The 228,655-nt window shown below is 40.8% G+C and overlaps 15 protein-coding genes and 2 pseudogenes across 26 annotated transcripts; 10 read left to right on the plus strand and 7 right to left on the minus strand.

Moving 5' to 3' along the window:
- Positions 1-6,584: 6,584 nt before the first annotated feature.
- LOC102787532 (transmembrane protein 229B-like) lies at positions 6,585-8,992 on the plus strand. The gene is made up of 2 exons (XM_006808056.2): positions 6,585-6,664; positions 8,511-8,992. The coding sequence occupies exons 1-2, from the start codon at positions 6,616-6,618 to the stop codon at positions 8,990-8,992; spliced, it is 531 nt and encodes a 176-aa protein (XP_006808119.2). The 5' UTR covers positions 6,585-6,615.
- A 4,457-nt stretch (positions 8,993-13,449) lies between these two features.
- On the minus strand, positions 13,450-21,262 carry haao (3-hydroxyanthranilate 3,4-dioxygenase). The gene is made up of 11 exons (XM_087850385.1): positions 21,244-21,262; positions 20,522-20,668; positions 20,258-20,336; positions 17,874-17,957; positions 16,718-16,824; positions 15,243-15,332; positions 15,113-15,156; positions 14,895-15,040; positions 14,072-14,140; positions 13,907-13,989; positions 13,450-13,771 (listed from the first exon to the last, which is right to left on the minus strand). Exons 2-11 carry the CDS (start codon positions 20,608-20,610, stop codon positions 13,699-13,701), a joined length of 864 nt encoding a protein of 287 aa, XP_087706511.1. The 5' UTR covers positions 20,611-20,668; positions 21,244-21,262; the 3' UTR covers positions 13,450-13,698.
- A 2,051-nt stretch (positions 21,263-23,313) lies between these two features.
- papolg (poly(A) polymerase gamma) lies at positions 23,314-42,192 on the plus strand. Its single transcript, XM_087850384.1, has 24 exons — positions 23,314-23,679; positions 24,382-24,540; positions 24,858-24,924; positions 26,160-26,241; positions 27,937-28,046; positions 28,155-28,208; positions 28,427-28,538; positions 28,657-28,746; positions 31,192-31,330; positions 31,424-31,496; positions 33,334-33,454; positions 33,570-33,654; positions 34,335-34,388; positions 35,675-35,794; positions 35,889-35,998; positions 37,010-37,131; positions 37,213-37,370; positions 37,496-37,656; positions 37,820-38,010; positions 38,086-38,169; positions 38,274-38,333; positions 38,419-38,522; positions 38,658-38,758; positions 39,932-42,192. Exons 1-24 carry the CDS (start codon positions 23,663-23,665, stop codon positions 40,105-40,107), a joined length of 2,550 nt encoding a protein of 849 aa, XP_087706510.1. The 5' UTR covers positions 23,314-23,662; the 3' UTR covers positions 40,108-42,192.
- Positions 42,193-44,268: 2,076 nt separating this feature from the next.
- On the plus strand, positions 44,269-57,909 carry rel (REL proto-oncogene, NF-kB subunit). 2 transcript variants are annotated; one of them, XM_006808058.2, is made up of 11 exons: positions 44,269-44,357; positions 44,776-44,814; positions 46,393-46,532; positions 46,647-46,795; positions 47,593-47,684; positions 53,398-53,538; positions 54,072-54,176; positions 54,356-54,574; positions 54,671-54,736; positions 54,838-54,912; positions 54,995-57,909. In XM_006808058.2, exons 1-11 carry the CDS (start codon positions 44,351-44,353, stop codon positions 55,828-55,830), a joined length of 1,869 nt encoding a protein of 622 aa, XP_006808121.1. In that variant the 5' UTR covers positions 44,269-44,350; the 3' UTR covers positions 55,831-57,909. The 2 variants fall into 2 exon arrangements, with proteins under 2 accessions (XP_006808121.1, XP_006808122.1); XM_006808059.3 differs by lacking the exon at positions 44,776-44,814 and having other exon boundaries at positions 44,299-44,357.
- Positions 57,910-71,953: 14,044 nt separating this feature from the next.
- pex13 (peroxisomal biogenesis factor 13) lies at positions 71,954-76,675 on the plus strand. Its single transcript, XM_006808060.3, has 4 exons — positions 71,954-72,102; positions 74,040-74,758; positions 75,024-75,146; positions 75,315-76,675. Exons 1-4 carry the CDS (start codon positions 72,029-72,031, stop codon positions 75,692-75,694), a joined length of 1,296 nt encoding a protein of 431 aa, XP_006808123.2. The 5' UTR covers positions 71,954-72,028; the 3' UTR covers positions 75,695-76,675.
- Positions 76,676-80,079: 3,404 nt separating this feature from the next.
- LOC148100014 (peroxisomal membrane protein PEX13-like) lies at positions 80,080-98,867 on the plus strand (annotated as a pseudogene). Its single transcript, XR_015719928.1, has 8 exons — positions 80,080-80,435; positions 81,381-81,548; positions 81,685-81,859; positions 82,699-82,841; positions 82,931-83,053; positions 96,703-97,306; positions 97,572-97,694; positions 97,863-98,867. The product of XR_015719928.1 is annotated as a peroxisomal membrane protein PEX13-like (transcript).
- On the minus strand, positions 84,190-88,448 carry LOC148100015 (uncharacterized). Its single transcript, XM_087850387.1, has one exon. The coding sequence runs from the start codon at positions 88,056-88,058 to the stop codon at positions 84,276-84,278; it is 3,783 nt and encodes a 1,260-aa protein (XP_087706513.1). The 5' UTR covers positions 88,059-88,448; the 3' UTR covers positions 84,190-84,275.
- Positions 91,763-94,684, plus strand: LOC148100016 (uncharacterized; annotated as a pseudogene). The gene is made up of 4 exons (XR_015719945.1): positions 91,763-91,814; positions 92,985-93,977; positions 94,338-94,587; positions 94,664-94,684. The product of XR_015719945.1 is annotated as an uncharacterized LOC148100016 (transcript).
- Positions 98,868-98,894: 27 nt separating the features above from the next.
- On the plus strand, positions 98,895-141,547 carry sanbr (SANT and BTB domain regulator of CSR). Of its 6 annotated transcripts, none has more exons than XM_087850391.1 (23): positions 116,645-116,805; positions 117,071-117,193; positions 117,362-119,114; positions 120,033-120,184; positions 120,337-120,511; positions 122,294-122,390; positions 122,571-122,809; positions 123,003-123,061; positions 123,487-123,647; positions 124,694-124,780; positions 124,904-125,014; positions 125,135-125,258; positions 125,384-125,536; positions 127,215-127,357; positions 127,447-127,543; positions 127,639-127,671; positions 127,805-127,904; positions 136,236-136,321; positions 136,721-136,749; positions 139,481-139,554; positions 139,653-139,741; positions 139,889-140,037; positions 140,110-141,544. In XM_087850391.1, the coding sequence occupies exons 4-23, from the start codon at positions 120,035-120,037 to the stop codon at positions 140,144-140,146; spliced, it is 2,193 nt and encodes a 730-aa protein (XP_087706517.1). In that variant the 5' UTR covers positions 116,645-116,805; positions 117,071-117,193; positions 117,362-119,114; positions 120,033-120,034; the 3' UTR covers positions 140,147-141,544. The 6 variants fall into 6 exon arrangements, with proteins under 6 accessions (XP_087706521.1, XP_087706516.1, XP_087706517.1 ...); XM_087850393.1 differs by having other exon boundaries at positions 139,955-140,037; XM_087850389.1 differs by having other exon boundaries at positions 139,955-141,545.
- On the minus strand, positions 109,930-112,609 carry LOC148100017 (uncharacterized). The gene has a single exon (XM_087850388.1). The coding sequence runs from the start codon at positions 112,562-112,564 to the stop codon at positions 110,018-110,020; it is 2,547 nt and encodes an 848-aa protein (XP_087706514.1). The 5' UTR covers positions 112,565-112,609; the 3' UTR covers positions 109,930-110,017.
- On the minus strand, positions 128,754-132,708 carry LOC148100018 (uncharacterized). Its single transcript, XM_087850386.1, has one exon. The coding sequence runs from the start codon at positions 132,628-132,630 to the stop codon at positions 128,848-128,850; it is 3,783 nt and encodes a 1,260-aa protein (XP_087706512.1). The 5' UTR covers positions 132,631-132,708; the 3' UTR covers positions 128,754-128,847.
- Positions 141,548-143,186: 1,639 nt separating the features above from the next.
- Positions 143,187-167,935, minus strand: xpo1b (exportin 1 (CRM1 homolog, yeast) b). 3 transcript variants are annotated; one of them, XM_006808061.2, is made up of 25 exons: positions 167,540-167,935; positions 165,951-166,082; positions 165,585-165,686; positions 161,578-161,650; positions 160,168-160,229; positions 157,979-158,023; positions 156,116-156,297; positions 152,998-153,046; positions 152,775-152,894; positions 152,521-152,649; positions 152,273-152,431; positions 151,953-152,150; positions 151,326-151,464; positions 150,044-150,225; positions 149,756-149,912; positions 149,478-149,641; positions 149,219-149,353; positions 148,948-149,131; positions 148,160-148,266; positions 147,531-147,725; positions 146,737-146,905; positions 146,354-146,488; positions 145,707-145,866; positions 145,524-145,620; positions 143,187-144,626 (listed from the first exon to the last, which is right to left on the minus strand). In XM_006808061.2, exons 2-25 carry the CDS (start codon positions 166,074-166,076, stop codon positions 144,480-144,482), a joined length of 3,216 nt encoding a protein of 1,071 aa, XP_006808124.1. In that variant the 5' UTR covers positions 166,077-166,082; positions 167,540-167,935; the 3' UTR covers positions 143,187-144,479. The 3 variants fall into 3 exon arrangements, with proteins under 3 accessions (XP_006808124.1, XP_006808126.1, XP_006808125.1); XM_006808063.3 differs by lacking the exon at positions 167,540-167,935 and adding an exon at positions 160,707-160,755 and having other exon boundaries at positions 165,951-165,981; XM_006808062.2 differs by lacking the exons at positions 165,585-165,686; positions 165,951-166,082; positions 167,540-167,935 and adding exons at positions 160,707-160,755; positions 164,358-164,424.
- An 8,056-nt stretch (positions 167,936-175,991) lies between these two features.
- LOC102789773 (uncharacterized) lies at positions 175,992-177,369 on the plus strand. Its single transcript, XM_006808065.3, has 5 exons — positions 175,992-176,267; positions 176,353-176,445; positions 176,523-176,777; positions 176,894-176,986; positions 177,103-177,369. The coding sequence occupies exons 1-5, from the start codon at positions 176,175-176,177 to the stop codon at positions 177,274-177,276; spliced, it is 708 nt and encodes a 235-aa protein (XP_006808128.2). The 5' UTR covers positions 175,992-176,174; the 3' UTR covers positions 177,277-177,369.
- Positions 177,370-181,685: 4,316 nt separating this feature from the next.
- LOC102790051 (RING finger protein 122-like) lies at positions 181,686-194,468 on the plus strand. Its single transcript, XM_006808066.3, has 6 exons — positions 181,686-182,688; positions 185,241-185,397; positions 186,561-186,603; positions 186,732-186,773; positions 189,867-189,949; positions 190,817-194,468. Exons 1-6 carry the CDS (start codon positions 182,664-182,666, stop codon positions 190,929-190,931), a joined length of 465 nt encoding a protein of 154 aa, XP_006808129.1. The 5' UTR covers positions 181,686-182,663; the 3' UTR covers positions 190,932-194,468.
- A 4,820-nt stretch (positions 194,469-199,288) lies between these two features.
- Positions 199,289-200,641, minus strand: LOC102790347 (uncharacterized). Its single transcript, XM_006808067.2, has 5 exons — positions 200,396-200,641; positions 200,218-200,310; positions 199,886-200,140; positions 199,677-199,769; positions 199,289-199,555 (listed from the first exon to the last, which is right to left on the minus strand). The coding sequence occupies exons 1-5, from the start codon at positions 200,486-200,488 to the stop codon at positions 199,382-199,384; spliced, it is 708 nt and encodes a 235-aa protein (XP_006808130.2). The 5' UTR covers positions 200,489-200,641; the 3' UTR covers positions 199,289-199,381.
- Positions 200,642-205,192: 4,551 nt separating this feature from the next.
- On the plus strand, positions 205,193-217,294 carry pcgf6 (polycomb group ring finger 6). Its single transcript, XM_087850397.1, has 10 exons — positions 205,193-205,670; positions 205,927-206,026; positions 206,288-206,384; positions 208,406-208,461; positions 208,556-208,615; positions 209,797-209,914; positions 210,502-210,529; positions 210,947-211,045; positions 216,207-216,293; positions 216,411-217,294. Exons 1-10 carry the CDS (start codon positions 205,599-205,601, stop codon positions 216,459-216,461), a joined length of 768 nt encoding a protein of 255 aa, XP_087706523.1. The 5' UTR covers positions 205,193-205,598; the 3' UTR covers positions 216,462-217,294.
- Positions 217,295-218,442: 1,148 nt separating this feature from the next.
- inaa (internexin neuronal intermediate filament protein, alpha a) lies at positions 218,443-223,600 on the minus strand. Of its 2 annotated transcripts, none has more exons than XM_006808069.2 (5): positions 223,295-223,600; positions 222,178-222,408; positions 221,346-221,873; positions 219,516-219,640; positions 218,443-219,059 (listed from the first exon to the last, which is right to left on the minus strand). In XM_006808069.2, exons 1-5 carry the CDS (start codon positions 223,586-223,588, stop codon positions 218,942-218,944), a joined length of 1,296 nt encoding a protein of 431 aa, XP_006808132.1. In that variant the 5' UTR covers positions 223,589-223,600; the 3' UTR covers positions 218,443-218,941. The 2 variants fall into 2 exon arrangements, with proteins under 2 accessions (XP_006808132.1, XP_006808131.1); XM_006808068.2 differs by having other exon boundaries at positions 218,443-219,116.
- Positions 223,601-228,655: the final 5,055 nt, after the last annotated feature.

The following is a 228,655-nucleotide window of genomic DNA, read 5'->3' on the forward strand; positions in this document are numbered from 1 at the left end:
GTAGAGTAGGCGGAGGTTTATCCTGGTGCAGGTGTGCCGCAGCGGTCAGTGGAAGGATACGGCAGTTTCTCTGTGAGTTTCCCATTACGTCGTAGCTACTCGGTGATTGCTCGGAAGTTTAGGGGTTTTTTTCGCTGTAAAAAGAAGTTTTCTTCCCACGCACAGCGGACCCTAATGTTTTTGTCACTTTTTATGGAATCAAACTCAAAGTAAGGTCAGTACTTCCACGCTTTAAACGCTGTACGCTCATACTCTCTCCCGCACTCCATATATGATCCATTGCTGATCTGCACACAGCTGTTGTCACGAACGTCACACTCGCTTACATCACTGTTATGAGACATTCTCGCAAGAAAATCACGGTTTTAGTAACGCAGTAACGCAGCGTTCCTACGGGAAAGTAACGGTAATCTAATTACCATTTTTGCAATAGTAATCCCTTACTTTACTCGTTACTTGAAAAAAGTAATCGGATTACAGTAACGCGTTACAAGTAACGCGTTACTGCCCATCTCTGCATGTTAGTTTCTCAACTTTCATGTTACCACAGTTGAAGATACAATGTGTGTATCTGAGATCAAATGATAGTGGGGGTTTGGCAATGAATAGGGTCTGACTCATGAGATCACTAATCTAATGAAGCCTTTGAGCTTGAGCCATTCTGTCCCATTGTTTCTCATCCTGATTTATGTCATTGCATCCCATTTGATCGCTCTGTTGGATCTTATTTAAACATCATTTCCCCTTACTGGAACTTGTCCTGATGCATGCTTAGTCATCCGGGTAAGGAAATCTGAGACGTTGATTCTGTTCATCTGAACGTAGAGTTTTCAGTGGGAGAAACATTTCATCAATCATCCAAGTTTAATTTTAATTTTAATTTTATTTATTTAGGACAGTGCATGTTAATGAACATAAATGTAAAAAAAAAAAATTACATGAATGTAAACATGCCAGATTATAGCCAAAGGCTAATTTCCATCTGTTGTCCTTAAACATAAAAAAATAGACAATAATTCATAAAAATTCATCATTCATTCATAATAAAAACTCCATCACCAAACTTACACATACACACCATTCTGTTCCCAAATAAAACATTAAAACTATACAACTCATACATGATCACACACTTGATTTGTCCATAACCAGTTTTTAACCTTTGCCTTAAACAAATTGAATGTCGAGCATTTTCTAATGGGTTGAGGAAGACTGTTCCACAGATGGCCACCCTTAACAGAGAGGACGTTCTGCCCAAATGCTGTCCGTCTGTGGGGTATAAACAAGTCTCCTCGGATTGTAGCTCGAGTGGTCCTGTCTGAGCTTTCTTTATGCCTAATGAACTGCTTTAGTGGTGGTGGAGCAAGGGAGTGTAAGACTTTATATATTAAACACACTCTTTTAAGTTTCACTAAGTTATTGAAGTTCAGTAATTTATGTTTTTTTAACACATGACAGTGGTGGTGGGAAGTCAGTTTTTTGTCAAGTAGTTTTAAACTTCTTTTATAAATGTTTTCAATAGTTTTAAGTGTTGTTGGACAAGCAAGTGACCAGGACGTCAAACAATAGTCCATATGAGAGATGATCATTGAGTAAAAATAAGTTTTTGCAACATTCATATTTAAATTATTACGTATATGATTAAAATTTCGATTATTAAATTTAAGTACCTGGGACACTTTATTTATGTGACTCTTGAAGGATAATGTTGGGTCTAGAATGACCCCATGATATTTAAATTCTGGAGCTAATTCAAGCTTTACTCCATCCAGGAATATGTTTGACTGCTTCAAGTTTAAGGGGCGTTTTGAAAAATACATACAGACAGTTTTTGAGGTGTTCAACATTAGGCATGAGTCCTCCAGCCAGCTATGCATTAATGCTAAAGCAGCTGTAAGATCTTTTGCCACCTGCTGGACACTATTTGCTTGCGTATATATAACTGCATCATCCGCATACATTTGAGCAAATATATTTGGACAGACTTCAGGTAAGTTATTGATAAAAAGAGAGAACAATAAGGGCCCAAGAACAGATCCTTGAGGAACCCCTGTATCACAGTCTAAATATGGAGATTTAACCCCATCCAACACCACACACTGTTTCCTGTGTGAGAGATATGAGGCAAACCACTGAAGAGCCTGACTGGAGATATTAAACTGAGTCAATCTGGACAACAATATCTGATGGTTTACAGAGTCGAAAGCCTTCTTCAGATCTAAAAATACAGCTCCAACACAGGGACTCTTGTCCAGCAAGCTCTTCAAGTTCTCCACTAACATACACAGGGCAGTATCTGTGGAGTGATGTGCCCGAAAGCCAAACTGCAATGGATGTAATGAGGGTTGGGTGTTTTCTAGGTGAGCAGTGAGGAGTTTAACCACCCACTTCTCAGCTATTTTAGATACGACCGGGAGTATGCTTATGGGGCGATAATTAGCCATGTCAGTCTTCACACCTGCTTTGAAAATTGGTGTAACTGCAGCAATTTTCCAATCTGTTGGAACAATGGAATGTTCGAAAGACATATTCAAAACATGAGTTGTTGGACATACAAGCAAATCCATATGTTCCTTTAGGAAGTTTGTGTTAATACCATATACATCAAGTGCTTTTGATTGTTTTAAACCTGTAATTACCTGAAGAAGTGACTTCTTCAGTCTCAGCTGACTGCAGGTTTCCCCAACCTAATGTAGCCAGATGGGTTACTCTGCCCTCTCCACCTCTCTCCCTCTCTCTCTCTCTCTCTGGCTGCTGTTCGGGTTGGGTTGAGTGGAAACACACCTGCACTCTAATTGCAGGGTGGCGACTGTCGGTATAAGGCCATGCAGGCTTCATTTCCCTATTAATTGCTTCTTTGCCTTTTGTGAGTGCAGTATCAGGCGCCAATGCACTTATTTTCTTGGGATAATCAGGCAGTTTTGATCAGGCTCTACAACAGTTACAGGTAGGCCGTATGTGTATCTTCCTATCCACTTTAAAGGTTAAATAAGTGGTATAGTGGCTTATTGCTGTCCTGTTTACAGATTGGCCGACTTACTTATTTCCAGCCGTTGTGGAGAGGGCCGCCGCACTACTACCAGCAACTGATATAGCAGTTAATTATGGGGTAAGTAGCATTTGGCATTATTTTGCTACTGACTATAAATTAGAATAAAACATAGCTGGGCTTGAGTGATCTCTTGCCCGTTTATTTTGCTGGTGTTTACTTACATCTGATATTTGTATTTGCACGTTTGGCTTGCTCCAGTCGCCTTTTTGGAGTGCTTGCTAGGATCAAATGTCATAACGACCATCATCGGTGCAGGCAACTGTTTGCTTGTGGAGTGTAAATTCCTAGGCTTGTGTACTTTACTTACTTTGTTTTAAAAGTGTGTGCGACTTTTATTATTGTATGCTTGGTGTAGATTTTTTTTAGTTTGACTGTGAGCAATGAGCCTGGTGCTAAAGCTCCTTTTCCATTAGTAACTACTCGAATCGACTCACTATGGCTCGCCCCAACTCAACTCAGGTTGACTGGTTTTCCATTACAATGCAGTACTACCTAAGGCCATGTCCACACTAATACATTTTCGCTTAAAAATGCATCTTTTTCTCTCCGCTTTGGCCTTCCGTCCACACTGAGACAGCGTTTTTGGTCAAGGAAAACTGAACTCTTTGAAAAAACTCTCCAAAGTGGATACATTTGAAAACGCCGTTTTCACGTCACAGTCTGGACTGCGAATTCGGTGCTTTTCCTCGACATTTAGCAGCAACATTTCAAAAATAAATGGCAGATAGAAATAACGCAGGTCGTATTGTCTTACATTTCACGCATGTGCAATACAGGAACATAAGCATTTTCAGTCGTTTCAGTGTGGATGAACAACTGTTCGTAACCGATTAAAAACGATAGTGTGAAAGCAGAGCATTTTTAGACAAAAACGCTGTTTTCAAATTTATCTGGATTAGTGTAGATGTAGCCTAATGTGTGTGGTCTCTCTCCCCACTTGGTGGCGTGCAGTCTGACGACGTCACATTTTAGTACCTGCTCACTTGGAACCCCGGGTGGGGAGGTGCTAAAATAGTACTTGGTAGCAGGTATTATGACCACAATGGAAAACCCTTAAAACCGTAGTAAACCGTGCTAAGTCGATCCAAGTAGGTACTAATGGAAAAGGGGCTTAAGTGTCCTATTAGATTTTTGGGACTTTTAATGTTGTTGTTTGTTTTTTACTGAGGTGAACCGAGGATAAGCCAGTAGCCGTGGAACCTTTGGTGGTGGGTTGTTTTCCACACTACTTTTGTTGTACAGCACCTTGGGTGCAAAGTTGGATGGTGTGTCTGTGTGATTTTTCTCTCTCATGGTCCTCAGCTTCTGGTAAGTCCAGCTCAGTATATGGTTGTTTTATTTAATTTAGGACACTACTACAGGATAGGCCATGCCACAGTCAACTCTCATTGTAGTCCGGGCTGTTAATTGCTTAGAATTATTTTTGCTCTCCCTGTTTTCTATAAATGTATTCAAATAAAGGTATTTTAATATTGAAACCAATCTGCCTCAGCAGTGTATTTTCAAACCTGTGTAATTTTATTTTACTTTATTTTATTTTTGGTTAATTTGGAAACACACTCATTCCTCTAGTTGTAAACTAAACACACACACACACACACACACACACACACACACACACACACCCGACTACCTCACCATAATTATAGACTGTACGTTTTCATAATGACTGAAGCGATCACCACTGACGAACAATGGGCTGTGAGGTCAAGGAAAGGGGAAAGACCATCTCTGAATTGAGACTAATTGCAGCCATTCCCCATTTCTCTGTGAATGGTGCTCAGAAATATTAATCAATGGTCTTTGATCACTGGTTGCTAATCAATGATACATCCAGATGAACAGAGTCACCTTTATGGGACTTTCTGAATCTTGTCTTCTCTTCAGATGAGCCAGGGCCACTGCTGTCAAAGGATGATTTTTATCTCTATCTGCAGGAATTCATATTTACTGGCATTGCTCTGGTCTGGGTCCTTCCCTTCCACATGCATACGAGGAAAGTGTAAGGCAAGAACAGCTGCAGCAAGAGCCCAGCACAGAGCACAACAGGCAACATTGAAAACAAATATAGTGATGATTGAGTCAGACACAGCATCAAAGGGGGAGCTAGGGTAGAGGTGGGTTGCAATGCAGCTTGCAGATGCACAGCAAACACAGTCAGGCTGAAGCGGCTTAAATAGTGTGACCTCTTTCAGATTTTCACGCATAGAAGAATAATCAAGCCATCAACTGATGTGGGCTGACACTGAGACCAGTTGATCTTCCTGGATTACACCATACTTGACTTCATGATCTACCAGAATTCACTCATCCCGTCCGCTCTCATGCCGTACTATAAAATGTCAGCTGTGTGTTTGCCAGAATCACTGGACTCTGATCTGGACGGCTGCCATTCATTCAACTGTTTTATTAGCATACACATAAAACAAACACACACAAGCAAGCAGCGCCACCACATCAGGACTGACATCTGCTCTCAGACCCACTTTATGGTTGCAGTGTGTACTATGCATGTGTGAAACCAGGCTGTTAAGAGCTCGCTTCCATATTTGTACCATATGTGCTTATTTGTATATTGGCATCTTTGTGTACATGTCAGTTGGTGTCAGTAATTAATGAGCGTAATCCACTTCCTTATTTCTATAATAAGAAAAGAAAACATAATAACATTATATAAATTTTTCCCTGTACCCAAGCCATTCAGCTCCCTAAATAAACTAATAAACGCATAAACTAGCTACAGAGAGGACGGTGAAAGGTTTTTATGCACACCAAATAAATACAATACATTTGAATATGATGTAACTATGAAAATATTGAAAGCTATTTGAATGTAGGCTGTACTTGGACCAAACGTATTAGTCTGTACTGGGTGTCTGGTGTATTGTTTTTTCTGTCACTTTCTAAATTTGTGTTATTGCGCTAATCTTTACTAATCATTTTAAAGGTAAATGCCCAATTAATATGTCCTAAATAATGACTGAACAATGAAATTTCTGGATTTCACGGCAATCTGCTTCAGACTTGTTGAAGTGTCTTAGGTGGGAAAAGTGGTGGACTGGCCAACCAAAGTGCCATTCTTTAATTTAGCTGATATACTGTAAATATTAAACTGATCTATTAATATGATTTCTGACTAGCTTCTCTGACACACCTAAGTACTGTAGTTCACTGATAACCGCCAATCTGACCCACTGCATGACTCAGATACAGCATTATATGGCGCTTCCGTGTCTGCCCTTTGAAAACACTCATCGATACAATTCTTCGCTCACTTATTGTATGCTTAAAACACTCAAACAGCCACTGTGGGATCAATACTGGGATTTGCACACAACACACACACAGTTACTGCTCAGGTGGTCCAGGTTTGCTTCCCGAGTTTTCCCTCAGTTCACAGCTTCAGCCTGTGACAGGGACATCACTGTCTCACTCTGATAACATAGAGCAGCTTAATGTTTAGCCCAAGACCCAAGCACATGCACACACACACACACACACACACACACACACTAGAGAGCTAAGAGATTACAAAGGCACAGAGACACATATGCCGACAAGCAATGGAGACGAGTAAACTCAATGTGAGGCGAATGCGAGGTAACGATCAAGGTGAGTTATAACTGCTAATAGCATTTTAAAATGTGTAATGACTGAAGAAGAAAAAACTTGAGGTGGTCCTACCTGCCACTGCATCTTTATTTCTTCTGCACTGAGTGAAGAAGCAAAGTGATGGAGTTCAATTCTGTACAGATGGTAAATTATTACTGATTGTATTGACTGGGAAAAATAATTGACCGTGAAAGTCGCCTAGCTGATATTTATAGCAAAGTGAAAACTTGTTGAAGTCAGTCCAAGCCTTTAATTTGCTAAGTAGGGCTATTAGCCTGTTAATCCACACGAGAGCCTGTCAGCTGTGCTGCGTGGCCTGAGAATGAGCGAGTGAATTCATTTTGAACTGAATAATGTAAGGAACAAAATTCAACAAAATTTTCTTTCTCTTAAAATTTTAAGATTTTTTTTATCTGGACAGGAAAATGCTGGCAAGGTAGATTAATGTTAAACACGCTGTTTAATATATTAATAGACTTAACAGCCTTCGACACCCGTTCAAGAAATTATGAAAACAGGATTTATTGCTCAGACTTTACAATTTCATGAAAGAGAGTGTTGAATAATGTAATTAAAAGGAAGAAAAATGTCTTTAAAACAGACTTTTATCCGTAAATAATCTGATTACTTTTCAGAGCAGGAAGCTATTTCCATCTATGGTTGAAGTAATTTATCATTTCATTTTTTTCTGATTTTGATCATCTTACTTTACATCCATTAAAAACAAAAGAGTGAGAGCCATAACCCATAATCCAGAGACATTATGAGAAAAAAACGTGGCACAGAATAGTTTGCTGAAATCAGTAAACTTTTTAAGTTTGGCTTTTAATAAATGTAAATCATCTCGATAGAATTTATAATACAAAAGCTTGAACCTTCCACAAAAAATAAGAAAATAGGAAGTGAAAACTAAACTATAGTCTTTGAACTTTGGTTAATTAAGGCTAGCTGTTACCCTCAGCTAAAGTTAATATTTTGTAAATATTGTTTTCTGATGTTCACTTCAACATATTTTGCATTTAATTTGTTTCACCACCCAAATATTAATTTTCAGTGATATTTCTGACCAGGCGGCATCTTCCTTTAAAACCTCATTTCAGTCCATGTAGCACATACGTGTGTGTGTGTGTGTGTGAGTGAATGTACATATATATTCGTATTTGTACATGTAAATGCAAGTATGTGTACGTGTATGTATTGGTTTGCTCTATATGTCTGAAATAAAGATACAATAACAATATATGTAATACTGTACAGTCAACCTACAGGCTGACTGAACAGTGTAGAACAGCTGGAGACAGAGGGGGGGGGGGGGGGGGGGGTGTTAGTCTGACACAACCCAAAACGAACGTAAAGTCTTATAAAAGTCAGCAATTATTATAATTTTTATTTTTATTCTGTACAAAGTCTTTCAAATAAAAACACTTTATGGGCAATTGGCTGTCAAAGTCATTCTTGTCTGTGCACAGTAAAAATTAGAAGTGAACTGAATTTATTAGTTTGACAGGTAGACAGACAAATTCAATTACATTTTTCTGTCAAATCACAACAACAGGCACCTCTAGTTACTTTGCATTATAAGGTGAAACCCTACAAAAACAGAGAGAAATCAGTTGAACAGTCTTACTGCTAAGCTGAGCTAAATATCTGGATGCCCTTAATATTTACAGCAAAGAAATGAGAGCACTCATCTAATTTATTCTCATTATTTATTAGCCCAGGCTTAATCTGTTTACTCTAAACTATTAAAAATCTTTGAAAAGTTTTTTTTTTTTAGAAAACTACATATATTAAATAGTTTAAGAAAAGATGAAAACATCCAGTAATTTCTGTCTCTTTTTGACAGGGATTGTTGAAAATGACTCCCCGGCAGAACCACATGGCAGCAGCCCTGCTCGACCTGTTTCTGCTCTTGTTCGTCTCTACGTGTATGCGCTGCATGGCTGCCTCTGCGAGGTGGCCTTCACTGCTGTGTGGGACTGGTGCAGCACCCAGGACAGGAGGCTGGCAGGCCACAGCAGTCTGTGGGCGCTGCCCATGTATGCCACAGCAATCTATCTCATGGAGAGGCTGAGGGCCCTGATGCTCGCTCAGAATCACCCACTGACTGTGCGGCTCGTGCTCTACACTGTTTTCATCTACCTGTGGGAGTTCAGCTGGGGTGTGGGGCTTAGTTTGTTGGGAGCCTGTCCATGGGACTACTCAGGCCATAGGTACAACCTGAGAGGACTGATAACTCTGGACTATGCACTTCCCTGGGCTGTGGCTGCATATATAGCAGAACAGCATGTGATCAGGCACACTTTAAGAATAAGACTGCATAACTGAACCGCTGTTGTGACGATCTGGACTCATGTGCTTCCAAAACACTTAATTAATTAATTTCATATTAATTATATTGAAAGTAATTATTCTGTTGTTTTTAGCAGTATAATAAACCTGACTGTGAAAGTACATTAAAGGAGTAGTCTTGATTTTGGAAAATAAGATAACAAAAAGTCTACATAAAGCCACAGATATGAATTAGCCTGGACACTTGGAAAAATAAAATATTATGAAGAAACAGCAGGTGTAGTTTTATAGTAAAGTGAATAAAAAACAGAAAGAATGATCAACAATGAGCTTTGAACTATTGAGAAGCCAGCTTTCTTAAATCCTTTGATCTTTTCCCAAAGGATTACTCGCTTAATACAGTCAACACTCACCTTTTTATATCTTTGCTTTAAGAAGCAGTTTTACTTTAAACGTTTAGCCTCATTGAAAGTAGAAGAAACTCCAGCAATCTATTCTCTCAATGCAACATAAATGCTCTTCTCTTTGTAGCTTCAAGGCCAAATTCATGCACGTAAGCGAACAAGGAACTCTCCAATATTTCATCCATTAAAAAGATTGTTTAAAACAGCTTGTACTTGCAATGAGGAAGTTAGTGTATGTATTAAAAAAAAAACTGAACAATAACAGCCAGTGTTGGGAAGGTTACTTTTAAAATGTATTCCACTACAGATTACAGAATACATGCCCCAAAATGTATTCTGTAACGTATTCCGTTATGTTACTCAATGAGAGTAACGTACTCTGAATACTTTGGATTACTTAATATATTATCATGCTGTTTACAATTACATGAATGTACTATTGCTGTGATTTATTACTGTTACTGCAGGTCCGCGGCTCCGAACCGTAGTAAAGGGACCTCTGGCTAATACGGCGGGTTCTGTGTCGTAGCCAAAAACTAGCTTTACTTTGTTGTCTGGGTCAACTTTGCTAGCGAGAGACAAAGAGAGGCGTTGAAAGGCTGCTCCAACGGAACTTATTGTTTTTGGAGGAAAACACACACGGTGTACAGTCGAGTCTTAATAGCTTACTTACAACTGGGCTCGTCAGGCACTCTTCTTGGCTGCAGTGGTTATTATTATATTTACATGCTTCCAGCTCCCGTTTTTGCTCGATGACAGCTCATACTTTTCCTTTTTCTCCCTCCCTCGCTCACAGACACATAACGTGTATGGCAGTCCATTCTCCCTGCAGCACGGACTACGCTGCCTATGATGCTACATTCTTTAGAGCTATACCTGTAGCATTCTGCCTATTAGCTTAGCACAACAACAACAAAAAGGCCTCTCTCACCCAGGAAACAGAGAGAGAGAGCGTCACCCTGTAACCATGGCAACCGTAACGCTGCCACCTGGAACAACAGAACGTAGCTGTCAAACAAAACCCAAACAGTCCTGACCCGCCACAATATGAAACAGGGAAGTACCACCGTGTAATCCATTTATTTCAACAAAGTAACTGTATTCTAAATACCACCTTTTTAAACGGTAACTGTAACGGAATAGAGTTACTCATATTTTGTATTTTAAATACGTAACGTACATGTATTCTGTTACTCCCCCACACTGATAACAGCACATGTCGTTCAGCACTTTTATGCACATTACACAAAGGCAAACATAGATTTACGCTCTGTCTATGCAAGACAAGACACCGGCCTATTTAAGTCTCCACAGATAACGTGAGACAAAGCGTCCTGCAAAGTAGTAGATGGGAGCAAAAATTAAACAAACAGTGAGAATAAAAAACAGGAAATGTCCACAAATGTAGCTAAACAAACACGTACCCTGCATTGTGCGTTTAGCCCTGTACATTTGTCTGTGCTGTGATTGGTGCCTTCCTGGTAACATTTTTTGCTGGTGCATCTAAAGCAGTAAAATTCTGAATTCAAACAAGCTCAAATTTCAGCACTGGGGGTAAATAAAATAGTAGACAAAACCTAATAAGTATCTGGAACAATTCAAATCTTTATTGAAAGGCTCTTTCAAACTGTCGACTGAAGGCTAATTACACTGCTGATTTATAAAGTGTCACCAGTTCTTAAATGTCAGCTTTGTAAGAGACTACATGACAAATGTAGGTGGTTGAAAAGCAGAAGACAAGTACTCAACCAATCAGAAATGTCCAACGCAGCAATCTCCACACCCATAGTTCCCATTACTTATTAATAAATATTGTCCCACCTAGCTGGAACGTTTTATTGCAGGGCAACGTTCCTGGATCTTAATTTATAGCTTACACGTCCATGGGAAAAGTGTAGTGAAAACAATTCAGAAAATGTTCATTAAAAAAATATTTGTATTTGTTTTTTTAGTCTGGGTGCCATCGATAATTATGACTGGTATCTCACAGCCAAATATGCTTTGAACTCATTTTCAGTCATTTGTGCAGTACTGGGGGAAAACCTGTACTCCATTAAACAGTGATGATTAAATAGGAATCTGGCAAGCGGAAGTTGGCACCTAACAGCAGTGTCATCTGACAACAAGGCTGCGTTCCTGATACTCGTTGAAACTTGTGTTTTTAAGCCGCTGGGACTGAAGTTTATGAGTGACAGTCATCTTGCAAGGAAAGCACGTAATGTTATTTCCATAGATATTTATTTATTTTCTCTCAGCACTCACATACAATTACATCTGATGGGAGAGTGCAGTTTTCACATTCTTTAATCACTTTTATTGCAGGGTTTACATCATTTAGTCTTTATGTGTTAGTCCATGAAATGCTTCTCAGTGAGCAGGACAGCGCTTTCTAATACAGATGTGACTTAGAGTTCATGCTTGGATTGAGGAGTATTTAATGATTGAGGGCATCAATTAATACAGCTACAAGTAAGAAAAGTAAAAAGAAAAGTATCGATAAATAATTTTTACATGAAGATTTACTCACTTTTCAGAGCAAGAGGTTATATTCATTTATGGTTGTAATACTTTAAAATGTAATTAATTTTCTCATTTTAATCATCCTCTGCTATCCGGGGGGAAGGAAACAAAAGAAAAGTGAGGGAGACAACACAAAAATCAGAGACATTTTAAGAAATGAAGGTGGTTGAAATCTATAGGAAAATCTCACAGCAGCAATGAGGGTAACAGAAGGAAAAGGCTTTGCTAAGGCCTTATTTTAGACCTAAAAACACTTGCTGTTGTGTCTTTTTTAATATCAAATTTTCCTTGTAAATTTCTCCATACTGTTTTGGTGACCAGGGAAAGGGTATGACATAGAGGTTACTAATATTACAAATATATGAAAATTTTGGGTTGTGATGCTTAAATTAATTTGTTTTTACATCTATTTTTGCATAAAATAGGTTTTTTATGAACACAGCAATGTAATGTTCCTGCAATCTTCTACATGACGAGAGGAAAGAAGAAATATGAAACATGGTTTTCTGTTTTCTGCCTGCAGTTGCGTTACAGTTGCACTGGACGTAGCGCAGTAGCATTTACCATCAGTTGTGCAGTTGTACTAAGATGTGCAGGGAATAGACAGGGTGGAGCAGTCTACAACGGAGGAGTGGAAATACCAACATTACTTTTATTTTCATTGCATAAAAACACAGGAGGGTGATGGTAAAGTACAAATTGTGTCCAGGACAGAAACAGCCACACTGTACTGCTAACACAACATCGGGTCTTTGCAGACATCTACACAAACAACGTGTCAGCACAGAGCCAGCAGAGACACATCTTATTCATCACCATGTAACAAAGCGAGTGATGAGTAGTCTTAGAGCGCTGTAGCATTCAAGTTAGAATCACAGTGGCAACACTTTGAAGTCTATGTGGTGGTTTTCCACTTTGTTTTGTGTTCAAATGTAACCTTAAAAGAAAAAATGTTCTTTTTAAGAAAAGGATTTATCTTATTATCTGGGACTGTAGCCGAAGGTTCATACTGGTAACTGGTAATTATGTCACAGTGTATTTCAGGACATGCTACTGAGCAACATGAAAGAAATATAAAAACAAAAACAAAAAGCAGCATAACAAATTACTTTTTACTGGGAAGTAATCAAATTCATTTCTTTTAAGTAATTGTAAAACTAACACTAGATAAGTAATGTTATTAAACAGAATTATTTTGGTTACAAAAATCAAAACAAAGCATTGGGTTTGGCTCCGAAACTGTCAGTCTGCTGGTTGACGTGAACAGACGTGAACAGACGTGAACAGACAGCCTGCTAAGGAGTCAAATTCCTGTTAGCGCGCTGTATCAGTTCACCTCCATACATCTGGAACTATTCAAATTTTATTACAGCAGCAGGTTCTACATGTCAGTTTTGTAAGAAACTACACAAAACATGTAGGCGGCTATGAAGCAAGTTCGTTGGAAAAGTTCATCTGACAACAATGTTATGTTCCCGATACCTGTTGAAACGTGTGTTTTTAAGTCATTAGAGCCACTAGAAATGCAGTTTATGAGTAACAGCCAACTTACAAGGAAAGGGCAAATGCTCAGACATGAGGATGTTTTTATTTATGCATTTTACTCGCATAAAATTACATGTAGTGATTGATGAATGCGAGAATATAGCATCATTTTGTAATTGTTTATTAATACTGTTTACGCTTACTAAATGGTCTATGCTACTTACTGTATTTGTTTTATACATAAAATACTTTCAGTTGTTCGAGCTCATTTAAATAATATGTGCTCGCCTCCCAGCATATGTTTCAATGCAGGTGTGATTTGACGGTTGATGCTTAAGGTCTCTTCCTCTCTGGGTTTTGGATCACAACCAAGGCGACAGTCCCCTCAGCTCTCTGCCACTGGTATCTACGACAGAGAAAGTCACTGCATGTAAAACCACACTGGAAACCCTGGAGAGTTCACTTTCAACACTTTTGATCCAATAATTTGTACACTCAGTGAAAGACTTTGTAATTTACTGACAACTTGATATTGACTCACTGGTTCTGCTCGGGAATGAGCAAACTGTCTCCTGCAGGAAGACTGAACTCCTGCTCATTCATAGTCACTGTGGAAGATCCCTCCTAAGAAAGAGATGTAGAGGAGGAAGGGAGATTTACATGTGCGTCCAGGGACAGACTGTTGGGACAGACTCTGCATACATACCAACTGCCAAACCCACACATCAGTTTGGGGTGTTGTCATCTCTGTGAGTCCAGGTCCGAACACCATCGCCTGTTGGGGAGGCAGTAAAAAGAGTCTTGTTTATCACTATCATTATCTACAACACGCCTAGTCTCCTGTTATTTCAACAATAATTATACCTTTGACTTGTACTTTTAGTATCAAAACATCCTTTCTGCCAGATAGACCGTACCATACAGTTGTGGTCAGAAGTTTACAGACACTCATCGTGGGCATGTGATTTTGTTCCAGTAGTTTCCAGTTCAGGGTAGGCTTGTGTCTTTGTGGCCCCTGGATTGTCCCTGAAAGTCCGAGCCAATACCCTCTCATGTGAGGGAGACAATTTGTGTCTTCTTGTGGTGGCACACACATTAAACCTGTACTTACAAATATTTATTTAAGGTGTGATCTTGTAATCTACAGTTACTTAGTGCAAAAAGAAACAACCATTGTCAGCAGTCAACCATGATCTCTGACAAGAAGCTGGTCTTCAAGGACACTGCAGAACCTTCAGGATTTCTTATTAAAAAAAATAAGTGAACGCATTTTTATATTTGAGTGTGTTTGTACACGTTTGACCCTGCGTGGATTTAAGACATTTTTTTGTTTGTTTTTTTGTAACTAATTAAAGATGCTGTGCAATCATTCCACTTTGGGGAAAAAACACAATTGAAAGAAATCATGAAAACCAAAATTGTAACTATATGTGAGTGCAGGCCTAAATGAAATGTTTTACTGAAAATGGCTGAAAAAAACCTGATCAACCATCTCATATAAGATCATTACCTGACACTAGGTTTCTTACCTCAGTCTCAAACTGAGCTCCGAACATGTCGATGGGCCTGCCATTCCCCAAAGACGGCCTCTGTTTTTCCAGCCAGTCTTTGAAGGAGAAGGGCGTCATCACGTTCATGGTGTTCAGCTGGAAAGGAGGTTCCCTGAAGACTTCATCTATCCATCCAATAATAAACATTGACACCAGCTCAAAGTTTAGGGACTTACAATTTCCTCTGAACAACTCACTTGGATCAGGTTTTCCTGTTTTGTACTGCTTGGATGCCATGAACCTGAAAGTAAAATACAGTCAAGTCAACATACTTAAAAGAAAGAGCATGATCTGAGTATGACTTGTAAAGATGAAAAGATGCCTTACTCCTTGATTATTGGCACCAGCTCGGTTCCTAGATCCTGACAGTAGAACCATTTTTCAAATAGGATGTCAGTGGTGTTGTCTACATAGTACCTGAGAGCACAAATACATGCTAACATAAAAATCTGTTTACAGGATTGTTTTTTGGGTTTTTGGGAGGTTTTTTTGGTTTGTTTGCTTTTTTTGTGTTTCACTAAGATCTAAGACTCAATTCAATAAAATGTTTATTTATCTATTGTAGGACCCTACAATAAAACAGAACAAGGTAGCTGCTGATGAAGAAAGCCACTTAATTAAATCCAAGGCATCACTTAACATTTATCATTTATATATAAAAAAATGTAGCCAGTGGTGTAAATACATATCATTAAAGGTTTATTTGTTCAAATAATTAATCATTAAGCAAAATGTGCTGGGTATAATCTGAAGTATACCAGTCCCATAAATTTTATTTGACCAGATTCGATAAAGTTAGACATTTACATTGTACTTATTTTTCTTCTTGCTTGTACTTGAAAATTGATTAATTAATTAAAGTAGTTTAAGTCATACATTTTTATGAGTGTAGTTTTAAGTCTTACTTAATACAGCATGCTGTCTATTTAGTAAATTATGGTCCTGTATAGAGAAAACCAGACAGTAAGGAGAGTATTGAGCAGGGGTGTCCAAGTCCAGCCCTCCAGAGCTACTATCCTGCAGCTTTTAGATGCAGCCTGACTCCAACACAGCTGAATCAAATGATTGGATTACCTCCTCAGCATGGCATCAAGGTTGGCAAAGGCCTGATAACAAGCCTGGACTGGAGTTGGACACCCCTGCTTTAGAGTATAGCCGGCTTGTGATTTATGGAGGGTCAGGAGTGCCAGAATGAATTAATTAGCGATACCATTAAATAATTAATTAAATGTTTACTAAATTAATTAAATTTGGAATTTATTAATTACATAAATAATTAATTTACTGCCTATTCATTCAAAACATGTAATTATTTATTTTCTATTCTAATTAATTAATGACATGTTTAATTAATGAAATTATATATTTGATTATGTATTTATTTCACATTTTAATTAATTATTGACACAATTTATTAATTATTTGTGTATTTATTTAATGATTTTGGCACCCCTGGCCCTCCAACTGACATGGGGACTGTTAAATCCCCAAAATGCTGCTGTAATTTGATTATGTTGTCAGATTTGAATTTGATTTTATTTGTTGTAAAAATGTAAATTTGTTACATACTTACAAGGTAAACATTCAAGTTTACATCGAATCTGGTCCAATAAAATATATTTAACTGGTTTACAGTTTATACCACACGTTTCATTACTGATCTTTGAAAAACCTCTTTTTATGTCAGCTGAGTTTTAATTAAACTTATTGCCTCGTGTTTATGAGGGCAAAGAATCTTTTCTTTTTAAGTGTCCTGTCATGTTTATGACCATTATAAAATCGAAACTGCCACAGCAGTGAACCTCAGGCAGTCGGTTTCAGTGAGCAGTCTTCTCCTTTCCATCACCAAGCCCACGGTGTTAGCCTGCCTCTGGGGGGAGTGAGGGATCCGAGCTGGCAGCAGAAACATCTAGAATTTGAGACAAAAAGTCGTGGAATGCACAGTGAAGAAGATTCACCTGAGATAAAGCTTATTGCACAAGCTTGCTGCGCTTCCTTATTTCTAATCAGCAGAGAGCGATGGGAACTGGAGCAGAAAAATAGTTTCCAGGAGGGTTTAGTGCAGTTTTCTATCTCAACCAGCATTTCACTATTATGTATAAAATATTTTTTTATTCCTGTTTTGAAAGATGACCAAATAATTTCTATGTTCTCTGTTAAAGTATCTTACTACAAATTTAGAGCTAACACACTACATTGTGGGGGGCCTAAGAGACCTGGGCCCATCCCGACTGGCTGTGAGAAGTATTTTCTTAGGTCTTATCTTCAGTTACTAAATGTGGTTTTGTTAGTTTGTTTGTTTTTTTAGTAGACAGCTTTTATGACATTATCACTGACAAATTCTGACTATTCACTACAGCCTGTTTCACATTTACAATTACCTGTTAAATCTGAGCAGCACAGCACGGTTCAGCACAATGTGAAGAAACGTTCCTCTACTTTATTTGGGCGCTGCTGTAGACGGCTCAGGTTGTGACATGGGTTATTGAACTTGTATGACTTCCTTATGTCTAAAAGATGAGACACCAGTCTCATCGGGAAAAACCCCAGTTGTTAACAAATTGGTTTTTGCAGGTTTTCTTCCTCCTTTTCACAGGAGGAGTATACTTCTTTCTGACTCATCTGATATTTAATTACAATCTCTTTGTTTAAGTGAATAGACGGCCTGTCTCAGGCTTCACAATTAATAATGATGGATTGGGAATTGTTTTCTTAATCTTTTCACACAAGTATTAAAAATAATAATCTGTGCAATTAAAAGGCCCAGACCAAATTACTCTGTACCCATCCAGAGGTAGAATCCTGCAGCTGCTCTTGCATAAACAGCTTAATTAATGCTTTTTAAATAAGTGTTCTTTATGTTTTATGCAATTTTACAGTTAAATTCCATCTGAATGAATGAGTGTGTATTTGTGCACAGCAAAGTACGAAGCAGAAACATAAAAGTTTAGAGCTTACCTCTCCCTCTTTGATGTGTACATCCTTGTGTTTACCATTTTCAATCACCTTCAGACACATGTCCCCCTTCACCTGGTAGAATAACTACTTAATACAGAGAGAAAGACAAACAAAGAATGGCAGTGGGTTAAATACATGTTATAAATATTTATTTGCAGGCATCAGCAGATACTTCAGTTGTAAAAAATGGTTAGTCACAATTAACATAAAGACATCTCAGACCAACCAGTCAAGGCTCAGTCTGGATAATGTAGTACATCAATACTGAAAGAACCAAGAGGGAGCCATAACACAGAGGCTCCCAAATGCAAGGAATCAAATGTCAATATTATATTTAGCTTCTTGATATTTCTTAAAGGGCAGTGAATCCTTTCAGCTACTTTAGTCAAAAGTATTCCCATTGGCAGAAATGTAGACACTCCGTGCTTCGTGTTAGGAACAAAAAGATCCTACACTGATTGATCAAAATCACAGTTATTAACCTAGAGAGGACATGCTGAAAATCACGTGAAAAAACAATGCAGCAGGTTAGTCTAATTTACCAAAATTTTATTGCAGCAAATCAATCAAATGGTCCTCAGTAGTTTGTACGGACTCCACGAGCATGTATGCATGCCTGGTAATGTCAGGCATGCTCCTATTGAGATGGCGGATGGTGTCCTAGAAGGTCTGGACCGGGACATCACTGAGCTCCTGGATAGTGTGAGGTGCAACCTGGTGGCATCGGATGGTCCCAGAGGTGAGCATGGAGGCCAGTAAGTGGGAATTCTTTCATTCTCAATGAACTGCCTGGAATGTCTCACCACATGATGCCAGGTGGGTATGAAGAGCAACTCAGACCGTCCGTGGCCCTGTCCAGCTCTCCTAGAAAAACTGCCTGTCTCTGTGCTGGGAGACACAGCAAACCTTATGGCAATGCCACATATTGCTCTGTCATCCTTGAGGAGTTCAACTGCCTCAAGAACTACCTCTGTAGTGTCCACATATCACCTTCCTTTAAATTTTTGAGCAGCATATTTACCACCCTGCTCATCCATGAAAACTAAAAGGTCAGAGGTGGGTAGAGCAGCAGTAGGACCCTAATAGAACAGGCTTTAATGACAAAAAAATGACATTTACTAAGTCAGATACAGCATGAAAGGAGCAGATGGAAGGGAGGCGGGTGGCAAAGTGGCTTGCAGATGTGTAGCAACTGACAAAGCAGCTTAAATAGAGCACCACATATAGCCATATATGTGATGTGTGGATTGTATCACTCGAGCCTTCAGTGGGCATTTCTTGGAACTGCAGCTGACCTTGACTTCATGGCCTCTTTGAACAAACACCATGTTTAGATTTACAAACAAAGAGCTCATACGTGACTCTGATTCAACTGATTGAGTGCGATGCAGTTGGTGTTCAGCAAGAAGCTCGACAACAGTCTCCAGGATGTAGGCACACGTTTCTCTCTCAGTGAGGAGAGTCACTGAGAGAGAAATGTATGGATAATCAAATAATCAGCCTCAATTAAAATCAAAAGAAGAAAACCCGTAGAAATAATAATAATAATAATAACATTCATGAGCCAAACCAGAAGCTTATCTTCCTGTGTTATGGCATAAATATTTATGACAGTCAGATTCCTCAGACTGGCTCAGGCATTTAGTGGATTTGGTTTTCTTTTTCTTTTTTTCCACAATCTGCCAAGTGCATCAAAACTTACTGGATGGCATTTCTAATCTAATCTTTCTTCCTTTCTATTTTTAAACACAAACTCTGTTACAAGAACTGTAGTTTCCATATAATTATGTTATATTAAGAGAGTCATAGTTACTCCCGCCGTTGACCTGCACTTTAACATTCAGAGCACTGGGCAGAAATCACATTGCGTCAACACCCACCGTGGGCCTTCGCGATGCTTTGTTTTAATTAATATGAACCAACTTAAATTAAAGCCAACAAATTTGTTTTAAAGTTTAAAATTGAATGTGCAGAAGCAGCTTGCAGCTTTCGCAAAAAATCACAAGTAACTGTCAAAAAAGACAGAAAAGATCTGTATTTTTAGACCATGTCAGAAATTACCACGACACTAAAAAGGGTATCCAAGAGTCATGATTCAGTAGCAGTGAATGTTTAATGTTGTGAAAGTGGCTGTCAGCTGACACACTTTATACTTTGACACAGAAGCAAGGAAAGCCAGTAGCAGCAGCTGGCCAGAATAGCCTAACCAAGCACTGCAACACGTGGGTGGAACTGGCCCTACAAGGACAAATGAAGCAACTTTGCAGAAAACTGTAAGAAGCTAACTAATGTTGTCTTTTGTATTAAATTGTAGGCTCTTCTGCTTCCATAGTCCATGTTTGTTGCTGGAATGAGGGGAAAAAAGAGACTAGTCCAACTCTCACCTCCTCCCCTTCCTCTATGTGATAATCCTTCCTGGTGTTAGGGCCTCCGACAAACATGACAAGCACCTGGGAGAAGTGCCTGAGACAAAGAGGAAATAAAATCATGTCAGTGCATGCACTGCGTGTCCTCGCAGTTCAACTGTCTGAATCCCAAGTGTTCAAACCGCTGCATAAATTACACATTGCTTAATAATTACAAAACTCAATTCACATTTGCAAAGAATAAAGAATGAGAGTGTAGCTAAGAGTAAACGTGTTACTTACATGAGTTTGTTGCACACCGGGGGCAGGAAAGCATTCTGATTTTCTGCAATCCAGTGTTCCACATTGACCTGAAGAGTACTGCTGTTCATTTTGATGTGATTTGTGCTGCAGAATGAAACCTCTGGGACTCTCTGTCTGCTGTTATGACTGCTTTAAGCAAGAGGACACATAAAGTCCAAAATGCAGAAGTGGGAGTAAGCAAATCGGGGTGGAGCACAAGGGTTAAAGGTTGTTGTTTAATAAGTAACATAATGCTGTTCTGCAGACCAAATGGAATCCTTTGCAACATGCACAACGCCACGATGGGAGCAGTTTTCACCCGGCCTACGCTGTACAAAGGGTATTTGAGGTCTAGCTGAGGTAAAAAATTATATTCACTCAGTTTTCTGCTTCATTGGTGGTTGTATATTTTGGTTGGGTTTCAATCAACTTATAATTAAAGTCTGTTCCTTTAATTTTCTATTTTTATTTAAGTAAAAGCACACAAGTTAGACTTATTGTGCATTTTGTGTAATCTAAAACTGTTGGGTTGATCTGACTTTAAAACAAACAAAAAAAATTGCTTAAATCGTGTGTTACCAATTCACGTAATAAAATTAAGTTCTCTGTTTTTTCAGTGGTCTTTTTTTTTTGGGGGGGGGGGGGGGGGGGATTGTGTATAACATGTAAAATATTTAGCACCTTCTTAAAATTCAAGATAGCATAAAAGTTAAAAATCAGACCTGTATGCTCATTTCGAACCAGAAAACTGTCCTGGGGTCACTCAGACCAATCAAACTTTTTATTTTATTTCTGGATGGATGGATGGATGGATGGATGGATGGATGGATGGATGGATGGATGGATGGATGGATGGACAGATGAATTTGTGGATGCCGCATCCTCCAGCCTGAAGAAGAGAGGGACCAGAGGCCATTCTGGCTCATTATCAGCACACACTTCAAAAGCTACAAAACACATGGGTGTACAAACATGGTGAACAGAAAACATTGATCTACTTGGATTTTCCAACACAACCATCTATGAAGTTTACAAAGAATGGTCCAAATAAGAGAAAGCAACACTTGTTTGCCTTGTTTGTGCCAGAGGTCAGGGGAGAAAAACCAGGCTGCTTTGTGCTGGGCGAAAGGAAACAGTAACTGAATAATCATTACAACCAAGGCATGCGGAAGAGCTTCTCTGAACCTAACCCCAACAAGTCGCAGCAGATAACATTCTAAAGGGTTTACTAACTTTTGAGAATCAATGATGAGTGAAGATGAAAGTCTGTGTGGGATATTTGGTCATGGGCAAACAATACACTGACCAATAAAAAGAGTCAGGTTTAGTCAGCCAAGCTTACATGAAGCCACAAAAACATCCACCACAAAGAAAACTGAAGTGAAAACGGTAATTTAATCTGTTCAGTATCATATATGCTGTACAAAGTGTGCTTAGAGTTAAGACATTTAATCAACTGGTAATCACTTAACCTTCAGTATGAAAACAAAACAATTAACTATACTATTGACAATGTTTTTGATGCAAGCTCTGTCGTGTTTTCAGTGTTTTCTTGCCAAGATATGTAGAGCAAGATTCATCACAAGAGCAGCTGCTTCTTCCTTATCGTATTATATTGTGTGACTAATATATTCTTTGCTGAGGAATTATGAGTTACCAGTGAGCAGCAAGTACATCAGAAATTTGAAGTTCAGTGGAATATGAACAAAGAAGTCCTTCAAGTCCTGTTCAGAGATATTTAGTAAGTAAAAACCTACCTCCTAGTGGGCCAACTTGAAATGACAGTTTTACAAGTAGCTCCCATTTTTTAAACATATACAGCAAAAAAGTATATGCTGTAAGTTATCGAGAGCATAAACAGATTTTGCTGTTAAAAGGAAATTTTAGGTAACTTATCAAAATGTAGATAAATGAAGACGTGTAAGTGCACACAGTCATGTGGAATGTTTTAGACAGTTAAAATGTCCCAAAAAAGAGCTTGGGAACATGGTTATACTACTTCTGTTAACCCCATTCAATAAAAAGCTGTGTCTACACTTAAGGCACTTTTTTTTTTTTATCCTTTCAAATCCATCGTGCTGGTGTGCAGAGGTGTACAAAGTTAAACTACCACTGTCCAAAAACATATTAAACTCGCTGTAGATGCTTTTAAAGGAATTTCCGCCAGTTTGTTCAAATAGTGAAAGGCTGACTAAACTCTATGCCATAAACAAAATAAGAAAAAAGAAAGAAAAGACTTTTATTTATCTAGTTATTGTAACTAAACCTATATTTTATTGCATCTATTATTTATTGTGTTTTTCTGTGCGACGGTTCCCCCTCGTGGTCACAAAGGTAATAAAATATCATCCCAATACAACAGTTAGTATTTATTTTGTAGACAGACTGTACATAAAGTCAGAACGCGTCTATCAATTACAATTCAATTAATATTTTTAATGTACTTTTAATTTTATGAAAACTGTTTAAGCGCGGTCATTCAATAAAGGGATAACGATTTAATTGGTTCTCTTCCTGTGTGTTCCTTTTAACCTATCACAACCAATATTAGCGTGTGTACACTCAAATTAGTAACGTGACCTCTAATCAACGTATTATATATTTTTATACTTGGTCGTTTTGAAGCTTATTATTTATTTAAGTATTGATTATAGTTTATATGTTATTCCTGATACACTTTTTTAAGGAGAAAATTGGATGTTAGTGCTACCTGCATCCACTCGTGTTTTGTTGGGCTCATCAGGTTCAAGCTAGGCCTCGGTGGTCACGTGATTTGTGGCCTCACTGAGGCGGTGCCTTCTGCTCAGCGTGCTGCACGCAGTTGTCTCAGCAAACACCGTCACATTTGTAATTTGGGGTTCAAAAAATTCCATATAACATTTGGACGTGTGTTTAGCTGATAGAAACCGAAACGTCCTTGCTTTTTGCGGATTAATTAGATATAAATATTCTTTCAGGGACTCGAACCGATATGTTCACTCATAAGAACTAATTCCGGTTCACTGGGAAGCTTTGAACTGCTTTCTGGAAAGTGACCATTGTTGTAATCAGGTCGAGGCTGTTATCATTTCCACTTGCTGACTTTCTTTGTGTTTTTTACGGATTTGCAGCAGAAAAACAGCGCAAGCTTTTTAGAGTGTCATGAAAGAAATGTCAAGGTAAGTTATGCATGTGACACATTTTTTCCTCATGAATGATTTTGCCCGCGTTTAAGACAATTCTGAAGAATAGGCTAAAGGCTAACGTTAGCAAACTGTCACAACAAGGCCTGCAGCCTTCGTTTGCTGGCTGTCTCGCTTTGTCGCTGGTGGGAAACTGCAGAGTAAATGTGTCAAAATACCCGCATAGTTTCCACTTGTTGGTTTTATTTGCGAAAATGACAACTTTTAAAATGTCTTTCTGTCGATTCGTTACTTAAACCAATTCTTCCGTAGCATCCGGCTAACGTTTTGCCAACTTGCTAAATTAGCCAAATTGTTAGCTTCCCGTCGTGTTTGTAGCATCTCTGCTAACGCTCGCACGCTGTAAGGAGAGGTTGAATAGTGGCACTTTTTAAATTTGCTGTCTTGGTCAACTCGCTTTCCAAGTTCGACATTGCACACAACTGTGGATTTAAAGCTTGCTGTGTGTGAGAGATGTGATTTAATCAGGTTGCTATCTGTGGAGTGTTTACACAGTATAGTGTTCGCGGCAACAGAACAAGCTAACTGCAAAACCCGACTGGTGTTTACTGAAGACTTGTTAACGAGTTGGGTAATGGTTCATGTCTTGTTCTTACTGAGCTTGAAACTTTAAAAGAAAGTGTGCTAAGTGGTGGTGTAGTATCTGCTTTTTGATCTGTTGTACCACGTTTATCGCAGCACCATGCCTAGTGGGCAGCAGCCTCAGAAACATTATGGCATCACCTCTGCGATTAGCCTCGCGCCCCCACGAGAAATAGACCACCACTACACCAAGAAGCTCTGCGATGCAATGAAACCTTTTGGAGTGTTTGAAGATGAAGAAGAACTCAACCATAGGTGAGGAATGCATGTTCTCTCTCTCTCCCTCTTTCTTTGTTAATAATATACCAATCACCACAATACAGTTTTTGAATATGTTGATTACAAACCTATGATTTGAAGAGCTATAAGCATTTAAACTAAGCCTCTCTGATATCTATTGTCTGCATTTTATTTGATGTGCACATTGACTAAGTGAATGTACATGGGCATGGTACATGGGCATGTAAACTCTTAGGACAGGTGACCTTGTGAAAATCATTTTCACTCTTTCAATGAATTTGTGGAAATGAAGGATTGTGAAAGAAGTGTCAGCTAAAAGTCTTTCTTTTCAGACTTGCAGTTCTTGGGAAGCTGAATAACTTTGTTAAAGAATGGATTGCAGAGATCAGTGAGTTAAAGGTAGGTTCTGCTTGGGAAGCTGAATGATTTCTAACCCTATTACCAATTTCCACCCCCAGAGTTCATTTTACGTTCATGCTGAAGTGAGATTTACGGTCCCAAAAATGTGTCTGCCTGTTTGCGCATCTCGGTTTGGGGGGTGTTCACTAAATCATATTTGCTTCCACATACTCCTCCAAAGTCCTGACTGCCTGTTGCTGGAAGTGGGTGATGTGTCATCCTACTCTTGATTAGTTGACAAGTGGGCCAGAATAGAGGAGGGAGCAACAGTGGAGTTCGCTGGGAACGGGTGAACTGTGGAAAAAGAATTCAAAGATAAAAAGAAAAAAATATACAGCATGAAATACACAGACCCTAGCTACTGTAGGCACTACTTTTTTTTTTTAACATTTGGTTTTACTTCAGCTCTTTGTGCATTAGAAGTTTGATCTTCTCTGTGTCTGGAGGAACAACAATATTACAAGCAAGAGTGGCCCACAGATCAATTCTACCACATACTCTGTACACTACCTCCACTACGCTGATGACAAGCCTGTCTGCAGGCCTGGAGTGGACAGTGACCGCACCACCACCACTGGGCCATAAATCCCATTTAAGACTAGGGCTGTTCTACTATCTGATGCTTGTGCTTGTTTTTGTTTTGTTTTTTTAACTGTTTATTGAGTTAGGCAGAAAATTTTGCAGAGTTTTACAGAATTTTCCACTCTTCGTAGCGGTGTGACATTAATTATTGGATTAACAGGGGAAAAGCCCTTGATGATGAGCTTTATCAACAATGCATGAGGATCACTGCAGATGTCCACGTGTTTAGCACTTTATTTGTGACCCCACAGAAACACTGCTACAGAGGCACCAACTACGCAAGCACCCTTTAAAGAATAAATAACAGGTGTCTATTGAACCAGCAGAATATAATCTTTGCTTTAAAGTTTCCTCGTCCACGAATATGCAGAGCCATATGAGGACATCCACATGCCTGCCAATTTTTGTGACTACTCAGCTGCACTACAAAATAATAAATACCTGTGCAGTAAAGCACAAATGGTCTTTGGTGTCTGCATCTCTCTACGTTTCCAACCAAGTGTATTCCCTGTCTTGGGCGAAGATGATGGGGCTTAGTGCTTTATGAAGTTTTTAATCTTAAACTGTCTAATCAGACACTAAAGTGACACTAACACTTTCTTCTGTTTTGTTAAAAGTCATACTGACTTCAGTTTCTTATCTCTGCTCTACAGAACCTTCCACCATCAGCTATTAGCTGTGTTGGGGGCAAGATATTTACATTTGGTTCATACCGACTTGGAGTGCACACAAAAGGTATGTTTATCTGTTACTCTAATAATTTAACATCTTGTCAACGTGAAACCTGTAGTGTATGATTGGCTGGTTCTTTTGGCACAAAAAGAGTGTGTTAGCTGAGCATTATTACCACCTATTGCAGAACCCTGTACAAGCAGGTGTGCAACATTGCTTTTGAAAAGCTCAGCTCTCCCTGACCGCACTGAAACACAAGGCTGTCATTGTCATGTTCCTGTGCTATTGAGTGGTTTTGAAAAGGCTAGTTTTGGGGTCAGAAAACTGGGTAAACAAACACTGGTGTGAATGTGGTTTGAGTCTGCCATTGTTTTAAACAGCTGGCCAGTGTGACAAAAGGGTAAAATTTTTATTTAAATACAAGAGTATAATAGTGATTTGCACTCTTCTCATTTTTTAAAGTTACCTGGTTAGCATGTAAACTTTGCAGTATTTTATATTTCAACCTTTTGCTTTCTCGGACAGAATCTATTATATATTGATATATTATTGTAATTGTAAATATTTTTCTTAGTAATGAGCAATCACATATTGCAAAACTGCAAATGAAGTTCTTTGTCTTTCATTTCAGTCATTTTAGTTGCTGCAGAATGAAAATGTAGTGCAAACATGCTGTCATTAAAAACCTGCGATGTCACGTATGACAGCCTGAACTGTATTACAGTTTAGTCCAACTTAATGCAATCACGTGTGAACTACTGTTATGCATTGGTGTTTTTAATGTGAGACAGCAGTTACCAGTCCTGTGTGAGATAATGAGCTGTTATGGTCACAAACATTGCAGCATCACGTACCCAAGTTCCACCATCCTGAGCAAATTTGGAGATAGTTCTGTTAAGCTAAGGGTGCACAGTGTGTTTGATTTTGTTTTGTTTTTGTTTGTTTTCCCTGCTTCTCGTCAGTTGAGCTGATTTATCTTTGCAGTCCTTGCCTAATGCCATCTTGGGATCTTCGTAGAATTCTATTGTAGATTTCTTCTATTTTACTGCCATATGACACTCTCTCAAATCATGTGTCGTATCAATCTCATGTCTCACTCTTATAAAAATGTTACAAAAATGTTTTACCAACTTCCTTCCACACACTTACAGTTGCCTCTGCTGACTTTACTAGAAAAAAAATCAATAGCACCATCAATTAGACTGAGAAAGCAATGGATTTTATTATTGTAGTGCTAAAACTCAATTTATATTTGAAATTTGTGTAATAAACAAAGGAAGGGCATTGCTGTTCGACAAACTGATGCGACAGTTTCTGTTATGCTGGCCACAAATTGTCTCTTAAGTGATTCAAATATTCCAACTGTTTATCAAAACATTTTCATCTATATGGCCAATATTTAAACTCCTTTGTTAAAAATCTGCTCAGTTTTGAATGTTCCCTGCGTGTTCTTCCTTTCTAGTCCCCTTGGCAGGTTTTTTTCCCTCATGTAAATGTTCAGTAATTTAGTCACCTTGAACATTGCTACTAAACCTATAACATTGTCTACGCTAAACATGAGCAGTCATTAGGCATATTGTACTCAATAGTTGCAGAACTTCTTTGGATGTTTACATACCTAGTTTAAGTCTGTGCTTTAAACCATAGCGTTTTATCATGTAATCTTGACTGAATCAACTTCACTATAATTTGATTTATCAACCCTTTATCCTGCTGATCAATCCAGATGACACTGATCAAAGTAACTCCTCCTTACAGGAGCTGATATTGATGCCTTATGTGTGGCTCCACGGCATGTAGAAAGAACAGACTTTTTCCAGTCTTTCTTTGAGAAATTGAAACAGCATGAAGAGATTAAAGATCTCAGGGTAAGTCTTGTTGACAGAGCGGGGGGGGAGCAAACTGACCTACAGTGTCCTCAGATGTCCTTTGTTTGTTGTTGATGAGGCCTTTTGTTTGTTCTCTACTCCCTCAAGGCTGTTGAGGATGCTTTTGTACCAGTGATAAAATTCAAATTTGATGGAATTGAGGTGAGTTTCATTGTCACCCGAGTGATAATCATGATTACATCAGTGCATGCATACTGATTAAATTAAACTAATTACACTACTGTGTTGGTAACATGCTTGCTGCAGGTTACTTTGTGCCATGTTGCTTTGGTCATGTTTCCCATTTCAACAAGTATGAAGAGTTAATCCCATGATGCAAACATTTTTATCTCTAATGTTTTATGTCTCTGTGTGAGCAGATTGACCTGCTTTTTGCCAGATTGGCCTTACAATCCATTCCAGACAACCTGGACCTGAGGGGAGACTCCATCTTGAGAAACTTGGACATTCGATGTATCCGCAGCCTTAATGGTGCGCTCAGTGGTCACTGCTGATCTGAGGCTTTAAGTTAAAACTGACACATCTCCAAAGTTTTCCTAATGGGAATTTCCACAACTGTAACACTGCCTTATTTTTTTCTTTCTTACAGGTTGTCGAGTAACTGATGAAATTTTGTACCTTGTGCCAAACAAAGAGAACTTCAGACTGACACTGAGAGCCATCAAACTCTGGGCAAAACGTATGTGTGCTTGCACTTTCTATGTGTTTGCCGTTGTTCGCATTTATTGTGTTTATTTGCACTTGTGTTGTGTTTCCTGTATAGAGGTTTAGGACGTGGCGTCATGCACACGTCGCTCAAGAGCTGCCATATTGGACATAATAAGCGTTAGCAATCATGTCTAATCACTCAAGTAGTTTAAATAGAAATTGGATACAGGCATCAAATAAACAGTATAACGGCATAACAAATATAAGTTACTTGAATTTTTAAAATCACCAGTGTCTGTTTGAAACAATATTTGACCATTTAAAAATTTTACATGTATTATCTTTTTGTAGTTTATTATTTTTTTTATTTATTTTATTATTATTATCTTCATCTGCCTTCTTCACCACTACACTCAGCTTCTCACCCTCCTCATCTTAAGCCTCACTCCTGAGTTGAAGTTAAATGGTAAATGGCCTGTATTTATATAGCGCTTTACTTAGTCCCTAAGGAGCCCAGAGCGCTTTACACATTCAGTCATCCACCCATTCACACACTGGTGATGGCAAGCTACATTGTAGCCGCACCTGCCCTGGGGCGCACTGACAGAGGCGAGGCTGCCGGACACTGGCGCCACCGGGCCCTCTGACCACCATCAGTAGGCAACAGGTGAAGTGTCTTGCCCAAGGACACAACGACCGAGACTGTCCAAGCCAGGGCTCGAACCAGCAACCTTCCGATTACAAGACTAACTGCCAACGATCGCCCCAAGTTAGGGTTATAACATGAGTAATCCTATGTGAACAAACTTAGTTTAATCTCTATATTGTTGCAATTGGTTAACGGTAGCAGATCAGACATGTGACCCTCCCGTCTCGGGACAGCTGACAAGAGATGGCTAAACAACATCACAAGCTAACGTCATGCCAGCTAACATTAGACTCTAGCGTCCAAAGACTTTTAACTGCTTTCCCTCTGATCAAAACTTTGATTACATTCTCAAAGTTTATATTCTAAGTTCGAATCTGCCCACATAAGACCCAAAGTTTCAAGAACAACCATAAATGGCAGGAAATAACAGCAGCACTTACTGATGGAAAATTACAGACATCCTCAACAATTTATCTCAGTGTGACTGTCGTTAATCAGAAATGAGCTACATTGACCCATTGATAATGTAAGGGATAATGCACAGAGAGGTGCCAATATCAATATCGTGGTCCACTTGACTTTTTTAGACTTGTATATCTCGTTCTAGGGCTGTGCGATATGACCAAAATCTCATATCCCGATATAAGAATTCTATCATCCCGATAACGATATAAATCACAAAAATGTAACATTTTCTGTAAATTCTGTGAATCTCGGGCAGCTCGACTTGCGGGAAGTGTTTCCAGCTGCGCGTCATCTAGCTGGAGTCGAGTGTTTTAACAGATGCATGAAACGATACATTTTTAGACATAAGTTGTAAAGGCCGCCGTTTTCTTTGAGTATTTATTACACGGCGTGCTGCGGGGAAAAGCGTGTTCTAACGTTTGAGTCTAAGGTTTATTTTTTTAGGACCTGACGGCTTTTTTTAAAATTCTCACACGATGCTGTTACCGTTGTTGTTGCTAACCACAACGCATAAAAACAGGCGCTTGTCCGTCTGTAGTGTGGTTATATAAAATATAAGAGAAAGAGAGAATTTAAAATTAATATAGCCAATATTGCCTTAAACAGTTTATTTTGCGACACCACGAAACAAACGATAGCGTAAAATGACGATGATGACGATAGACGTTTTTATATCGTCATCCGATATATATTGTTATATTGAACAGCCCTATCTCGTTCAATATAATGTTTGATATAAATCGTGTGGTGTGATGTTGGGGAGAACGCCAGGAGAGGGGAAGTTAACATCCATCTTCAGCTCTTCCCTGCCAAGTTTCTCCACATAACGAGCAAGATGCTTGTCATAAAGTGTTTCGCTTCCTCTGAGAGAGTATATACACTTGTTTGTTTATTCATAGCTGCTATAGTGTGTCTCATCTTTATGTGGTGTAGGTTTTTCACTATGTTTCAGGATTATTACATGTCCGCAATGGCCGATAAGTTAATGCCACGTGGTAAGCGGTCACATGTCTGCAAATCCTCTATGTAAACATTTGTGTTTACTATCACATAAGGCCAGAGGGGCCGATGGCGCGATATGGCAGCCTCGCTTCTGTCAGTCTGCCCCAGGGCAGCTGTGGCTACAACCGTAGCTTGCCTCCACCAGTGTGTGAATGTGAGAGTGAATGAATAGTGGCATTGTAAAGCGCTTTGGGTGCCTTGAAAAGCGCTATATAAATCCAATCCATTATTATTATTATTATTATTATTATTATTAGTATTACAAAAGTGCTCCTCCTGTTTTTCTCACATGTCAGTGTATAACTCAATAGAGTGGTTAGTGATGCTCTTAATAACCTGTAACCTTTCCTGTGGCTGCAGGTCGAGGAATCTACTCCAACATGCTGGGCTTTCTGGGTGGAGTGTCATGGGCTATGTTGGTAGCCAGGACCTGCCAGCTCTACCCCAACGCTGTGGCTGCCACACTTGTCCATAAGTTCTTCTTGGTTTTCTCTAAATGGTGAGATTCTGCAACTTATCGTCTTCTGCTTTTTGGCAGCGTCTCACAGCCCAAATATATTTATTTACTGCATTCATTACCTTCCCCCTGCAGGGAGTGGCCGAATCCAGTGCTTTTGAAACAGCCTGAGGATAGTAATTTAAATTTGCCTGTGTGGGACCCGAGAGTGAGTATTACACCAGTGTTTTACCTTCTTATGGTATTGTTATGCCCTCTGTTTTGCACATGTATTGCTGTGTAGACACTGGTAAAGCTATCTGGATGGAGATGTGATAAGTTTGTTGGTGTGTTTTTTAAATTTGGCTCGACAGCTAGTGTGTAGGTACATTTCACATCTCTTATTTCATGTCTCCTCATCCCTATGTCCTCACGTGACTACGACATTGATTGGGTCCCACTCATGAGCTCCAGTGCTCTTAACTCTGCTCGGAGGAGGCCTCCCAGAGCAGAGCAGTTTGGAGGAAGGAAGACTTCCCACATGGACGTCTTGTCAGATAACACACCCCTACAATAGAAAGTGCATTAGAAACTGAATAGAGCAGAAATCTTTTTTATGGGCGTCTCATTTATTTTGGAGACTAAGCCCTTCGTACTTTCTAGCGCTAGTATACATATGGCAACCGTACCCTAAGTGGTAGGGCTGAGTGGGGCAATGGTGTGTGTACAGAATATTTCAGGACATATTGAGACTTTTTTTTTTGCAAATGTAACTCTGTTCTAGCTTGTCAACCTCACAGAGCCATGGGAAATTACTTAAACTGAAGAAGACATTGAAGCTATTAATAAATGACTTGGATCTGTGTAAAAATAAAGAACATTTAATCAAACTTTCTCGGGATTTGAAAAAAATCTTTTCATCTGAACATTTGTTGTTCCTGTGATAGTTTTGGGTGGTTTTTAATGAACAGTATTTGGTGGTTTGGTGGCTTTTAAATGAACGTGGCCTCCTAATTTTGCGTTTTGATGTAAAAAAATTGTTTTTGAATGTAAAATGACTGCAGGTGATTGCATCCTTACACCAGGGGGTGCTGCAGAGTTGATGAGAGGGGTTTTTTGAGCCTGTTCTCTTACAGTCAGAGCAGGAGCAGCTCGTCTCTTTCAGTCTTTTCCTTTTCCAGCTGTTTCATATGTTTGTTTTAATAACTTTGCTTATAAATCTCTTTTCAAACTAAATGCTTTTTGCCTTAATTGAAAACACTCAAGCTCTTTGTAACTACTGTGTCATGTTTATTGTGTCCCTTCAGCAATAAACACTTTTTAATTGCATATTGGTGTCCTTTCCGTTCAGTCACTTGGCGACTGCTGAGCTGTAGGCTGAAAATACCGTTTAGATTTTATTCATGCCACATGTTTGTTTTACGCTGAGACATTCATCACAGTGTGGACTGTTAAAAGCACAAACTGTTTATTTCCTGGTGGTAAGTTGGCATTCGGCCGTAGGTCCTCCCCTCTCTCTTAAATACAGAAAAAGTATCCAGTGTAAAACCAATCATATGCAGGATACTTAAGAATGTGTCCCACTTTTGTGACAGGCTAAATCCAGATTTGGTGATGCTTCTCATGCAGCTGGTGTTAAGGCTCATTGTGCACATAAATTTTCAAGTGTTTTGTAATGCTGGCAAACATGAATAGCTCTCATTTAGGAGATGATGTTAAAGATTAGTTATGGCTCATAGCCTTTTTTTATTTTTATTTTATTTTTGGTTTTGGTTTTTTTAGAAATAGTTTCTTTAATTCCGCCATCCTCACATTGCCTGAGGGGAAAAAATGCAAATGAGGGAAATTTAAGGCAAGCAGAGTGAATTGGGATGTACTGTGTGGGTGGGTGGGATGTGTGTACCTTTAGCTTTATGTTGCTTGTGTGGGTTGTGGTGAAATTGATCTTCTCATTCAGCTCGGTGGGTGGAGTGCACTGACGCAACAGCTCCCTCATCTGCAGTGAACCCAACAAGAGTCCCCTGTGCTGCGTCTTTCCTTAATTAATCGACCTTTTTAAATTCTAGGTGAACCCAGCTGACAGATATCACCTGATGCCCATCATCACACCTGCCTATCCCCAGCAGAACTCCACATACAACGTCTCCACGTCTACACGTACCATCATGAGCGAGGAGTTCAAATACGGTAAAGAGTGAATCAGCAACGTAGCACTGAAGTCACTTCATCAGTGTTTTCCAATTTACACTGGGTGTGCACGAGGGCCGAGTCATCAAATCCATCTTGGTTCTGTCATGAACAGGTCTCAGCGTCACAGATGAGATTCTTCAGGGCAAAGCAGAGTGGTCCAAACTGTTTGAGCCGCCCAACTTTTTCCAAAAATACAAGTGAGTGCTCTGTCTGTGCTTTTGAAACCGCCTGAGGATAGCAATGTAAGTGTACCTGTGTGGGACACCCCTCCCCTCCCCTTTGCTTTTTGCTTGTTCTACATTTTGAATTTGCCAGGTGCATATTTAAAAAAGACAAATATGATTTATGCAGCTGAAACAAACTAGTGCAACTTGCTCTCTCTCTTCCCCCCCCCCCCCCCCCCCCCCCCCCCCCCCCCAGCAAGTTATTGTTTCTGTGGTGTGGGCAAATTTGAGTCATTCTGTGGTCACTTTGGGTGACTCACTTTGTTTATGAATGTTCCTCCCACACGCAGTTTCTGCTAGCTTTCTGTTGGTGCTGCTCTGTTACTGGAGCTACACTGGTCACCTGAGCAGTGGTGGGACTGTCGATGCCCAAAAACTGTGGATTTTGCTCCTCGGTGTGGTATTGAGGATTGGTACAAGATCATTAAGACTGCACAGTAGTGCATCAGCAGACCAACACCAGTCTCTGTGAAAGCCTGAGGTCTTTCAGGACCTCTGGATTTATTATTTGCATAACTTCCATCCATTCTCTTCCGCTTATCCTTTTTAGGGTCGAGGGGGGGGGTGGAGTCTATCCCAGCTGTCTCAGGGCGAGAAGCAGGGTAAACCCTGACCATAACTTGTCTAACTTTATTTCTTTTCTTTTGTGGCAGACATTACATTGTTCTCACTGCCAGTGCATCCACAGAAGAAAACCACTTGGAATGGTGAGTGTCAGAAATCAGGATTTCTAGTAGCTCAGGAGCTCTAAATCTGTAAATCACCATCAGCCATCATTGTGTTTGAAATTAATTGATACATTTGAGCCTGCCAGTTTGCATGCCAGCTTAGTTTCATCTGTATTTGCAGTCATGGTACAGGATCATCTATGTAAAGTGTGTATGAAAAAGGTGAATGTAGCTTCGGTGTGTGACAAATTAAGCTTTTGCAGAAGTGTGTGACTTTTGTTCTTTTTAAAACAAAAAGTGAAATTGTTTAGATGTGTAGGTCTTCATCTAGAACCTCAGTAAACTCTTTCCTGATGACTTTGGTCTCAGCAACTAGTGTCAGGTCTTATTAAAGACAGTATAATGATCATTTTTGTCCGATTAAGTCCAAAATAAGGATTTAACAGGCCTAACTTGTGATTGTGAGCCCCATGCGGTTTCCTTAGGTTTCTCTCTGAGATTTACGGCGAGAGCCAAAACACTCAGCTTGAAGCTTCAAAAACAGGCCTTCACTTAATAGGTGATGTTACAGTGACTATATCCAGCCATCTTATACAGTTTGTCCTGCACATCAGTTGGAAAACTGGACCAAGTGCACTGTAACTGGGCCATTTGCTTCATAGTGTAGTCGTCCTATTTCCCCCTGTTGCATTGCCACTGGGTGCCTGAGAAGTCTACCTCTATGATTATGCTGCTATTCACCATTCATAACGTACAATACGTCTTATACATGCACACAAACGGAATGAAGCGTAACAGCTGCAGCAAGAGTCACATTCAAAACACACAGAAAAGTTTGTATGTTGACATACAAACCTTTGTCATTAGTAGTATAACAGTCATTACTGTTATCCTGAGTCCACTGTCATGGGGTGCACATATTTGCGTCGTTCAGGCCAGATTCATGGACGCGGAAAGTGTAATCAAGGCTGAGCAGTCAGAATTATCCTCCTGTTTTCTCTTATTTGATGAAGATTATGATGAATCAGTGTTGCCGCGTCACATACATACCAACCTCAGAGCACGCAGGAGTCAGAGTGTAGATGTGTGCGCGCTGTGTTGCAAGCATAAGTTATCTGTGAAGAATTGACGGGAATCTGCGGCTTTGTAGGTTGAATTTAATGCGGCTCTCATGCATCAGATAAGTATAGATAAAAATCACCTTGATTGGTGAGTTCACCTTTAACTGTGACCATCATCGATCGATGACATCATTGCCTGTCAGCACAGCCTTGTGGTGTACCCTCCCTGACTACGTCCGAATGTTTGTTTGTTTTTTTCCCCAGGATCGGCCTGGTGGAGTCAAAGATCCGTGTTCTGGTGGGAAACCTGGAGAGGAACGAGTACATTACCCTGGCTCATGTAAACCCCCAGTCATTCCCGGGATCTAAAGAGAACCGGAACGAGTGAGTCCAGCTTCATCCACAGACGCTCAACCAGAACATCGAAACAAACGCATATTCTAAGGGAGCGTGCTCTTTTTGTGTTTTTCTCCAACAGGAACGATTTTGTGTCAATGTGGTTTATTGGGATCATCTTTAAGAAGGTGGAGAATGCAGAGAGTGTGAACATAGACTTGACGTATGACATCCAGTCTTTCACAGACACTGGTAGGTCTAACCTCACTCTGCGTTTTAAGTGAGCTGAAGGAAAAATTGCTGCTAAATCTTTTTGAACATTTTTTTTCAGCATTAACATGTTCTCTACTTTAGTGTATATATCAGGGAAAACGGGTGAGTTTATAAATGAACTGAATGGAACTGCTGCAGAAAATACCTTTCCAAACATTTTAGCTCCTTTTTCCGAAGGTTTCGTTCAGATGTTTGTTGTTGAGGGTTTTTTGTTTTGTTTTTTTGTTTTTTAAAGGGATCCTATGAGATGTCAGTGTTGTGCCTGGTCTTTATAGTCTTTGCTATGTCCGCAGTTTGCAAAAGCTGAAGAGAGTAATGGTACCGAAGCGAAGGCAAAAAATGTTTTTACTGCTGCACCATATCTTACGGCAGTCCTTCCCAACAGAGCATACACACACTCTCTCCATCCTATCACAGAAACAATCGTTTTATTTCCAGAATACACAAGTAGATTTTTTTTTTTAAACAGGCTTTTGAGTCCTACTACTCAGATTCACACAGTGTGATGAATCATTCGTGCGGCTGTGTAACATACAGCTCTGAAACGTAAAGTTTCTGTATGAGTCAAACAAATCTGGTGGCTTTCAAAAGCGCAGTTGATGAGTTCAGTTCTCCACTGAAAATGGGCTTGCTGACGGCAAAGTAAAGTGGGGGGGGGGAAATGTTTTTGGGTTTGTTTGGGTTTTTTTTAATGTTTATTAAAAATTGTTTAAAAGAACACTATAGTTTTTGCAACTTTAACAATCAATCATTTACTGTGGTTTATAGTGGTGTGTAGTTGTGTGTGCTTCTGCTGCTGTAGTTATGTTGTTACATTTAATGTAAAAAAAGGACACAAACATACTACAGATACATCTCAGGTGTTTCACTGTGTAAATTGGCAGAAATGACCAGAGCTTATTTGTATGATTTTTATGTTTAACAAACATTTATATACACCTGTTGAGGTTGTCTGTCCTGTCAATGTTAACGTGACATTGTGCACATCAGTGTACAGACAAGCCAACAACATCAACATGCTGAAGGATGGGATGAAGATTGAAGCAACACATGTGAAGAAGAAGCAGCTCCATCAGTACCTGCCTCCTGAAGTGGTGCAGAAGAAAAAGAGAGTAAGATGTTGTTCTGCGATGCTTGTCTTGTTTTTGGGTTTGTTCTCCTCCTTTAACAAATCTGTCCTCTCCCTCCTGCAGAGCATAGCAGAGTTGAACCGTAGTTCTAATGGTGGCAGCTCTAAGCGGCTCTCCCTCGACAGCAGTCACCTGGACAGCTCCAGAGACACAGACTCAGGGACTCCCTTTAACTCCCCGCCCAGCAAACCCTCCAAGCCTGCATCTGACACAGACGACAGGTATGATGCACTACTTGTGTGTAATTTTTACTGTTAGTGTTGTCCTTTTTTTCCTAATCCCCTTTTACCTCATAAATACAGTTGTCTTCAAATTGTTGTCATGTTTTCTGCTCTTCGTTTTTCAGCGTCAGTCCTCCTAAGCAGCTTTTTGTGGAGGGTTCTCCAGCACCTGTTGCAGCTGCTCCTCCTGCTGCTGCTCCTCCTGCTGCTGTTGCTGCTCCTCTTCCTGCTCCTGTTGCTGCTGCAGCTAAAGACCAGGGCATGTCCATCCCTGTTATTGGTTCAAGTGAGTTAAAATGCATGTTTTACTTTGCTTCTAACAGAAATGTCGATTTAAACTGCAATACTTTAATTAAGGAAATGCAGAAAGTGTTACTGTGCACTTGTTAAGTTGGTCTCTAACATGTCCTCTTTTGATTTCCCAACTCCATCACCTCCTCATCCTGAAGAACCTCCTCTTAAAACAAAGCCTCCTTCCCCACCAGCCAGCAGCTCCATCACCAGCAGCGCAAAGCCTACCGCTACCAGCAGCCCCAAAGAGGAGCCCAACGGCCTGGAGGACTCAGTCAACGGTGCTCCTTCCAAGAGACCGCACTCGCCCACACAAGAGGACCCGGCCAAGAGGCCAAAAAACACAGACGTAAGCATTTGGACAACTTATTGACATATTTAAAAGAATGGACCAGATACTGACACTGTTGTTTTGCTGCTGCAGGTGGTGTCAAATGATGACGCTACCTTCAAAGAACCATATCCACCCTCGTCTGACCCCCAAACACACGGGGAAGCATCCAGCATTGTAGGTGTTACTGCTGCTGTGTCTGCCTCTGTCAACTGTTAATAATGAAGGATTTTCTCAGTAATGTAAAGCAATAAAAACAAATTACATTTTCTCTTCGTTAGACTTCTGTTGCTGGATCAAAGGCAAAGCCCATTCCAACCATCGATACCTCAAGAACACAAGCAAGTTCTTTATTTTTACTTGTTAAATCACTTATTAAAAGACTTGAGGTGATTTCTAACACTGCTGTTGTTCTTCCTCCCTCAGAGACTTCCCAGCATGGAGCTGCCTGATGCCTCCTCGCCTCTCCCTGCCAGTAACAGCTGTCGTGTTGTGAAAAATTCCATTAAACTGGCCCTCAACCGCCACAAGTGAGTTTCATCAGTTATTTATATGTATGGAGTTTTTCTCCCATCACATTTAGTAGTTGAAAGTGCTGCGTTCACTGATGCAATTCTGATGTGCTGTGTGTGTTGTCCTGCTTGTTTTTTAACGTGTCTGTGCAGTATCACACCTCCCAAGCCGCCCGTGTTTGAGGACACCCTCACCACAGACGCTCCTGCTGCCAGCGAGGAAAAGGGCATGTCCATTCCTGTGATTGGCTCAAGTGAGGATCTGTTTCAATAGCTTCTTTTCATAAAACTGCACATCATTAATTAGAAATCAAACAAATTACAAGCAACAAACAAACGGCAGCGATGTCCATAAGATTTTTTTTTTTTTTAATAAACCTGTAGTAAAGTCACTGCTGCGTCCTGTCAGTTATCAGAGACTATATTTACCTTTCTTGTTTACTTTAAAAGAACAAGAGGTTAATCACCCTGCAGAACAATCTGACACCTGTTTGAAAAACACTCATGGCATACTGCTGCCTGTGGAATATCAAAGAATTAATAGGGTCATATATCATCAATTGCATCAAATCATTTAATCAAGCTTAGGTAATCAAATTCTCCTGTGCTTTTATTTATTTTAAAGAGCTAAATAACCCAGATGTGTGTTATCAGGGTTAGCGATCCTGGATCAAAGACATGCCCAAAAGTTAAATGAACAACTTCTTTAAAAAGATCAACCTTTTTAATCAGATAAAAACTTCAACCAATTCTTTTATTCTTCAGGTCGCAGTAGCATTGGATTAAAGATTTTTCGACAAAATACTTATGAACCAGCATGTAATGGCTGGAGCAAACGCAGTAACAAACCCCAGCGCCACACAGGACAGCACAGCATTTGTTTTAAATGGTAACCATCACCTCAGCCTACATTACCAGCAGCTGTCCTAGAATTAATTGTGACCTCCAGAAAGGTGATCTTGCACTCATTTCTGAGTGAGGCACACTACATTAGTTCAGATGTTTTTTCCATCGCACCGCTCAGCTGTCGACTTCGGTGACGCGTCAGAGCTGCTAATCGCAAACCACACTCGTGCATCTGTAGTGCTGCTCACTACAGGTGTTCTTTAGCGACCTGCTCCGTTTCTGATTTGCCCCACTAAATACACCACATTTTCCATATCATTTTAAAGTAAAAGCAGAGCTTTGTTTTGCTTTCCTTTACGATGTTGAGTTGGTCAAGCAAGATTTTAATCTTTGTGATCTATTAGATTGTATTGTGAGTATATAAGAAAGTGTTTGTTTTTTTTCTATCTTATCCATTAATGAAAGTCCAAATGTATTGCATAATTTCTCCATTAGTTTGTTAGCACATGCTAAGCTAAGATATAATACAAAGGCTAGTGGAAAAACTCTCACCATTTCTGTCCCAATCTTTCTCTCTGTAGAACATGTGACATCCAAACATGTGGTGCCTCCCATCGGCAGCTCCATCCCCACGCTAGTGAGTCGAGTAGTCGACCCTCTGAACGGAGCAGCCTCCAAGAGACCCCACTCCCCATCGTCGGAGGAACAGGCCAAAAGGCTGAAAGAAACAGAAAAGGCCAGAATCCATATAGCTTGAACTGCCAACAAAGACTGGATTCACACAGATAACCGAGGTGAGGGGCTTTAAGTCAAGTCAAACACCGAGGACGTGACTTCACACAGGGACAGGCGGCAGCGTTCAGGTCAGTCAGTCTGAAGCGTGAAGCAGCACAGACACCTCACCTCAGACTTCAAGATTACAGTCTTGCCAGTGGATAGGGGATTCGGCCATTGCTGTCACACACTCACAGCCAGAGGGGAGTTTAACCCCCCTCCCGCAGTCTCGGAGATATGACACGAGAACTAAAGCAGCAGGTTTTTGTTTTTTCTTTTCTTTTTTTCTTCTTAACTCTGTGTTTAGAAATCTACACATTACGAGAGGAAAACATGCTGTTCTTCTATTTCGTCTCCTTTTTCCAGTTTAAAAAAAAAAAAGAAAAAAGAAAAAAAAAAAGGCCCTGATCATTTATCAGCACTTGCTACACACATTTCTGGTGTATGCTGATTTTCTTTTACTCCTTCGTTTTCTTTTGTCCTCAACAGAAACCTGTACAGTAAATGTTGATGTACATAACTTTTTTTTGTCTTAAAAAGGAGCAAAAGATCACCGTTAAAACTTTTGACCATTCTATTGTAGTTTTATCTAAAAATGGGAAAAAAAAGTATATAAAAAAAAATGTAATTTTTCTTTGTTTTCTCTACTGCTTGTCCAAAAACAAACTGTCCAGTGCCCTGGATATCTTCAGTAGATACTGCATAGGTTGCAGGGAGGGTTTAGTGAGGGTGTGCTTGGATGTGACTGGATACTAAAACCACAGCTCACTGGACCAGCATGGACTCCAGGTGTAGGCGCGCAAATGATCTTGGGCAACACAAGAGCTTCTCAGGGGCTGGTAAGGGCAAGAAAACGTTGTCATGACAACAGGAACGGTCACCAGAACCATATCAAAGTGCCACAGACGCTTATAGTTCTATTTGTCTGAGCTTCAGTGTCGCACCCATCCGTCTCTGATTGGACAAGAAGGCTGACTTTTTCTGCTCACGTTCGTTCGATCCCTAGATGTCAGAAAAGTGTCCCGACACACAAAAGTGAGCATTGAACGGTTTAGACCCCCCCCTCCCCTGAAGTGCTTTCTATGTCTGTGATTGGCTGATTGCCTGACACCTAGTAATTTCACTCTAGTCCATCAGGAGGACTAAACAAAATGTTTGGAAATACTGCTTGACCCCCTCCCAAACACACACACACCACCTGTTCACTGTGGTCTGGTTTTGCTTGTGAAGTGTGATCCTTATAAAAACCAGGTCCCAGTTGTGAGTGCATTTCATGTCCTTTTGGGAAGTTCGTGGTGCTTTGTGACAAGAAAAAAACCCAACAAAACGAGAAAAAAAAGATGGTTCGAAGCTTTTTGAAGAGTTGTGAGTGTATGCATGCATATCTGGTTGACTGTGTGTGAGCGTGCATGCATAGATGGCTGTGTTTATGTGTTGGAGAGAGACAAAATTCCCTTCTATTTGGGTGTTAACCCTCTGCGCCTCCTGTGGAGGTTCTTAAAAGGCATCTCCTGGGGCCACTAGTGGCAGTGGTGGTGGTGAGGAGAGGGGTCAGGAGATAACTACTTTCTTGCCTTGCCTTGCCCAACCCTCCATCTTGAAGCTGGGTGTCTTTGCATTTGATTTCAGTACAGAGGATATATAAATATAAACATAGTAAAGTGTAAAGTGATGCTAATGGGGCGCCCTCTTCATTGGAGCAGGTTGACAGTTGGGACGTAGGCTTTCCAGCATCAGTTTCCCCAACTAAATGTACAGAGAACAGTTTTTTCAAAAGGCATATTCTTCATTATTTGGGGGTTTTCTTATCACTTTATTTATATTTGCATATTTGTACCATGTGATTTTTTTTCTTTTTTTTTTTCTTTTTTTAAATAGCATTCATAGCAGGTAGGTCTTTTGAATCTGCACCACTCTGTTTCAGACAACTCATGTTTTACTGTTCAGAAACATTTAACAAAACAGGTCGTTTAGATGTTTGTTTCTAAAAATGTATTGAAAGGGTATTTTTGTATGTGTTTATCACTTCCTTTAAATAACTGTACACCCATTAAACCCCTAAAAACAATCTGCTGTCTGTGGTTTGGTTTGTTTTCAACGCCGTAATGGGAGAAATGGGATTGGATGATAACTGATGTGCCGTGTTTGATTTCCTGGAAATGTTTATCGTTGAAGTAAAAAATGTCTTCTAAGAATTAATAAATGAGAACCAGTAACTATACAATCCAGTCTGTTTGTGTGGAATGGGGAAGAAAGCCAAAACAGGTCAGGGAGCAGATGAGCTGAAGGGGCCGAGGTTACTGTAGTTAACTAAAAAAATCATTAGATTCGGGGGGGGGGGGGACAATTTCCTAAATCTTTATTCTGGCAACTACCCCATACAATAATAATTAAAAATGGTGACACTGATTTATTTTTATTTTTTTTAAATCTAATATAGAAACTGAACTGGATTGTCAAAAATGAAATCAAAACTAATTGGAAAATATGAAACTATAATAACAAAGCCTGGTATAAGATGCAAAGCTGCTCTAGCGGAGTCCAAGAACTGAAATATAGATCTGGGAATGAACAAAGCAGATCCTGTCTTAGTGAGAAGCAGTGTAATGCTGACATTACTATATTAAAATGCGAGGTATGGCATCTTTACCCAAGTTAGCTGCTGACCTCATCTTTCACCTTGTGTTTCCCATTATCATTTTAATTCCTCAACATAATATATTTGTAATCTTTAAAAAACCTTGAATCTCACTTAGACTTTCTCACAAATGTTCTGTTTTTCTAATCATCTAGAAGAAATAGAAAATCAATTTGAATTTCATGCTTGCACAGAGCGTTCAGCTTGTCATAAAGGTTGCAAATGTGACTTAGTGCGGCAGCTTAACCTGAGAACTTGCATACTGGCAACTCTAAAGCTAAAAAAGTCATGAACAAATACCAGATGTTTTTCTGAGCTGCAGATTCAATAAAGAATAGCCAATTGCCTACACTATCAACTACAAAACAGCAGAGAAAACACTGGAGCTGGGTAGATTAAAGTATAAATACCAATGCTGGTAGTGGTATCGGACTGATACTGGTACTACAACAATAATAACTTTGCTTTGATCCTCTAAGTTCAGTATGTAGCCCACTAAATTGTTTTATAAGATTTTTTTTTTTCCCCCAGAAATTAAGAAAATACACCTCAAACATATGGCATAGGGTCCAGGATCGGCTGGTAAAGAATTCAATCCGGCCTACTGGATGATTTTGGAAAATGTGAAGGAATAAAGAAATTTTCGACTTCTACCTGTATTTTCATAAGTTTTTTTTTCTGTGTTCCCATTTATGCCACACCAAAGTTACAGAGTCCTAAAATTTTGCACATTTACTTAACTTTAAACCAAAATATTTTTACTGATAGACTTATTTCTGTTGAAATAGCACTTAATTTTTTAACATATAGGATATCTCAGAGATGCTTAGTTAAGTCCAGAAAGGACAGTTTCACAACAGAAGCCGACAAAAAGTGCTTTACATTTACATCTACATTTACAACCTAGATACAACATACATGAAGAGCTGAACTGTGTGTTTTGTTGTATTAACTACTGTGTAAAGTAAAGAATCACAGTGATTTGGTGATCATTCAAATGTGTTCAGAATTTTGCAAATTCATCTCGTAAATCATGACATACTTGCTCTCCCCTACCGCCGTTATATGTTAAAAGTATCAGTATTGGTAGTGACTGTTCCTGTATTTACTTGGTATCGCTCAGTACTCATATCTGCTGTATATGTTATATATACGGCTGCTGTGTATGACAGTGTGTATATGTAAAGTAAACACATAGTGGCTGTGCGTGTGGTGCTCCCTAATTGATATCTATTATCTATAATTTTTCGTGTTCTTTATTTGCGGCTGCTGTTGCGTGGCTCTTCTTTACGTATGTTCCCACCCTCATTCTCGCACTTCCGCCACCCACTTTAACCTCCAGCCCTGAAGGACCGACCCCCGTGGACCGCGCCGTGCATTTCCTCGAGCGAGCGGGCAGGGAGGAGGAATCGTCTGGACCCCGCCCTTTTTTTCACGGAAGCTTCTCATTGGTTAGATCAGATGTGACGGACGGGAATTCCCCCGCTAGTGTCTTGACAAAAAATAGTTTTCTGCCCGCTGTCACTCATTCAGCCCGAGGTTCTCCAAGACACAATAACCCGTGACAGAGCGAAAGAGTGTTTGCATCATGGACGGTGAGTAGCAACACCTTTTATTTCCTGTGTAATAACAGCGATAAACGTGTAGAGTGAGCGGGTAGGAAACAAACGGTAATAACCACACCTGTGTACCTGTGTCAGTCAAAAAGTCGAAAATGTAGTACTGGCTATAGGTCATCGTGTAGCTGTACAATATCACCACGAACTGGAGTACTTACTCTTGACTTTGATAGTGCTCGACACTGGTTGTGGGTACTGTCACTGCTGAATGCTGTGAACTTCCTCGTTGTTGCATGACTAGCAGTGTTATTGGTTGGGCAGCCTTCGCTAAACTGATTGGGCTTACGAGACCAGTTTTAGCAATAGCGCCATTACTGCCACAGAACAACTCGTCTGTGTGTGATTTGGATATCTATTTGCCTAAATTTTTTCTGTGTCACATTTTCCTCTCCAGTTCTTATGTCCTCCGTGCTGCGGGACGAAGCACACCTACGTAAGTCAATTTAATTTGTGCTCCTGACAAAAATAGTCTTCACAGGTTAAAACTTGAAAGTGCAAAAATGTGTGTGTTGGGGGGGGGGGGTGATGGTTCACTGAATAGGGTCTTTTCACTTCCTCTTTTTTGTTTTATTGGTAAGCATTGCATTTTCAGACTTATGTTGTAAGGATGTGAGAGAGCCTGAGGTTCTTGTAATCCTCGTCTTTACCGGTGTGTGTTTATATAGTGTGCAGTGAGTGCGCTTGAGCCTCATGATCTTTCAGTTCCTGCAAAGTGATCAGGGCAAAACTTGACTGGGCCACTTTTCTTTCTTTTCTTCTTCTTTTTTTTTTTCTCTTAATCATGTCAAAAATGTTACTTGACTTGTTTCATACTGGCCTGCCAGAATAACAAGCAGCACTCTGATCTGAGTGCTTGCTGTCATGTCCAAAAATAACCGCGTTTTGTGTTGTTACTTCAGTGGAAACAGTGTACAGCAAAAACTGAAACGCTTCCCGGATCAGTTTTAGTTCCTCTCTTGCACGGGCATCATGTGGGGTCGGTTTTATTTCCTCCAAAAAACAAAAACAAAAAAAAGCTTGAGGTAACAAATTTCATGCCTTGTCATTATGCAGAACGGCTGAAATGTGCTTTTCTGAGTTAACACTTGTGTTAAGATTTGCAGTCACGTCCTATCAGCATAAAGTTGTTTGAAAGCTAAAAGATTTCTACACATCTGGGTTGCATTCAATAGGTCTGTTCATGCAGCAATCTTTAAGATGTAGAAATCACTTTCTTACAGACCTGCTAATTTCCATATTTTTAGTCTCAGATTCTACTGAAATAGCTTAACATGATTTGATTCTCAAAATAATGCCTCTTAATATCACACTGGTGCAGGCACTTTGTTTTAGGCCCCTTTTCGTTTAAAGAGACATTTGCTGCCCCTCAGAAAGAGAACAGCAGTAGGTGCGTACAGATCGAACTGTTTGCATGAGATGACCATATTAGGGATAGATGCTCTCAGTGACATCACACAGAGCAAAGATGAACTTAAAATGGAGCCTTAAAAGCAGTCTGAAGTAAACATTTACACATGTGCTGATGTAAATCACTAGATTTAATATGAAGGTTCACAATTGTAAGAGTACATAAAATAAAAAAAGGAAATGGCCTGATAGGTTCCTTTTAAGGTTCATAGACCAGTACTTAAAGATTAGTATTAAACCATAATAAACCTTTTTCACAGCTCGACATAGTGGGAAAGGTTCAGGTGTCACTAAAATCATGGTTCCCAAGAAGGCAATGACTGAGCCTGAAACCGAGGCAGCTAAATGGAAAGCAGCCAGCATTTTTTTTTATCCTGTACAGCTGCATTTTTACTGCTGCGACATGTCGAAATGTTTGCTGAGAAAAAGAAATTTGAGCGTTAGATGTAGGTTTTGAGCCCCCTGCCTCCCAGCACCAAACCACTCATGTGGCAGCCCAAACAGGAAAAAACTGAAGCAGATAACTGTCAGATTCACACTCGGGTTTTCTTTTGTCGTCTTTTCAAATCTGTTTATCGACTGCTTGTTGTCGCCCCCTCCTTAGTGCCTGAGCCGGGGATTCAGATCTTCGAGCAGCCCAAGCAGAGAGGAATGCGCTTCAGGTACAAGTGTGAGGGTCGCTCAGCCGGAAGCATCCCGGGAGAGAAGAGCTCTGACAACAACAGGACGTACCCCAGCCTGCAGGTTCGACCCCAATCCTCCCCGACCGCAGTAACCTGTGTATTTGTGCGTAGAAGCACCTAAGCATGTGTCCTTTCTACATGCGTCTGAACGCACACGATTCCTCCTTCTCCTCAGATCCTGAATTACTGCGGGAAGGGAAAGGTGCGCGTTTACCTGGTGACGAAGAACGAGCCGTACCGACCACATCCGCATGACTTGGTGGGAAAGGACTGCAAAGATGGATTCTACGAGGCCGAGTTTGGCCCGGACCGCAGAGTGATCGCGTGAGTGCTCCTCCTCCCACGGTCGCCTCCACCTGTCCAAACTCGCTCTTTATCAGCGTCTGCTTACTTCGCTGCCAGTTGTTATCGTTGAGAGCCCTAGTCTCAATCTTAATCAGCACACTTTCACCGAAATAAGTAACCACTCTCTCTGTGACGCACTCACAGAGCCACTCACTGCACAACCGAATTGCTCTCTATTAACAGTATTTCGTCTTTCGCTTGATGGTTTCGGGAGGCATCGTGTGTAAACTGATGTCCTCTCAGACACAGCTGAAGAAACTCTTACAGCACACTGCGCACACACACACACACACACACACACACACACACACACACACACACACACACAAAGCATATTTGTCGACCCATGTCTGTGAGGATGGCAATATGGGAATTCCCCAAGTGACATCACCCATATTTGCTGTGTTAGAGAGAGAAAACAAAATTTTGCGCGTGTGTGAGTGTGTGAATGAGTCAGTATCTTTTGGTGTGTATAATTTGCAAATCCCAAACAGGCTTCTGTAGTAAATACAGAATCATTTTGAATTTCAGGCCTTCTGGGTAAACAAACAGAATTAATCCAGCAGATTCATTACTGAATGTTTTCTTTACTACTGAAAAATGTGCCGGTCTGACTGGATAGGTGAGAGTAATCGCGTCATTACTTTGACCTTTAAACACAACAACATCATTGAGTTCATTTATAGTTTTAGAGCTCCCTTCGCTCGGGGTTTATTCAGCATGTTTGAGTGCTGTCATTTTCCTCATGACATTTTTTTTTTTTAAATTTCTTACAGTTTCCAGAATTTGGGTATCCAGTGTGTGAGGAGGAGAGAAGTGAAAGAGGCCATCATACAGAGGATCACCAGAGGAATCAACCCCTTCAATGGTGAGTGCTCTGAATTTTTATACCGTGGCTCTATAACTACATCAAGGGTCAGTGTTATTTATGTTTGAGAAAAAAAACATGTTTTTAGACAAAAATTTAAAAAAAAAACTGAATAAAAAAAATTGGTGGATATGCTATATTTACTTATTTACATATTTATTATTGAAACCCAAATGTGTATTAAGCCACAGTTGAAAACACTCACCCAAACCGTACAATTTCCCCCAAATAGAATCATTTAAGTTAAATTGACAGCCTTCATATTTCTATGTTACCTTTATTTGTAAAAGCTGGAAAATAAGTCGACTTTATAGCCTTAATGGGCCTAAATTCAGGCACCTTGCAGCCATGAAAATGAGCTAATCCAAATTAGCGGTGTAAAGTTAAGCTAATCTCAGTTCTGAGTGTACAGCGATGCTAGCGGCTCTGTGAAACTATATGTCAATCTTTGCAGGCTTGCAAACCATAAATGATTGCAAATGTTTTTGGGGTTTTTTAATCTAATAGTAGCCCATCGAGCAGAATTTGAAATGAGTTATTCATATAATCCTTCTTTTCAATCCCTAGGGACTAATCTAAAAGAAAATGTAGCAGTTAACAGGCTAATAACCTTCTAGCTCCTAATAAAGTACCAAACAAGTCAGCAGAGTTGTAAATTAACAGAGCTTTACAGGACTTGGTAAAAAGTAATTACAGAATGTCTTGGAGTCTTTTACACTCTTTCTTAGCAAAAAGTAGTTAGCAAATTACTAAACAGTGTGTTAGTACTCCAGAGGATAAGGCTAGCATTTGTTGCGCCGCCAATATGTAAATTAAAACAAGACTGTTACCTTTCAAAGAAACCTGTCCAGCATTATGTCCAGTAACACATCCGGTTAACTTCAGTGCTATTTCTGCTTCAGAGTTATTGTGTATAACCAGACATTTGCAGCAGGTAATATTCACTAATGTACATACAGAGATTCTTTGCTAGCTTTATGATTCTTATGTGTAGCTAAAGTGTAATAAAAGTGCAAACGCTTGTGTGATTGAAATAATAGATAAATAACTAGAGTTTTGCTGGTATAATATCCAGCCTGATGTTAGCTGATATTGTCATCTCCCCAGTGGATGATCCACGCTAAAGTCTGCAGTTGACAAAACAGCAAATGGAATTGTATGTGGGTAAAATATAAATATCAATCCTGTTGCTGCTGCTTTTCCTGATCTTGTTACTGTTAAGCAGCTTCAAAAACAATTCACAAGAATTGTTTTCTAATGTTGGTTGACCTAGTTCTCAGGCAGTTTAGCAGATTTTCCTAACATCAAGTCACAAATCCGCTCTCTTGCCACCGCGCTATCTACAGCAATGCCATTTCCTCTCTGTGCTTTCATTCTGCGGTCCTCCAGAGCAGACAGACACTTCTCGTGTACAAACAGGCGTTGAGCTACTTCCCCATTCTTTGTTACAGTTGCTCAATTCAGCACAGTGCAGAGATGCCACGTGAGAGCTGGGAATGCAGGATTCATTAAAAGGGGGAGGGGGTGGACCGAGGGGGTTCCCCAGCCCTGCGAGATGATGATAAAAGTAGAATAGGGTGCGGAGGGAGTGTGCTTTTAGCTTTTGTTTAGATCTCAGCTCTCACAGTTGTTACAGAAAAGAAACCGTGTAAGTGCACTGAGTACATTTGCATGGTAGCAAGTAGCAATAAAGAGCAATTTGAATTGCCTTTAATTACTAAAACCGGGGATGCTGTAAAGTGCACATCTTTTACTTGTTTGTAGTCTTTTTACCTGATAATTGATAATTGTCTTAGCCTGAGCGCTCTCGCAGACCAAAATATGCAAGTGACACAGATGTGTCCTGCATGATATGAAAAGTAAGCCTGGCTGACATTTTTAGCACCTGTCACCACTGACTCAGATATGATCACATCTCTGTTTCTTACCCCTGTTAATAGCCACTTGGCTCTTAAAAGACTTGAGCTACTTGTTGTGTCAGGCCATATAGAAGCCCCACTAAAAGCACTTGTGTTAAAATGTCCTTAGCTGCAGGAACTCGGCGTATTTATTGCCACAGACGTGTGCGATGGACAGCTCGATGTCTCTTTTTTTTTTCACATGGCTCAAACCTTCCCTTCTCTTAAGTTCACTTCTGCTCTGAAACTCAGCTGCTTCCTGTGTTAGGATGGGGTGTGGTGGAGTGGGTAGGGGGGGTTGGAGGCACTTTCCCCTCCCTGTCTGTGAATACATGCATCTGCACTTGCAAAAGACTCTCTGTGAGCACTGTCCGTTCTTGGCCCAAAGCTCCCCTCACCTGCACGAGTGATGACACACAGGCATCCTGAGTAGGGCGTAGTAGATTTTTCTGTAGTACCGCTCCGTCACATTTTAACATTGTGGTTGCACACCTGGCAAGCGTTTGTTTATTTCACAGGGGACATAAATCTGCCGTAAGACGGCGTCCATATTAATTCAAAGAAATACATGTGGCTATAACCGCACTGACAACCAAAGAAAATGCACAGCGGGGCTTCAGATAAGTGCCTGTACGATTCTGCTGAAGCCTGTGGTTTTGAAATATCTTCTGTAAACAAGGGGAAAACTACTTCTGAGGACAAAACTCAATTAAACATCCTTTGATTTTTTTGTTTGTGAAGTTACCGGCATTGAATTTTTACCATTCTTCTCACAAACTGAAAATCTCACAGATCCTGCTTTTATCCCAACTCTATCGGATTCAGCCACAGCACAATCACGATTTCTTGCAGATTTAATTGTGAAATTATGTCTGAATATCAATGGACATGTACAAATTTGCCGGTGCACTGCAGACAGTAGTTTTCTATTAGAAATAAGCTGTTTAAAAATGAACATTTTACCGAAGAGGATTAAGGTGCAGTGATTGTCCTTTAAACTAACTTCCACCATGTTCGGCTCCAAACGCTTATATTTTTGTTCCCTAACGAAACTTCCTCATGTGCTGTAAATGCACACACGTTCATATAATGTTATATGATGCAACAGCAGACTTCTCATGTAGCGACCGCCTCAGCCAGACACAAAAGCTCCACGTCCTAAAACGTGGTGAAATTGTGAGTCATGCAGTGGAGACATTGTTTGTGGTGAGACTTGGCACCTGCCTCCCCGTCTTTCTCACTTTTACACTCTGCTCTCACAGTCAGAATAACCACTTACCCTGAACACCCCCCCTTCGGAGCCACATACCACCCCCACCACCTGCAACCCCCCCCCCCCCCGTCACTGAACATGACCCACGCCCCCGTGCCTTGCAGCCCAGTGTATCTTATGACCCTGGGCCCAGTTTCTTTCCACCACACACTTTCAAACATCAACCACCATTGCTACCTACAACCCACTTTCCTGCACCTGTCCGTCCAAGCTTCTCCCGCTGTCAGCGACACTCCACCAACACTCACGCAGACCAACACAGCATGTTCCATCAATATTTGTTCTGACGGTTTCGTCTTCACTTCTCCCTCCTTCAGTTTCTCCACTCACTGCGTGTCTCTGCCACCTACAGTAGGCAAACCTGATGACCCAACAGAAAGCTGCACAACAGAGCAGTGCTCCACACCGCAGAACAGAGTATTTGAGACCAATTAGACGTCCAAAGCTTGCAGGATTTGTTGTGCATTCTCAATGAGGAGACCTACGCTACCTCCTTCTAGAGCATAGGTGTCAAACTCGAAGCCATACCAAATTACTATTAGAGCTGGCCTACTTATTTGAGTCCATAAGAAAAGATTCATTCTTATATCTGGAGGAAGATTTTTTTTTCAATAAATATTAACGTTAGCCCGCGACTTTGTTCCAGTTTTGAATTTTGGCCCACTGTGTATTTGAGTTTGACACCCCTGTTCTAGAGGCTCTCTTGTACTAATGTTTTGTTACGTTGATAGAGTACACTGGCACCAGACCAGAAAGAAGCATTATAGGGAATTTGCTTTTTTTAATCTGACTGCTGCCGATGAAGTTTTTTTTTTTAAACTAACAGTAAATCCGTCATCGGGTAAATGCTTCGTATTAATTATGCCACATAAATACAAAATTCTTGAATGGTAGTCATGCACACAGGCGAAAAGGTGCGTTAAAACTTCAACAATGACAATAACATTACTACGGGCTGCAGTCATGGTGTCCATAAAACAATTCTTTATGTGTTTAGCTAATTTACCTCTTCATAGCAACCTGGTGTGAGCCCACATCTGGCTCAGAAAAACCCAAACAAACAAACACATCAAGGCACATGTCATGTTCTTCCCTGCTTGTTGCTTCTACTGCTATAAAATCAAGTCAGATTAACAGCATGAATCTGATTACTTCTGACTAAACACAAGCAGACTGTGAACCTAGAGAAGATTAATGTCCGGTGCCAGCAGCACATGCAGAGACAGAGCAGGAGAGCTAGCCGGCTCACTATTGGCACTCAGCATGCCCACTAAGGATGACGACTTTCCCTACACAGCTAATGTGTGACTACAGTTGTATTGTTTGGGTTTTGCACATATAATTGCCACCTTATATGCCTAAAATAACAAAAAAACTGATCATGCTTGAGTATACAGAGTAAGACGCCACTAAAGAATCAAAACTAAAAGGCTTATAAGATATTTTCTCATGTCACACCACTTTCACATACGTCAGGAGGCTCCCTGGTCACTCGTGCAGGAGAGTCTCATCTCTTTACTTATGTGCGGTGTAGACACTCAAACACACACAGAGGCGCATACTTGTTTCCACTCTGAGGTGACGTGTGGAGCGTCACAGTGGCGACACTTTGTAGGTGGGGATGGCCTCATGAGCACGGAAGATAGAAAGTAGGTAGATGTGAAAGCCTGCTCTGTGCATGCGTGCGTGTGTCGGCACGTGGGCGTCTCTCAGTATAGAGTGTGTGTTATGTGTGTGTGTGTGTTTGCGTGTTGCTTCTGAAGGCGGGTGATGCAGATGAGCATGTAGGCTGAGGACGTTTGAAAAAGCTTATCTGTGACGTTTTTATGTTGATCCAAAGGTGAGGTTTTGTGGACAGCCTACAGATGTGACTGCATAACTACACTGTGTCTGCCTGTTTCTCAAAGCAGGAGCGTATGCTTATAGCATGCCTTTGTTATTGCTGTAATAACGTCTGTTCAACAATGGCGTGCACTTGAAATGCAAGTATTTAGTTGTGCTGATGGTTTGAAATATGTCGGTACTTCAGTGTGCAGCTAGGTAACCTATATCAGTGATATTAGCCAATAGCAGATGACATTTACTAGTCACAATGACCGATGTTTATCCAGTTTGCGGGTTTTAGATTTTCTTTTTATAATGAAATATTGTTTCACTGAAACAAAAAAGAAAAGACATAAAGACTGGCATTTATTTTTATCCCCATGCTAAATAGGCAAAGTCAGAGAAACTAGAACATGTTACGTTTCAATTTATGTTTCATCCATCCTTAAGAGCTGTGCTCCACACAAATATAAATTATATTAAAGAAAAGGCTAGACATGAAACAAACTGCAACTCTAAATGTAGCTGGTTTGCCAGTAGCCTGGTAGGTGCTAAGAGTGCTAACAGTCTCTACAAAAAAGTCCACAGTAACCACCAGGTAATACTTGCACTGGCCCTTTAAAGAGAAAGTCTGGTGTAAATGTTTCTTAGTTTATATTTCTGAATGTTTGCTTTATTACCAGCTTCATCTAACTGATGTAAGTGTGTTTTATCGTAGTGCCACGGGAGCAGCTGTTGCAGACAGAGGAGTACGACCTGAATGTGGTTCGCCTGTGCATTCAGGTTTTCCTGCAGGATGAGAACGGCCACTACACCCGAGCTCTTAACCCCATCGTCACCAACCCCATCTACGACAACAGTGAGTGACCGAGCGCCGTCTGTGTCAAATACACTGACGTCACATCAGGCAATTGCATGAGAACATAATGAAATAGCCGTATAGTTGCCCTGACAAGTACACGGGCTCCCCGAGGTCAGCTTTGTACACCTGTAGAGTTCAGATAACAGCAGACTGCAAGTGCTTTTTGCAAGACCCGTGTACGTGTGTCCACTAGTGTTTCAAGTGTTGCCGTTGGTGAACTAGTTCACTGTTCCTCACATACACAAACACGCAGAAAGGGGAAGTTCTTTATACACACCAACCTTCAAACAACACTGTTACCATGGAGCACTTCCTCTTCTCGCTCCAGGCATGTGACATGTGACTCAACCTGCTGAAGCTTTAGCTGTAAACTGAATGAGGATTGTTCTTCAAAACCAAGGCAGCTTTTTAAGCTAGGCCCACTGTGTCAACAAAAGCAGATCCTGGTTATATTGTTTTTGTACTGAGCAACTTGTAACTTGTAGTATTTGTTGCGTTGTGTGTTTAGAACTTATTTTTTGTATTACCAGGGGCCCCAAACACTGCAGAGCTGAGGATCTGCCGGGTCAACAGAAATAGCGGAAGTGTCAGAGGAGGAGACGAAATCTTCCTACTGTGTGACAAAGTACAAAAAGGTACATCAAAATGTTCTGCATTATAGACCTTTGCATTTTTGCACACTGTACTAAATTTATTTGCATCTGTTTTCTCTTTCTTCATCTTTATTCAGTCCACTGATCTAGTTTACCTCCCACACCCATAGTGCCTGTCTCTTTGCATGCTGATGTGCTTTTCTGTTCCTGTATTGCTCCAGATGACATTGAGGTGCGGTTCTTCTCCCCTGATGGCTGGGAGGCCAAAGGCTCCTTTTCTCAGGCTGATGTTCATCGCCAAGTTGCCATTGTGTTCAAGACTCCGCCCTACCACAACACGTCCATAACGGACTCGGTGACCGTGCACATGCAGCTACGCCGGCCCTCTGATCAGGAAGTCAGTGAACCAATGGATTTCCGGTATCTGCCCGATGACAAAGGTGAGCAGCAATCGCTTTATTTCTGCGGGGGCTTACTAGTGGCACCTAGTTCTCGGTTAGACTCACGTAGTGTTAATATTGTTGTTTTTCTATCAGATCCTTATGGATACAATGAGAAAAAGCGCAGAAGAGAGCACCTGATGAAGATATCAGGATTGTCAGGTAAGCAATGTGGCACTTTATATATAGTACAACTCATGTGATATGATTACTTGTGATTGCACAGGTTTGCATCGCAGCTAAGGTTTCACGTCTCTTTTTAGGTGGTCCTTTTAGCGGTCTGACAATGAATAGACCCAAGGCAGTACCACAGAGTACCATGAGTCACCTGAAAAGAGGTAACTACGTTTGAAGTCATCAAAAAAAGGAGGATGGCGATATACTTCATTGCTGTGAAACTAAAACTCTTCTTTTTTACAGACATGGGCAATGCATACCCAAGACAACAACAGCAACCTTCTATGTTCACCCAACCCTATCAACAGGCTCCTCAGAATCTAATGGCACCCAATCTACAATTAAGCCATGCATGGGCGAATTCCAATCCAACGCTCTCTATGGACACAGTCACCATAAACCCAGGTGCCAGCAATCTGCCACGTCCTGTTAGCAGGCAACAGCCACCGAACCGCAGCTACCAACACCGTGTGGACCACAACAGCTGTGAGAACAATGCCCTCCCTCAGCTCTCAATGCGGGACCTGCAGTGCTTGGATACAGGTTCTCAAGCCCCTGTAATGAGAGAACCAGAGCAGCTCTTCCACCAGCAGAATCAAAGGGAGGAGCACCGATCAGAAACTCCAAACCAAGCTCAGAACCATCTGGTCAGCCAGAACCAAGGTATTCAGTGGTCCAATTTTACTACCATGGGTACAGTTCCGAACCCCTTTAATGGATCTGGAGGTGGAGGGGGATCACAGGGGGTAGGGTCGTTCCCTTTCCTAGAGGGAATAGAAGAGAATGATTTTCTGAAGAACATGGCGGGAGCACCTCAGCCGTGCTTCCAGTTGAAACAGGAGTCCCAGATCTCAGTGGGACAAGAGAGCCATACTCCCCTCATGCAGTCCCCAAGGGAAAGTCAAGGAAATACGTATACTAACCTGCTGCCCCGTCCAATGAGCAATGGCACCAACAGAGATCCAATGCGGCCAGACGGTACTGCCATCAAAAATCTCCATAGTCCTTACGTAAACAACGGCATGGCTGCAGAAACCCACTATGCAACTTTGGAGGACTGGATGAATCAAAATGACTGAAAGCTGCTCAAATTCTTCTTTTTAAACAGTAGCAGCTCAAAGGAGAGCAGAAATTTCTTTACTCACGCTGGCCCTGCTATGCTCAGTAGGCCTTTGCTTGGGTTGTTACCTCAGTGGGACCAAAATGATTGACAGTCAGTCAGCCTTAGGCAATGTTTTGCAGAGATACAACTGGTTACTGATCACTTGATTGGTTAGCAAGAGTACTTCCTGATTCTGATTCTAACAACATGGTACCTTGTGGTTGGTCTTTACTTCCAGTTAGTCATCAACATTATCAGGTAAATTTAGTTTCTTGAAAAACTGGAGACAAGCTATTCCCAGTCCTTGTCCTATTTAAATTGGTGATGCATTGTTTCATAATTCTGTACAGTGGGATTCTGTAAAGTTCAGCCCCAACTTGTAACCTGTGATTTGTTGTTGCTTGTCCAACAAGCCTTTTATTTGTGGGGGTTCAGCTTTCAGCTGCTGGTGTTCGCCATACTAGTCAGTTGAAGTGATTCATCTGGTCTCTTTAGGGGGTAGGATCTTTAAGTGGACGATCCATGCTTTTAATGACTATAAAAGAAAAAAAACAGTAGCGTTGGCTTCCAAGCCAAAGTTATGCCTTTGAAGAAGTGAATGTACTACTTTCTTTCTTGAATTTTTTTTTGTAAAGTTAGAATTACTACCAATATACTGTAACATAAATGATTTGAGGTTTCTTGGATCTTGAGAAAACAAAGGAGTAAATTTATTGTTTTTGTATGTCATAAAGTGGAATGGACAAAGTTTAACTTGGTATTTTTATTTGCTTGCATGTAGTGATGTGTTTTATTCTTTGATATTTTTTTAGCGTGTAGTGTTTTATTTTGTTGGGTTTTTGCATGCTTTTGTTTTGTTATGTGATTTGTTCCGGGAGGATGCCCATTCCACCGCCCCTCCTGATCATTAACCTGGCACACCTGGGGTTGGCGACAGCTATTTAATAAGAGAGAGCGTGAGGGAGAGGAGGGGAGAGACATGGCGTGGTAACTGGTGTGGGCGACGGCCGCGCAGGGCGGTACAGAGGCCCAGTTATAGGCAGCTGCCCGAGGCGTGTCGCAAAGGAGAACGAGACCGAAGATCGCGGATGACCGCGTACTGGAGAGAGTGATCGGGGCTGAGCAGAGAGGTCTGTGTTGGTGTTGACAGGAGGTAGCTCCTCGCCGAGAGAGGCCCACAGCAGGGGATTGAGAGGCAGCGGGATGGCACCTTATGTCCCCGCGACGCCGAGATTATGGCTACGCGTGTGAAGCACAACACTGTGGCGGGCGGAGTTAGGAGCTCTGCCCATCCGGGCTAAGTCCCGATCCATCCCGTCTAAGACAAACCTCCAGTGGAATCTAAGAATGGTGACTGCCGCTGGCCCGCTCTCCTTTCTAGGTTGGCACCAGAATGAAGAGGCAGACAGGACAGCGACGATCCTGTTGGTTTCTGCACCGTTTGGACTTACCACCTGTGAATCCACCTATGACATGTATAATGCTGGAATATATTGCTTATTGTTTTACTATTGATCTCTTTGTAAAATTTTCATACATATGAATTATAGTACAATACTTTTTTGTTGATTTTTGTTTTCTTTTTTTTATTTGGTACCAAAGCATTTACTGTTAAGTGCACTCTGTACATACATGTTAGCCATAGTTGAGAGTTACAGCAATACCAATGCCGAAACACTCAAGAACTGGCAAGGTACTGAAATTTCCATTGAGGAAGTGGGAGGAAACACATTCAGCTGTGTCTTTCCTCTGTAATGACTATGTCATACCAGAGATTGCATGTATTCAGAGTTCTCAGAGCATTTCTAACAGATGTTTTATAGATAAAGATGTCAATTATATTGTTTTATGTATTCAGCCGATGCTCTCTGAAACATCACTGAAAGTATCTTGTTAAAGCATTGACAGCACAAAGCTGATGTTAGACAAACTTTGTAGGCCTTCCAAAAGCTTTATGGTCTAAAATATAAACGTATATTCTGATGACTACTTTGTAAGATTTGCTGTTTTTTATTTGTTTTGATTTTTTCTATGAGATCAATTCTTAATAAACAAAGTCGGTCATTTCTAAATATTTTTGTCATTGTTTATTATTTATTTATAATATTTTAAATGGTAAAATGTTATAGCTCATTGCAAACATTATGCATTGTCATGGGCATATTATTTCATAGATGGTCGTGATATTGTGTGAAAGCATAGATGTGACTGGACATGACAGAAAGAAATACATTTTAAATCCACCAGTGCTACCTTAATGTGATAATGTGATAAATAACACCTTAATATAGTTTAAATAACCCAATTTGAATAGCCGTGTTAAAGCTAAATTCCCAGATTAAACATCAGCTAATAGTGTAGATATAAAAATTTAATGAACAGGGTGTGGCACCGTGATTTTTCTTGAGACAATAATGAGGGGTCAATAGCCTGTCAGAGGATGTTTTCCTGAATAATTAGTTTCTCAACAACAAAACAATAAGTAGACTGAAGCACATGACTCTTAACTTTCAATTTAGACCAAGTCCATCCTCATGTTGATATTTAGTAGTGATGGGATTTCCGGCTCTTTTTAGAGAACCGGCTCTTTCGGCTCTGAACCGGCTCTTTAGGTTGTTTTGTTGCTAAAGAGCAACAAAATAACCTATAGAGTGCTTTGTCTCTAGGGGCCACCGCATATATTTATATATAAACATATATAAATAAAACCACTTCTTTCTTTTTTTTACATTAGTAATTCCTTTTGTGCAAAGCAACAAAACAACCTGAAGAGTCGGTTCGGAGCCGAAAGAGCCGGTTCTCTAAAAAGAGCCATCACTACTGGTCTGCGAACCCGGACAGGAACTGGTGATAGTACCCAGGCAGCCCCAGGAATTACCTCATCTCCTTTTTTGTCTTGGGAAGTGGGTAGGATGCAATGGCGGCCGTCTTCTCTGCCCTTAGACGCACCTGCCCGCCTCCCAAGTGTTACCCCAAATACTGTACCTCCCTCCATCCAACTGCACACTTCTTCAGGTTGGCCATGAGCCCCACCTGCCTCTGGATCTACAGGACCGCGGCCACCTGCTGTAGATGCTCCACCCAGGTGTCACTGTGGATGATCACATCATCCAAATAGGCGCCAGCAAATGCAGCTTGAGGACACCTGGTGCATGAGGCACGAGAAAGTGGCGGGGGCTCCGAAGAAGCTGAACGGAAGTGTGACAAATTGGCTGACAAGGGAAGCCCTTGGTTAAATACAGCGCTGTGAAAACTGAGCAGTGCCTAAATGGTCCCTGAGGTCATTGAGCTCATCAAACCATCCACTATAATTTAGCTTGAAACAACATTCGAGGGCATGACTGAAAATGATTTAAAAAGCAGTCAGTGTCAAAAGAACAGCTTTGAAACACCTTCATAAAGCCAGCAGAGTACTTAAAAAAGAAAAGGTCTGGCAAAATAGAGAGAAATTATGGGTCCCTCGAGGCTTTCGCAACATATCAGTGTTTAAAGCAATGTAAAGAAAAAACTAAAATATTAAGTCGTAACCTAACGTTCTCATAATTCAAACATAGGTCTGAAGAAGTAACAACCCAGCAAGCAATAATTTAAATGAAAAATTAATTTCTACCGGTCTCAGAAATAATCTCCACATCTGGTTTGGGATCTATGAGGGAGCTCATGTGCAAGAATATTATTTTTTTGTATTTTTTTTCTTTTAAATTATATCTATTTGTTAGATTGGATTCAATGTGCTTTATATTATAAGACCAAAATCATACAATAACACTGAGAAAATGATCTATCGCTAATGAGCCAAGTCAAAGATTTTTTTGAAGAAAACGCAATCTCTCTGCAACACTCTGCAATCTAGTTGTTAAGGGACGACATAAGAAATTCTACTGACTGAAGTTTACAGCATCTTTTTCCTGCCATGCAATTCTATTTGTCCCTAACCATCAGGAACCCTCATTTTAACTTTTATTGAGTTTTAAAAAGTGAATGTGTTTGATGGCAACCCCTGAACATCAACTGTTCAGAGTAGACTCTGCGACTCAGGCGTTTATGGTCAAATAGCTGCAAAGAAACCACCACTAAGGAAAAGCAACAAACAGAAGAGATTTGTTTGGGCAACGAAACACAAGGAATGAACATTAGACCAGTGGAAATCTGTGTGTTGGTCTGATGAGTCCAAACTTGAGATCTTTGGGTCCACCTGCAATGTATTTGTGTGACGCAGAAAAGGTGAACGGATGGTCTCTACATGCATGGTTCCCACTGTGAAGCATGGAGGAGGTGTGATGGTGTCAAGTTCTTTGCTGATGACACTGTTGGGGTTATGCAAAATTGAATCACACTGAACTAGCATGACTACCATAACTTTTGACTGGTAGTGTATATACACTCCTACCCTTCTTTCAACATCCAGTTTCCTGTGCCAGATCTTCTATTGATCCACTGAGGCAGACATGTAAAAAAAAATATGAACTAAAGCACATTTCTGTATATAAGCAGGACTTTAAATCTACATCAACGGCTACTTCAGAGGAAATTCTTCAATAAACTGCAACCAAAGGCTCCACTCAGAGGACAAAACCCAACCTGTTATAAACAGTGTGACAGCAAACTTTCTCTTGTGTAAAGTTACAAAAAGGACCTTTTATACATAATGAAGTTATAATTCGTCCTGTAGAAATTGTACATTTAAGCTATATAGTTCCCTTTGTGATAACTCTGCTATGAATGCCTCTATTAACTTTTTTATTTTACAATCAGACAGCCCACTATGAGCAAACACTCAGCAACAGTGGGAAGGAAAAACTCCCTTCTTGAAGGAATTAAGATCATTTACCTGTTACTACCGCACACCAAATCCGGTCGTTGGTACTTCCTGGCTTGTGTAGCCACTAGGTAACAAAAGCTCAACACTGCCCCCATCCTGGAGCACTTCTGTCGTCTTTTGCACGTGTTTTGGAGTTTTTATGTGCTTCGGAGTTTGTACGTGTTTTGGAGTTTGTACGTGCTTTGTCTCTAGGGGTAACGTAAATATACTTTTTTTTATTTACTCCACATAAAATGTAATAAATAAATCATATAATACAAAAAACAACTATTCACATTTCAACTTTTAACTATTTAAATGTTTCCTTTTAAACAAATTTAAAGTGAAACAACACAAAACACTGCAAACCACAACACAATTAAATATAAATTAAAATATGAAAACAAAAATTAGATGTACAATCTCTGTCATATGAGCCTGCATGAATAAACTTTCTGAATCCTTTATCATCCTCAACTAAAAATAGTTGTGGATGATTACTATACCTTTCTAATGTGACGTTGTTGTCCCTGGCTCTCTTTCTCTCTCTTTCCCTCCCGCTCTGTTCCTGTGCTACTGTGAGTGTAACTACTGCCCCTCCCCCCTCTTCCCAGCGCAAAGCACAACAAGGCTCACAAGCGGAGTGAAGCGTAAAAAAGTGCGAAAGAAAGTGTGAGAGAAAGAAAAGAAGAAGAACACGGCTTGCGTCGTTCACTTCAAAGACCCGGCCGTTTCGTTCGCAAACCGACATGAGGACAGGCTCATGACTTCTGCTGTGACCAAAGCATTATTCACTTCCTTCTCAATCCAACAAAATAACATCAAATGTGCTGAAATGAATATCTCAAGACTAACAGCGAAACTTGGGCTTTATGAGTTCAGACACAAGTGTAAACAGCTCTTTCTATGCTAACTTTAGAGTTGAGATTTAAAAAATTAGGTTTTATAACTAGCAGGTAGTTAGCTTAGCTTAGCATAAAAGCTAACAAGAGTGAATGGTTTAGGAGAATTTCTCAGCTTAACAATAGTGTGGCATATTATCACATAAATGTTAAAATGAATGTTATACTTAAATGATCTCCTCTATTTGGGCAAAGTCAAATTTTTTCCGTCGAAGACATTTATTTTTATTTAACCGTTAAGATTGGTTTAGCTAGTTTAGCTTAACTTAAAAGACTCAAATCAGATATGGTTCATGTCTAAAGATAACAACATTTTTGCAGACTTGTAGAGATTGTATTTTTAGTTGTGGTGGTGTTTTGTCACATTTTGACAAAACCAGGCTAACAATCTTCCTCATTTTCCGTCCCTGTTCTATGCTAAGTTCAAGCTTGGCTGCGTTGCCTTAATACTGTCGCTGCTGAACAAAGAAAAACAACTTTTATTCAGTATTCCTGTAGGTCAGGTTTCTGCACATGATATGGACAAAATCAGGACTGACCAGTTGCACAACAGGGGAAATGTAGTGACTTGAATATTGTTGAGCAACGTAGGTTGAGTAAGTGGCCACGGTGTTTGTCCCAAACACTTTGGAATAGTGCAGTAGCTTGTTATCAATTACTTACAATTTCTGAGTAAAAAAGGTACATAGAACCATCCTGCAGAAAGTCTTTTACATGTATTATACCAAATCATAAATCATTTTGTTCCCTTTAATCTATATGTTTGATAAAAGTGTGGTTTCAATGATTCTCCAGGTGATCTTTTCCAAGTAAAGGCTTAACCGCTTTCAAGAGAAGCTTAGTTTAGTTTCACTATAGCTAAATAAGGCAATTTACTTGAAATCTGTTAATTTGATTTCTTATCAGTATGACATTTCCTCACCACCAAAAACAGATTATCATCCGTTTATGGTCAATGGTAAAGTCACTATGTCATCTCCTGACATATTTCTGCCTATTCAACGTATGACGTACAGTTCTGACACATGTGAAACTGAATTATCTCAAGGTGTCAATAAGCTGGCGGCAAGAAGGTGAAATTTTTGCTGAATATTTTAAATCTTTCAAAACAGAGTGGTTCTTGCAATTTTCGGCCTTTTGTTCAGTAGCACTTCATACAAACATAAGAAATAACCTACAGTTTCTAAAAGGAGTCAGATGGTGCACACTGAAAAATCCATATCAGTGTGCTCTGTGCTACTCAAAAAAACTCTCCAGAAGCTACAAGAAGAATTAAGAATGGACAATTACTATAGTACAGTGCAAATGTCATAAGCCAATTTGACAAATTGCTCATCACCACTGGCTAAAATGCAGGCCCAAAATGACAGAGCCTACAGATAGTTATGGACAATGTTGTTTCTATGAGGTTAACACGTCACATCAGGAGAAAGGCTTTGGCATACAGCTTAACCTTTAACTCACTTAGACAATACTGAAGCCATTATGACGAAGTGCAGCTAAAGGGAATTGACGAATTTCATATTTACATCAGTACCATTCACATTTTCATCACAAATAAGAGATTTTGATGTTGATAGGTGACAAATCAACAGCTGATTATCATCTTTTCCTGTAAAATTCAGTTTTTCACTGCCAACAAGGTAGTTTACAATCAGTGTGTCCTGAAGCGTCATTACCAAGGAACCCAGGATGTACTACAGGGGAGACGTTTGTTTTCTCTCGTATCAGGAGGCTGAGAAGAAATGCTCTGTGTAGCTTCCTTCCTGTCGCGTTGAACGGAACCACAGCGAACCCTAATTTAACCTCAGTGCACAGGATACTGTAAACAATCCACTCACAGGTTATATTGGTTTTGGTTTATTCCCCCAAAACATATTTGTAGACACAAAGCATATTCTTACGTCTTCTAATAGAGAAAGTTTTCTAGTTCTGTTTTCCACCAGCTAGTTGCTGCTAACTTTATTAATGAAAGCAAAATAGGTAAGTTTCAAGTGACAACACCAAAACAATGAGCTCAAAGAGGCTAAAACAACCCCCAGAGATGACTGCATCAGCAGTAATTTGTGACAGCTAAATAAATGGCGAATTTACCATTACACTTAAGAATGCATATTTAATTTGCTTTAATCCATATTCATTAACCTGACAAGACAAAAAAAACTGTAAAAAAAATCAGATTTTGTGCTTTTCTAAGTTTTTGAAACATGCCACAAGACAGCGTTGGATTTTATTTAAAAGAAAAAAGAGTAACCACAAGTAAGTAACATGTTCTTTATTGCTTTTTTAAATCTGCAGCTGAAAGATGTAAGATGTTGGTTCCTGTAATGGTGCCGTTGTACTGACATTCAGACTGAACATTCATAATAACATACTCGAACTGGGCTGACATCATTCCTTTTGATGTTTATTTAGATGCAACTCCATATGTTGTGGAGGCCACAGAGAAGCAAACCATTTATATAGACTCTGAAAGCTCTGAATTGGATGAAAACCAACATATGGTGCTCTGTGATTACTAGATCTTCATTAACTTTGAATCCCAAACACCAGCAATGTCACAACCACCATATCCAGTACAGTTTTCTCAAACTTTCAGACCGCAACTCTGGTCTTCTAAGATTGTTGTTGTTCTACTATCATTAACTTCCAGTCTTTTAATCCAGCACTTAATTAATGACTTAATAAAAACACGTGGAAACAGGTTAAGCTAGAACTGTCCTATATTGCAACATCATATCTGATTTATTGGTAAATAATTACAGGACAGAATGTCCTCACGTTGACAAAATAATGGAGTAACTCATCAGGACATTTCACCTCTGCAAGGATCTGCATGGAGATAGGCACACGGTCCTCACAACATCAGCACTAAATGAGAGTTTAGCTGCACACAGATTCCACATGCATGTGTTTGGATCTCTCTGTGATAGACACAGCTTGTCCCAGGTACTCACTGCACCGTATGTCTTTGAGTATTTCTTAACCATGTCCTGGAAAAGGCGAGCTAGACCTGTTTAGCCACCTATTTCCAGTAATGCCCCTCCTCTGCTGCTGTCTCCTCCCATTTCCCTCAGCTCCCCTCCTCCCCCTTCTCTCCCCCTCTTTCTCTTTCTCCCTTCACACTGTAAATAGTTGCTGACTACACCAGCTCCACCTGAATGAATTTGCTATCAACTCACAAAATTAGACAGAAATTACTACAGGGTAGTCCTTTCCTCACTGCATTTATTATAAACAGGAGGTTTCTTTCAATGGCATTTACACACTTCCCTTATTTACTTACATACTGCTCGATTACATAAGTTATGGGAATTTATCAGATTGCAATATATTATTAAATATAGAAACAAAAACTGGATATTTTTGTCCTACCCTGTGCACAAATAAGAAATTTAGACTAAAGCTGACTTTACACTATAAAGCTCTGTGTTTTTCAGTTACCTCGGTTTTGCATGGGGATTTAAAGAGTCCGTTCACTTTTGTGACTAATATTGATCTGAATTAACAGATCAATAACAATGCCAGGATCAAAACTAGCTCTCTTTCCCACTGATTTGTCTGGAGCATGCCTTTACTTCCATTCTCTGATCCTACAATTTCCAAACTTCCTGCTGCACATTTTAATGATAGGTATTGTACAGTATGTGTTGCTAGAACAGCTCCTTATGCAAGACCCAACTCATGTTCAGAGCAGGGAAAATCCCATGTAGCTGTTGCTGTGAATGTTTGACTAGAAACAGTATATACCTGTCTGTTGCTGAGTGTTCAGCAGACATGTGTGGCCTCATTGTTTTCACTGATTATTTTTCATGTGAGGCACACACACACACACACAAACATCCACCCAATCCAACCCAAATCAGGAAGTGTATTAGCCACTGCTTAAAATACTTTTAAAGTAGCAGTAAGTACAAATTTGCACACAAAGGAGTTGACTTTTGTACTTCAGTGTTACCCAATGAAAATTGGTACCAAATGTATAGCATTCAAAAACATGATTTAAAATGAGCAGGAACCAAACAAAGACGGACTGAACTCCATCATGATCAAGTGTATAGTTTGTCTGTGTGACTTGTCTTTTTAAATCACCACATTTAGTTTTTTTCTAATCAGAGACCTTAGCTGAATGACCTACAGCTATTTGGCTAGCTAGTTTGTTTAGCAATTACGAAGGATGCTAAATTTGGCTAGTCAAAAACTGGCTTAAAATGAACCTGCTTGAAAAAACAAAACAGCCACACTGTTACACTGCTACAGCTTTAACTTTAAGCCTTGTTAGTCCAATAGAAAAAGCAGTAAAATGTAAACAGAAAGGACAGTATTTAAGCTAGCTTATTCAGTCCAGACGTAACTGAACTGAATAAGCTAGCTTATACCGTACCTAAGTTTAATTTGCTAATTTTCCAATAGACAGGTTTAAGTTTAAGCTTATTGTACTAAAGCTTATTCTGGAAAGTAAAAATACAACTTAAATAGAATATGCTATAAAAAATATATTATAGAAAAAACAAACAAACAAAAATGCAGCACTAAGAGCTTACTAGTTTAGTCCTTTAAAACAGAGTACAAAGTTTTAAGCCATCATTCATTACTAGAATGATTGCAGCTTACTGACCATGGCCTGATATATTTTTTGCGATAGGTTATTTACTTTACTACAACTGCTTTTTGAGTATTGTGGTTTCATTTCTAGCTCCTTCCAGAGTGCTCAAATGATCTCTCACCACTGATAAAAATGTCATGCTGATTCAATTTATCAATATGGTTAGTCAAGAAAATCCTAAATGCACTTGTGATAAGGAGATATGCCTGCTCCCACTGAAACTATTGCAGCTCTTTACTAACCTACTGCATCAACATGGAACTGCAAATGGCTGGTGCACTGATACTGGTTCAGCTGTTGATTATTTGATTGCAGAACAAAAGGATTCAGTGTCATGATGCCTTCGCATCAGATGACTTAATAATAATTGCCTGCATTACAACACAGTTACCTAGTTTGACTCTTTTGCCTCTACAGTCGTGACATTACTGCATTTCCCTTTTTTGACAAGCAGCCACTCAATTGTGTCAACACAATGTGGCAGACAGACGCATTAAGTGGACACGGACTTCGAATAGCTTCTGTACGTTCCACCAACATTTTTCTCTTGGCAGTTCCACTTTTGTTAGAGTTTGTTTATTCCCCTTTGTCATGTATATTTGTACAATACCAAGTAGTTGACACAAAGAGGAAGGGTGAAGCTGTGTGTGTAAAAAAGTACGCTCAACACTCTCAGGTCATTCCAGCGTGCTGCCCATAAAAAATACAGCAGGAACACTGGAAGTTCAGAATGAGGGCTGAAATTGACACGTCAGATATACGGCACTGGGGAAAGCTTAGGGATTATTTGAACTAATCTTTACTATGATCACCACCTATTTCGGTTGTGTAAACACAGGAATATACAGGGCAAGTTTCTGGCTGCCCCGCCAAATTTATTTCCAATTGATTTAAATGTACATCTCAGAGGCTCTTACAAAAAACTTTCTTTTGGTTCCTCTTCATTTTGGTGATTTCTAGCTCATTCAGCATTAGCGGGGAATAGATTGCCTGTCTTTCAGCTCCAAGACCCAAACCAAGTTTATACTGCTGGGTTCTTTGTGCTCAAAGAGAAGAACAAACAAAAAGGGACTAGGAAGTATGAAGCAACCAGAACCCTTCAACACAACATCAACAAAAAATAGCAATTTTTAGCTTTATAAAGGGAACAGTTACAGTAACTGTTACTGTCATTGCTAAAAATTGTGTGTGGGTACTGAGTTCAACTAAACTCTCTCAGTCTGAAAAAAAAGGTGGAAGTGATATCCAGTGGGAGAGAATAAACTGCTGACCAACAATGTGATAGCGTACAACACATAACCAGAGCCTGGAATGTGTGTTAGCTAGCAGATGTCAGGGTTTGTTTTTTTCTTTTGAACTTTAATCAGCATCCGCTTCATAGGTTAGTTTTTTCTTTAAACTAAGCAACTCTAGAAACTTTTATCTAGCTTTGTCAAAAGGTTGCTTTTTCCCCTTTTTTCTTTTTTCCAGGTTTTATGCTAAGCTAAGCTGCCTAAGCTAAGCTATTGTGGTTTTGCAGTTGCGTAACCGTTACATGCTAACTTTTCTGAAAATTTGGTGATGCTTTGGGCCCAGTGACATACGCCTACAGACTGGTCACATACCATCTGGTTACCACTGTTCACAATGGAAAAATGTGTATTCCCTGCCTAGGTTGGCAAAAACCTCAATCTTATTGCTTTAGTCACTAGCAGATTGTTGCAGTCACCTGTAGTTTGCACTGAAGACACCAACTTGTCTGCAAACACTAAACCAAGTACTAGTGAAACAGTGAGAAGTGTGAGACAAAAATGAAGCAGAGAATATTGATCTATAGTAAAAAAAAAAAAAAAAAAAAATAGAGCCTTTTAAAATGTGTTGGTCGTGCTGAGATACAACTGATAATTTGATACATTTGTTTCTGACAGTTTAAGCCCAAAGCAGCATTTCTTTATCGTGTAGAAATACTGAGAAGTATCATTAAAACTGCTCTTCTTTTTCTTGTATCAAAATATCTAAGGGATTACATGTGTAGTTAAAGTGTATTTAATGTTTTTACTTTCATGTTTAAAGTGTATTTAATGTGACAGATAGGAGCGTTTCACTGGTCTGGCTCACTTAAGATCAAAGTGAGTTGCCTATGGCCCACAACATAAAATGAATTTGACATCCCTGCCATAGAGGTTACCTAACCTGTCTTTGGATAATAGTATTCTTTCAGTTTGCTTTCACAGTCCTGCTTCGGTGTTACAGCATTTTTGTGCATCATCAAAAAGTGTTTACCAAAGAATGCAAGCTTGACACAACCCAACATGTTTGGCATCATGTGGGACAAGATTTATAAAAAGTTCCAGGTTCGATTTTTCCCAGAAGAATGGCAGATGCAGTATTTTTACAACCAACAATCACACTTACAAATCCACAACCTTTTAGCATGTAATAAATTAAATATCTTTAGTTCTGTGAATTAACTCAAGTGTAAAAATCATTCTTCTTCCAATATCATCACAATCTGAAAAGGTCACAGGTCACAGTTGCTTGGCACGAACCCCTAAATATCAGAAGCATCATCAGATCAACAGTCTTCCCCCACTCAGTGTCACCACAGGCAGGCACTTGGATTCGCACCTTTGGCCCTGGATTCTGACACCATCACGCCACAAAAAGGCAGCCTCGGTATTGTACACCTACGCTGTGAGATCACACTGGTGTTTTCTGTAGTCCCACCCTAGGGAATCTAATGTGACAATGCTGCGCACACCCCACCCCCACCCACCCACACGCACCAATAGTGCTTGACATCACAGGACTCCCTCCTGGTTCTTAGTGGTTTTTTAAACCACACTGTACACCTCCTTTGCTCACGCTCACAGCAGCGGAGTCACAGATCACCCCCTCAGTTAACTGACGTTACTGAGAGCTAGTGAACGCATCCTCAAGCCAATCTCACACAACAGGTTAAAAGTCAAATCTTGAAGCTGCTGTCAGCAATATTTCTGACAACAGAAGTCTTATAATGCTAATATATATATATGTCTGTATCTATAGATTTAGATATATATAGATATATATTCTCAGTGTCAGAGGTGTGAAACTGTGTTAGCTGCATGTTGTTTCTTTTTGCAGGTTACAGAGGATAACACAGAGATGTTATCAGGTCTTAGCAACTTTACTGTCTAGATAGAGGAAATTGTGTCATCTCGGGTGCATTAGAGTGGGGACAGGAGACTTTGTAGTGTAGTATTTTCTTTGGTTACCAAAAGCTGTTCACTCACATTTCACATTCTGACTGCCTGTTCTAGGTTTTGTAATAAAAATCCAAACATCAGCAACGTGTTGATGACTCTCGTCAGATTATGTTAAAAATGACTGCATATTAGTAAAACCATGGTTTTTAAACAAAAACATGTTCTTTGTTTAATTACAGAGTACAAACAGGGGAAATTCCCTTTCATCTGTAATATTAAAGCCCACAGAAGTGCATCAGTCTTATCTGATGAGTCACAGCACCCTCTGTTGGACAAAAGCACAAAGTGCAAATGTTTTTTAAGTTGATGACATTCTGAGATGACCTCACACGTCACCCAATTTCTTCTGTCTTTGCTTTTTTTTTTTTCCCTCTCAGGGGTGTAATGACTGTTTTACCTGTAAATACTGAATTTTTCCCTCAGGTCTGTATATATATATATATATATGTATATATATATATATATATATGGTATATATGGTGGTGTATAAGTATATACACCACACCAGACAAGACCCCAGGGGCAGGCTTTGTAGAGATGCCCCTGAGACAATGCAGCACATAACAGCAGGGTGTAAGATGCAAGCAGTCAGGGCATACATGGGATGTCATGAATGTCATGAGCAAGTGGCCGGCATAGGACAGCGGTCCCCAACCCCCGGGCCTCGGACCGGTACCAGTCCGTGAGTCGTTTGGTACTGGGCCGCGAGAGTTGAGGCTCAGGTGTGAAATGTATAGTTTTCAGGGTTTTTATCGGTTTTCAGCATTATTTTGTTATCGTTTTTATCGTTTACTCGGTTTTCTCTGGGTCTTTTCACGTGTGTTATGAATAAATCTTCTTTTTTTCGGTACCGGTACTAGTTTTTTGTATTTATCCGCGACACCTTAAAGGCCGGTCCATGAAAATATTGTTGGGCATAAACCGGTCTGTGGCGCAAAAAAGGTTGGGGCCCGCTGGCATAGTATACCTGGTCATACTGTGCCAAGCATGGCCTGGAAGTCCCAAGGTCAAAATGGGAGATGCCCCCTAAGGTGGATGAGAATGACCAGGCAAACATCCTGTTGAACTTCCAGATACAGACAGACAAACTGGTAATGGCTAACTAACTAGACATAGTGGTAGTGGACAAGTAGTGGAAGATGGCTGTAGTGACAGATGTAGCTATACCGAATGATAGCAACATCAGGAAAAAGGAAGTCGAGAAGCTCAACATGTACCAAGGGCTGGGAGAATAGCTTGAGAAGATGTGGAGGATGAAGACAACAGTGGTCTCAGTAATCAGGTAATCTGACTACTCGGTACAGTGACCCCCCAACCTGGGCAAGTGACTCTAGGAGATCAGACGCAGTCCTAGGAACAGCAAAGATACTGCGCAGGAGCCTCGAGCATCTGAGGACCGGAGGATGAAGGATAAAGACCGCCTGCAGGGAGAGGGGGAATTTATACCATCCAAGGTGTACACTCAGTGCAGGGGAACAATATGAGAACAGTGCCACCAAGACTGGAGATAGAGTAATACTGGAAGAGCATGTGAGAGAAGGGACCCATAACAACAATGCTCAGTGGCTAGCAGAGCTAAGACCAGACCACAGCAACCTCCCTGAACAGGAACCAGTAAGCATCACAGTGGAAGACATCCAAGAAAGATTAACAAGATCAACAGGACCCTGAGAGCCTTCATCAGGAGTTTGTTGATCACTAGAGGCCAACTTTGAGCCAATACCACAAGTCACCATCAAGTGTGGGATCTGTAGTTGGAAGAAGTGTAGTTGGATGGTAACAAAGAGAGGGAAAGGAGTCAGGAGGGGGATGTACTACCAGAAGGCAACACTGTAGACATTAAGGACAAAGAGTGGGGAAGTTTTTAATCATATGGATGGCATTTGGATTTAAATTAAAATAAGATGAAATAAAATTAAGATTCCAGATTTAAAATGAAGCCACAAAGGACAATGATTTGTCAAAAAAAGTGACAGAGTCCAGGAGCATTTTGAGGCGGAAAGGAAAGGAAGCAAACACAGAGAAAGAAACAGAGAAAATAGCTCTGAATAAAATGTAAAAAAGACTTTCAAATACCAAAAATGATTTCATAGAATTAAAGGAAAGCATTAGAAATGTGCATGAAGAAACAAGAAAGACCTCAGCATTAACATGTAGACTTGGACAAGACTAAGACTTTTCCTTAAACAGATATTTCCTGTTTATTTTATTTTAGAAAATAAAAGTTAAGTCTAATCTCACAGATGTCAGAGAACTCATAAAATTAACTGCATAAGGTCATATTTTGGCATAATAGATAAATTTACTTAAATGATGCATTTTGTCAACATTACACTACAGGTCCACAGAGTACTTCACACTGCAGTAACTGAGCTATCACTGTCAAAAGGTTCCTCTGGGGAACAGTGGAGTGGAGTGGAACACGGGGGCAAACACCAATTTTGGGCTACTTTTTTGACAGTGAGAGCTCAGTTACTGCAGTGTAACTCCACACCAGATGGTGGCGGTAAAGCGTCTATTCTATGTTTTTAAACAACGATGAAAAACCCAAAGGAGAAGTGGAAATACGGGTAGGCAGTAGTGAAGGTGATTCTGCGAGGGCTCTATATTATTTGTGTACTGTGAACATATATTTTGCTATGGATTCACAGCCCCCGACACGGCCATGGGAAAGGCGGATTCCTGGCTCAGTTGGTGCATCTTTAAATTACAGGTGAGCGAATTTCGGCGGGGCCGCAGTCGCGAGAAGTCTCTCGTGTTTACAACTGGAGCTGCTCGCAGTTGAAATGCTAAAGTTGTCGCTGTCACTTCGTGCAGGAGTTGTTAGACGACAGTTGACATTTTGTTTTAATAATTGACACGATGGTGAAAATTATTGCAAAACGATGAGTCGTGTTTGCGCTTGTAAGAGTAATTGGTTGCCATTAAAAATGCCCCCAAAACAAAAACGGCAACTAATTATTTATCTGCACAGCCGTACAAGTGGCTAACTGCTAGTTTGGTCCTCTGAGGCCGTGTCCTAGTCAGTGTGTCTCGCTAGATTTCTCTCTCTTCTGTTAATTGAGCGTTTTTGTTTGTTTGTTTTGTTGCAATTCTGGTTAATAAGTGAAATTAATAAAAGCCCCAGAAATATTTGAATTGCATTTTTGTTTGTTCTGTAGTTGTTAACAGTCAATTCAGAAGAAAATGTAGCTGCTGTCTTCCTGTTGCTGTTTGCCAACAAACTCAGTTCCTTCGCCCGATAATTTCCTGCAGAAAATGCATATATAGAGATGTAGCCTCTGTAGAGCGTCTTGGGTCTGTCCCGGGGCCTCCTGGTTGTACATGCTTGGATCGCCTCACCTAGGAGGCGTCCTTGCCAGATACCTAAATCGTCTTATCTGCCTCTCTTCAGTGTGAAGGAATAGCAGTTCTACTCTGAGCCCCTTTCGAGTAACTGAACTCCTCACCCTGTCTTTAAGGGAGAGGCCAGCCACCCTTAGAGAAAGCTCTTGTTTTTTTTGGTTTTTTCCCATTTGTCAGTCCTTTGCTCACCTGTCCCCAAACTCGTAAACAAGACCCAGAGAAGATTTAACTCCTCCGCTTGCTGCTGCAAGTCACATTTTTTTTAAATTGTCTTATTATTATATTCGGATAATTAAAAAAAAATATATATGTACAACAGTTTGTTTATGCAGTCAGCATTTGTATATATACAGCAGTATGCTCAAACAAGCAATAGTGAACGCACCTTTGTGAGGCAAATTCCACAATCACAGCTCAATCAGTCCCCCCCCCACCTGACACTTTTTTCCACTTTAAGGGGGGAAATGGAATTAAATCTGCACACATCTTTATCTTTTTTGGACATATCAACATATCCTTTTAAGGTTAAGAGAATATGGTCATCAGATTGGAGAAGCTGAACAATCAGAGCTGTGATAATGATATTTAAGGATATTTAAGGTGTGTTGACTGGTTCATAATGTCAGCTCATGAGAAAACATCCCATGCTAAAAGTTGCCGGTAGCTGCTGGTTGATGGTGAATTTACTGTGTATTTTCCACTGTCTGTACAGATGAAGAGTACCAGATCTGGAGATGAGGCAGGAGGAAGAGTTGACTCAATTCAATTTCAGTTTATGTATGTAGCGTTAATCACAACAACAGTCACCTCAAGACACTTTATACGGCAAGGTGGAGGCCCTATTGTAATACAGAGAAAACTAAATGATCAAAACAACCCCTTTTGAGCGACCACTTGGTGACTGTGGGAAGGAAAAACACCATTTTAACTGGAAGAAACTTCCAGCAGAACCAGGTATAGGGAGGGGCAGCCTCTGAGGACTGGTTGAGGGGAGGGAGAAAGGACAAAAGACATGCTGTGGAAGAGACCCACTCTATAGAATAGAATAATCCTTTAATTGTCCCACAAGGGGAAATTTGGTTGTAACAGCAGCCAGAAAGACACATATACAAACAAACAGTACACAGAACAGAAACATACACAGTTTTTCTTACATATTTACATATTTGAGCTGTTGAGCAGTTTGTGGACTGTGGTTTAGCTTGACTCCATGATGTTTCTGAACTAATGCTTTGCTCAATTAATGTTGCAATGAATTATGGGTGGATTTTACTGATATTCTATCTTTATGTTGTCACCAAACAGATCTACAGATTTGGGATTAGCTAGAGGCTCCTCCATCTCTGCTGGCCCTTCTGTCCTGCCCAGGATGGCGCCCCCGGTTCCCCCTCGTCAGGTCCAGCAGTCCTACCGTCCATCCTACAGCTCCTTCTCCCAATCTTACAGCCCCTATGGGAGCTCCATCTATGGTGGCTACAGTCCTTACAGCTACGGCTATGGTGGCGGCTATGGTGGTGGCTATGGTGGTGGCTACAGCCTGGGAGGATACAGACACGCACCTCACCTTGAAGACGTCCCCCCCAGCAGGTTTGTGCAGCAGGCAGAAGAAAGTAGCCGCGGTGCCTTTGAGTCCATCGAGAGCATCGTCCATGCGTTTGCTTCAATAAGCATGATGATGGACGCCACCTTTTCTGCGCTACATAACGGTTTCCGTGCCGTACTGGAAGTAGTCAACCACGTCACACGACTGCGCGTGCACCTCACCCGGGTTTTGTCAAAGTTTGCTCTGGTGCGCACATTGCACTACTTGTACCGCTTGGTGCAGAAGCTGCTCGGGAGGAGGCTAGACCCTGAGGTCGAAGCCCTGTGGCCCAACCCCAGTGAGGCCACTGGTACGAGATCATCCAGAGAGATGGAGGACCAAGCAGTTAAATCCTGGCCCATCTTAATGTTTTTCGCTCTAGTCTTGGGTGTACCCTACCTTATCTGGAAGCTGAGCTCCTCTGCTGACTCTGAAATCAAAGGTAAGGCTTGCAGATGGAACAGCAAGCACTCACATATTCATAAAGATACATTTTGTTTTGTTGTTTGCAGTACACATGTAAAGATGAGTCTGCTTGTATGACATCATGTGCCTTTCTGTAACTCTGTGGCAAATAAATTGGGTATCATAGCTCCGTATGCCATTAGTCACTTTACAACTGACAGTACAAAGCAAGTGGACTTGCTTTTAATTAAAACAAGTTAAAATTATGAATGTCTTTAATTCAGTTTCCTTGCTTGATTTAGACACTAACTGGGCAAGTGGGGAGGACGACCACGTGGTGGCCAGAGCAGAATATGATTTTACAGCTGCTTCTCAGGAGGAGCTTTCTATGCAAGCTGGAGAGATGCTCAACCTCGCTCCTAAAGGTGAGGAGCTTTTTACTGGCTGCGGGACATTTGATTCTGAGTGCTTTGACCCAAAACCTTATATTTTTGTTTTCCTTATCTTCGGAATAACAGATGAGGGCTCTTCTTTTGTGTGAGCGTGCACCATGTTTACAACTATCACAGTGTTTTCCTCTCCCTCATGTGTAGAGCTTCAGCCCCGTGTGCGTGGTTGGCTCCTGGCCAGTGTGGACGGTGAGACCACAGGGCTCGTCCCAGCCAACTATGTTAAGATCCTCGGCAAGAGGAGAGGCCGCCGGGCCGCAGATATGGAGAGGCTCGCTCAGGCCCAGCAGGCGAACACGCAGGCACCCCAAACAAGCTTGGCTGCACAAATGCAGACAACTGGAGCCCAAGGCTTTACCCCTGCCTCTGCCTCTGCCTCAGCCTCTTCTTCTGCCTCTGCTTCCTCAGAGGACCTTCTGGAGTCAGCGTACAGGGAAACACCTGCTTCATTCAATCAGGGATCATCCACCTCCACCATGCCCTCCAACACATCACTTAACATCCCTGAAAAGACTGATCCATGATCTTTATGTCCATAAATGTTCATTCATAACAGCGGTTTGCTCAGTGTGTAACTCTGGAGCTTAACTAATAATCTGCTGTTAGTTCATATTTTGGGGTGGTGGGCAAACCACAGACCTCATCAGGAACTGTTAAAGTAATTTTCGATTCAATTTTTTTTAACGCAGTATGGACCTTCTTATTACTTGCCAAGAATTGTTTCCTTACACAAGGCTCACTGCGTCTGAAAATCTGAGCTTAATTTTTTTTTAAACTCAAAGCTTTTACATGAATGAACAAATGAGTATTCTAAAATGTGTTTTTAGGCACACTGGCACATTATGTGTACAAGGACAGTGTAAGAACACAGTTAAGGTGTTTTGTTTGATCATGTGATCACATTTTGTTTTGACTCTCACATGTTCGGTTTCTGTATAGTTTTCTGTGACGTTAATTGGATCTATTCAGAATAAGAAAGGGGCGAATTTTGCACATTTTCAATAGTTACCATTCAGAAATTTTTGGAATATTTAATATGATTATTATGAAAATAAATAATTTAAAAATCGTTTTTGTCCATTGTGCTATAAGGTATCAAGTGACAATGTTAGAAATTTTGTCAAGATTTTCAATTTCAAAACTTGGACCTAACTGTTTAGTTTTAGTTTATGCTAATTTAAATGACATATTAGTATAATATAATTTCATTAAATTTGTTTTAAAGTCTGACTTTATGGCAGAAGCACTTGATTTGCGACCACTGTCTCCAAGCAACAGGACGCCTGCTGCACTGCGCCAACAGTGACGAGTCACCGTTGCAGATACAGACCGAATAAACGCATTTTGTTAATCGAAAGTGTTCTGGGGGTAGATTTTTATGTAGTATTTTGATAGTGTAACCTGCCGGTAGCATTTTCTGTGTTGTCGGCTTAATGACATACATACATCAATTTAAATAGCCACTTGCTCAGCTAACTGTATGCTAGCTAGAAGCTAATGCTACCTTCCATGGCTATCGGAATTACTGAGGCAGAGTTCAATTCAATTCAATTCAATTTTATTTATATAGCGCCAAATCACAACAAATGTCGCCTCAAGGCGCTTCATAGATACAGAGAAAAGTCCAACAATCATATGACCCCCTATGAGCAAGCACTTTGGCGACAGTGGGAAGGAAAAACTCCCTTTTAACAGGAAGAAACCTCCGGCAGAACCAGGCTCAGGGAGGGGCGGCCATCTGCTGCGACCAGTTGGGGTGAGAGAAGGAAGACAGGATAAAAGACATGCTGTGGAAGAGAGACAGAGATTAATAACAGATATGATTCAATACAGAGAGGTCTATTAACACATAGTGAGTGAGAAAGGTGACTGGAAAGGAAAAACTCAATACATCATGGGAATCCCCCGGCAGCCTACATCTATTGCAGCATAACTAAGGGAGGATTCAGGGTCACCTGGTCCAGCCCTAACTATATGCTTTAGCAAAAAGGAAAGTTTTAAGCCTAATCTTAAAAGTAGAGATAGTGTCTGTCTCCCGAATCCAAACTGGAAGCTGGTTCCACAGAAGAGGGGCCTGAAAACTGAAGGCTCTCCCTCCCATTCTACTTTTAAATACTCTAGGAACAACAAGTAGGCCTGCAGAGTGGGAGCGAAGTGCTCTAATAGGGTAATATGGTACTACAAGGTCATTAAGATAAGATGGGGCCTGATTATTTAAGACCTTGTATGTGAGGAGCAGGATTTTGAATTCAATTCTGGATTTAACAGGAAGCCAATGAAGGGAAGCCAAAACAGGAGAAATATGCTCTCTCTTTCTAGTCCCTGTCAGTACTCTTGTTGCAGCATTTTGGATTAGCTGAAGGCTTTTCAGTGAGTTTTTTGGACATCCTGATAATAATGAATTGCAGTAGTCCAGCCTGGAAGTAATAAATGCATGAACTAGTTTTTCAGCGTCACTCTGAGACAGGATATTTCTAATTTTAGAGATGTTGCGCAAATGGAAGAACGCAGTCTTACATATTTGTTTAATATGTGCGTTGAAGGACATATCCTGGTCAAAAATGACTCCAAGGTTCCTCACAGTGTTACTGGAGGCCAAGGTAATGCCATCCAGAGGAAGAATCTGGTTAGATACCATATTTCTAAGCTTTTCAGCGCCGAGTACAATAACCTCAGTTTTATCTGAATTAAGAAGCAGAAAGTTAGTGGCCATCCAAGTCTTTATGTCTTTAAGACATTCCTGCAGTTTAACTAATTGGTGTGTGTTATCTGGCTTTATGGACAGATAGAGCTGGGTGTCATCTGCATAGCAGTGAAAATGTATGCTATGTCTTCTAATGATGCTGCCTAGGGGAAGCATGTATAATGTAAACAGAATTGGTCCTAGCACTGAACCCTGTGGAACTCCATAATTAACCTCAGTGTGTGAAGAGGACTCTCCATTTACATGCACAAATTGGAGTCTATTAGATAGATATGATACAAACCACTGCAGTGCAATACCTGTAATACCTACAGCATGTTCTAATCGCTCTAACAGGATATTATGGTCAACAGTATCGAATGCTGCACTAAGGTCAAGAAGGACAAGCACAGAGATGAGTCCACTGTCAGAGGCCATAAGAAGATCATTTGTAACCTTCACTAAAGCTGTTTCTGTGCTGTGATGCACTCTGAAACCTGACTGAAACTCTTCAAATAAACCATTCCTCTACAGATGATCTGTTAGCTGTTTGACAACTACTCTTTCAAGGATTTTTGATATGAAAGGAAGGTTGGAGATTGGCCTATAATTAGCTAAGACTGCTGGGTCTAGAGATGGCTTTTTGAGTAAAGATTTAACTGCAGCCACCTTGAAGGCCTGTGGTACATAGCCGACTATTAGAGATAGGTTGATCATATATAAGATCGAAGAATTAATCAATGGCAGGACTTCTTTGAGCAGTTTTGTAGGAATGGGGTCTAAAAGACACGTTGATGGTTTGGAGGAAGTAATTATTGAAGTTAACTCAGAAAGATCGATTGGAGAAAAAGAGTCTAACTTAACATCAATGGAACTACAAGTAGCTGTAGATAATATTACATCTGTGGGATGATTATTGGTAATTTTTTCTCTAATGATAAAAATTTTATTTGTGAAGAAGTTCATGAAGTCATCACTAGTTAACGTTAAAGGGATGGTTGCCTCAAAAGAGCTCTGACTTTTTGTCAGCCTGGCTACAGTGCTGAAGAGAAACCTGGGGTTGTTCTTATTTTCTTCAATCAGTGATGAGTAGTAAGCTGTTCTGGCTTTGCGGAGGGCTTTCTTATAAAGCAACAAACTATTTCTCCAGGCTAAATGATGATCCTCTAAATTTGTGACACGCCATTTCCTCTCCAGATTACGAGTCATCTGCTTTAGGGTACGTGTTTGAGAATTATACCACGGGGTCAGGTACTTCTGATTAGAGACCTTAGTTTTCACCGGAGCTACAGTATCCAGAGTCGTACGTAGTGAGGAGGTGAAATTATTAACAAGATAATCGACCTCTGTTGGGGTAGCGTTCAGATAGCTGCTCTGCTCTGTGTTGGTACAGGGCATTGACGATGATAACAGTGGCTGGATTATATTCTTAAACTTAGTTACAGCGCTTTCAGAAAGACATCTACTTTGATAAAGTCCACTCTCCACTGCTGCGTAATCAATTATTGTAAATGTAAATGTTATCAAGAAATGATCAGACAGGAGAGGGTTTTCAGGAAACACTGTTAAATGTTCAGTTTCTATGCCATATGTTAAAACAAGATCTAGAGTGTGATTAAAGTGGTGGGTGGGTTCTTTTACATTTTGAGAGAAACCAATTGAGTCTAACAACAGATTAAATGCCATGTTGAGGCTGTCATTTTTAGCATCAACATGGATGTTAAAATCACCCACAATAATTATTTTATCTGAGCTCAGAACTAAATTAGATATAAAGTCTTAGAAATCAGACAGAAACTCTGTGTAAGGCCCAGGTGGACGATAGATGATAACAAGTAAGACTGGTTTCTGAGTTTCACAGCTGGGGTGGACAATGTTAAGCATCAGGCTTTCAAATGAATTAAAAGTCTGTCTTGGTCTTTCATTAATTAATAGACTGGTGTGAAAAATTGCTGCCAAACCGCCCCCTCGACCTGTGCTTCGAGATTTCTGGTAGTTAGAATGACTCGGGGGTGTTGATTCATTTAAACTAACATAATCATCCTGCTGCAACCAGGTTTCTGTAAGGCAGAGTAAATCAATTTGTTGATCAATTATTAAGTCATGTACTAACAGAGACTTGGAGGAGAGAGACCTAATATTTAATAATCCACATTTCACTGTTTTACTCTTTGGTTCAGATGTGGATACTGTATTGTTCTTTCTTTGTAAATGTTTAAGTTGAGCCTGAGGGCACATTTTTGATGTTCTAGTTCACTTTCGCCTTTGGTTTAAATGTCATCGCATAGCCACCGTGCTCAAACGCGTTGAGAGAGAGAGAGAGAGATAAATACGTCGGTGTAAATCCCACCAGAAGGTATATGACGCAATAGGACGGACCACATCATTAGTGACTGTCGGTTGATATTTACAGGGAGTACCTGAAGGCAGCAGATCTGTCCCTTCCCGCAAACTTAGCTAGCATTAGCCGGTAGGAGAACACCGCAGCATCAGCATCATCCACACGCACAATGAGATGAAACATTTACCCGCTTATTAGATTGTACGAGACGACGGTGAGGATTATCTCACAGACCAGAACAGTAAGTGTCATTTCTGTTGTTGGATGTGTGTCCTAGGAAATCTGAGGATTTTAATGTGACCTGAAAGCATGTGATGTTGATTCAGCAGGAGGGCAGAGGCACTCGGCCTACCCTAATCTGTGCCTCTACTGCATCCCATAAACGTACAGCATCTACCCGTATCATGTACAGTACATGAATGATCAGTCTCCTCTTTCAGCTCATACATAATCACCAGTATGCTCTAACCTGTGATGCATTTAATAACAGAAAAACAAAACACAGGAACTTTGAATAGTAGTGAATGGCAAGTTCAGCCGCCAAGCAAAGTCTTTTACAATAAACTTCATTTTTTTCCTCAATGAAAGTGTGTTTCTGAGGCATAACAACCAAACCATACTAAAGAAACAAACAATATTTGTCTCACTGGTTGGCCAAATTTATTATTTTATGCAGTGGTGCACAGTTTCACAACTGGTCCATTCCTTTTATCCAGCAATTTATTATCTGGGCTATAAAACGGTTGCTCAGACGCTATTGGCCCACTCTACTTACCTCACAAATAGTCCAAAACCTGAAAGTATTCAGTTTTGGAAGATCTACACAACACCCGCTGTCTTAAAAAGGCCCAAAACATCATAAAAGATAACTCACATCCTGGTTACTCCCTGTTTGACCTGTTGCCTTTAGACAGACGGTACAGAGCAATTAGTGTAAGGACTAGTAGACTTAAACACAGCTTTTATCCAATTGCAATAACACGTCTGAATACTGCTACAAAAAAATGCCAATCACGCCACTCTTGTATTAATCTATGTGCTGACTATGCGCAGAATGCTTAAAGGCAATTAAAATGGGTGCTAACTGCACAGTGATTTCAGCTGTAATTTGGCTATGATGATCAAACAGATGAAGGAATTTATTGTTGACTTGCTGCCTGTTGTTTTCTGCCCTCTGTGTGTGTAGAGATGAGTCGCTTCTGTTCGGATAACAACAACTTTCCCTACGACAACAACGTCCTGGTTTTGGACATGGTGCTGGGCTCCCTGTGGGGTGTGCCCCAGCCCATAAACTGGGACAATGTGGCCAAGCTAGTACCAGGCTTTACTCCTAAGGAGGTAACTGGATCACTGGGTAACTAGAACCCCTTCATCCATCCTGCCTCTCCATCCATCCCATCCCGCCCATAGTTCGTTCCATGCTTTAGTAACAAGAGGCCTGAATTTTTAATGAGAAATAATTCTGTGGCTCTGATGCAATTGTGTTGCAGTGTGCCCGTCGGTTTGAGGAGCTGAAGAGCATGGGGGGGTTTCCTCATGTGGATAACCAATGCAATGCCCTGATAGAAGGAAGCAGCTCCCCGTCAGACCTCCTCTCCACACTGTTGGACACTCGGGACATAGTGGAGAGAGGAAGCGGCCAGAGCAGCAGCAGCAAAGTTACAGGTCAGTTACTTTCACCCACAGATAAAACCTTCAATAAGTTTAATCAGCAGGAACTGGTTTTATCGATAGCTTTACTCATGTCTTTCAAACTTCACAGTGGACAGTACACAGTTCATTGTACATGGGGAGCAAGAGCTGTATGTGTGCATTTAAACCCTGGGAACCACAAGCTCAGGCTTCAGACTGCTCGAAATATGCTGTTTCACACAGTTTCCTACACTTTTGGTTCTGCATGATGTCAGTGAGGGAGGATATACTAAGTTTGGTCATCTCAGGCACACAGTTCTGGCTGTGAGCACAGAAGCCCCACCCACCTGCTGTTCAAACCTTCTGTTTGCAAGAGGCAACCAATAATCTTTCAGACAGTGGATAAACTCGGGGGCTGCACCGTGAAATTAAAGAATAAAAACGCACCACAAGAAATGAGCGTAATAGGCAAACATAAGTATAATAATAACATAATTTATTGTGTTTTTACATACTACTAGAAAGTGCTGAGTAAATATGAAATTATGAAGGCTATTTATATAATTTGACCACTTTTGGTCTTTATATATTTGCCTGTTTTATGGTGGCTTCCTTCCACAGTCCAAAGACATCAGGTTTCCAATGTTGGCCCCCACAGTTTTTTGGTTACAGGCTAAAGACAGTTTTCGTCTCATTTGTGTGTACCTGTGACGTGGTGCATGTTCATTAAACACTGTGCAAGCAGTCTCATTCTGGCTGCAGCAGAGTTTGTTTGACATCTTTCTCATTGGTGGGTAAAATTGACAAACACCCAAATTTACCCTGCAGAAGAAATCCTGATCCAGTTTGCTCGTGTTTGTGTGTGTGTGCAGGGCTGTAAGACGCGGGATCACATAGTGAATGTGCCCGATGAAGAGAACTGTGACGAGGAGACTTCAGCCCAGACCCGAGTCCTCAATGACCTGCTGCTGCACAGAGACGCTGTGTGTGTGTCAAACTCTCCACCGGCAGAGGGGTGAGTGTGTGAGGATTCTTTCACAATGTTCTTTTTGATTGTGTGTGTTATCGATACACTAATTGCAAATGTTCCTGTGTGTGTGTCAGTGCTGAGGAGAGCCAGTCCAGTGCAGAAAAAGTTCAGGACTGTGGAGGATGAGGAGTACACCACAGGGTCAGAGGTCACTGAAGACGAGGTTGGGGATGAAGAGGAACTCTCTAAGAAGCAGGGTGGAGAATTTATTCTTGTTTTTTGCATCAGCAGGATCTCATTCTCTATTTCATACGGCTGAAGGGCAGCCTTGAAAGTGCTTAAAAAGTCTGTGTGTGTGTGTGTGTGTGTGTGTGTGTGAGAGAGAGAGATAAAGCCACGCATTACATTAAAGTCACTGTTGCAGAGACAGATGTTGTTGACGTAATTAACAGCTCTCAGTGTGCTTAAGTGGCTGCCAGGAAACACGTTTGTGTCCATTTGGGCTCGTGTGTGTGTGTGTGTGTGTGTGTGTGTGTGTGTGTGTGTGTGTAAGAAAGAGAGACTGACAGAAGCTGAGCTTTTTTCAAAGTGATTTGAAACAAACTGCAGCAATAAGGGCAAACTAGTGCACAGTTATGTTTACGTGAGCGTTATTTTGTATGCATTTGTACAGTTCAATAACTGTGAGAGTACATTGAGAGCATTTAGCTCTAGTAACAGGCATTTGTACCAGTGAGCATGAAAAAGTAGGGCAAAGACCTAGTATGTAAGCACTGACTGGTACTGTACAGTATATGTGTGTGTGTGTGTGTTTTTATGCTCGAGTGAATGAATAAACGAGTCAGTTTTGAACAGTAGCAATTTAAACAGTAGAAGAGTAGCACTATATTTATAAAGAAGTACAAACAACAATTATTTGATGCTCAAATTAATTAATTAATATCCAGTTTATTTCCAATTAGTTCCAAATTCATCTTGAATTCAATTCAATTCAATTTTATTGAATTCATATAGCAGCAAATAACACCATCAGTCACTTCAAGGCTGTATGTATTATTGTATGGTAGACCCTACAATAATACATACAGAGAACCCAACAATCATATGACCCCCTATGAGCAAGCACTTTGGCGACAGTGGGGAGGAAAAACTCCCTTTTAAAAGGAAGAAACCTCCAGCAGAACCAGGCTCAGGGAGGGGCGGCCATCTGCTGCGACCGGTTGGGGTGAGAGAAGGAAGACATTTGTTGTAGGTCTGATTGAAGGACTGATGTGATGGTAAGTTGACTGCTGCTCCGCTTTAAATATTGAGTGATTAGTGAATGGATTTTAAGCCCAATTGTGCCCAAGTTTAAGACCATATTCATTGGTTGTTTTTGTTGTTGTTATTACTTTGGGCTTTTGTTCACAAGAATTGCTAGCTTCCCTAGAGTTTTGGACACCCAGACAATCAGATGATTGCTGAGAAAGCACAAGGTTTTTATAACCCTGTGCTATTCATGTCGGTGCAGGATGGTCTCCTGGAGAGGCCAGGGTTGAAAAAGGGATGCTTCAGAACCTCCGAAGGTGTTATGCGCTGATTTGCTTCCAAGGCCAACATCTGTTTGATTAGCCTGACAAGTAATTGTTGGCCATTTTCAGGTCCTCGCCTAACCTTCATTAGTTTTTCGAGGTCATCGAGACACTTGAGTTTTATATATCGAGTTTCCTTGGATTGATAATCTGTCTCATATTGAAATAGTTCTTTGGTCTTAAATGTCCAGCGCTGTTCGTTGTAGTTATCTTTGATGAAATAGAGATCAGTGTACTCGCCAGACTCTAGAAGATGATCTGGTAGCTGACCCTGGGTTTCAGTTATGAATCTCAAAACATCATAATCGTCTTCCCCAGGATAGAGAGGCACCCCTGTAGCAAGCTCCACAGCTACCAGCCCCAGAGCCCACATGTCAATTGCTTCATCACATGGAATGCCAAGCATAACCTCGGGTGCACAATAACCAACCGTCCCCACACAGTCACCAGGAATCAGTGCAGAAGCGGGACGTGCGAGGCCAAAGTCTATAAGTTTGACTTTGACGGGAGACTCGTGGCGATTCACAACCATTATGTTTCCAGATTTGAGGTCACTATGCACTATTCCCACAGAACCCAGGTGGAACAGAGCATTTGCGAGCTGATGCAAAATTGGACTGAGTTCACTTATTGGGAGACCCTGGTCCCCTATATAGTCCCACAGGCTTTGGTCGAGGAGTTCAAAATTTAAGCAAATACGCTCCCCATCGAGGAAATAGCCGTTCCATTCAACAATGTTGCACCTGTCTGGATCCAAGCGTCGCAGCTGCTCCAGGATGAAAATTTCCAGTTTTGCCTGTTGCAGATTTTCAGGGTCTCTCTTGTTGACTTTAATAGCCACAGTTTGGTTGTTTTTTGTATTGCGACATTTGGTCACAACACCAAAGCCTCCTTCCCCAAGGAAAGCCTCTACCACGTGGTGATCTCCCAAAACGGTCCCTTCAGGTATTTCAAGATGATCTTCAGAGGAAGATGATATTTCAGAATCATCTTCAGAGGAAGATGATATTTCGGAGGAAGATGGGGTGGCTGAGGTGTTGACGTATCCTTTTTGAGGAAATTCAACTGAGTTTTGGAAACTGCAGTTGAATTTTTGCGATCCATGACTTTCCCAGTTTGAAGGCTGCTGAGAGAGCACAAGGTTTTCTCCCCCTGTGCTATTCATGTCAGTGCAGGGGGCTCTCCCTGAGAGGCCAGTGTTGAAAAAGGGATGCTTCAGAACCTCCGAGGGTGTTATGCGCTGATTTGCTTCCAAGGCCAACATCTGTTTGATTAGCCTGACAAGTAATTGTTGGCCATTTTCAGGTCCTCGCCTAACCTTCATTAGTTTTTCGAGGTCATCGAGACACTTGAGTTTTATAAATCGAGTTTCCTTGGATTGATAATCTGTCTCGTATTGAAATAGTTCTTTGGTCTTAAATGTCCAGCGCTGTTCGTTGTAGTTATCTTTGATGAAATAGAGATCAGTGTACTCGCCAGACTCTAGAAGATGATCTGGTAGCTGACCCTGGGTTTCAGTTATGAATCTCAAAACATCATAATCGTCTTCCCCAGGATAGAGAGGCACCCCTGTAGCAAGCTCCACAGCTACCAGCCCCAGAGCCCACATGTCAATTGCTTCATCACATGGAATGCCAAGCATAACCTCGGGTGCACAATAACCAACCGTCCCCACACAGTCACCAGGAATCAGTGCAGAAGCGGGACGTGCGAGGCCAAAGTCTATAAGTTTGACTTTGACGGGAGACTCGTGGCGATTCACAACCATTATGTTTTCAGATTTGAGGTCACTATGCACTATTCCCACAGAACCCAGGTGGAACAGAGCATTTGCGAGCTGATGCAAAATTGGACTGAGTTCTCTTATTGGGAGACCCTGGTCCCCTATGTAGTCCCACAGGCTTTGGTCGAGGAGTTCAAAATTTAAGCAAATACGCTCCCCATCGAGGAAATAGCCGTTCCATTCAACAATGTTGCACCTGTCTGGATCCAAGCGTCGCAGCTGCTCCAGGATGAAGATTTCCAGTTTTGCCTGTTGCAGATTTTCAGCGTCTCTCTTGTTGACTTTAATAGCCACAGTTTGGTTGTTTTTTGTATTGCGACATTTGGTCACAACACCAAAGCCTCCTTCCCCAAGGAAAGCCTCTACCACGTGGTGATCTCCCAAAATGGTTCCTTCAATTATTTCAAGATCATCTTCAGAGGAAGATGATATTTCAGAATCATCGTCAGAGGAAGATGATATTTCGGAGGAAGATGGGTTTGCTGAGGTGTTGACGTGTTCTTTTTGTGGAAATTCAACTGAGTTTTGGAAACTGCAGTTGAATTTTTGCGATCCATGACTTTCCCAGCTTGAAGGCTGCTGAGAGAGCACAAGGTTTTCTCCCCCTGTGCTATTCATGTCAGTGCAGGGGGCTCTCCCTGAGAGGCCAGTGTTGAAAAAGGGATGCTTCAGAACCTCCGAAGGTGTTATGCGCTGATTTGCTTCCAAGGCCAACATCTGTTTGATTAGCCTGACAAGTAATTGTTGGCCATTTTCAGGTCCTCGCCTAACCTTCATTAGTTTTTCGAGGTCATCGAGACACTTGAGTTTTATATATCGAGTTTCCTTGGATTGATAATCTGTCTCGTATTGAAATAGTTCTTTGGTCTTAAATGTCCAGCGCTGTTCGTTGTAGTTATCTTTGATGAAATAGAGATCAGTGTACTCGCCAGACTCTAGAAGATGATCTGGTAGCTGACCCTGGGTTTCAGTTATGAATCTCAAAACATCATAATCATCTTCCCCAGGATAGAGAGGCACCCCTGTAGCAAGCTCCACAGCTACCAGCCCCAGAGCCCACATGTCAATTGCTTCATCACATGGAATGCCAAGCATAACCTCGGGTGCACAATAACCAACCGTCCCCACACAGTCACCAGGAATCAGTGCAGAAGCGGGACGTGCGAGGCCAAAGTCTATAAGCTTGACTTTGACGGGAGACTCGTGGCGATTCACAACCATTATGTTTCCAGATTTGAGGTCACTATGCACTATTCCCACAGAACCCAGGTGGAACAGAGCATTTGCGAGCTGATGCAAAATTGGACTGAGTTCTCTTATTGGAAGACCCTGGTCCCCTATGTAGTCCCACAGGCTTTGGTCGAGGAGTTCAAAATTTAAGCAAATACGCTCCCCATCGAGGAAATAGCCGTTCCATTCAACAATGTTGCACCTGTCTGGATCCAAGCGTCGCAGCTGCTCCAGGATGAAAATTTCCAGTTTTGCCTGTTGCAGATTTTCAGCGTCTCTCTTGTTGACTTTAATAGCCACAGTTTGGTTGTTTTTTGTATTGCGACATTTGGTCACAACACCAAAGCCTCCTTCCCCAAGGAAAGCCTCTACCACGTGGTGATCTCCCAAAATGGTCCCTTCAGGTATTTCAAGATGATCTTCAGAGGAAGATGATATTTCAGAATCATCGTCAGAGGAAGATGATATTTCAGAGGAAGATGGGTTTGCTGAGGTGTTGACGTGTTCTTTTTGTGGAAATTCAACTGAGTTTTGGAAACTGCAGTTGAATTTTTGGTATCCACGACTTATTTCAAGCTCATCTGAGCCAAAGGATGTGTTGGCTGACATGGTGTAACGTGTCTGCTTGTTTTGTGAATTGGTGAGAAACAAAACTGAACTTGTTTTGGTTTCTGTCATAAAATGCTCTCAAAACTTCTTGAAAGGGTTTTCGTTGCTGTCAGGTCAATGTCCGTTAAGCCATAAAGTATAATAGGTGAGCGCTCCTATTTAAGGGTTTTGGGATCAAAGCAAAGTTGCCACGTCAGAAAGGATCAAAGCAAAGTTACCGCGTCACAAGGAATCAAAGCGTTGCGCATGCGCACACGTAATTGTTTGTGTAACGTTGTTCAATTTTGTTGAACTTTAAAAGGAAACTGACAGTTACAAAACTTTTTGTTCGTTTATTTGTATTTGGGGGTTTTTTTGGTGTTTTTTTTTTGGTCGTTTTTTTCTGCGTACCATATCCAGCTTTTCTGTATAAAGTAATAAAGAATCTTGGATTTTAATATTGTAGTGCGTGGATTTCGGATTTGGTGCTTAAAACTTCGTGAAACTGTAACCGTATTTCATTCACCATAAATAACTATCTGATTTTGAATAGTTTTGTTATCGGATACAGAAGTCTAAAACCAACATTTCTCTGCCTGGGCTGCCTTGTAGCTCTGCACGTTGTCTCTTCAATGTGTGACCCCCTCCCTCCCCGAACAGTCGGGGGTGAGTGCACTAACGTGTCCGGAGGTTGCCGTTTTAATGAGTGTTTGCTGGAAAATGAAAAATAAAAGGAGTCTGCGAGAAGGATTTGTACGTTTTCACAATGGGGGAGTTTGCGTAAGTCCTAGTAAATAATTTTATCGAGTGTGTACGTTACACATGCTAATTTTTAAAATTGTTTTTATTATTTTGCTAGCTAGCAAACTCGTGGGATAAATGATTGAAATGTACTCAGTGTGATGCAATACGGTGCCGCTATTATAACAGTTAGTTATTGCAGGGTAATTTATGGAATATGTTGTGAATTTAACCAAGATTACACAGCAGTAGCAGTATTGCGAGTTACTTCCCCAAAGTGAAAGCTTTAAACGTTAGCCCGATGCTTAACTAGCCAACTTAAGGCTTTCTGATTGAAGGAAAAGCGGCGTAGTCACCGAATAAATAGAATATTGATTATATTTTTATGTATTGCTGCAGTTTTTTTCAAGTTTTAACTTGGTGCTTTTGGCAACCTTAGGAGGAAATAATGGTAATATGGCTGATCCATATGGACACAAAGAATATACACTTTTTTGTGCTACCGAAGTTCCCTCGCTTTCATTCAAAATCTGTTTATCGTTAAACAACTTAAACATAATTGCGTCAAACTCACATTAAGGCCTGTGGGACACTATCAGCCACTGAGACAGTAGACAAATGACTATTTCATACCTTAAGGCTGCCTGTTTATTTAAGGGAGATGAACAATACATTATAATTGTATATAAAAATATCACAGATGATTGATTAAATAGGTTTTTGAAAGATGCTTGTGCATTCTTCAAGTCTTATATGATGAATTGAACCGAGTATGTCATCTGTTCAAAGCCATAGCACCCCTATCACATTGGTACATCCCTCCAGGTAACCATTGTCTTGTACAGTAGAGCGGGACATTAGATTTACTCTCAGCGGACTGCTGGCACACACAGCTTAGAGGGAACATTGCTGGTGGTTTTTCAACGTGATTGTTGTCACCTTGTCAACTATAAATAGATCAACAATCAACGATGACAGAACAACAGTGAATCAATGTTATTTCAATGTTAGTGTCAGGTTTCATCAGTATTTCAATGTTGTTTCAACATTGGTTTTGTGTTGACATTTCAATCCTGACGATTCTGATGGTTCAGATGGAAAATCAACATCTGTTCAATGTCTCCTTGCTATCTGGGTCTCCCAGTCAGTGCTGTTCTCTGTGCCTGTCTTACTCTACATGATGTTATTAGCAAACACTTTAAAGGTGATTAATTTAGGACTTCAGCAATAACACAGACTGTAATGTAGTTAAGCATCTTACAGTTAGTTTTGAATGAATGAAAAAAGACAAGCAAACATCTGTCTCCTATTCTTTTGTGTCACGTAAGAAAGAAGCATAAATATCTGATGAGAAGACTTATTAATTTGGCCTTTCTCATGATCTTACTGAGGTGATGCGAAGTGAAATATGCATCCTTTTTTGGTATTGTGCTGGAAAAGCTTGAAGATGGAGATTGATAGTGCTTACAACTTGCTTGAGTGTCACCCTGAAAAAGGTGTATGAAGTAAAATCTGATTTTGATGCTTTCAGCACAAAATTTAGTCACACAGTCAGGACAACATCTGATTTACCTTCATTGGGAAACATGTTTAAAGCAGGAGTTCAGTACATATTTTGTTTTTTGTACATTTTTTTATAGATCTTTATGTTTATTAACTTTTTTTATTGTATTCTTATGTTTTTTTTTAATTCTATATATTTTATACATGTGTTACATTTACATTTTCATGTAGCTTTTTTTAAAAATCTTTTTTTGTATTTTGGTATCTTTACCTGTCTCATAAATTCAGGGCTACATCCTTTCTGTAGACAAAGAGCTTATCTTGGAGCCTTCAGCTTCTTCTTTAGTACTTTCATAGGTGGATGTAGGAAGTAACAATAATATGTGATGATAATCTGTGATACATGAAATAATCTTATAATAATAGTAATAATGGATCTGTTCCTGTCAGGAAAATGCTCGTGCAGAGGTTTCACTGTGCTTGACATTGTCCTTATTACCACCACAGCTCTGCCTCGCAGTCATAGCTGGACTGGCCATCGGGCATACCGGGCATTTGCCCGGTGGGCCGCTGGCGATTTTTTGTTTTTATGGGCCGATCGATTTTTTTTTTTTTTTTTTTTTTGGAAGGGTATAAATAATGAAAGGTGTTGGATTGGCCAATTGGTCGTGATCGACTCTGGGCTGGACCAATTACAGCCGAGGAGGTTGGATGCACCCTCCCCCTTGTTTAGCAATCTTATAGACCATCCATCGGCTCTTTGTTACTTCGGAAACATGGCTTAAACAATTTCCACGACGTAATCCGATAACAACCGATCTCTTTACCCGTCGGCTTCCCGTGGCTGTCATGCAACAGGTGTTGTGCCAAAAAGTGATTTCCAATGTTTGCGTGTATTTTTTATGTGTAATATCTATGTTGGTAAATAGACTTCGGTGAACAGCGTTTACAAAGGGGCTATATATGGAATTAAAAAATTATCAGCTTTTTCAAGTATCTTTACAACTCTGTGTTATTGTACTTACATTATAACCAATCCGGTCCTTTATCCCCACTTTAAATATTTTTACAGAACTATTGTAATATTTGAGCCATTTCTGCTGTCCAACTACTTCTTACAAAATACATTTTTAATGTTAACTAGACTTTTTTTTAACGGCATAAATAAAGGTTATATAAAAGTCACTGCCAAAGACTGATTGCGGCTTCTACCTTGTTACACTAATGTTGTTTGTAGCTCAATTAGGGTTGCCAACCGTCCCTTAAAATACGGAATCGTCCCGTATTTAGAAACAAAAGTACACGTCCCGTATTGAGCTAATAAGGGACGCACTTTGTCCCGTAATACAGGGAGAATCACAAAAAGTCTATAAATGTTAATGGATTTAACGCTTTGTTTGAAAACATAATTCCCAGCTCCTCTCCTGCTCTGTGACCAATGAGCTGACAGCACACTTAGCACGAGTATAACAATTCAGATTACCGCTTATCTCATTGGTCGAGGAAAGGTCGCGTGCGGAGAAGATACCGGAAGACAACAGATGACCAGCATGGCCAACAGGGAGTCAAACACCGACACTGCGGCGCAAGTCTGGGACGACAGTACACCTTTGACCAACAGTGTTTGTTCCCCTCCTAGAAAGAAAAAAAAAGGCTGCAAAAATACAGGGAGGAATGGGAAAATGAAAACACCTGGCTGGGAAAAGTGCGCGATAACACGTATAAAGCGCACTGCACTGTGTGCCGGCGCACTTTTTCCATTTGCCATGGTGGACTGACTGACGTTAAGCAGCATACTTCTACTGGTGGGCACATGATGAATATGAGGGGCGTGAAAGAAAGAGGAACCCTTGACCAATTTGTTGTCCACCAGGCCACGGCAGAAGCAGATATGGTATGTAAACATTGTTGTTGTTTTTTTTAAACCCTCTGCTTAAGGTTAATATCGGCATGTGCAATGAATATCAGCGCCATGTGGCCAGAAGTTTGATAATATAATTTGTTTTGTGTAATAAACAACTGCAAGGATAGATGATTACAACGAATAGATGACTAATACATAAAAGTAATACATAGATGAATAATGATGATGAGTTATGATGCGTAATCATGGGAACAAGCGGGTTTACAAACGGGAGCAGCTGATTAGCATTAGAAAAGCTGAAATAATACCTCAACTGAAGCCACAAAGCCTGAATAAGTTGACACAGAAGAGACTTCAGTTTCAAGGCAAGGCAGAGATCCTTCCTTCCCACAGTGATTGTGGTCTTCAACAAATCTTTGAAGACTTAATTAGTCTGAGCTGCAACAACACCTAATTTCCCTCTGGGATTAATAAAGTATTACTGAATTGAATATATATAAAGAATACACATTATATTGAAAACATACATATATATGACCATACCCATTTCTTAAAAGTTGCATGTGTAATTTATACTTTAAAGTCAGTTGATAAACTACACAAACTATACAGATATACTGTAATATATATATATTTCTATTTTATAGGTGACTGCTGCAGAGGTGACCCATGTCTACCACACTGTAAAGCACGGTTTAAGTTATAACTCAGCTGACTGTGCACTCAAACTGACTGTACGAACGCTGAATGACTCCAGTATTGCCAAAAAGATGTCCTGTGGGAGGACGAAAGCTGAAGCAGTTGTCACAGATGTCCTGTCTCCAAAGGCAACAGAAGAGGTGATCAAAAAATTGAAAAGTGGTGCAATTCCACTCCCATTCTCTCTTCACACTGATGCTTCAAATAAGGGAAATCGGAAGATGTTTCCCTTGGCCTTGCAGTTTTTTACACCAGAGGCTGGAGTTGTCAACAAGATATTGGATTTTGTTGAAAATCCAGATGAGTCTGCAGAGGGAATAGTAAAAATAATACAAAGCTCTCTTGAAAACGTGGGGCTATCCTTAGATCAGGTTTCTGCATTCAGTGCTGACAATGCAAATGTAAATTATGGCATCCACAACTCAGTCTTCACAAAATTGAAAGAGACCAACAGTGAGATCCTTCGTGGCAACTGCCATGCACATATTGTTCATAACACTGTGAAAAAAAGCCCTGGACAAGCTCTCAGTTGATGTGGAAAATATTGTCCTGAAGTTATACAGCTTCTTTTCCACCTCTGCCAAAAGGAGAGAGTCCCTGAAAGAGTTCTGTGAATTTTGTGACGTTGAATTCCATGATATCCTGCGCCATGTTGTGACGAGATGGCTGTCACTCAACCCTGCAATCATCTGCCTGCTGCAGAACTGGGACCCGCTGAAGTCATATCTCATCAGCATTGGTGAGGAATGTCCAAGGCGCCTGAAGGAATTGCTGAAGTTGACAGAAGATGCTGCTGGAGTTGAGGGAGAGGCAGACATTGTTGAAGTCTACCTCCTCTTCTGTAATAATGTCATGTGTCTGTTTGAAGAAGTGGTGAAAAAACTGGAGAAGAATGTAACCACGTCTGTTGACCTCTATTCCATCATGGAGTGTTTCCTGAAAAGATTTATTCAGAGAAGAGATGATGGGTTCTACGGGTACCTAACAAGACAAAAGCTCCAGTGTCTCTTGCCATCTGATGCTGATGGTGCCAGGCAGGAGTTTACAGCCTTCCTAGACACTGCCATCAGTTGTGTCTGGAAGTGGTTTGACTTTTCAGAAGAAAACTGGCTTTTCCACCTGCAGCCCCTCTCTCTAGCATCTGGGAAGATTTCTTTTGATGACATGGAGAAGATCATTGAACGGCTTCACCTGGCTGGCAGGTAAGAAGAAAACATTTGCCAGTGAAATGATAAACCATGTTTTAATAGTATTGATGGTTAAAAATAAACAAATACAATTGATAGATAACATATATAAATAAAACCATAATCATTAACTTTGTTTGGAGTGTATATACACACACGCATGCAATCTTTTATACACTATTTTACAAATTCAAAGAGTTCATATACTTAATATAAGGATGGATAAATACATAATAAATAAACTATACTTATTGTATTGTTTAAATGCTATACAACGTTATAAACATATACAATACATTTTTTCCATTTATTTACCACTGTAAATGTTCTATGTACCACTTAGGATTTAGGTCAACTTCTCATCTCTATTGGCAGGTTAAACATCTCTATGGATGAGCTTTATGAAGAGTGTGTCACTGCAACCAGCCTTCTGAAGCACCTCACCAAAGAACATCAGGAGAAGGAAAAGTGGCGGTCCAAGGGAACAGCAGAGAAGTGGATGGAAATTCTTCAGGCAGCTGACCTCCCCAATATGCAGGCTGTTGTATCCTTTGTACTCAGCATCCCATCTTCCACTGGGTTTGAGGAGAGGATTTTCTCTCTTATGAAGAATAAGTGGACTGATGTGCGGAACAAATGTTCTACTGAATTAATTAGAAGTGAGCTCGTTGTCAGTCTAAATTATGATATGTCTTGCTCAGAGTTTTACTCTGCAGTACTGAAAGACAAACAACTCCTAACTGCAGCAAGAGCTAAAAAAAAATACAAATGGAAAAAGTAGTCTGTTTCCACATAATGTAGCATTGAGCTTTTGAGTTCATGAGTTTGTTGGGTTTTTTTACTTCAACTTTCAGCTACAGTCAAGGCCTTTGAGGCACAAATGTTGTGTTTACAGGTGTTCCACAGACTTTTTTTGCACTTTTCTAATTGCACTAAATGTGCACTGTTACAAGAATGTTTTTCTTTCTATTGTTTTCTATTAATTTATATAATTTTAGGTTAAGCAGGACAGAGTTCTTTGTGTTAATTTTGTCATTTTGCACAAAAAGTGAAGCGTACCAGTCTTTCGTTTAGGAAAGAGACCTATTTTATTGTGTTAATGTTGTCATTTTGTGTTAAAAATAAATGGATAAATGATCATTTGCTTCCCATGTGTTCATATCACAAAGAATATGCATCTACTTAAATCAACTTCAAGTCAAATGGTTAAAAAAAAAAATTTCACACACAAAAAAAGAGCTAAAAAAAATTCACCACACAGGGAAGGGTGAAGACAAATGGGTCGCCCGGCCCTGGCCACGAGGTGTCCCTTATTTATTTTTCAGGGAGTTGGCAACCCTAAGCTCAATATGACTTTATGTCATCCATGAGGGATGCATTTGACATATGTTTCACATATTATAGCCCAACAAGTTACTTATAGCAATTTAAATACGAGCAATCAGTTTTTGGCAGACAATGACTTTTTGGCACAACACCCGGCTATTGCAGTTAATAATACAATAGTTTCTTGCCATTTTTTGTGTTTCTTTTTATCGCTGTGTAACTGAGTTCAATTGAAAGCCTGCATGCGCTAGTACCGCTTGCCACAAGTTCCCAGAGTCCTTTGCGGTTTTACCCCTGAATGACGTCACATTTTTGGTGGGCCGGTCTCTAGTCAAAATGCCCGGGCCGATTTTTTGTCCCAGTCCAGCCCTGCTCGCAGTGACAGTTTAGTTGCAGTTTCGAGGCTCATTTGTGTACCAGCATAAAGACTTTCCTCGCAGTGAGCTGTGATCTCAACTACTGAGCTGATGCATGCTATAGTTACAGCTGGATTTTTTTTCTCTTTCGTAAAGTGTTTAAACATCGTTCATTATTAATTGTTTTACATATTTTGTCTTTTATGAGCGTAAACAAAAACACTGCTAGAATTAAAGTACTAGAAACAATTAAAATACAGTGTAATTAGTACTTTTAGCAATTTGATAGATGCCTTTTATTATATTTTTTAACATCAGCATGCTGAAGGACTTGTTTAGAAGAGAGTGCTAATTTATATGCTAAAATATGTTTTTCTTTTTGGCCAAGTTGGTGAAAACACTTTATTATCCTCTAATAGATTTTTTAAAAGCTCGGTGATCATAGTACCCAAAACTAGCTGCATCAGGTAGTACTTCTGAGAGGATCAGAAGTCCCAGGTATACTGGTATTGGGGGTTTGTAGCTGTAGGGATGACTCTTTCTGCAGCCTCAAGGTGACTGTTTCCTCTCAGATGTAAAAGGCTGATGATTTACAAAACAGACACTGCGTCGTTCAAATAGATGAGGCTCATCATAAAATAAGAGATACTTTACTCTCTGAGCATTGTTTCTAGTGTCCATTCATCCATTTAGTTTACTCTGGTCTTAATAAAGAGCTTAAGAAGAGATATTGTTAGAACTTAGAAATAGGAGGAGCAATTCAGACGTTAAGTTTTTAATATGTATCGCTGGACAGAAAAAAGTGGCACACCTATTCGTCTTCAAAACAGGTTTGACTGACAGGTTAAAAGCTTAGAACACAAGATGCTGAAACTTTACATACATGGCTGTTACATACTGGGCTGAACTGGCAGCTTATCAGAAGTAGCTTTTGATGCTGGCAGTGTGAGAGCTGAAAATCCCAAAGTCATCCTATTTTCATCACTGACTGGTTTTAATCACGTGATGGCTTCATGTTACCATGTGCTCTGACTAATGATCGCATAATGTTATTTCAGGTCCAGCAGTCCTACCGTCCATCCTACAGCTCCTTCTCCCAATCTTACAGCCCCTATGGGAGCTCCATCTATGGTGGCTACAGTCCTTACAGCTACGGCTATGGTGGTGGCTACAGCCTGGGAGGATACAGACACACACCTCACCTTTAAGACGTCCCCCCCAGCAGGTTTGTGCAGCAGGCAGAAGAAAGTAGCCGCGGTGCCTTTGAGTCCATCGAGAGCATCGTCCATGCGTTTGCTTCAATAAGCATGATGATGGACGCCACCTTTTCTGCGCTACATAACGGTTTCCGTGCCGTACTGGAAGTAGTCAACCACGTCACACGACTGCGTGTGCACCTCACCCGGGTTTTGTCAAAGTTTGCTCTGGTGCGCACATTGCACTACTTGTACCGCTTGGTGCAGAAGCTGCTCGGGAGGAGGCTAGACCCTGAGGTCGAAGCCCTGTGGCCCAACCCCAGTGAGGCCACTGGTACGAGATCATCCAGAGAGATGGAGGACCTAGAAGTTAAATCCTGGCCCATCTTAATGTTTTTCGCTCTAGTCTTGGGTGTACCCTACCTTATCTGGAAGCTGAGCTCCTCTGCTGACTCTGAAATCAAAGGTAAGGCTTGCAGATGGAACAGCAAGCACTCACATATTCATAAAGATACATTTTGTTTTGTTGTTTGCAGTACACATGTAAAGATGAGTCTGCTTGTATGACATCATGTGCCTTGCTCTAACACTTTGGCAAATAAATTGGGTATCATAGCTCCGTATGCCATTAGTCACTTTACAACTGACAGTACAAAGCAAGTGGACTTGCTTTTAATTAAAACAAGTTAAAATTATGAATGTCTTTAATTCAGTTTCCTTGCTTGATTTAGACACTAACTGGGCAAGTGGGGAGGACGACCACGTGGTGGCCAGAGCAGAATATGATTTTACAGCTGCTTCTCAGGAGGAGCTTTCTGTGCAAGCTGGAGAGATGCTCAACCTCGCTCCTAAAGGTGAGGAGCTTTTTACTGGCTGCGGGACATTTGATTCTGAGTGCTTTGACCCAAAACCTTCTATTTTTGTTTTCCTTATCTTGGGAATAACAGATGAGGGCTCTTCTTTTGTGTGAGCGTGCACCATGTTTACATCTATCACAGTGTTTTCCTCTCCCTCGTGTGTAGAGCTACAGCCCCGTGTGCGTGGTTGGCTCCTGACCAGTGTGGACGGTGAGACCACAGGGCTCGTCCCAGCCAACTACGTCAAGATCCTCAGCAAGAGGAGAGGCCGCCGGGCTGCAGATATGGAGAGTCTCGCTCAGGCCCAGCGGGCAAACACGCAGGCACCCCAAACAAGCTTGGCTGCACAAATGCAGACAACTGGAGCCCAAGGCTTTACCCCGGACCCCTCCTCTGCTTCAGCCTCTTCTTCTGCCTCGGCTTCCTCAGAGGACCTTCTGGAGTCAGCGTACAGAGAAACACCTGCTTCATTCAATCAGGGATCATCCACCTCCACCATGCCCTCCAACACACCACTTAACATCCCTGAAAAGACTGATCCATGATCTTTGTGTCCATAAATGTTCATTCATAACAGCGGTTTGCTGAGTGTGTAACTCTGTAGCTTAACTAATAATCTGCTGTTAGTTCATATTTTGGGGTGGTGGGCAATCCACAGACCTCATCAGGAACTGTTAAAATAATTTTCGATTCGATTTTTTTTAACGCAGTATGGACCTTCTTATTACTTGCCAAGAATTGTTTCCTTACACAAGGCTCACTGCGTCTGAAAATCTGAGCTTAATTTTTTTTTAAACTCAAAGCTTTTACATGAATGAACAAATGAGTATTCTAAAATGTGTTTTTAGGCGCACTGGCACATTATGTGTACAAGGACAGTGTAAGAACACAGTTAAGGTGTTTTGTTTGATCATGTGATCACATTTTGTTTTGACTCTCACATGTTCGGGTTTCTGTATAGTTTTCTGTGACGTTAATTGGATCTATTCACAATAAGAAAGGGGCGAATTTTGCACATTTTCAACAGTTACCATTCAGAAATTTTTGGAATATTTAATAGGATTATTATGAAAATAAATAATTTAAAAATCGTTTTTGTCCATTGTGCTATAAGGTATCAAGTGACGATGTTAGAAATTTTGTCAAGATTTTCAATTTCAAAACTTGGACCTAACTGTTTAGTTTTAGATTATGCTAATTTAAATGACATATTAGTATAATATAATTTCATTGAATTTGTTTTAAAGTCTGACTTTATGGCAGAAGCACTTGATTTGCGACCACTGTCTCCAAGCAACAGGACGCCTGCTGCACTGCGCCAACAGTGACGAGTCACCGTTGCAGATACAAACCGAATAAACGCATTTTGTTAATCGAAAGTGTTCTGGGGGTAGATTTTTATGTAGTATTTTGATAGTGTAACCTGCCGGTAGCATTTTCTGTGTTGTCGGCTTAATGACATACATACGTCAATTTAAATAGCCACTTGCTCAGCTAACTGTATGCTAGCTAGAAGCTAATGCTACGTTCCATGGCTATCGGAATTACTGAGGCAGAGTTGAGCCTGAGGGCACATTTTTGATGTTGTAGTTCACTTTCGCCTTTGGTTTGAATGTCATCGCATAGCCACCGTGCTCAAACGCGTTGAGAGAGAGAGAGAGATAAATACGTCGGTGTAAATCCCACCAGAAGGTATATGACGCAATAGGACGGACCACATCACTAGTGACCCTCGTATGATATTTACGGGGAGTACCTGAAGGCAGCAGATGTGTCCTGTCCCGCAAACTTAGCTAGCATTAGCCGGTAGGAGAACACCGCAGCATCAGCATCATCCACACGCACAATGAGATGAAACATTTACCCGCTTATTAGATTGTACGAGACGACGGTGAGGATTATCTCACAGACCAGAACAGTAAGTGTCATTTCTGTTGTTGGATGTGTGTCCTAGGAAATCTGAGGATTTTAATGTGACCTGAAAGCATGTGATGTTGATTCAGCAGGAGGGCAGAGGCACTCGGCCTACCCTAATCTGTGCCTCTACTGCATCCCATAAACGTACAGCATCTACCCGTATCATGTACAGTACATGAATGATCAGTCTCCTCTTTCAGCTCATACATAGTCACCAGTATGCTCTAACCTGTGATGCATTTAATAACAGAAAAACAAAACACAGGAACTTTGAATAGTAGTGAATGGCAAGTTCAGCCAAGCAAAGTCTTTTACAATAGACTTCATTTTTTTTCCTCAATGAAAATGTGTTTCTGAGGTATAACAACCAAACCATACTAAAGAAACAAACAATATTTGTCTCACTGGTTGGCCATATTTATTATTTTATGCAGTGGTGCACAGTTTCACAACTGGTCCATTCCTTTTATCCAGCAATTTATTATCTGGGCTATAAAACGGTTGCTCAGACGCTATTGGCCCACTCTACTTACCTCACAAATAGTCCAAAACCTGAAAGTATTCAGTTTTGGAAGATCTACACAACACCCGCTGTCTTAAAAAGGCCCAAAACATCATAAAAGATAACTCACATCCTGGTTACTCCCTGTTTGACCTGTTGCCCTTAGACAGACGGTACAGAGCAATTAGTGTAAGGACTAATAGACTTAAATACAGCTTTTATCCAACTGCAATAACACGTCTGAATACTGCTACAAAAAAAATGCCAATCACGCCACTCTTGTATGCAGAATGCTTAAAGGCAATTAAAATGGGTGCTAACTGCACAGTGATTTCATCTGTAATTTGGCTATGATGATCAAACAGATGAAGGAATTTATTGTTGACTTGCTGCCTATTGTTTCCTGCCCTCTGTGTGTGTAGAGATGAGTCGCTTCTGTTCGGATAACAACAACTTTCCCTACGACAACAACGTCCTGGTTTTGGACATGGTGCTGGGCTCCCTGTGGGGTGTGCCCCAGCCCATAAACTGGGACAATGTGGCCAAGCTAGTACCAGGCTTTACTCCTAAGGAGGTAACTGGATCACTGGGTAACTAGAACCCCTTCATCCATCCTGCCTCTCCATCCATCCCATCCCGCCCATAGTTCGTTCCATGCTTTAGTAACAAGAGGCCTGAATTTTTAATGAGAAATAATTCTGTGGCTCTGATGCAATTGTGTTGCAGTGTGCCCGTCGGTTTGAGGAGCTGAAGAGCATGGGGGGGTTTCCTCATGTGGATAACCAATGCAATGCCCTGATAGAAGGAAGCAGCTCCCCGTCAGACCTCCTCTCCACACTGTTGGACACTCGGGACATAGTGGAGAGAGGAAGCGGCCAGAGCAGCAGCAGCAAAGTTACAGGTCAGTTACTTTCACCCACAGATAAAACCTTCAATAAGTTTAATCAGCAGGAACTGGTTTTATCGATAGCTTTACTCATGTCTTTCAGACTTCACAGTGGACAGTACACAGTTCATTGTACATGGGGAGCAAGAGCTGTATGTGTGCATTTAAACCCTGGGAACCACAAGCTCAGGCTTCAGACTGCTCGAAATATGCTGTTTCACACAGTTTCCTACACTTTTGGTTCTGCATGATGTCAGTGAGGGAGGATATACTAAGTTTGGTCATCTCAGGCACACAGTTCTGGCTGTGAGCACAGAAGCCCCACCCACCTGCTGTTCAAACCTTCTGTTTGCAAGAGGCAACCAATAATCTTTCAGACAGTGGATAAACTCGGGGGCTTCACCGTGAAATTAAAGAATAAAAACGCACCACAAGAAATGAGCGTAATAGGCAAACATAAGTATAATAATAACATAATTTATTGTGTTTTTACATACTACTAGAAAGTGCTGAGTAAATATGAAATTATGAAGGCTATTTATATAATTTGACCACTTTTGGTCTTTATATATTTGCCTGTTTTATGCTGGCTTCCTTCCACAGTCCAAAGACATCATCATATATCTTTCTTGAACTGTCATCAAATAATGAGAAATGCTGTCCAGTTACTTCTGAGTGTCTCTTAAAAGTAACCAAAAATGTATAAATGTATAAAACTTGCTCCAATTCCTAAACGATTAATGCGATCCTGTTGTTAAACCCACTGTAATTTAAGTCTGCATTTTAATTAGACCTGCTAGCTTGAGTTACAGAACCAATCAGATGGTGTATAGAGTCAAAAATACAAAAATCATCCAGATACTTATTCTGGATGTGATTTTATGTGTTACAGTATAATCGATTGGAATTAATATAAAGCAGTTTAAATGGCATTCTACTCTAATCACAGGTTATATTTAAAGTTTAACGCCTTTTTTCTCTAAATTGAAAACTTCAACTAACATAAACACAAACACATAAACATTTTTTGAATAAGAGATTTCTTTTATGGGTTACATGATGGTGTAAGTTCCAGCACAGCTATTTAGTTTGCGGAAGTGCTCCGAGGCCCCTATGAAACACATAGTTGAAAGAATCTAATAAATTAGAGGGGTGCAGTAGCTGTAGTATGATTTTTGTTCTCATGCTGCATGACAACTTTACTTTTGTTTTTTCCAACGTTTTTGTGTACAGGGTCCAAGTTGAAGTCCACAGGAAGAAGTGCTGCTGTGGAGAAGAAAGAGAAAGGAGTGTCAGCAGAGGAGGATGAAAAACCTCAGAAACCACGAGAGTACGCTGCGAGATATCTTTTCATACCACAGTGAACCGAGCTAAGAGAGACTCTTCACACATCCTTTGAAAATCGAATCTATAAACATGACTCCATCTTAAGTTGGAAATGTGTTCAGCGTTAATCACTCACACCCTGTGGATGAATATGATTGAATATTAATTTGGCTTTTCCCTACAGTCCCAACATGGTCATCCATGTGTGCGATGAGACCAAGAACCTGAAGCAGGACTTCACTTGTCCCAGAGATCTTCTGGTCAAGGAGATGCGTTACTTTGCTGAATATTTATCTGTGGACCCCCAGAGGTGGGAGGAAGTTGACATCTCAGTCCACTGTGACGTGCAGATCTTTGACTGGCTTATGAACTACGTCAGGAGGAACTCAGCAGGAGAGGGAAACAAGGACAAACCCCGACTTGGTAAAAAGAAACAAGAACAGAAAACAATCAACATTATTACACATCCCTGAGCTGTCATTTACACCACCTGTGGCGCTTGATTTATTGGTCACTAAACGTGGTGTGTGTTTGGTGCGTCACTGGCTGCGTGTTCTGTGTTGTTTGTCGTTGGTGGGGTTTGCTTGGTTGGTCATGTGGTATTTGTCGGTTACAGAGCCCAGCAATGTGATCTCAATCCTGATCTCCTCCGAGTTCTTGAAGATGGACACGTTAGTAAGTGTTGTGACATGTGACGCAAGGTGTGGTGATGTGCATCGGGCCTTTTGTTTTTCAGCTGTGAGCACATTTTCTTAGATATGTCCAAAAAAAATGTTACAGCAAAGGTGCAAAAGTCTGACATTTGCCCAGTAAGGCGCAGGCAGTGTGTAGAATGATAGTTCAAAGGTAACAATGGGTAATTGCTCCTAATCCACAAAAAAACAAGAGGCCTACACACAGAGCTTTGTTAAGTTAGTGTTGCATGAAAGTGCAGATGTTCTTTTGCCCCCGTGCAGTTATGGTAGCAGTGTTTTCTCACCACTACTCTTAAGAAGAGCTAGAAGTGCTAAAGAAGTGTTGAAATGGTTTAGACGGAGCATTGTTGAAAGGACATTTCCCATTTTTGTTTGATGAGTGCTCTGTATATGCGTCTGGCTCAGGTGGAGGAGTGCATCCAGTACTGCCACAAGCACATGAGTGCCATTGTGGCTACTCCCTGCAACATGAACTGCATAAACAGCAACCTGGCCACACGGATCGCTGAACTCTTCAGCCACAACGAGGCCGACGACATCAGGGACAAAAAAGACAAGTTTAAAAGGTAAGAGGGGCGAGCTGCTTTGCTTATTCTCGGCACCGTATTTGTATTCTGGGTCTCTGTGAATACAAATATTTGGACAAAGCTGTGAATCAGCTTTGCATCATTCGCATTTCAAAATAATCCTTTTTTAACGCCGGGCTTCGGCGTGGACCCTCAGTTAGAGTTAGTCTTAATCTAAAACAAGCCATTTTAGCTTCTTCCCCCTCCATTTGTGCTAACTGCTTCTGATTTGTTGCACATAGCAAACAGAAGGTTTGAACCGCAGAGAACATCTTCTTCTGCCATTAAATGCAGTTGTGATGGGCAGATGAAGCTTCATGAAGCACTGAAGCTTGTCGTCCAATTGGTTCACCCCAGCGCAAAGCTTCTTGAAGCTTCATTTGCTCTAGTAGGACATCTACTGGACAGCCTGTAAATGTCAACAACAAAAGGAGTGTGTAAAACATGTATATTGTAGTGATGGCACTATACTGTGTATATTTATACTGGCAGTTTGGAAAATGATCATTTGGAAATGCTTAAAATGTAAATGATCATTTACTGTGAGGTGAGGTTGAGGTATGGACAGCTACACACTGAGGCTTTGAGCCTCATTCTTGCCCACATTTTATTCTGTAAAAACTGTATTTTCACTGCTTTCATGACCTTTTTAGTGGGGAGAACATAGCTAGGATTTAATGATTTAACAAATCTTTTAAATCCTTTGTCCTCCACAATGCTAAATTGCTGGGAGTCCTCAATCACCATGCTAACCAGGTTTTCAACTCTTTGAGATTGTTTTTGTTGTCTTTCCTCAGGAGAACAAAGCACAAATATAAATATCACACACGTAACTTATTACAGCTGTATAATATTGTTATATCATTTAGTAACATTACTGCATGCTATATTATCATGGCATTTGATGGCTCACCTGGTCTTGCTCCACAATCGGTGTTCCCCTTATTCTCATGCAAAGCTCTGTAGTGCCTCAGCATGGATGAGGTGTTGTCGTTATATCCCAGCTCCCTGGCACATAGCAAACACTTCACCTTGTACAAAAGTAAAGCCGCTTAACATGAATTGTATTGCACCATCAGTATTATGAAAATACATCTTCTGTAGAAATTTACATACCTTGTTGGGAGGAATAAAATCACAATGTTCCCTTTAAGAGGACATCCTCCTCTTCTTAGCTGGCTCCATTCTCTCCTGAGTTTCTCTCCTCACTCTCATAAACCTCCAAACTGTCTCCAAACTCTCACTAACCGCAACTCTCCATCAAACACCCACATTTTGAATGAAGTCTGAGGGGTTTATATCGCTGTCATAGCTCGCGGCAAAGTTCGAACCGCTTCATGAACCAGTCACGTGGTACAGCCGGGCAGCGAGGCTTCGGACGTCATTATTTTAAGCTCCTCCCATAAATAAAGCAAGCCTCGATACGCGCATCGCGGAAACGCCCCCTCCATTACTCGACACAAGCTTCGAAGCCTCGATACAGAACGTCGCATCACTAAGGAACAGGTGGGACAGGAAAAAATAGGAAAAAAATGGGAATAAATCTACAAAAGATGCACAGGGAGAAGTGCCAAAAAAGAATCACAAAGTAACTATAGCTGAGACAAATGAAGACCACAGGCAAAGAAAGATGTTAATTAAATAACCACGAACCAAAACTTAAACTCGTTCAGCGCTGACTGAAGCCTGAGCTTTTGGTATGAGCATCTGCCAGTGTAATAATATATTTCCTCGAATTCTCAATGATCACAGAGAAGTTAAACGTTCTGTCAGTAACACTATGACGGCTGCAGCAGTTCAGCTGCAGACAGATGGTCTCTTTAAGCTCCGCAGATTCGATGTAGAGAACAATGCAGTGACTTCTCTTTTTAGCCAGTTCAGTCTAAAGATCTAAGAAGTGTCAGACTTTTTTACATGATTCCTACGCTGAAGTTTTGTCAGGTTACAGTTTCTCCATATAACACCAATAAAAGAAATATTGCATGTGTTGCATTAAATAACTGAAGCACAAGCACAAAGGCTACTGTCACAAAAGCACCTGGTATAATTTTACTAAAGCAACAGTGGCTTATACTTTTATAATCTTTTATTAAGATATATGCAATATCAGCTCAAGTTTGGTCCTTTCTTGTCTTTCACCCTCAAAGCAAACTGTTTCAAAAGAAAATTGAGCGTCTCTTTGACCCAAACTACCAGAACAGAGATTCACCGGGAAATGCCTCAACTCTGTACAGGTGAGTATAAGCTTTTTATTTTTGCATTGTGTTTCTTTTTATGCTCTGACATGTGTAGCGAGCATGTGAATATTCTCTGCTAATTTAATTTATATTCTTTGTCATCCCTGCTTTTCATCCCAGGTGTGGTCTGTGCCTTAAGCTGCTGACCAAAGACACAGAGAGGAAAATTTCTTGTGTTCCGGGCAAAATCAATATTGACGCTCGTGGAGAGATCATCTATACACACAGCAGGTATAGCAGCATGTTTTAATGGCTGTTTTAAACCTTTTACTTTAACCTTTTACTTGATTGGCTGAGTTCCTGATCACAGTGTGTGAGTGATCGCGCGTGTGTGTATGTGCAGACAGAAGAGTTGGGATGTGCACGAATACATCACAGGCCTGTATGAGGAGCTCAAGTCCTGGGTCTTGGTTTACTGGAGAATCTGGGGTACCATCAACTACCTCACCTGCTTCCGATGCCAGCAGGTTGGAGTGTTATAGTGTGTGTGTTGCACAAATGAGCAAAATGAATAATAAAGAGAAAGTGAACAGAGTAAGAGTGCGTGCAGGATATACTTTTAAAAATCATTTGTATGTGTGTGTGTGTGCAGGTGTTTGTATGTGCAGAGCTGACGCAGTGCAAGTACCACCCAGACAGCGTCCTGTACCCTGGCATGGGTGCAGAGAGAGGCTGGCACGGTGCAGGAATATATCCGTGCTGCAACCAGCGGGTTCTCCGCTTTGACCCCACTGGGATACCAAAGGTATGCATGCATGCACACACACACACACACACACTTACCTATTCTTGGTGCAAGGTAATGCTTAATGCGTTAATACTGCCTTTGCTTTCTTAGGGCACCTTCACACTTGGAGTTCATTTAACACACATTTTATTGATAAAACAGGGCAAGTAAATGTGAGGACATATAGATAGGCATAAGTCAGTTATAGGCAAATCTCACTTATTCCTTTTTCCAGTTCCACATCTTCTTCTTCTTCTTCTTTTTTTTTTTACTTTATATGATTAATAGCTCAAAATAATCCATATTTATCAGATACCGATATACTTGTACAGCTCCTTAGTTCATCTTCATCTAAAACAAGCTGTTCTGCCATCATCTGTCCTTTACGGCAACCTTCTTCTGAGTGACTGCCCCTCAAAAACAGCACTGACATCATTCAGAGGCAAGAGTAGGAGAAAGACTACTTGAATTGAGTGTGTAGATCAGGCTTAAGCCTGAACTTCTGGCTCACGGGAATTTCTCGTACATGCGTTGACATAGTTATTTGAAAATGAAATGCTTAATGCGAGCATCCACCACTGTAGTAGTATATGTTAGTGGAAAATAATTTACCAGGTCCGCCTTAAGCCTCTGAGTTCATATTAAAACCACTATGAAGTGGAGCAGTACTCTTTCACAGGGAGCTGATGCTGCTTCTGCTGCATTGCTGTAGCGTACAGCTGGTTCAACATGACCAGGATATCGTTCTATAATCTGGACTTGGTGGTGTTGGTAGCATCTGACTGATCTAAAAGTGGTGGTTCACAGGTCATGTGACTTTTCCCCAGAATGTTATTAAGAACTTTGTAGCAGAATGCTACACATGGTTGCACATCAGATCTCTGAAACTTTAAACTGGATCCATTTAAACATCAACCCTGTCATAAGTCATATAAAGATCTAAACTATAGCGCCCTCTAAAGGCTCAAAGGTTACTGCCCCAAAGCCTAATAAATAAAATGCGGAAATTGCTTCATTTTGTCGGTAGATCAAAGTGAAATTAGTCCGATTGATTGAACAGATATGCTTGGTGTGTGTCCTGTGTGCTAGTAGATGTAGAAAGAGTCTACAGTATACAGTATACAGTATAAAAATATTTCTACAATTTACCAAATTACCAAAAATGCATTCCCATAACAATACTACACACTTTACGCTTCATTCAGCTGTTTTAGTAAGGTACAGAATAACAAGCTGCACACTTAAAACATATTCCCTCAGCTGAGAATTTACATTGCAATGAAAACATGTTGTGATTGGAAGAATCAGTGAAATCTTGGGACTTCAAGCCAATTTTAATGCAAAATCTGGAGAATAACCTGAGAGTAAGGATTAAATATGGAACAGAAATTAAGCAGACTCAGTCTGTGTACAGATGTGATATTAGCTCAGCAAACACTTCCAAGGCCTCATCCCTCAGGTTTCCAATGTTGGCCCCCACAGTTTTGTGGTTACAGGCTAAAGACAGTTTTCGTCTCATTTGCGTGCACCTGTGACGTGGTGCATGTTCATTAAACACTGTGCAAGCAGTCTTATTCTGGCTGCAGCAGAGTTTGTTTGACATCTTTCTCATTGGTGGGTAAAATTGACAAACACCCAAATTTACCCTGCAGAAGAAATCCTGATCCAGTTTGCTCGTGTTTGTGTGTGTGTGCAGGGCTGTAAGACGCGGGATCACATAGTGAATGTGCCCGATGAGGAGAACTGTGACGAGGAGACTTCAGCCCAGACCCGAGTCCTCAATGACCTGCTGCTGCACAGAGACGCTGTGTGTGTGTCAAACTCTCCACCGGCAGAGGGGTGAGTGTGTGAGGATTCTTTCACAATGTTCTTTTTGATTGTGTGTGTTATCGATACACTAATTGCAAATGTTCCTGTGTGTGTGTCAGTGCTGAGGAGAGCCAGTCCAGTGCAGAAAAAGTTCAGGACTGTGACGTTCTCTTGGAGCCAACAGTCCTCAGATCTCTGAGAGGAGATGGCAGCACCGTAAGTCACACACTTCCCATTTCTCTGTGTACTTCTGTCTGTCTGCCCTCAGCCTTTCTGTGTTCTTACTGTGTCTACTTTGTGTCTTTAACCAGTTTTCCCTTTTGAAAAACTGGAGTCTTCAGCTGGTAGGACACTCTTTTTTCATGATATCTGCTTACTTTTTTAAAATGATTCAAAATTACAAATGAGGAACCTGCAAATGTTGCTTTAGACGAGAAAGAAGTGTGTGTCTAAAAGCCTTGACCTTTGCCCTTTCAGAGACAGCAGTCTCTTCTGTCAGAGGATGAGGAGTACACCACAGGGTCAGAGGTCACTGAAGACGAGGTTGGGGATGAAGAGGAACTCTCTAAGAAGCAGGGTGGAGAATTTATTCTTGTTTTTTGCATCAGCAGGATCTCATTCTCTATTTCATACAGCTGAAGGGCAGCCATGAAAGTGCTTAAAAAGTCTGTGTGTGTGTGTGTGTGTGTGTGTGTGTGTGTGTGTGTGTGTGTGTGTGTAAGAAAGAGAGACTGACAGAAGCTGAGCTTTTTTCAAAGTGATTTGAAACAAACTGCAGCAATAAGGGCAAACTAGTGCACAGTTATGTTTACGTGAGCGTTATTTTGTATGCATTTGTACAGTTCAATAACTGTGAGAGTACATTGAGACCATTTAGCTCTAGTAACAGGCATTTGTACCAGTGAGCATGAAAAAGTAGGGCAAAGACCTAGTATGTAAGCACTGACTGGTACTGTACAGTATATGTGTGTGTGTGTGTCTGTGTGTGTTTTTATGCTCGAGTGAATGAATAAACGAGTCAGTTTTGAACAGTAGCAATTTAAACAGTAGAAGAGTAGCACTATATTTATAAAGAAGTACAAACAACAATTATTTGATGCTCAAATTAATTAATTAATATCCAGTTTATTTCCAATTAGTTCCAAATTCATCTTGAATTCAATTCAATTCAATTTTATTGAATTCATATAGCAGCAAATAACACCATCAGTCACTTCAAGGCTGTATGTATTATTGTATGGTAGACCCTACAATAATACATACAGAGAACCCAACAATCATATGACCCCCTATGAGCAAGCACTTTGGCGACAGTGGGGAGGAAAAACTCCCTTTTAAAAGGAAGAAACCTCCAGCAGAACCAGGCTCAGGGAGGGGCGGCCATCTGCTGCGACCGGTTGGGGTGAGAGAAGGAAGACAGTTGTTGTAGGTCTGATTGAAGGACTGATGTGATGGTAAGTTGACTGCTGCTCCACTTTGAATATTGAGTGATTAGTGAATGGATTTTAAGCCCAATTGTGCCCAAGTTTAAGACCATAGCATTGGTTGTTTTTGTTGTTGTTATTACTTTGGGCTTTTGTTCACAAGAATTGCTAGCTTCCCTAGAGTTTTGGACACCCAGACAATCAGATGATTGCTGAGAAAGCACAAGGTTTTTATAACCCTGTGCTATTCATGTCGGTGCAGGATGGTCTCCTAGAGAGGCCAGTGTTGAAAAAGGGATGCTTCAGAACCTCCGAAGGTGTTATGCGCTGATTTGCTTCCAAGGCCAACATCTGTTTGATTAGCCTGACAAGTAATTGTTGGCCATTTTCAGGTCCTCGCCTAACCTTCATTAGTTTTTCGAGGTCATCGAGACACTTAAGTTTTATATATCGAGTTTCCTTGGATTGATAATCTGTCTCGTATTGAAATAGTTCTTTGGTCTTAAATGTCCAGCGCTGTTCGTTGTAGTTATCTTTGATGAAATAGAGATCAGTGTACTCGCCAGACTCTAGAAGATGATCTGGTAGCTGACCCTGGGTTTCAGTTATGAATCTCAAAACATCATAATCGTCTTCCCCAGGATAGAGAGGCACCCCTGTAGCAAGCTCCACAGCTACCAGCCCCAGAGCCCACATGTCAATTGCTTCATCACATGGAATGCCAAGCATAACCTCGGGTGCACAATAACCAACCGTCCCCACACAGTCACCAGGAATCAGTGCAGAAGCGGGACGTGCGAGGCCAAAGTCTATAAGTTTGACTTTGACGGGAGACTCGTGGCGATTCACAACCATTATGTTTTCAGATTTGAGGTCACTATGCACTATTCCCACAGAACCCAGGTGGAACAGAGCATTTGCGAGCTGATGCAAAATTGGACTGAGTTCTCTTATTGGGAGACCCTGGTCCCCTATGTAGTCCCACAGGCTTTGGTCGAGGAGTTCAAAATTTAAGCAAATACGCTCCCCATCGAGGAAATAGCCGTTCCATTCAACAATGTTGCACCTGTCTGGATCCAAGCGTCGCAGCTGCTCCAGGATGAAGATTTCCAGTTTTGCCTGTTGCAGATTTTCAGCGTCTCTCTTGTTGACTTTAATAGCCACAGTTTGGTTGTTTTTTGTATTGCGACATTTGGTCACAACACCAAAGCCTCCTTCCCCAAGGAAAGCCTCTACCACGTGGTGATCTCCCAAAATGGTTCCTTCAATTATTTCAAGATCATCTTCAGAGGAAGATGATATTTCAGAATCATCGTCAGAGGAAGATGATATTTCGGAGGAAGATGGGTTTGCTGAGGTGTTGACGTGTTCTTTTTGTGGAAATTCAACTGAGTTTTGGAAACTGCAGTTGAATTTTTGCGATCCATGACTTTCCCAGCTTGAAGGCTGCTGAGAGAGCACAAGGTTTTCTCCCCCTGTGCTATTCATGTCAGTGCAGGATGGTCTCCCTGAGAGGCCAGTGTTGAAAAAGGGATGCTTCAGAACCTCCGAAGGTGTTATGCGCTGATTTGCTTCCAAGGCCAACATCTGTTTGATTAGCCTGACAAGTAATTGTTGGCCATTTTCAGGTCCTCGCCTAACCTTCATTAGTTTTTCGAGGTCATCGAGACACTTGAGTTTTATATATCGAGTTTCCTTGGATTGATAATCTGTCTCGTATTGAAATAGTTCTTTGGTCTTAAATGTCCAGCGCTGTTCGTTGTAGTTATCTTTGATGAAATAAAGATCAGTGTACTCGCCAGACTCTAGAAGATGATCTGGTAGCTGACCCTGGGTTTCAGTTATGAATCTCAAAACATCATAATCATCTTCCCCAGGATAGAGAGGCACCCCTGTAGCAAGCTCCACAGCTACCAGCCCCAGAGCCCACATGTCAATTGCTTCATCACATGGAATGCCAAGCATAACCTCGGGTGCACAATAACCAACCGTCCCCACACAGTCACCAGGAATCAGTGCAGAAGCGGGACGTGCGAGGCCAAAGTCTATAAGTTTGACTTTGACGGGAGACTCGTGGCGATTCACAACCATTATGTTTCCAGATTTGAGGTCACTATGCACTATTCCCACAGAACCCAGGTGGAACAGAGCATTTGCGAGCTGATGCAAAATTGGACTGAGTTCTCTTATTGGGAGACCCTGGTCCCCTATATAGTCCCACAGGCTTTGGTCGAGGAGTTCAAAATTTAAGCAAATACGCTCCCCATCGAGGAAATAGCCGTTCCATTCAACAATGTTGCACCTGTCTGGATCCAAGCGTCGCAGCTGCTCCAGGATGAAGATTTCCAGTTTTGCCTGTTGCAGATTTTCAGCGTCTCTCTTGTTGACTTTAATAGCCACAGTTTGGTTGTTTTTTGTATTGCGACATTTGGTCACAACACCAAAGCCTCCTTCCCCAAGGAAAGCCTCTACCACGTGGTGATCTCCCAAAACGGTCCCTTCAGGTATTTCAAGATGATCTTCAGAGGAAGATGATATTTCAGAATCATCTTCAGAGGAAGATGATATTTCAGAGGAAGATGGGTTTGCTGAGGTGTTGACGTGTTCTTTTTGTGGAAATTCAACTGAGTTTTGGAAACTGCAGTTGAATTTTTGGTATCCACGACTTATTTCAAGCTCATCTGAGCCAAAGGATGTGTTGGCTGACATGGTGTAACGTGTCTGCTTGTTTTGTGAATTGGTGAGAAACAAAACTGAACTTGTTTTGGTTTCTGTCATAAAATGCTCTCAAAACTTCTCGAAAGGGTTTTCGTTGCTGTCAGGTCAATGTCCGTTAAGCCATAAAGTATAATAGGTGAACGCTCCTACTTAAGGGTTTTGGGATCAAAGCAAAGTTGCCACGTCAGAAAGGATCAAAGCAAAGTTACCGCGTCACAAGGAATCAAAGCGTTGCGCATGCGCACACGTAGTTGTTTGTGTAACGTTGTTCAATTTTGTTGAATTTTAAAAGGAAACTGACAGTTACAAAACTTTTTGTTCGTTTATTTGTATTTGGGTTATTTTTTGGTGTTTTTTTTGTCGTTTTTTTCTGCGTACCATATCCAGCTTTTCTGTATAAAGTAATAAAGAATCTTTGATTTTAATATTGTAGTGCGTGGATTTCGGATTTGGTGCTTAAAACTTCGTGAAACTGTAACCGTATTTCATTCACCATAAATAACTATCTGATTTTGAATAGTTTTGTTATCAGATACAGAAGTCTAAAACCAACATTTCTCTGCCTGGGCTGCCTTGTAGCTCTGCACGTTGTCTCTTCAATGTGTGACCCCCTCCCTCCCCGAACAGTCGGGGGTGAGTGCACTAACGTGTCCGGAGGTTGCCGTTTTAATGAGTGTTTTCTGGAAAACGAAAAATAAAAGGAGTCTGCAAGAAGGATTTGTACGTTTTCACAATGGGGGAGTTTGCGTAAGTCCTAGTAAATAATTTTCTGGAATGTGTACGTTACACATGCTAATTTTTCAAATTGTTTTTATTATTTTGCTAGCTAGCAAACTCGTGGGATAAATGATTGAAATGTACTCAGTGTGATGCAATACGGTGCCGCTATTATAACAGTTAGTTATTGCAGGGTAATTTATGGAATATGTTGTGAATTTAACCAAGATTACACAGCAGTAGCAGTATTGCGAGTTACTTCCCCAAAGTGAAAGCTTTAAACGTTAGCCCGATGCTTAACTAGCCAACTCAAGCTTTCTGATTGAAGGAAAAGCGGCGTAGTCACCGAATAAATAGAATATTGATTATATTTTTGTGTATTGCTGCAGTTTTTTTCAAGTTTTAACTTGGTGCTTTTGGCAACCTTAGGGGGAAATAATGGTAATATGGCTGATCTATATGGACACAAAGAATATACACTTTTTTGTGCTACCGAAGTTCCCTCGCTTTCATTCAAAATCTGTTTATCATTAAACAACTTAAACATAATTGCTTCAAACTCACATTAAGGCCTGTGGGACACTATCAGCCACTGAGACAGTAGACAAATGAATATTTCATACCTTAAGGCTGCCTGTTTATTTAAGGGAGATGAACAATACATTATAATTGTATATAAAAATATCACAGATGATTGATTAAATAGGTTTTTGAAAGATGCTTGTGCATTCTTCAAGTCTTATATGTTGAATTGAACCGAGTATGTCATCTGTTCAAAGCCATAGCACCCCTATCACATTGGTACATCCCTCCAGGTAACCATTGTCTTGTACAGTAGAGCGGGACATTAGATTTACTCTCAGCGGACTGCTGGCACACACAGCTTAGAGGGAACATTGCTGGTGGTTTCAACGTGATTGTTGTCACCTTGTCAACTATAAATAGATCAACAATCAACGATGACAGAACAACAGTGAATCAATGTTATTTCAATGTTAGTGTCAGGTTTCATCAGTATTTCAATGTTGTTTCAACATTGGTTTTGTGTTGACATTTCAATCCTGACGATTCTGATGGTTCAGATGGAAAATCAACATCTGTTCAATGTCTCCTTGCTATCTGGGTCTCCCAGTCAGTGCTGTTCTCTGTGCCTGTCTTACTGTACATGATGTTATTAGCAAACACTTTAAAGGTGATTAATTTAGGACTTCAGCAATAACACAGACTGCAATGTAGTTAAGCATCTTACAGTTAGTTTTGAATGAATGAAAAAAGACAAGCAAACATCTGTCTCCTATTCTTTTGTGTCACATAAGAAAGAAGCATAAATATCTGATGAGAAGACTTATTAATTTGGCCTTTCTCATGATCTTACTGAGGTGATGCGAAGTGAAATATGCATCCTTTTTTGGTATTGTGCTGGAAAAGCTTGAAGATGGAGATTGATAGTGCTTACAACTTGTCACCCTGAAAATGGTGTATGAAGTAAAATCTGATTTTGATGCTTTCAGCACAAAATTTAGTCACACAGTCAGGACAACATCTGATTTACCTTCATTGAGAAACATGTTTAAAGCAGGAGTTCAGTACATATTTTGTTTTTTGTACATTTTTTTTTTATAGATCTTTATGTTTATTAACTTTTTTTATTGTATTCTTATGTTTTTTTAATTCTATATATTTTATACATGTGTTACATTTACATTTTCATGTAGCTTTTTTTAAAAATCTTTTTTTGTATTTTGGTATCTTTACCTGTCTCATAAATTCAGGGCTACATCCTTTCTGTAGACAAAGAGGCTTATCTTGGAGCCTTCAGCTTCTTCTTTAGTACTTTCATAGGTGGATGTAGGAAGTAACAATAATATGTGATGATAATCTGTGATACATGAAATAATCTTATAATAATAGTAATAATGGATCTGTTCCTGTCAGGAAAATGCTCGTGCAGAGGTTTCATTGTGCTTGACATTGTCCTTATTACCACCACAGCTCTTCCTTGCAGTGACAGTTTAGTTGCAGTTTCGAGGCTCATTTGTGTACCAGCATAAAGACTTTCCTCGCAGTGAGCTGTGATCTCAACTACTGAGCTGATGCATGCTATAGTTACAGCTGGATATTTTTTCTCTTTCGTAAAGTGTTTAAACATCGTTCATTATTAATTGTTTTACATATTTTGTCTTTTATGAGCGTAAACAAAAACACTGCTAGAATTAAAGTACTAGAAACAATTAAAATACAGTGTAATTAGTACTTTTAGCAATTTGATAGATGCCTTTTATTATATTTTTTAACATCAGCATGCTGAAGGACTTGTTTAGAAGAGAGTGCTAATTTATATGCTAAAATATGTTTTTCTTTTTGGCCAAGTTGGTGAAAACACTTTATTATCCTCTAATAGATTTTTTAAAAGCTCGGTGATCATAGTACCCAAAACTAGCTGTATCAGGTAGTACTTCTGAGAGGATCAGAAGTCCCAGGTATACTGGTATTGGGGGTTGCAGCTGTAGGGATGACTCTTTCTGGAGCCTCAAGCTGACTGTTTCCTCTCAGATGTAAAAGGCTGATGATTTACAAAACAGACACTGCGTCGTTCAAATAGATGAGGCTCATCATAAAATAAGAGATACTTTACTCTCTGAGCATTGTTTCTAGTGTCCATTCATCCATTTAGTTTACTCTGGTCTTAATAAAGATCTTAAGAAGAGATATTGTTAGAACTTAGAAATAGGAGGAGCAATTCAGACGTTAAGTTTTTAATATGTATCGCTGGACAGAAAAAAGTGGCACACCTATTCGTCTTCAAAACAGGTTTGACTGACAGGTTAAAAGCTTAGAACACAAGATGCTGAAACTTTACATACATGGCTGTTACATACTGGGCTGAACTGGCAGCTTATCAGAAGTAGCTTTTGATGCTGGCAGTGTGAGAGCTGAAAATCCCAAAGTCATCCTATTTTCATCACTGACTGGTTTTAATCACGTGATGGCTTCATGTTACCATGTGCTCTGACTAATGATCGCATAATGTTATTTCAGGTCCAGCAGTCCTACCGTCCATCCTACAGCTCCTTCTCCCAATCTTACAGCCCCTATGGGAGCTCCATCTATGGTGGCTACAGTCCTTACAGCTACAGCTATGGTGGTGGCTACAGCCTGGGAGGATACAGACACACACCTCACCTTGAAGACGTCCCCCCCAGCAGGTTTGTGCAGCAGGCAGAAGAAAGTAGCCGCGGTGCCTTTGAGTCCATCGAGAGCATCGTCCATGCGTTTGCTTCAATAAGCATGATGATGGACGCCACCTTTTCTGCGCTACATAACGGTTTCCGTGCCGTACTGGAAGTAGTCAACCACATTGCACTACTTGTACCGCTTGGTGCAGAAGCTGCTCGGGAGGAGGCTAGACCCTGAGGTCGAAGCCCTGTGGCCCAACCCCAGTGAGGCCACTGGTACGAGATCATCCAGAGAGATGGAGGACCAAGCAGTTAAATCCTGGCCCATCTTAATGTTTTTCGCTCTAGTCTTGGGTGTACCCTACCTTATCTGGAAGCTGAGCTCCTCTGCTGACTCTGAAATCAAAGGTAAGGCTTGCAGATGGAACAGCAAGCACTCACATATTCATAAAGATACATTTTGTTTTGTTGTTTGCAGTACACATGTAAAGATGAGTCTGCTTGTATGACATCATGTGCCTTTCTGTAACTCTGTGGCAAATAAATTGGGTATCATAGCTCCGTATGCCATTAGTCACTTTACAACTGACAGTACAAAGCAAGTGGACTTGCTTTTAATTAAAACAAGTTAAAATTATGAATGTCTTTAATTCAGTTTCCTTGCTTGATTTAGACACTAACTGGGCAAGTGGGGAGGACGACCACGTGGTGGCCAGAGCAGAATATGATTTTACAGCTGCTTCTCAGGAGGAGCTTTCTATGCAAGCTGGAGAGATGCTCAACCTCGCTCCTAAAGGTGAGGAGCTTTTTACTGGCTGCGGGACATTTGATTCTGAGTGCTTTGACCAAAAACCTTCTATTTTTGTTTTCCTTATCTTGGGAATAACAGATGAGGGCTCTTCTTTTGTGTGAGCGTGCACCATGTTTACAACTATCACAGTGTTTTCCTCTCCCTCATGTGTAGAGCTTCAGCCCCGTGTGCGTGGTTGGCTCCTGGCCAGTGTGGACGGTGAGACCACAGGGCTCGTCCCAGCCAACTACGTCAAGATCCTCGGCTAGAGGAGAGGCCGCCGGGCCGCAGATATGGAGAGTCTCGCTCAGGCCCAGCGGGCAAACACGCAGGCACCCCAAACAAGCTTGGCTGCACAAATGCAGACAACTGGAGCCCAAGGCTTTACCCCGGACCCCTCCTCTGCCTCAGCCTTTTCTTCTGCCTCGGCTTCCTCAGAGGACCTTCTGGAGTCAGCGTACAGGGAAACACCTGCTTCATTCAATCAGGGATCATCCACCTCCACCATGCCCTCCAACACACCACTTAACATCCCTGAAAAGACTGATCCATGATCTTTGTGTCCATAAATGTTCATTCATAACAGCGGTTTGCTGAGTGTGTAACTCTGTAGCTTAACTAATAATCTGCTGTTAGTTCATATTTTGGGGTGGTGGGCAATCCACAGACCTCATCAGGAACTGTTAAAATAATTTTCGATTCGATTTTTTTTAACGCAGTAGGGACCTTCTTATTACTTGCCAAGAATTGTTTCCTTACACAAGGCTCACTGCGTCTGAAAATCTGAGCTTAATTTTTTTTTAAACTCAAAGCTTTTACATGAATGAACAAATGAGTATTCTAAAATGTGTTTTTAGGCGCACTGGCACATTATGTGTACAAGGACAGTGTAAGAACACAGTTAAGGTGTTTTGTTTGATCATGTGATCACATTTTGTTTTGACTCTCACATGTTCGGGTTTCTGTATAGTTTTCTGTGACGTTAATTGGATCTATTCAGAATAAGAAAGGGGCGAATTTTGCACATTTTCAACAGTTACCATTCAGAAATTTTTGGAATATTTAATAGGATTATTATGAAAATAAATAATTTAAAAATCGTTTTTGTCCATTGTGCTATAAGGTATCAAGTGACGATGTTAGAAATTTTGTCAAGATTTTCAATTTCAAAACTTGGACCTAACTGTTTAGTTTTAGTTTATGCTAATTTAAATGACATATTAGTATAATATAATTTCATTGAATTTGTTTTAAAGTCTGACTTTATGGCAGAAGCACTTGATTTGCGACCACTGTCTCCAAGCAACAGGACGCCTGCTGCACTGCGCCAACAGTGACGAGTCACCGTTGCAGATACAAACCGATTAAACGCATTTTGTTAATCGAAAGTGTTCTGGGGGTAGATTTTTATGTAGTATTTTGATAGTGTAACCTGCCGATAGCATTTTCTGTGTTGTCGGCTTAATGACATACACACGTCAATTTAAATAGCCACTTGCTCAGCTAACTGTATGCTAGCTAGAAGCTAATGCTACGTTCCATGGCTATCGGAATTACTGAGGCAGAGTTGAGCCTGAGGGCACATTTTTGATGTTCTAGTTCACTTTCGCCTTTGGTTTAAATGTCATCGCATAGCCACCGTGCTCAAACGCGTTGAGAGAGAGAGAGAGATAAATACGTCGGTGTAAATCCCACCAGAAGGTATATGACGCAATAGGACGGACCACATCACTAGTGACCCTCGTATGATATTTACGGGGAGTACCTGAAGGCAGCAGATCTGTCCTGTCCCGCAAACTTAGCTAGCATTAGCCGGTAGGAGAACACCGCAGCATCAGCATCATCCACACGCACAATGAGATGAAACATTTACCCGCTTATTAGATTGTACGAGACGACGGTGAGGATTATCTCACAGACCAGAACAGTAAGTGTCATTTCTGTTGTTGGATGTGTGTCCTAGGAAATCTGAGGATTTTAATGTGACCTGAAAGCATGTGATGTTGATTCAGCAGGAGGGCAGAGGCACTCGGCCTACCCTAATCTGTGCCTCTACTGCATCCCATAAACGTACAGCATCTACCCGTATCATGTACAGTACATGAATGATCAGTCTCCTCTTTCAGCTCATACATAGTCACCAGTATGCTCTAACCTGTGATGCATTTAATAACAGAAAAACAAAACACAGGAACTTTGAATAGTAGTGAATGGCAAGTTCAGCCAAGCAAAGTCTTTTACAATAGACTTCATTTTTTTTCCTCAATGAAAATGTGTTTCTGAGGTATAACAACCAAACCATACTAAATAAACAAACAATATTTGTCTCAGTGGTTGGCCATATTTATTATTTTATGCAGTGGTGCACAGTTTCACAACTGGTCCTTTTATCCAGCAATTTATTATCTGGGCTATAAAACGGTTGCTCAGACGCTATTGGTCCACTCTACTTACCTCACAAATAGTCCAAAACCTGAAAGTATTCAGTTTTGGAAGATCTACACAACACCCGCTGTCTTAAAAAGGCCCAAAACATCATAAAAGATAACTCACATCCTGGTTACTCCCTGTTTGACCTGTTGCCCTTAGACAGACGGTACAGAGCAATTAGTGTAAGGACTAGTAGACTTAAATACAGCTTTTATCCAACTGCAATAACACGTCTGAATACTGCTACAAAAAAAATGCCAATCACGCCACTCTTGTATGCAGAATGCTTAAAGGCAATTAAAATGGGTGCTAACTGCACAGTGATTTCAGCTGTAATTTGGCTATGATGATCAAACAGATGAAGGAATTTATTGTTGACTTGCTGCCTGTTGTTTTCTGCCCTCTGTGTGTGTAGAGATGAGTCGCTTCTGTTCGGATAACAACAACTTTCCCTACGACAACAACGTCCTGGTTTTGGACATGGTGCTGGGCTCCCTGTGGGGTGTGCCCCAGCCCATAAACTGGGACAATGTGGCCAAGCTAGTACCAGGCTTTACTCCTAAGGAGGTAACTGGATCACTGGGTAACTAGAACCCCTTCATCCATCCTGCCTCTCCATCCATCCCATCCCGCCCATAGTTCGTTCCATGCTTTAGTAACAAGAGGCCTGAATTTTTAATGAGAAATAATTCTGTGGCTCTGATGCAATTGTGTTGCAGTGTGCCCGTCGGTTTGAGGAGCTGAAGAGCATGGGGGGGTTTCCTCATGTGGATAACCAATGCAATGCCCTGATAGAAGGAAGCAGCTCCCCGTCAGACCTCCTCTCCACACTGTTGGACACTCGGGACATAGTGGAGAGAGGAAGCGGCCAGAGCAGCAGCAGCAAAGTTACAGGTCAGTTACTTTCACCCACAGATAAAACCTTCAATAAGTTTAATCAGCAGGAACTGGTTTTATCGATAGCTTTACTCATGTCTTTCAAACTTCACAGTGGACAGTACACAGTTCATTGTACATGGGGAGCAAGAGCTGTATGTGTGCATTTAAACCCTGGGAACCACAAGCTCAGGCTTCAGACTGCTCGAAATATGCTGTTTCACACAGTTTCCTACACTTTTGGCTCTGCATGATGTCAGTGAGGGAGGATATACTAAGTTTGGTCATCTCAGGCATACAGTTCTGGCTGTGAGCACAGAAGCCCCACCCACCTGCTGTTCAAACCTTCTGTTTGCAAGAGGCAACCAATAATCTTTCAGACAGTGGATAAACTCGGGGGCTGCACCGTGAAATTAAAGAATAAAAACGCACCACAAGAAATGAGCGTAATAGGCAAACATAAGTATAATAATACCATAATTTATTGTGTTTTTACATACTACTAGAAAGTGCTGAGTAAATATGAAATTATGAAGGCTATTTATATAATTTGACCACTTTTGGTCTTTATATATTTGCCTGTTTTATGCTGGCTTCCTTCCACAGTCCAAAGACATCATCATATATCTTTCTTGAACTGTCATCAAATAATGAGGAATGCTGTTGTTACGGATTCAAATATTGGGGATGGATACAAGAGGAAAACCCAAAATAACCACACTGGTCCGGCCGGGTCAAGTCAAACGATGATTTAATGAACACACGCGTGGGAGATGGACACCATACAGCAGACAGCATCAGATCTCAAAATGGTGGAGCCTTGATCAAACTCTTATAGCCTCTAGTGGCCCCCTCCTAATCATAAAAGCCTAAACATTCACATTCTTTCTCACACAGCGCCTAAGCTACGACCTTGGCTCCCTGTTTATCTGCTCCTGATGAAATGGGGCAGAATGCTCTGTTCTCTTCTAACCAGACAAATAAGGCGATGACTTTCTGCAAACAGTATTTCTTATAACTCAGCAGTATAATGCATCATAAAACAATATCATTCATTCACAATAAATCAACAGTCTAATGTAATGCAAATCAGTTTACCAAATGTAATAGTTATCACCTTCTTCTAATTCAGGAGCATAATGCAAACTAAAACTACATAATAATTCACAATCTTTAATTAGGGGTCTAACATGGCATAAAATAATATTATAATCCGACACTGTCCAGTTACTTCTGAGTGTCTCTCAAAAGTAACCAAAAATGTATAAATGTATAAAACTTGCTCCAATTTCTAAACAATTAATGCGATCCTGCTGTTAAACCCGCTGTAATTTAAGTCTGCATTTTAATTAGACCTGCTAGCTTGAGTTACAGAACCAATCAGATGGTGTATAGAGTCAAAAATACAAAAATCATTCAGATACTTATTCTGGATGTGATTTTATGTGTTACAGTATAATCGATTGGAATTACTATAAAGCAGTTTAAATGGCATTCTACTCTAATCACAGGTTATATTTTAAGTTTAACGCTTTTTTTCCTCTAAATTGAAAACTTCAACTAACATAAACACAAACACATAAACATTTTTGAATAAGAGATTTCTTTTATGGGTTACATGATGGTGTAAGTTCCAGCACAGCTATTTAGTTTGCAGAAGTGCTCCGAGGCCCCTATGAAACACATAATTGAAAGAATCTAATAAATTAGAGGGGTGCAGTAGCTGTAGTATGATTTTTGTTCTCATGCTGCATGACAACTTTACTTTTGTTTTGTTTTTTCCAACATTTTTGTGTACAGGGTCCAAGTTGAAGTCCACAGGAAGAAGTGCTGCTGTGGAGAAGAAAGAGAAAGGAGTGTCAGCAGAGGAGGATGAAAAACCTCAGAAACCACGAGAGTACGCTGCGAGATATCTTTTCATACCACAGTGAACCGAGCTAAGAGAGACTCCTCACACATCCTTTGAAAATCGAATCTATAAACATGACTCCATCTTAAGTTGGAAATGTGTTCAGCGTTAATCACTCACACCCTGTGGATGAATATGATTGAATATTAATTTGGCTTTTCCCTACAGTCCCAACATGGTCATCCATGTGTGCGATGAGACCAAGAACCTGAAGCAGGACTTCACTTGTCCCAGAGATCTTCTGGTCAAGGAGATGCGTTACTTTGCTGAATATTTATCTGTGGACCCCCAGAGGTGGGAGGAAGTTGACATCTCAGTCCACTGTGACGTGCAGATCTTTGACTGGCTTATGAACTACGTCAGGAGGAACTCAGCAGGAGAGGGAAACAAGGACAAACCCCGACTTGGTAAAAAGAAACAAGAACAGAAAACAATCAACATTATTACACATCCCTGAGCTGTCATTTACACCACCTGTGGCGCTTGATTTATTGGTCACTAAACGTGGTGTGTGTTTGGTGCGTCACTGGCTGCGTGTTCTGTGTTGTTTGTCGTTCGTGGGGTTTGCTTGGTTGGTCATGTGGTATTTGTCGGTTACAGAGCCCAGCAATGTGATCTCAATCCTGATCTCCTCCGAGTTCTTGAAGATGGACACGTTAGTAAGTGTTGTGACATGTGACGCAAGGTGTGGTGATGTGCATCGGGCCTTTTGTTTTTCAGCTGTGAGCACATTTTCTTAGATATGTCCAAAAAAAATGTTACAGCAAAGGTGCAAAAGTCTGACATTTGCCCAGTAAGGCGCAGGCAGTGTGTAGAATGATAGTTCAAAGGTAACAATGGGTAATTGCTCCTAATCCACAAAAAAACAAGAGGCCTACACACAGAGCTTTGTTAAGTTAGTGTTGCATGAAAGTGCAGATGTTCTTTTGCCCCCGTGCAGTTATGGTAGCAGTGTTTTCTCACCACTACTCTTAAGAAGAGCTAGAAGTGCTAAAGAAGTGTTGAAATGGTTTAGACGGAGCATTGTTGAAAGGACATTTCCCATTTTTGTTTGATGAGTGCTCTGTATATGCGTCTGGCTCAGGTGGAGGAGTGCATCCAGTACTGCCACAAGCACATGAGTGCCATTGTGGCTACTCCCTGCAACATGAACTGCATAAACAGCAACCTGGCCACACGGATCGCTGAACTCTTCAGCCACAACGAGGCCGACGACATCAGGGACAAAAAAGACAAGTTTAAAAGGTAAGAGGGGCGAGCTGCTTTGCTTATTCTCGGCACCGTATTTGTATTCTGGGTCTCTGTGAATACAAATATTTGGACAAAGCTGTGAATCAGCTTTGCATCATTCGCATTTCAAAATAATCCTTTTTTAACGCCGGGCCTCGGCGTGGACCCTCAGTTAGAGTTAGTCTTAATCTAAAACAAGCCATTTTAGCTTCTTCCCCCTCCATTTGTGCTAACTGCTTCTGATTTGTTGCACATAGCAAACAGAAGGTTTGAACCGCAGAGAACATCTTCTTCTGCCATTAAATGCAGTTGTGTTTCAGTTCAAAATGGGGACTCAAATGCAGATAAGCAACACCAGGAACAACGTGGAGACAGGGAATGGAGACAAATATATGCACTGAGACTTTGTAGGGAAATGGGACACAGGTAGGAAAAATAGGAAAAAAATGGGAATAAATCTACAAAAGATGCACAGGGAGAAGTGCCAAAAAAGAATCACAAAGTAACTATAGCTGAGACAAATGAAGACCACAGGCAAAGAAAGATGTTAATTAAATAACCACGAACCAAAACTTAAACTCGTTCAGCGCTGACTGAAGCCTGAGCTTTTGGTATGAGCATCTGCCAGTGTAATAATATATTTCCTCGAATTCTCAATGATCACAGAGAAGTTAAAAGTTCTGTCAGTAACACTATGACGGCTGCAGCAGTTGAGCTGCAGACAGATGGTCTCTTTAAGCTCCGCAGATTCGATGTAGAGAACAATGCAGTGACTTCTCTTTTTAGCCAGTTCAGTCTAAAGATCTGAGAAGTGTCAGACTTTTTTACATGATTCCTACGCTGAAGTTTTGTCAGGTTACAGTTTCTCCATATAACACCAATAAAAGAAATATTGCATGTGTTGCATTAAATAACTGAAGCACAAGCACAAAGGCTACTGTCACAAAAGCACCTGGTATAATTTTACTAAAGCAACAGTGGCTTATACTTTTATAATCTTTTATTAAGATATATGCAATATCAGCTCAAGTTTGGTCCTTTCTTGTCTTTCACCCTCAAAGCAAACTGTTTCAAAAGAAAATTGAGCGTCTCTTTGACCCAAACTACCAGAACAGAGATTCACCGGGAAATGCCTCAACTCTGTACAGGTGAGTATAAGCTTTTTATTTTTGCATTGTGTTTCTTTTTATGCTCTGACATGTGTAGCGAGCATGTGAATATTCTCTGCTAATTTAATTTATATTCTTTGTCATCCCTGCTTTTCATCCCAGGTGTGGTCTGTGCCTTAAGCTGCTGACCAAAGACACAGAGAGGAAAATTTCTTGTGTTCCGGGCAAAATCAATATTGACGCTCGTGGAGAGATCATCTATACACACAGCAGGTATAGCAGCATGTTTTAATGGCTGTTTTAAACCTTTTACTTTAACCTTTTACTTGATTGGCTGAGTTCCTGATCACAGTGTGTGAGTGATCGCGCGTGTGTGTGTGTGTGTGTGTGCAGACAGAAGAGTTGGGATGTGCACGAATACATCACAGGCCTGTATGAGGAGCTCAAGTCCTGGGTCTTGGTTTACTGGAGAATCTGGGGTACCATCAACTACCTCACCTGCTTCCGATGCCAGCAGGTTGGAGTGTTATAGTGTGTGTGTTGCACAAATGAGCAAAATGAATAATAAAGAGAAAGTGAACAGAGTAAGAGTGCGTGCAGGATATACTTTTAAAAATCATTTGTATGTGTGTGTGTGTGTAGGTGTTTGTATGTGCAGAGCTGACGCAGTGCAAGTACCACCCAGACAGCGTCCTGTACCCTGGCATGGGTACAGAGAGAGGCTGGCACGGTGCAGGAATATATCCGTGCTGCAACCAGCGGGTTCTCCGCTTTGACCCCACTGGGATACCAAAGGTATGCAAGTGCATGCACACACACACACACACACACTTACCTATTCTTGGTGCAAGGTAATGCTTAATGCGTTAATACTGCCTTTGCTTTCTTAGGGCACCTTCACACTTGGAGTTCATTTAACACACATTTTATTGATAAAACAGGGCAAGTAAATGTGAGGACATATAGATAGGCATAAGTCAGTTATAGGCAAATCTCACTTATTCCTTTTTCCAGTTCCACATCTTCTTCTTCTTCTTTTTTTTTACTTTATATGATTAATAGCTCAAAATAATCCATATTTATCTGATACAGATGTACTTGTACAGCTCCTTAGTTCGTCTTCATCTAAAACAAGCTGTTCTGCCATCATCTGTCCTTTACGGCAACCTTCTTCTGAGTGACTGCCCCTCAAAAACAGCACTGACATCATTCAGAGGCAAGAGTAGGAGAAAGACTACTTGAATTGAGTGTGTAGATCAGGCTTAAGCCTGAACTTCTGGCTCACGGGAATTTCTCGTACATGCGTTGACATAGTTATTTGAAAATGAAATGCTTAATGCGAGCATCCACCACTGTAGTAGTATATGTTAGTGGAAAATAATTTACCAGGTCCGCCTTAAGCCTCTGAGTTCATATTAAAACCACTATGAAGTGGAGCAGTACTCTTTCACAGGGAGCTGATGCTGCTTCTGCTGCATTGCTGTAGCGTACAGCTGGTTCAACATGACCAGGATATCGTTCTATAATCTGGACTTGGTGGTGTTGGTAGCATCTGACTGATCTAAAAGTGGTGGTTCACAGGTCATGTGACTTTTCCCCAGAATGTTATTAAGAACTTTGTAGCAGAATGCTACACATGGTTGCACATCAGATCTCTGAAACTTTAAACTGGATCCATTTAAACATCAACCCTGTCATAAGTCATATAAAGATCTAAACTATAGCGCCCTCTAAAGGCTCAAAGGTTACTGCCCCAAAGCCTAATAAATAAAATGCGGAAATTGCTTCATTTTGTCGGTAGATCAAAGTGAAATTAGTCCGATTGATTGAACAGATATGCTTGGTGTGTGTCCTGTGTGCTAGTAGATGTAGAAAGAGTCTCAGCAGCAGAGCAGAATACAGTATAAAAATATTTCTACAATTTACCAAATTACCAAAAATGCATTCCCATAACAATACTACACACTTTACGCTTCATTCAGCTGTTTTAGTAAGGTACAGAATAACAAGCTGCACACTTAAAACATATTCCCTCAGCTGAGAATTTACATTGCAATGAAAACATGTTGTGATTGGAAGAATCAGTGAAATCTTGGGACTTCAAGCCAATTTTAATGCAAAATCTGGAGAATAACCTGAGAGTAAGGATTAAATATGGAACAGAAATTAAGCAGACTCAGTCTGTGTACAGATGTGATATTAGCTCAGCAAACACTTCCAAGGCCTCATCCCTCAGGTTTCCAATGTTGGCCCCCACAGTTTTGTGGTTACAGGCTAAAGACAGTTTTCGTCTCATTTGCATGCACCTGTGACGTGGTGCATGTTCATTAAACACTGTGCAAGCAGTCTCATTCTGGCTGCAGCAGAGTTTGTTTGACATCTTTCTCATTGGTGGGTAAAATTGACAAACACCCAAATTTACCCTGCAGAAGAAATCCTGATCCAGTTTGCTCGTGTTTGTGTGTGTGTGCAGGGCTGTAAGACGCGGGATCACATAGTGAATGTGCCCGATGAGGAGAACTGTGACGAGGAGACTTCAGCCCAGACCCGAGTCCTCAATGACCTGCTGCTGCACAGAGACGCTGTGTGTGTGTCAAACTCTCCACCGGCAGAGGGGTGAGTGTGTGAGGATTCTTTCACAATGTTCTTTTTGATTGTGTGTGTTATCGATACACTAATTGCAAATGTTCCTGTGTGTGTGTCAGTGCTGAGGAGAGCCAGTCCAGTGCAGAAAAAGTTCAGGACTGTGACGTTCTCTTGGAGCCAACAGTCCTCAGATCTCTGAGAGGAGATGGCAGCACCGTAAGTCCCACACTTCCCATTTCTCTGTGTACTTCTGTCTGTCTGCCCTCAGCCTTTCTGTGTTCTTACTGTGTCTACTTTGTGTCTTTAACCAGTTTTCCCTTTTGAAAAACTGGAGTCTTCAGCTGGTAGGACACTCTTTTTTCATGATATCTGCTTACTTTTTTAAAATGATTCAAAATTACAAATGACGAACCTGCAAATGTTGCTTTAGACGAGAAAGAAGTGTGTGTCTAAAAGCCTTGACCTTTGCCCTTTCAGAGACAGCAGTCTCTTCTGTCAGAGGATGAGGAGTACACCACAGGGTCAGAGGTCACTGAAGACGAGGTTGGGGATGAAGAGGAACTCTCTAAGAAGCAAGGTGGAGAATTTATTCTTGTTTTTTTGCATCAGCAGGATCTCATTCTCTATTTCATACGGCTGAAGGGCAGCCATGAAAGTGCTTAAAAAGTCTGCGTGTGTGTGTGTGTGTGTGTGTGTGTGTGTGTGTGTGTGTGTGAGAGAGAGAGATAAAGCCACGCATTACATTAAAGTCACTGTTGCAGAGACAGATGTTATTGACGTAATTAACAGCTCTCAGTGTGCTTAAGTGGCTGCGTGTGGGCTCGTGTGTGTGTGTGTGTGTGTGTGTGTGTGTTTTTATGCTCGAGTGAATGAATAAACGAGTCAGTTTTGAACAGTAGCAATTTAAACAGTAGAAGAGTAGCACTATATTTATAAAGAAGTACAAACAACAATTATTTGATGCTCAAATTAATTAATTAATATCCAGTTTATTTCCAATTAGTTCCAAATTCATCTTGAATTCAATTCAATTCAATTTTATTGAATTTATATAGCAGCAAATAACACCATCAGTCACTTCAAGGCTGTATGTATTATTGTATGGTAGACCCTACAATAATACATACAGAGAACCCAACAATCATATGACCCCCTATGAGCAAGCACTTTGGCGACAGTGGGGAGGAAAAACTCCCTTTTAAAAGGAAGAAACCTCCAGCAGAACCAGGCTCAGGGAGGGGCGGCCATCTGCTGCGACCGGTTGGGGTGAGAGAAGGAAGACAGTTGTTGTAGGTCTGATTGAAGGACTGATGTGATGGTAAGTTGACTGCTGCTCCGCTTTAAATATTGAGTGATTAGTGAATGGATTTTAAGCCCAATTGTGCCCAAGTTTAAGACCATATTCATTGGTTGTTTTTGTTGTTGTTATTACTTTGGGCTTTTGTTCACAAGAATTGCTAGCTTCCCTAGAGTTTTGGACACCCAGACAATCAGATGATTGCTGAGAAAGCACAAGGTTTTTATAACCCTGTGCTATTCATGTCGGTGCAGGATGGTCTCCTAGAGAGGCCAGTGTTGAAAAAGGGATGCTTCAGAACCTCCGAAGGTGTTATGCGCTGATTTGCTTCCAAGGCCAACATCTGTTTGATTAGCCTGACAAGTAATTGTTGGCCATTTTCAGGTCCTCGCCTAACCTTCATTAGTTTTTCGAGGTCATCGAGACACTTAAGTTTTATAAATCGAGTTTCCTTGGATTGATAATCTGTCTCGTATTGAAATAGTTCTTTGGTCTTAAATGTCCAGCGCTGTTCGTTGTAGTTATCTTTGATGAAATAGAGATCAGTGTACTCGCCAGACTCTAGAAGATGATCTGGTAGCTGACCCTGGGTTTCAGTTATGAATCTCAAAACATCATAATCGTCTTCCCCAGGATAGAGAGGCACCCCTGTGGCAAGCTCCACAGCTACCAGCCCCAGAGCCCACATGTCAATTGCTTCATCACATGGAATGCCAAGCATAACCTCGGGTGCACAATAACCAACCGTCCCCACACAGTCACCAGGAATCAGTGCAGAAGCGGGACGTGCGAGGCCAAAGTCTATAAGCTTGACTTTGACGGGAGACTCGTGGCGATTCACAACCATTATGTTTCCAGATTTGAGGTCACTATGCACTATTCCCACAGAACCCAGGTGGAACAGAGCATTTGCGAGCTGATGCAAAATTGGACTGAGTTCTCTTATTGGGAGACCCTGGTCCCCTATGTAGTCCCACAGGCTTTGGTCGAGGAGTTCAAAATTTAAGCAAATACGCTCCCCATCGAGGAAATAGCCGTTCCATTCAACAATGTTGCACCTGTCTGGATCCAAGCGTCGCAGCTGCTCCAGGACGAAAATTTCCAGTTTTGCCTGTTGCAGATTTTCAGCGTCTCTCTTGTTGACTTTAATAGCCACAGTTTGGTTGTTTTTTGTATTGCGACATTTGGTCACAACACCAAAGCCTCCTTCCCCAAGGAAAGCCTCTACCACGTGGTGATCTCCCAAAATGGTCCCTTCAGGTATTTCAAGATGATCTTCAGAGGAAGATGATATTTCAGAATCATCTTCAGAGGAAGATGATATTTCGGAGGAAGATGGGGTGGCTGAGGTGTTGACGTATCCTTTTTGAGGAAATTCAACTGAGTTTTGGAAACTGCAGTTGAATTTTTGCGATCCATGACTTTCCCAGCTTGAAGGCTGCTGAGAGAGCACAAGGTTTTCTCCCCCTGTGCTATTCATGTCGGTGCAGGGGGCTCTCCCTGAGAGGCCAGTGTTGAAAAAGGGATGCTTCAGAACCTCCGAAGGTGTTATGCGCTGATTTGCTTCCAAGGCCAACATCTGTTTGATTAGCCTTACAAGTGATTGTTGGCCATTTTCAGGTCCTCGCCTAACCTTCATTAGTTTTTCGAGGTCATCGAGACACTTAAGTTTTATATATCGAGTTTCCTTGGATTGATAATCTGTCTCGTATTGAAATAGTTCTTTGGTCTTAAATGTCCAGCGCTGTTCGTTGTAGTTATCTTTGATGAAATAGAGATCAGTGTACTCGCCAGACTCTAGAAGATGATCTGGTAGCTGACCCTGGGTTTCAGTTATGAATCTCAAAACATCATAATCGTCTTCTCCAGGATAGAGAGGCACCCCTGTAGCAAGCTCCACAGCTACCAGCCCCAGAGCCCACATGTCAATTGCTTCATCACATGGAATGCCAAGCATAACCTCGGGTGCACAATAACCAACCGTCCCCACACAGTCACCAGGAATCAGTGCAGAAGCGGGACGTGCGAGGCCAAAGTCTATAAGCTTGACTTTGACGGGAGACTCGTGGCGATTCACAACCATTATGTTTCCAGATTTGAGGTCACTATGCACTATTCCCACAGAACCCAGGTGGAACAGAGCATTTGCGAGCTGATGCAAAATTGGACTGAGTTCTCTTATTGGGAGACCCTGGTCCCCTATGTAGTCCCACAGGCTTTGGTCGAGGAGTTCAAAATTTAAGCAAATACGCTCCCCATCGAGGAAATAGCCGTTCCATTTAACAATGTTGCACCTGTCTGGATCCAAGCGTCGCAGCTGCTCCAGGATGAAAATTTCCAGTTTTGCCTGTTGCAGATTTTTAGCGTCTCTCTTGTTGACTTTAATAGCCACAGTTTGGTTGTTTTTTGTATTGCGACATTTGGTCACAACACCAAAGCCTCCTTCCCCAAGGAAAGCCTCTACCACGTGGTGATCTCCCAAAATGGTCCCTTCAGGTATTTCAAGATGATCTTCAGAGGAAGATGATATTTCAACATCATCTTCAGAGGAAGATGATATTTCGGAGGAAGATGGGGTGGCTGAGGTGTTGACGTATCCTTTTTGAGGAAATTCAACTGAGTTTTGGAAACTGCAGTTGAATTTTTGCGATCCATGACTTTCCCAGCTTGAAGGCTGCTGAGAGAGCACAAGGTTTTCTCCCCCTGTGCTATTCATGTCAGTGCAGGGGGCTCTCCCTGAGAGGCCAGTGTTGAAAAAGGGATGCTTCAGAACCTCCGAAGGTGTTATGCGCTGATTTGCTTCCAAGGCCAACATCTGTTTGATTAGCCTTACAAGTGATTGTTGGCCATTTTCAGGTCCTCGCCTAACCTTCATTAGTTTTTCGAGGTCATCGAGACACTTAAGTTTTATATATCGAGTTTCCTTGGATTGATAATCTGTCTCGTATTGAAATAGTTCTTTGGTCTTAAATGTCCAGCGCTGTTCGTTGTAGTTATCTTTGATGAAATAGAGATCAGTGTACTCGCCAGACTCTAGAAGATGATCTGGTAGCTGACCCTGGGTTTCAGTTATGAATCTCAAAACATCATAATCGTCTTCCCCAGGATAGAGAGGCACCCCTGTAGCAAGCTCCACAGCTACCAGCCCCAGAGCCCACATGTCAATTGCTTCATCACATGGAATGCCAAGCATAACCTCGGGTGCACAATAACCAACCGTCCCCACACAGTCACCAGGAATCAGTACAGAAGCGGGACGTGCGAGGCCAAAGTCTATAAGTTTGACTTTGACGGGAGACTCATGGCGATTCACAACCATTATGTTTCCAGATTTGAGGTCACTATGCACTATTCCCACAGAACCCAGGTGGAACAGAGCATTTGCGAGCTGATGCAAAATTGGACTGAGTTCTCTTATTGGGAGACCCTGGTCCCCTATATAGTCCCACAGGCTTTGGTCGAGGAGTTCAAAATTTAAGCAAATACGCTCCCCATCGAGGAAATAGCCGTTCCATTCAACAATGTTGCACCTGTCTGGATCCAAGCGTCGCAGCTGCTCCAGGATGAAAATTTCCAGTTTTGCCTGTTGCAGATTTTCAGGGTCTCTCTTGTTGACTTTAATAGCCACAGTTTGGTTGTTTTTTGTATTGCGACATTTGGTCACAACACCAAAGCCTCCTTCCCCAAGGAAAGCCTCTACCACGTGGTGATCTCCCAAAACGGTCCCTTCAGGTATTTCAAGATGATCTTCAGAGGAAGATGATATTTCAGAATCATCGTCAGAGGAAGATGATATTTCAGAGGAAGATGGGTTTGCTGAGGTGTTGACGTGTTCTTTTTGTGGAAATTCAACTGAGTTTTGGAAACTGCAGTTGAATTTTTGGTATCCACGACTTATTTCAAGCTCATCTGAGCCAAAGGATGTGTTGGCTGACATGGTGTAACGTGTCTGCTTGTTTTGTGAATTGGTGAGAAACAAAACTGAACTTGTTTTGGTTTCTGTCATAAAATGCTCTCAAAACTTCTCGAAAGGGTTTTCGTTGCTGTCAGGTCAATGTCCGTTAAGCCATAAAGTATAATAGGTGAGCGCTCCTACTTAAGGGTTTTGGGATCAAAGCAAAGTTGCCACGTCAGAAAGGATCAAAGCAAAGTTACCGCGTCACAAGGAATCAAAGCTTTGCGCATGCGCTCACGTAGTTGTTTGTGTAACGTTGTTCAATTTTGTTGAATTTTAAAAGGAAACTGACAGTTACAAAACTTTTTGTTCGTTTATTTGTTTTTGCGGGGTTCTTTTTTGGTTTTTTGGGTTTTTTTTCTGCGTACCATATCCAGCTTTTCTGTATAAAGTAATAAAGAATCTTGGATTTTAATATTGTAGTGCGTGGATTTAGGATTTGGTGCTTAAAACTTCGTGAAACTGTAACCGTATTTCATTCACCATAAATAACTATCTGATTTTGAATAGTTTTGTTATCAGATACAGAAGTCTAAAACCAACATTTCTCTGCCTGGGCTGCCTTGTAGCTCTGCACGTTGTCTCTTCAATGTGTGACCCCCTCCCTCCCCGAACAGTCGGGGGTGAGTGCACTAACGTGTCCGGAGGTTGCCGTTTTAATGAGTGTTTTCTGGAAAACGAAAAATAAAAGGAGTCTGCAAGAAGGATTTGTACGTTTTCACAATGGGGGAGTTTGCGTAAGTCCTAGTAAATAATTTTCTGGAATGTGTACGTTACACATGCTAATTTTTAAATTGTTTTTATTATTTTGCTAGCTAGCAAACTCGTGGGATAAATGATTGAAATGTACTCAGTGTGATGCAATACGGTGCCGCTATTATAACAGTTAGTTATTGCAGGGTAATTTATGGAATATGTTGTGAATTTAACCAAGATTACACAGCAGTAGCAGTATTGCGAGTTACTTCCCCAAAGTGAAAGCTTTAAACGTTAGCCCGATGCTTAACTAGCCAACTTAAGGCTTTCTGATTGAAGGAAAAGCGGCGTAGTCACCGAATAAATAGAATATTGATTATATTTTTATGTATTGCTGCAGTTTTTTTCAAGTTTTAACTTGGTGCTTTTGGCAACCTTAGGGGGAAATAATGGTAATATGGCTGATCCATATGGACACAAAGAATATACACTTTTTTGTGCTACCGAAGTTCCCTCGCTTTCATTCAAAATCTGTTTATCGTTAAACAACTTAAACATAATTGCTTCAAACTCACATTAAGGCCTGTGGGACACTATCAGCCACTGAGACAGTAGACAAATGACTATTTCATACCTTAATGCTGCCTGTTTATTTAAGGGAGATGAACAATACATTATAATTGTATATAAAAATATCACAGATGATTGATTAAATAGGTTTTTGAAAGATGCTTGTGCATTCTTCAAGTCTTATATGTTGAATTGAACCGAGTATGTCATCTGTTCAAAGCCCAGTCAGTGCTGTTCTCTGTGCCTGTCTTACTGTACATGATGTTATTAGCAAACACTTTAAAGGTGATTAATTTAGGACTTCAGCAATAACACAGACTGCAATGTAGTTAAGCATCTTACAGTTAGTTTTGAATGAATGAAAAAAGACAAGCAAACATCTGTCTCCTATTCTTTTGTGTTACGTAAGAAAGAAGCATAAATATCTGATGAGAAGACTTATTAATTTGGCCTTTCTCATGATCTTACTGAGGTGATGCGAAGTGAAATATGCATCCTTTTTTGGTATTGTGCTGGAAAAGCTTGAAGATGGAGATTGATAGTGCTTACAACTTGCTTGAATGTCACCCTGAAAAAGGTGTATGAAGTAAAATCTGATTTTGATGCTTTCAGCACAAAATTTAGTCACACAGTCAGGACAACATCTGATTTACCTTCATTGGGAAACATGTTTAAAGCAGGAGTTCAGTACATATTTTGTTTTTTGTACATTTTTTTATAGATCTTTATGTTTATTAACTTTTTTTTTTATTGTATTCTTATGTTTTTTTAATTCTATATATTTTATACATGTGTTACATTTACATTTTCATGTAGCTTTTTTTAAAAATCTTTTTTTGTATTTTGGTATCTTTACCTGTCTCATAAATTCAGGGCTACATCCTTTCTGTAGACAAAGAGCTTATCTTGGAGCCTTCAGCTTCTTCTTTAGTACTTTCATAGGTGGATGTAGGAAGTAACAATAATATGTGATGATAATCTGCGATACATGAAATAATCTTATAATAATAGTAATAATGGATCTGTTCCTGTCAGGAAAATGCTCGTGCAGAGGTTTCATTGTGCTTGACATCGTCCTTATTACCACCACAGCTCTGCCTCGCAGTGACAGTTTAGTTGCAGTTTCGAGGCTCATTTGTGTACCAGCATAAAGACTTTCCTCGCAGTGAGCTGTGATCTCAACTACTGAGCTGATGCATGCTATAGTTACAGCTGGATATTTTTTTCTCTTTCGTAAAGTGTTTAAACATCGTTCATTATTAATTGTTTTACATATTTTGTCTTTGATGAACGTAAACAAAAACACTGCTAGAATTAAAGTACTAGAAACAATTAAAATACAGTGTAATTAGTACTTTTAGCAATTTGATAGATGCCTTTTATTATATTTTTTAACATCAGCATGCTGAAGAACTTGTTTAGAAGAGAGTGCTAATTTATATGCTAAAATATGTTTTTCTTTTTGGCCAAGTTGGTGAAAACACTTTATTATCCTCTAATAGATTTTTTAAAAGCTCGGTGATCATAGTACCCAAAACTAGCTGCATCAGGTAGTACTTCTGAGAGGATCAGAAGTCCCAGGTATACTGGTATTGGGGGTTGCAGCTGTAGGGATGACTCTTTCTGAAGCCTCAAGCTGACTGTTTCCTCTCAGATGTAAAAGGCTGATGATTTACAAAACAGACACTGCGTTGTTCAAATAGATGAGGCTCATCATAAAATAAGAGATACTTTACTCTCTGAGCATTGTTTCTAGTGTCCATTCATCCATTTAGTTTACTCTGGTCTTAATAAAGAGCTTAAGAAGAGATATTGTTAGAACTTAGAAATAGGAGGAGCAATTCAGACGTTAAGTTTTTAATACGAATCGCTGGACAGAAAAAAGTGGCACACCTATTTGTCTTCAAAACAGGTTTGACTGACAGGTTAAAAGCTTAGAACACAAGATGCTGAAACTTTACATACATGTCTGTTACATACTGGGTTGAACTGGCAGCTTATCAGAAGTAGCTTTTGATGTTGGCAGTGTGAGAGCTGATCTGAACTGGTTTTAATCATGTGATGGCTTCATGTTACCATGTGCTCTGATTAATGATCACATAATGTTATGCTTACTCATTTCCTTTCACCCGACAGTCCTGTAATCCTCTCGTCGCCTCTTTAAGTGATTAAAGCAAAATGAGGACACTTGACGAAACACGATCTATTCATAGCACATCGCCGCTGTTCCACCATCATCTCCACCCTCATCTCCACCACCTCATCTATTTTTAACATTTCATTGTCAGTCCTCACAGCTTAAGAATGGAAACTGAAGGCATTTCTCTTTTCAGCCTGCAGATGGCGCTGCAGTCCTTCACTATATCTCATCCTGTTTTTCTGTTTTCCAGCTGCTAAGAAGGCCAAAAAGGCTCACAGACCTCTGAAAAAACAGCTGTCCTCACCAAACTTCCAACGCAAAGAAAAATCTGAGAAAGTGAGTCAGCAGTTTCATGAATATTTCACTGCGGCTCCTTAGTGGAGTCAAACACGGCAGAGTTCAACTCAAATATCTGACACATCTTATCTGTAACCTACAACAGGATGAATTGTTTTTAGCTGGGTCTTATAAATAACTGAAATGCCCTAAATATGGATACAGAACTGACTTTGTAGCATTTTGGTGCATATCTGATATTAGTGGACATCCTACAGGAAAAAGCTGGATTTATCATTGATACTCCACAATATCTTATTGTGTGTCCATAAAAAGATCTCACACACTGACTTACACTTCCTTTTAGATATTCTGTGTTTATTTTTGCTTATCTTTTTTACTTCAATTTTACAACATTCATTATTTTGTCTTCAGAATGTGCTTTTTTTCCTCCCTCAGTCACAGACCAGGGACAACACGCCTTTCACGTGAGTAGATCTACACGTTTATCCTACTTACAAATTTGCTAAGCAGTAGCTGAGCATTGAAGTTTAATTCTTTAAAATGTAGCTGGAGCTAATCTAAGGGTTCAGCACTTTGTATTAATCACATTCATAGACTGTATAGAAAAGATGGATGAAGCTACCATGTTCTCAGTAACTTGTTGTTGAAGTCCTGTTGTGAGGGGTGTGTCATTGCCTTTACAGTCTTGGTGTTTTAAAACTGGGCGTGGCTCCGACTGAAACAGAACTCATGTTGCCACATCTGTGTTTGTTTGCATATTTGGCTAGAAGGAATAAAGCATTATGGGTATTCAAGCTATCCAGACTTCACTTCAATTAAAAATTTCTTTGTCTAGCATGACTCGGATCTTGTCTGTGGCAGAAGAGCCACAGAGAACGATAGTAGCCCAAAGACCAGCTGGTGCCCTCTGGTGATGGTAAACAGTTACAACAGGTAAACCAGTCCTGGGCAGAAACCAGTGGATCCGCTGAGCTCAGCTTTTAGGGTTTTCCATTAGGTGGTAGGGCTGGGCCATATCATACCGTTGACTGTAATACCGGTATAATGTTGGGCAACGATAAGAAAATGAAATATCGCGATAGAATATGGGTAAAACGCGCATGCGCAGTGCCTTTGTTTTCATACGCACATGGTGAAAAAAGCATGTCAGTGACGGAGAATGAGGGCGAAAGTGGATCGTTGAATGAAACGGATGAACCAGAATTGGTTTGTAAAAATGCTGCAACTTCAGTGTGGAACTGGTTTGGCTTTTGTCCGTCAGATACACAACAAAGCACTATTTTTGGTAGAGCATGCTAGCGGGCCGTCATTATTACCGTGTTTTTTGGAAAATTCGGCACACTTAAAATCAATCCTTTGAGTTTTCTGAAAGTCGACAGTGCCCCTTATAATCCCGTGTGCCTTATGTATGAATTCTGGTTGTGTTTACTGACCTCGAAACGATTTTATGTCGTACACGGCGCTCGAAAATCTGTCAAATGTTTCAGTACGACTTTGCTAAGCTACGAAGCCGCACCGCTTGATGGATTGTCGGAGCATTACGGCTACCGTAGGCAGGAGCCTCGTGGAGTGATACATACGGTGCTTCAACATAATATTACCGTATTGTGTGTGTATAACCTCTTTTTAAGTTTTGTGGATATTATACATGGTTATGCTGAGGATTTGTCGGCCAATTTTCACTGGAAATGCCTTTTGGTTAAACTGTCAGCAAGAAATTTGCACTGTTACAATTTTATATAACTTTAATGCACATAAAAAACAGCTGCTTGTTTAAGTGAAAATACATAGATTTTTTTTTTTTTGCACTAATAAAGTTGTGGAGTTGTAAAGTATTTTGTCCAGTGTCAATTATATCGTTAGTTACATCGTTATCGCAACTTTTCAAATGTATATCGTGATAAATATTTTTGGTCATATCGCCCTGCTTTAGTGGTAGTACTTGGTACAAGGTAATGTTTTTGTAGTTTCTCAGCCGAGTTTCCAAGTGATCCAAATCAATTTGAAAACAGACATCAACAGACTGCATGCCACCGATTGGCCAGTCAGTGGCTTCAGACTCCTTCACAAAAATCATAACTGACATTTTTGAAATCCGGCAGTGAGGGAAATAGCTACACACCCACCTCGACCTTCAGCCCAACCAGTCTGGTTTTAACATTTGAACTTTCTTTTTTGATAAGGCTTATGGTCAGGGCTGGATCAAGTGACCCAGAATCCTACCTTAGTTACCCTGCAATAGGCTTAGGCTCTTGGGGTTTCCCATGATGCACTGTTTCTACTTTACTCACCTCTTTGCACTCTCTGTGTTTATACACCCCTCTGCATTTAATTCTTAGTTATTATCAATCTAAGCTGTCCTCCACAGTTTCTTTTCTCCTGCCTCATGCCCAGCCGGTGGTGGCAGATGGCCCCGCCCCTCCCTGAGCCTGGTTCTGCTGGAGGTTTCTTCCTGTTAAAAGGGAATTTTTTTCTTCCCACTGTCACCAGGTGTTTACTTGAAGGGGGTCGTTCGATTGTTGGAGTTTTCTCTGTATTATTGTAGGAACTATGCCTTACAATATAAAGTGTCCTGAGGCCACTGTTGTTGGGATCTGGTACTATATAAATAAAGTTTAATTTTAAGTTGATATAGTGACTGTTCTGAGACACATTAGTCCCAGTCAGTAATCATTTTGCCATCTTTATGTGGAAGTTAGCAGGATCTGACTTTTGGTAGCAAGAATGTCAACAGCAACTAGTCAGAGGTGTGTTACGGTGTTTTGTTTTGAAATGTTTCTCCTTTAGTCTGCATTTGCGCCATGTTCACTGCATGTGGGAAGGCGCTCTGTGTCCTGATTGGTTGTCGTCACAGGCACAAGTTATTTTGACTTAGGAGTTCCAGGTAAGGTGTGGAGAATCAGGTCAGGACATTATCCTTGGCTGCCTTTTCTCACACTTAACTGGAGATAGTCCCCTTAAGCTGGGTACTCACCCTGGGAAATACTCTGTGGTTAAGGGGAAGCTGCTCCTTTTCAGTGCCTGTTTGTTCCAGGTGGGGCTGAAAGTGTGCGGCACCAGCCTGATATAACAACGTATTCATACTCTGAATGAATTTCTCTGCTGTAAATCTGGATCAATAACATTGATTAAAAAAAAACGTATAATCTATTTCTTAACTGGTGCTCGCTCTGTGGGTGTTTGTGTGTGTTGTAGAGTAAGCGTCCAGAAGAGTAAGTGGGACAGCTCTCGCTCTATGCGCTACAACCAGGACGCTCAGCGAGAGGAAGGTAAAGGAGGACTCATTGATGCTTTTCTATTTTAAGCCACTGAGTCAGACTACGTTCTTTCAGTCTTGCATTAACCACTTTCTTTGCATGTTAACCAGACCAGCGCCGCATGGTGGAGATCATTGGCTACCTGACAAAGATGAGGTTTGGAGACCAGGAACAGAGTAAATCCAAGGATACTAAAGAGGTGGCTGTTTATTTACTGTACACCTAAAATGAGATTGATTGTCAGGGTGCAGGAAATGTGACTTTGACCAGGATTTATTGTCTTTCTTCACATCATGTGGTCAAGATTGGTGCTGAGCTGTCAGACCTGCTGTCCTTGTTTTTGCAGCTGCCTCATGTTGGATTGTTTTTCTTCCGGACTCTCTCTCTCTGTGTGTGTGTGTGTGTGTTACAGCCTGCAGGGGGGATCTACTCCAGACTTGAAGTGCAATTTAGGAGCTCCTCTCAAGTCAGACAGAGTTCAGAAAAGACACCCAGGTACATTTACAGTGTTACACACACCCGGGTGTCTCACTCGATAACTAAGCACTTCTTTCTTTACCTCTGCAGGTCTAAAACACGCTACGCTCAAATCCGAACAACATAAAGAAGCTAATGGGGGGAAAAAAGGCAGTGGAGCTGCTAAATAGACCAGCATTAAACCAGATGAAGAGGACAGAGACTCGCTCCTCAACCCCAGCACTTGTCAGCGCCTCCCACCCCTGCTTAACTCAGGTGACTATGTATGGATCACCGTCAACCACATCTCCTCTCACTTGGACCCGCTGTGTGTTTGTTCAGCTGCATCCAGTCCACAAAAACAACAAGCAGAACTGTGGACCCAGCTCGGCTCATTAGAAATGCACTTTGACTTTCCTCGGTGTTTCTTCAAAGACGGACAGGTGGGGATTTCTACAGAAGGCAACTGGAGAAATGTATGGAAGTCCACTCATGCCAGTGGGAAAAGAAAAAGTCATATTTCATAGCAATGGCAAACATGTATCTTATTGTAAAATACATAGTTTCTGTCTGTCCACCAACTCCTACACAATCAGGAGTTAATCAACAAAACTTGGCACACAGGTACATCTTAGGCCCCTATAAGTTCTTACCTATATCAGATACTGTGGTGTAATCACATTACACAACTACCTACTGACCAACTAAAAGGACACACTTTGTGTTTATGCACCTATCTCACCTTATACAAGCATTGTATCGTTTCAGTTTCACAACAGTAGCATCTCATTTACATCAGATGTTATAGTTGTGAATATTTTGATATGCAATATCATCGTGTTGCTTGGCAACCACCTGGTAACAGAATAAAATTACATTTATGTAGTAGAGCAGGACATGGGCTGTAGTAGTAAAGGCAAATTTAAAAAATAAAGAAATTACAAAAATGCCACAACAGAAAAAGTTTTGATGTAAAAAAAAAAAAAAAATCATAAATCAAATTGACTTGAACTGAGGAAAAAAACTACATCAGGATACTGGAAAACATGTGTGTCTAAAGCTCCAATGACATTTTTTTAAATGCTAAATTGAGATCAAATTTAATTTTGAGGTTAAGAAGTAAAATTGAGATAAATGTATTGTATGTTCTATGAAAATCGGTCAAAAAGATGTCATGAGAAAAATTTATGAAAAAAAAATAATTTTCTTAAACTGGCAGTGATTATCTTCCTGGATGGCTAGTTGAAGATGTTACCTTCTTAAACTGACATCTTATTTCCACCATAGTGGAAGGTCAGAGATGTGTCGCATGGAAATTTTACTGCATCAACTGAAATTTACACCCAGCCTTACATTTACACTGTAATTCTGCGTTCTGTGTAAAGCTCATTCTGTAGGTGAGAAGGATGCCACATTAATTCCACCAAGTTCTGCTAGAGATGTAGTTCTAGTCTTTCCTGTGTTTACTGGAACGTGACTGTGCCATGTACCACACCTAGGCCAATAAAATACAAGTGGCTAAATCCATTCAGAGCCTTATGTGAACTTTTGTTTCTGGTTTATATCCACTGGGTGGCAGCAAATCACACTGGGGGAATAACTATGGATTCCCAAGACACAACCTTTGCCCCAGTTTCGCCATGACCTTTCACCTCACCTTTCCAACAATCTACCAGGTGACAAATACGCACTTGATTGGTTCTCAGCTTTAGCAAAGAGTGTTAGTGTTGTTTCCTGTATGAAAATAAGCCAAAGCAGTTTGTGGAAACTGTGAAAGTCCCAGAGAGGGCTGGTATGTGCTACTGGGTTTGGGGTCACGCCGCTCCTCTCTGCATGAGAGGCACTGACCAATGGGCGTGCTAACCTGGCTCTTCCTGTAAGACTTACTCACAGGGGTATTAATAACCCTGGCTGCTCACAACACAGACCCAGAGCAGGGCTTAACGGGGCATAAAGCGTAGAGGAGGTGATGTGGGCTTTTTTTTTTCTCCCCCCGTGGGCGGGTGCTACCCCAGCTGTTCTATCTTCTCCTCAACAGCAGATGCCAAGAATGGCTGAGGATGTGGATCTGGGTCAGGAAGGGGGGGTGGGGGAGTCCTGTTACAACCGGACTGAATTATGGTCCCACAGAGATAAAGAGATGGTTGGATACGAGAGCATCAAAGCAAACACGCCAAACTGACAGAGATGCTCAGTCTGCCAAGACCTGCAGAACTAAAATGTTACTGCTGCAGATTCCTCTGAAGCCCGGCTCTGGGACACAAGGAAATGAAAAGTTGAGTGAAATTAGAATTCCATCTCCCTCTCTGGTTACATCAGAGCTGACAAGATTGTTGGGATTGCGTAAGACGAGCGTTTCAACTTTCAATGGCAGGGCGTCAGCATAACCTTTAATCTAATACCAGTATGTTAACAGGGATTAGTGGAGGAGTCCACTTACACAGCAGCAACCTTGGCTAAAGATGCCCAGGCGGAAACGGTTGGATGTCGCGTTGCCTGTGTGACGGATGCCATCCGTCATCACTGAGCTTTCTTTTTAGGATTTGTGTTTTCAAAACTTTTCAAAGCACGCTCCTCTTCACACGTAGATTTATGCGAGCTAACAGGAGATGGGACAAAATAGTCACTATGCTTAACGACCATGTGGTCAGAAATCATTTTCCAGAGTTGGTTAACAGTGCATCGGGTCAAAGCGCAACAAACCTGTTTAGGTTGGCTTTAGTTTCACACAACAAATCTGACACAAGATGTCTTCTACTCCAGCTGTCATGTGGCAAATCATCTTTTATAGTAAGTGAAAGCGAAAGCAGCCTGCGCTGTAGGAGGTGGGGTTGGACAAGTAAACACGAGTTCTCAGAGTTGATGACTCAATCAGCTCACAACTGGATTCGGCACAACGTCAGTGTCATTGTTCAACTGTTGACACAAGAAAAAGCTAGTGAGTAAAGCTCTCACTAACAAAGGCTGTATGTTACAATGTTAGGTTAGGTTTAGAGTTTAGTCAGCTATGGCAGCGATGACTTAAGATTTAACAGAAAAAGTTTGCTGTATCGTAACACGATAAAGACTGCATTCTTACTCAGTATTGATCAAGGCCAACACTGTGAAGTCTTCAGACACACAAACAATATCTGCTCATAAAACTCGAGTCTCTGCTGTGGAATGAAGAGATCTGAGCGAAGGCAGGATTATAAAATTCTCACCTTTAATCAGTTCAAAAAGTTCACAACAAATGTAACACCTTGAGAAGGGAAATCTGCCATTAGAGATTGGATGCTTATTTGGATTTATACATTCTTCCTAATTAAACTCACTGGCAATTCATTTACTCTCTGGACAAAAAAAAAGAAGCTTTTATTTGGACAAAACTCAAACAGTTACAAATGAAAAATGCAAAAATACAAAATTAAATGTAAACCCAGGTTTATTTCTCATTTTGCTCTAAAGGTAGTGTCTTGAAGCACTACTGCATGGTAAACAATCTAAATTAGTACAATTCAAAATCTCCAAAGCCATCTGAGTTAAACAGGAGTTGTTATAAAGATGCAACCAACCAAAGAGCCCATAAATACCTCCGCCACTTCCTTAAAACATCCCATTAATGAAGGCTCACAAATGAGCAACAATCCTCTTAGAGGAAAACAAAACGCTGATGTCGACTAGGCGACAGCACACACGCGCACACACCCACAACAAAAAGAAATAACAGAATAAGAGGAAAAAAAATGTTCCCATGGTATTAAAGATGCTATACAATTGGGATGATATGCACATATTCGCTTTTGCTTTCCCTGAAAAAAAACCTCACGCTGGCAGCAGCAGCTCAGTTTTTTGGGTGAAGCAGAAAGTCATGAGCAACAAGATGCTGCTGCACGAGCAGCGTCTCTCAGCCTTCATTCATTTTCCATTAGATTCACATTCTCCCACAATGCCGTGGGGCACCAAACAAGCGGTGCATGCGCCTCTAAAAGACCACTTTCTGTCACACCACGGGTCTAGAAGCTTCTATGCCAACTCAACACATGGGCCGATTTTCACAACACCCCCGCCCACCCCTGCCCACACTGGGTGTAGAATAGATCTATATATAAACAAAGAGATGGGAAAGAGGGAAGAACTAGGAAACAGAACCAGGGAAGTGACGGAAACTGATCCAAAACAACATGGTTAACTTGTCCTAATCGTTATAACTTCATCATGCAGGTCTGAGAAGGGCCAGAGACCAACAGAACGTAAGCTAGATTAACAGTTTTGGAAAGTTATTACACAAAAAGTCTCCATAGAAAACGCAGATCATGTAAAAAGGACCACAGGGTGATGCGGTAATCATTTACAGAGTATTGGCATTATTTTGGTCAACAAACATCCAATGGGATGGCCCACGGCCTCCCACCACACTCAAGTGCCTCTCTTGGGTTTTGTTGTGTTTGCTGTGGTTAGGGTTAAGTTTGGAGTACTGTACAGTTAGGCTGAGCAGGCGCTCAGTCACACATCTCCTCTGGGATCTCGTGAGGATTCAGGATGCCGGGCACCGACATCTGGATCTTGTGTTTCTCCTCCTGGGCCTGTCGGAGTGACGCCTCCCTCTCCTCCAGGAAAAGGTCCGAGGTGTCCTCACCTGCAAACTCCTGAACAGCGACACAATCACAGAAAGCTGCTGTTAGCTACAAGGTTTGAAAGCCATGCTGCTTTTCTACCACAGCAACCGAGATCCTAATTTTTACTGTTAGACTGCTCAATTAACTGCAACACTACTGAACCCCCATTTATTTGTAACAGGGTTAGCATGCACATGCTTTTTAATAAAGTCATTTAAAAGCATGTATTAGGCTCATTTCCAGCATTTCTACATTTTTATATTCTTAGAGATTTGCATGAGCCGTTCAGCTCACGTTCCCTTTCTTTGAGATAACTTCCTTCTGATTGGCTGCTGCTCACAAACAAAAGATCTGATCAGCTGATTGGTTGGGCTTCTTGGGATGCCCATCATTCAGATATTCCCTTTCATTTCTTTTCGCCCTCTTGGACAAAAAACAAACAAACAACAACAAAAAAAAAAACCCAACATGCTTGACCTCAGCAATTGATTTAACAGTATTTGATTTACTGACATAATTACCACCTAAATGTCAACTTCAGTGCACAAAAATAAACAACAAAAATAATTATATTAAATAATAAATAAATAATAAATAAATAATAATAATAATCAGACCAATCAGGACACATGACACAACATTGAATGTTTCCAACAGCACCCACAAACCTTCCATATAGTCATGGCCACCTGACCATGAAGTGGCAGGAAAGTGTTATTTGTGGAAACAACAGCTAAGCAGCTAGCTATGTAGTCAGTGATAAGGAGAGACAAAGCTTCCATAGAGGTACAGGCTCCATGTGCTTCAGCTGAAATACACAACTGAGATACACTCAGTCTAACAACTTACACTTTGTGTACCTCCTCAACACTGAAAGGACTACTTAATACACCTCCAATCAAAGTTGCTACAGTCTGACGAGCTCACCTTTATCTGGACGAGGAAGTCCCTCAGATGCTCCTTGAAGGCAGGAATGTCCTGGTTTAAGCTGAACAGCCCTGTCACAAACACCTTCACCTGAGCACTGACGGACAAAACACACACACGTAAGCATCGACTGAAAAACAGACTCACTCCAGCAGAGATTATATGTGTAATGTTCACACTCACTCCTGCAGGTGGGGGAAGGCAGTCTTAAGCAGGTTGGCCACATATTCCTGGATGAACACCTGGTTGTTGGTGGGGCTGGCGGGGTTCAGCGCTGCAGTGATCTTCCCCTCCTCCACCAGGTTGAACATGTAGGCCAGGATGGACGCGTGCATCGTCAGCCCTGCAGAACACACACACACACACACACACACACACACACACACAGAGAAAATGAATCCATCGTCTTTCCCTAATTCCCTCATCTTTGTAAAGCCACATTCAAATTGATTTATTTCTCTGGGGGAGGTGTTAATATTACCTGGCCTGGTTTAGTGACTTTAATCCAGTTCAGATAATGAATGTGTCTTTTTAAAAATGTTTTGATCCCATCACCAGGAAGATTCAACACTACAATCAACTCCTAAATCAATCAGTACTGAGTAGTGTGTGATCTTTTAAGCAAGAAGTCACTTCCATTTTTCAAACTAGTGCCTTTAAAAGGTTGTACTGAACTACTACAGCCTTACTGTGATCTGAGCCAATGATTTTAACATAAACATGTTCATCTGACCTGCACAGCAGACGCCAACAGTTTTTGAAAGTATAAATATCATTTGGACGACTGCAGATTCAAACAACTGAACGGCATCAATTGTGTGTGAGCTCACCAGCAGTGTGCGATGTGTCAGTGACCACAGAGAAAATGTGCTGCAGGATATCGCAGAAATACGTCTGGTAGAAACTTTGAGCGGCTGCCTCCTCCTGGGCCACATTCTGCAGCAAGGTGTACAGAATCTGCAGACCTGAGCAGCGACAAGACACAAAACAACACAAAATTATAGTTGCACATCCTTCAAAGACCACAGCAGCTTATTGTTAACAGCCGGGTTGCACAGTGATGTCGCTGTTCTGATGCACGTCTGTTTCAGTGTGAAAAGGATCACAGTGCACCTTCATGTCACGTTTCTGCCTGTGGATCCCACAGTGGGTTTTCCCATTATCAGTATTTAAGAGCATAAACATCTTAGTGTACTCATCTCTGTGCCCTTACCAGTGTCAGCCACGTTCCTCATGGTGTGCTTAAAGGCCCAGATGATGGAGTCCAGCACTAGTTTGAACTGGGCTGGAGGGATGGCAAGGAATGCGGGGAAGCAGTGCGAGTTTACAGCTTGGAGCAGGTAGAAGAAGTGGGTCCTGTGTTCTGGATACTCCTCAAAGTTCTGGTACAAACATACAAACAGATGATGAAAAATTTAAATCTACAAACCAAGTTATATCATAATCCTACACATGAAATAACGTATCAGCAGTCTAACTTAAATCTGGCCTCACACTGCTGCAGGTTTTTCGTTTCTGAGAGGCACCTGATGGGTCCCAGTTGTATTTTGGAGTGGAAACAGAGGCTCAGGTCAGAGTAAACAACAGCTGAAGCCGACTGAATTTAAGATTTTCATTTTTTTCCTGCAGAACACAAGCACTTAACTGAAACTCTGTCAGATAGTGACTAAAACCAATGCAGTGCTGCAGTTAAATCGATTTTTTGTTTTCTATCAACAGTGATGACGTGCATGAATGTAATTATCCGTCCAGTGATTTACACACTGCAGTGAAGGCTGCATGGTAGATTGCTTATCCCAATGCAAATGAAAGCTGCTGATTTGATGACTGAGGTGTTTACTCACTACTCTCAGTAATAAAAGAGCTGCTGATAACTACTAACAGTTGAACAGACGGCCGGTCGCTTGATAAACAGAAAGACAACGACTGCTGTCTCGGTCACATGTGCAGGAAAGATTTAAAAACAAATATCCACATATGATGCGTCAGCGGCTCATTGGGTCGTACCTTGTTGATCATGTTTAGAGTGCACTCAAAGACGGCATCAAAGATCTGCGGTATCTCGCTGGTGATGTGCCCCCCCAGCTTGTTGACAATAGTTGCCATGGTGCTGAGGACTTCAGGCTCACGGGCGGCAGGGACATTGCGTTGGTAGTCAATGAGGACGGCATCTAGCAGGGGGGGAACAAAGTTCTCACCAACCTGAAACAACAACAACAACAACAAGAGGCGTCAGCAAAGAAAGCTTTGAGGGACGCACAAAAACCTGAGCAGACATGCTTTAAATAAAACTATGAAAGGTGACCAACCCCTCAGTACGGTGACAAACTGTGAATATTAAAGGGTTGTGCAGATGCAAACACAGAGGGGGGCAGAAAAGTCTGCCGCAGGGGAACAAAATCTTTGTGTCTGATCTAAAAATACCAATTGGATTGTTCGAAAGCTGTTCCACAGTCAGCTGTTCCACTGGCTGCTACAGTAGGAGTAACTCAGGAGGACACAAGAGTGTAAATATATCACTTCTGATATCATCAGCATTTTTAGTACAGCAGCTTTCTTCCTTCATTCTTTGTCAAAATAAAGCCCCAACTGGGTTTGTCTCCTTCAGCAGTGACACATGTGAGCGCCTTTCTCACCATCTGTGGGTCGTTTGATCGGCTGACCCAGCCTGAGATCAGCTTCAGAGTCTCCCGTTTCACTGTTCTCATACTCCGGATCAGTGGCTGCTTTGTCACCATCTCACCTGCAACACAGACATTAGCAGAACATGCGACTTCTTAATGAGGATGGGAAAAAAAAAACAAACAAGTATCACACATAGCAGCTGGGTCTAAATGTGTAGCTCTCGCTAAACTTAATGTGCACTGCACACCTCTCAAATCTCAGCTTTTTGTGCCAATGAAACCCATCCCATGTTACATAACACATATCTCACACGTGGAATTACCTTAATTACTGTAATGCAAAAAAAACGAGAGAAAAGACTTTGTAGCTGACTAAGAGCCCACTTGGTTTGGTAGAGAACAGAAGTCTGCTAGAAAAATGGCTGGAATGAAGAAGTATGATATAATTATAGATCATTAAATATTATACTAGTGCTGCACCCATTTATCAGCTGAACACTGGCCCCTATTCTTCTCGATGACTGGTATCAGCAAATAAGATGTCAATTATCTGAAACAGTGGCTGATATTCATCTCATCTACCACATTGACGTAACCCTGATTGGAGTGTGATGAACACTATAAAAGTAAAACAAACAGTATAAACCTCTGAAAATCAACTCAGTCTGTGTGCTGCTTACAGAACAGCTATAACCTCACTGCTCTGACAGCAGCATGACAGTAAGCATGTTTACAACCATCTGTCTGCAGTGACCACCATGCAACTGTGACAGTCTGCTGCACGATGAAAACAAATTTACCGTTTGTCTGAATGGCAGCAGAGATGTTCTCGCTGAGGCACTTGTACACGTTGAGCATGTCAAGGTAAATCCGTCCCAGCTGGATAACAAAGGGGTGTCCCACTGCCTTGCAGGCCCTGACGTTGGTCTTAAGAATGCTGCCCAGCTGTTTGACGGTTTCTGGGTCCTTCAAGATGTCCACGTTCTCATGGACGGAAGAGGAGCAGAAGAGCCATTAACAAACAGCTTGTGTGTCTCTGAAATGTGAATAAACGGTGATACACCATCTTACCTTGGTGGCCTGCTGGATGATACTGTCCCACACTTGATTGGGCAGCAGCATATATTTCTCTATCAGGTGCTCCTGAACAGCCTGGTCGGTCTGTGCCCCGATCATGTACCCTACTGCCTCATAAAACGTGTGCACCTGTACGTACACACACACACACACACACACAAACAAAACAGTCAGCACAGACACTCAACTGGGCAAATAAGAGACAGCTGTGCCTCTCTCTGATGGATTTCTGTGGGTAAGAACACTTAATGACCTGCTGAGGCTGAAGGTCACAGATGATCGTGTTAATGTTGTTGAGGATCTCATCGATGAAGGGCATCACCTCTCCCACCTGCACCTGGATAAAGTGGCGCCGACACTTCTGAGCAATCTTAATGAAGGTGTCGCACGCCATGTCCTGAACTCCATCATGGGTCTCTGTGAGGGCAGGACGGAAAAATAAAAATGCATTAGAGCTGTATCCATCTATTCATCCATCTGCCTGAAATAGATGCAAAGAGGGAGTCAACTAATAAAAATACTCCAGCTCACCATGCATGAACTCAAAGAGCTTGTTCACAACAGTTTTGAGGAACTTCCAGTGGGCTCTAAGAAAACGAGGGTACTGGCCAACAATGTACATGATGTTAGAGGCGATGATGGCCTTGTTGTCTTTTCCTCGCTTCTGCTCACAGAGACCCAGCAGATCCTGAAGCAAACACCAAAGGATTCACTTAAGCTTAATGTAAACCTTATGGGTGAGACAATAATTAATATGAGGCATAAGTATGAGTGAGGGACTGCTGTCACCTAAACCTAAATACACAGACACATCAATACCTTAATGACAGTAACAAGGAACCTCTTCTCATCCTCCTCGTGCATAGCCCCACTGATGGATCCAATGGCCCAGCACAGTGTGTTGAGGTTCTTCCAGGACCATTCGGTACCATTTACCTGGTTGTGAAGCTTCTCTGTCATTATGCGTTCTGTGTCCGCATAATCCAAGTGAGTCAGGTACACTGCAGGACAGTAGAGCAAATGTGTATCAGAGTACAGTACAGTTTCTGCTAAATTAAGAGTTAAAACTACAGAGACACAGTTCAGAACCAAGACAGAGAGAGAGAGAGATAAAAACAACAAAAAAAAGAAACAAACATATATGAGAAAAAATGGCGGAATGAATTTTCCCTAAAAAACCTGTGTGATGAGTGACACTGATCAAGCCAATTTAGTCAAATGTAAATTTATAGTCAGTCAGTTCTACAGTCAAAGCTAAAGCTTTCCCTACATCCATCCATTATTTAAACAGCTTATCCTTCTGCCAGTCTACGACTTTTCAATCGATCTAACCTGCATTTCTTTGGATCTGTGGGGGAAAACCAGAGCACCCGGAGGAAATCCACGCAGACGCACAGAAAGGCCCCAGCCAGCCGGCAGTGCTAACCACTGAGCCACAGTGCCGCCCGATTCTCCTACAATATTTAAATATTACAGTGGTGCTGAGAACAACTCGCCTAACCTGTTGGAGGATGTGTCTGATCAGTAAATACAAATCCAGCTGCTGAAGCCACTGGATGGATGCATTAATTAAGATCTATTCAAAAATATGACTTCTTGTGGTTATGATCAGTTAAACACTGCTTCTTAAGACAAGTGACTGAGAAAAAAAGAGAGTTTAAAGCTTGATTTACAGTCCTGTGTTGAATCCCCACAGAGCCTACGCCGCAGTAGCGTCGTCATCATTTGCATTTGTACTTGTACGCTGCTGAGTTGCACTGGTCTGCTATCACCAGGGTAAACTGAGACAATCACATTCAATTCAAGCTAATAGTATCATGCCACTGCTACATCGAAATGCAAGAAAAAGAAACCCCCCCCCCAAAAAGAATTCAGAAGCGATCGAGCCTTTACACAGATTATTCGAGCTTTAAAATAAGAAACCAGCATGTACCTGCATTAGCAAAATCTTATTTTGCTAATCATTATACCGCGTTTACACAGGATTTTACTAGCGAGCAGAGACACAACTGCTGCGGCGTAGATTATGCTGCAGATTTAACACAGTACTATAAATCAAGCTTAAGGATATAAAATATTAGAAGCTATCATTAAGTCATACCAAGGGTCTCCCTCATGTTCTTGTAGAGATTGATGGAATCTGTGTCCTTCATGAACTCCCTGACCACCTCCCCCTGGTCATTCTCCACCACCAGGACCTCCTCTGGCTTGGCCATCCGACTTACCATCAGCAGACGCACCTGTTACACCAGATAAAAAAAACCTGTCAGCAAGTACACACATCAAAACACCTGCCTTTCACACACACAGGAAAATATAGCTTAGCTTGTGTTCTCATAAATGTAAAAGGACGATACAAGTGGTTTGTCTCCTGGTTATAGTCACATTTCACACATATGGAATGTAAAATATTATTAAGTAGAAAAAAATGTTTGTATTACTTTAGTAGCTGCTGATTTTTAGTAACACTGTAACCAGCATCTCTTTTGGCAGCTCTGAAGCAGCCACCTGTCGCTGGCCTGAGCCAAGTCTTTCTAGTATGACTGCGAGCTGAGACGCTTCAGGTTCCACAAACTGGAAACACTTCAGCAACCTCTGTGTCATCTTCACTATAAACGTAAGACATGCTTCTTAAAGAAGAGTCTGCACTTATAAACTCAACTTCAATCATGGGGCTCTGCGATCATGTATGTGGTATGAATAAATACCATCTTGTTCTAAGAGGTACCTTGGAGAGAACGGGTAGATAGAGCTGTCTCCGTGGAGGCACATCAAAGTGCTGGTTGCCAGACAGCAGAGGGGACGTGGATGTGGAAAAGGGACTCTCTCTGTAGAGCTCAGCGGCCAAGTGATTCCAATACTCCAGGCAGATTTTGAAGATCTCAGTCTCTTCCACCTCTGACACCAGCAGCATGTAGTGGAGGGCCTGAAGGAGAACCAGGGGAGTTGTAACGTAACGTGAACATGTTAGCTAATAATTACCATAATCTTCTCCTGTGCAGCCTATGTAGAGCAACAACAAAATACAGAATACCGTGCTTCCCTTACCTCCATTAATGTCTCTCTGAGGTTGAGCCTCTTCTCAATGAGTTGCCCGTGCTCTTTAAGGAAAGTACACAGGAACAGACTGAGGTTCTGGATGAAGTTTTGCTCGTCATCTTTCCCGTTGGCGTAGGCCAGCCGAATGTTGGTGTTCAGAGGCAGCATCTGAACAGATTAGAGTTAAAATTCATCTCAGAGTCTCAAACCGAGCAACGTGTCAGTGTGGCTTTGTCAGATGTCACCGGGTAACCCACCTGTTTGAGCTGACACATGGTCAGCGTGAAGAGGGTAACAAACTGCTCCTCGTACTGGCTGACACTCACGCCCGCAATCTCTGTCAGGCACTTCAACGTCACGTTGCGAAACATCGGCACGTTCAAGAACTGTTTAAAATAAAAAATATATATCTATGTTAAATATCCATTATAAATTGATTTTATGGACATCATCGAATATTTTAAACACAAATCTGCATCTTTGTGTGTTGTGTGCGTCTTTGCGGCCACACCTTATACACCAATGTGCTGATCAGTTTGGTTTCAAAGATGTATCCCAGAGGAATCCAGTTGAGAAAACGCAGAAGTGTCTCCAGCGTGGCATGGACCAGGGGGGCATTCTGGGAATTCTCCTGAGGCGCACACAGCAACACAAAAATCAGCTTAAGAACAAACACTGGTGTATAACCGATGATAAAAAGAATGTACGATACAAGGAAAAAGATGAATGCATACCATAACAAACTGACACAACTGGAATATCTGGGAGAATTCATTGCACATGCTGAAAGAAAACAAACAACATGTTAAACAGCATCTGACACTGATAATGAAAGACAAATCTGAAAGTTTCATGTACAACCTGTGCCCTGAAACAATGTAAATAACCGTGGTTCGTTTCTTTTGATCACTTTATGTCTGTTCATGTTTGGTTTCAAACTAACACCGTTTAAAAGGTTTTGCTGCACTGACAGCAACTAACAAGTTGCCACCTACTCAAGTAACACCGCCCTCTCTTATCCCCCTCTCTCGGTGTTACACTCCGCCCGTCTCATGCAGCAGTTTTCACACATGAACTTTGGGCCAGTTCAGGAGAGTCTAGTTAATATTTCTCACATTTGTCCTTCCTCACATGTAGCACACAATGGGACATGGGCTGCTTCAGACACAGCTGCACCACTGGAAAAACACTGTAGTTTAGTGGAGGGTGCTGCCTAGACAGACTGTGTAGGAGGTACCACACACGATGCCCAACTGGCCAATAGTAAATGCACTGGGTGATGTTGGGTCACTTCCAGAAGAACTCAGGGAACCAGGCCATGTAAGAAAATGGCTACACTCTGACATCTGGTGACAGCAGAACAGGGAAGTTTTGAGAAAATACATTAAAGGCTTTAAGATGGCATTAAAATAAAGTGAGTGCATATAAAGGAAGGAAATAAAAGATGGTTTTAATATTCTATCAATGTCTTTTCCTTTGGCGTTTGTGTGTATCGTGTGACACGGTATTCCTGGGTAGCAGTGTATTAAGTGTTTAGTCAGATTTAGTGGTTTACAGCTTGTTTAGTTATACTAGACTTGGTAAATTCAACTGCACCGAGTCTAAACATAATAAGCCTCATAAGTCTCATTTGTCATTGAATGTAGTTCCAAACAGTCAATCGGGATGACCTTCTTTAGTCATCTGAAGAGAAAAAAAACAAAACAAAACATCTAAAATCTAAAATGACTTCAGCCCCAGTGGACATATATCGGATTCTTTGGATGAGGAAACAATAAAACATGAAGCTCCCAATCACGCGAGCTTCATGTTTCAGGAACGGCCTCCCTGATCTGAACCTGAGTGGTGTTTTGTTATTGGACTTCTGTGCAAATCACAGTTTGCCCATAACAAACACCTTGTTCGAACATAAGAGTGTCCATAAGTGCATGTGGCACACGAGGTCACTGAGGCAGTTAAACAACTCCTTGGTGGCAGAGCCCCTGGTGTGGATGAGGTCCGCCCGGATTTCCTGAAGGCTCTGGATGTTGTAGGACTGTCCTGGCTGACACGCCTCTACAATGTTGCGTGGAGATCAGGGGCAGTACCCCTGGACTGGCAGACCGGGGTGGTGGTTCCCATTTTTAAGAAGGGGGGCCGGAGGGTGTGTTCCAACTACAGGGAGATCACACTCCTCAGCCTCCCTGGGAAAGTCTATGCCAGGGTGCTGGAAAGGAGAACTCGTCTGCTAGTCGAACCTCAGATACAGGAGGAACAATGTGGTTTTCTTCCTGGTCGCGGAACACTGGACCAGCTCTTTATCCTCTCAAGGATACTTGAGGCGCATGGAAGTTTGCCCAACCAGTCTATATGTGTTTTGTGGAATACCTCCTGTGGGAGGTACTACGGGAGTATGGGGTGTCTGGCCCATTGCTACGGGCCATTCGATCCCTATACAACTGTTGCAAGAGCTTGGTTTGCATTGCCAGCAATAAGTCGGACTCGTTCCCGGCGGGTGATGGGCTCTGCCAGGGGTGCCTTTGTCACTGATTCTGTTCATAATTTTTATGGACAGGATTTCTAGGCGCAGCAAAGTCGTGGAGGGCTTTCACTTCGGTGGCCTCAGAATCTCATCTCTGCTTTTCCCGGATGTTATGGTTCTGTTGGCTTCATCAGGTGGTGGCCTCCAGCCTGCACTGGAACGTTTCGCAGCCGAGTGTGAAGCAGTGGGAATGAGGATCAGCACCTCCAAATCTGAGGCCATGATTCTCAGCTGGAAAAGGGTGGAGTGCCCACTCCGGGTTGGAGATGAGTTCCTGCCCCAAGTGGGGGAGTTAAAGTATCTTGGGGTCTTGTTCGCGAGTGATGGGAGACAGAGATTGACAGGCGGATTGGTGCTGCGGCGATAGTGATGCGGACGCTGCACCGGTCCGTCGTGGTGAAGAGAGAGCTGAGCTGAGCTGAGCTGAGCGTAAAAGCAAAGCTCTCGATCTACGTCCCTACCCTTACCTACGGCCACGAGCTGTGGGTAGTGACCGAAAGAACGAGATTGCGGTTACAAGCAGCGGAAATGAGCTTCCTCCGAAGGGTGGCTGGCATCTCCCTTAGAGATAAGGTGAGAAGTTCAGCCATCCGGGAGGGGCTCAGAGTAGAGCCGCTGCTCCTCCACATCGAAAGGAGCCAGCTGAGGTGGTTCGGATATCTGACAAGGATGCCTCCTGGGCGAGGTGTTCCGGGCATGTCCCAGCGGGAGGAGGCCCAGGGCAGACCCAGGACACGCTGGAGAGATTATATGTCTCGGCTGGCCTGGGAATGCCTTGGTGTTCCCCTGGATAAGCTAGAGGATTTGGCTGGGGAGAGGAGGGCTGGGCTTCTCTGCTCAAGCTGCTGCCTCTGCGACCCGGCCCCGGATAAAGCGGAAGAAGATGGATGGATGGATGGCTATTAAACATCAACAACAGTCAACTGTGCTAAACAATCAACCCACATCTTTAGATATGAGGGAAAAAAAATCTATATGTTTATTTGATCTGTTTTTTTTCCCCACAGCAGAATTGTCAGGCAAGTACACAACTGCATATTAATAATATAAAAGAAACTGTATAACAACCTTATTGCCCTGACATTACTGATTGATAACATGGAGCCACATTTCATCTTAAAGTGAAATCCATTTTCAAATGCCAGCACAAAAACATCGTGTTTCATGAGCCTCTGAAATAATGTGGCAACAAAAAGTTGCAGGACTGAACTCTTTAAAAAGTTGATTTGATTGATTTCGGTGTGAACCTTCTATAGAAAAGCTTTCCTATGCTAAGGTATGTTGGGGGTAATGATCAAAGACATTTTGGCATCCATGCTCTCAAAACTGACCTGTCTTTTAGGTGTTTGGCCTTGACCTGGGTCATTTGGCCACTAGAGAAGTCAAACACCTCCTCGCTGAGCAGCTTCAGAATGACCATGTTGTTCTGACAGAGGCTCTCGCTGGTACGACTCGCCCCCACAATGTCACTGATGAAGGTGGGCCAGTGCTTGGGCCACTCCTGCTTCAGGATCTGCAGACGTAGAGGACACGGACATGTTAGTGAGAGATGGCACACAATGAGAAGAATGTGTAATCTGAAGAAAAAAACGAGATCAAACTGCAACTCCCCATCAGTGTCAAATCAAATACATTTCTTTTACAAGCATCCCGTAGTGAAGAAAATGCTGTTTTTGTTAAACTCCATACTTAATTGTCCATATTGAACATAACCATTTTAAACAGCCTCCTGATGATGAACGTGGAATCTGGAGCTCTTCGGCCCCTCCAGGCCAAAACAACGTTAGCTCAAATGACGTAAGCGGTGACTCATTCTCACTGGCATTAATGCAAAGTCACTTGTGAAGTCAGTGAACCAATCTCTGCCTCTCGCTCCCTCGCTCACACATACATCAAACGCAAAAACATGGGAAAAATGTCACGTTGCACATTTAGAAGCACTGAGGTCTAAGTTGTTGGTCTCATGGTCCTGATATTTCTACAACTCTGCATTTACAGATTTCAGTGCCTTGCTGAATTAAGGATACTGCCATCAACAGCTCCATGATGATTTCCACTTTGCCAGTTTTTAACTAATTTGTATGTTTCCATACAGACACATACATCCATTTTTCTGCCACACTCTTCGAGATGATATCCTTTATTATCACAAGATCACAGTCACTTTCTAAGCATCGTTTGCCTCGGCTGAGACATTCAAGTAGTACTGATGTCCCTTTTTAATGACACTGATGTTTTTTGAGCCAGATCTTCCAATTAAGAGTGACATCTTCAGGTTAAAAAGAACCACTGCAAAAGAGAAGCACTGAGGCAACAACAACATAAGGTTCAAACCCAGCGTTTTTAGATTTACTGCTTCATATGACGACACCCAGAATTTTACCATTTAGGAGTTGATAATGGTCAATAATACACACCCACTTGTTTATTAGACATTAACAAAGCACTGTGTCTTTGGTAGCAAGAACCACTTTGCTCATGGACCTGTAACATGGTCTCAAGTGAAAATTATGACATTTGCTGTGTTATCTTTACTTTATATACTGCTCTGAATCAGGCTGTATAGTACATATCATAGTAGTCTGTGACTCAGTGGCTCTACTATGCTCCAGGCAATGAGTACAACACACGTAGCTAGCTTCAAGTGAATCTCTGCTCTGATGTACGCTACTGCTGTCAGAGTGAATAGCTTCTTGGAAACTGTTTGCTGACACTTTCTTTATCCCTCTCCACTATTCACCCACATGAACGCTGAGGGTTAGGAAAACATCACAGTTATAAATACAATGAAGTGTTTCTCAGTGTTACTGAGGCTCTGTAAAGATAATACTGATAGATTTAAAAGAAAAGTAACGCACTTTATTATTAAACACTTTATTATTTACAGTGTAACCAATACTATATGTTTGATATAGTTAGGTATTTAACAGGTCTGAAATGAAAACAAAATCTGTGGCTGAAAGTGAACAATCAAATCCTTTCTTTTAACAATTGTTGGATTCTCTGATATTGTTTTGCAAATAGAAAACATTTACCACATGCAGCTCAGACACATCTAAGCGCACGCACGCACACAGACAATAGACAGGCCACATTTTTCATTCAGTAAACTAACAGTAACAACGCAACATGAAGAGAAAACATCCCCCACAAAGGACTGAGTAGGTCCAAAAATGAACCCAAGCAACTCTTACCTGAACAAGGATCATGTTCAGCTTGCCAATGTACACCTTCTCTTTCTAAAAAGAAATAAAAAGTAGTAAGTCAAGGAACACGTTTCAGTTACACAACAATATCCTTTAAACACATCATGAAAAGGTAAGGTATAACAAGAGAAAATGCATGAACATGTCGATGTTTGACATTTTATATAAAATTAGTAAAGGCTGGGTTTCGCCCACGAGATAAAGTCACAGGTGTTTGTAACAGAAATGTCGAGGCTGGTCATGTGTGAAAGTAAACACCAAGAATTGAATTTATCCTACAATTATAACCTGCAGTAAAGTAAGCCAGACACAAATAGTCATTTCTATAATGGAGAGTTATGGTTTTTAAAGCTCACTGAAATTATTCTTTTTGAGTGCTCTTTTGGAAAATCCCTTCACAAAACCTCCAGTCTGGTGTATCTGGTTGGTTTAATAAACTTAATAAACTTGATAAATATATCATGTTTTGTAGAGTTACATACTTGAGAGTATGAGAATGATGAGAATGATGATGCAAACACCTGAAACACGGCTGGAAAGTTGCTTGCTCAGCAGGAAGTTAAATACTAACTAGACATCATTTTGTTGTAGGTGGCATCTGCACTCCTTCATTTTTATGTTGTCTTCTTCTCCTCAGCTAACCTCTTGTTAAAGCAAACAAGTATTTAACAGTGTTCACCGTCTGGCTCTTCTGACATCACATTTAAAATCATTTAAGGAACATTTACAAAGCACAAATCCTTTCCATTAATCAAATCTAAAACAAAATTTTACATTTTCCCTGCAGTTACCTTTCAATTTACCCCCCTTTCTTGCTGTTTTTATAACAGCAATACAACCACTAAGAAAAATCAAGCTTCATTGGACTTAAAAACCTTAAAGCTAGGCCAGCATGTCGTATTTTCATGTATCAATCTCTGTACTTATGAGAAAAACACTGCATTCTCCTAATAAACACCAGAAAAGCTTGCTGTCAGTTTAAATTTAAAACATTTAACAAATCCAGCCTTTTAACTGCTTGAGTGCTCACAATGGCTGAAACAGTGAGAAAAGCTGCTGAAGTCACCATAGTTGTTCTGAATTACACAGCACTCTTAGCAGCTTAAGTCATGGCTGCCCTACTAACCTGCCTGTTTAAAGTGCAGCTGCAATAAAACATGGACACAAATAACGAGAGAGGGAACAAGAGGCTGTTTGTGCAAATTTTTTTTTAACATCGACGAGGTTATAAATTGTTACCCTGACACCAAAACTGTGTTCTAGCTTTGTGTTTTCAAAGTAAATCTTCTAATATGTCTGACTTTTCCTTAAACCACAGGGAGGTTGTGTAAAATGTACACTTTAATCATTTAAACCCTTTGCTGAACTGCAAATAATAAAAGAGCCATATTAAACACCAGCGTAAGAAAGCCTGTTTATGATTTATAATATATACCCATTTAAAATTTCCCAGTGACATGCTTCCAAAACCCTGGAAACAATCAAACAAAAATCTGGTGGAACTTCTTTGCTTTCAAGCTAATTTGTAACATTACTGAGTACAAAAAACGCACCGCACGCAGGATCTCTCCAACTTTACGATGGGGAGGGTCTCACCACCTTGTTCTTGACTGAATGGGCAAATTCCCCAATTGTAAAGAATCCGGGAGCAATTAAAAGATTCACAGAATCCAGACAAATCTCTGCACATAAGCGATAAGACTCCAATGTTTAACAGCCATGGACTTTGGGTCCTCAGACAGCACTGCACTGCTGTAGCTTACTATGAAGTCGGCTCGTCAATGCATTCACAAATACAAATAAAATGTTATTTAAAGACGAACAAAAAGCTCTTCTCCAGGCCTGAGCTCATTTAAGACAGACTGATGAGAAGTGGAAAACTATCCTGTGATCTGAATCAAAATGGGAAATTGCTCGTGGACACATGGGCACATCCCAGACCTGTGAACCACTCAAAACATCTGGGGCGTTATGGACACAAAGATGTGACACAGGCAGTCCTGAACTACTGACTATTTGAAATCCAGTCACGAGAATGGGAAACCAAATTCCCCAACTCTTACAGGGTGTTTTTAACGGAAGAGGTTTTGCAACAAAGTAGGAACTTTTTTTGTTGTTCCATCTCGTACTATTACCCCAAGAATACAACCTATTTATAAAATATAAAGTTTACTCACCTCTACACTTGATGCATCAGATGAAGTCTTGATAATGAGCCCAACAACATACTTTTTTATACCTGGCAAATACACAGAGAATATCAGAAGATGTCCGTTAGCATGCACCAATAAAAATGCGTTCATCAGCAGTTGCCTGGAGCACATTAGTCAGTAACCCTAACACAATTTGCGGGCTCATAACTAGCTGAATCTGCCAATCATATCCCACATTTGTACTGTAGAAAAAAAAGGTGTGGTTCTCCATATACACACACTGTTGCAAAGCCAGTTTATAAACACGTGGACGTGAGCAGCAACTGCCACTGAACTTTCACAGGACAAAACCCTTTGGTCGGTTCAGTGGAAGTTCCATTTTCCCCCACGTGTTTTCACAGACATTCAAGATTGTCAAAGTGAGCAGAGCATCTTTAAAATGCGTTTTCAGCTCCCTCGCATTTCTCTCTAGACTGCAGCTGACTACGAAAATGTGTGTTTTGGTGTGGTGAGAGGAGCCGAAAACAAGGCAATACTCTGACACAAGGGGGGAAAAGACATACTTGCCAGTCGCCCTGCACTGGGTTTGCCACTTGAACAAAATTCAGGCATCTACGGTCAGAAGCAGGTAAGTCTTAGGTCAATGAAAAAATTAATTTTGAGCAAAATTATAGAAGAATGGAGGGAGGCAGAATCATCTGATTTGCACATGATTATCAAATTTATTTCAGTATCACTGCTTTTTCCTCTGAAATTTTTTTCTAAATAAATTCTGTTCCACTGTGTTGAGACCTCTGCTATGAGCTAATGCTGATGTGTCCAATTGACAATTAGGCAATAATTAAAGGCTGAACATTAAGAACCAATAGCCATATACTGATAACACTGCAACACTTTATATAGGTTCATACGCATATTTACCTTGTCAACAACTTCGTGTAACGTTTAAAATTATCAATAAACATTTTGAAAATATAACTGACAGCAATTACCGCACTCCATTAACCCATCCCTCATTCCTCCATGGGTACAATGTGGAAAAACTGGCTCAAAGCAACACACACAATCTGTCATTGGTTTTAGAAACAACAACATATCCCATCAGAATAATGTAAGGCTAGACAGCAGTAACAACTTATCTACTTTGTTTCCTCTCAAAAAATTTCCCTCACAAAGCATTAAAAACAAAATAGTGCTGGGGTGTTTTCCTTGTTTCCTCTCTAAAACTACTGCTCAAATGCAGAATCCAACCTTTCTGAGTAGCCAGTTCGAGTCAGTCGAGCAGAAAACAAACCAGCATGCTTAGTGGAGGAATACTCCTCAACATGGCAACCGCACGTCACATTTACAAAGAAAAAAACTAAACAAAAACAAAACACACTAACACCATGGGAATAAATGTTTCAGGAATTTTTCCACAAAAGAAACTTTTACCTTCACACTGATTCCTGGGAAGAATCTTCCATCTGGTTTTGATAACCGTTTCCAGAATTTGGAGAGCATAGTACTGTAACACGCAAGGAAGAAGCAGCATTAGGACAAAGCTGTTATGACAGCATCCAACAATAAGAAGTGCCCACCTTTAATCCAAAAACAGTATGAAGTGGACCAGTCTGCAATAACTTGCATTTCTAAACTAGATTGCACTGAACCACATTTCATGCAGATTTTGTAGTGTGCAACACTTTCAACTGTAGTTTTTATATATATATATATATATTTGTACAAGCAGCATTATGCTGGAACACTGCAGAAGCCCTGCTGTTATTCTCAGCATCACACCAGACACAAAAAAAGGAGGAAAAAAAAGAAAAAAAGAAAGAAAAAAAGCAACCCATTAACCAGCTTTGTCACAGATTGCTTCAAAAGGGAGTCAAATGGCCTAGAAGACATAACAAGGTTTAAACGCCTCTATCTAGGCTACATGGACCTTTGTAGGGTTGGGCATCGAGAACTGTTTTTAAAGGACAATTTGTTCAAGTGCAATATTGCTACAGGTTTCTTTTGTCCCTTAAACTGATTGTGCTTTAAGACCCCTTAAAGCAGATTCTGAGCCCACTGTGCTTCAGTCTACATTAAAGGTGGAGCATGCATCATACAAGTACCCACCACAGGAGTCTGTGGGATGTTCTGGGGCAACTGGACAACTGTACAGGTTTCCACTGCAGAACTCATATTACCTTTCTGACTGTTGTTCTTTTCAGGGAGGAAAACCCGCTCTGGGGTCGATAGGACCGGATATCCTAAAAATACAACCAGCGTTTCTGCTGCCAACTAGCAAGAGCAACATTTTAGTTAGAGCCTGACCAAAAAATTAGATATTGGACAATAGCCCTCTTTTCTCCACCTCAGACACACAAAATATAAAAATCAAATTTATTTTCTGCTCAGATCAGCTGGTTGTTGTGTTTGCCAACAGGGAGGCTGCAGAGCACCCACTGGTGGGCAACGTGTTTGAAGGGTGTTTCTCTCACCTCATTTTCTTTTAGTTTTTACATTTTCATTCATCAAAGGATACTGACACATCGGAAAATGGGTCATATCAGCCAATTGCTACAGTGAAATAAAACAGAGGTTCAATCTAAGCTCATACATACTGAGGAAGAATTTATGGATATATACTTTGTGGCTATTTTTCATACCTGTTAAAAGTGTCACAACAATGCCAATGTTAACAACCATCAAACGTTGAGAACTCCTCGATACTAACAGTCTGTGTAAACACAGTGACTGTCTAGGTTGCTCACAATTCTACATAACCACTCTTTCACTAAAGGCATGCCATTTTCTCAGGTTCACAACTCTGTCATTACTTGTATGAAGTCAATCTGTTTTTTTCTCTAGTTCCTGCAATTAAAAAAAGAAAAAAGGAACAAAACCCAACCAACAAATAAGCAGTTTTAGCTGAAAATGCTGCAGATATCAAATATATACAAACACACAGTTATTTGACACTTTTTGTAATACCAAAGGTTTGTCTCTGTTCCTATGAAAAATATAATTACAGCTCATGCAATAACTTGCCAGAACTACCTCATAACATTGTAACTCCTTCAGACTGACAGTCCATCAAACTCAGTTGCATTTTTCAAACTGTATCTTGTGGATCAAATTTCCCTTTTTTTCCCCTTATTTTAAAGCAGAGATTTTTTTTGGGACTGAAAGCCCTTTAAAATTGAAGTATTTTCAACATCTGAATTCTTTTTTTTCCCCAGAGGCAGCATGTTCACAAAAAGCTAAAGCCACAGATCGCTATGAAATTCAAAATTTTTATCCCCACTGACAAATCACAAAACCTTGCCCTTAAAGGTCGTTTCTTTATAATAACCAGAATTTAAGGAAGTGAAGCACCAACCTAGCTACAAAAAAAGAGAATAACAACAGTATCATGTTGTCGATACCCAACCCTAAACTCTAGTCCATTTTCTTTACAATGCTTCATTTCTAACTTAAACTCAACTTTACCTGGTGTGTCATAAAGAACAGCAGGACCACCACAGATTACACTAATTTAAATCACTTACTTGTGAAGCATAAAGAAATAAAAATATATTTTGTTAATCCAGGTTAGTTTATGATCTGATGTTACTTCAACTGACTGTTTCAACTGTAGGGATCATCACTTGAGACCATGAGTCAATAAATTAAAAAAAAAAAAGAAGAAGAAGAAGAAAAAAAAAAAAATAGTAGTAAGAAATGACTTGTATTACAGGATGTTATTAAAGCAAGATTAACAGTGTGCTACAGACAATGGATGCTGGAAGATTAAAGGTGAAAGCTCCTTATAACAAGCTGACTGTACACCACTCGCAGGTGTCACCTGGAGTGGTGCGTTAAATTCTGCTGTGTTTTATTTGACCTTTAATTACCGGACTACACAAACCACCGCGCAAGGTAAGAAGAGAGAAATTACAAGTAGGAAACTGCCAAATGCCTTGCAACATTTCAGCTCACAGAAGTGCATCTTAAGAAGAGGCCATGATGAGAGGACTCAGCTGTACCGTTTAAAAAAAAAAAGAAAAAAAAAAGAAAAAAGGAAAAGCATGAGAGCGAGGTGGGAACAGTGCCATGATCCCTACAGTTGAAAATTTTTTCGTGTCTCTTTACAATAGATCCTACTGACTGCAGCCTGCACCCACCCTCTGTCCAATGAAACAGATGCAATAAAAACGGATGAACAGAATTCAGTCAAAGGGAATTTAAAAAGGGTAGACCTTGTGGAGGCCTGCCGTCAAAGCCTAGCTGTGTCATGATGCACAGGATGACACACCCCTTCTCTTCCTATTACAAGCCATAAACATAATGGAACATTGTGATTAATATCAAAAAGTCACAACTTGAAATCATGACAATTTCAAATATAGCTACTGTAGTTAATTAAAAAAAACAAACAAACAAACAAAAAAAGGCAGACACCCAAAGTGCTTTGAAACTGGGCATTTTTCAAACTTATCACTGAAGATAGAATGCAGGATTCGAGAGGTGTTTACCTTGTTTCCTCAATTATCCCTATTTATTTGGCAAATTTATGAATTTTAAAGTGATATTGATACATCAAGAACTCAGATTAGTATTGAATGTCAGTATTAAAAGCAGTCTTACAAGCAAGCAAAAATAAATAAAATACAAATGAAAAACAAGTATCAACATTACTTTGAGGAAGTTGTGTATAATTTGCACTTCAATTAATTCATACCATGTAAATATTATTCTTTGATTATGGATATGTACTGGCTTTAACAGCACAATTCATCTGTAAATCTTTGACATCTGAATGGTTACAAAGTCAAACGTTTACCATTCACAACTGGTTGCTTAACTAGTGGTACCACCATGCAGAAGCAGCACAACATACACTTGCAAACAAATGTCCTAGAAAACACACAAGACCCAAATCTTTAAATAGTTACCAAGATTCATTTGGTTTTCTTAAATCAAAAAAAACATACAACCACATAAGCAGAAATGCCAAATACACTTTACATCTATGCAAATGTTAATTATTAGCAGGATGCGTGTGGAAAGTTACTTTAACCATCTTTCATAACCCTTTATATTACCACACAAACAGGATTGGCATGCATGGAGTTTTACGATAGTTGTATTTAGAGAAGTACGTTTTAATAATACAACAGTAAGATGACAGAAAGGCTCTATTGTTTGTCTGCTAGGTTTAGATCCAACAGAATTCAGAAGGACAGGGATCCTGCATAGCTCAGCAGTTAGGGCATGAGACAAACACTGCAAGTGCATAAAGCTGCTTCCAACAAAAAGATCCACTACAAAGTATCTTTTATATAAATGAAAGCATGGTATAGGCTAACCACTGTGAGGTAGGGTGAAGCTTTTATGTTGTTTTGTGTGCTGGCTAAAAATACTTCTTCCTCAAAGTACATGCAAGTTTCCTTTCAGCAGCATTTTGCGGGTAAGAGTTAGCTTACTTTGGTGTTCATGTTCTGGGAGAACTCAAGGATGGTATCCACTCTCGTCCAGGCATCTGGGTGCTCTTTTAAGTGTGTCAACACTTCTTGTGCCATTCTTTGCTGTAAATCGATGAGGATAACACTTTAGAATTAACACTGGGGTGATATGAAAAGAACTGCAAGGAAAATGCAACAGTAAAGTCAACATTGTCTGTCTTACAAAAAGGCAATGTGTTACTCTCAGGTGAATGTAAAGTGGAACTTAAAAGAAAAAATTTACAAGCAGCTTCTTTCAGATATAGTGTAGAGAGAGAGAGAGAGAGAGAGAGAGAGAGAGAGAGAGAGAGAGAGAGAGAGAGAGAGAGAGAGAGAAAATGAACATACCTGTGGTCCTACCCCATGATATAGACAGTTCACCACATTATCCAGCAGATTGATATCCAGTTTCTGGTTGAAGTCCAGCAGCTGCTGTGCTGCATGGTCTGCTAACATTGTCATAACTGCTGGCATAGAGCTCTGCAACAAGGACAGGGGGCGGGGGTCATGAGTGCACAGAACGCATTTAACAGACAAAGTCATGTGAACTGTGTGTTTAGAAACCATTCTTAACAGCTGACCGTGTAACAAACATCTGCTAGACCAACCACTGAGCTGTCATTTTAAGATATTGGGCTCATGGTGTCACATGCCTGTCATGTTCAAAAAGTACAGGAAAGCTCCTGGTTCCTTTGCTGTACTCCGTTTAGGAAACTTCAAACTGGCTGAAAATGCTGGACATAGTGCTCTGGTTTACACCAGGAGCCCAGGGACTCGAGCAGCAAAAGCCAAATTAACTTAAAATCAATCTCAGTATAATTCCAAACCTTTTATTAGAGAAAGAGAGTTACAGCGACACGTTATCATTAAAAAAAAAAAAAAGGCCAGTATTGATCCGTAAACAGATGAGTGCACTATTCAGAAAGCCGAAGTCAATGACACTGCGCTTTTGCTTTAAACAAACAACTTAACAGCTGACTCAGACACAGTTACAAGCAGGCTTTTAATCCGTCCATGGTGCCTGCGTTGTTTCACTAACCAAGCACTCATTTCTACAACTGCATTAGTATCATTAAATGAGCCACGTGCCGCATATACTATCCGACGTCACGTTGTTTACGTCTGTAAAACGCCGAGCACACCGCGAATGACTGGCAGCAACAGTTAAAAACAACAAACGCATCTTACAACCACGTCTACCTAGTAGCACCACCTGCTAATTTAAAAAAAAAAAAGAGAGAGAGAGAGCGAGAGAGAGCACAAGCGCGTCTCCCGCACACATTAACCAGCCACTAGGATTCACCCTACACATGTGCTCCCTCACTGCTCACTCCAACCACTCCCACCGAGGATACCAGGGACGGAGGGCGCTCATAAATAAATTTTACTCGCTGTGTCGTCACCGCTGTTTAGAGAAGTTAGCGCTTCTTACTGCGACTCTACTCCAAAGACTAGAAACGGTTATGGGCCATTTTCCGGTACAGTACGGTAAAGTTAATACTGACGCCGTTTAGCACCTAGCAACATCAACTCGACATCCGCTCGCATCACGTACACGAGTGATGCTGCCTCGGTGGGAGAGGCGCGGATTTAATCTCACGCCGTTTGGTGCTCGTCTGCAGCGTCGCACGTAACGTCAAAAGAGGTAGCCTGGTTATGCGTTTAGTTCGGTAAAGTTACAACACTTTCTCTGACAGCCAGCGTTAGCTTATTTTTAAGTGGCAAATGCTAGCAAGCGGACAGTCGATGGCTATTTGGTTATCCCCACTGATGCCATTGCATTCTGAATTAGCATGTCGTTACATGAGCTTCAAGGCAAATTACAAGATAACACAGGTTAATGTGCACACCAAAATGCATTTTATTCTCTATAAAGGGTAAAGCCAAGACACGTTAATCATAGCATGGCAGGTTCGTACTTCACCCCAGTTACCTACCTAATATCCGAGGCTCTGACTGAAAAGAGTGGCGTTTGCCAAAAAAAAAAGCTACTAGGTACTTTGAGTACTTCAGAGTATCTGATGATTACAAAAGATTTCCTATCTCTGCAGCGTTGACTATCTCCAGCTCCAGTAGTGAATGATGTCTGGCTGGTAAGAACCACTGATGTGGATTCCAAAACTACTATCACAGTAGACCTAACAATCTGTTACTCCGATACATTTTACGAAACTAAGTAAACCTTGATTCACTAATTTATTCTTTACTCTAATAATTTTCCAGCAGGGTGGTATAGAGGTTGTGTGCCTGCGCCTCCTCTCTTCTCTCCTCTCAAGCAACTAACTCGCAACCGGTTGAAACCGGTTCAGACTGGGAGATTCCATCTCGGTTTAGTTTTCAGCCGATGGCGCCGCGTAAAGTTTGGACTTAGGTTACGCCCAGGCCGTGCTGTGATTGGCTGTGTCTCTGGCGAAGACTTCCTACTTGGCGTCCCATTGAAGGATCGGCCTGTCAGTTTATTTCAATTCGCACAAGCGCCCACGCGACTACTCCGCCCGGAGAGAAAAAGAGGGCAGACTCCCTTGCAGAATGGACTTCTACACGACTCCGTTTTACAGAATGGCGAATAACTTCTCGACCAGACTTTCGTGTCAAAACTGAGCTTTAACATAAACATTTCAATTATTTAAGCAATTACAAGAAATAACTGGAGCGCGAGCGTGCAGCACGCGGAGCAAAAGTAATGGCGTTTGATGTTTGTTATCCATTTAAGTCTCTCTGTGGAAGTTTTGCTATTTTGAAGCCAAATATAGCCAGAAAGCAGAGTGCCTAGTTCATGCAGGTAGCCTGTTGGTTTGAATGATGTGATAAACCGCAACTACCATTCATTTTGCCTGTTGCTTGTAAGCTGGTAATTTTCCACCAGCCACGAGTGGGCGTGGTTACATGATCATGAACGCACGGGGTTAGAAAAACGACCTGGAGCAGAATTTGTTTCCCCGAATGGGTAACGCTACCAAAGTGAACGGGGGACATTATGTGTATATATATAGTGTCAGCAGCAGCCGGGACGATAAATGCAGAAACGCTGTCTTGTATTTTCCTATTTGAGCGCCATATAGTCAATGCACCGCTGTCAATGGAGGATGCAAACATGACAGCGTTTTTTTCCCTCCTCTGTGGTCACGTGGTCCAGCGCGCTACTTGATGGAAAAATACTGGATTTGGTGTGTAGCGGAGACAGTACACAGCCCAGTAAAGTCATTCTGAGAGGATATTTCGAAGGGCGTTTTGAATGTTTACCCAGCAACACTATCTACCGCTCATTCTTTATGTTTCTTAGAAACCTGTAAGACTCGCTTTTTATTATTATCATTATTATTATGATGATGTCAAAGTAGTCAGAGGTGGGAAGTAATATCTATTTTTAAAGTCCAAGTCGGACTGAGATGCACGTCAGTCAGTGAAATTGCGCAAACTGCAAGAAAATCCATTACCAGTCGGGTTGTTTCAGAGTTGCACGCTGCTCATGGGAAGCGTACTGTTATGTTATAGTGCATGTCATGATGCAGTACAAGGGGAACTGACTGCACACAACTTACAGTGTAATGTCAAAGCTATTCTATTAATGAAAAGTGTTTTTTTTTCTTTTTGCATATTTTCCATGTCGAAAATAAGTTATGCTATTTCACCTGTTCTGCCAGTGGGCCAATGGCGTCACAGTGTCCTTGGATCAGCCTCACACCTCAGACAGTTGGCCTATATCCCAGCCTTTGTTATTAACAAACAAGATTTCAAAGCCTATTATCTATGTGTGGAGTCATGCACGCCATTTGCTTTGCCCTCCGTCCTGTCACAGAGTGCCTGACCCTCAGGAGGACAGGAGGCGCACATTTCTAGATACAAACAGGTCATCCTGCTTTTTGGGAATGTAATAGACTAGGCAAAGCTATCTGAAGTCCAATTTATATTATGTGTAAGGTAAGACATATTAACATTGGGATATGCTTTAACTGTGGTGGTTTATCATTTACATATACTGCATGCACATAGTTGTCCACCCTTGTGAGTTTGACAGTTGTAATATATATGCAAACAAATAAGTAAGTATGATAGACTGCTATTTTTAATGCCCAACAGGAAAATGTAAGTGCAAATCCACAAACCTCCAAGTAGGTGTGTGACCTCTGCAGGAAAAAGTGTCAGGTACAATTTACAGCGAAGCCTCAGATATTGAAAAATGGATCTAAACCCATACCACAGCTGAAGGCTGATTTTTTTCATAAAGCCAGAAAAGCTTTTTTTAAACATCAGCCGTGTCTTCACTGTAGGGTCCACCAGTGCCCTTATCACAGAAAGTAGGCCACACTGTTTAAAGTTTATGTCACTCTGATATCATTAAAATAGATGTAGTACTATGAAAATCCTCATCGTGTCATTCATTTTCCCACTCTACATGAACCCAGCTGCCCGCCAGGCCTCACTGTCCACACAAATGAGGTTCTCTGGTAGAGCGGTGCTGGAATTTATTTTCAAACGTGTGAAGTTTGGAGGTAACCAAGCTGGATCAGGCACAGGCTGGTTAAAGCTTGTTCTCTCTGGCTGGAGCCTAGTAGGCCATTTACATATATTATCGTTGCACCACACTAGTGGGCTGACCTCTATGTGGCAATCAACTTAAAAAAAAAACATATTGAAAGTTGTTGTGCTGGCTCATACTCCTCTTGTCCCAGTGCCCGAATGGTCAGCTTTGGCATGCAGGTCTATGATGGGAAAAGGAGAAATGACAAGTGGTGCATAATTTCAGGGTATTATTGCGCAAAGATTCCAGTGTGACAGAAAAAGTCAACTTGTTGTCAACACTGGGCTGTTTAAACAATGCGTTTTACTTGCTTGTACCAGCTGCTGGTCGGTACAGGAAACTAATCTGTCCTACAGAGAATAAAAACACTCATTGTTTTTTGATTAGCCTCTGACTCTAGCCCATGTTAAAGTCAGGACCTTATAAACAATTAATAGCGCCATCTCCTGCTGTAGAAGTGTTTCACACTCCTGCTTCTGAGATGTGATTTTGGAGTGCCATCTGCTGGAGAAATGGCTTCTTTTTTTTTTTTTGCTATCGCTGAGATCAAATCTCAAAGCAGTATTTTGATTTCCATTGTATTTTCAATATTCAGGTATTATAATTTTCTGAGCTTTGTCCACAGTCTTACAAATTTGGGTTTGGGTGTCATTTTAATGAGCTATAGAAAGTCTGATGGTCTCTTAAAGTGTGTGTTGGTTATCTGGGTTACCAAAAAATTCTGGGTTCCAAACCAAAGTTAACTTATCAAATTGAAGCTTAAATCAGTGCTCATGTGGAAACCTTTGCTGTAGGCAATACACATAGATATTTTCTTTCTAAATCTATGCTTAAGTTTTTAGTTTTAAATGCAAAAAACAAAGATTTATTTAACACCTCTAAAGCACATAACAGTGGATGAAGAACTCCTCACTTCTTTATATTTTGTTGCCAAAATAGGTGCAGCTTTTTACTGAGACGTGTCCAAACAAAACTGGAAACACACTGTATAAGACTATTCTAATAAGCTTGAAAGTCTTGAAACTTGAACTCCATCAAGTTTAACAAGCTCTCAAACACCACTGGTTGAAATGCCGCCCCAAAGCATGACAGAGCCTGTACCGTGTTTTACAGATGGCAGTAGATACTCCCTGCTGTACCTCTAAGACCTATTTCCACTGATTTTCAGTCCAATTCTTGTGCAGTTTAGCATGCCTCAGCCTTTGACATGACTTTTAGAAAATGTCCATCTGATGTAGATAAGCCTGACATTTCTTTCTTTTTTTTGACCTCCACTTTCCTAAAAAACTATTTAAGGACACACTGCACATCGTGCAGATAGACCAAGTTTTTGACTAATAGCTCTTTGGGAAGCACCTTATTACTTGATCATTAACAGAAATATCTAATCAGCCAATCACGGCAGCAACTCAAGGGGGGAGTTGTCGGACATTGCTCACTTACTGGGATTTTTCCACACGACCACAGAGAATGGTAAGAAAAAGAGAAAATATCCAGTGAGCAGCAGTTGTTGTCAAACGTCAGAGAAAAATGGCAACATTGGTTTGAGTTACTAGGATGGTAAAAGTAACTGAAATAACTGCTTGTTACACCCAAGGTATGAAGACAGAATCTTGAACACAACATGCTGAACCTTGAAGCTGATGAGCACACTGGGTGCTATGCGTGTCAGCTAAAATCAGAAAACTGAGGCTACAATATGCACAGGCTCACCAGACCTGGACAACAGAAGATGGGAAAATCATCGCTTGTTCTGATGACTCTCGATTTCCGCTGCAACATTCAGATAATAGAGTCAGAATTTGGCATAAAAAATGGAAACATGGATCCATCCTACCTTGTATCAAGAGTTCAGGCTGATGGTGGTTGTATAAAGTTGTTGGGGAATTTTTTAAACACATTTTTGGTCTCTTAGTACCCACTGAACATAACTTGAATTCTAGAGCCTGTCTGATTGTTTTTGCTTACGATGTATGTTCTTTTATGTTCTCATCTTCTGACGGCTGCTTATAATGAGATCTCTGTATTCAGATGGCCTCCACAATCACCAGATCCCAATCCAATGGAGCAACTTTGGGATGTGGTGGAACGCTAAAAAAACAAAACAAAAATCCCCCAGAAAAATCAAAATAGGGGAACTTGATTTAATAGATTTTTTCCCCCCTCAACGTTTGATTTACATATTACAGATATGACTTTGCATGATTAAACAAAAGATTAGGCAACTTGAATTTTCTTGTTCAGCTTTTTACAATTTTGTTTTAGAATTCTGATGAAAAAAAACCAAAGACATCCTCATTTTTTCCAGTGTCCATAATCCTCCTCTATAAATAGTGCATGCATACTGAAAGTTAAATTGTGTGTGTATCCATAAACTTTCATTTCAAATGAACACTAACTACAGTTAACATGAACTCAGATTTCACTAACAATCAGTTTTGGGTTGTGCTCAGACTTCTGTGCAACTCAGAAATCCTTCTTCTACAGTTAATAATGATTTAGGGCAACTATAGAATGAGGGTTTGGGTTTTTTGTTGTTGTTCTTGTTTTTGACTGTCAAGCTTTTGCTTGTTGCCAACAATCAGAAAAATTTGAAATGTTTACCAAGATCAACAATTTCTAGGTTCTCATTTTTACATTTAGTGGTAGATTCACATCATCTACGCACAGCCAATGAATCTGGACGACCTGTGTGATGCTATCATGTCACTAACGACCAAAAGCTCTGAAGAACGTTTCTTGCACCTTTTTGTATCTGCCACAAACAATGAAGGCAGTTATTTTCCCAGTGTTTTAGTCATTAAATGTTACGTTTTTTTTTAACATTTTATTTTCAATAATACAGCAAGTGTCATTCAGGTCAGCGGGTGTGTTCAAGTTTTCACGAAATGCTTCAACTTTTCATTCACATCTGGAAATCCAAATAAGATAAAGGTCAAGCTGTCTGGAATACCCTATTACCCATTCTCAGACTGAGTTTAAACACGACATATAAGTGGTGATGAAATATTGTCTTTTAACAGTGAAGTTTAAAACATATGAAACGTGCTGTAACATCTATAGGTACATAACACATCAGTTACAGGCAAATGTTGTGCAAAAGCTCAGTGCTAAAATCCAAGTGTCATATAGTTATAATTGTGGTTTTGACTTTAAAGTGTTACTAGCGACAGATGTTACTTGTTGAAAGCTTACACTGAAGATGTTTTACACTGAAGATTGTTTGTTTGGGTTTTTTAGCCCAAATTCAGTACCCTGAGGAGCTGGAATTTATGAATGTTAGATGATCAGCAGCTCAGCCATGAAGTATTAGGCCGCTTAAAATCACAGAGTGGGGTCAGTGGATGCCGAGGCACGTGCTGCACAGAGGTCACCAACTTTCTGCAGATTCAATTACTACAGACCTCCAAACTTCATGTGACCTTCAGATTAGCTCAAGAACAGTGCATAGAGAGCTTCATGAAATGGGTTTTCATGGCATCTAAGCCTTACATCTCCAAGTGCAATGCTGGATGTAGTGGTGTAAAGCACACCGCCACTGGACTGTAGAGTGCAGACGTGTTCTCTGGAGTGACAAATCACGCTTCTCAGTCAGACAAACCAATGAACATCTGGGTTTGGCAGTTGCAAAGAGGATGAAAGCAATGGGCCTTATAATGATCTGAGTCAGACTTATACCTGCCATAGAGGTATAAGATGTAACAAATCAGATTCTAGCCACAACTGTCTGTTTAGTCAAGTTTAGCCAATCAAAAAGAAAAAAAAATTAACTGTCTGCCCAGGCAGCCAGCCTACGTCATACGGCACACGCACTGAATATTCAACTCCATTTGGATCGTAGCTGATAGAAAGTGTAGTTCTTACACTTTGATCTGCGCACAGTAAATGCATTTGGATGTTGTACAGCAGGAGCAGAGCCAAAGTAGCCACTGTGATTTTCAAAGTAAAGCTGCCGAAACACAGCTGTGTGTTTAAGAATTTTTAAATAAGTTCAGCTTTTTAGTATTTTCCTTTAAGTGCTGGTACGTTTTACTAGCACAATACTAAGATTACATGTTTTTTTCTTAATGTCAGTCTTTTTACTTTCGAGTTCGGTTTGATTGGCACCTGTTTTCTGCCTCAGCTCTGTCACTGCTTCCTTGTGCAAACAGGGCCTGGAGGGATTTAAAAACATGGACACAGACAATTCAACTATTGAAGAGAGTACGTTGAGATGATAGAAGCAGCACTTTGATGACCTGATGAATCCAGAGTTAGTGTTTTGGAGACAAAGGTAGAGAGGCAAGACTGAGATTTGGACATGTTGAGAAGATGGATAGTGGATATATTTGACAAAGGATATTGAAGATGGAGCTTCCAGGCAGGAGGAAAAGAAGATCACAGAGAAGATTTGTGGATGTAGGGCAGGATGATCTGCTGCGCTGACCCCTAGGGAAAAGTTGGAGGAAAGTTAAGTTAAACTCATCTGGTAGTTCATGAATTCAACAGCAGGTGGCACTGTTGAATAAAATAATGACTTGAGTTTCAAACCTACAGCAGCTCATGTGCTCAAGAACAGCTTCTAAATGCAAAACAACACATGAGACCACCTGTGGAAGTGATAAGAAGGTCACTATGCATCAACAATTTTGTGTAGATCATATGTTAGTAGATTTTTTTTATTGTGAAATCTAATTCATGGGTGAAAAAGATCTAAGATCAGCGACAAAGGACAGGTGGACCAATTGAATATACATTGAAAAGAGGTGAGTAAAGGAAGTAAACGTAGTCGGGTGCAGTGGAACAGCAGAAGCAAAGAGGTGTTCCAAGACGAGGCTCATTAATCTCGTTTAAAAAATGGACACAGTAACACGGTATAAAAGCTGATCTTTTTATACATGAGTGTGACTCTCCTGAGTGTGTCGCTATCAGCCCTTCACAGCAGCTCCAACATTGCTTGCAAAGCCAACAAATTTTTTCAGTTTCCCCTCACAATTGTAGGATGTCGCAGACGGCAGCGTTGATGCGTAGCTGCAAATGAAAAAGTTTAAAAAAGAAGTAGAATTCACCCTTGTGAGGAGACACTCCCGGCAAATCATGCTGTTTGATAGGGGGAAGGAGAAACACATTATACTGTAAGTACTTTTAAAAAAACATTCCTACACTGTACAGCTGTAAGTTATTTTAAGTATTTAGTAATTTCTGGTGTTTAGAGAAAAGGGTTTATGTGACGTAAGCCAGCAAACTAAAGTGATGAAGGAGTTTTGAAGGAAGTTAGGCAGCTACAATGAAGCCATTGTAATGCTCTCTAAGAAAGGGTTCAGATGGGATCCTGAAGGCAACAATGAATCAATGCTCAGTGTTTTCTTTTAATCTGTGAAAATACAGATATAATCACAATCTTTTAAAGAACTCCTGCTCCTACTGCAGAATGAATGTGGCACTAATCTGATGCATCTCTGCTGGTATTGACTTTGTCTGTCATCATTTCCCTCTGGTCATCACCACGAGGACATTTTAATTTGTGGAAACACAGAATTCAGCCACCTTTCTGCAAACAACAACAACAACAACAAACAAAAGGCATTCATTCCCGGCTGTACTTTGTATGTCTACAGTCAAATATGTGAAAACCACTTTTCTTTTCATGTCATGACTTTAAGTAACAGTAAGGCATTTTTACATTCACGTGTCACTTGAGTCCAGAATTGCTCTTAAATAGTTAAAACTCATCACTCGCCCTGGACGTGTGAGTCCATGTTTTCTATTTCACAACATGAAATATTATTTAAAATATGAATGGGGTCTGAATGCCAAAATTAAGTTAGTTCTGCTGTAAAGTGCAGATTTGCATCATGTTGCTAGGAAACAAACTGGTTTGAATCAAATTGAATTTATTTTCAAAGCTGTAACAGAAATACTTTTAGGATTTCTGTCACAGGCCTACACTTGGTTACAACTCAGCTTATTTTACAAATTTGTTTTTGTTTTTCTTCAGTTGACATGTGACCAAATCTGCACTTAAAAGCTGTATTCTGAAATTACAGTTAAGTTTTTGATGCATAATTGCAATGGACGCCATCAGATATGAAAACTGCTATGCACTCAGTGAGGTTTCCAAACAGACGGTTCTTTCAGACTGGAGAAATGTTGAGTGGACCAACGTACGTTTCCCTTCTGCTTTCTGAGGATCACAACAGGACGTCAGCTCTGTGCTTTGCTGTCTGACTCTGTGCTTTACTCTGACAGAAAATGAAAGTCTATCTGGATTCTGACCAAGCTGTTACTGCCAAGGATCTGCTCAGCATGTTCTCACCTTTTGGATGTGTCATCTGTGTTCAGGTAACTGTCTTACAAACGTGCTTTAGAAATGCAAAATTCACTTTAATTTGCTTCACGATTTTCCTCTCGTACTTCAGACGATTGTGAAAAACAATCACAGATACGGGATGGTGCATTACCGCAGTGCCGATGAAGCTGCCGTGGCTTTGAGGGAAATGAAGAGCAGCACCAAAGTCTTCTTTGTAGCTCAAGTAGGCATCAGGGAGGTCAGAGAGGGCCCCAAGGATAAAAGATCCAAACGTCCCCATCGAGCACCACGAGGCAGCTGTAGTTACCGCCCACTGCACAGACGTCCCACTCTGTGGGAACCACTGTTTCCAGCTTACAGACAGGTAATGAAACATTTGGACTCCCACAAAAAAGAAAAACAATCTCAAGGTTTGTTTTTTTATGGGTGATGATGGATGTTTTGATAATTTTATGAAATCTTTTGTTTTTCTCTTGTCAGACTGTGTCTATTGAAATTGATAACCTCCCACGATCTTGGTATGAAACAGACCTGCTGCTCAGCCTCCTCCCTCCGACCACCATTGATGTAAAGGTGCTTACTCTCCAGCATTTAAAAGCACTGATTCAGAGAAATACATATGTACACAGCACTGAAAGTTTTAAATACTGTTTCTATTAACATGTATGCTCTGTATTATGACCGTGCAGATATTTAAGAGAAAAGCCTGTGTGGTCTTGCCGGACTTCTCCAGTGCCTTGAGCCTCAGGGATTTGTTAAACAGTGCCCTTCACCACCTCCGCTTTATCTTTTCACCTCGCGGAAGACGGAGGTGCCCCACAGTGAAGATATCAGCAGCCGGCACCGTGCTCTGCTCTCGGTGACCTGTGACCTCTGCATGCTGTTACACATACAGATCAACACAAAAGCAGCAAGAACCCAACTTCAGTATAATAATAAACGTAAATGCTGCTGTAGAGCTGGACCCATTATTTCTGCATTACATGTGTTACACGATTAAAACCAGAGAAAACAGGAGCTTAAAAGATGGGAAACAATAACAAAACCAAGATGCACACTGATCAGCCATAATATTATGACCACTGACAGGTGATGTGAAGAATACTGATCATCTTCATCATGGGACCTGAGTGAGATATATTAGAGAGCAAGTGACTATTTTGTCCTCAAAGATGCTGTGTTGGAACAGGAAAAAGCACGAGGATATGAATGAGTCTGACAAGGTCCAAACTGTGATGGTTAGGTGACTGGGTCAGCTTTGGGCATCTCCAAATCTCCAGTTCTTGTGGGGTGTTCCTGGTCTGCAGTGGTCAGTATCTATCAAAAGTGATCCAAGGAGGTAACAGTGGTGAACCCATGATCATGGGCCAAGACACTGATACACATGGTGAGTGAAGGCTGGTGGTCCAATCCAGCAGACAAGCTACTGTAGCTCAAACTGCACAAAAAGTTAATACTGGTTCTGATAGGAAGATGTCACAATACACAGTGTATCGGTTTGCTGTGAATGGGGCTGCATAGCCACAGACAAGTAAGGCAAAACTGGTAGTAAAAATGCTTCAGGAACGGTTTGAGGAGCACAACAACGAGTTTGAGGTGTTGACTTGGCCACCAAATCCTCCAGGTCTCAATCCAATCGAGCATCTGTGTACCGGGCAAACAAGTCAGATGCATGGAGGCCCCGCCTCACAATTTACAAGACTTAAAGGATCTGTTGCTAACATCTTGATGCCAGCACAAGGTCTTTGTTAGCAACACAACACAGTTTTAGGCAGGTGATCATAATGTTATGACTGATCAATGTATAATCAGGATGCATTGTGTAATACAGGAATTAGAAACACACCTTGCCACTGAACAGTTGACAGAATGATCATAATAATTTTGTTTTCTTTTGGCCCCTGTTACATTTTATTTAAAGCCAAGGGACACGTTGCTGTTTTTAATCAACTGAGCAGCTTTTTGGAATTAAACAACTGCTTTGATGTCTTACAATTAGCAGTTCAACCACATTTAACCTAAACATAGTGAATGGCAGATTTTAGTATCACAGGATCTTAGTTCTGCAACTGAGACCATCGACCACAAAGCAATAACAGATCAGATGGCAAACTGTGTGGGACGTCCTGGGACAATGCTAAAGGAGTTTGAGTCCTACTTAAAGGACTGAGATGGCTTTGTGTCTGGATAATTATTAGAGTCTCAAGTTTAATGTGAATGGGTTTTCTGTGAACTCAATTCTACTTCCAGGAGCTGCACTGAGCCCGTGCTGCACTTCTGCACAACAACCACTAGATGGACCATTGGATTCTCTGAAGCAGCCGCACAGGCTGAACATGGAATACGTATACTTTACATTACTGTTTCTTTTAACGTTAACTGGATATTTTTCTCAGTTATAAATATTTCTGACATACAAAAACAAGTAAATCACTTTTACCTCATTCTATTTCCATTTTAATTTTATATTATAGCAATTATATCACACATCAACTGAGCAGGAAATTGATTTTGCTAGACTCACTCAGCTTAAAAGGTACAATAAGTAATTTTTTCAGGTTATGTAAAGAAAAAAAGGCATGTTGTACTCATAAATATACACTGATTAGTGTTTAATTACATCATCCGTCAAATTCATGCATTGTCATAAACTTAGAATGAATCCGTTAAAAATACATGGGAGCAGGCACTGGTTTGCATGTTATGCTGACTTCATGTATACAGTGACTGAGTTGGATATCGCTGTTTTGCCCAGTTGTGTTTTTTTGTATGTGGCTTGAGACCAGTAACACATGTAGTATGTCTTAAAAGTTACTTTTAATTTAAAGACCACAAATACTTCTTTCAAACTACATGTGCCCATTTAATATTTTCACGTGTATATTTTCATTGTCCTTCTCATTATTCCTCCTCAACTCAAGTGTCAAATCCTTAACTGAAGTTGAAATCGTGAATGAATATGTTTGGTTATTCTCAATACTGTCGCAATTACTTTGTCAGATGATAAACAGTTTGATTACAGTATCAGATCGTGTAAGAGTTTATTCACTAAGTGGCCGAGTCCATTGATGTTAGATCAACAAGACAGTTTCAAGTTTCTTACATTGGCTAACAGAGGCTAACAGCAGCTAACAGCAGCTAACAGCAGCTAACAGGAGCTAACAGCAGCGCTTCCTGACAGAATATTTTAGAATATTCTCCATAACTCACCTTGGTATCCCTGAAACGGACACATGTGAGCTTCACTGATTCATTGATGTCACAACGAACAAGTGAACTCAGGCGCAGGACTCTGTTGATGTTGAGATTGTGTAAATAAACTGTTGAGAAACAGTTTATTTACACGATCACCGAGTGCTATATACAAAGTACGAGGTGCTCCAGGGAATCCAGGGAAGGAGGGGGAAAGCCACACACTTCTTTGGCCACACACACCACTCACCAAAACAATCAAGATTGCAACTCCAGGGGTGGAAACGGGGATGGGTCCAAGAAGATCTATGTACAGGAGAAGACAATTAGAAGCCAGGGAAACACTAGAAACGACGATACACAGGAAAGAGTCGGGGCTACATTGGTGAGTGTCGTACAACGATCCAGTGATGAGAAACGCTGAGCTGTCGCCTAAATAGTGGCTGAAGTTCAGGACAATGAGCTGCAGGTGCGTGATTACTTGCAAGGCCGTGGGCCAGAGGTGGGAACCCCAGCAGAGGCGAGCGAGAGAGAAAGGACAGAGAGAGAAAACAACAACAACAACAACAGCAACACCGAGATCGCTGGGGAGACACAGGGAACCATGACAATCGAGGCGTATCGGAGTCTTTTTGGAAAGTTTTACAGCCTCCTTCGAAGAAATAGATGTGGTATAAACCAGCGGTCTCCAACCTTTTTTGTGCCACGGACCGGTTTATGCCCGACAATATTTTCATGGACGGGCCTTTAAGGTGTTGCGGATAAATACAACAAAATAAAACTAGTACCGGTACCGGAAAAAAAGAAGATTTATTCATAACACACGTGAAAAGACCAAGGAAAACCAAGTAAACGATAAAAACAATAACAAAATAACGCTGAAAACCGATAAAAACCCTGAAAACTATACATTTCACACCTGAGCCTCAACTCTCGCGGCCCGGTACCAAACGACTCACAGACCGGTACCAGTCCGAGGCCCGGGGGTTGGGGACCGCTGGTATAAACAGCTAACTGACAGCAAACACTTGCTACATTTGTACTGTTGGCCGAGTTGTTTGTCCTACAGTGGCCACCATAGACAGGATTATGCACTTAAATTGGGAGGAGTAAGAAAAAAGCATTCAGTTAACCGTAATCTGCCATGTACTGACATCTAGTGGTTAGATTTTACACGCTGTACCGTTAAGAAATCACAGAAGTTCCATAACCAGCTTTTTGTTTTTTTATAGCTACTTAAATAACTTTTTTCTTTTTAATGTGATTCTTCGTGAGATGAAACATTTATTATTCGCTCCTGAGCAAAAGTATGTACTGGCCGAAAGCTGAAGTCATAAGGCGGGTTGTAATTTTTCTTCTATAAAAGCAGGTCTGAGGGTAGAAACTCATTGAACCCGTTAATCCTCACTTAGCAGAGCTCTACATTTTTTTCTTTTTTTTCCTGGCCCATAACCTCAGGCTGCATTTACAGTGGTTTATCTGGACTGTTTACTTTTGGCTTGGTTCATTTGTACAGGTGAAAGCACTGGAAAGGTGAAAGCAACAACCAGCAAACACAGTGACACACCCATCCATCTGTCTGTCAATAACAGCTGTACTGAACCTTCTGTCTTTCTGTGTCATATTCCTTCCATGTTTACCTATCATGATTAGCTATCTGCTAACATTTCTCTTCCTGTCTTATCGCCTGCAATTGACACTTATCTTTACGATTATTGAGCTTATTGAAGCTATTTTTATACATGGGCAAGGGGCCCAGAGGCAGTTACATTTTTAGTTCAGTTGGAAGTTGGCTTATGGAAGTTTTGAGGGATTCAAAATTCCCCTTTGGTTTGGGTTACGAGTTTTGCATAAACAAAGCGAGTTGCTGTTTATCAGTGGAAAACACTGCATCTAATTAATCAAACTATCTTTCAACTGTCATATAGCTGACTTTCCCCTCATCTGCCTGTCTGCCATCTGCTCTGCAGCTACTTCAATAATAGCTTGCAGCTGCATAGGAAGGTGGGGATGGGGTGGGGGAGAGAGTGGGTGGAAGGAAAACCCAGAGGGGTAAAAGGAGGGCACGCAGGCGAGCTGGGAAGGAGGGAGGAAGGAGGGGGCGGTGAAAGCAGAGCTATGATGCAGACAGCAAATCACATGAGCAGGGATCTGTTTACAAACTGAGACCTTTAGACAGAGAACGTGGGGAAGAGAGACGAGGAAGGAGAGTGAATGTGAGAAGAAAAGAGAAAAAAAAGAAACCACAGGCGGAGAGAAGAGACCCTAGGTCTGAGTTAACATTGGCTGCATTGTCTTCCTGCGTTGACATACCTCCCCGTGTTCTGTGTTCACAGCAGGAAGCCGGGGGAAGAGATGAGTTGCTGCTTTCCACGGGAACACTGAGAGGCTGCCTGCCTGCTTGGCTGGCTGTGCTGCCGGGAGAACCCATCCACGTCCCTCCCTTTGTCTCTCCATAATTGGCAACGGCAGGTTTTCACAGCCAGAGAGGACGAAAGCGGCGTGGAGATCTAAAAGGAGCGGACAGAGGAGTGAGAAGAAAGGGAAAAGAGAACAGAAGAAGAGGAAGGGAAGGACAGCCTTGTCACAGTGTTTTGAGAGGGGAAACAAAGCCAGAGGCTCATAACAAAAGTGCTGTATGGGATTTGGAATACATTTCCTTGTCTTGTCAGTGACATTGGTGTCTTCTCATCAGCACAACTCCACGTCGGATTCTTTGTCATTTGTGGGGAATGCACAAAGGAGCACTTTAGTTTCTACCTCTGATACATTCGCAGCCGTCTGGGAGGCAAAATCTCACATAAGTGGATGTTTTTATGACATTCATGGGGTAAAATCATCACAGCAGACTGAAACATTGTGTTCAAGGTCCTAGGCGTCTCTGATCAGGTGTACTGACTCTAGACCACAAGGATTTAACACAGGTATAAGAGGAACCTGGAGGCGGACATCATTTTCAGTGCTGGAAACAATCCCAGAAAAGTTGTGCAAATCATAGTTTGTGATACTGGAACGGCTTACTGGGTTTGCTATATGAACATTTCTATATGAACATTTGATGCATCCTGTTCACTGGTGTAACGGTAAGTGACCTGGAGCCAGTTTGTCCTCCTAAAAGAGTTATATTAAGCTATTCCACCACAATTTCCTTATACATAGTTAACTGATTTTGACTGGATAATGCTACTGGTGTTTTCTAACAACTGATTTATACATTATTAAGCTGTTTGTAGGTAAGACATGTTTATATATAATTGTTACTAAGAGGTGAGGAAGGACTTTCCACAGTCACTAGATTAGTGAAGAGCTGACCCAACCCTATCCTGATGTCATGAAGTTATGACAACAGTAACAACTAGGCCACAACATGTTTTACTATTTTTATAATTTAAAAAAAAAATGACTGCAAAAAAGTTGTTCCTACTTAATCATCTTAAAGATTTTTATGCTACACATTTCTACAAATTTTCCATCTAAAACACATCAAAATAAAACTAATCATGTTTAACAATGATATAATCCTATCCCCAACTAATGCATGTGCACAGTAGCCTAGCCTTTAGTGCTCCACTATCAATGATTTACTAGCATCGTGCTAAGATTACCTCCTTTGTCCAGACGCCCTCCTTAACCCTCCTCCTAAAACCCCCTGAGACTGTCACCTGCTGCAGTGACTCTTGTCCATTAGAGAGTGACTTCTGAACCAGACTTCCTCCACTGTAGCTTAACTTCCTGCACTTTAGTCTTGGGAAAACATTAATTACTGTGGTTTAAACCTGACGTTTGTTGCATGGAATGAAAAGTGCCTTGCTCAAACCCCTCAGGCTAAGAACTTGTTTCTCCCCAAGCTAAACTAAGGGGTGTTGGGCCAAAAAGCAAGTAGAACACATTCATTTGTGATGCAAGGACAGATATAAAAATTCATATTAAAGTCGGTCTATTTTAGGGTGTGGAAAGCTGCTTGTTTTCTCCGTCTTCATCATGAGGATAGCAAACATCACCAGAAACAAAAATCTGACCCCAAAATCCCACAATACTTTCCCACAACTTTCACCTGAATTCAAACACTCTGGGAAGCCCAAGAATGCTAACAGGGTAAGCAGTTTGCAATTTGAAACAAGAGGCTTCACAGATGCAGCTTGTGTGCCAGGCTTTACAGACTGCACAGACACAAGAGTGCACCCCCTAAAACCCAACCCTACATCCGCTGTGGAGGGTGGAAGGAGATGAAGTGTAGGATTGCCAGACAGGGTGATGTATGATGGGAAATGTTTGCTACAGTGTCCTGTGTGGAATATACACCACAGGCAAACCTCTGGTGGAGCTGGGTGGTCTAATACTCACATAAAAATGTGTTTATACACACAGGTGTTAAACTTATGTTGTTGACCTTCATTCCCTTGATCTAAAATAGCAACGCGACACACATGGGAAGTCCAGACTCGTATATTTTTTGAAACAAGTTTAACAGCCTGATTTTAAAGGCTAAAATGTTTGCTAATGCAGCCAACATTAACAACTGATAACAACTCTAGGCTGCTTGTTGTCCACCAACTGCCGAGGAAAGTTCTGGTTGTAGCTGCTAAATGTTACACGTTGAAAAGTCCTTAGCTCTTAGCTACTACTCTGGTCAAGCTAATGGCTACATAGCCTTTAGCTAAGTAGCTAATGGCAACGTTTAGATATGAAGATAATAGCTAGGTAGATGGGCATTAGCTTCCTAGCAAAGGGATAAATTTATCTGCCACTTGATGCCGGGCAAGTAGGGTACATCTGGTTCATCAGAGTTTTCTAGTGACAAGTCTGAAGAGAACAAAAAGAACCTGTAAAACAGTATAGTTATGAAGCATTGCAAAAAATTGTTTAAAAAAATAAAAACTATCTTGTATATTAGCTTTTCCTTTCCTTTTGTGCAAATATTGGGCTATTAGGGTCATTTCAGAACTACAGACAAAGGACATAAATTGTTCAGAATAAAATTAAATAGAAGCTTGCCCACATCTTTATGAATTTTGCAAACTATTTAGGTCATAAATATTCTGTGCAGAAAAAGCAAGCATGCTTTCTTTCTTTCCTAATGATTTCTGTTGGCATTTTATTTCCACAGCTGAATTGGCTGACTAATAGCTTTGTTTATTGTGTTGCCATACAACCAGGCATGAGAAACCATGAATCCGTATTTGCATTATCACCAACAGTATATTCATGAGTGGCTTGTTCTTTGTGTCAAGATATATGAACAGTGAGCCTTACATACAGGCCACTACCAACGTATTATGGAAATATTATACACTGACATTATAAAATGATCCAGTTTAATAATTAACTGTATTTTAATTTGAAACCATTCATAAATGATTGCTGCTATAGGTATTTATTATATAGCTCAAAATACCTTTTCATAAATCTGAATGACTAAAATGTTTATTATGTCATTAAAGCAAATTTCCTTAGTATAAAAAAATCAGCTGTGATAAGCTATTGTGGTGGGACTGGTTTACACTAACGTGCAAGTAGTTACGGAAGTCGTTTTCTTGTGAGCCAAACTGTGTTGCTCTAGCTGTTTTAATACAGGTTGAGGCAGTTTATACACTGGGTGCAGTCTTTTTCCTCTGTGTGTATCCTATTCTCTTAGGGTGTCTATGTAACCTCGGACTGCAGAACTCTGATCCTTACTGCAAGATGACATCAGAAACATTGCACGAACTGCCGCTCAACGTCTACATAATCATCCTGGGCATCGGCCTCTTCATCCTCATGCTCAGCCTCATCTTCTGCTGCTACCTGTTCAGGTACAGGACAAAAGGCAGTACAGCTTTAGAGCTCCTGCATCAGATAGCTCTACAAAACTCTTATATTTGTGTGTTTCTATGAATTAGTCACCATTTAGTCATGTGCATTTATTCATTCTAAGTCTGACAGACTCTCAGTGGAATTGGTCTCTAATTCCAAATAGTAAATGGGTCTTTCTCTTTTAATAAACATCATAAAATCTGTTGTTAAGTAGACAGAATTGTACACCTAACTTACAAATACAAATAACAAAAGAGTCAAAAATAGTTCCAAGACATATTTAATCCTCCATTCACTTGCACAGGATTTTTATTTATTTATTTTTTTTCACCTATATTGGAGTGTGTTACAAAACAAAACATGTTGTTTCTCAGTTTCTTGTAACTGTGTTTCATCCACAGCCAGACTCACTTCTTCGTATCATCTTTTATCATTTGGCATTCGTATGGGAGTTGAAATGAGTCACATGAAACTATCAGTCCAGCTGAAACAAGCTAAATTATATCATGGGGTGGGTTCACATGAGCAGATCTTAATGGCTGACTCTGAACATTAGGAGATAGTATTTTCCGCTGTCATTGCATTATGTGGAAAAACATGGAACATTGTTGTTTGACAAAATGAAGTGCTGACAGAACAGGGTTAGGACAGGGTGCTGCTTTCAAGCGCTAGCATTCCTGGAAAAAGTCCGTCTAAATGGATTGATGAAGTCATGTTTCATCAGTCATATTGTGGTTTTGCTAGCAAAGGTGTAGCGAAGATACACCTTTGGAGACAAAGGTGCTTTTACTTATCCTTCAAATTTAGTAAGGGATTGGTGAACTAGCTATTTGCTTGTTCCCCAAACCCAAAATAATGATAATCTATTTATGCTTTACACAGCTTGTGATCAGTGCAGTACAACTGAATTTCAGCCAGATTTTTTTCCTACAAGCGCACATTCCTGACAGAGTTGCAGTTCTGCTCAGTACAAGAGTGGATGGACAGGCTGATACACGAATTTCACGGTGTGTGAATTCCAGACCTGCTCAAAGTACTATCCCAGCTGATTCCTACAGCATGACAAGACTTGTAATGGTGAAGACATATATGGAAGCATCAGACATAGTTTAGAGCTTTCATGCATCTAAATAATAATATGTTTCTTATTTGTGCGTCACAGACTGAGGCGACGAGGTGCTAGAGGGCAGTACGGCTACAACGAGGTAATATATTGATATTGTGACCAATATGACAAGTGCCAAATTGTAATCCAGTTACACTGATGTGCACTTTTTCTAGAGAATTGCCATTTATATGTATATATTTTACACAAATCCCTTCTTCTCAACAGGTTGTTTTAAAAGGAGCGGAGAAGAAACTGAGCCTACTTGGTGTAAGTTAAAGGGGCAAACTGGGCTGAGATGAACAGGAACCAGAGTCAGTGTTAACTATTTAAAAGATATTTGTTATACATCCTTTTTGTTAAGTGATTTAAAATGTGAAAAGAAAAACTAAATAAAGGGATTAAATGGAAGACTAATTTACTGCTGAGCTGTAGTAAATCTATAATTTAACCAAAGAAATAGGGAACCATTGTTTGGTGTGACTGCAGCGTAAATATAGGATAGGATCAGATAAGTGTAAACTTCATCCTACTCCTTTGACTCTTATGACAAAATGCCATCATATCTTTAAAGGTCAAATAAGAGGAGATCATGTAAAAGCATTATTATGTAAAACCTGCCAGTTACTTTTAGAACTACTTTCTTAACCATTAGCTGCTGGTTTTGAGGTTTAGCTAGCTACAGCAATTACAGGCATGTGAAAGTTTTCACTCAGAGTAATCTAGGCAGTCCTGTGAAAAACTAAATACACCTGTACTGCTTTATTGAAATTATGACAGTAAATAACAGCCACATTTTAAATCTCTAAAGTCTCTAAAGTCTAGCATTTACCCAGTATATATGAAGGGAAGGTTTTTTATGATAGTCAGATAGTCACCTGTCCAATGCCATACTCATCAGCGAATGTTACAAGTCCTCAGATGTAACTAGCAGATTTTGTTGAATATGATGCAAACTACTACAACCAGTGTTGGTCAAGTTACTTGAAAAAAGTAATCAGTAACTAATTACTGATTACTTCCACAAAAGTGTAATCCAGTTACTTTACTGATTACTTATTTTCAAAAGTAATTAATTACTTAGTTACTTTTTAAAAACACATTTACTACCTGAATAGGTGATTAGTATTAGTTTTAAGCTTTTAACTTTATGCATCAAGCAAAAATTTAATTATATGCAACATTCTTTGACTGGAAGAAATTTGTTTAATATTTAAACCTTTTTTCTGCAAATTCCAGCACATAAAATAATTTTTTGTGTGTGTTTACACTCACTCTTTCAAATAGATGCAAGTAAAATACAGCAGAAAATAAATAAAGTCAAAGACTAGCGGTCCTTTTGCTCTATTTTCACCTGTGAAGCAGGAGTGAGGTAGGCGGAGGTTTACCCTGGTGCAGGTGTGCTGCAGCGGTCAGTGGAAGAATCCGCGAGTTTGTCTGTGAGTTTCCCATTACGTCGTAGCCACTCGGTACTTGCTTGGAAGTTTAGGGGTTTTTTTCGCTGTAAAAAGAAGTTTTCTTCCCATGCACAAGGGACGCTAATGTTTTTGTCACTTTTTATGGAATCAAACTCAAAGTAAGGTCAGTACTTTAAACGCTGCACGCTCACATTCTCTCCACACTCGATATATTGTCCGTTGTAGATCTGCACAGAGCTGTTGTCACAAACGTTGCACTTGCTTACGTCACTGTCACGAGACATTCTAGCAAAAAATCACGGTTTTAGTAACGCAGTAACGCAGCGTTCCTACGGGAAAGTAACGGTAATCTAATTACCGTTTTTGCAATAGTAATCCCTTACTTTACTTGTTACTTGAAAAAAGTAATCGGATTACAGTAACGCGTTACTGCCCATCTCTGACTACAACAAAAATGAAGTGGCAGTATGTTCTTAGAAAGAATTTTTGTCTTCTTTGCTAGAGTTATTTTTCGTTTTCCCACAGGAGGGAACTATGGTGTGAACTAACACAATCATTTTTGGGGTCATAATTGGATAAAAATGGCAAAAATTGTCAGATGTGGCTGAAAAAAGTATGCCAATCTATGTATTTGGCATCTAGATTTAGATTAATCAAAAGTGAAACATACAAACTGCTGAAATAGCAGTGAAATAAAACAGGTGCATAGTTGGCCCATACATAGTAATTTACAATCTGGTAACATGCACAATTGATTGGAGTTTTATTTTCAAGTTCGATGTGACAAATTTCAGTCTACTTTTCAGCGTTGTCATCCCGCTTTCTCCTACACAAAAACAGTTTTTGCCTCACATTTGGCTTTTAGTGATCTGGTCAGTCTACAGCAGCGGTCCCCAACCCCCAGGCCTCGGACCGGTACCGGTCCGTGAGTCGTTTGGTACCGGTTCGTGAGAGTTGAGGCTCAGGTGTGAAATGTGTGGTTTTCAGGGTTTTTATCGGTTTTCAGCGTTATTTTGTTATCGTTTTTATTGTTAACTCGGTTTTCCTGGGTCTTTTCACGTGTGTTATGAATAAATTTTCTTTTTTTCGGTACCGGTACTAGTTTTATTTTGTTGTATTTATCCGCGACACCTTAAAGGCCGGTCCGAGAAAATATTGTTGGGCATAAACTGGTCCGTGGCGCAAAAAAGGTTGGAGACCGCTGGTCTACAGGGCCTGGGCACCTTGCAGTCACTGAGTCAACCATTAACTCCTTTGTATACCAAAGTATTCTGAGTCAAATATGCCATCTGTCTGACAGATAAAGGTCAGCAATCCCAGGTACAGATGCAAATCTACAACCCGAATGGGTAAAAAAAGAAAAGAATCAAAGTGACCCAGTCAAAGTCCAGACCTCAACCCGGCTGACACGCTGTGACAGGACCTTTGTGCATAAACAAATGCCCACAAAACTCAGTGAACTGAAGCCACATTGTATAGGAGCCACTGATAAAGTCCTGCAGACTTTACTTTAAGTTATGGCTGTTACAGGTGCTCCACGAGCATGGCTTCATGATTGTAGCTACCACTTTGTGCTAGATGTTATGTATTTATAATTCATTATTTTAGCAGTTTGATACATACATAATAAGCGTAACTAGATTTTGGAAAAGTAAAGCAATCGAATTAACTGATTAAATGCCAAAATTGGTATTGTGGTTATTCACCCAAGAGAAACAGGCGAGGTACTCACAGCTAGCAATAAATGTGTGCTTCAGGAGCTTCAGGAAGATCTCTGAAAAATTATAGTAACTGCTATATCTTAATGTAACTTTTAAGCTACCAATGAGCGAATGAAAAGATGGTCTCTATTGTGAAATCACACCCTGATGTTACACAATAAGTGTAAAAAAAAAAAAGGTAGTCCTTTTGAATTTTGAATTAAACCGTCATTTGGCCTTTTCAGCAAACATGTGCGGTGTGCTTGGAAGAGTTTCGCAGCAGGGACGAGCTTGGAGTGTGCCCGTGTTCCCATGCTTTTCACAAAAAGTAAGTTGTTTAGTACATCATTCCATGGTAATTATCAAACCTTCATGAGAGCAAACAACTGACTCCATGTTATGAAAACTCCAAACTCCAAACATGTTTCATTTGTTTTAGTGGTTTCACAAACTTGTAATCATGCACCTAAGCTGACTGCCCGACCGTGGCTCCATTCGTCTTTTTTAAAGCTTAAAAGTTTTAGTGAAACGTGCAAGGATCTCGACCAGCTGGAGAAACGACATGTGCAAATTTCTTGCTGGTCTCTGCCTTCAATTAGCAGCTGACGCAATCACTGAAGCCGAAAAAATTTGGAAAAAGATGCCCAGCAACGCTCGCAGGAAATGACTACCAGATTTCTAAGAACTCTTGACCGTGCATGTTTGAACAGGGGGACCTTTGTAACTGAGCCCTGAATTTACCCTGCAGCTTAGGTGTGACAGTAACAGCAGCAGTTTTAGACCAGCTTCTGGAATGTACATGCTGTTTACAAAGTGTGTGAGCTGTCACTGTTCCTGTATTTCTCTTTTGTTGTGTTTTTAACCACTAAACCATCACTGGGTCGCCAGGGATCTTTTTTGGGGCAGGGTAGGTTCAGTTCATATTGACCCTTTTATATAGACTTTTCACCTACTTGGTGTATTCAGGTTTAAATCTTAAAATAGGAAAGCTGAAAGGCCAAAATCCATGTAAAGGAGCTGAGTTAAAAGGTAACATGATCTTGCTTCTGAGACTGTGCTTGTTTAACATGTTGCTAAAATGGAACCTTAAGTATTTCTCTGGTGATCTGATGGATGCTACGTGGTTAAAACTGAACCTTTTCACATAACTTTGCAACTTTGTGTCTTTGCCTCATGTCTATCCACATTTATGCAGGTGTCTGCTAAAATGGTTAGAGATTCGCAGCGTGTGCCCCATGTGCAACAAGCCCATTTGTCGCCTCCAGCCTGACCACCAGCAACCAGTGCCTCAGAGTCTCCTGGAGGTCTGAGAGTGGAGCGTACGTCCAGCAGCACTCCACGGCTCTTCAGTCAATTGACCTGTCACTGTACAGAATCCTGTTCCACAATCTGACACACAGTACTTTTAGTAATGTGAGTATTTATGAGGCAGAGCTCTTCTGAAAGTGGAAATAAATATAGATATGAGAGTAAATAAGGAAAGCCAAAGAACATTCCTGGCAAACTGAATAAGGCGAGAGATGGGAATGGTAATCACATTTGATCTGTATGTACACGGCATTCATGATAGAGTTGCAGTAGGTAGAAATCAACCAAAGGCAGAAAAAAGGAGAAAGTTCGAAAATAACCAGCCATCTCCTATGGCTTTCCCATCGTTGGGGTTCCTTCTACCAGATGTGCCCAAAACAAGGTAACTTCACTGTTAACATCATACAGAATTCAAACCTCTCTCTCGCATCTGAAGGTCCTGCATGTTCCTGCTTGGAATTCATTTCTTTAGATAAAAGGTGTACATTTTGCAAAAACATGGCTAATTTAGTTTGGTGTTATTCTCCCTTTGTGCAGCCATGCACAGCTCCAAGTGCTCTGGGTATGTTTGGATCACCCATTGGAAGTCCCATTCATGACTAGCTTTGCAGACACAAAACAGACTTTTTTTTAAGTCAAACTAACGCAACCATGATAGCGATGATCATCACTATCGACCATAGCTGGGAATGGCCCAGAGACCAGAAAGCAGTTTCTAGTGGAGGACTTGTTTAAGGCCAAAAAGGCATATCAGTTCAGAAGGTAGCACTAAGTTTTTCAGTTTTGGCTCTCTTCAGGTTTGTCCTCTTTTCCCAGCTGACATCAAGTGAGGTTTGACTGTTTTTGAACAGAGGTGGAAGAGATTCAGTGAGCATCCACCTGGGCACACCAAGAGTTAGCAAGTGGAGCAGACGTGGAGGGAGAGGTGCAGCACTTCACAGTGGGATAATCTGGAGTCAGATTTAAATAAGCTACTTTTTAATGGTATGGTCAGCTATTCCAGTCTGTGCGGATTGCCTCGCCGATCATGAGCTAGCTTTTTAAAGCCTGAAAACAAAACCCAGAGAAAGCGCAGCACTCCACTTTCCTCTGCAACTACTGGATTACAGCACAGTGGGAGGTTATCGATTTTCTTTTTTTTCATTGTTGCCAAAACGATTTTGTCCACTGTAGCTTTAACACAGCCAGATGTGTAAACTAATGGACAAGTGCCTTCAAGATGCATACAATGCAAAGCCCACTAAAAACAGATGAAGTATTTAAGAGACTTTGTAATATAAAAGAGAAAAAGAAACTGGATTTGAAGTGAAAAATGTAGCATCCATGTAGTTTTGTCAAAACAAACAAACAAACAACAAAAACAACAATAACTCAGACCACAAATCATGCTTCCCTTCATCAACCTGTGATGACAAAGTTGTTACGATTCGTGTCTTCAAATTCAAATTCAAATTTTTATTTGTCACACACACAACCATACACAGTATGACATGAGGTGAAATGCTTGTAGCTGTGCAATGCAATGCCCGACCATTAAATGACAGTGGTTTTACAGTATTTACAATTTACAGGTTATGCAAAATTTACAGATTTAACTTTTTAATTTACAGTAAAAAAATGTGCAAATAGCAGAAAGAGATTATAAATTATAGGAAGTGTGCATGAAGAAAAACCAGAGTGTGTGTGGTGATGTGACGTGTGTGAGAGTCCAGTCCTACACCTGGTTCAGGGCCCGAATAGCCTGGGGGAAGAAGCTCCTCCTCATTCTCTCTGTTTTGGCCTTAAGGGAGCGGAAGTGCTTCCCAGACCTCAACAGTGAGAAGAGTCCATCGTTGGGATGGGAGAGGTCCATCATAATCTTCCTAGCTTTGGTCTTGCACCGCTTGGTGTAGATGGACAGCAGGTCACAGCAGGATTCAGTTTGCTGGTTATGGTGGAAGAGTCGGTGCTACGTGTGAACAGTGAATGCGAAACTTGTCAGACATAAGTCTAAACTTCAGACTTCAAAAGGCTCCAGTTTAATATAGACACAAGTTTTGCTTCAGGATGGCTCCAGCCACCAAACTTTTGTGCAATTTAAAGACAGTGTCATCATCAGTGTATGAGCAGGATCATTAGCAGATTGTAGAGATACCAGCTAGTTGTCACTAGTTAACACAAACTTGCTGATCAAGTGGGGTCAGATAATATAGCTTTACTGTGACTGAACTAATGAGATTATTTCTGCCTTCAGAGCAGCTCTGCCTCTGAGAAATGTTTGTATGACAAACTCCAGTCTGCTTGTTTTTTTTGTTCTTTTACTTTACCCAAAAATGACATGCAGCCCCTTGTGAATATGATTTGTTTTGATCATTTGCTACATTTTCATACAGCCTGAGAAAAAAAGTACAGTGTCTTGACAATGTTATGAAGAGATCTGAACCTCCTTTGTCTCTGTGTGATGAGACGACAACGATGATGATGATGATGATGATGAATGCAGAGACTGTAAAGAAAGTGCAAAATGACCCACGGGGCTGATTTAACTTAAGGAAATGGGATTATTTTGAAGTAACAAAAGGAAGCGGTGTATTTATTCGGGTGTATCTACTATTTCTCAGTCAGCTCTGTACTATATTGGGTTGCCAAGCTCAGTGAAGGTAGCCATGTCCCAAATGACAAGACAGTTGATTCATATAGGCTCTGACAGAAAAGAGCTGCTTGTTCATCTACAGCTAAGGGTCTCGAGTGACTCACCCACTAAAATATACCTGATTTTGATATTTGTTTCTTCTTCTTCTTTAAAAAAAAAAATCATAACAAGGTTTCAGTAAAAATATACTGTGAGTCTGTGATGACCCAGCACTTTTGCAGGAGTGCTAACATGAACTAATTCATCTTTAAGGCAATCTTAGCTCCCCATGTGTGAAGAGCTACACTTGCTAAAGTAAGAAGGGACTGCAGTGACATGAAAGAGCCTGTCCGAGAACAAGTGAGGTGCATCATAAATATAATTCTCTGTGTTCACCATGTTATACAGGTTAAGTACTGTGTAAACTGTAACTATAACAGTTTCTGACTTCTATAATATATTCAGTACAATCAGCTTTTTGATAAGGTTGTCTGGATCCACGTCTTTTTTTTTGTCTAGATTTGTTACATGTACACAATTAAAACTGTTTATTTCTATGTTGTCATTTTAATATATGAAAGAAAAGCCTGTTGGTACTCTCGCTATATTTTAGCAACTCTGATCTTTTACAATGTGTCCTCATACAGAATAATCACAGTGTTATAACCAATGAGGTGCCACCTTATCGGTGCTATATAAATGTACCCACCAATAATTCTGTGTAAGTTTAAATACAGTTTGTTGTTATCTTTTTAGCAGTGTCTTTGGTGTTGACAACCTCAGCCTGTTGGTTCGTCTCTCCATCAAACACTTTGAGCTTTGAAGAAACCAGACAATTATTGTACCGCTATGGGATGCTGTAAAAACCATAACTGGTCCCCAGTGGGGATCCAGATTACTTTAAAATTAAAGTATTCACCTATCTGTTGACGTTTATCCAGCACCTTCATTCAGTCAAAAATTTAATCTGTGTTACGTTTTATGGTTTGTGCCTAAATGTCTGTGTAGGTTGTCAGTCATAAAGTTCATGGTAGACTTAAATGCTTGAAATGAAAGCAGCTGGACCTCTTTTTGGTTTCACCTTTCATCCAAGAGGCTTCTTTGGTTTAATCCAGCAAACTGAAGAAGCCTTAATGGTTTGCAGCCACATATCAAAAGAATTACAGGCTATTTTCATCAGCGTACCTGCTAATTCACTGACATGCTAAACTAAAATAGCAAACATTACTTTTGAAACATCAGTAATGTTAGCATTATTACTGTTAGTTTGCTAGCATACTGACCTCAGCATTCAGCTTCAAAGTTCTGGTGTACCTGTAATAACAATCTGATTATTTCACATCACCATTTCTGCCTGTATTTATTACAGGAAGTCACGATATACTGAACTCTTAGACAGTCGATTCTGTTCATCTGTAATGTTTTCAGAGGGAGAAATATGTCCTCTCTCATCCAAGTGACTTCTTCTGACTGCAAGCTTCATCAACCTGTCTCAACCCCAACCTAACAGAAAGTAGCACCCCTGACTAGCATTGGGCCATGAGGTCAGTTTAATGATCAATAATATGAAAACTGTCACGACCATTGATCAAACGTCATGAGTGCCTTACAGAGAGAGTTGGAAAATGGCTGCATATGTACACTTGGGCGCCCTCCTCAGTTCAGAAGTGTGTGTTTCCTTTTTTCATGTAAATGGTCTCACTGACGTCCTGCTCAAACCAGCGTTCCTCCCTGTCTAGGATGTGTACATCCTCATCATTGAACAAGTGCCCACTGGCCTGTAGGTGTAACAGACTGTGGAGTCCTGACCCAACGAGGTAGTTCTTCTGTGTTGTGCCATCCACTTAGCCGGAGGTTGTTTGGTTTCCAGGATTTAGAAATCACAGGTCCTCCTGGCTCTTCACCGCATACATTATAATCTGCTTGTGCCGGGGGATCGATCCTTGGGGTGGACCAGTTTATAATGTTTTAATTAGAGGTTTGAAAGCCTGTCTACTGGGGATTAATAACACTAGAAATAATTCCTTGCTGCAGAAAATTTGCATCAAACTACATGTAAGTCTTCTTAACTCATAAACAGAATTTCTGGTCTACTACAGGGTCTTTACAGGGACAAATAAGCGACCGTACAGGTACAAAGATGCACGTCTTACTGCATAAATATGCACAACACAAAAGCAGAGACAAAAGAAAGCTGTTGCACAGAGTCAGCAAATGTCTGGAAATTCCCTGCTCGGGTAATACATCAGGGTATTTGTGCAAGAACACATCAACTGTGTCATGAAAAGGTTTTCAAAGATGCTAATTATTGCTTGTTGACACTGATTAACCGGATTACCTGCAGACACTTGAAAAGGCAGAAATTTCATTTGAGTCCCCAAAACGCCACACTACAAATGTTCTAACATCTATATTCCCACATGCCCTGAAAGTAGTCCACAGTTCCTCATAAAGTAAATATTTAACTTCAAGAAGTCTCAGATATCAGCGTGCATTCAGTGTTCTGCAGACAAATTACCTCATTACAGCAAGTGGAGAGAATGATTGGAAGATAGAGAGGATAATCGCAAAGGGAGGGGATAAGCTGGTTCACAAGTTCTCTCAGTGCATGACTTGTTGCCTTAATTACAAATAGATATCAAAGAGCATATGGTTCTATTTATGTTTTCGTCTTTGTCTGGAATGGTTGTTTTTGTTTCCTTGGCATCCATGTGTGTATAAGCAATCAAATCTCTGGGCTTAGTGACTCACCTAATGTCTCTTTCCTCTTTCTGGGTGCACAACTCTAAGTGGCTGTAGTCGCTCAGTCAGCAAATGGGCTGATTGTTATCCTCCTGCAAGATGATCTGCCACATCTGGCATAACCTGACTCGAAGAAAACAAAACAAAACAAAACAAAACAAATAAACCAGGAGAATGAAGAAAAACTTTATCGTATTTGAGAGTGTAATAAAGGATAATACATCCATCTACTCATGATACATATTGTACTTTATGGTTCACATAAAATGAACATGTGTCACAGTTGATACTTTACCAACAAATTAACCATCTGTTCTGATATACAATACACAAGCTAGTCACTGTTATTCCTGCCTCTTGATTCCCGGGAACTGACTGTTGTATTCCATCATCAGCACAGGGATGTACCAGAAGTCACTTCCCTAAACAAAAAAACACAGAGGCAACCCGATGTCACACAACTCAACAACAACTCACTGTTGTTGCTATTTTGACTTTGTGGATTATAAAGAAGATGTGATTAAAGTTCAGCTTTAGTTTAATGGGTTTTAACAAAAATAAAATGTCAAAATTCTTTTTTTTACTTGGATGAAAATCCCTTGCAGCTGAAGATTGCAATACCTTAAGCTGCAGCTTGTTTGTGAGTCTTTTCGTTGACTGAAAAGTATAAAAGTGGGTTTTTTCCATTTTTAATAAAACAAAGAGTGGAAATACCTCCAACACAAACATTTGACAACCCAGCATGCAATTCATTTGCACAAATGTAATGTCTTTGATATGCTGCTCAGAGATGGTCGTGACTCTCAAATCGGAGCCAATGATAACTCTTCCTCTATGCTGTTGCATGCTGGGGCGGCAGGTTGGGTGTTGCAGATGCCAACGGTCACAGGAGCACGCTCAGTGAGAGACTGAGATTACACAAATGCACCACAGAACGACACAGGAAGTCATCCATGCCTGTACAACTCCTCCATCTAATGCACAGTACACAGAGCAATAGTTACTTTTGCACATGCTCTACAGTGAAATTAATAAATAATAAAGTTTGACAGGTTAGAGTAAAATGTCAGTCATAGATATCTCATCTCTGTAATATTCTGGATATTTATAATTGAGCTATTTATATATATCACAGCTATTTCTTATATATTGTAAACTTTGTAATATATTGTATCATTTAATTTAGTTCAGTCTGTTACTATTCTAATTGTCTTGGATTAATAAAGATTCAGATTCTCTCCCCTGTGGAACAGAAACTAAATTAGAGTTCCTAGGCTCATTTAAACCTAGGTGGCATTGTTGCAAGGTAGCCAGAATTCTGTCACTAGTGGGCCATTGTTTTGTAAGCTTTCTGTTTACTCAGATCAGTGACTGCCAACTTCCCCCTCACGCCACATCAATCATTAACCCCAGTTTTACAGCAGGACCCAAGTTTACCCAGCACAGCACTGACTCCGCTGGTTTGTGTTGTTCCCGCGGTGCATCCTGGTACCAGGCAGTCGCCACCTACACACAGGCTCATGCACCGAGGCATGTATGTCATGTAAAAGAGGACGTGATTCATCCGACCAGGACACCTTCTTCTATCCGGTCATTTAGTCTGACGTCGCTAGCCGTGTCTGGGCCTAAACTCCACTGCAGGTCCATATATCAAACGATCACTATGGCATTACTGCGAGTTGAAAAACTGTCTAAAGTCTTTCATCTTTAATAAAATGATCAGCGTTCTGCTCTACCAGGTGTAACAACTGAGTTTAACATCCAGGCATCCATGAAAACGGAATTTATGACATTTAACGGAGTTAGAAGTTAGCAGGAAGTTAGGTCGCTAGCATCTATCTAAATACAATATAGCATGTCCTGACTGTGGTTTTGGAAACAAATTCAAACGTACAGCTCTGTTATCACTTCCAACATAAATGAAGACAGAAAACTAAACAGCAGTGACGTTTGTAGGGTTACTGAAGTTGGGCTAGGTGGTATAATGATGTGCTACGTGACCGCTAGCGACACAGCTATGTTAGCATAATATAAACAAGCTAACTTTTTTTCCACTCGATAAAAGTTAACGTGAGTGTTCTCGGTGGTCAGGAACAAATGTAATCGCATGGCAGGATGCTGTAAGGACCAAACTTCAGCCAGCAGAACAACTGAGATAATCCATCCACAATACGAGGTTAGTCATTCATATACTGCTGCATGGGCTGGGCTGTAGTTACATCCTAAGGTTTTAAAAACTGAGCTTAAATAAATGATTAGCGGTAATAAAAGCCGAGGAAGGTCAACAGTGATCACTGACTGTTTTAGGAGCTTTTTGAGATTAAATAGAAGAAAATACAAAACATTAAACATGTTAACAACACAAAAGCCATATTAAACGCAGACTACTTTAGGCCCGGAAGTAGGATTCGTCACGTCATCACTTAACGACCGGATTGCTCTGTGGTCCAGTTCTGATGGTCAAGTGCCCATTGTTGGTGCTCATAGTGGTGGATAGGGGTCAGCATGGGCAGCCTGACTGGTCTGCAGCTATGCAGCCCAGTACACAGCAAACTGTGATGTTCTGTGTATTCTGAAACCTTTCTACCAGAACCAGCATTAATGTTTTCTGTAATTTGAGCTACACTAGTTCATCTGTTGGATTGGACCTCACAGCCAAGCCTTCACTCCCCACATGCATCAGTGAGCACTGGCCGCCTATGGCCCTGTTCTTAGTTCACCATACTGACAACTGCAGACCAGGAACACCCCACAAGAACTGGAGATCTGGAGATACCCAAAGCTGACCCAGCCATCCAGCCATCACATTTTGGACCTTGTGCTTTTTACTGACTCTAGCACAGCATCTTTGAGGAAAAAATGGCCACTTGCTCTCTAATATATCCCACTCAGGTTCCATGATCACTGTGTATGTTGGTTTTGTTATTGTTTTCCATCTTTTAAGCTCCTGTTTTCTCTGGTTTTAATCGAGTAACACATGTAATGCAGAAATAATGGGTCCAGCTCTACAGCAGCATTTACGTTTATTATTATACTGAAGTTGGGTTCTTGCTGCTTTTGTGTTGATCTGTATGTGTAACAGCATGCAGAGGTCACAGGTCACCGAGAGCAGAGCAAGGTGCCGGCTGCTGATATCTTCACTGTGGGGCACCTCCGTCTTCCACGAGGTGAAAAGATAAAGCGGAGGTGGTGAAGGGCACTGTTTAACAAATCCCTGAGGCTCAAGGCACTGGAGAAGTCCGGCAAGACCACACAGGCTTTTCTCTTACATATCTGCACGGTCATAATACAGAGCATACGTGTTAAAACAATAGAAACAGTATTTAAAACTTTCAGTGCTCTGTACATATGTATTTCTCTGAATCAGTGCTTTTAAATGCTGGAGAGTAAGCACCTTTACATCAATGGTGGTCGGAGGGAGGAGGCTGAGCAGCAGGTCTATTTCATACCGAGATTGTGGGAGGTTATCAATTTCAATAGACACAGTCTGACAAGAGAAAAACAAAAGATTTCATAAAATTATCAAAACATCCATCATCAGCCATAAAAAAACAAACCTTAAGATTTTTTTTCTTTTTTGTGGGAGTCCAAATGTTTCATTACCTGTCTGTAAGCTGGAAACAGTGGTTCCCACAGAGTGGGACGTCTGTGCAGTGGGCGGTAACTACAGCTGCCTGGTGGTGCTCGATGGGGACGTTTGGATCTTTTATCCTTGGGGCCCTCTCTGACCTCCCTGATGCCTACTTGAGCTACAAAGAAGACTTTGGTGCTGCTCTTCATTTCCCTCAAAGCCACGGCAGCTTCATCGGCACTGCGGTAATGCACCATCCCGTATCTGTGATTGTTTTTCACAATCGTCTGAAGTACGAGAGGAAAATCGTGAAGCAAATTAAAGTGAATTTTGCATTTCTAAAGCACGTTTGTAAGACAGTTACCTGAACAGAGATGACACATCCAAAAGGTGAGAACATGCTGAGCAGATCCTTGGCAGTAACAGCTTGGTCAGAATCCAGATAGACTTTCATTTTCTGTCAGAGTAAAGCACAGAGTCAGACAGCAAAGCACAGAGCTGACGTCCTGTTGTGATCCTCAGAAAGCAGAAGGGAAACGTACGTTGGTCCACTCAACATTTCTCCAGTCTGAAGGAACCGTCTGTTTGGAAACCTCACTGGGTGCATAGCAGTTTTCATATCTGATGGCGTCCATTGCAATTATGCATCAAAAACTTAACTGTAATTTCAGAATACAGCTTTTAAGTGCAGATTTGGTCACATGTCAACTGAAGAAAAACAAAAACAAATTTGTAAAATAAGCTGAGTTGTAACCAAGTGTAGGCCAGAAATCCTAAAAGTATTTCTGTTACAGCTTTGAAAATACATTTAATTTGATTCAAACCAGTTTGTTTCCTAGCAACATGATGCAAATCTGCACTTTACAGCAGAACTAACTTAATTTTGGCATTCAGACCCCATTCATATTTTAAATAATATTTCATGTTGTGAAATAGAAAACATGGACTCACACGTCCAGGGCGAGTGATGAGTTTTGTTTAACTATAACAGCAATTCTGGACTCAAGTGACACGTGAATGTAAAAATGCCTTACTGTTACTTAAAGTCATGACATGAAAAGAAAAGTGGTTTTCACATATTTGACTGTAGACATACAAAGCACAGCCGGGAATGCCTTTTGTTTGTTGTTGTTGTTTGCAGAAAGGTGGCTGTCAGTACAGTATGATTTGTGTCCTTGGAAAACTGAATTCTGCAACTTCTTTTTCCAACGTTTTAATTTGCAGCTACGCACCGAGGCTGCTGTCACGTTAAATTCTCTTTTTGCTGGTTTTTATTGTTGTTTTCATATCTAAATACCAGGAGAAAGATCGTATCTGTGTTCTCATTAGGATTGGGATTTGTGTAGGTTTAGCCTATGGCCTATAAGTTTACTTTGTTAAATGCTAGTTATGAAACAGTGTGTTTCACTTGTCTTATGGAGAAATGTGAAAGTAATGAGTACTGTAATGAATTACTTTCTCCTTGGAGTTGGTACTTAACATACTGCGTTACTTTTTAGAAACAACAACAACACTGATAAGAGCAGAAACAGCTCCAATGTGCACAGACAACATCCACAGCAAGCAATTAATTTGCATGAATGCCTGATATACTGCTCAGTGACGACGGTGACTCTGAGAGTGGAGCCAATGAGAACCCGGTGAACTGATAAGGAATCAGGACGGCTGAATTCTTATCAGTTCCCATCTCTGCTGAAATACACTTCCTATAGGTAAACGACGACATAACTGAAAACAATTCCTGTTTTGAGAGATCATTGAGCTCAGCCGTTAAAAAATAGAAAAATATGTTTTTGCTGTTGGTATTTCACAAAATGACAGAAAAAACCTTTCTTGTGAATTAGCTGACGAGCTCTATTTGTTGTTTTGTTTTTAAAAAAATTACAGGATAAAGTCCAAGTAAGCTGAGAGTACTTTCTGTAAGTCTACAGATTTATTTCTGATCGTGTGATGTTTACTTTCCTGTTCAGTGGTTCCTTCCGGTTCATGTTCCTCAGAGAGGTGCTACATTAACACAAGGCCCCCTAACACTGATGTAAGGTCTGTTCTAAATGCTGCTTTGGTTTATCTATAACAGCATGTCTTAACTGTGATGGTTATATCAGTGCAACATGTAACTCCATTAGGACTGCTTATCTCTATGTTACCATGGAAACAGAGGTGACTTGACGCAGGAGGCTATGTGTAGCAGATGAGAGAGCGGAAAACTGTGGTGATATGAAGCAGATCAAAGAGATGAGGGGCAAGGTTATGAATACACTTAAACGTGAGAACTAATATTTTAAAGTTTATCCTGGACAACCAGTGAAGCTGTTGAAGAAGTGGGGTGATATAGTCTCTAAAGCAGGGATGTCGAACTCGAGGGCCAGTGTCCTGCAGGTTTTAGATCTCACCCTGGGTCAACACACCTGAATCACATGATTAGTTTATTCCCAGGCCTCTGGAGAACACCAAGACATGTGGAGGAGGTAATTTAGCCATTTAAATCAGCGGCGTTGGATCAAGGATACATCTAAAACCTCCAGGACACCGGCCCTTGAGGCCTGGAGTTTGATACCTGTGCTCTAAAGGGAGTACGAGTTATGACCAGAGCTGCAGAATTCTGAAGAAGTTGAAGTTTATGGAGGGACTTACTGGGGAGACCAAATAGGAGGGAGTTGCAATAATCGATTCGGGAAGTAATAAGACTATGGACAAGGATGGCAACAGCACGGGGAGTAAGGAAGGGACGAAGTCGGTTAATGTTACGTAAGTGAAAGTATGCAGACCGGGTTATGTAATTAATGTGAGGCTGAAATGAGAGAGTATTGTCAAGTATGACACCCAAACTCTTTACCTGCGGGGATGGAAGGATGGGGAAATTTTCAATATTAATGGGGAAATTGTGAGATTTGGTTAAGGTAGAGGCTGTGCCAACGACACACGCCAACTGTTAAGTTTGAGAAAATTGGAGGAGAACCAAGATCTGATCTCCATAAGACAGTTCAAGAGGGAGGTAGGTGGAAGGGATGAATTAAGTTTGGAGTCATCAGCATAACAATGAAAATTTATATTATATTTTTGGAATATTTGGCCAAGAGGGAGCATGTAGATAATGAATAAAAGAGGCCCTAATACTGAACCCTGGGGCACACCAGCAGAAACAGGATAGAGACTTAATTAAATTGGATAAACTGAGTGTGGTCTGAGAGATATGAGGTGAACCAGGCAAGGGGGGTATGACTGATGCCAATGGATGCTAATCTGTTCAGGAGGATATTATTAGAAACTGTGTCAAATGCCGCACTAAGATCAAGAAGGATGAGAATGGTTAAAAGACCAGAATCAGCTGCCATCAGAAGGTCATTCGTAATCTTTAACAAAGCAGTTTTTGTACTATGAATGGGGCGGAAACCAGACTGAAATTGTTTGTAGAGATTATGGTCATTGAGGTGTGAGTGAAGCTGGGAGGCAACAACTTTCTCAAGGATTTTCAAAATAAAGGGGAGGTTTGATATAGGGTGGAGGTTATCAGAATTATTGGGATCTGCACCCGGCTTTTTGAGAATTGGAGTGACAGGAGCAGTTTTCAGGGATGGAGGAATAATTCCAGTGTTAAAGGAAGAGTGGATAATACTAGTTATAAGAGGAGCCAGTGAGGGAAGACAAGCTTTAACTAACACAGTGGGAAGAGGGTCAAGCTGACAAGTGGATGATTTTGATTTTTGAATAAGATTTGATACATCAGCTATGGAGGGAAGAGTAAAAATGAAAATGACTGGGAGGAAGACAGTGAGGGAAACAGAAAGTCTACTTCACAGTTTATGAGTGAAAAACTACATAAGAGAGTTGCAAAAGTCAGCAGAGTCCATATGAGAGGGGAATGAGTCCGGAGGTTTTGTAATTTTACTAAACAATGAAAAGGGAGACCTGGAGTTACCTTTACTAGAGCTGATTAAACCAGAGTAGTATGCAGATTTGGCTGAAGCAATGCAGATATGATCGTTATACATTTCTTTGTGTATGGTAAGTCCAGTTTTCTTGAACAGACGTTCCATTTGGCGTCCTTTAGCTTTGCGATGGCGCAGGTTAAGAGTAAACCATGGTGCTGAACGGGAAAATGAGACGACAGTTTGGTGTTTAAGTGGAGCAAATATGTTAAGAAGGTTGTGGAGGTTGACATTATAGTGAGAAACAAGTTCATCTGGGGATGAGGTGCTGTGAACAAATGGAAAATCATAAATGGCAGATGAAAGATCAGCAGGGTTAATATTATTAATTTTCCTAAATGTGATGTCACGGGGAGTACAAGTTTTTGAGGCTGTTGTATTTATAGTAAAAGAAATAAACTTATGATCAGATTGGGGCTTTACAGCGAGTGGAGGTAACGCCAGAGTAGCAGACCAAATCCAAGATATGACCTTTAGAATTAGTAGAAAATTTCATGTATTGTAGAAGCCCAAAACTTTCCAGACAAGACATCTCTGGAAAGAGGGATTTTATCATTGTCCATATGGATATTGAAGTCACCAATTATTAAATTTGGGGAAAGTACCGAGAAATGAGTGAGAAGCGCAGCAAAGTCATTTAAAATTATTTGGCTTAGGTGGGAGTAGATCCAAGTAGCGACGTTATCAAATGAGTTGAAGGGTGGTGCAGAGACAGGGAGAACTTTCCAGTGCTTGCGGTGAATTATCGCGAGGCCGCCCGGAGTTGCCAGGTTGACAGATGTAAACAAACTCAGATGGAGTAGAGCCATTAAGTGAAACAAAATCATTAGGCTGTTGCCACGTTTCAGTCAACCAACAGCTTATAGTTAACTTTCTATCTATGATCTCTGGTCACTACATTGCCTGGACTTTATTTCGTGTGGATGGAGCTCTAGTAATTAGTTTAGCCGTTCAGCTCCTTTACTAGCTATTCATTTAAGACTGTCTCAGAAGCACCCTCTGCTGTTCGCCTATTGAATTACAGCCAATTTCTGTGCAGGAGGATTAACAGGAATTTCACTGATTCATTACAAAGTGTCTATTTCCATGAGCCTTAAGTATCTCATACAGGGCAGTCAACCCTTCGCTACAACACTTTCAGAGTCATTCACGGGCACATGTCAACCTGCCTGCTGAGTCAGAGTCTGTGAAGGTTCAGTTGCTTTCTAACAACAGCAGCTATTTAAACACATAAAGACAGGCATACAATTGTTTTTTTGAAAGTTTCTTTAAAGAACACTTGAGAGCCACTATATATTCAATACAGTATATTAATTATATATTAGTGATAAAGAAAAGAGTAGGTTTTACGTATAATTTATGCTCAAGTCTAGGGTCAGATGACATTTATTTTGAAGTACCCAGACCGGAAGTTGTAATATAGTCGCCATTCGCCGAACACGAGCGAGGGAAATTGAGTTGTTTATATGAGCATGAAGAAAGCAACAAAGTGCTTTAAGTTAGGACGTGATATCGTTTTATGTTAAATGTAACTTTTAGGCATTAGTACGTCTGAAGGATGTTTCTTTTACTTAGTCATTTTCAGTAACGTTAGCTGCTAGACGGTTGCCGCTTTCACGTGCGTTTTTTTTTCTGGTGATGCATAATAAGCCAGCTAACGTTAGCCGCCTAGCCAAGCTAACTTAAAAACAAGTTTAGCCAGACTTAAAGAAAACGTCGCTCGTTAGTGCAAAGCTGAAATTTAGCCAGAGGAAGCTGTTTAAGTTTCCATTTTGGCCGTAACTAAAAGAGACGAGTGAAGGGTTTTGAAGCGGGAATGTCATCGCCGTTAGGTCGCAGGAGTCATGAAGGGTCAGCGAACGCATCAGACAGCGACTCCGAGGACGAGGTGCGTTTACAGGTGTTCCCTCACCTGTGTTTTTTTTCCTGCTGTTTATTCATAATAGAGGCGGCTTTTCATGCTGTTCTGACAGTTATATCTACTGTTCAAGAGCTGTCCTGCCCACTGAACTTAGCAGAACAATGCACTACACGGAATGTACACGTTAATATAAATAGTAGCTGACGCATAGTAATTATAAGGTTATAGTGATTTTTTTAAAAATCATTTAATCATTTACTTTGGTTTGTTTACATTTCCACAGCCCACGCTCCCCCTTAATCAGTTCTATCCATACATCCGCTGTGCCCTTTGCTGTGGGTTCCTCATAGATGCCACCACCATCACTGAGTGTCTGCACACATGTGAGTTGCATCTTTATCTGCTGCGTTTAATGATTTAATGTGGTGGGAATAATGGTTGTATCAGCATTTATGCAGTGCTGTGCAAAACTCTTGTAACTGCCACAAATACATGAAATATGTATATGAAGCAGTGTCTTTTTTCTTATAGTTTGCATTGTAAATGATTTATTTAAATGATACTTAAAAATGTTTGTGGGCATGTGAGAAATGAGTATTTGATGTCTGAAAAGTATTTTTTGTGCTTTTTCTTTCCTCCCCAAGTTTGCAAAAGCTGCATCGTGAAGCACTTCTTCTACAGCAACAAGTGTCCCACATGCAGCATTGTTGTCCATCAGACACAACCTCTTTACAACATCAGGTGAGTCTGACTATTTTGGTCATATAGGAATCATCTAAGCAACTTTCAGGTGCTTTTTTTCAAAAGGGGTCAGCACAGCAAGTAGCTCTTCATGTTGTGATTTGGCAGACTTTTATGCCAGATCATTACTGTCAGTAGACAGTTTTGGTTCAGATGGTTGTACAGAGTACAGAGCAGGTGAGGAGAGACGTACAGCAGTGAGTTCTTACAGCCTGTCATGGTTTGGTGCTGCATTTCAGCCAATCATGTTGATTTGTCTTGTATCGTATGAGGCTGATCTGCCACGCAGTTCCATCTGTAAAGTGCTTTATATGCTGAATAACCATTATGTGCACATTTTTTAAAAAAAAATAACTGAAACGATTTCATATTTTCATAGCAGAATATGATGAAATAAGGGTGGCTCAAGACTTCGGGACAGGACTGAAATCAGGGGAGTGGAGAAGAAATGAGTGCTTTTAGTCTATCACAGTGACCCCAGCAGCCTGAGCCTAGAGACGTGTAGCGTGTCTCTTTTCCATTAGTGTCAACTTGACTCAGTTTTGGTTGTTTTCCATTAAAATTGAGTACCTCCTAAATGTGCATGGGGTTGTTATAGCAACGCGGCTAAAAGTCCCATTATGTCATTTGTACATAACACAAACACAACACAACAATGGAGGACATTAAGGTGATGGAATACCTGCTGCTCTGTCTATGACTTTTGTCAGATTCTGGGAGCACAGTGTTGGCTTTTGTGTAGCCGGGTTTCAAAAATGTCTCCAAAAATGGAGTCGCTCTCATGACTCGATTGATGCCACTGGCTACCCAGTCAGTCTTTTGATGTCACATTTCAGAACATTCAAATCACGTGGCACCCTGGCTGAGTAGGCACTAAAAAGGTACCTGATACTAGGGCTGGGCCATATCATACCGTTGACTGTAATACCGGTATAAAAAAAATGAAATATCGCGATAGAATTTGGGTAAAACGCGCATGCACAGTGCCTTTGTTTGCATACGCACATGGCGGAAAAAGCATGGCGGCGACGGAAAATGAGGAGGGTGAAAGTGGATTGTTGAATGAAACGGATGAAGCAGAATTGGTTTGTAAAAATGCTGCAACTTCAGTGTGGAACTGGTTTAGCTTTCGTCCGTCAGATACACAACAAAGCACTATTTTTGGTAGCGCATGCTAGCAGGCCGTCGTTATTACCGTGTTTTTTGGAAAATACGGCACATTTAAAATCAATCCTTTGATTTTTCTGAAAATCAACAGTGCCCCTTATAATCCCGTGTGCCTTATGTATGAGTTCTGGTTGTGTTTACTAACCTTGAAACGATTTTATGTCGTACACGGCGCTCGAAAATCTGTCAAATGTTTCAGTACGACTTTGCTAAGCTACGAAGCTGCACCGCTTGATGGATTGTCGGAGCATTACGGCTATCGTAGGCAGGAGCCTCGTGGAGTGATACGTACTGTGCTTCAACATAATATTACTGTATTGTGTGTGTATAACCTCTTTTTAAGTTTTGTGGATATTATACATGGTTATGCTGAGGATTTGTCGGCCAATTTCCACTGGAAATGCCTTTTGGTTAAACTGTCAGCAAGGAATTTGCACTGTTAAATTTTTATATAACTTTAATGCACATAAAAAAACAGCTGCTTGTTTAGGTGAAAATACATTGATGCGTTTTTTTTTTGTTTGTTTGTTTTTGCACTAATAAAGTTGTGGAGTTGTAAAGTATTTTGTCTAGTGTCAATTATATCATCAGTTATATCGTTATCGCAAATTTTCAAATGTATATCGTGATAAATATTTTTGGTCATCTCGCCCTGCTCTACCTGATACCAGGTGCTACCACCTAATGAAAAACCCTAAAACCTGAGTCGATTCATGCTGAGTAGGTACTAGTGAAAAAATGTTGTAAGGGATGCTCACCTTTTTCCAGGGACTACTTGAACACGCATTGACCTCCCCAATGGAAACTTTAGCCATGTTTAATATGAATATGCATTGAGTCTCGTTTCCCTGCAGGCCTGACAGACAACTTCAGGATATAGTTTATAAAATGGTTCCCTTCTTGGAAGAGCGTAAGTATGTAGGCATATGAAGCATATTTGATGTGCTGCATTTTCCAGTCCACATTTTAATGGGATCTCTCTCTTTCTCCCCCCAAAAATGCAGTTGAAAGAGAACAAATGTGCAACTTTTACAAAGAGAGAGGACTGGATGTACCAAAACCAGGTAACCTGTTTCAACTGTTGAAGTGCATAGTAATTACATAAATTGCAAAAAAGTGCAATAAACTACAAAAAAAATATAAAATCGTTATTGTTTTTTTAACATATATTTCTAGTTAGAGAAATTTAAGAGGCTTATCCCTCAAAACTGTAAATACAAAAAGTTGCACAAAATAGTTTCCTACCACAGGAAATTTATTTTAAGTGTCTTCATAGTTTTATTTTTGAAATACACCAATTTTTATATACTGCAAGAAAAACGAAAATAAATATTATAATGCAAATTTGCAAAAAAAATAGCATGTGCATCAAAATAAACTATTTCCATCAGTGCAATTTGAGTCCTAAGCATCCCAGAAACGACACAGAAAGTCATAAAGTCAAACATAACTTTTAAAAACACCAGTATAGGCTCATGAGGCCCTGGTGGTAAAAAACTACATTTCCGCAAAATGACGTCACTTCCGGTTTCGGGCAGGTCATGGTGGACATGCGATAGTTCGCGCTGATGGACGTAGGAAGTGTTACAAACAGCTGATTGGATCGGCAAAGCGTGTTTCTGGAATATTGTTTTTATTGCTGCAAGCGCTTTTTATGCAGTTTTTGCAAAGCTATATGTGGAAGGAAACTGTGACTGAGGACAAGCTGATGGCATAAGATGTAAGTACAACTCCTCCGGTTTCATATGCAAAAAAAATTATTGCGCTAGCTTACGTGGTTGCAGTGCTACCGGGATTTAAAAATAGTTACGCAAAACGGAGCGTGCCCGCTCTGACCGGCTTTAAAGGGTTTAACACAGACGCAGTTCCAAGAGAAGCCCGAAGCCTCAGCGCTCCCCCCTCTCGCTCATTTTCAAACATTTTTCTCTTCTGCTGATGATGCCTTATGATTGAAATGCAAACTCCAAATTTGATGTATCGCTGTAATTTCTGTTGCTGTGGATGTTTGCTCTGTCAGCTCTCATATCCTGATCAGAATTCATTAAAGGGCTACTTTAAGATAGACGGAGTGCTAAGGGTTGACATTTTTAGAGCTGTGCTATAATTGTGCAGCCTGTGTTACTCCTTAAGCGTAGTAATGTCAGACTAGAAACGAGTATAAATGCTTTTTAGATTTACAGATCAAGAACTGGAAGTGTAAAGATGGAGCACAGCAGTGCTGAGGGTTCTCCTTCCTCTCTTGTAGTGATCGTCTCCCCTCCATGTCCTGCTGTTATAAAGAGGCAGAAGAAGGACAACATTCCTCAGTCTGTGTTCACTGTTCCTCCAGAGCTGGATGTGTCTCTGCTCCTGGAATTTGTTGGGTAAACATTTGTACTGTATGGTTGTTTGTTTTTATTTTATTATTTGTTAATCATTAGTGAGAATAACACTGTTCCCAATCAATTTACTTGTGGTCAGTCTTTCTAGCTCTTGTTTTGAGAGTTCAGTCACTGCTTTGTGGTTCCTGATTAGAGCAGTTACTGCTGTCAGCAGGATGGTGGACAATCTTTTTATGCTTTTATGAGAGACTCGTAAAAGGATGGTGCTTTTAGTTTTTGGCTCCACATCTCAAGGCTTTGTTTAGACACTCTTCTGCTTCAGTCATATTTGGACAGTGCTTCAGCCCTGCTGCTTAAATCTGGTGTCGGCGTCAGTTGCAGCCAGGTCAAGCAGAACGCGATTTTAATGTTTTTGTTTTATAGATAAGTTGACATCCAGATACTCAAATCTGACCTACATTAAAGATCTGATTTGAAAAACGATTGAGATGAATGAAGTTAAACATGGGTTTTTCAGGTTTATTGTGCAGTTACATAGAAATACCAGCAGGTGGTTCCACTGTCTCAAACTGACAGCTTCTTTACAGCCAAATACTTGAATATCTCTTGAATCTCTTCTTTGTTTTCAGGGCTGAAGAGGGCATCTGCAACTACAAGGTAAAGTCTTTAATATGAAGGCTTTTAGATGATTATAACACTTATAACACGTTGATTTCAGGACCTGTTAAAGGCTAGTTGTGTCTCATGTTTTCCTTTGTGGTTCTCATATATCTATAGGCTACAAAGTTTAAATGGTTCAATCTTTTCCCGTGTTTTAGGACGCAATGCTGGCAGCTGCAGCGCGTTCCTCACTAACTTCAAGCCTGCTTACTGTAACATTAGTTTGGGGTTTTATGTGGGTGGGAGGGGGCAATGACATGGCTAGGCTACAAGAAACAGTGAGCAAAAAGTACCTCACTTACAGTTTCAGTGTAACGTTTAACAACAAGAAATCGGTGTCAGAGTTAGAGAGGGTGAAAATGTTGTCTTGGTTTTATAAATGTGTCTTATACAGTTTCTGTTTTTTCCGTTTAGCCGTTGGAGAGGCGGTACATCCGCGTGTCAGGTGAGGCCACCGTTCGCCACGTGGAGCTCTTCATCAGGAGGAAGATGGAGCTGAGCCCATCTTGCCAGGTGAATCTGCCAGGCTTACAGCTCGGTGCAAGACTGCACACTTAAAGAGAACAACAAGTGTGTGGATATTATTCTAAAGTAGGAACAATCTATGAGCCCACAGGGCTGTCAAAGGGCGTGCAGACAGGAAATGCATGATCCAATAAAGAAATGTATTGTCAATCATTTTGCACACTTCAGGGCAGCATACACCTGTGGAGGATGATGCACATTGAATCGGTTTGTTTTGCATGGAAACCTGCACTCCAGGAATGTTACAGCATTAAGGCTTTTTAACGCTCTGATTTGTTCCTGCAGTTTATTTTAGTGATATTTGGTTGACATAAACTCACCGGACCCTTTATTAGCTGCAGTGGGGCAAGAGATGCATTTCTGCATATCTTGATAGTAAGTAGGGATGTCGAGGGTGACTCATTTGTTATACATGTATGTATACATACATTGTGGATTAAACAAGAGAGAAGACCAGTCGAGTAGTCTAAAATACAGAAACTCATTGAAGAACACTGAAAACTGAGCACAGGTAAACAATGCCCAAGCAAGTATTTCCTGTGCTGTTACTCACATTCTTCACTTATCAAATCGTATTTTAAACGTCACTTTGTGCTGTGTATGAACAAACTAACAAACCTTTATTTATCATATACACAATTATACAGAGTACAACATGTAGTGAAATTATTTTGTCCGAGCTGCAGACATAGCCGCGCCATTCCAGGGCTTGGTTTTAGCATGGGGGGGTCTAGCCAGGACCCTTACTGGATACCGGGTGGGAATCAAACTTGTGACTTAGTAGTCTTACCACTACACTATCCAGCTGACGTTGCAAACACACAGAGTATCAGATGGGATTGCTGAGTTTATCTAACTTTAGCTTTGGTTCCTCCCGTGGTACCGTCCACACCTCAGTGCAGGATGTGGTCACACATTGCTGCATTCAAATGTATTATACATAAACATTAGGGGTGCAACGATACACAAAATCCACGGTTCGGTTCGGTTCGATACTTTGGTGTCACGGTTCGATATTTTTTCGATACACAAAAAAATGTTGATGCCTTTTTATTAATTTGTCATTTATTAAATTTTCACGGCACATTCTGCACCACCTCTCTGTGCGTTCATCATTTGTTTGAAGCCAGCTCACCTCCTGCAACCACTTTTCCGAGAATACGCGCTTCTTTTGTGGTTCGGACTCCTGACATTTCTTTGGAGGTGGAGGAACATCACAGTAATTGCTTAAAGGAGCTTCTTCAACATCTTTAAGAGTTCTAAACAAATGTCTGTCCTCCTCCTGAAAATCTTATGTATGCAAACACGCGTTGCAACTTCTTATCTTGTGTGCGTTTTTTATTTTGACAGCGAATGCGCACCTGCGGACCACTAATGTGTAGACCTGGTTATTTAGCTCGTCATATTGCAGCCACAGAAATTCTTTTGTCCATGAAACCATAAAGCTGCACTTTCTTTTTGCCTTATAGTCTGATTTGTCATAACTTTTCTGTTTTGTGGTAAGCTTTTCTTTGGCTGTCACTTCTTCACCCTGACCTGTCTTATTTGGCTCAGCAGAACTAAAATATATATCCTGCTGCTTTTACACACGCACTCACATAACGCTCAGCGATTCTCTGCGTGATCAACCTCTCACATGTTTAAGCTGCGGGAGATTTCACTTGTCATGTTTGCATAGTAAGCTAACGATTGATAAGACGATGTCAGAGGAATTGGTGCGCAAATTATCATCACTCACCAATCAGTGCTGTCGCTCTCTATACACAGTTCGCACGCGATTGCAAAGTGAAAGCAAAAAACAAGCGCAAATTCAAACGCGATTTCAGTATGTCACATATTGACAGTGGCTCACCGATGCCAATGACATAATTACCCAGCTACATTTCCGAAAGAATGCAAAAGCATTGACATATATTTTTCCTTCCTACGATAGGCCGACGAGCAGAGCAGGGCAGCCCGACTGGAAAAATCGCTAGCCCCGGGACGTCGGGCTAGCGATTTTGCGAGCCCTGTATCTGATTGAGGAATCACTCATCTTTGGAAAAGAGAGTTTATTACAGAGAAATGTCTCTTTCCAAAATAAAAGCTATACTATACGCTTCTTCTGGGCTATATTCTCAGCAGCATATTAAACATATCAGGTCCCCATAAGGAGAATCATGTGCTAACGGCTGTCTAAATGACTCGGGTAAAGTTTGTATGCGTGCTTGTTGTTTTTGTCTGCTTCGACTTGTCTTTGCACTAGGATGCTATCAGGTAAATGTGCAGTCATATTCGTTGTGTTCCCACTAGTGCTGTCAGCCTTAATCTGAAATGAGGTTAACGCCACAACACGGCAAATCTCTGTTAACGAGCTACCGCGGATCGCCCCGTGTGTGGGGCTGGACAGCGTCAACACATTAACGAGCTAACTGCGCTAACACACTAGTTCCCACTCATGTAATTGAGCATTGCGTGGCACATCTGACATACTGTTTTACTTTAGTCCATGACTCGCTTACCTTCAGGGTCATACGTCACATGAAGACCAAAATAGTTCCAGACACCAGATCTGAATGAGGGTGGGGGAGGTTCAATTTGCCATGTTGCAACAAGCTTAACTTCTGTCTAGCTAGCTTGCCCTGCGCTCAGTGAATCTGTGTTCGACTAGTCCGCCTAGGCTGCACTGTCGAGCGCAGATCCACTGAGCGCTCAACACAGACAGCACCGTCAGAAGGAAAGTTGATAAAATAAATTAAAAATTTAGTATTGTTCGATACATATGCGTACCGAACTGAAAGCACTGTATCGAACGGTTCAATATCGATACGAGTATCGTTGCACCCCTAATAAACATACAGCTGCTCTTATTAACAATGACGCAGTGTTGGTTAGCACAGCTGTCGGCTTTTTATTTTCCAACTCGTTTGTTTATTTCCAATCAAAGAGAGAGAGGAGGAGTGTCTGGTGGCGCTGTAGGGTCCTTGTTGTAACCCGGTAACTACCATCACACATTGTCTGTCTGAGCTCTGCTAAAAGCCGTATGATGAGAATTATTGAGTGTTTATCAGGATTGTCTGGAGGATGTTTCCCATTTCTTCTATGAGGCTTCTTCAGTTTCACTGGCTGATGAGAACTTCCCAAGTTCCCAAAAGTTATCCAGACATCAAAATGTAATAGGAATGAGGAGTGCAAGTGTACACGTCAGGGAATACAAGCTGAACATTGATGACTCAGCAGCTCAGGTCAAAACTCAGCAGGCTGCCGGCTTCTAAAGGACAACAGAGTCCTTAAATACAACTGTAATCTGATTAGAGTCTAGTTATTAGAACAGTGATACCATATTTCTGTCTCAGAGTAGTGAACCTGCAGTAGGAGATGACTTGTGCTGCAAATATATAAACTTAATATCAGAATTGTCCTCATTTCCAGAAGAGAAACATTAATTGTGATCAGAGTTTTAAGGTATTTGTGCGTTTTGTATTTCGTAACACAGGGGAGAGGATTAGCAGCTTACACTGATTTCCTGGTCTCAGTGTGACACTAAGGTTTCCTGTCTAGACAAACCTACAGGTCACTTTTTAATGAAGGAGATCTTCCAACAGTCTGAGGTTCACCTTAGCTTTTACATCTTGTTGGGCTTTAATTTATAACTGCCAGGTGTCTACTAGGGCTGGGCTATATCATACCGTTCACGGTAATACCGGTGTAATGTTGGGCAACGATAGGAAAATGAAATATCGCGATAGAATATGGGTAAAACGCGCATGCACAGTGCCTTTGTTTACATACGCACATGGCGGCGACGCAGAATGAGAAGAGCGAAAGTGGATCGTTAAATGAAACGGATGAGGCAGAACTGGTTTGTAAAAATGCTGCAACTTCAGTGGTGTGGAACTGGTTTAGCTTTTGTCCATTAGATACACAATAAAGCACTATTTTTGGTAGAGCATGCTAGCGAGCCGTTGTTATTACCGTGTTTTTTGGAAAATACAGCACACTTAAAATCAATCCTTTGATTTTTTGCAAATTGACAGTGCCCCTTATAATCCCGTGTGCCTTATGTATGAATTCTGGTTGTGTTTACTGACCTCGAAACGATTTTATGTCGTACACGGCGTTTGAAAGTCTGTCAAATGTTTTAGTACGACTTTGCTAAGCTACGAACCCGCACCGCTTGATGGATTGTCGGAGCATTACGGCTATCGTAGGCAGGAGCCTCGTGGAGGCGTACTGTGCTTCAACATAATATTACCGTATTGTGTGTGTATAACCTCTTTTAAGTTTTGTGGATATTATACATGGTTATGCTGAGGATATGTTGGCCAGTTTCCACTGGAAATGCCTTTTGGTTAAACTGTCAGCAAGGAATTTCCACTGTTACGTTTTTATATAACTTTAATGCGCATAAAAAACAGCTGCTTGTTTAGGTGAAAATACATTGATGGGTTTTTTTGCACTAATAAAGTTGTGGAGTTGTCTAGTGTCAATTATATCGTCAGTTATATCGTTATCGCAAATTTTCAAATGTATATTGTGATAAATATTTTTGGTCATATTGCCCTGCTCTAGTGTCTACGTCCTGCTTCCAAAGTTTACACACTGAGAAATGTCAAGGCGATGTCGCTATTAGAATAATTTCTTTGAAGTATGTTTATGTCTTTGAGGGGGGGGGGGGGACTCATGAATTTTATGCAAAGTTTTCTTTATTTTGCGTTTACTGAGAAGTGTCCAAATTATACTTGTGTTAAGATAACTGGTAGGAGGTTTGACCTGTCTTCTGCGCAGGATTTGTGGATTTGCATTAAAATGCTTGCTTTGCTAGCACAGCTAGGACTTAAATACAGGCTTTGTATTGTGAGTAGGTTTGAGGTCCCAACTTCAGCCTTCTCTTTTTTTAGATCTAAACCACTGAAGCTGTTTTCACCATCGTGTTTAACAGTTGGTACAGATTTCTTGAAATTAAAGACTTCGCCTTTCCTCCTGATAAATATGGCCACACTCCTCCTGTAGGTCTTTTTCTTTGTCAGGATCTGTTACAAACTGCAAATCCAGAATTTTGTACCTCAGCTTGGGGGTCTGGATTGAATGCCTAGATTTTTACCCAATGTTCTCGCTTGGAATCACATCACTGTGATGGTCTGTAATGCTGTCTGTGTGTGTCCGGCAGGTAGATGTGGTTTGTGGAGATCACCTCCTAGATCACTACCAGTCACTCAAAGAAGTACAGAACTTTGTGGGCGAAGATGCACTACAGGTTAGAACCAGAAAAGCACGTAGTAGGACTAACCTGTAATAACATTGGAAGTTTTACAGAAGGCTGGAGTTATCATCCTGTGAGTAATCACTTTGCTTTTGTTTGTCTTTCCTCCAGGACGGTTTGTTGGTGCTACACTTTGGCTTGGTGCTGCCCTCCCAGTCTTAAATATGAGGCGTGGATTTAGCCATGATCTGAACTGCTGAACTGACTGTCTTTATTTCTCTTTATAAGACTCGTGTCTTCATAAAGGTCTTGGATATTAGACTCTAATGAATTGTTGCTAGCTGATTACAAAACATATAAAATTCAAACCTGAACATAGCCACATTTGGCACCTGGCAAACTTTAATGTATTACTTCTTTATTGAGCAGACTGGAAAATGAACTGTTTTGATTGAATTTTTAACAAACAAGATGATTATCTTTAGTTCATAGTTACCACAAATCTGCTGGACACAGATGACATCCATCTGAACTACTTGGTTCCCACGTGTATAACATGAATTTGACCTGATAAATGAAGATGACACATTTCTGTTCCTGCTGGGCTGTTGTTTGAAGATTTGTTTAAAACTGTTTGCTACTGTTTCTGTAGCGGAAACTGGACTGAACCACTGTGACTGGATCTGAAACTCTTAAAGCTGCTATAGCAATATAGGCAGCATCTGTCTAGTTTACCCAACTTTTTGCAACCCAGGGATTGTCTTTAATGATTTATGTTGACTACAAAGCTGTGATTTAAAGGGCTGCAAGAAAAGGACTGCCACTACCAAAGATTTATGTATGTTAACGCTTGCTTCTTAGAGCTTGATAGTTTTTTTTAAGAGCTGTTGACTTCCTTCTGCTGTTAATAGAAAAAACTGATCAGCTCAAAAATACTTTGAGTACAAAAGCAGTTATTTAAAGGGAGTTTGTATAAAGTCTTTGATATGGTTTGGTAAAAAAAATGTTTGTACTTGCTTTTTTCAGGTTGAATTAATAAAAGCACAACTGAGAAATATTTCCTGATTCATCCTTGATCTCTGTTTTTAGAGATTTAGAAAGCTCTGAATGGATGGACTAAAGCATTTAAAATAGTTCATATTTTATAATTTAGCGTATTAAGTAGTTTCCTATGAAAAATCCAAAAGCATTTGTCTCCTTCTGGGCTCAAATCTGTGAAATTGCTTGTCATTAGGCAAACGTGTAAACCGTTACACTATGGATCCACTTGTCCATAAACAGTACACCTAACCTACATGGTTCCTATGGGGGAAATGACACTAGTGTCAATGTTCCACCAGTGACGCACATGCGGCCACTACATACTGTGCAATAAAAGCCTGTAGATCAGGAACGTCAAACTCATTTTGCATTTAAAGTGGACCGTTCCAGTTCAAGTCAGTCATATATGAAGTGGCAAATCACAACTGTCGTCTCAAAGTCAAACTCTCCTTTGTCAGTGTAAAGAGGTTTAACTGCTCATTTAGTCTCTGAAATGTTTTAACCTCCTAACACCCGAACTCTTCCACGGCAGTATTTTTAATTTCTCTTTGATATTTGGGCTGATTGGGTCCTGATGAATGTAAAAACAAAGAATTAGCAGATTTTTTGTTTCTAACAAAAATAAGAGCCACATATCAAGATATTCATTTAAAATTTTGATAGAACAGTAGCAGTATAATGTCCTCGTGAGTGGATATCAGGCCCTTGTACAGCAAAATTGAGTATTTTGGTCTAAATAACCCAAAATGTGATGTCAACATATGTGGACGCCAGGTCCTAGGAGGTTAATATAAGAAAAGGGACAATTTTAACCTTGTATCTGTGTTTCTACATGTTTTAAAAAACAAAAACAAAGCAGCTATAGTAAATGAAAGAAATATGCCAGCACGACTTTTTGGGCTTTCATTGTGAGAAATAAATGTGTAAAATTGTAGAAAAGGTTCTGGTTGCCCAGATTACCTTGTAAAATCATTCACAAATATTTTTTCTATGGTAGGTAGTGGAAAAAACAGGAACTTTCCATCATTTGATTTTCTATTAACTATTTTTCCAAAGCCATGCAGTGAGCCAGATTGGAGTCTTTTCCAAGCAAAGCCAAGCCTTATGATCACCACCCCTGCATTAGATTATAGAAAGCATGTGGTGACAGTTATTTGCTTAACACATGATTAGGAGCTTGTTGATAATTGTTAGAAACTCACGAAAGAAGTTGGAGAAGCTAGATTTATTGTTCCATTCATTAAAGTATAACATCTGTCTGCCACCTCAAGTCATCATAAGAAACCACAGTTCCAGTCATGTAATTTTATTTGCTTATCATTTTAGTGATATCCAAGTGGAACTGACAACCTTAATTTGTGGGTAAATAAAAGCCACGCCTTCAACTCTAAGCAATGTCTATTTCCTCTCATTTCATACAGGTTTGAGTGCATGAAACTGCAGCAGCAAAATGAAAGATTCCCCATTAGCATTTAGTACTATGGTTAATGTTTGGAGTGTCATGTTAGCTCTCTTCGGTTGTTAATGGAGATATTTAAGACTACAACAAAAATGTCAAATACAGGATGCTGACTATGACTCAAAACACTGACTTTAGAGACTACTTCCAAAACATCTGTTTCAGACTTAACAACTATGATGTCAGATTTCCCCGTATATCTTCAGTTGTTGGAGTTGATGTCCGCCTCGTCTTTATCCTCGCTGACGTCTTTGAAGCTTTCCTTCGCGCCTCCTTCTTTCTCCCTCCTGGAGGAGCTGGTTGAGGCTCGAGGTTGGTAGCTGTAGTTGAAGGACATCCCTGAGTTAAAGTGGGTCTCCTCCCCTTCCAGCAGTTTCCTTATAGGATCATAGGAAACAAATGTCAAGCTGCACACAAATAGAGTACATCAAGAGATAGCCAGTTTGATTTTCAGAGAAACTTCAATAAAAGGTTAACACACTGAGATTTACTTTTCTGCAACTGGTATAAGGGTAAATTAAAGCCTCCCTACTGCTCGGACGTGCCAATTAATTGTTAGTAAAGATATTTATGTATTCGTAGTTATAGTTTCAATGAGACTGAAGGAGTACATGTAACTTGAAGAGGGTTTATTTGAACTTTATTTTGGGAAAACCTCATCAGACAGTGCTATTCTGCGTGGTCTTTGAACTAAAGCAATACCTTTAATCAATACATATGTTATTTGCTCTTTAAGCTAAAAGATAGGGTTGCATTTTCTTGAATCCACTTAGCACCTATAAGCAGCGATCTCGATGTCCAGGGCCATCTTGACATTGAGCAGGTCTTGATACTCTCTCAGATGATGAGCCATCTCGCTCTTCAGGTTCCTCAACTCAGTATCCAATTGGCTAATAGTGTCCTGTTACAATGGAAATGAGACAATAGATGTAGAATATCACCACTGTCAAATGAATGACACCAAAATAGAGTTGGTTTTTTTTAATCAGTAGCCGTACTTTTTCTGTTTTCTGAGTCATTTTCTGTGATATTTCTTTTTCCTGTAGTTTCCTGTAATAAAGACGCCTCTAAAGTTTATTAAGGGATTTCCTTTTTGTTTCAACAACCTTTGGACTAAGCTTTACTGCCCGTAAAAAGCCAGTGAAAGCCAGATGGCCTTCCTGTATCCGACTGAGCAGGTCAGATGTTAAGCTAATAGACATTCAGACTTAATTCACTAAGAACTGCTACAGCCACAGAGGCTGATTAGACTGCCGACCACACACCAAAGGTCAGCTCTGTGCCACAGCTAAAGATAGTCAAGTGTCCCCCTATTGTAGCCTCAATACATTTTTTTGTGAATTTGTTTTTAAATTTTTTGTTGTTAGAGGAAAAAATGTTGCTAATTCTGAAGCTAAAGCTAGCAACTAGCTTGCATAGCCTAGCACATGAGAAAAAAAAAAAAACTAGCATGGACCTTTCCAAATGTAATAAATGCTTTTATTAGCATCTCAAAAGCTCACTGAATAATATGTCTTTTTTCTGATTCATAAGGAGGCTCTCAGAGTCCCCCTGTTTCTTTATGATCTAATTTATGCTAAACTAAGCTAACAATCTCACTGCCATAGCATCGTTTTTAATGGCACAAACATGAAAGTGGTAGTTTTCTTCTTCATTGAACTATATTGTAGTGAATATTGCATCTTCTCAAATAAAGATGAGTGGTCAATTTCCAGTGGTCAGTGGTGGGTTTGGTAGTGGCAGACACAAAAAATAAAACCCTAGCCCCCAAATTTCAGTTAGTGAAAGAGATAATCAGATGTGCATATCATGTTCATGCCTGAAAATATTTAATAAAGCGAACACCACTAAGATGCTGAGGGCTGTTAATTTGCAATAGTTACATGAAGTGTAAGGACGTTATGGGTTTAAACAACCAAGGCTAAGCCTATCTTTAGCTAAAACTTTGAGTGTGGCTGTAAATTTTTTTCCATTATGTTTACAGTTGAGTTGTTCAGATTGGGTTTAAGTTGAGCAGTTGAGATACATAAAAAATAAGAAATGGGTTCTAATTAACAGGCACACCATCGATCTGATTTAATTATTGAATGAATGTCACGGTAAACCCTGAGAGAATTTAAAAAACAGCTTTCAGAGGGTCTTTGATCACAATTATTCTGTAGGATTATCTGTATGCTGGATTCCTTGTACTAAATCCTTGACACCATGGGGACACCGGGTTGTGTGCTGTTAGCCAAAAGCTTTAGTCAAGCTGTGACATAATTGATGATTAACTTGACCTTGATATCTGCAGACTTTCAATCCTATTATTCTATAGGTTTACAGATAATTATGACCTCCTTCCAAGATTTCTCCCAAACGATTTTAAAAGAAGTTGTCTCAACTTTGGCTTTTTACAGTTTCAGTTCTTACTCAGGTTTGATCGAATAATCCTTCATCCAACGATCGTATATGAGTAGCACAGTATTTCTGCCTCTTATTGTTGCTGTTTATGTCTCACAAAAACTGCATGGAATTTGTAGTTCTAGTTCTGCTTTAACTGTAGATTTATGCATGAATCATAACATAATGTACAAAAGACTGCTTTAAAGGTACTGTTTGCTTGCCTGCATTGCTGTGACTTCAGCATTGTGTGTATCCTCCATCTCTGAGATCTGCCTCTCCAGAGACTCGTTGGCACCCCTTAGGGTCTCTATCTCAATGGTCTTGGACTGGAGCTGCCTCCTGAACTCACTGATCTCCTCCCTGCTGGCCCTCATGGCCTCGTTGCTCCTCGTGGCCTGCTCACTGAGGCTCGCAAACTTGCTCTTGTACCACTCCTCAGCCGACTGCAAGTTCTTGGAGGCAATGGACTCGTACTGGTTGCGGATCTCCTTCAGCGCTGAGGTGAGGTCCGGCTTGGCGAGCTCAACCTCCACAGAGACCTGCTGCGCCTCCATCATGCTGCTCAGCTCCTCAATTTCTTCCTCATGGACTTTCTTGAGGAAGGAGATTTCGTCCATCAGGGACTCCACCCTGCGCTCCAGGTCCAGGCGGACAGCGGCGGCATCGTCCACGTCTTTTCTGAAGGACCTCAGGGTCTGTTCAGCTTCTTCCCTCGCTCTCACCTCCTCATCATACTTTGCACTTAGCTTCTAAAATGAGACAAAACAGCAGGGTTAAGAAGTGAAAAAGTGCTAGAAGTTTGATTCTAATGTGGATTCTAGCTCTGAAACAAGCTGCCCCCTTCATGCCTGAAAGAACAAAGCTAAAAACTGCAGTTCCTCTTATTTTCCCCCTTTGTAACAACTGTACTGGAGATGATCTCTTTAATGCTATCCATTTAAATGTTTGTGTCCATTTTTAAGTACAATCTATGTTTTTGTTTGTTTTAACTCAAATTCAAACAGAGGAGAAACTTCTTCCTTTCGCCTCTTCAAGCCTGCCCTTTTCTCTCACCTGCAGCTCGTCCTCCATGTTGTTCCTCTCGATCAGCACTCGGTTCTTTTCCCTGTTCAGCTCCTCCAGCTGCGAGCGCAGGTCCCTCATCTCCTGCTGGTAGAGATGAGCGACGCGGGGCCGCTCGCTCTGCTTCTGCCGCAGGGTCACCAGCTCCGTCTCCAACACTTTATTTTGCTGCTCCAGGTGTCTGACTTTATCGATGAACATGGCAAAGCGGTCATTGAGACCCTGTGCAACAGAATAAACACTTTTTTACTACCAAAAAATATTTAGCATATTCAATACATGACAGGCATCAAACCGGAAGCTGCCTGTGGCTGTAGCTCAGGAGGTAGAGCAGGTCATCTGCTGATCGGTGGTTCGATTCCTGGCTCCCCCCGTCTGCATGCCAAATATCCTTGGGTAAGATACTAACCCAAGTTACTCTCCAATGCAAAGATCGGAGTGTGAGTGTTAGTTAGAAATCACTTAAAAGAATAGAGGAAAGTGCTTGTGTGAATGTGGCATGTTATATAAAGCGCTTAGTGCTCTGGGAGAGTAGAAAAGCGCTAGAATCAGTCCACTTTGTTACTTTGTTTCTGTCCTCTAACTTCAGTATGTAGCCCACTCAGTAATGTTAAATAATTTTTTTGATAATAAATGAATAATTATACCTTAAACATGCACTGTGAAAAATGTCAGAAGCTTTTTTTTGTTGACTGTCACATCTATTTTGTTAATAACACATTTAAACAACAGAAACTGACCCAAAGTCCTTTAGAAACAGGCGCATTTATCGATTTATTTATTTATTTACTGGCCAATACCAAAATTTGCAGTACTTTTAACAAAGTTGGCTCTCGTGTTAGCAGTTGTTGTATCCATGTCCAGAATGTGTCTGCTGCCCTTCAGAATTAATCTGTCACTTTCCTTTGGGCTCTATTTTGGTCTTCATCTAACTCGGAGGGAAGTATCTGCTTCTTTGTCATTAAGTCTTGCAACCTTGTCTGAACTAGACAGGTAAGTAAACTGTAAGGTGTAACGGTCCACGGTGAGCTCGTGGGTGGCCCCTTTACACTGCTGCGCATTCTTTCCTGCAACTCCGCTTCGTTTCTCGGGCTGTGATCACACCTACCTGCAGCTGCTCCTTCTCGTTGGTTCTGATCACTTTGAACTCATTGCTGACTACGGAGGTCTGGGACAAGTCCAGGGAGGCGGTAGGCACCGTAGAGAAAGAGGTGGAGGTCCGTCCCCCCCGTCTGTACAGGGTCACAGAGGACGCGCTGTTGCGCGACGTTGCCATGGATCGAAGGCTCGGGGAGCCCCGCGGAGACCCACCGCTCATGCGAGAGGAAGAGACGGGGAATCTCGGAGAATCCCCGAAAATCTTCCGATAGGAGGACGACGTGTAGCGGTCTCCGTAGCTCATCTTTGCTGTGACTCAGAGATAACACCGTGACGCGTAAAGAGATTTTCAGGAGCTTATAAAACTGCGGGTGGAGCGAACCATTTACGCACAGCGGGACTCGTAATATTTGCCCAGCGGAACGAACACGCTGAACGAAGTTTAGCCATTCAAGAAAAAAAATCAAGCTGATAACTTTTTCCCATATTTCAACTTCGTCTGTGTTTTATTTTGTGTGCACTGAGAAAACAAAACATGAAGGAACAGATGGAATTAGCCACGAAGACACTTCACCTCTCCTTATCTGTGCGTGTGCGTGCGTGCGTGTGCGCGCGTGCGTTTGTGGGTGTATGTGTCTTGTTTGATGGATACTTATTAGCGCAGATCAAGCTCTGTGGTTGAGGGGAGAAAGAAGAACAGTTTGTAGTATGAGCCAAGCAAAAGTCGCTTCAATTCAGAGACGTGAAAAAAAATTGTCTGACAGAAAGAGAAGAACATGAGTCTTCTTGTCTTCCTCGGGCCAAAATCAAATGATGGTTTTGCTTGTATTTAAACTGCTATAACTTGATGGTGTATAATATGTGAAACATATGTCAAATGTATCCCTCATGAATGATATCACGTCATCTTGAGCAACAAACAACATTCCTGTAACAAGGTAGAAGCCGCAATCAGTTTTTGGCAGTGAGTTTTATGTATCCTTTATGTATGCAGTTAAAAAAAATATTGTTGACTTTAAAAAATGTCTCTTTTAAGAGTAATCTGGCCAAGAGGACAGCTGAAATTGCAACAAATGCAAAAATAGTTCTGTAAATATATTTAAGTGGACAAAAGGGAGCTGAATGATTATAATGTAAGCACAATAACACAGTCACAAAGATACTTGAAAACAGGTAATTTTTTAATTTTATGTATACCCCTTTGTAATACCTGTTCACCAAAGTCTATTTAGCAACATATGTACGATATTACACATAAAAAACACACGGAAACATTGGAAATCACTTTTTGGCAGAACAACGGCTCACGGTCAAAATCACTGGAGTTCCTCCAGACCCAAAAAGTGCTCCATGTTTCCTGGTTCGCCATTTTTGACTTGTATGTATGTTTTTAGATATTTCTTTTCACTGTGCTCCAGAAAAGCCCATTACCAGCCAAAATGAGGGCTGTAACACCCGCCGGACCACCTAATTGTGCATGTTGGACCCCAACCAAACCTAAAACCGTGTTTAAACTTCCTCACTCTCGTTGTGACTCTCAGTCCCAAACTTTACAGATTTCAAGTCACAAATATTGTGCATGGTCGCATTTTTAAAGGCTCAACAACAAAAAAGAAGAAGAAAAAAAATATGCCAAACTGGCATCCTCACCCTAACAGCTCCTCCTCTCTGCCACTTTGAACACTGCTTCCGCGGTTCGTGTCTCTGTGTGCGTTGTTAAAGCTTTCCAAGAACCCGACAGAGCTGGTCAGATGTTAAAGCTATTAACAACTGAACTAAATGAAACATTAAATGATATGTTTAAAGTTATAACTTTCACATTTAATGAAAGTTTGATATTATATGGAAGAAGACGCCAGAAGTCCAAAGTAACGCGATATTTAAAATCCCCATGTATCAGTCCTATATTCACACATGTTGTCAATACAACAATGCCAGTACGAAAAATAGCTTTTAGCTCTGTATAACATTATAATCACTTCAGATCAATCTATTCACCTTGAAGGGGAGGTCAGAGGTCAAATGTAATTTTTTTTATATCTTTGTACTTTCTGTATGTCATTCTAGGTTCAAACTTTTAGGGGGACTCAACTCTTGATTATAATGTCATGCATGCAGTGCCTTGTAATTAATATTAATGGAATATGCTGTTTGCAAATGTAATCAACTATTTTCACATTTGTAAGCCTCAATTCAGTTGGATAAACATCACAATGTTAATCTGATTAGTTGGATGACCAATTATAGTGTTTAAGAATAATCAGAGTGAATAATCAGAGATTTCAATCTAATCCACCTCTTTTAGGGTGGAGCGTTTCCTTATCAAACCAGAGGCAAAGGCTCAGTCATTAAAGAAGTTAAAGAACTATTTGTGGCAAAGAAGACAAAATGAGAAACATTATTTCAGACTGCTAATCACATAGAGGCAGTCGCCCAAATCATCAAGCACTTAAAGTAGCATCATTCTGTACATCCATCCATCCATCCATCTTCATCCGCTTTATCCGGGGCCGGGTCGCGGGGGCAGCAGCCTAAGCAAAGAGGCCCAGACCTCCCTCTCCCCAGCCACCTCCTCCAGCTCATCCGGGGGAACACCAAGGCGTTCCCAGGCCAGCCGAGAGATATAATCTCTCCAGCGTGTCCTGGGTTTGCCCCGGGGCCTCCTCCCGGTGGGACATGCCTGGAACACCTCACCCAGGAGGCGCCCAGGAGGCATCCTTACCAGATGCCCAGACCACCTCAGCTGGCTCCTTTCGATGTGGAGAAGCAGCGGCTCTACTCTGAGCCCCTCCCGGATGGCCGAACTTCTCACCCTATCTCTAAGGGAGATGCCAGCCACCCTTCGGAGGAAGCTCATTTCCGCCGCTTGTATCCGCGATCTCGTCCTTTCGGTCACTACCCACAGCATTCTGTACAGACAATGGAAAATCACCCTGCTGCTCACAGACCTGTACGCCAAGCTAACTGGTAATATTAAATATTAACTGGTAATATTATGTTTCATATTAAAGTTTTTGAATACATACAAGCCCTCCCTTTATTATGCAGACTCAGCATAAAGCATCATGTACCCCAATTTCACGAGTGGAGAACAGATTTGTACTCTGTCACATGAACGTAGTGGCACCATCGTGTTCAGCCATGTTTAGAGTGACAGAGTACGAATCCTGTAAAATGCCACCATTCAATATACTCTGTATAGAATTTGCACTGGCATTTTGTAAGTGTGCTTCTGAAGAAATTTGGTGATTTTGACTAGATCTCCACTCTTTTCTCTCTCTCTGTCCTCCTCTCTCAGACTTTATGCCATCATCCAAAAGTTAAATAACAGTGAATAAAAGACACAAACTGATCCTTATCAATTTATAACAACATTCAAACTGAATACAGTTTGAATATTTGGACATAGACAGGTAACATCAGTTTGACTTCCTGGATCTGGAACTGCTAAACAAACACTGACGCCCAATTCGACCAGAATAGGAACAAAAAATTTTAACAAACTAAAATAATAAAGTTCATCAGCTCCTTGGCTGGCAACTCAAGCTATATCAGCAAACTAGTGGATCAGAAGGTCAACGTTAGCTAATAATCTCTAGTGACATAGGCTACATTAGCAAATGTTTTTGACGCGATTTAGAGAACAAATAAAAATAAGCAGTTATTAGCACTTTATTAGATACAAAAACAGTTGCCTCAATGCGCCTTATGTTGTAAGGTAAAGATCCTACAGTAATACAGAGAACAACCCAACAATCATACGAGCCCCCTGTAAACAAGCGCTTGGGTGACAGTGGGAAGGAAAAACTCCCTTTTAGCAGAAAGAAACCGCCAGCAGGTTTGGTTGCGCCATCTGCCTTGACCGGTTGGGATGAGGGGAGGAAGACAGGACAAAGACATGCTGTGGAAAAGAGCCATAGATTAAAAATAACCAATAAATGAATGCAGAGTGGTGTGTAAACACAGTGAGTGTAAACGGTGATGATGCTTTTTCCTATCAAGTGAGAAAGAAAGCTTCCAGATGCAGTCCGTGGCTGTGAGCGCAGCTAACTCACAGCTTCTGCCCTGACTCTGTTCTCAGTCTGTGGACAGTTAGTGAAGTGGATGGCTGTATCTGCGCGTGTTTTTGCAGCAGCGTTTCCTGGTCTTGTTTATTTTCAGCCAAATGAAAATCAAAGCATGACGTTTCCACATTCTCGGGGCGCATTTTACGCACGTGGCGCAGCAGCCGCAACTTAATTGAGGAGGATATATTCAGATCTCCTAACACGAGATTAATCCCACAGTGTTCACGTGCAGTGATTTGTTACTCACGGACAGCTTTTACGCGCAGATCTCAAGTCTAAAACAACATCTGGAACACAGCCGCGTCTCCATGACGAGTCCAGCTCTGTCACCGCTGTGGGCACGTTTATTTTCAGCTGAATCCAAAGAGCATTTCAGATCAGATCAAACATCCTTCTGTCTGAGTTTAAAGGTCTGCCGCTTCAGATCAGAGCGTCTCAGAGGCAAAAAGGCGCAAAACAAGGGCTTGATGTGATGAACGCGTCTTACATTAACAACGCGATATGACAACAGCGATGAAAACAAATATTACTGGACCATAAATGGATCGATACACTAACTCTAGCCGTTTCTGCTCCATTGTGTTGGTTCAGCTCTTACATCTTTTCATTCGTCGCCTGTAGCTCACCGAACCGACGTGTGTCTGCAAACACATGAACATCAGTGCCGTAAAAGAGACTTCCTCTAAATGAATTCACACACAAACTGAAGTTATGTCACATTAATACAATCACTGTGACTGAACGCCAACATTTCCCAGGAGTATTTGCGGTTGTGCACGCCCCCACCGCCTGAGGGCGCAGCAGGACACGAATCAGAAAGTGGGAACCCAAAAAAGTCCAAACAAATATTTATCGTGGATCTCCACGTAAACGCCAAATTTTAATTGTCTGGATAAATCCTGCTAAATATCAGCTTACCTAAACTAACTCTTTCATCCGTCTCACTTCCAGCACATCACGCCAACACAGTTTCTTGTTGTGAGTCTCTCACAAGGTTTCTTATTTTCGTGCACGGAGACTGCAACCAGTGCGCAAATGCTCAGCTGATGTCCTTTAATGTTTCATAGCTTACTGACAACACAGGGAGGGCTGATGTGGTTAATGTCAGGGCCTTGTTTGAGTTATGTTGCTGCCAACAAAATCAAGGTGGGCTATTTCTCATTAAATTGTAAAATGTCTCAGTTATTATGCATTTCATGGGGAACTTGGTGTCTGCTTGTAAATGTTTTTATTTTTGTAATCCTTACGAAGATCCTAGTCTCTAAGGATGTTTTTACTTAGTCCACTCAATGGAAATTCCAGCA

Source organism: Neolamprologus brichardi, chromosome 13, assembly GCF_056152115.1.
Source record: "Neolamprologus brichardi isolate AB-2024 chromosome 13, ASM5615211v1, whole genome shotgun sequence".
Lineage (NCBI taxonomy): Eukaryota > Metazoa > Chordata > Actinopteri > Cichliformes > Cichlidae > Neolamprologus > Neolamprologus brichardi.

Coding starts and splice junctions, on each gene's coding strand:
- haao (XM_087850385.1), bottom strand. CDS start 20,610: ATGAACAGCAGTACTCTTCAGGTCAATGTGGAACACTGGATTGCAGAA. Junction 15,157..15,242: donor CTGGTGCCAATAATCAAGGA/GTAAGGCATCTT, acceptor TTTTACTTTCAG/GTTCATGGCATCCAAGCAGT. Junction 14,141..14,894: donor GAGCTCAGTTTGAGACTGAG/GTAAGAAACCTA, acceptor CCTCCCCAACAG/GCGATGGTGTTCGGACCTGG.
- inaa (XM_006808068.2), bottom strand. CDS start 223,588: ATGAGCTACGGAGACCGCTACACGTCGTCCTCCTATCGGAAGATTTTC. Junction 222,409..223,294: donor ACGAGAAGGAGCAGCTGCAG/GTAGGTGTGATC, acceptor TCTGTTGCACAG/GGTCTCAATGACCGCTTTGC. Junction 219,641..221,345: donor CTGAAGTCACAGCAATGCAG/GCAAGCAAACAG, acceptor CCATTGTAACAG/GACACTATTAGCCAATTGGA.
- LOC102790051 (XM_006808066.3), top strand. CDS start 182,664: ATGCATCCTGTTCACTGGTGTAACG. Junction 186,604..186,731: donor GGCAGTACGGCTACAACGAG/GTAATATATTGA, acceptor TCTTCTCAACAG/GTTGTTTTAAAAGGAGCGGA. Junction 186,774..189,866: donor AGAAACTGAGCCTACTTGGT/GTAAGTTAAAGG, acceptor TGGCCTTTTCAG/CAAACATGTGCGGTGTGCTT.
- xpo1b (XM_006808061.2), bottom strand. CDS start 166,076: ATGCCAGCAGTTATGACAATGTTAGCAGACCATGCAGCACAGCAGCTG. Junction 165,687..165,950: donor ATCATGGGGTAGGACCACAG/GTATGTTCATTT, acceptor ATCGATTTACAG/CAAAGAATGGCACAAGAAGT. Junction 149,354..149,477: donor GTGACCTTCAGCCTCAGCAG/GTCATTAAGTGT, acceptor GTGTACGTACAG/GTGCACACGTTTTATGAGGC.
- LOC148100015 (XM_087850387.1), bottom strand. CDS start 88,058: ATGACAGAAACCAAAACAAGTTCAGTTTTGTTTCTCACCAATTCACAA.
- LOC148100018 (XM_087850386.1), bottom strand. CDS start 132,630: ATGACAGAAACCAAAACAAGTTCAGTTTTGTTTCTCACCAATTCACAA.
- LOC102790347 (XM_006808067.2), bottom strand. CDS start 200,488: ATGGACGCCATCAGATATGAAAACTGCTATGCACCCAGTGAGGTTTCC. Junction 200,311..200,395: donor GAAATGTTGAGTGGACCAAC/GTACGTTTCCCT, acceptor TTACTCTGACAG/AAAATGAAAGTCTATCTGGA. Junction 199,556..199,676: donor CGACCACCATTGATGTAAAG/GTGCTTACTCTC, acceptor ATGACCGTGCAG/ATATGTAAGAGAAAAGCCTG.
- LOC148100017 (XM_087850388.1), bottom strand. CDS start 112,564: ATGACAGAAACCAAAACAAGTTCAGTTTTGTTTCTCACCAATTCACAA.
- sanbr (XM_087850390.1), top strand. CDS start 100,541: ATGAGTCGCTTCTGTTCGGATAACAACAACTTTCCCTACGACAACAAC. Junction 102,333..102,512: donor AAACCTCAGAAACCACGAGA/GTACGCTGCGAG, acceptor TTTTCCCTACAG/TCCCAACATGGTCATCCATG. Junction 108,579..108,673: donor TGAGAGGAGATGGCAGCACC/GTAAGTCACACA, acceptor GTCTTTAACCAG/TTTTCCCTTTTGAAAAACTG.
- LOC102789773 (XM_006808065.3), top strand. CDS start 176,175: ATGGACGCCATCAGATATGAAAACTGCTATGCACTCAGTGAGGTTTCC. Junction 176,268..176,352: donor GAAATGTTGAGTGGACCAAC/GTACGTTTCCCT, acceptor TTACTCTGACAG/AAAATGAAAGTCTATCTGGA. Junction 176,446..176,522: donor GATGTGTCATCTGTGTTCAG/GTAACTGTCTTA, acceptor CTCGTACTTCAG/ACGATTGTGAAAAACAATCA.
- pcgf6 (XM_087850397.1), top strand. CDS start 205,599: ATGTCATCGCCGTTAGGTCGCAGGAGTCATGAAGGGTCAGCGAACGCA. Junction 208,616..209,796: donor ACTGGATGTACCAAAACCAG/GTAACCTGTTTC, acceptor CCTCTCTTGTAG/TGATCGTCTCCCCTCCATGT. Junction 210,530..210,946: donor AGGGCATCTGCAACTACAAG/GTAAAGTCTTTA, acceptor TTTTCCGTTTAG/CCGTTGGAGAGGCGGTACAT.
- rel (XM_006808058.2), top strand. Junction 46,796..47,592: donor CCGGACCGCAGAGTGATCGC/GTGAGTGCTCCT, acceptor AATTTCTTACAG/TTTCCAGAATTTGGGTATCC. Junction 47,685..53,397: donor AGGAATCAACCCCTTCAATG/GTGAGTGCTCTG, acceptor GTTTTATCGTAG/TGCCACGGGAGCAGCTGTTG.
- pex13 (XM_006808060.3), top strand. CDS start 72,029: ATGGATTCACAGCCCCCGACACGGCCATGGGAAAGGCGGATTCCTGGC. Junction 72,103..74,039: donor GGTGCATCTTTAAATTACAG/GTGAGCGAATTT, acceptor GTCACCAAACAG/ATCTACAGATTTGGGATTAG. Junction 75,147..75,314: donor GCTCAACCTCGCTCCTAAAG/GTGAGGAGCTTT, acceptor CCTCATGTGTAG/AGCTTCAGCCCCGTGTGCGT.
- papolg (XM_087850384.1), top strand. Junction 28,209..28,426: donor TCAAATTTGATGGAATTGAG/GTGAGTTTCATT, acceptor CTGTGTGAGCAG/ATTGACCTGCTTTTTGCCAG. Junction 38,011..38,085: donor AGAGGCCAAAAAACACAGAC/GTAAGCATTTGG, acceptor TTGCTGCTGCAG/GTGGTGTCAAATGATGACGC.
- LOC102787532 (XM_006808056.2), top strand. CDS start 6,616: ATGGAGACGAGTAAACTCAATGTGAGGCGAATGCGAGGTAACGATCAA. Junction 6,665..8,510: donor AATGCGAGGTAACGATCAAG/GTGAGTTATAAC, acceptor TCTTTTTGACAG/GGATTGTTGAAAATGACTCC.